Here is a 257,199-nt window from a genome sequence, read left to right as displayed (position 1 = left end):
TTTGTTTTCCAAATTACATCTACACTGGCATTGAAATACTGTACTTGAGCAAAGTGGCTTCAGTTGGTTTGTTAAGTATTTTGAGGTACAAATAGGGAAGGAAGGAAGGAAATAAGATATCCCTGGTGGGAATGATAAAAGTCAATTAAAAGTTTTCCTGTTCCTTTCCAGTGTGGCATGGAGAGATGGTACAAATAAGTGCAATAGACTTAATGATTTCAGCTGTGGGAGTGTGAAAGTAATCGAGGAATTATTCTGCAGTTTTTCTGCAAGATCAGGAAAAATTAGTCCTACAAGCCAACTCTACACCATCCAAATAAAGCTGCTAATCCAAGTGCACTTTTCTTGTCTTAGGTATCATATCTTACTGTGGTTTTACTATTACAGCATGTATATGAACAACTTTTTAATTTTTTTACTAGCCAATACATTTTAGACATTTGAACCACAGTTGTAAACATGGTAGGGGTTTATATTTTTTTGTTCAACAGTGAGATAAGAAAATGTGCCTGGTCAACTCAAAAGACTTTTTTCAGCGAAAGAGAACTGATGTCATTCACTTTGGGTCAAATCTGTCAATCTGTTTTAGGGGAAGAAATCTGACAATTGGGAGTATTCTCACAATTTGTGAGTATTTCTCAAAGTGAGAAATTTTATTTTTTTCCTTTTTTTTCTTGTAGAGCATTGAAACTAGGGAGTTAAAAATGAACTTAATTAGTTTCTGAAATGGAAAATTTGAACGGACTTACCTTTGAACTGCACCAGTTAGATGTGAGGATTCATAACTATTTGTAGCCAAAACAGATAAACTCTGCAGTCTGCCAGACCACACAATTAAGTCAAATCTAACTTATAGTCAGTCACAATTTTAGGCCACAGTTCTGCTGCATCATGAAAAGGCAATAGATGGAAATCACATATATGCAAACATCTTGAACAGTATTCAGCATGGCCAGACAAGATTATCCCAAAACCTGTGAATTTTGCCTAGATTGATTTCCCTCACATTCTTTTGCTTACAGTATTTCACTGTCTTTTTATATGTTTAAAATTCTTGTGATTCTGTCTTAGCAACATGTTTTTTTCTTTCACATTGTAATAATAGCTCCTAAGAATGAAAACACTGTAAAAAATATACTAAGTGATACTTTCTCCAAATGAATCTGCAAATCTAAGCAATGGAATCTTTATTGAGAAGCAAAATGCAGTTTTTATTTTACAGTTGGTAGGCAGATTTCCACATGAGGGAGACCTTTCTCTGCATAAATCAGCAGTCTTGGATCAAGGTAGATAATTGTAAGTACAGTAATTATAGACAAAAAATACGTGATGATAAAAACTCATGGTGATTTAAAAGCTAGATTTAGGACAGTACTGATGGTATGACAATTTAATCGAATTTTTAATTTTCTTACTCTTTAGCGTGTGTGCTTGTGTGTTGTACAATGTAGACTAGGCAAGATACTGAAGTGCAGGAGAATGTCTGCTGTTACGTGTGTGTGAAAATGCCTGCGTGATTGTACATTATGTTAGCAGCAAATGGATATCCATGTGTGTAGGGAGAAAAAAACTAAACCATATTGTAACCACAAATGAAAGTGTTATGTTCTATATCTGTTCCAAAAGAATAGGATTTGCTGTTCCTTCATCAGGCAATAATTAAGTCAGATCAGCCTATGGCTAAAACTACACTCAACACAGAAGACTAATGGGTATGTTCTGAAGTGCTTATGAAAATCTTAATGTGGTAACATATCAAACTTATCTGCTAAGTTTTGTATTGGCTTCTTGGAGCCTTCTGAATTAAATCAGGATTGGATTAAATGACTTTTTTTCTTCCAACTAAAAATTATTCTATGATTCTATGAAATTGATGTTCACATTTTTTATTGTAAATACCTGATCTTGGAATGGAAAAGTAACCTGGGGAAAGACATCTTTTCTGTTTCTGCACCTGCCTATAATAGGCATGAAACTTCATATAGGACACTATACACGAAACTTTTTCTGACGCTGTTCTAAGGCTGTGACATGGAGTCCCCCAATAAAACAATGAATACTTCTTCTGCTTTGGAAACATGAGTTGATGACCTTGACACCACCAGAAACCTTCACGTATATGAAACCATGGCAAAACATAGGTATCTGACAAGCCCAGCCTATTCTAGAGTTGCTAGACCTAGGCTTCCACTGAAAATTTCAGAACTATAAAAGCCTGAGTTTATTCCAATCCAACTTTAAGTACTCACTGTAATAAACAAGAAAGTAATTTGTAGTTTTTTTCCATAACCAGCTGCCTTTTAAAGTTAATGTTGTATCTTCTTAGAATTTCACTGTGTTTAGGGTTATTATTTTCTTGTATTAGAAATTCAGATTGGACTTTGGCTTCACAACAAAAGCTTCAAAGGAAAGGGAAAGGGTAAAATCAGAGACTCAGGAGAGAGTGCCTATTATCCACTGAGCAAGTGGATGACAAGCAATGGCTTTCTCTTTCTGTTCCTTCACTGTAAAGGGTAGAATGGTTTGAGCATGTGGCTGGGTCACGAGATGGCTAGGTGATGGCCTTAGCAGCCCCTGCTGCCTAGTTGTCTGACATAGGTCCAACATGTAGGCTCTTTCTGGATTGTCTGCAAGTCATGTGGTCAAACCTGAGTGGTAAAAACTGTCTGAATAAGAGGTTTAAACTTTGCTCTATGAGATATGGTGGCTATTGGTTGTTACTCTTCCCTCTGAAAAAATGAAATTAAATCCAAATACCTTTGGAGGTAATGCAAGATAGTTGAGTTAAATGGAGATTCCTGGAAGGGTTTTCCGGAAGCATAAGAGCTGTTTGCATGATAAGCGATTACTCATAGGGATTAGAGAGGCTAAATATCAGGTGGTTAGAGGAAAAGGAAGGAAAGCAGGTAGGTAGAAGGATGAAGTTGGAGAAGGGTATTTTGACAATAGTTGTAGAAGGGTTGAAATGGATGTCAGAGGCAGATAGCAGAAAAAGACTAACTTGATGTATAGTGATTTGTGAAAGGCTATTTAAATGCTTCTCATCATTATATGAATTAGAAACGAGACATGCTTTTCTATGAATAAATTTCTGTTCTTGCAGGCCAGAGAACGTGAGACTACGCACTGGCTTGTTACTTGAGAACTTGACTTCTTCCTGACATCTGGAGATTAATTTTTTGTTTCACCACTATTTTCTTCATTAATATATTTTAAGTAATAGATTCTCATAGTGGAAGGAAAGAAGTTTTTGGGGAAGTTCAGTTTGTGGGGCGTGTGCTGGAAATCCTATATAACTAATCATCACTGGCCTGTTTAAAAAGTGTAGATGATATTAAAGATGTGGTCCCAAACAGCAGTCAATCTATTTTAGACCTATTAGGATAGATAAAGACAAATTAAGTAAATTAACTGGAAGTAAGTGGTTGCCTAGAAACCAAGAATCGTGACCTAATTTTATTCAGTATTGATTAACAGAGAATAAACTCAACCAATACTTGCTTGCTCTATACTCCTGATGAATTGAAAAGGTTAAAAATATCAGTGTTAAGAGAATCAAGAAATAAAATTATTGGGAAAAAAAAAATTTAATTGTGATTGAAAAGTTGTATGTCTTTGAGATTCAATTGGCCAAAATCCCAAAATTTCACAACTTAAAAATCTTTGTGAAAAATTCTGACTAAGAACCACTCTGCTCACCAGTAAAAACAGCAATTTAAAATAAACAAAACAGAAGTGTGTGGTCAGAAGTAGGAAATAGTTATAAAATGAGGAATTGTAAAGTGTTAAAAATTACAAAGAAGGTTAAGACTGTCAAGGCAAAGAAAAATGGATGAAAGTATTACAGCAAATAGTATGTGTAACTTAATATGTTAAGAACAAATAAATAACACTTGTGTTACAGACCCTTCAGTGGATGGAAATGCTCATATGGCAGATGATAACCAAGACAATTTTTAATTCAGTTCTTCTTCTGCATTTACAAAGAAGCAATGTGATGTAAGCATGTCATGTGAGAACAATGGGGTACTTTCCAGTCTATTGAGGAGCATATTAAGCAATACCTACTAAGAACAGTCACTGTGGAATGAGTAGGGTTGGATAACTTGTACCCTACAAACAAACAACAATTAGTGGTGAGGGGGTTTTTCCCAGTGCTGTTAATTTTGGGCATGTGCCATTGTGCCAGAACACTGCTAATGAGTTTTAGTCTTCAAAAACCAAACAGGTGACTATTGATCACATAGCTTGAAATCCAGCTTCAGCAAAACAACAGGAAGGCATAAATATGGTTTTGTTGCTGAAGAATTAACAGTGAATATAATTTATAGAGTGCAAATGATTTTATGAAAAACAAGTTTTTTCAGACAAGCCTGATGTAATCATTTACAGCCATTACAAGCCTGTTGAGGGTGATTGCAGAGAGATTTATGTAAGGAGTATTTGATTTAGCTGCATATTTTCATTTAAAATAACACTTTATGATATCAATAGAGGATATATAAGATGGATTAAGAACAGCTAATTGTTGAGAGTATTTGTTGGCGTAGAATTACCACTGAACAGGATACAGTGATCCAAGTGCTTCAGGCATCACACAGGACTATAAAAATGTAAAATAATAATATAAAATCAGTGGTGATAGAATTTGTAAGGAATTGACAAAAAAAGAAATCACAATGAATTCTTTAGATTGAAAGCTTTGGGAATTCAGATGTACCATGGGCAAAGGAACATGTAGTATGCCTGTAGCAACTAAAATGTAGGTTAAAACTAAAGCTTGGAAGACTGTATTCTGTAAATTCCTGACTTCTGGAAGTATCTAGAGGCTAGTTACAGTAGCCAGTTCAATCAGAATTGTTTGGAGACTGTAGCAAGAAATGGTTAGGCAGTCTCATGATGGATGAGCTCAAAAATGTAAGAGCAAGTTACTAATGCTAGTTCTGTATACCATAGGAGTCAAATGGGCACAGCAATTGCACAGAATTTTGGTGTCCTGATTTTTAACTGGGGATTGTTATTCCAAATAACATTCCAAATAATATTCCAAATAAGTAGGGATTGTTATTCCAAATAAACACAGGTGGTTTTATTTCTAGAGTAAAGTTAAGCTGTGGAACTCCTTACCAAGGATATTTTAGAAGTGATAGTTCTGTGTGAGTTCAAAATAAAACAGCACAATTCAGTCTTAGAAGAGAAGCCAGTGGAGGGTATTTAAAAACATTAAACCCTTTTCATCCTTAGGAAAGACCCTGCAAAGTAGGGGGTCTTTCCTAGTAAGAAGATTATCCAAGATATTAACATGTATTGCAGCTCTATTAACATTTCTTTTAGGCATCTGCTTTTAGCCGCTGCTAGAGATAGGATACTGTACCAAATCAATGTGCTGCTTTATCTAGTATAGAAACTGGGGAAAGAGCAGAAGATTACTTACACTCTAGGTATTGCCGTCAGATACTAAAGACTCTTTAGTAGGAGAATGTCAGCCAGAAGCTGAGGCCAATCATTTCAAAGAGAAAATAACCATGTTTTTAACACTGAAGACGAATCCCTACTTTGTGAGCAGTTTATCCCAATAGTTAGTCCGTTCTTAATGTCTTCAAATCAAGACAAATGAAACCTCTTCTAGGAGATACATGTTCACCAAACACGTTTTAGATTTCATTCACAGTGACTGGATGAAACAAAATGGCTGGTAATACGCAAATCAGATTGATTTAATATTTCCTTTTAAAACTCTACAATTCCATAAACCATATCTTAGCAAAAACATTTGTTGCATGTTTATGCAGGGAGGAGGTGTAAAACTACCGAATGTAATTCAACGCCAAAAACTTCTTGCCTTCTAAACCACTAATGGAAAGTTAAGCAAACATTTTAACCTGAAATAATTTTCTTTAACTGCATAATTGTAGGATATACAAACTTTACAAGAAAAATGAGCAGACAGATGATTTTCTACACGATAGAAGATAAACTCATCCTTCGATTTCTTGTTGAAGAAGGCAGTGTTTTTCTTTGTAGAAACCGAGTATTACTCCAAAGTTATTGTTACCAATAGGATTTTTGAGTAGCCAAAGTTATTTTTTCTTCATTGTGTTATCTCCTTTGAATGTCCACACTTCAGTTAGGTTGACTTCTTGAAATGACTTCTTTTTTACAGAGCTGGTATCTTCTGATTGGTCTCACTGTCAGGCCCAAAACTTATCCTCTCCCTCTCCCTTTCCTCTCCACTGAAGTATTACTGTCTTCAGGAATTTAGTCAACACATTAGCTGAGATGTATAGCCTAAACTCGGGAGTAGCACTTAGCAAAGAACTGAGCAATTTGTATTTCTCCTTTTATTAAATTCTTTATTTGATAAGAACTAGTCATGGTTCAGCATCCAAGACAAGTTACTACCAAAATCTGGCAAAAGATCAGAAATCTAGTCAGAGTTTTATGGCCATGTAATGTATAGCATGTTACAAATATAGTTAGTCACAGAAAGCTTTTATAAGGACTTATTGATTCTATAAACATGAGAAAGTTTTGGCCTAAAGCATTAATGAGAAATGTCTCAAAGCACACATTGTGTTTTGAGAGGTTACATCAAGAGGAATACATTTTATTCACCTTGGTAAATTTTTAAAAGTGTGGGTTTGTATTTTAAGATTAGTCAAGAAGTAAGACTTTAATCCTATTGAAAATTCAGAATTAAGGCCCATAAACATGACAGGGCTTAAATCAGCTATCTGTAAAATATTAGTTAATATAGTGCAATTAATAGCCTCTTATGTTGAAGTTTAATTTTTATAAAAAAACCCACACATTCTCTATGATAAGACGTATCGTAGAGATGATAAGAAAAACCGTCAGAAGTTGAGAGGTGTTATAGGTAAGCTATCTGTATACATATTCACATTATGAATATGTTTTTGCCCACGTGTGTTTATGCCTTATCTATTTCTACAGGAGCAGAGTAATTCTCTTTCCTGTCAAACATGGTAAACCCTGGATAAGCCCAGCCATAGGCTTCTTCACCATTTCTAATGGAACTTAGTGCACAAGGGAAAGATTGAGCAAGCATGGATCTGCATAAAGACAAAAACCTGAAGATATCTGACTTACTGGCAAATCAGCTTCTTTTTTCCTTCATTTTGTTTTCTCTATGCACTTTGTTCTGCTGGAGACATGCAGCAGTACCCCTTAACCTGAAGAAGGAACTTCTGGTCTAGGATGGCTTTTTAGAACTTAACCACATTAGTTGTTGGTAAAAGTGTGGGTTAAGTCTGATGTGGCTGGCTTTCTTTTCTCTCTCATTCCTTAGGAATAACATTGGGTTTGCTTGACTTCTTACAGAAATTGATTAAATCACAAATTAGTTTCATTTTAGCCCTTCTCTTGTATCATCAGGTATTCAGTGTGATCAGTTCTCAGTAGAGCTGTACCTAGAAACCTGCATGCCTTGAAGACAAGAGAAGTAAGATAGAAATAGATTCTGTTTACTCTGAATAGAAAAAAACCATGCTATCTTTCTATTCAGACTAAAAGGAAAAACTTAAGGGGAGGGGTGTGATACTCACATGGTAACACATAAATTTAGTGTACAAGAGTAAATTTAATGTGGTTAAGAAATGATATGTTAGAAAAGTGGTTGTTCCCCCAAATATGTGTGAAAATGAAATTCAGGACCCCTTATGAGAGGTATGATCTGTAAAGAAGAAAGAAACAAAGAAACAGACAACAAAACCCCACCTTCAGCCTTTACAGAAGACTAGTAGTGATCACTGAGACAACACAGAGAACTGTCTAATGAATTCCAAGACTTATCTAGGATCACAGGAAAAGAGGTTTTCACTACAGGGAAAAATTTATCTGCATATCAGAGAAAAATGTAGTTAGTTCAGTCATGTAACTGTGTCTCATGGTCTTTCCCCTGGACAGAAGGAGATATACTATGAAACCATTCATAGATTTCAAGGCAGAAAAGTTAGTCTCAAGTGGAAGATCCTACCTGGGTTCTTCAAAAGCATGTCTAAAGCCTGAGCATTATAAATTCTCAAATTCTAGTAATTTCCCAGGTTGGAATGGCAGGAATTACATTTGCTAATCATATATTATCTTCTTAATGGGTGAATACCCACTGAGAACTACAAGGGCATTGTTGGGATGTGCAGAGGGTTTGGTTTGAATAGCAAAAGCTCAGCTTTAATTGAAATTGGCCAGAGATGTTAAAAACCATAAGTAAGCCTTCTTCAGGTACATAAACAGCAAGCAGAAACAGAAGGAAGATACTGGCCTGCTATTAAACAAGAGAGATGAATCACTCACCAACAGGTCTGAAAAGGTAGAGGTTCTCTCAACAGTTTCTTCACCAGCACTGCTGGGCCCCAGGTGTTGGGAACAAAAATCCAGGCTGATGCAAACACAGGCCTGCTGTCAGTAAAGGCAGAGTTGATGTGTGAGCTGTTACTGGAGCTTGACCCCTATGACTCAATGGGAAGATACCCCCCCCCGAGGGGTCAAGAGAGCTGGATCATGTCATTGTGAGGACACTCCATAATCTTTGGGAAGTTGTGGACATCAAGGAATGTCCCAGAAGACTGGAAGAAGACTCATGTCACCCCCCCATCTACAAGAATAGCTTAAAGGAGGATCCAGGAAGATATGGACTCATCCATCTTACTTCAGCCCCTGGGAAAATTAAGGAACGAATCCTCCTGGGGTCTTATCATGTGTTAGATGAAGCACATGACTGGGAAAAGCCAGCATAGATTCACCCAGGGCAAATTGTGCTTGACAGACCTGGTTGCCTTCTACGACACAGTAACCTGCTCAGTTGATGTTGGGTGAGTGGTGGATGTTGCTTGCCTGGATTTCTCCAAGGCTCTCAGTCTTGCTTCCCACAGCCTCCTCCTGGAGAAGCTGCTGTGTTATGGCCTAGACAAGGGGTCCATATGGTGGGTGGGGACCTGGCTGACCCACAGCACCCAGGGGAGTGGTCAATCACTCCTCTTCAAACCTGTCACAAGTGGGGTCCCCAGGGATTGATACTGGGCCCACCACTGTTTACTTTCCAAAGTGATCTAGAAGATGGGATCAAGTGTATCCTGGTGAAATTCTGAGGAAGTGGATACTTGGGAATGGAGAGCCACCCTGCAGAAAGACCTGGATAAGCTGGATTAGTGGGCTAATGAGAACATTGTGAAGTTCAGCAGGAAAAGAGTAAGGTTTTGCACCCAGGAAAGCATGATCCAGGAGCACAGCACAGGCTGGGATCTACCCAGCTTGGGAGCAGCTCTTTTGGAAAGGGTCTGGGGCACCTGGTGGACTCAGCTCCATCTGAGGGACCAGTGTGCTCCTGCAGCACACAAAGGGAGCAAGATCCTGGTGGCTCCAACAAGGGCTTCACCAGCAGAGATGAATTCCTTATCCCACCCCACACAGCACATATCAGGCCACACCTGGAATACTGTGTTCAGTTTTGGCCCCTGGTGTACAAAACAGATGTGGACAGGCTGGAGAGGATCCAGAGAAGAGCCACAAAGAAAATCACAGGGCTGGGAAGTCTGGCATGTGAGGAATGGCTGAGGGAATGGGGTTTGTTCAGCCTTGAGGGCCTTGAAGGTTTAGGGGAGACCTTATCCCCTTGTTCCAGTATTTAAAGGGTGGCTGCAGAGAAGATGGAGATTTATGAGGAATCACATGGGGAAGAGGAGGGATAATGTGTACAAATTATTGCTGGAGGCATTCCAACTGGACACAACAGGAAAATTTTTCTCAATGATAACAACTGCAGTTGGAATATCTCCTCGGGGAAGTGTGGATTCTGCAAATTTGGCCATTTTTAAGATCCAGCTGGACACGGTGCTGGGTTGCCTTGTCTAGATCATGCTTTTGCAAAGAAATGTTGGACCAGATGATCCTTGATGTCCCCTTCCAGTCTGGTATTCTATGATTCTTAAGTATACTGAGATTAGAAGATAACTGACAAGGCTCCAAGTCACAGATTGTTTCTGCAGCAGAAGGGGTGCCCTTTCTTCTTGGCTTGGAGTAGGTGACAGGGTAGCTTTGTGTTTTTGATTTTTTTTTTGCTTTTGACATTCCACACCCAAAAGCGGAGACTGCTACTAACTGTCTCAAAACAAAAAGAGAAAAAGAGACAGTTCAAGCTGCTTTGTGTGCTTTCTGGGCTGGAGAAACCTCAGAGAGTAGAAATTCTGCTTGCCTGATACATGTATTTGATTAATTTGGGCTCAGTTCTCTTACTCAGCACATTGGGAAGCTGCACAGATGTGATTCCTTAGGCCACTGTAGAATGCTTTTCCAAATAAAACCCTAATATGTATGTTAGAGTAGCATTTGTTTAGTTATCAACAAAGTTCCTGAAATACTAAAAATTATTATTGAAACATTTTTATTAGTGTTGCTGGCCCACACCTGTAGCAAAAATGGTGCTTCTCTAGATTATTTGCTTATGATAATGAAGATATTTATGTTGCTAATACAATTTTTCTGTGCAACATTACTTAAAATAGAAAGTGGCATCAAAAGTATAAAAATACTGCTGACTTCATTAAAAAGAAGGAACTTTCAGTTTGTGCAGAAGTGCTATGTTAGGAAGATAGAATTTAACATAAAAAAAAAGATAAATTTAGGTGTCAGCAGAATTGGAAATTTCAAAAGCAAAATTTTAGATGCAAGAGAATAAATCTCTCAATCATTTCCACTGCTGAATGTCTCACTAAGAATTTTATCTCAGAGCCTAGCAGCTAACTTGTATGATGTTACCTAATTATGAGGCATTACATATTTTATATTGGCTTTTTGTTTTCTGATATGTGCTAGATATCCTCAGAAGAGAAATTGTAGCTAAGGAAGGTTCTTCCATTTTTTTTATAAAACAAGATATTACTTTATTTATGAAATATTGCTGTATGTCATAAAATTAAAAATCAACAACGTATCTAAGACAATAAGATACTTAATTTTCTTTCATAGACTTAATGAAGAAGAACTACCTTAGTTTTAAAGGAAGGACAAGAGAATATAATTTTCTTCTTGATATTTAATTAGATTTGGCTGTTGCACAGTTTTATCAATAATTGGATAGTACTATGAGTTCAGGCTAGTGATTTCTGAAACAGATCTGAAAGTGTTTGAAAACTTTCTGTACGTGACTTGAAAATTGATACTTCAGTGTAAGCAACAGCACCCCTTGGAATAGTGCATGATTTTTTGATATATCTTTAGTGCATAATAACATTTCTGTGCTCACTTTTAATCAGATTGTCATGAGAGAACCTTAACCAATCCTACATTGCAAATACAGGTTGAGCGTGAAGGTTACAAGTCCCCTCCCCTCTTTTCCTATGTCCTGGTTATGCCTTGTGGTCTGGTAGCAGTTTCAACCTCTGTAAGCCCTCTGTACCTGTGTTGTGGCCACTTTCACCTTGAAATGTTCTGTGTTTGTAAGTGCTTCTTTTATTCTGCTAACAGAAAAGGAAGGAGTGAATCTAAATAACCACTTGATTTTTCCCCAAGCACAAAGTGTAAGTCCTATATGTATAATCTGTGTTTATTAACAGCATTTTATAGCTATAATTTTACATATTAAAATACAGAGTCCAGGGTTAGTTATTTAAAATTATTTAGTTATTTAAGTTGATTTTTCTGAGACTGAGGAACTATTGAGCTCAATGAGAGCCATTGTTGAAGGAGCTGAAAAATCTATGGTACTATGGTAACCTGCCTAACAGCTAAAAATTTTTGTCCTCCTCTTACTGACCATTTTTTGTCTAAAGCATTTTACAGAATAACAGATACAGATTTACAGGATAACAAGGATAAGAATATCTCTCTCTACATATAAAAAAGTGAGATCTAGAGAAGGTGAGTATTTTGACAACTATTAAACAGTCTTAGAGGTTTGAAAAAGTAAGCATGGATTCCTTATGCTGTAGTTATTGCAGATTATATTATCTCTCTTTTGTTTAGAGAATCAATATTCAAGTGCAGTAAATAATTTAATTGGGGGGGGGGGGAGGGGAGGTGGGAGGGAATAATATTCAGCCAGAAAAGTAGAAGATCTTTGGAATGATTACAGGATATTTGAATATGAACAGGGAGAGATCAGTAAAGTGATGATAAAATTTCCCTTCAATGGAAGAACTTTATAGCTATAACTTTTCACCAGAAAACACAAATTTGAATACATTGTTTATTATATGCACAAAAATATAAAATTAAAGTTATTATATCAAAACTATTGTACAAAGAGGCATATAAAGTACTAGAGCAATTTTCATACGCCAAAAGCAATGATATTCAAGGGGTTTTTTTGCTGACCTGTGCAATTTAAGTGACCAAAATGCACAAAAGGAATTACTATGAAAATAATTTTGCATGCTCTCTCAACACACGTACCAACCGTCAATCCGTACTTGAACAAATGCTCTGATGATTAAAGATTAAAGGTAAATAAATTCTAACTCTTTTTTGGCACTGAATTTTCTTATAACACAAAAGGTGATGAGCTTGGGTAAAGACAGCTGTGGCCCTGTATGCTGAGCATTTCAGTCAGTAATGCCATTAGTTTGACTGATCTTAGGTGCTGGTGCTGTTGTGGTTGCCAGTGAGGGACTATATTGTCAGTCTTGGGGGAAAAAGAAAGAAGTCCCTGACAAGGAGAGAAATATTATCTGTCTTAAATATATTTCACAAGGACAGAATTAGTAACCTACACTAGGAAACAAAGGGCACAAAGTACATTTTGGTTTTAATTATACATTCACAGTCCGCTGAGACTTTATTTCCACTAAAGGAAGTAATGGGATACTATCTACATAATCTTTTCTCCAGCACAGATTTATGTGCTACAACTTACATTTACTCACAATCTACAGTTTGTGTCTTAGGTTTAAGATCTAGAAAAATTGTTCAGTCAGTTCCATTGCGGACTGTTCCTTCTTAATTAATAACAGAGAGCTCCCTCCAACTTCCTTATTTGCTTACAGGAAATTCACCACTGAGGGCACAAGAGGGATGAGCTGCACTTCCACCGTTCTGGTTTATCTTGCTGTGGCCTGAGTGGGTTAGCTGCTGTTATTATAGCCTGCCCAACTTCACTTCTGTGTTTGTGGCCGGAAGAGAACTCTTGCTTGGGATAAAATGGCTTGTTTGCAGTTGAGCCTACCCTAAGCCGTGGCAGGTTCAAGCATTTCAGGGGGATTTCAGAGATTTTCAGCTGTACAGCTGCAGCAAGTTTTTACTGAACTGCATGTTCTTAGAGGTATATAATCAGGGTAAATATAAGTGTATCTTCATGAGAAGAGCTGAAAGGATATTTCAAAACAAAATGTTTCTCTGCCATGTTTCAATCTTACTCTGAAGCATGGCTATCAGAGGTTTTTAATTATTGATGTAATATGTATAATACTTAGCTTTGTTTTCAGAGCCAGCCAAAATAATTCAGCTGAAATTTTCCTCACCAGAATCAGCCTGGGGAATATATTCAGCATGGAGAGCTTCAGCTCAAACTGTTAGAGTTTGGCAAATTGAAAAGAAATTGCAACAGGTTATTATAATAGGAATTTTTTGGCAACCTAAATTGCAGACAGGTCTACAAGCCCAAACTACAGTTTACCACATGTAGAAAGTAACCTCTAAGTATAAGATGAGAGTTCATAAAAGTAGGTGAGAGTTTCTTGGAATGGTTTATCAAACTTGGTACTGGTTAAAATGTTTTAGTATTTTTAATTAGAGTCTTGGACTTCAACAGCATGATTTTTTTTCTTCAACATTTATTTCATCAGATGTCTTTGTGTAATTTAGATCATGGTCTGTCCTTAAGACTTGACTGAAATATTAATGGAGAAAATTATTTTTTCCTTCATTGAGATTCTTACAGACATATTCCTTTCCATAAAAATAACCTATTTTCTTACAGAATGGTCAGATTTAGAGTTCAGTTTTACTCTAACATGCATAAGATGTGTTTTCAGATGGCTTTTGGATGGAAATGAATCTTTAGCAGGGATTCCCTGCTACAGGTCTACTAAAAGCCGGTGGAGCTTTGTTAAGTGAGCTGTCTAGGTCAGCTTGCATTAACAGAATAAGTGAACTCTGGGGTTCACCAGGTATTTAAATGTCTGCTATTGTAACTTTTTGTATAACTTTAAAAAGAGAAAATATCCATGTGTAAGGGATAGATTTTTTTCTGCCATCCTATTATTTAATCAATATGTGTTGTACTACCTCTGTGTTCTCATTTAGACCTGAAATCTCATACTGTGGGAAGTAAGGGAAAAGCAAGGCAGTTATTTCAAACAATGGTATATTCAAAGATTGGCATCAAAGCCAGAATTGTGAGTTCTGGTGAGAACTACTGACAAGGCTGCTGATGCCAATGGAATAGGCTAGATATCCATGTGGCTGCTTCTCTGTGCCTAACACTTGGAGATGTGGATGAAAGGGATGTCAGGCTGACATGCAAAAGTAGATGTCACAGACTAAGAAGGGAGCAAAGGGCAGGAGAGTAACTTGCCAATTGACAACAACAACACAATGACAAGCACATTTCCAGTGTATGTGCTTCACTGGAAAATGTGTTGAAACTAAAAGCAAGATTGTGTGGGTAGTAATTGTAGGAGTAAATGAGAAGGTGACTGTAATCTTCAGCTTCAGCATTAATTCTTCCTTGATAGTGAAATCTGACATCTTCGTATTTTAACTTTTGAGAGGGAACATGGAAAGATATCACCAAGAGAATGAACTAGAGTAAATGAGGTTTTGGTAAGAAAACTGTGTGTTTATAAACAGGATGTAACTAACAGATTGAAGTTCGAAAAAGTTATTGCTGTGGGACGATGGAGGTAGGGAATACAACTTGATTGAAACACTTGTTTTATTTTCAGATATATAAAAAGATCTTTAATCTTATTTATCTTGGTGTAATATAATACATGAAAAAATCTTCTCCAGTTGTTCCAGGGACACTGAACCATAACAGCTCTGGGTTGTCCAGTGTGATTAAAGTAAAGTAGAAATAGTTCTATTCCTGCTGCCAAAAATCTTACTGAGATTTATTGATGGAATTTGTGGTGCCAAGAATGCCATGCCAAGTGCTCTGCTGGAGGAAAGCAAGAAGCCTCACTTGAGTTGTTTCATAGAATGGTTTCCCAGGTTGGTCACAGCACATAAAAAATAAATTAATTCTGAAATACTTTTTTTTTTTTTTTTTTTTACTCCCTCACTAAGTTTGTACCTCTTTACATATTTTTCTGATAGATGCATATTTTTAATTTCTTCTGCAGTTCTTCCTATTTCATACGATACATAGTTATACTGTTAATTAAAGCAAAGTCTTTGTATGCTTTCCTTGGTGCATGTAATCATGAATTTTCAAGTACACTTTTATTCTAGAGCAAGCTCCATGACTTAGCTGTCTAGTTTTACACGATAAGGAGATCTATAGTTTAATGGTATATTTTCAAAAATCAGATTTTGGTTAGCCTGTCATTTGCAACTGTATTTTAGTACCACCAGTATAGTTGCTATATAGATTATTTATTTCAGACAGAGACCCTAAAATTATGAATAGTTACACGTCTGTATTGCCATTGCATTAGTTATTCCCAAAGTATCACTGAAACTATGATTCTACCATGCTTCAGAAATACAGAGATGTTAATAAGCCACAATTATGAAAGATTGCTATTAGCTGCTCACAGTATAAATATTTCTTCATGATGCTGACATGTGGGTGCCTGTAAAAGATGAGTGCTCCACTCTGCTTTTCAGCATGCACACACAAAGATTTCCCAGATATATCTGAAGAGCCAGCTCATTTTTTCAGTGTAAGCAATAGTAATAGCCTTCCAGTCTGTCACACTATGTACAAATATTTGTGCTGTGACTTGAGAAATTACTCTTGCAGCTTTTCCTGTTGGTTTGGCTGAACTGAACAATGCATTTTTGGGAGTGAGGCAGGATAGCAGGTGCCAGAGGCATGATCCCACTCCCATCTTAGTCAGTAAGAATTTTACTACAGAAACTGAGGCTGGGTAAGGCCTTTTGTGTGAAAAAAGTTCAGTCCTGGTAAGTAGCTTCTTATCTTATAATTAAGAAAGCAGCTCATAAAGATGCTGCATATCAGAAGTTATTTATAAATACAGGTTAATAATATGAAAGCCAGACATGCAAATCTGGATTTTTTTTTCAAATCTTCAAGAGAACATTTCAATCTGTGAGCTCAGACTTCCTATGCCTCAAACATCTCTATTGCAAAAGAAGGTAGCGCATCCTGAACAGAATGCAATGCAAATGCTACTGCACTTCCCAGTGAGCTAAATGGAATGTTTAATGGCAATTTGGGCAATCCTGCAGCACTGTGCTATGTAGACAGTCCTGACAGAGCCGCAGATCCCATAGGGAAAAGAAGAAAGGAGGTGGTCATGTAATTGAAGACTATATCATAAAGCACAGTCACCAGTGGGTGTAATTATGGTTGAACATAATTATGCACCTCCTAACCTTATGTACCTTAATTATAGCACCTCCTAACTCTTTGCATGCTTGCCTTGAAACTCAGTCTGGTGTAACTGTGCTGACCCATGAAACACACCATGGTTGTATCAACTGTGACCCTCTTACAGCTAAAGACAGTCAGTTGACTAATACAAGCATCAGTGGGTTTTCTCTATCTATTTAACTTTTTTAAGCTAGTTAGTGAAGAAATTTGGCAGTAGACTGTGAAGAAAGTAAAGCTGTTACTGAGGGCTTTGGCTGCTTTATTTTCCTGGGGAGTGAGAGCTGTTTGAGAGGCCTCTTGGTAGCAGCTGGGGAGCCTAGGAATCTTGGAAGCATCTTGGAGCATCTGGAACAGACAGCATCATTTTGGAAATTGTCCAAACTGTGTGTTGGAGCAAAACACAGTGCCTAGCAGCCACAGTACCTCCTGACAGAGTCACATGGAGTGACAGTTTTCTCCACACCGGTGATCTTCATCACTCTTGCACCTACCTACCTCTCTTTCTGGGAAAAAGCCTCAGACTTCTCTGAAATGAGCCATGATTAAATGTGTGTCTTTCACATGCACAAATGTCTCAAGGGTGCTCTATTGTAGGAAAGCTGTCCAGCCAGTTAGGTCTATGGAGTCTTAGGGAAAGCAGAGAAGGGTTCCACCCACAGCAATGTTTTGCCCTTAATGGAAGAACTTGGCCTAACTTCACACTCATTCGAAAGCGTTTAACAGCAGTAGGCAGGGAGACAGACTATGACAAATGCATCTGGGTGATAGAATCGTTTGTCTCAATGGTATTTTGTTGAAGAATAACAGTAACTGTGGATCTCAGTGTCTTTAAAAAAACTCCTGCACTGAATAAGTAGGAGAAAATTACTTGATGTCTTAAAGGGTCCTGAAAACCCAGATGCATGAGAAATAGCTGTACAACACACAGCCTAAAGCAACACACTTCCCCCTCCACCCCGTACCCCCCTATATTTAGCTAACAAAGTGAAAGTTCACTGTGCTACCTTACATCACTGTTGATGGGGATGGGAGGGACAAAGACACTTTATTTGCTCTGCTGTGCAGTGACTAGGCTGTGCGATAACACTTAAGTAACAGGACACTCCAAAGGGAAGAGATTGGAGTGTATGAACACACTAACAAATAGGACTTGCACAAAAGACATCCCCAGGGACACAGCTTCATTTCACAGGTTCTGCCTGGAGCTTGGCTCTGCTGCCCAGCCCTGACCAAAGGCAGCCTGAAAGAACAGTATGGGATGAACAGAGGTAATCAGTATATATTTTTTTTTAATTACAAATATGTGTTTAGGGACTGTCAAGATCCACTAGTAAGCCAATAAATCTACAAAAATATACTTACTATCTTGCCCTAACTTTCTTCAGGGTGTTCATCAGCTCCTTCTGAAAGCGCATCTTTTTCTGCTAAATAACCACAGCCAAAACCTTTCAGGCCAAATGTTAATGTTGTTAGAAGCAGTGATTATTATGCAAGGAGTCGCTTCACTGGTCACTGAAGGTGAGTTCTGTATTCAACCTGAATACAAGCAGACTATTGTGGAAGAAGTGAAGAAGCATAAAACTGTACCAAATTCCAAAATTCCGTTCTGACCCTCCGTAGTTAAAAATGTTGCTGGAAAAACTGAGGGACCTTCGAAGGCTCTTGCCATGTTGTAGAAACCAGTGCAGATCACGGTATACTAACTGATGCACTCACTTCCTGGATGAAAGATTCGTGCATGGGGACTGGGTAGCACTGCTCTGACGGGCATTTCTTTGTCTGTATTTCATTCAGACAGTGGTACTTAGATTTCCCCGTGAGTTTTCTTTCTATGACCTCAAATTTTGTTCCTATAATGTCTTCTTTCCCCTCCCCCTCTTCTGCAAATTTCATTGAGCCATCTCTGGGAGCTTCTCTTCATGATAGTGCCCTTTCTCTTGATGCTGAATTAATTAAGGATGAAACTGGAACAGTGACTCATAGCAAAGAAGCAGAGTTCCTTATTAGTAATAAGCAAAGAAGGCCACAGGAACCCACTGCTTCCCGGCTCCAACAATGCCTTCCTTTTATGTGTCATTCCCACAATGATCATGTTAACTGATGCCTCTTTAGACACTAATTGTTATATTGATGAGTCTGAATTGGATGGTTTCACTATTTGGTAGCTTTTGAGGAGGCGATCTCCAAAAAGGTTAAAGTGCTAATTATATTGGTAATTACTTTAAAGCTCTTACTCTATTTTTGCCAGTGTCCATTCCCATGGTAACAGGAGCAGGTACAGCAGCATTCAGCCAAGCAGCGCTCAGAGCTCTTGGCTATGTCAGCAGTGGCTGAGGTTGGAAGTGTACTATACAAATTGTGCATACAGATTTTCCAAGATTCCATAGATTTCTTTGCCACAGACCTAACCTAAAATACCAAAAAAGCTATTCCAAAATTTGGTTTCTTTTTTTATGAGCTTTGTCTTTTTTTTAAAGCTTTGATTTTACCCTTAGGTGAGCTGGCAGGTCTTCTAGAGGCTGGTCTGCAGCCAGAGTCCTCAAGGGAAATTCTGTCTGACTCAGCAACTGTCTTTTCCTGCAGCCTCCTGGGCTGAGAACAACAGCTTTGCCACTTCCTGACTCTTGGGCCTAGTCTACTAGGCAAATTTTGAGAAGGAAATTCCCACCAGCGCTTTGAGCGTGTCTGAAATTGTAAATGGACTGCCTTTAGAATGGTTTATGTCACTGACTTAATAGTCAGTATTAAACTTGTTTAGGCTGCCATCAGCTGCAGGAACTTCCTAGATACTGAGACTCTTAGTGTGTAATTGCAGCATTTTCCTGAATGTTGTAAATGCAAATTATTAACATTTTCTTTATGAAGCAGCAGAGATTCCAGGGAATTCATTGTGCTCAGCAAAGCCAAGTATGACATTTCTGTCCCCTGGAGTGAAAGTTCTAAAGTGATCTGAGTGGAGTTGTGAGCAAGAGAAAATCATAAGGTATCCTGCTTTTTGTCTCAGTGAGCTTCTGAGCTCAAAACCACCTCCAACAAAAGCACTTCAACAGTGCTCTTCAACAAGTCACTTCAAGAGAGAGTGTTTGGCTTTACAGACAGGCTCCTCCACAGGATGTTTTAAATTACATCATAATTCAATAAGGATCATAAAGATTCTGTAGTATAAATTCCTTTCCTGTGGAATATTTTGGAAATATTAACAGCCAGAAATATTTTTTTCTGGTATTAGCACTGATATATTTTAAAAGAAAATTCTTTGTTAGCTAATATATTTATTTTGGCTAAATAAAGTTTATTCTGCATTTCACAGTAAATTTCACTTCTAAGCAAATCTGCTGTTTACAGTGAGAGTATACCTATCCTGCTTACTTAAATAAGAACAATAGGGAAATCAGAGATAAATAATATATGGTGCCTTAAGATTTAAGGACAAACTGGATGATCATCAATTTTGAAAATCAGGGCACTTTATTTATTTATATCCAAATATAGTATGTTAAATATTTGCATTTGTTTTAGTTACTTCCTTTTATTCTTGGTGTAGCTGTGAAGACACAGGATCAGTTCTCTAATTTTACATACCTGAAGTAAGTGAGAGTTAATATTTGGGCATGTTTTATCTTCCCTAATTTCAAGCAAGGAGAGACTAATTTTAGTTCATAGGACTTTTCCATGCTAAGAGATACCTTGTAAGTTATACTTTTCTCTACTTGGCAAGGGTCTTAATGTGCTAGCTAATTTTAGTTCATAGGACTTTTCCATGCTAAGAGATACCTTGTAAGTTATACTTTTCTCTACTTGGCACGGGTCTTAATGTGCTAGCAAACAAAAAAATTCCAATTGATGGGTCTGCCTGAAGAAGGGAAAGGGAAAGGAAAAGGAAATGGGAAAGGAAAAGGAAAGGAAAGGTTTTTTTGAGAAAAAAGGTTGTTTTATGGCTAGCAAACTTGAGAGCAGGGGAACAAAAAAGGATTGTTGATAATGACATTCATATAGTGCTGCTGTTATTTTACTGACAAGTGACATAGTTACTAACCACAATTAGTCCCTGTATTGGGGTGGTGAACATGGTGGTGCTGGGTTCACAGTTGGACTCTATGAGCCTTAGAGATTCTGTGTTTTCCTTGAACCTACTTACTTACACAAATAAACCATGTTATTGAGTATCAGAGTTTGATAGAGTGTTTACACAAAGGCAACAGTGTGAGACTTCTTGTGCTGTCCTCTTGTCCTCATTTGGCTTATGATTATTTTAGATGTCCTCATACCTGGGGTTAAAGGCCCAACATGTTTCTCCTGTGTTTCTTGTGTGGTTGCACATTAGCTACAAATTACTTTGTCATGTGCAACATGTCTATCAGACAAATATTCCAACCCCATAGGAGTTGGAATGAAGCAGAGGAGGTATCTCATTCACTTGTCTCTGTCATAATGCTTTAAAAACAACTGGGAAGAGAACCATGAGAAAACTGATTCTTTATAATCTCCTCTGCCTCTGAGCAGCCAGCTACAGAGCCTGATGTCCCATCTCCCAAAAAACTCAGAGTCCTCTGCAGCTGGAAAACAAACAGGCTAAATGAGAGCATATGATGTTGTTTTGCATCCTGGCAAAGAGATGGCTATCACACTAATTTTCCTCGTGGAGAAATTTAGTAGGTGAACCAGGGATAGAATACTCATAAATGTCTACAAATGAAATAGCAGAGTTAAGGATATTTACTCTAATTGTTTTACACAGAAGTAACAATGATCTGAAACTGAAAAACTGAACGAAAAGCTGTTCTGAATATCCAATTGCATACTCCGCTCATCTCCAATTGTGTTCTGCAAAGCAGGCAAACAACTGGCATTTGGAAATGGGGAATCTAGCACAGCAAGCCTGCAGACTGCTGGGTCAGAGAAAAGGATGGTTGATCTGGTTTGTTGGACACTTAAAATTTACATGCAGAATATCTAATGATTTGACTACTTCATTCCAAGTGCCATTTGTATTTGAAAGTAAAACTCTTATGAAGCAGAACTAGAGGAGACAGAAGGGAAAAAGCAGGAGGGAGAGTAAAGAGAATTGTGTGAACAGCGAATATGGGTGTGCTTTAGTGAAGAGGAAAACCTGGAGAGGGTGGGAGAAGGTAAACTTGTACCATTTGCACATGATGCAAATGGCTCAGACTGGTGCTTTGGAGAACCATTTCTATAAGCTGGCACTCATGTTTAAGTCCACTTTGCAGAAGCGAAGTGATAAATTCTCTCTATTAGAGAGAGAATCCTGCTCTAGTCACACTGCAGCTTGTTTCCCACTGAAACGTGCTTCCCATGTTTGGATTTGTCTTCATTCGTACCTTCAGTAATGGGGCCTTGGGCTGTGCTATGCTGACAACAAAACCATTCACCTGGGCTGCTCCTGACCTTGAGTTTGTCCCCATATACTTTTATTTATTCCCTTGACGTGTCCTTGGCTATGTGGCTTTTTGCACTTTTTAGTGGAAGCTGTGCAAGCACCTGTTCTTATTGGCAGGCTGAATTGGCAAAATGTTTCTCATAGGCATGAGGGTGACTTACAGGGAAGAAAACAACAAAACACAAGCATATTGTGCCCTTCACTACCCCTGAGCAATGAAGCGCAGCATCATAAGCTTTTGTAAGGCAGGTGGCATGCCAAAGTCCACACAGGGGCCGTGCCAACCCTGGGAGTTTTGAATGGCTAAAGAAAACATGTATGATCACTTTTGCTGTTCTTCTGGTAAGCTATTACCATAGTGTTTAGATGTCACAAGCCTTCAAGAGTAGAAACTTATCCGGTTTATCAAGCTGAACTGCCTTTTAAATTGATTTATCTCCTCTTGTTCCCCTGCCAGGTGTAAGCAGTTTGTGGTTTCCCTGGGGCCCTCAGCAGCAAGGAGAGGAGCAGCATGGCAACTCCGCTGCTGGCCAGCAGTTGTGGGGGACTCGCTCCTCAGATCCCAGAAGCAGAAGGTTCAGTTTAGTCCCCATGCTGCCAGTCACGCTCCGCTGGTCACTGACACCAGAGAGCCCCGCAGACCGAGCACCGCTGTAGTCCTGTGCTGGGTGACCCAGCTGCATTTGTTAGCCACATTTCCTGCGGCGGCTTAGCAGATATTGACACACAACTAACAACAGCTCAGTGACTTTGACAGGTTTCCTCCCACACTGCAGCACCTATGATTTGTATTAAAATGGTGTACCAAGTGCGGCAAATACTAAATAAGGGAGGTTCCCTCTCCCAGGTTGTGTACCATCCAAAGCTGGAGGGATTGCTGCAGTCCTGCTGCCAGTGGTCTGTGGCAGACCAGGATAGAGTTCAGAGCTTCTAAATCCTAGATTAGCAAATTAACAAGATTATCCTTTCACTCTGAAAACAGGATTGAGAGAGATTTTGATAACACCCAAAAACTATTTACATTAAATTGCCTGGAACTGTAATACATTTACATTTCATGCTTAAGAAAAAAAAAAAAAACAACCTACCCACAACTCTGGTGGTAAAGTGTAAAAGTGCAATCTTGATCATACAGATACAGGCACTTGTCAGTTGCAAGGCTGTTTGAAAGTTATGCTACTGATATGTCTTTTATTTTTAATAGCTCCCGTGACATTATGAATGCTTTCATGGTGAAAATAAGTTGTTCCATGAAAGAGCAGATGTCCTAGTACTTAAATACATGCTGCTGCCATGCCTTAGTCTTCTGCTTAATGGCATTAGAAGCAGCAGTTTGTCCTGATCGACAGCTCTGCTGATATCCTAGATGCCATGGAGAGCCAGAACAGGTGGGTCTCCCATAAAAAAGAGTTTTTATGGGCCAGGTTTTGTACAAAGTGCTGGGTGTATGCAGTTCCGCAGAGCAACTTCCTGCATTGGGTACATAGGCTTCTCTCCACATTTGTATTATAAACCCTTTTCTGACATTTATGATATGTCTATATGAAGAATTGTGTTACACCCAAGCAATATAGCTGTAGCCAAGACAAAGTGATGAGTTGTCTAAGGGAAAGAAAAAGTCACAGACAAATCTTAAATTTAAAATATATTTTTGGTACAGAAGCCTGTAAATCCAAAGGTGCCTTCAGCTGATCTCTTACAAAAATTCAACTACACACTTTCCCTAGATTCTCTTGCAGCAGAGGCAGACCTCTTCTATTCCTTCCTCTTCACACCTTTTCCAACACACAAATTCCCTTCTTTACAATATTGCCACCTGCAGCCTCTGTGTTTTCTGGGGTCTTTTGAGGATGAAAACACAGAGTGCCCCTCTGTGACCAGGTTCTTGCAGGTGTAACAACATTGCAGCAGATACAGCCTGTGCATGTCTCTGAGTGGTGTGAGGGTGCCCACAGGCCAGGTGGGATGGGGCCTTGAGCAACCTGATCCAGTGGGTGGTATCTCTACCCACAGCAGGGGAGTTGAAACTAGATAATCTTTAAGATTGCTTCCAACCCAAGCCATTCTATGATACTATGATAGGGCCTGGCCTGCATTGGGCTCCTTCGCACACACCTCGGCCAAACCATGGCAGCACTTCAGTGCAATGACAGAGGTGTCAGGGCACCCAGACTGCTCCTCTCCTCACCGCAGAACGTGGTGGGTGGTCACTGTTAGCATCACACAGCAGCGTACCCTTCTGTGTGTGTGTGTGTGTGTGACTCATATACCCACCAAGAGGCTACTTACGTACCCTCTGTGGAGGCAAAAACTATGTCCAGCCATGTCCCCTGTCACGGGGCTGGATGTGCACTCTGCATTTTGTGGGAGTTATGAAGGGTTTCATCATGTCAACTTTAAATTCAGTACATATCATGGAAGGAGCACTCTGTCCCTGTGTCCCTTCAGTGTCCCCCTTAAAAGGCTTCCATTGTTCTGAGCTGGTGCCAGAGTGCTTCATCTCAGCTCCAGACACCAGTTTCTGAGTACAATTGTGGCTGTGCCCAGAAGTTGCCAGGACTGCCTAGTGTGGCCTCGAGGAGAGAGGGGAGAAAACATCACCTAACTGTAGATGTGTTTGCTTGAAACTTGTGTGTTAAGAACACGAGCAGTGGAAAAACTACCATTAACGTGCTTCCAGAACTGAATCTGTGTCCTCCCATCAGTATGTGTCACAATGAGAAAGAAAATCCATGCTATCCAGTAAAATAATAATAATAATAACAACAACAGCAAAAATAACAGTAATACATCTTAGCCCAATTCCATGGGATTTTATTGTTTTATCATTTAGTTTATTGTTATGATCTGCATTTCCAGCAAAACTCAGGCAGGCCGTGATAATGAGGGAAAGCAGAGCTGTACTGATGGCAAATGGCCAACTCCCAGTGTTGCCATATTCCCAAAGCAAGGAACTTCCACTTTCCCACTGAAATCAATTTTTAGTTGTTTAAATACACATTTTTATTGTATTATTCCTTTAATTTTTCCTGAGGTTTATAATTTGTATGAAATCCACTGAAATCGGAAATATGCAATACCCAGACTGTCTTAGGAATGTCCATGCTCCAGGAAGGGATTTTACAGATTTAGAAATCAGCACATTGCTGCACACATTGCATGGTCTGGCTGCAGCCAAGCAGCTGTGGAACATCAGCCTTCCCCTCGGGCTGTTCCACGCCTCTGCCACTGTCTGTTGGCCAACAAGAGTAAATGTCACTTGTGTGCTGTGCTGCAGCCCACGCCTTAGTCAGGGCCAAAGTGCAAACCTGGGTCAGGAACAGGCAGCATATGCCTGTTGCTTTCCTTATCCTGTGAGGCTGGAGGCCCTGACTGTGGCATCGCTGGGTCCGTCCTGCTGGGACCCTGCTCCCACTCCATCACAGGAGCACAGCTTACCCAGGGTACCACAGCTGTCTTCCTCCAGGTCTGGGGTCGAGAGGCTCCTCTTGCCACTATAGTGCTCTCTATCTGAACTGTGTCTGCACTGGATAGTTGAAAAGTTTCTTTATTTCCCCCCCACAGGCTGTTTTAGCTTTGAAAACTGAATTTACAGAGAAAAGAGTATGCAGATTCTGCTACTGTAGCCAAGTCTTCATGCCAAATTTTGTGATATAGCATACATACTTTCAAAGTCTTGCCTTATTTTTCCTCATTATAAATTATTTGCGGGGGGAGGCTTTGATTCTGCATGACTGGATAAACTGTTGGCATGAAATTTCTTTCCTTCTTTTCCAAACTACTGTTGTACATGGAGTTGACACTGAATCTTAAATCACCCTACACACTCCTCTGACAATTTTGTATTGTGTTTTGGTCTAAACATGCCTTAATGTCACTCTTTTTCTGCTTTCATTTCAGTTGTTAAATTCTTTTGCCTGGAAAATGCCACATGAACACTGGGGAGAAACACCTGAGTTATTTGAAAGATAAAAGTGGTTTGAAATGGAAGATTTTTAGAGCTGAACACATATGCCAGGACCAAAGTTCAGTGGGAATTTAATAAGATACTATTTTTAACTATCAAACTGAAATTAGTTAATATATATTTCTGAAAATACTAGTACATGGATATACCATCAGTTTTCCCAATAAAGATTGTCTAGAAACTGTGGTTAACAAACAATACTGTAGGATTGTTACAAATAAGCAGAACCCTAAAAATATATATTTACCAGCTTAACTTTGAAAGATTTGCATCCTCCTGAGTATTTTAGAAAAACAAAACATCAGTGGGCCTAAGAGTTCCGTGAACTTAACAAAATCTTACAGCCACTTCAGTTCAGACCATTTAAATTGAGTATTTAGACTACTCTGTTTATTTGATTTGCTGTTTGCTTATTGAATGCTCATTTTTAGTGCACCCCTTCCATAAGGTTTTTTTCTCCTCAAAAGCAACAAAATACACTAGTGACATGTATAATATGGTTAGAACAGGGTTAGTGATCCTGAGTGTTCATCATTTTCTTTTGCTGGATCTCTTGGCCTCTGCAAAAGTCTGCAATTTTTTCTATGAGGTTAAGTGTAGCATCATTGGTGGAGGTAATGGTGGAAGCAATACAATCCCACTTAGCAGTTAATCAAGCAGAAGAATGGTTTTGGAAGAAAAGCAATTACCAGTGTTCAAAGACAGAGGAGTAATAAAAGTAATGGTGATCTACCTTAGTGCTGCAGTCCTTCCTGAACTGAAGCCAGGAGAAGTAGTAAACCACTGATACATATTTTTCCAGCAAAAAAATACTTGAGTTTATTTGTAGGCGAGCTTTCAGATTTCTAATGAAGCTGATTGACCAAGAAAAAGACTATTGTATCTCTTTTAAATCTGCAATAATGCCACAGTGTAAAAATGCTATTCCTTAAAGCATTTTCTAAAAGCAATGCATGAATGAATACTGCACAGGCATCACAGATTTGGAACAGAACTGGGGCTGTTTATTGTAATCATAAAACCTGGTTTCCTGTGTCCTAAACAATTTTTAAAAATCAAGATATCAAATTCCTTATTACTACAAAAAAACCCCAACCAAACAAAAAGCCCTAAAACCCAACCAAACAAAAAAAAGCCCTTACTTGTTCTGGTTGCTTTCTTCAGCTGACCAAAAAATGAATTTCTGTTCTTAGCATATTACCTAAGTTGCATTAGGATAGATGCTGTAGAACTGTATTTTAGCCAATGTGAAAGAATTATCTTTTCATTTCTTCAAGTAAAACATTCCTTAAATGGTAGGTGCATCCAGAAAAATATTCTACTGGAGAAAATAGTACTGGATCTTGGGTAAAAAAAAATAAAACCAATTTGAATGGAATTACATAATTAATTGCCTCCACTTCTTTTAGTATATCAATTAGCACCCCTAACATCTGAATGATTAGCCTGTTTCACAGTCAAAATCCATGGCATGAAAGAACTCTAAGCAAATGTAATTATACTTTCACTGTATTACACTTGGCTTTATTATACTAAAAAAGCACATTCCTCCGTTCCAGTCTTGTGATCTAAATGTCCATTTTCAGTGAGAGATCTAAACAAGTATACCTCTTTTCAACTGTTAATAGAGTTTAGAGATTCTTATTCTTTATTGCATACATGCCTATTACTATCATTCTTAATTTAGTTTGAGGTCTAAGTCAGCAGGAAATTCCCAGCCCTAACAGGTGCTGCTCAGAGTCTCAGGATTCTCAGAAGCACAGTTTAAATGAGAAAACCCAACATACTGTTACTGAAAAAAACCTTAATGCTGGAAAATATGAGATCAAATAATTTAAATTTCATGCTGCATATATAAAACTTCAGTTAATGTTACTTTAAGGCATGCTGATTTTGAGTTTTCTGGTTGAAGACTAATGTAATGTTCATAACAGAACATTTATTTTGCAACTGAAAACATTTTTAACTGAGATTTTGGAAAATATGAGCATCTTCTAATGATTTTACACTGGTCAGAGAGAAGGCTACTCTATCACTTTTCCCATATGAAGCTATATACATTGGCAAGTTAGTTCTTTCTTAATGAATCTGCCATTTTTAGAACTTTTTTCGGGAACATTTTTATGAGAAAGAAATGTAGACTTACATGGAAAGTCTGTCTTCAATCTTTGGTCTATTGTATTTACTGGAATTGGTAGCTTTTAAACTTCTGCCTTTGCCTCTCTTCCCCTGTGCTGTCAAACTGCTGCAGGGCACTAACAATTTTCTATGATCACTTGACATATGTAAAACTGTCTTTCACTTTTTGTTAAGTGACAGCCTGTGCTGTAGATAAACAGAACATTGACCTCACACAACAGTGTCATTAGAAATGCTGTGTTTGTACTCAAACTAATTTTGTTCATTCTGTATATAGATACAAGGTCTGTCTTGTGTTTCTTTAGTATGGGACATCCCATCTGGAAAATAATGGTATGTATTGTAGAAAACAAAAAGGGGACAGGTTATATTTAAGTGTGGTTAAATCAAGCTCATTTTATCACTGCTGGGTTTACTTTATCCTTTCGTAGCTGTGTGACTTGTCTGCTCTTTTAATATTTTTATCAGCAAAGTTTAATAAGTAGTGGTGAATGTCGAAGCAGAGTATTCATAGAAGATGGATTTTACAGTTATGTTGGCTATATAGCAGCCTTCTTCAGAAAGATACTGTTCTTTAAAAATGGTCAGCTTCAATATATATGAAAATGTTTCTTAAAAAACAAAACACAAAAGAAACTACAAACAAACAAAAATCATCAACAAAAAAAGAGTATTTGCACAGTATTTTTTTGTTTAAAATGCCTAGTGAATAAATGCCACTAAAACGCCTAGTGAATAAATGCCACTCTCTATAGATAATACTTTCTCTGTTTAAAATGTATGTAATCTAGATAGCAAAGATCACATGACCTGAAACTCCATTTTTTATTATTCAGTAAAGAAAATTGAAAAAAGTGTGCAAAACATTCAAAATTACAAATATGTACATATACTGACATAATGTTTAGTACTTCAGTTATATAAAAGGCTGCAAGTTACATAAAAAAACAGTTGTGTGCAATATGATTCATTTGGATGCCTCAACATATTTCACACGTGACTAATTAATTTCAAGCATTAGAGAACAACTAAAATATATCCCACTTTAATTTTTTAACCTGGGCACTGGGTGAATATTATATCTGAGCATATCTTATTAAGTACAAGCAAAATATCTGTAATTTAGATGGGTCATGTTCACTGTTCGTACTGCCACTGTGGATTTTTCCTGTATCTGTGATGAGAATTCTCAAGTGGGATCAATTAAGAGAGTCCTAGGGCCTCCATTGTAACTGTACTTTCTGTGAGTAACACATCCAGCTCATGGCAGAGGAAGTATTTAGGAATCTTACTTCCCCTAAAATAAATGGAATTAAATGCCAAAATACGTTTATTGGCTCTAGGTTCTAGCCTTTTATTCAAAAGTCTCTAATTCATTTCAGTCTTTAATCCTCAAGTGGCTGTAAACAACCACAAGGCTCTGGTCGAGCATTGTAAGGCTGAAAACAGAAAAGTACTGAAATCCAGTTTAAATATTTGCCTGAAGTTCCAAAGACCTGATGTTATGTATTTATTGATTTCATTAAGTGGAGTATGATATTTGTGTAGGTTTGCAGTTTTCTTTTTGGAATGGCATGCTGGGCCAAAAGGAGGTATTTTACTGCCTACATCTTCTGTCCTCTCCTTACCCTTCCCTCCTCTCTATCCCTCCACTTACTAGTCTCCCTCTCCTTTGTAGTGATCTTCACCACAGACTTAATGACTTCTTCCTTTTCCCAATCCTTTGGTTTTCTTTACCTCATTTTCCATCAGACTTCATCACTCTTCAGTAAAGTCCTAGGAGAAAAAAGCAAGTTACCCTGAAGAGAGAGATGGATGATGAAGGAGTTGATGAAGGGGTGATGTGACTATTGCACTGTGATAAGAAAACATGGACATGGCAGCTTTATGCCTAACATGGTGCTCACCCCAGCTGCATTTCCCTGCTTATACTGCTGAATGAGAATGCCCATGTTTTCCCAGACATATATGACTATACTAATTTTGAAAATTAGTTCACCTCCTTCAGCTTCCCTGTTCTCCCAAGACTAAGACCACTGAATATCCTTCTGTTCTATTTGATAATATTTATTTTCATTTATATCCTTCATTTCTTCACAGTTGTACATTAACTTGAGAGTACATAATAACTGCTCACATCCATTTTCTCTGTAGTGACCAACAGGTATTACTTTTTAAGTATTATTCCTCATGTTTCTCAATGTCAGCAGCTTCTCCCTACACTGTAGCCTTCTTAGTCAAATCTGTGCTTATATTTCTTTCCTAAAGGATCACTCCTACAGTTTTCAGAGTGCTGATTCTTCCATTACAAGAAAACTAACATTTGCATTTCCGGAAGCCTGTATGTACAGGTAGCATGACTGGAATTTGCCAGGACTTTTATCTACTTCACACACAAGAAAATAAAACAACTGTTGGGACACCTGCATGATATTTCGATGTGGTAAAACTGGCCTCTTCTCCACTCACTCCACAGTGGGACTGGACTTACCTATTCCCAAGGCAGCACTCTTCTTCACGGGAGACCAAAATACCTCTGTTTATCACTCTGCTTTTCACCCGTCAAAGGCTGGTCATTCTCTGAATGACAGCTGAACTACTTCATTCAGCTCCAGAAAGGTCTTCAGTATTCTTTAGCAGCTAAACAGTCTCCTTTTATTGCAGTCCCATAAATAGGAGAGAGAAGGTAGCACTGGCTCTGGGTGATTTCCCTCTTTATGCAATCATTATAGAAAGAAAGGATTCATAGGACATTGTCTATATGTAGTAAAACCGAAGCAGTCTAACCTTTTCTAGAAGCATAGTCACTGCTTTCAATGTTGAAATAAGGAACAAGACAGCTGTGAAATAATAATTTTGGCATCTTAAATTCAGTTTTTATTCCCCTAAGAAATGCTTTCTTTCCAGTGAAGTTTGGTTATTCAAAATTTCAGTAGCTAACAGTGGTTCATGCCTCTTCTTTTAGTGGTAAGGGATGATGGCAGAGAACTTTGACACATTTGCTGCCACTTTTTCCTTCTAAGCTCAAGTGGTTGAGAGGGAGAGGAGGAAGGAGAAGATGTGTAGGGTGGGGGAGGAGAGCAAGAAAAAGAAAGGAATGTTTTCCACTGAACATCGGAAAGTGACTAAACTATTGCATTTGCTGAGACATCATTAGTTTTAACTAGCTCTTGAAACTTCTAGCATGGTCATACAAATGAAGGTAACTGAACTGAGCATTTAGGGAAAGAAGAGATCTGCAGAGTGCAGCTGGTTATTAGCAGCATAGGAGTTTTAAATGCCTACAAGTAACACTGCAAGTCATACTCCCTCACCTGAGAACTACAAGACTGCTACCTCTTCCGTAACTTTTCACATTAATGGCATATTAACCAGGAAAAACAAGGAGATTTACTGGCTGATGTTCCCTTCTCAGGATTGCCAGCACAAGTAGTCCATAAGATGGGCAAATTGAACACCTGTCCTGCTCCCCCTTGCATGTATCCAGTCAAGACACTCAGCCACTCAGGCAAAATGGTCCTGGCTTTTATGTGAGCCTTGTTGACAACATCATATATCAGCCTCAGAGTCCTCACTGTGTTCCCTGGCATCAGCACTGCCTACAGCAAACTGACATTGGTATGTCTTTCCTTGATAAAACCCAGTCAGGCTTCTCCTAATGTAAGCAGCTAAAAGGAGAATTGCTGGTAATCTGTTTTTGATCTCTGGAAGTGCATTATGGTATTTTATTTGGCATGGCAATAGAGCAGCACAGGACATGTGCCCTGAGCTGCCTATGGCAGCCAGAGATGGTGGTCTTCATTTCAACAACATCTAAGCTCCTTCCACTGTATGATGAGGGTGTTGTGAGGGTCTGTAAGTGCCCTCTGAAGCTCTGGATTTGATTTCTGCAGAACAAGGAGGTGAAAAGGAGTTGCTGCGCTGTGTTGGGAGCCTGCAATGTTGTAATGAGGAAGTGAAGTTCAGGGGCAAGTAGGGCCTTTCTTACCTTCCTAATCATTCCAGCATATTCTCAGCTTTGGAAAGGCAGGAAGGCAGTAGCTCAGTAAAACATTATGTGTACCTCATATAATAAGCTTCAGATGGGTATGTAGGCTTTACCTTATCTCAACAGTGAGTACATACTAAAACTGTATCACATGGAATTCAAGTGTTTCAGTGTACACAGAGTTGGTGTACTTTTCTGATTCAGTGTAAACAAGCCCTTAGGCAATGGATCTAGAGACAGGTGTGTAGCATCTTATTTCAATTAGCAATATCAGTGAAGGCAATAAGCTTACTCCTATGAAAAGTATCTCTGCATTTGAAAAGGCAGATCCTTATAGTTTAGATCTCTGTGACAGTAGCAAATTACCTGACTTTCTGGCACATCACTTACTTTTTCTAGACATATGTGTGGTTTACATTGCTTTTGTGTCTGTATATTTTTATTGACATTTATCTGTCTTAAAATGAAAGAGAAATCTATGCCATAAGAATTTTACACTGTAAGGGTGAATGCTTTCACTTCAATATTTGTGCACATACATATACATTTACATACATATATATATATATACACACACATACATAAATATATGTAAATGCCACATATTGATTTATATACATATACATCTCATAATATTTCAGATTTAGGCCTTTGTGGATCAATTATATGTGTGTGTGTTTGTATATATACACACAGAGAACTCTATTTGTTTTATGATCCTATTAACACATAAAAACATGGCTGAACTACAGACAAAATAGCTTATATAGTAAAAATAGATATGTGATGGAAAAGAACACAACCACACCCTGGAAATTTCCCATTTCTTCAGAGTATGCATAAGAAAATATCCGCATAGTTCTAAAATGCTGAATAGCCTGACAAGAACAGTGCCATTTACATTTGAGTGTCTTAAAAAGCAGTTTATGAATATTCACATATTAGAGGATTTCTCTCCCAAAGGTCTCTTGGTTGTGCAGGGGCTTAATCCAAGATGGTTTCTATCAAAGATAAAGAAAGAACTTCAAACCAAAACAATTGTTTCTCTCATTTAATATAATGTCGATACACCTAAATTGGTAGTTTTCAGATGAAGGTGCCTACTACTGATAAAGAACTGTGGACATCAGTAGGGGAGAGCAACCAAAGCTTGAAAATATTTTAAAATGTGTCCTTCATACCAGTAATGGCAGCATGTTCATGAACTACTCATGGGAAAGTGTTTTAAAGAACTGTGCCACTAAACCTCACCTGAACTTCTCCACAGATTTCCACTGCTAAATTAAGAATTTATTGTCTTTCCTGTACTAGAAGATAAACATCACCTTTCTAGATAACATGGGTGGCAAAAAGTGACAATGCAAAATACTTTGTAGAAGAATCCACAAATCAACAAACTCTTCAGAAAATTAGCCACTATAAGAGGCACACTAGAAAAAAGTCTCTGAACTGCCTTGCAAGGAGCAGGCCTTGCATTCAAATTAACCTCCCAAATACCACCTATCAATCTAATGCAAAATGGAAGCCCTCATTGATAAAATGTTCCTGTCTATTGCATAATACTCAATGCCAGTATATATACAAAAAATTGTTAGATAATTAGCATTTACTAAAACACGTCCTTGAAGACTTCTTCTTTCCCATATCTCTTTTTAAACAATGGTTCCAGTATTAAACTCACAATCCAAAGCAGACTTGTACTGACAAACACTTGTAAGAATGAAACCTTGCTGGCACAGCCAAGCAATACTGACATATTTAACATAATTGATACCAGTGCCCAAAAGAACCATTAATTTCCATGGGTTTTCTTCACACACTCTTTAAAATTGTGATATATTACACTAAGTATCACACATCCTCATGAGAATTACATGCATGAAACTAATCAACCATTATTCACTACAATGAACTGACACAGATAACAGATCATACACAAAACACAGCAAAGGGTAGGAGAATATTTATTTCATTTAAAAAATAGTCCATCTCTTGCAGAGAGCAGGGGCTAACAGGGGACCTACAAGTCAGGTTTAAAAAATAATCTTGGCAACTACATTCTTAATGGAGACAGTAGCAATATTATTTTTAAATCTGACAGTTTTCTTGCTGATTCGTCCTCCGTACATCCATGTTAGCAGCACCAGTGGTTTAACTGAAATAATTTTATTATACTAAAACAAATACATCCCACTTGTATTTAGTTTGGGTTTTCCTCCTTCTCAGTTCTCATTAATGATGTCAGTCAAGTCAAAAACTTTGTTTTCTCCATTTCTATCAGTTGATCTAATTAAAGGTATCACCTCTTCTACAGACCTTGTCTAATTTATATCCCACAGTGTCAAATTCATTTAAGGTCTCTGTCACCTGAACTGTGTGTCTGTTTAATCTGAATGTCTGCTGTTTAATCACAACACTTAGAAATATGTTTGTGGAAATCGGTTGAGTTGATGCTGTCATGATGCTCAGATGTAACCTCTGCTACATTAATAATGGCATGGTTAATCAGAAGCTACAAATTTTCACCTCAGTTTAACAAAGTAAAATATTTAAAATATTTTTTTCTAGAAATAGAAATAATTACGCCACTAAAGTGCACTTCTCAAAGTACTTGGTAAAGCCAAGTTCTCTGTTTAGCATTTTTGCTTGTTTGCAGGAATAGAAATGAGTTAATAGACAACTTTTTCACTTTTGTGGCCTGAAAAGTCACTATTTTCTTATTGATGTAGAATAATACTGTAAAATATACATGTCATATAAAGATGCAAAAAAATACCCTTTGATGGAAGAAAACAGTAAATGAAACCTGTGAATTAAAAATACATGAAAATTTTATTGTTTGCATCCACCATGGCTTGGAGCATAGGACAGATATAAGTGAAAAAATACCTATTTTAGATTTTAAAAAGATACTTTGATACCATTCTTGTCAAAGGAAAATTAAAAATATCTATAATGTTTCAATAAGGTTTTCAGTTATACTAGTGATACAAGTGCAATTTTTGATATTTTGTGTGTTCAAAGGGGAAGGGATAAAATACTTGAAAAAGGAGAACATTTTAGCACTTAGAACTATGTCATTTACATCTATTGTGTGGGGAGAAAAAAGGCAAAAAAAAAGTAAAAAAGGAGAACTGAAGACTTCATAAAGGAAAGAAATGGGGAAGACAAAATCATTCTTTTTTAATTGAACTTAGAATTGAATTTCAGATGTAATGAAAGAAATCTGCAATTGCTCAAACACATTCTGAAAAAAGTAATTATTTTCCCCAAAATGAAATAATCTTTTATCATGAAGCATATTTTGCAGATGGAGAACAATCAAAAGGATTTTTTTTAAACGCTCCTAAAAATGTTCCATGGTGGCTTTTCTAGAAATCAAAAACTCTTTTCTTAAGGTACAATCTGTGAGTTTAACCTGCCTAGAGACAGGGTAGTTCATCTCACTGGACTGTTTCAATCTCCTTGCTTCAAAAGGATTTACCGTGTGATTCCAAACATGGTAGTCCATATGAAATTCAATTTGAAATATCATTGAACCAATACTGAAGCCAAGAATTCACACATTGTTAGCATTTATTTTTACATGACTGACATTCACAGAAAAGGACAAGTGAAAGGTAAAAAATTTATGTGTCCATACACACAACAGTGCTGCTAAAGACTACTAAGAGATTTGTATTGTCAGCATCAGCACCTTCTAAGAAAAATTAATTGTCAAAATAGAGGTAAGCCATAAAATGTGAAATAAATGCAGTTCATCCTACAATTAGAGAAATCTGGTTTTATTTAATGGTTGTTTGATGATGGGTCCTATAGAGCTAGCATAACTGATTTGCTGTAGAAAAGTATTCCAGATCTGACTAGAAGTTGGTACAGCACTCTTTTAGGATTTCTATTTGGACACAAACATCCTCAACAGCATTAATTTTTACCCTTCTAGGATCCAAGAACTTAGCAAAGGCAGTCCGAAACTACCATCACTGCATAGGCAACATACTGAGCACGTGGCTTATTTTAGGTAACTTTAGAGTTGGCTCTTTCTGCCAACTTCATGTGTAACTCTTTGTTGTAACCTTGTAAGCAAAGGATTTGTGGTTATGATCCAGAGATGTCAGTGTCCTCACACAGTATGGCTTCATTTTCATTCCTTTCTCTTTGTTTTCACTAGCACAGGATTTATGTTGTGGCATCAGCTGTCAAAACAGACCCTTAGGCTAAGAGGCTGCAGCATAGCTTAAAATCAGTGTTAAGGGGCCTGTCCAGGAGCACAGCAGTCCAAATCAGGCAAGAGTAAAAGTACCTTAACACCACCTTTTTGTCTTTTCTCCTCCATGCAAAATGCTCCTCCATGTCCCAAGTGTTCCTCAGAATTCACCAGCTCTCCCATGGTAACTAAGGAAGACAAATACAAACAAAAAGTCACAATAAAATGTTTAAAAATAACTCTAAAACATTCCTAACCATTTCTAGAACACAGCATATACAAAATAGGTTGTGGTGTTACCAAGGTTTTCTGTTGGGGTCCCTCCCCTGCAGTGTAGCCCTGGGAGAGGGGCCCTGAGGGCACAGACACAGGGCTACCCTGTCCCTGCTCAGCCTCGTTCCCATTGGTTGGTTTGTGTTCCCTGCGCGGGCAGAAGGACCCTTGGTCCCGTGACTGGAACAGTTCCTGGGCAGAGCTCCGGCCATGCGGCTGGAGAAATAAACATCTCTGAAACAGCTATCAAGAATCTGTCTGTCCATATATATTTCCTTTCCACGGGACTCCTGGTTTGATATATGCATGTTGCAGGATCCCCACTGCAACAAATGGTGGAGATTTGAGAGCAGAACGATCCCCGATCCCTAAGCGACTGATTTGTGTGAGTAAACCCTGGAAACTTTGGATTCCTCTTCTTGGTTTTGCTTTGCTATTCCATATCTAAACTATGGAGGAACCGTGGGAAGACTCTTGGCTCTCAGAGCCGCATATGGACATTTATCTTAAACTTAAAATGATTCTTGAACAACGATTTGTAAATTTTAGCTTGATTCAAGCTCAAAAAGAACTGAAACACTTCCTGGCATGGTTGTTTAAGAACTTTTTCTATGTTTCTTGGGATTTAATTCTTACCAAGGGCTTTTGGAAAACCGTTTGGACACAGTTAATACTGGAGTCAAAATATATGCCGATGGAAGAATATTTTCGTGAATATTATTTAGTTACCGAGAGTGTTGAGCAATGTCAGCTGTGTCCTGGCGAAGGGAAGCGTGGCGCAGGGACCGTGCGGCCCAGGCCACGTGCACCGAGCGCTCTGAGAGCAGCAGCGAGGCAGTTCCCGCGCGCGGGCGGAGCCACGCGAGCCGCAGTGTCGGTGGCGGAGCGAGGCGCGGCGGGACCCGGCGGTGCCCGAATGGCCCCGTGCAGCGCGTGGTGGAGCGAGCCCCGTGAACGCCCGACCGAGAGGGGCGGCACGCGGGCGGCGGCTGGCGGCGGTGGCGATGGAACAGAGCCGCGCCCAGCCGAGACGTGCGCTGGAGCAGGGCGCGGGGGAGTCGTCGCTCGGGGGCCCGGCCGAGATGTGGGTGCAGCGCCCGGCATCGGCAGCGAAGCTGCGACCAGAGGAGGCGACGCACGGAGAACTGAGCGGCACGGCCCGGCCCGGCCCGCGCAGCCCCGAACGCGACCCCGGGAAGAGCGCGCAGGCACGAGCAGCCCCGACAATTCCAACACGGGAGCGACCGAAGGAGAGAGCAAAGACGCAGCGAGACAGAAAACAGCAGACACTCGGAAAAAGGAAAAAATCATAGTAACTAAGATCTTAGGGATAGTAAAATGGTATAATGTTAAGCAAAATTATGGTTTTATAACAAGGTGTGACAACCAGCAAGACATATTCGTGCATAGAACTGCTATTAAAAAGAATAACCCTGAAAAATGCATCCCAAGCTTGGGAGATGGAGAGGTGGTGGAATTTAATATTGTACTAGGGAGAAAAGGGTTACAAGCATCGCAGGTCACTGGGCCTGATGGTGTTCCTGTAAAAGGCAGTATATATGCAAAAAATCGTAGTCATGTTAGACAGTATCTCCATTGTAAGCCCCCCCTACAGTTTCCCTTTCCTAATCCCACCTTTCCCTTTTACCCTATGTCCTATTACCCCCAGTGTATTCCCAATCCGTTTTTTCATCCATGGTTTCCCTCACAAAACCATGCTTTTGCCAATTGTTTCCCCAAAAATCCCTTTCCAATGCCAAGTGGGGGATGAAAAGGGGGAGGGAAGAAGTTAAACCCTCTCCTGCCTCAGTTTCCCCACAAAGCATGCTCAGAGAATTCTGTCTCCCTTCTGTCAGCCCTAAGATGTTCCAGAGAATCTGTTTGGACATTTAAAGACTCAGGAGGGTGGCTTGTTTTGTTTTGAAACTGTTCTTGTTATGTTTATCCAGTTGTTTTCATTCTCCTTTTATTAAAATAAAACGGGTGAGGTGTTGGGGTCCCTCCCCTGCCGTGTAGCCCTGGGAGAGGGGCCCTGAGGGCACAGACACGGGGCTTCCCTGCCCCTGCTCAGCCTCGTTCCCATTGGTTGGTTTGTGTTCCCTGCGCGGGCAGAAGGACCCTTGGTCCCGTGACTGGAACAGTTCCTGGGCAGAGCTCCGGCCATGCGGCTGGAGAAATAAATCTCTCTGAAACAGCTATCAAGAATCTGTCTGTCCATATATATTTCCTTTCCACGGGACTCCTGGTTTGATATATGCGTGTTGCAGGATCCCCACTGCAACAGTTTTCTATTGGTACTTGCATAATATTACAAAACTTAGTCACACAAGGCATTTACATTCATCACTTTGATTTTACTATTTGAGAAACAAAGCACCCAAATAGAGAGAAAACTTATCTGTACGGTGTATTTAGCCAGTGTAAATTTGGGATTGTATTGAAGTTAGACTGAACAGAGGTTGTTTACTTAGCTTCTCTTTAAATATAGCAGATATGCATTGTGCATTTAGAAGTTATAGCAACATACTTCTAAGACTTAATTGCTACTGAATTATACCAGTTTTGTGTTAATTTCACCAAGATAAATGTGGTGTTGTCCACTTGTGAACCACATAAATTCAGAAAATGTTACAGTAAGACATTTTGGCAAATTTAAATTATGGAATATTTAAAATAAACTTCAATATGTACTTGTTAAAGTAAAGATTACTTATTGCCTCTCTGTCTTTCAGGCGGTCATTACTACCACTAATTATTATTTAATATTTATATTGCAATCATGCCCAGAAGTCCCACTTCAAATCAATTTGAAATCCACCATTCAAGTCAATACCTGAGCATTTAATAAGCAGAAGCGCTTACCCCAGAGGCCTTTCAATCTATTTCCTGGAAAAGTGGAAACATGCGATCATAATGAACAACAGTAGTAAGAATAGGGAAAAGGAGCAATTAAACCCTGCTACTCAGAAGAAACTATGTAGTAATTGTTCAGGCCACTTAACTCCGGAAAGACACAAGCATACTGGTGGCTGTTTCACCAAATGTTCTTTTGATTTAGCTGCCTGTTGCCGCAGTATTTACTAGTGCTCCTGTTCAAATATAAAAATAGAAATTAAAATGAGAGGAGTTTGGGCTTGATGTCCAGCATGAAAGTGTGTATAAAGGATTTGTTTAAATGTTCAGTGGGATCAGATGCATAGTCTCACTTGAAAGACTCATTATGTAACTCTGTATTTTGTACTTTGTGTGCTTAATCTGTAATTATCTGGTAACTGGGATACCAACTCTGGGAATTAATGTTGCTGGGGACTCTGTTGGAGCTGTAATCTAAATACTGTCTTGATATTTTTAGCACTTTTAGATCCCTGGGATAACTCCTGCTATTTTCTTAATTTGTATAGATAGTTGTATCTTGTCTGTGCAAAATGTAGTTGTGCTCCAGCTAGTTGTAGTTTCAGCAGACATTGGCTACGCTTTTATTTTTGATGGCTAAAACTGTAAGTGAAACAGCATCATACATTGCAACTAACATTAACAACTACGGGAGATTCACCATCTGAGCAACAGCTACTATAAGTTCTCACACCCATCTATTACTCTGCTGCATTAATAAATGCATTAGGCAATTTGCTGTAAACATTTCCAAAGAATATTTTCACATTAAAAAAGTTATGATAATTTACTTTAAAAAGTGCCCTGAAGAGTTCATGATGGAGGGCATCAGTTACAGAGAGCTATTCGCATTAATTATGGTAAGGACATTACTTGGACAGGAATGATCAATCATTTGCAAGAGATTAAAAAAAATTAGTAATTTTATTACAGCACCAGTGTAGGGCACCAGAGTAGGGCACTGTAGTGAGAAATTCTAAATCTGTTGCCAGTGGGGGTTAAGTTCTCTTGCTTGGCCTTAGTCCAAACCTGACTCATTTAAAGAAAATCGCTTTTCTGAACAAGAAGAAATAGAAGTGATTTAATGTTTTGGGAAATATCTATATATACACATTTAAATCTCTTTTCTATAAACTCTGATGACTACATTTTATTTAGTTTAATTATTTAAATTTAGGCATAGATGCAATCCCCAAGGTAGGGTTGTATGTTCTGTGAAGATGGAGAAAAGTAAAGAAACAGTAAGTGAATATTATTATCCTAGTAGGAATGCATGGTTATTTTCTGTACCTAGATACAAACTAGATACATGAACATACAATTCCCACATATGGGCAAGAAGTTTAAAATAAATAACAGGATTGTTAAACACAGTGGACTTTTATAAAAATGGGATCATCTGTATGTTTTGTTGCTAAAGATTAAACCCTTCATGCAAAGCCCTACAAGAAACTGGATGAAGCAAACAATAATCCTGAACAGGAAATATCAATTGGAGTCACCTTCAAGGACTGGTAGGGGTATAAAGGACTTTTCACGTCTAGTCGTATGTTAAAATCAGGGGCAGGTCAATACTAACATGACATACCATTTTCCTTTGTTGTTCAATATCATGGCATTTTTTAGCATTTTGCCAATTTCTCAGTAAACAGATTATCATAATAAAACACTATTCCGTCTTGGTTGGTGGCAGTCCTAGTAGAGTAGCCAGGGATTAAATGAGCGTGAAAACAAAACTACCTCTGTCCTTAGATTTGGTCTCTGCTGAGCACAATTAAGGAGCATAAGGTGAGCAGCGTGTACAAATCCACCCTGCTGTCAGCTTCATGTGCTGTGTTGTGGCTGAGCAGAACTCCAGGCTCCAGGACTGTTAAAATGGCATATTGCATACACAATAGGTTATCAAATAGCCATTTCAAACAATCCAGGAAATTAAACAGAAACTCACTGTTTCTGTTTGGATCACAACTGTACTTCTGCAATCCAAACCGAACCGATAGCAAAGCCGTGTGACCTGTGCACTGCCTGCTTTTCAAACCTGTATTTGTACATGACTCTGTCAGTCAACACACATTTTCAGTACCTTTGTATTGTATTGACAGTGTTGAAATAGTTGGAAGAGAAACTACAGCAGTGTTCCAGGGTTTGCGTGAAACAGTGTGACAATATGTGCAGCATTATTTTAATTGTTGTTGTTTGCATCCAAGTTTAATGTAGCATACCCAAACACCAAAGCGTGGGTGGAGGCTGTCAGTTTTTCCCTTGGGTGTGTTCCTTCCCTCAGACCCTGGTAACTCCGAGTCAGGTAGCACAAGGTGCGATGGAGCAGGGATGGGATGGCCACGAAGGCGCAACGGCCAGCGCCTGATGGCGTGAGCCGGCGCCTCAGCGCTTTCTACAGAGGGTGTGCAACCATTAAATTAGGAAGCTCAGTTGCTAACGAGGAAACTTCTGTCATTCAGGACTGAATTTGCCTGTGCGAGTGACGCTCCCCTCCAGACGACAAACTAGGACAGGCCCAAACCGGGGCAGCGGCGGGAGGAGCCATTCCGCGGCGGCGAGACACAGCCCCCGCCCGGCGCCGCTCCCGCCTCTCCCGGGCCCGCGCCGGCCCCAACCCCCGCCAGCGCCCCCCGCCAGCGCCCCCCGCCCCGCCGCGCTCCGTTCTTGCACAGCCCGCCCCCGCCGGGCCCCATTGGCCGCACCGTCCGTCCCTCACGGCCTTCCCCCTGCTCGGCCCCCCGCCCGCCGCTGTCCGCCCGTCCCTCCTCCCGCCCGCCGCGCCCGGCTGATTCCGCTCCCGCCTGATCCCGCTCCCGCCTGCTCGCTCTTGCCTCCGCCTCCGCCAAGTCCCGGCCAGGGCCCTACTCCCGCTCCGCCCCCCGTGCCGCTGCAGTGCCTCCCCGGGCTGGCCAGCGGTGCGCAGCGCCGGCAGCAGCAGGGGCGCGGTGGCCTCGCCCGCGGCCACCTCCCCTTCCCCCGTCGCGTGTCTGCCCGGGGTGTTCGTTCCCCCTCCCCACAGCTCTGCCGCCTCCCGGGGCCCCCGCTGCCGAGGCCGGGGAGGGGGGCGGGAGGCTGAAGCAGCGAGAGAAGGGGGAAGTGTGCAAGAGGAGGCGGGGAGCGAGGGCGGCGGCGGGCAGGTGAGGCAGACGCTTCAGCCCTAGGCGGTGACGGCCGCGCTCGGGCAGCGCGACCCCGGGTGCAGAGCCGAGGGGGAGCGGCGGTGCCCATCGCGCCGAGGGGCGGGCGGGCCGGCGGGCGAGGGGCGGCGGCGGCGGCGGCGGGCGGGCCGGGCCAGGCCGGGCCGCGCTGGGTGGTGGGGGGCGCTGCGGTGTCGCCGCCGGGCGGGGCCGGCGCGACGCGAGGCCGCCCGCGGGGCAGACCCCGGCGGGTGCCGGGAGGAGCCGGGCTGCTGTGCTGCCTTCTCCCCGTGCACACGGGGCTCCCCTGTCCTCGGTGAAAGCTGGTAACATTCTTTCTTCTTCCCCCGGCCTCTGCCCTCTTCCTCCCTTAGGAAAACTCGATTGGATTTAACTTGGGGTCGGAAGAAACTCCTGCCTGCTGGATCTGGTTTAGACGCCCCGACAGATAAGGTAAATGGGGAAGGCTTGGGGTCAGCAGCAACAAAACAACAGAAAAATCCTTCCTCTGGGAAGGGGTGGAGAAAACAAGCAAGGAGTTCACGCATCGTTTTATATCCTGTTTTTGGCCTTCACATTTTGTCTGTGTTTTCCGCCTTGGCCTGCATAGTTTAGCTCTCATTGTGTTTCCTCCCGTCTCGCCTAAACGTGTGAACCGAGGTGCTGGTTTCATGGAGGCAAGGAAAGAATCTGTGAGACCGAAAGTTTTTAATCTCATCGGACACAGAAGTTTCTTTGTTCCGTCCGAGAAGGCACTGAGCTGAAGCTGCGAGACTGCGTAACTGCTGCTTCAGCTCCCTCCCTTCCAAAACGTTTGGTAACTCTGCGAGTATAATTAACTTCTCGGGAAATTAGAAAGTCATGAAGGATGTAGTATGTTTTATTTGATCGAAAGATCTTGAGGCTTTGTGCTTCTTATGTCTGCCTTGTTTTCTGGAATATCGGTTAGTGTCTGGCCGGACTACTTCAGGATTGCTGTTGAGTTTCTTTATAAAAAATGCCCTCCTGGTCATCTGTAAATGTCGCAGTTTTTCCACCCTCGACTGCTGCAGTCACCCGTCTTCTTCCCCTTTGCCCTCTCTGTTCTCAAAGCGATGAGTTGGACTGCTTGTTTTTCAGCTTGTATAGCATAGGTCTCTCCTGCATTTTGATCCTTGGGAAGTTCCTTAAGAATCTTCATTTAAAACAAAATACAAAACAAAACCAAAGCCGATAGCTAGTTGTCTGACTTCTAAGTGCATGCAATCAAAGCTGTTAATGTAGCCTTGTTTGGTTTTAATGATCACTTTCCCCCTTCTGATTTTTCGAAGAACTCCTTTTTGAAGCTGTTGAAGGGGAAACTAAATGTGAAGTTTTGGTGTAAGGTTTCGTACCTCTGGTGCTTGTTATGCCAACTAGATGCGTGTTTATTTCACATGCCTCAAAGAGGCAATTATAGGTTAGTTCTTTCGTGAAGGCAAGGAATTTCTCACGTTGTGAATGTTCAGGATGAGGTAGAAGCCATACCTCTGGAATGTTTGTTCCTATTTGTCAAACTCAGAAGCAACATGTTGGTCAGATAGGATGTGTATGCTTCAGTCTTGCCAGTGTCTGACATGTATTGGTATTTGGGAGTCTTGGACAAAGTAATTTCTGTGCAAAATTTGTAACACTCCTACGTATGTAGTTCTTTAACAACATGGAGTAATTTAGTGCTGTAAGAAAAAGTAATCCAACTCCATCTGTTTGATATACTGTAAAGAAAAATGTCAACTAAAGCGGGTTCAGAGGCTGATAACAAATGATTTGACTTGAAATTTCTAGACTTACCTTTCCAGGCAACAATAAGGGTTATTCTTAGGCATCAGAAAGGTCTGGACAAAATAAATGGCAGTGAACTTTGCTTTCCTTATGTGGCTGATGCTTGGCAGAAAGTCTGAATAGAGTAATCCTTTTAAAAAGAACCATCCCTTTCCAGAGCAGTGTTTTAGTCCCAATAATGACTGGAGATTCTTGAGGGGAGGGTGAGGAATTGTAGCCGTGCATGACAAATTTAGTTGTAAACCACTATGTTCGTAATCAAGGCAATTTTGTTTCTTTTCAGCCCTTTTGTGTTTCTCATGATGCACTTGATATTTTTCAATGCCATCTAGAAGAATAGTTCTTTGTAGTGGAGGCACAACTTTTTACGCTAGTGTTTTGTCACCATGGTAGCTATGGATAAGGCCCTTTTTAATGATGAAAGTGTAATTCAGTACTGCTTACAGCTCATGGTTATATCATCGAATGCCATTCATGTCGTTGACATAGTTTGGGAGTTATGAAGGGATGTATTCTTTCTTGAGATCAAGGATCTCAACTAAAAATCAGTCTGACATTGATATTCTTATTATGAACAAAATTATTTAAGCTTACACATGGCAGCTCATGTTCTTAAAACAGCGCTTTTATAGCTGTGTGTTGATGGCTTGGGGAAATGTTCTTTTGACCTGGCTGGTTCTTACTCATGAATTAAATTAAGCTCAAGTAAATATCACTAATTTTAAGAAGGTATGCTTGCAATCAAAGAGCTAGAAGTTCCAGCATATGGCATACTATGGAACATGATTATCATGAAGATAATTATCATATTAGTGAAAATATGAATAGATCTATCATATGTATAAGCTGTGCAGTAGATAATGCTTAGTGTACACATAAAGCTCTGTAGGGTATTAATTTGCATGTCATGTTCATACAGAGTGGGTGAGAGGGCTCTGTGGAGAAAATATTAATGATTGATAGTTTCTTAGTGTATTAAGCTGATGGTCTCAGTAAACAGTGTTATGATTTGTTCTCAGTGGAATTTGCTGAGAGTCTGTAGTCCAAGGCATTAAGAGCCATACTTGGAAGATCAAAGGTAAGGAAAGGCTTACACATGTGTAACATACATTATACCTTGTATATTAGCAGTACATTCTAGAAATAGAAGGGGATGGGAGCGAATTCCTCAACTTGGCTTTCCTGTAGGGCTGTAATGAATCACTGTCTGTCTGCTTTGCGTTCTTGTTTTGTTTTTGTCCTTCCTGCTCCCAAGCCAAAAGGAAAATCTTTCAGGGAAAATGTTGTGTAGAGATCAAATATTTGATATGTCATACCTTCAGCAGATTCTCCCTGTAGAATAACCTGATCTGCTGAAGAAATGCCTGACATTTAATCCACATAGAGGAATTAGAAATCTAACCTTTTCCAAATGAGTTACTGGTTGAGTTGATGGAAGAGTTACTCATACAGATATGAAAATAGTAGACTGTATTCCTATGTGAGAATGCAGATGTTGATGGTGACGTTTGAAATAGATAGTTAAATGAAGATTATCTGGAAAAGGAAGATTTATAAACATTGGTATTTTAGCTTGTCAGCTTTTGAGTAAGTAGAACAATGCGTCAGAGGACACATCTCATATCAGAATGAAAACATTGAAGGTGGGTTGAGTAGTAAATAGCCTGTATTTAACCAAGGGTATGGGAGTTATTTTAAGGATTTTTTTTGTTGTAAAAATGTTACTTCACTGAAATACAGCTTTCTTGTTGAACTAAGAATATGGTGTTCAGGTATTGTGAGTCAAATCTTAAAAATGTACAATTTCAAAGTAAGGATTTAGGAGAGATTTATGTATCTCGCATCTAATTAAAATGGAAAAAATTGTTATGCTGGAATCAATAGTATTTTTCTTATATAGTAATCTCAGGATAATTGGGCTTTTTCTGCTGCCTTGCCCTCATTGTTGCCGATGAAAAATCATTAGCACCTGGTGGGCTAATACAATGCTTATTCTTCAAAAGCCACTGGCCTATGGAACTGCACAATGCTTATTCTTTAGGAAGAAGAACTGGAAAGCAACCAGCCCAGTTATGCCAGCTTTTATCAGTTCCCAAGCAGTCAGCTATAACTTTGGGGTTGTTGACCACCAGGGACCACCAAAGAGACCCCCAGGGCAGAAGATGCATGTGTAAAGGGGAGGGAAAATATGTTAATGATTTTGGGGAAATGATTATCATATGTGTGTTTATTTCAGGAAAATCAATGAATATGTATGTAAAATACAGTATATAAACAGGAGATTTTCCTGTACTCAGCATGCACGGTATTTAGGAGGAGCTATCCTCTCGTGCATCCAGCCAAATAAAGAACGCCTGCTTCTTAATGCAACATTGGTGGTAAGGAGATTTTATTTTTACCGATTTTTGTTAAGTTTTGGTGACCCAGATGGGACCTACTTCTGCACTTCAGTGGATCCAAAGGAGCATCATTAGTGACCAGTTCTTTTTAAGATACTTGTTTCTCTGAGGCGTAAGTTTCAGTACAGGTATTTGAATTATTACTCTTTGTACTTTCCCTAAAGGGGATGCAGAAGCATGATATTTCAATGCTAGGGTGTAATTCCACCTTTAAGAATACATTGTGACTTCGCATAATTGAGAAATAAAACTGAGCAAAGCTCTTCCTTTGGTTTAAAGGAAACCAAACTGAAGTGTACTTATGTTGGAAGACATCAGCTTTGCAAGTCTCTTGCCTAGGGTAAAAAGTTTAAGTTAAAAGTTTAAAAGTAAAAGTTTAAATTAAAAAGTAGATTAGTTTCTTTCTGTTCTTGGAAGGAATTTGTAGTTAATTGATACTAAGTGATCACTATGTGTAAGAATAGACAGTGATGATTAAGCAGATTCTGAGGACAATCGAACAATCTTGGCTGCTGTGGAGGTCCTGGTAGTTGTAATAATGTCAGAAGGTAAACAAGCCTTATAAGGCTCAATCTAATTAGATAAGATGGTTTGTATAGGTTGGGTTATAGTTATCTTGCTGTGAGCTTGTAGTGCTCAAGGGCTACTTCTTGTGTCAGTTGTCTGAGGCCAACCTTAGGAGTGGAAGAAGCTCCGGTGGTTTGAACTATTAGTAAAAATTACAAATACTTGAAGTGAAACACTTATAATTTAAGTCTTAATTTGGAATCCATGTTTTTTTCCTGCAAAGTGGTCAGGGCTCTATTCTCCTTACTGGAGAAAGCTCCAATCCCAATAAATAAATAAATTCAAAATATTTGAAGTTCTGATACTAAAAACAGATGCAGAAGGATGGTCTTGGTTTTTGAAGTAAAGTGCTTTGAGTTTTACTGCTGCCTTTGGAGTCTTCTCACCAGTTTTCAACTCCAGTTGGCATGAGAAGTTCCTGTAGCAGCTGCATAAGGGGTTCCATCTTCCTAGACAGTTATGGAAGAGAAGTTTCATCCTTTGTCCTCTGTCCCGTGATGTAGGGTATGTGATTAGTATCTTTGCAGAAATGATTTCTTCAGCCTTCCTTGCTCTCCTTGTCCTTGGAGTTTTTCAGTATGTATCTTTCAAGACTTCCAAGTTTTGAGAAGCAGAAGAGAGGGCATAGGTGCTTTAAGCTACATCAGTGCATGTACAGAAGCATCTGAAATGTGGTGCCAGATGGTTGAGTGTCATTCACAGATTGAGTGTCACATCCAGAATGACTGTAGATAGCATTGTAAGTGTTTTAATGGTGGAAAGTGTTTCCAGGCTTCTGATAGACTGCTAAGATTTGAGAGCTGCTGCTTTTTCCCCAGGTGACTGTTGTCTGCCTGGCATTACTCTACCAGAGAGGAAAAATAATAGTTTAGAAGAGCAATCCAACTGTCAGCAATTTGAGCAAGTTACTGCAGGTCTTTTGTCTTACAAGTAACCCTGAAGATATCATGGCGTTTTATATTTGAGGCTGGGTATCGGAGAACATTTATTATTGTGATTTACAGGGGTTTTTTTTGTCTGTGGAAAGATGTTGCTTAAAAATCTGTATGTGCTTATGCATGCTTGTGGTTAAGACAACATAAAGCTTGGCTGCAGTAGTATTTAGAAGACTGAGGCCTGTATTTTCAGTAAAATTAAACCGAAAAGTGTGTCAACATAGCAGTCTAAATCTTTAGTGACTTAAATGCTTTGCAAATGCTCAGTCTCCATGCTTATGCTACTGAGTGAAATATTTAGATGTTTAATTTACTTAGGTTCCACTTTGGCCTTTGAGGTAGGTCTAGTTGAAGGAGGATCAGTGAACATGCTGACAACAGATAGTGTTCACTGATCTCCTGCTGCTGGTATGTTTGCTTGCTGTGGCATGTTTGTATGTGGTGGCCTGGAATGTGAGGTTGGTAGTTAGCTCCTTTTAGGAGAACATACTAATTTTGGGTTACTTCTGGTCACATAATCATATGTGGTGCTAACCCTGGAGCTCTGTTGGTTATTTAATTTCTGAACTGCTCTATATTTTTTAGGGATTGGCAGTAAAATTCATCACTGAGGGAGAAAATTCAAAAGTTCACTTCTTCCTGATTCATACCTCTTCAGTTTTTACACCATTTATGTCTGCTATGCTGTAGTAAACTTACACAGAGTGATTTATTCTAAGTAACTAATGAGTTCTTTAAACTTGGAGGAGTTACAGGCAAAGGGAATTGAGTGTGCAGTGCTAGAAAATAGTATTTGGAGCAAACCTACAATTTTACTTGTGACTTTTCTCAGGTCACTGTTGTTGGTTCGCATATGGGTGTCAGGAAACTGTTAAAAACAAGGTGACAAATATTAATGACTCTAAGTAAGAAGAAGTGAAAAAGGATGGAAATAGACATGTTAAACCATCTTCTCAGAATGTGACAGGGAGTGAAAATAGTTGGAACTCAGAATTTGTCAATCCATCTGGCTCTGATCCTGATGGATACGATCAGAAACATTGATATGGGAGAAGAAAAAGCCTTCAGAGCTTTACTATTTTACTATAAAATTGTTCATCTATATCTTATTTGTGTTTTTTAGGAGGGTTTTGTTTTCCTGAACAATGTTTTGTGAGGGTGTGGGCCTTCTGTGACTATCAGACAATCCTGTTCTTCCAGTATGTTATTTTTAATTTACATGTTAAGGCTTTGGGTCTGCTACCAGGTATTTAACCTAACTAAACGAAAATGAAAGTAATACAAGTACTAGGAAAGCAAGATATACTTAAAATAGATTTTAAAAGACTTGAGGTTCATTTACTCTTTCATTTGTATTTATCTGGGTGAGTTCATCAATTTTTCAGGGAGGATTTATTTTGTTTTGCTTTACTGAAACAAAGCAGAAGAAATGCTGAGGATTCTGGAATCATTCTGTGGTTTTGCAATGCTTTTTTTACTAGAAAAAGATCGTAAAGCAGGCAAACATTTCTGTGGGATTTTTCTGTGGGAAATTGTGAGATCTGTTGGAGACGTATTGTCAAGATTTCAAATGTCCTGACTGTAGTCTTTCATGACATCAATTACTGAATTGGTTTTGCAGAGCAAATGGTGACACATCAAGAGAAAGATTGTGGCCTTGTCAATGGAGCAGGTTAGAAGAAAGTGTTAGAGTGGGAGAGAAACGTGTTTAATCAATATTTTTGTCTTATTCTCTTTCTTACTTTGCTTCTCCCTTTACATAAACTAACCAATGAAGAACCAACAAATTGTTCCTTAACCTTTTAAAAACAGTACTTCCTCTCGTCTGTGGAGTGAGTCCCTGCTTATTTCCACTGAATTTAAATATGTATTTGCTCATTTTAGATCCGTAGCTCACGTGTCATTCCACTTGTGTTGAATCTTGACCAAATTTTCAATTTCAGCTTCAGACTATGAAATATCTACAGAGGAATAACTTTCCCTCAAAATCGGAATATTACTCATTTCCCCCAGTTTTGTATTAACTTGGTTTTAATCTTTGAGAAGTCTGAAGTATACACTGGACAGTTCAAATTATTGGAAATCACAGCTTTGAAATTCTCTGAAATTCCTACGTTGTCCTCCTCAGTCAGTTTTTCCTATTCTGAGAAAAGAGGGTGACGTAGTAATAGCAAACCAGTATGGCACTGTCCCACTTTTTACTGCAGTAGTGTCAAAGTATTTTTTTCTTTATTTTTTTCTCATGCTGGAAAGCACAGTGTGTTAGAAGTTAAGTAACACTTAAAGTTATTATTAAATCAACTTTGAATTCAGTTTTGAGGCTGTAATTAGCATTTTGATGAGAAAGAAGACTCTTTAGTTCATCTTAAATCTCCTGTCAGGTGAAAAACTTGGTTTTGGCTTCCGATAGTGAATTATTATCTCTATTGAAAACAACACTTTTAAGAGGAAGTGTACTTAAATATAATTGTCTAAATTCTAAGTTATTCATAAAAATTTTATTCTAAGCAGTAAACTATTGTTCTTCCCTATCTAAAGAGGCAAAAGTACTTAAGAAACCATTCAAGAATAGCTTTCTTCTAATTTTTTTTGTATCAATTGCTTATTTTACCTGCAAAATGCCTGATAGACTAAAATAAAAATAACGTAACAGCTCTCTTTTCTTTAATCATCATCCATTCACTTAAAGGGATGCAACACTAAGTAAAGGAAAAGACAATTTAGTACAAAAATACTAACTTAAATGTTTCATCACTGTGTTGGGAATGAAAAGAGATTATAAATTGGCAAAAATCAAATATGCATTGTGAGAGAAAAGCTGAGTGAATAGAGGACAAGAATAATGGTGCTTATGCACACGGAAGATTGAAGAGTGTTGTAGTTAGAACCACAGCCAGTGCAGAGAGGAGTAATTCTTCTGCATCACCATTGTGAACAGCTAATTGGGATGTATCAGGATCTGTGTATTGGTTGTAGAATTAATGTAACGAAGAACAACAGACAGAGCTAAGTAGGTTCAGGGGTTTCTTTATATGTCCAGGACAGTAACTCTTAAAACTGCTAAGAATAGTGTTGAGGTAATATGTGGCATAATTATTGTATAAACTAGAGGGACAAGATACTTAGAGTCTGGAAAATACAGCCTTTTGTTTTGTTTTGTTTTTTTGAACCTTTGCTTTTTTAAAAAATAGTGGCTGCTCCTTATTGTAGCAGTGAAAAAGCTGTATTAAAGTAAAACTTTTTAAAGCTGCATTGTGAATAAAAGCTTCTGGTTTTAGTACTGCATTTTATATTAAACATGTAAGAACAAAAACCAAACCAGCTTGTTGAAGTGGATAATACTTAGAACACAGAGACAGAAGTGTTCTTTAAAGGGGGAGGAATTATAAAATGAAATGGAAGTCTAGTTCTATATATTATTTCTCTTCAAGCAGTAGCTTCCATTAGGGCACTGCATAGTCTTTTAAGTGTTGGAATGCATATTTATTTGTGGTTTTTGGTAGGATATATATTTTTTTGAAATCTACCAAATTCAAAATGGGGAATGAACAGACATACCCACATGTACTTCCTTTGAACTCCATTTATCTTTCTGTTACCATAGATTGAGTTACGTAACCTGGATTTGGTGCAGCAGTGTTTTCTGAGTGTGGTTCTTCCTTCCCCTCCCATGGACCCAGTATCTGCTTACTTTGTATCTCGGGTGTTCTGGGCCTGCTGTGTTCTTCTGACCTCTGTTGTTTGATCTGTCCTAGGTTTAGGCAGGAATTCTGGCAATTGCATTTTTGAGGGGGCATGCATGTAAGGCAGAGCATCAGGGCCTGGGGTTTTATGTGTGGACATACAATTTAGTAAGCAAAATAATTAATTTAAATAACCAGTAATCTTCTAATAATAAATGGTTTCTTTTTTAAATTATCTTTTCCCCTTTCTGTTTTCTGTGCTGACCTGTTTTGTGTTGCAGATCACCTGAATTTATCTGCAGCCAATTACGTGCAGAGTCTGATTAATGGATGAGAACTTTTATAGTTAAATACTGCATATTTACAGCAGTGCAGCTTGCTTGTCAAAAACCTTTGGTATCTGCTGCAGATGGCTGCATAGTCTTAAGGAGTGGCTTCCTGGCTGCATTGTACATGAAGTGCCAAACACTGAGAGCAGTTTTGTTCTGGAATGCCAAAATACATTAAATCCATTCAGGAAGCAACATATGTCAAACGAATAAAAATATCATATTCATGTGAAATAGAATGTGGTGATTATGTTTTTCAAACCTATTTTATTTCCTGAGTTAAGGGCTTAAAAAGGACTTTTTGTAGTGAGGATGGTATTAAATACCAATTGCTGACTTACACTGTTAGCATTTTCACTACTGTTTGTTTCCCCAGCCCCTATTTTTTCTTTGTTTTATATATGCCATAGATGGAAGTTGAAACCAGGAGTCTATCAATAAGGATGAAGAAATAGGAAAAAGATAATTATGTTTTCCTCCTTGGATATATAGGCCTGTGCACAGTATACAGGTGTTTGGTGGGTGATTTGGTTTACTTCGTTCTTTGGAGGTTTTGGTTTTATTTTGGTTGGTTGGTTGTTTTTTTTTTAAGGCTAGTAGCATATGTGTTTCTTTACAGCACTGTGAGAGAAGTATATCAACCATGGTTGATAGAAATAAGCAGTGAAAGATTTTGCTTCTGCCCAGTGTCTAATTCCAACAAGTTCTCAAGACAAGGAGTAAGAACATTTACAACTAATAGCTCCAAATATTGCAGAGTTTATAAAGACACAAGCCCAAGGCCTAGCATTTTGTTGCTTATTATTCCATATTGGCAAAGTAGGTGGTAGATAGAAAAATACGTGTGTATCTAGAATCTGTAATTTCATCATGATTAGTTTCTAACTAATATATTGCACAATTTTTACTTACCTGAAATAATTTAAAAGCCTTTAAAAGCCTCTTTAAGCCAGAGGAGCGAAGTACATCTCTTCTAAGGAAATTTTGCTTGTTCTTTCTGAATGTTTTTCTCTTGTTTGTTCTTTCTGTTCAATCACTATGATTAGAAGTGGAGGTAAAAATTAACTTTAGTAAATTAACTTATGTAACATCCTAATTGCTGTTCAGTCTTGTGTAAGAAATGAGAGGTCCCGGAAAGAGAAGACAGGGCAAGTGTTTTACTTTCATAGCTGTGGAAGGCATGGATTTGTTTAAAACAAGCATTTAGTAATAGAGTGGCTTCACATGAAGCAGAGGCTGTAGCGGAGGCCATAACTACTGTAATTTCTGTGGTTTTTTGGAGTGATTGTAAGACATCAGTTGTGAAGCAGTGTTGGAAGCTTGATATGTTCTTGTCTCTTGGATTGAAAAAGGAGGTGCTGCTGTGTTTGTTTTCTGGTTTAAATTCCACTTCCTGAGATTTTCAGCTGTCCCATGGTAATGGTACCACCATTTAAAGATGTGCTTATCTGCTGAGAGATGAGGTAAATCCTGGAGTTGCCTGTTTGTATTTTGGACCAAGTCAGCTGGGTTATTGCCGGCTTTTGTATTTGTTCTGGCAGTCCAATTGCCTTCCCTGATCCTGGTGTGTGTTAGTTTGATTGGTCTCAGCCTTCTTTGCAATAGTTATGAGAAAATCTATAGAAACATGTTCTGGTATACCTGAGCTTTCCTCCTCCTCCTCAGCCTTTGTTCTTCTTTGAAGTGTGATGTTTATCTTCATTCTAATCACCAAATCTTGTGTTTTGTGAAGGAGTAGTGGTCCTGCTAGCCACAGGGGGGTGTGACCTGTTCAAGCACAGTTAATTCCAGTGTTTCTGCTTGTCTCCCAGCTATCAGTGGCTACAGGAGGGTTCTGTAGCTATTGAATTGTAGGAAGTACCAGAAGTATTAAGACAAAGAAATGTTTTCTCAGGTCTATGTTTTCTTTTCGTTCTTTTGTGTATCTGAAATGTACTTCAGGTGTACAACCAAGTATCTATGGGCATCCTGCTCCTCCCTGCACCTTAGAACTATCTGTTAATTCTGTTGAGTCTGGCCTGGTTTGCTGATATTTTCAGTGTGAAATATCAAGTTAAATCTTACTTGCAATTTAGCCCTTGTCATCATGAGTAGCAGGAATTAATTTTCAAACAGACTTGGAAATTAGTTCACATGCCTCGGTTCAAATTGGATGTGCTACTATCATAGTGTTGATGCAGTCCTCCACAAAGCATAATCTTGACACAAAATTGGGGTTTGCCTTTTGGAACATGCAAATGTTACAAATTGCAGTGTACTTGCAACAAATACAATATATTGTCTTTTCTCACTCTTTAACCAACTGAAACTGTCATCAAAGCACTTGTCATTTCTGGTTTTAATAGACAAATTATGCTAGGGATTCTACAGGGGTTTTTTTGCCTCCTTGCATTTATTCCAAAATTCTTTTCTAAGATTTTTCTCTGCTGTTGGTTGTAAATATCTATTTTATACCTCTCTGTTTAAACAGTTGTGTTGTTTCATCTTTGGTTGTTTTGTTTCTTTTTAAGGTACTGTGTAACTTAATTTTACTGTATGATTTAATTAACCATGACATATAACTGTTTTGACTTTTGAAAGCATATTGACTGTTATGCTTTGTTTCATCCTTTCTTGTGGTTTCTCCCTGAATATGTCCCTTCTCCTTAGGCTCTCCAAGACCTTGGTAATGTTGATTTGGAAGCAGACCAGAAGACAGCATCATTGAAGGATTTTTTTAAATGAAAAAAACCTGTTTCTATTTCTTCTTATCAATATTTACTATTAAGTCTTTTTTCGAGGTGCATGGTGTGGGTGGCTCTAAGTTAATCAGTTAGTAGGATGGGATGTAGAAGAGGAATTTAGATGAGAAACTTGGGTGCACTGTAGAGACTGGTTTCATCCATACCAATTACTAGCATTGCTTTACATCCAAACATCTGAGGGTTAATAGAAAATGTCTTATTTTATGGGCTTGATTTAGGACAAATCACCTTTACCGTCAAGATTGGAAATAAGTTGCATTCTGCTCTAAGTCATGGGCATCACTTATTATAAAGTGGCAGCTTTCTGATGCTCTAGGAAGAACTGCATTTTGTGTATCTTCACTTATATTTTAAGAACAGTGGGACGTGAAAGATACGTCTAGATCAGTGACACTGTTGTGTATATAAATATCAATTTTTGTAAATCTATTCAGTGTATCTATGGCTTGAATTACAGGTTGATATTAACTGAATATTTAAAAAAAATTTTTTAATGTTAGTATTAGGCTGAAGTGAAAAACTGAGACTTTCTGTCAATAGTGGCTCTTTACAAAGCACTTCCTTGTATTGGTCACTTTGGAATTTAAAAAGGGTTTTTGCTTTGGTTAAAAGAAAGTAAGTGTATGTAAATTTTGAACTTACCATGTTGGGGATGGCCATATACTTTTGTGTGCTTTATTCCCATTCCCTCAAGTCTTTAGTAAATTGAAAGCATTGCTTTGTAGGCAAGTAATTGACTTTTTGTTGCAAAAACATGCACAGCACATGCTAAGCAACAGTGTCTTGAGGTTCAGACCACATCCTCTGAAAATTTCTTTCAGTTCTGTACAGTATAGCTTACTGATACAGTCAGTGTCCGGACCAACCTGTTTACTGGATTGATGGAGCATCCTTGTTTCTTCTTGGCTGCCTGTAGATATTTAGCATGGCAAATTTTTCTTTTTTTAATTACTCCCTCCTGCCCCCTCTACCAAAACTATGAATCCAAGGCAGACTAAATTATAAATGTGACACGCATAAATGAATTTTGCCATCAACTTCTGCTGTTGTGAGCATTAAAATATGCTTGCATATGGTTTTTGATACATCTTTTTTGTACTAAAAGAAAAATACCAGTAATAATCAAGTTATCACCTTTACTTTAAAGGAGTCTTAATTTATAAAGCCTGTGACTAAATGTCTAGTTTTACATTGTGCTGCAACTCCTCTGCATGCATCTGCTTTGCTTCTGGTGTGGTTCTTTGCATTAGAAAGAAGACAAGGTACTGAAGGTGAAGGCAAGGTATTGAAGGTGGAGACATGGTACTGAAAGTCAGTGAGTTGTTGAGCAAACTGATCTTAAAAAAAAAAACTTCTCCCCGATGTCTTGCAGTTTAGGCTTTTTGGATCAGTTACTGATTGAACTTCCAGTGTGGTTATGCAAACCCTAGCTGTAATAAAAGGCAGGTTTTGTTAAAGGCAGCTTAAAAGGTAGAGAGAAAAGCAGAGATTACTCTTGCTTCAGCAGGCTCTAGTTTGAATTTTGCACAATGGAGATTGACTTGCCTTTTGAGTTCCAATGGCTTGTTTGGAATAGTCTTCCACTTACCCACAGTAAATGTAAATGTTGCTATTCATCATCAGTGATTTGATCCTTGATAATACATACATAAAAGTCAAGAGTGCACTTAAAAACTGGGATACTTACCCAGTTACATCTCTTTTTGGGCAGATTTAAAGTCTACCACCTCCCATCTCTCCTGCTTTTTCTTGCCATAGATTGACTTGCAGACTTGAGACAGTAGGATGGGAATTTAATGTTTCTCTGTAAAATGGTTTTTAATTGCTGCAGGAGTGTGAAATAACTAACTATGGAAAAGGAGAAGCAACAATGAAGTCCTTTTCTCCTGAAGGCTATGTTTCAGAGCACTTGCTTTTGACACTTATATATCTAGCCTCTTTAGTTCATTGGGATTTCTGGTGGCTTTGTGTTTTTCATTATCTAGAGGGATCTCTTGATTGAAATGTGTAGGTCAGCAGTATTTGAATGTGGCATGCTCTGCCTTCAGATTAGACCTCTAGGCTAGTATGACTGGAGAACTGACAGGTGATGGGCAGTTGGTGTGATTAGTAAACAAGTTCATATGTTATGTATTATAACAAAATGATGGACTCAGAAATGTCTGTCACAGTGTGCAATGCCTTTAAAGTATTTTACTTTTTCATTTCAGGTGGGCAGGGTAGAATCGCCTTCATTCATGGAGGAATTAAAAGTGCAAGATAATTTAGGGGGCAGAGGATGGAAGAATAGAAGACATTTAGCTTGATCATTTTCAGATCTTCTGGGAAGGTTGCCAGCTGCGTGTGGAAGTGCTGTAGGGCTGTAGTGAGGAGCCATGTATAGTGGCCTGACTTGACTGTATTGCAGGCATGAAATGCAGGTGACTTCTGATCTTTCCCTCCTCTAGCCAGAAGGGCCAAGCCCCTATATTAGGGAGGAGGTGGCACTCATGGGCATGAGGTAAACAGAAACAGCTGGTATTTGTGCTGTTACCCACTTTTTAAGACTCTGATACTCTGGTTATCTTTGCTTCTCTGGAGAGAGTTCTGTGATCTATTAAAGCACTAGTGAATTTAAAATGTATTTCTTGTTATCCGAGTTTAAATTGCTCCCTACAATGCCCTTCTTAGAGTCATCACATGACAGACCTTTAAACTGAGTTGTGAGGACTTCTTCCTTCTCCAGGCACACCAGTGTTAGTAGCAATTACATCTGTGAGAGAGCTTAGCTGAACACTGCCTGCTTACTGGACTACTAAGGCATCAAATGGATAGTTCTCAATACATCCTTAAGCAGTTAAGGTATTTCTCATGACAGCAGTTGTCTATTTGTATGTCCTGCTCTTTAATCTGCAAAATAACAGTTTATCTTCTGGCTGATTGGTAAGTATTTGATGTAGTGTTTCAGGGGAAATAGTGATTGCTGTAAGATAATTTATTTTCCTAGGGTTCAGAGATAGGAAAAAAGCTCAGAATATATTAAGTCCCAAATTATCTTGAATATTGTATTTGGGAAGATAACGTAGGTATTAGGCTTATTCTTTCAAATTATGTAGTACAAGGATTAAGCTATGCAGGATTTGGAGATACTGAATTCTTCCTGAAGGTGGTTTCTAAATTATGATCTTCTGCATACTTGAGAGTAACTAGTATGATGATATTCATTTCTCTGGGACTGGAATTTTGAAAATGTGATGCAAAGGTTGATTGTTTCTTTTCCTTCCCTTACCCCAGACTGAAAATACACTAGGATTTTTTTCTTAAATGCATGCATAGTCTAGTTAGTTATTAAGACACTGAAGTGACTGTTGACCTTGCAAATGAGCGTGGAAAAAGTTGCGCATTTTATGTTTCCTTCATATGTTATTTCAGTTGTGAGAGTCTATCTGTAATAAGAATCTAGAGTGTGGTAAATTGGAATTGACTTTGAACCTGAGGGCAAGTGTATCTCCTTTTGGTACAGTTTCATGTTTGCGTTAATCCCTTCCCTTCTAAGTGAATGTGGGACTGAAATACTATCAACTGCATTCATTTTTTGTGTTTCTAAAGTTATCCTTCTCTTGTATTTTTTCCACTTAAACCAGAAAGATTTGGTTTTTGTTTTGGTTTTTCTTTTTTTTTTTTGATGCTGCAGTTTTGGGATTTTGGGGAAGAGTCAGATTTTGAGGGACTGGCATGTAGTCTCAGTGCATCTGGCATGTCTTAAAATGCTGGGCAGAAAAGGTCTCTGAAAGATAACTGTATGTATTTTTACATTTATTCTGCTGTGTGATTAGAATACAAATTGAACACTGCTTTTTAGGTGTATTTGCCTGTATTTATATCTCTGTATCCTGAAGTAAGGAGGGGTATGGGGGAAAGGCTATTTTAAGATCCATAAAAATGACTCGTTCTCTCTCTGCTAAGATCATGTATTTTCTGGTATCAGTCCTGACACTTAGATATGAACTGTGAGTCTTGCATGCTGGAATTATAGCCAGTAGTGGGGCTGAGCTTAGTGACATTAACATGTACTGCTGGAGTGGGTTCCTTTCCACCCTTCCCCTTGAGTCATTGATCTAGAGAAGAATTTAGGATCCAAGGCAGAATTTAAGTGTTAAGGTTGCGTACAAATCAGTCAGCTACTCAACATCAAGTATTTAAGCTCACAAAGTATCTGCAAGTTGATGCCCTCTCCTCCCAATCACCTGGCTTCCAATAACCAGATCATCTTTTAACACTTTGAAGGATAGTAGTCAAGTGTGTTTAAGCACTTATTACAGGGGTTTTTTTTTAAAGTAAAATAAATACATATCTAAACAACTTCTTGTAATGTAGGCTAACTAATTTTTATATGTTATCTGTAATTATATGCATCCTCTGTTTGTCCGACCTAATGGAAAAAAATATGCAAAGTATTTGTTTGCTTTCAGAAAGCAATTGAGGAGAGCTTTTTATTCAGTTCATGCCCAACCACATTAATGTAGTTGCTAAATTATTGATTTTGTACGTGCACTGCTAGTAATTATGCTCATGAATTCCTAAGTTCATATTTTTCTATTATTTGGATTCAGCTAAACCATGCTTAACAAAAATTTAAGTAGCGTTTTTAAGATTGTCTTGGTAGATGAAGAAAGTGGAGGGGAAGAATCCTGTGGTAATAAATGATTTTTTTTCCTGTTCATTGTGAAAGCAAAATGTTAGCTTTTATGCACAGATCTACTGATTCAGTAGAACTGACTTAATAAATATCTCAAATAGTTTTTTTTATAATATTAAAGCTTGATTAGTAGAATATTTCTAAATTAGTTTTGCTGCTTTAAGTGATCTTTTCCATTGCTCACTGCTGTCAGTAGTTGCTCTTGCTAAGATAGTGGTATGATGATGTTTCTTGGCTCTGGGTGGAAATGAAAGTAGCCTCCATTGTGGTGTTCCATCTGGCATCTTTTTCCAGTATGCTTAGCCAAAGTGATAGATATCCTTGGTTTATAATGTAATATTACCAGTTATTTTAGTGTAGGCTCTAGGATACATTCTTGCAGACTCTTAAGTGCTTGATAGAAGTACTAATGGCACCTGATTTTTCAAAGTACTTAAACAAAATTTCGTATATATAAGCAGACCTTGATCATTCATGTCATATATTGAAAAAACTGAGTAACAGTAACAGGGGACTGGAAACAGTAAAATGGAAAAAAATTGTTCTGTGTTTTAAGTCATTTTATTTTTGAAATGCAGCATGGCTTTCACAAGTGTGATAGTGGAGTTAAATCCAAGTTGATTCTTCTCCTAATTGTCTTTGCAGCCACAAAGGCTCCAAGATATTGTCTACAAAGGGTGATTTTAGGTATTCAACAGCACAAATCTGTCTAGTTCTGGAAAGTCCTGGTTGTTAATAACTGTTGTGAAAGGAGTTTATAACTCAAATGTAATATGGGTCGTTTTTCATATAGTGACCTGCCCATCAGCCATTTCAGTTGAAATGGCTTGTTGGTATTAATTAGGTAGTGTGTTTCAATTAAAAATTACATGTCTCTGATAATGAAAAAGCCAGAAGTAGAGTGTAGCCTTAGTTCTACTTACTTTCTAACTTACCCTGCTGGGGGGAAAACTGGCCTTAGGAGAAGAAGTGTCAAAAGTCTTTCTTCTAACAATGTGCAAAATTCTTATTTTCTTACTCCTCCTCAACCCTTAACTTTTGGAGTCTAGTTTACCACTGAGCACTTGTATTGTGCATGCCCGGTAGTCAAAAACTTGAACAGGTAATCTGGAAGAGACAGCATGTTCAACAGTCCATTCTTTATCTATAAAGGTGCCACTTACATCTCAAATTGAACTGAATCTTCTCTGGAAGATTTCAAGACGAGAGAAGGAAGTTAGTCTGCTCTCCTTGGTTAAGACCTGAGAAAGCTATTCCAGGCTTTACATCATAGACCGTCAGTTCCTGAACAGGGTGTGTATGAAGGGAGTTGCTGGCTAGATATAAACTTGATTTAATGCAATACTTCTGTTAGTATTTTCAGCCATGCAAGAATTTTGGCTGTAGGTGGGAAAGCAGTAGGAAAATTTTAGAAGGGAAGTTCTAGAGCCACCACTTTAAGGGTCAGCAACCCAATTTTTTTTATTCCTGAGAAAGCCAGGAAAGTAGCAGTGCAGTCATCAACTGTGGCATCCTTTAGAGTTTCTGTTTGAGGTGGCCATGGCACCATGGGGAGCTGATACCTGCAACGTTTTGGAAAAGGTAGCTAAGATCTGTTAACCAGCTGTGTTACTATGGATGGTTTAGGGTTTGTTAAATCTCGGTGTTTTGACAGTGGCAGAAACACTTCTTTTATTGACAATTCTGTTGCTGCTGTTTGTCTTAGAAACTTTAGGAATCATGAAACTCGGTTTTGTGGCTGTATATTAAGTGCTAATCAGGATCTGATCTCCTGAAGAACAGTTTATTTCAGGAAAGATTCCATTTGTCAACATAGAAACCTAGATTTATTAGACCTTTTTTCTTTTTGGTGGGATGTATTTGCTGTTTTAAAAACAGATGAGAAACCATTCTTCTGTATTTTGGCACTTTATTTGAACTGGCTTCAACAAATGTCACCAAGATGAGGCCATGGGTGTGTTCCACATGCATCCTATATTTACTGCATACAGGACCACATAGTAAAATTTGTATCCTCAACATACAGAGTGTATGTCAATATTTCACAAATCTCACCAGGCGGAGTAAGCTTCTGAGAAACAGATCCAACTACTTGTAAGCGTCTCCACTCTTGCCAATAGCTGTGGCTGCAGACTTTCAATAAAATCTCATGTTAAGCTAAATGAAGGCAGCTGGTAGGTTTAGTTGAAATAGTTGAAGCTTTTTTTAAAGACTCATCTGTTGCAGTGAGTTTTATTTCCCCATGAGGACTGTGGGAGCATTTGTGTCTGTGTGGGTGGTATAGATTCTTTCTATATATTCTCTTTCAGAGAACATGCTTGAGATTGACCACAACTGTAGTGCTTTGAGAGGAGGTTGTTCATTTGAGGTCCCGCGCTTAACTTCTTGCTGGTTTTGGTTACATTTTGTTAATCTGATAATTGACTCCATTCATACAAATAACAGGGAGCTGAACTCTAGCTTGGTAGCAGTGTATGTGTTTCACTTTTGGCTGCCATAGAAGGAAGAAATGATAATCAGTTCTACCTTTTCTGTGTTTTGACACACTGCTTTTTCTGTTTGCATTATGTTCAGATTTGACAAAGAATAAAAATGCATGTTGGTAGAATGGTGGTTGTTGTGGTAAGCTACATATTACTGCGTCTGTGTTGTCTGTGTTTGGTTCTGGTGTAGAACAAAGTAAATGTGTAGATTTGAAACTGTCTTAGTTTTGTGCAAGGCCGCTTACACACATCATTTTGAAAACACTTCTTAATTCTCTTTCACAGATCCATGTGGATGGTTTAATAAACTGTTCGACGTCCTGGTGAATCTGTGGTGCCAGTTGAGAAACTGATTCAGGCTCCTATGGTGTAAATTATCAGTGGTGGAGTAATTTGGGTAGGTGACTGTCCAAATGTGTTAAAGGAGATAAGGGGAAATAAATGTTTTGGGCACAGTTTTTGTTTCAGTTACACTCTTAAGTGTGCTATTAACATCCTCTCTCACCCACACATGTAAGAATGACAAAGTTTTAACTGCTGAATTTGTATTACAGTAGCTTGTAGGGATGATGATTAATAAATATGAATTGGGGTTGCTTTCCCTCAAGGGGTGCTGGGATTATTCACTGGGTTGGCAGTCTGGTGCACTTGAGTCACAGAGCATGGTCTGTTTGCATTTTAAAGTTGGTACAGCTCTGTGTTAGCACTTGTGTAGAGGTAATTGACTTCCATTGCTTCTACTCTATTTTTCTGCATTGTTTGAATTAATTACCCATTTTATGGTAATGTATTCAGGTAGCTTTGTGCAAAAAATAAAAGGAGTTTCAAACAAATACTTCTTCCTTGGATAAGCTGACTTAGATGCTGTTATTCTATCTAGAGAAAGGTTAGAGTGATTTGGGTTGGTTTTATTTTTGTTTTGGGGGAATCAACTTTTTTTTTTCAGTTGCATGCATGTACTGTTGTGGTTGTGTATATTTGTTATATTGTTAGCAGTATGTTTAGGGTGGCGTAAGACTGAAGGGATGTTTTTTTAAAACTTATTTTTCATCCCATTATTTCATAGCAGATGCACATAGGTGCTCAGAAAGGGGTCATAGGGAAATAGTGAGAAAACATAACTAGAATGATGTGGCCTTTAAAAAAAGAAATTTTGTCCCTAATTGAAGTGCCACAAAAATCTTTGGTAGATTACAGTATGTACTGGAGTAGGTAATTTACTTTCTTTGTCCTAATAAGGACTGTTGAGCAAATGCATTTTTTTTATTCTGCTCTCATAATCTCTTGCTCTGATTCAAGAATGTAGTTAGAATGCACCCACAAATATGTCTAACTAGCCACAGAAAATGTTTGGCTTTTGAGAGGGGAAATATTTTAATGGCAAAAATAATGTTTTAAATGCTTAATAATTGCAGAAATTACGTGCTTGGAAAGAAAGTCATCATGATATTTAAATTAGGAAAAATTGTGAAAAGACCGTACCAAGTTTATGAACTTTTGCTTGAAAATGAGCTCATGGAGAAAGAGTGGGTTTTATTGAAATAAGTTAGATTTTGAGGAGCACATTTTTTTTTTGAGAAGAAGATCCTAAATACATGTATGTATATTAAAAGTACTTGATATTCTGTGTGAGGGCTTTGCAATTATTGTTTCTGTAGATTCCTGTTTACAGTATTTTAAAAAGTGCTGTTTTTCTCTGTTAAACTTTTGAGGCTTGTGTCATAGTTCTGACTAGAGAGTGATATTGTGGAAAAAATTGTCACAAAAGAGAAACAATTTTATCATTTGGATAGGCTGAGACTTCTAATAAGCTGCTACTGTCCTACTTACTTCAAAGATAACCACAAAGTAGACAGTTCAGGCAGCAGTGCATGGCTTGGATTTAGAAGAGGTTCTTTCTTTTTTTATGCTACTAATATTGTTCAATAACATTGAATGTGTGTAAGATAATAGGCAAATACACGAATTTGAATATTGATAATAATTTTATGTTAAATTAGAACATTGTTTTATAATCATAGTTTCACTGTGCATCTGCTTGTTTTTACTTGGAAACACTTCAGTCTTACTGGGGTAATTCAAATGGTATGCTTAAATCTAGAGTTTGTTTCTTCTTGCTTTGCAGTCGTTTGCTCTTAAGTCTAGTCCCTTTTTCACTCCTAACTGTTGATTCATTAGCAGCCTTGATTAATGAGCTTTTATTGGGGGAAGAAAATCTCTACCCACTAAAAAGAACAGGATTGGGAAGCCAGTGCTTTTTGATAAGCTTGTGGCTGCACACATGTCTTTAATAATTGAATTGTAAAGCATGTTGTGATGAAATATTTGCTGTAGGCATTGCAAAAGGCCTAGTAAGTGTTCCCAATGTTTTGCGATCATCTTGGATAGAGGCTTTTTAATGCCAATTGAGTGCATGTTCCCCAGCTTCTCAAAAGTTCTGTAACAAATAAGTTTCTGGAAAAGTTCTGTAATTTGTCAAGCTGCTAAATTCACAGTGAGCACAATGCTTAGGTCCAATGTGAAGGTAGTGTATCAACTTGTATTTACAGGTACTGAAAAACAACATGGAAACAGAGACCATAAATGAGTTTTTACTTGCGAATAGCCAAAATACATGACAGAAACATGAGACTAAAGGTTGTCAGAGTTCTTAGTTTTTTTTAACTTTTTGTAATCCATACACTGCCTAATAGGTGAATTTGACAAGAGTCTGAAATCTTCATTCTTACACAGTCTTGCAGCTTCTTTTGCAATGTATTTGGAGTGTATTTCATCTTCTGACAATGCTTTATTTAAGGATGCAATTTTGAAGCTGTTTAATTACAGTCAAGAAAATTCCTATTTCATTGTCTTCCTCTCAAGACTTCCACCTGAATAAAGAAAACTACACTGGCTAAAAAGGATCCCCTGTATCTCATCCCTTCCGTGTTCTTGTATTCTTTATTTTGGACATGTTCCAAGATTCTTATATAAGCTCTGGTTTGCATATTTAATCTGAGTTAGCCCCCTTGACTTGCTGATTCATTTCTCCTTGTAGCAATAAATGCTACCCCAAATCTCCCCCTTCCTAGTTATATTTGACAAGTTCTGGCATGAAGTGCCTGCTCAAACATATCTCAGGTATTTCAGCTGTGAAGGTTAAACTAGTCAGCACGAGATGTATTTTATCTTGGCAGTGCACTTGGGGGACTCATCGTTCTGCCAGCCTGGTGTTCCCTGTAGTGCAGGGAGGAGGTATGGACAAGCTGTCTCATTAACTGAAATGATTCTCAGACCCATGGGCACTTCAATATTAACATAGTCTAGACTGCTTTGTTGAATGTTTTTTCGTTTAAGGACTCAGGAGGAATGGTAGTTAGTTTGTCCCTTAAAATGTGTGCACTGCTAAGAGAGTTTAAGCAAGATTAGGTTATCATAGGGTTGACTTGTGTGATGAGCTTGCTGGCTGTCACACGGCCAGAATTGGGTATTGTAAGGAAAACATCCTGTCTCCATAGAGGCAACTTTGTTTAATTCTGTGCAAAGACTAGATGTTGAGGAACTCATGCTTGCATTATGTAAGCAGTTCCTGAATCTTATTTGTCAATTTAGTAACTCAAAAATAAAAAACTTCTTTAGTAGTGTCATAAATGTGTGGTGGTGTCAGAGAGGAAGTATGCAGAGAATTCTTTTAATGTATTTAAATAGCATGGCACATTCTGGCTTCCTCTTCCCTCTCTCCTTGTCTTCTCCATCTACATTGTTCCATGGAGATAGAATCAAGTGCTAGCTAATGTAGGCAAGTAAACTTCCTTTCGACAGTTGTCTTTGAATGTCAGTGCCTATTTCTTCAGTTAAGGTTTGCTTCTGTGTTATTCACAGACCTCACTGACAATTTCCTCCTTTCCTTTAGTTTCTTGCTTCCCCCCTATCCCAGGATATTTTTTTCTTATGGATCCAGTTGTATACAATATACTACAAAAGTAAATTTTCCTCCTAGTGGGAAGAAATGATGGTGAGACAGATATGGCTAATAGAATGCTTTACCTTCAGTGATGCAGTAAGCAACTGTGGGGAGCTGTAATGGGCTTGCCATAGTTTGGTTTTCTGCCAAAATATTTTTCTTTATATGAAGAGTTGTAAAAGTTTACAAATTCAATTGCACAGGCTTATATAAAATAGTTTTCTTCCTCTATCATTGCTGTGTCTGGAGGATCATACAACAATGGTGTGGAGAGCTGTACAGATTGATGTCTTAGAGAATTCCACATCAGGATGAGAAACACTGGATTTCACAAAATAAGACTAGGTAAATTTGAAGCTAGCCAGTCTGCATCAAGTTCAGTCCAAAGAAGCCTTGTACACAGGAAGCAAAAAGAAGTAGTTGATTTTGATTTACAGGGAAGGAGTAACAGGGGAAGTGCTGTGTGTTTTGGAATGCTATATTGCCATGATGATGTTATAGTGCAGATTATGTATTTGTGAAGATTTTTAGCCATCCAAGACAGACAGTCTGTCATTTTTTGTATAAGTGGACAAATGGCATAGTGTTTCTGCAGGTCCGAGTGGTCTTCAGACACTTCCGCTTATAAGCAAATTAGGACAAAGGTGATGATAAGAGTGAGCTAGCTGGCTATACAAGTAGTGTAGAAGGAGTGGGTTTTCCTGTTATGAAGCAGCGGCTTGATTTTAAGGTGAAAAGAGGTGACAGATTTTCCTCAAAAAAAATGACTGGAAGTAAACATCGATTACAGAGGAGAGGCAAGTAGAACATCTATTAAAATGTGCAGAAGGAAAAGTACCCAACTTTTTTCTAATACAAATACAAGATATTGGAAATACTGCTTATGAAGGACTGATGAATAATTCTAGCAATGTTTATAAAGAAAAAGGTGTTGGGTACTCAGTTTGAAGGAAAATAGAAAAAACTTATGGTTGATCTGCATAGTATCGCTGACCCTTGGTAGAAGGAGTGATGTGTTTGATGGTTAAAATAGCAGCTTGCAATTTAGGAAGGGCAAAGTGAAGGAAAAAGACAGTGCTATTTTGATGAGAACTGAAAAAAAGTAACATTTATCAATTGGTTTTCTCTGTGGTAAGCCACAGCAGAAATAGCTTGTTATGGACTATCAAATAGCAGTCCCATACGGGATGATTAACTCCTTAAGTACAGGAAACTTAATTTTTGTGTGCAGGTGGTCTTGTACTACTAATACTAAAATGTGCATTTAAAAAGATGATGGATGCAGTATTTTTAGAAGTCATTATAGAAGGATTTGGAGTCACACCTATTATTGAAAGGAGCCCAGTAACCAGTAGTGTATTTAAAACGTCCTTGTTGTTGAGAAAGTGTAAATGACTGTGAATTGACTTTGATTGTACGTAATAAATATGAAGTTTAATCAGCAGCATTTATTTTTTCCTTTTTGTAAAGATCAGTTGGAAGCCATTCAGTGAAATCATCTGTATAGAAATTCCTTTTCTACTCAGTTTTAAAGGGAAATCAGTTAAAGGATGTTTTGCTAGATGCTTAGAAAACATTAAATATAAAACCAGCTAATATAGTAGTGAGAAGTGTGCATCTGTTAATTAAATGAAGGGGGGAAAAAAGCTATAGCAACGAATTGTGGGTTAGAAGCTGACGACTTCAGAAAGTGAAGGATGAAGGGAGTCTGCCTAAGATACCTAGGATGCTAATGTTAGGACCACTTAAGTGAGTGAGAATGAGATAAAATATACTAACCCTTTATTTTTTATAAATTTAACAGATATGTTTAATTTGCTTGGCAAAATAGGAGACCTTTGTAATTGAGAAAGTTGAGAAGAACTTGATGATCAAACTCATTTGTTGGTAGGCTTATTCAACCGACAAATGGTTCACATTTTAAATCTTTTGATCAGTCAGAAAATTGTTTGATTGTAATCCTGTAACTAATTAGATTCAATGTGGTTTTAAGGTAGAGGATTCATATTTTCCCCAGAATATAATGTAAAATGATGTTTTACTCTTGTGCTCCCTTTCTCTCCCCCTTGAGCTAGTTGCGTAAGTGAGAAAGGAGCCCTGCTTATCTTTTGCATTTAAGGGCTGCTGTTTGAGGATACAAAACTGCTTGATTTGACTTTTGGCTAGATGGAGAAGCCTCTCTGGATTTTTTTGCTATTACTAAGCCATATAAAATTCAACCAAGAGAATGTTCTTGCTCATTTTAGATGTTTATATGGTTGCTGCTTCAATCCTTCCTTACATTTAGTGCTAAAGTTCAGACTTCAAGTAAAAAGTATTCCCGAGTTATTCTAAATCTCTATTCACAGCTACAAATGTTGTAATTTATTTTGGAGCTGAAATACCTTCCCTTTAATCAAGAGGTAAAACTTCCTGAAAGTTTGGACCTGTTGTAGTAGGTCCTTAGGAGGGCCATGAAAATGACTGGAGGGCTAAAGTACCTCCCCTATGAAGACCGGCTGAGAGAAGAGAAGGCTGGAGAAGAGAAGGCTCCAGAGAGACCCTGTAGCACCTTTCAGTACCTGTAGGGAGCCTACAAGAAAGATGGAGAGGGACTTTTTGCAAGAGTGTGTAGTGATAAGACAAAGGGGAGTGGCTTTAAACTGAAAGAGAGTAGGTTTAAATTGGCTTTTGGAAAGAAATTCTCTACTGTGAGGCACTGGAGCAGGTTGCCCAGAAGAGCTGGGAATGCACCATCCCAGGCTAAATCAGGCTTTGAGCAACCTGATCTAGTGGAAAGTGCCCCTGCCTGGGGCAAAAGGGTTGGAACTAATGATCTTTAAGGTCCCTTCCAACACCAGCCATTCTATGATTCTGTGAAAGCACGAAGGTAGTTTTTATAGCTGTAGCTGAGATAATTGGAGCACAAGGGGAAAAACCCCCACATTCTTTCAGATACCAAGGAAATTGCTTGACTGCTGCTTTTCAAGGTGGAATTGTGGGTTCATTCTTCTCCCTTAATGAAAAAATCAGGACTCAAAATATTTGTTCTGTTGGATTTTACAGTTTTTGTTAAACTTCATTTATATTTTTGCTTACTACGATTTGGGACAATAAAGAAACAGACAAGGTAGATATGTCTGCTTTAAATTTTCTTCTTGGAAAGTCTAAATGTTTGTACCAGCATAACTGCATTATTTGGTTTTTATGCATGTATTTGTATAAGTGTAGCATATGTACTGTATTTTCATACAGGATGGGTAAAATAAATTATTTTCCAAAGCATTATGATTACCCTTTGTGTAACTTAAAGGAGTTTCAGTAAGCAAACTGGAATTGCCTCTTATGTTTCAACACAAGTGTAGGATACACAACAGGTTGATTGTCCTTCAGAACAGATTAGGGTGACTTAGCTCAGTAGAGGAGCACATGATGTGGAGGATGGTGATAGTAAACACTGTTTAGCTTGATAAGCAGTAGTATTTGCACAACAGCAGCCTGGTAGCTGTCAGGATTTTATTTTTAAGCATTGTTGTGAAGCCAAGAGACAAGGAAAATATGAAGGATCACACAGTGAATTAATTTTATATATCTATGTGGGAATGCTGTCCATAGTTTCTCTGAAGAATTGATGAAGCTAGATAGATGGTGATCGAAGCTAACTTTATTGACTGAGGAGTCTCCCTTTTGATTTTGAATGAGAAAATAGTTTGAAAAATAGGTGAAAATAAGCTGCTTATATCTTCAAAAGAAAAGAAACAAATTAGGAATACTTACCAGCAATACAGGCAAGCAGTGTCCTAGAAATAATTTTTGTAATAAGTACAAGTTTGTGGGGTTAAGGTTTTGTTTTGGGTGCTTGGGGCTGGGGACAAATGTGACTACAGGAATTCAAAGGAAGGAGAAGCAAGGAGAGTTGTGGGTCAAAGTAATGATTTCCAGAACTAATCAATGCATGTGATAAAAACATTGTTGCTGCTGGTTGAGATTGTGTTCTGGTTTTATATGCATTGAATTTAAGCAGGCAGTCCCCAGATGTGCATGTCATCTGGAACATTCCTGTGAGATGGAAGCATGTCAGGGACAGTAGTATTAGAACGGCAAGGGAAGCAACTTGGGGTATGAAAAAACCACGTTGAAACAGAGGAAACAGCAGAAGAGTGGAGAGGAGTAGGGTGACCAACAGCGGAAGAAATCACAATGGAAAGATGAGGAGACAAGAGAGGTGACTCTTTAGAGGCTCTCACCATTATTGAGGACTTTTTCACTTTGTCACAGGAAGGATCACCTGTAGAGCAGTACTAGGTCTCTGAGAAGTCTTGGACTGATAGGAGATGTTAGCAATCCAACCAAACTTTTCTTTTCCCTTTTTTATATTTTGATATTGCCCTTTTCCTTATTTTCCTTTTTATTCCCATACTTCTGAAAGAGTCAAATTTTGATTGAGGGTCAAGGCTCCTCTTTTTAAGTTTCCCTCATTTTCCAGCGTGCAAACTGTAATTTGCATCACATGCATTTAAAGCAAACAGTAACCAGAGAAGATAAAGACTTGATATCTGTACGGTGTGATTACCCAGGCATTTTTACATCTAGCAAGATTTAAGTTTAAGGCTCATTAGTCTTAAACTAGTGAGTGGGTGTTAAGCTCTGTCTCTCAGTATTTACTATTTCAGATATAGGTGCTGGCCTGTCAGTCTAATCAAAGCTGTTGAAAATTTTTCTTTTTAAATAAGGTTCTAATAACACTACTGCTGTCTAATTGCTAATGCTCATTCTGGTCTCTGTTATAATGTGTCATACTGTTAGCGTTTATTCTCAGCCCAGTCTCTTATGGTTGTGAACACCAGAAAAGATTAACTTCGCATGCATTACTTTCTGGATTTCTATAATTTTATGGGAAGACTGGACTATGTGCATTGTCATAGAGCGCATATATTAAAACTGTTGAATTATTTTATCAATCATTTTAAGTCTGTCTAAATAGTAATCCCTTAATGGTATTAAAATGAATGCTGGTATCTGGAATGAAATGAGTACATTAATCTCATTACTGATCTTAACTACTGAGATTTTTTCCATACTAGAAAATATTCTAGTACTTTTTCAACTGTTAACAAAGGTGACTGACATGTTAGAAATCAACCTGTTGGAAAGGGTTGATTTTATTCTCTTTTTTATTTACTGTGTCTTATTGCTAGAAAGAATATTGCATAGAGGTGTCATCTAACACAGGTTTTTTCCTATAAATTGAAATCCAGTAATCTGCAGATAAACAAGTGACTTGCTTTATTGCTATGAAAGCTTTAAATACGAACTTAATTGATTTTCCCAGATCTTGTACTAGCTTGTTGGAGAAGGTCTGGAAGATCCAGAAAAAAATTAATTTTAGTTTAAACAGATGTTGTTTTTAAAGCTCATATCTGATTGTTTTTATCTTTACTCAGAAGTCAGAATGGAACAGTATCTAGAAACCCGAAACCCCTAAGAAACTCCATTCTTTGGCTATCAGATCTAATACTGCAATTCAGTTATTACTGAAAGGCATTTTGAACTGTAATGGGCAACTACAGTAAAAAGGATTTTGGAAGATGTATGGATATAATCTTCAAAATGCATTTTAGGGCATGTAGTTTGGTAGGGCTCCTATCAGTATATGAAGGGCATATTCCTCCAGGCAGTATATTTTTACAAGACAACCCTGCAAAGAATGAGAAATAGGGAATGAGGAGAAACCTACTGATTTCCAGACTACACACAAACAGCTGTTTCTGTATGTTATGCTGTGTTGGTTTAAAGTAAATTTAATAAAAAAAGGGTAAGAATTGAGACAAAACAACCCTCACTGCAATCTCATTATTGGAGGGAATATAACAAACTCATATCCTGCTCCTTTCCAGTGTATGCCATCCACACATGATTTTTAAGTAACAATTGTGCTTTTGTTTTTTTCAGATTGAGAAGCTATGTCTGCATTCGTTTCTTCAAGTTCTATCAGCAGAGGGATTTTTTTTTTAGACGGGAACAACTAGGACTGTTTTCCAATCTGTTGAATTCAGCATATTAATTTCCTTAAATTTTCTTGTGAGTTGGGGATTAATTACCTTGCAGCTCCGCAATTTCAAATGACAGCAATTTTTTATTACCTTAATGAGCTGTTTCCCTTTTAGTTCAGGTAGCTTATGGGTCTGGACTGTTTTGTGTGTTAGAGGAGGATTGTTACCCTGTTACATAGCTAAAATCCAGGGGGATTCTATAGATTCTTTTCAATGGTGAAACAAATCACCTCTAATAGTATTTGCAGAATATAAATTTGCTGCAACAAAGGGGTTGGGTAGCTTTAAGTTATATGGTAAAAAGTGACAATTGTGCTCCATCATTGATTCACAGGCAGGTAGGGAGATCTGACGGCAAGCCAAGGCTTAGTGTTTAGAAATTGGCTCAAATCGTGAGATTAAGCAGCAGCATTAGCCTTTTCGAGAGTAATGTGATAATGTCACAGAGTTACAGATCATACCTCCATGACAGATGGTGCATGCCTGTGTGAAGTGTAGTAGGGTAAAAATACTTTTCGGTTTGATGTTTTATATGTTTAGTCACAATCAGTAGCTGCTGTAGTTAGTTTAAAATTTAATATCAATTCAAACAGGAAACATCAGCTTCCAGGAAGACACCTGTTCAATTGTCCAGAGCTTACAAAAAAAGTTCTAATACTGGACATTTGCTTTCAGGATATATCTCTACTTCAGATCAGTGTATTTTTAAAAATTCATATCTCTGCTTCTATATTGTTGCTGCTTGACTATATAATTTCTGTTTTCAATATAGAAGTATATTATTCCTCCTGGTGTCTTTGTTACTGTTTATAGACAGCACTGACATTCAAGTTGGTGTGTGCAGTATTTGACAGTTGAAGCTATAACAAGTATCTGATGGTTGTTTTTTTATTTAAACCCACTCAGACAAAGCAGTAACACAAATATTTTTGTTTCACTTTGCATGTTAAGAGCGCAGCTGAAGTTAGTTTCCTTCGTGGCTATGAATATTTAGCAATTTTGCAAGCATGTTGTCAGATTGCTAATTGTATTTGTAATCAAACTGGCCAGTGATGTCTCCTAATTCAATTTTGTAAAGTAGGGAGGAACAAAATAAATGCAGAAGGAAGTAAAAGGTTCATAATAGCAATTGTTAATTGGAAAGTTATGCCTGTACACGTGTGTGGGGGGGAAATGACATCTAAAAATAGCTTTAAGTGTTGCTTAACTAGCACTGCTCACCTCTGCCCTGAAAGGAAAGAGAACTCAGGAATTTACATACCCTAACAATGACTTGGCTGGTGTGAGATCTATAATTAAGTATACAATTATAGCAACTGTTTGCTGTTCGTTTCTTCTCTTTTTGAAACAATTTAAATTTGAAATCTCCATTATGCTATAAAGTTACGTTTCTAAACGATGTGAAAAGTAAACGATTTATCCAATTCCTATTATCAATTTCATAACATATTAAGACAACTTAGGTCTTACTAGTTCCAAGAATTTTGTACATAATTTGATAAATTCAAGTATAAAGCCTTAGCTGTTTAACAGTTCAAAGTGTGTTGTAGAATCTCCTGGACCAGCCAGTAGTGATAAAAGGCCACAGGCACAAGATGAATTCAAACATTTGATGCCACAAACATTCACAGAATTGGTAAAATTTGTAGTCTGAATTCTGTCATGTCCGCCTGTATTTTGACAGTTTAAAACAGCTCTAGGGTTCAGTTTTGTGCATAAGCTGTGTCATAACTAGTAGAGTATCTGCCTGATATGGGAGGTGTGTCGAAAGTATATCTGGCTGCCCAGGTTTTAAATGGAGAGAAATATATCATCTTTATTTGTCTTACTATTGGGGTGTAAATAGAAGGTTGTTCATCTGGAGTGCTAGAAACCTGTACTTAAATGTTGTCCAAGAGGACTTGAACCTTAGGTCATTTGTCTGTCAGGACAGGAATGCGCAGTCTGTGACAATCTGGGGTTCATTCTAGGAGTTATCCTAGGATTCATCTGATTAAGTTTCACATGTTATTGGAGAATTGATTATTCAGGTTTTTATTCCCTGTGCTTTCTCCTTCTCTCATGCTTGCTCATACTTGCTTTAGTATCTAGATCACTTACTTTTTCCTCATACTAAGTAGTGAATGTGTTGTCTTAGTGAGTCAGCACCTACTTAATGCAATATTTAGACAAGTGCTATTTGCACACAGAAGTGTGGGTGTTGGCTGCCACCAGCATTTTATACATGTCCATGGTCTCTATAAGTCTTGGTGCGGTATTTCTGAAGTACTGCACAAATAAAATTAGGTATGTCCCTCCCTAGAGTATTTCAATATCTAATAAAAGATGTGGGTATGATGAAGTGGGGGAAGAAAAAGAGTTTATCTGGTGAACGGCAGTAGGCAAAAAGAAATAAGGATCATGATAATAGCATAATACAAGTTAACCACCTACTGAATTTAGATCAAGTATGTCTTTTCTAGAAACAGTCATGTACGTTCTGGTGTTGTTTAGTGTGTGTGTATGACTGAGTTTTGTGGTTTCAGTAATAAATATTACTACTGATTCAATTGTATGTTCTGTCTCTTACATATTATTCTCTTAGTCGCTTGTTTTCCAAATTTTCCACATTCCTCATCTTTCCCATTATCAGTCTCTCTTGTTCTGCAGTGAAAGGAGGCTGAGTTTTTACCACATTTGCTGTGTTTAACAGTAATAGGACTGAAAAAGCTTTGGCCTTTTGGAGTGGTCACTGCTTAGGATCCATGTGCTGATGGGAAACTAAAGAGTGAAGGGGGGAAAGGGTGAAAAGGAACAGGGCTACATAGGAGCAAAGGGTGGGAGCACCAGATCTAAATAGTTTTCTCTTGGATTTGCAGTCTCTCTTGTTATCCTCAGTGTTCATGTCACATTGTTTGTGGTGCTAATTGGCCTCCTGATGTGACATAGGTATGTTCAGTTCCCTCAAAAGTTAATGTCAGTTCTGTTGTAGCAGTGGAAATCTTTGAAATGGCTGAACCTTATGTCAAAGTTGTTGTAACCTGAAAAAAACCAAACTTTTTTTCTCCTTTTTAATTCCTATATTGAATCAAGTTGGATTCTTTCTGTTCCCACTAACAACAAAGCTTCCTCAGGGTTAACTATACCTCAGTGTGTAGCTTGGCACAGCTGCTCACTTTTACTCAGTGAGTTAGCACAACTGTCACTTAGAGACAAAAGGTTTGTTAAAGAGTTGTGACAGTGCATGGGGTACACTGTTGCTATTCTGAAATGTGTTGGTTTTGTCCCTAAGAATGATCTGTGAGGCTAAGATAAGTAATCTACAAAATGATCTCAGATAGTTTTCTGTTGCGATGATTTATTTCTTTTTTTTTAAGTTCAGGTACTGCTGTATTTTATGCTTCAAAGACCAGAATCAAGTTGTTAAGAAGAAATCACTAAACTTGTTTATTTTGTTAAAAATCTGTATATTAAATAAGTACAGTGTTTAAGGATGCTATGAATATTAATGTTTTAAAGCCTTCGTAAAATTCTTACTTTTTAGCGTTAAGTTTGGAGTAGAAAACCAGTGTTATTCTGTGTTTTCATTTCTGTCTTGGTTTCTGGTTATTTGAGCTAATGTGATGGCATCGAGTAGCAGAAACAGTAAACATCACTAGCGCCTTAAGCAGAATGATTAGGAGCAGCATACAGCAACATTTTAATCACCCTCGCATTTACCGTTCTGGAAAACAACCTTGGTTTATAGATTTTAATAAATTTTAAGTCTGTGAACACCAACTGTACTTTCCTGTAAAGCAGAATATATTGATATAAGTCATCTTCATTCTAGAAAGAGATTTGCCTGATACCTTTTTTTTAATGTGAACAGGAGCATTTTATATTATGCATTCATGAATGATTGAATCAATACGTGATTATTCAGTTGCTTTAGTAAGACTTGGAAAACAACTACCTAAGATAGTTAATTACATTGACTAGACAATTTTGCTAGAGTGGAAGCACAGAAACATGTGTCTCCATGGTTAACAAAAAACACTAAGTCTCAGCTTTCTCCCCTGGAAATGTTTCCAAATAATCCGACTGATGTGCTTCCTTTTGTACAACCTGACATTGACCTTAACTCAAAAGTAAAGTTTGACTTTGTTAGCATCTAATGTTGCAGTTTGCTCTGATGTGGTGGTGTTGGTGGTGGGTTGGCCCACATGATCTGGAGAGGTGCCTAACAACCTCCATCTGCAGTTCTCAGTGCTTGGGGAAAGGAGGTAAAATAGTGCTACATCTTACTGCTTCTCTGGAGAATATGGGGTTTAAAGGCAAATAAAAGTCACAATGTGAGTCTTACCTGCAACAGCTATGCCTTCTGAAGGTGTTGTAGATCTAACTGTTTATGCTTAATTGTTATTTGTTGTTTGGTATTTTGTTCTTTGTATTAGAATATATAAAATAACTTTTCAGAGCATGTGCTGAGGCTTATGCTTCAGGAGACAGGCATCTCGATTCGTAAATGATTCCTTGCAGTTTGATGAGATCCGAAACTTCTCCAATCTGGTGCACGTGCATTAGAGCAGTTTTTCACTGGTGAGATCAAATGCAGACATACTGGTCATTTCTGCACTATTATAAAAGGGAGTTTTGAACCTCAGACAATTTCCGTAAATCTAGGTATGTTTGTTTTGTTGCAAAACCACTATTTGCACTCAGAACACTTAGAGAAGGTTTTTGTAGCTATATCCACAGAGATGAAAATGCCGCCTTTAAAAAAATTGAGGTCACAGGTGCAGTCTTCATTTATGCCTTGGGAGACCCTTTTTTTGACCAGCTTCCCCAAAGGAAAGTAGTCACACAAAATTCAGCAGCTCTGATTTATCTATGTGTGCACAGGTATGAATGTGTTTCCTTAACTCTTGTGCAAAAGTGCTGTTGTGATATTGTAAATAACAGAATTTCACTTTGTTGCACTCTAGGCAGTCCATTAAGTTTTAAGTTAATTAAAAAGACCTTTAATGGAACTGTAGATAATCTGGCAGAACAATGAAACTCTTAATATTAAAATATAATTAATGTAACAAGTTACCCAGTCCAGGGACCTATCTTAGTGCCTTTTCCATTCCCTATGTTGATAAGCATACCCAAAGCCCTTGGCAGAACACTTTTGAACTGCATGTCCTCTGCAGTATACCAGCAGGTTATTTTGGGGCATTCTGGAAGCAAAAGTGAACCTTTGTGTGCTTGCTTAGAATGTGCCATCAGCTGTCCTCTTCCTGCGTTAAAGGATTCTGGTTGTCAGCAGCTGTGACAGCATTGGTACTAGGAGGTAACAAATCCTCAAGTAGGTCAGTCTTACGCTGCTTGAGGTAATGTTTCGTTATTAGCATCTTAGACTTGACCACCCAAAATCAGTAGAAAGATAGTTCTGCTCCCTGAAACTTGTTAGATTTTTGTCAGTGAGACAGTTCGTTGTTTCTTTGCTTCACTCTAAATGTCTGTCTTTGGTTCAGATACTGAAACAACAAAATGCGGTGAGACAGGAGGGACAGCATCTGCTTCCAGGAAAAGCAAGATGGATTTTTTTTTGAGAATGGTCTCTAAATCCTTTGTCTCCCTGTTTCTTCTCTCTTACCCCTCTTTATTCCCCAGTCTGGGAATCTGAGATGAACTAAGCTGTCTGTGGTCTGCAGGCCTTCTACTTTGTGCAAAATATGTTTAATTCCAAAAGGTATGCTGTCTAGAGATAAATATTTTCTCAGCTGTGTTTATCTTTTGTTTCCTCAATCAAAATCATATGTTGTTTTGTTTGTTCAAATTATCTCACTGTAAGGCACATATTTCCCACCAATGTGGCAGGTTGTGATTGAATTGGAATCTTGCCAGTAACCATTGACAGTAAAACTTATTTATTATCATTGTGTATGAAATGATTATGCACATCTGCATGTACTCCCCTGATCCTTTGGCAGGCAAAATCTTCTTGATCAAGTACAGTGATACTGATGGTGCATACAGTTGCTCTTCCTCAGTCTGCTTTGGAACCCCTCATCTTCCTCATCCCCATTTCAAAAGGCAAAAAACCAACTATCTCCTTGCCCTAAAATTGTTCTTGGTTTACAAGACAGATTTTAGTGGTTCAGTATGGGATCTGTTTCTGCTTAATGTGAGTCTCTGCTATGGATAATTTTGATCAATCTAAAGTCTTTTTATCTAAATGTACTTTTCTGCTGAATATGAATGGATGTTTAAGGACAAGCACAGATAATCTGGATTCTGCAATACTCTCCTGGAGTTATTTAAATAAGTATTTTGCTGGTTTTACTGTTTTCAGTATTTAATATGGAGGATGGTTATCAAGAGGTGAAGGCTGCCTGAAATGTCTCTGAAGCAAGCAATTTTTAAGATATGTATTTCCAGCCCTTCCTGTAATGAAGAGCATGTTGTGATTTACCCCCTCTCCCTCTCTCTTTTTGTTTGGTTTGGTTTACTTAAACAGTTTGGAGAAGGTAAAAACTGCTTGGGCCTCATTTGTTGTACTGAAGTGTAACGCTACATCCTGATCTGTTGTGTGAAAGTTTGCTACGAGTGTTCTGGGTACATCAGTATTCTTTCAAAAGCAGTTGAAAGAATTCTGAGGATTGCAGTGAACTGTAACCCCATTGTAGAAGGCAGCTGCATTTGTCAGACATGACTTCCCCGTGAAGCCATGCTGGATGTCACAAATCACCTCCTTATTTTCTGTGTGCCTTAGCAGAGGTTTCAGGAGGATCTGCTCAATGGTCTTTATGGGCAGTGAGGTGAGACTAACTGACTTGTAAGTTCCATGGGTGTTTATTTCCCTTTTTAAAAATGGTGGTTATGTATCCTTTTCCCAGTCGTAGGACGTCCACAACTTCTCAAGTATGATTAGATAGTGGCTTATCTACTTCCTTTGTCAGTTCCTTCAGGATCTGTAGATGTACCTCATCAGGTCCCATACACTTGTGAATCTTCAGGTTACTTAGATGTTTCAAACCAGATCTTCTCCTACAGCAGATAGATAGTTCTTCATTCTTCTGGTCCCTGCCTTTACCTTCTGCAGCTCAAGTGAGGTGGCTGGAGAGCTTGCTGGTGAAGACTGAGACAAAAAAGTAATTGAGTACTTTTGGCCTTTTCCACTTCCCAGGTAACCATTTCTCCCATTTCCTTTGGAGAGACCCACATTTTCACAGTCTTCCTTTTATCACCCATGTGCCTATAGAAATAATAGAAATCATGGTCTGGAAGGGACCTTAAAGATCATCACGTTCACACCCTCCTTCTGTGGACACTTCCAAGGATGGGGCATCCACAACTTCTCTGGGTAATGTATTCCAGTGCCTCATCACCCTCATAGTAAAGAATGTCTTGTACTGGACACAATACTCCTGGTGGGGTGTTACAAGGGCAGAGGAAGGGGGCAGAATCACCTCCCTCTGCTGCTCTTTTGATGTAGACCACGATACAGTTGGCTTTCCTGGCTGTGAACGCACACTGTTGTCTAGCTTTTCACCCAGAAGAACCCTCAAGTCCTTCTCAACACAGCTGCTCTGAGTTCGCCTCCCAGTCTCTGTTCATGTCTGGGATTGCCCCGACCCAGGTGCAGCACCTTGCATTCGGCCTTGTTGAACTTTGAGGTTCTTATGGACCCTTCTCTGAAGCTTTTCCAGTTCCCTCTGGATGGTAAAGAAGCCATCTTATGGAAACTTTTCTTGTTGCCCTTGATGCCCCTGGCCAGATTTAATTTTACCAGTGCTTTAGCTTTCCTGACCTGATCCCTGGCTGCTCAGACAATCTTCTTCTATTTCTCTTAGGCTATCTGTCCTCCGTAAGCTGAAGCCAGTGGTAAGTTGGAAGTGAAATACTTTAGTGGAATGAGAAATACTTGCTCACTTAGTTGTGGGCAACCCCTGGAGTATAGTGATTGGAACAGCTGCTCTGGGGCAGACTGGCAATCCATCTGGCAAGCATTTTCTAGTAGCATTTGGGTTATACTTAGGAAAGAGTAAGAACAGGATGGACACATACGATAATTCCCCCAAGTATTCTCCCCATAAAACTGAGTGCTCGGGCTTTTTGGTTAGAGGAACATATTGAGGCTCAGTCTGATGTGATTGATATCATGCCCTAGAGCATGGTTAAATAAGATTTCGTAAGGTGTTTTTACCTTGAGGGTAACTTTTAGTCATCTAAAGCACCTGTTACCACTTCTGCAAAACAACTAGAAAAGTGGTATTCTGAACTAGCTGAGGTCTTTGTGATGTTGCACCCTTAAGGGAAAGGGAGCACCCAAGATTTGTAGAATTCATTGGTTGAAAGGAATGAGAAGTCAGATGATCCACAAAAGCATGTGAAGTTCCATTACTAATTACACACTTGGCTTGGAAATAGGTATGTTAGTACCCTGGCCTCTTATATAAGCACATGGCAGTGGATTTTGGATAAAGGGGTAGGGTTCAAGGGAAGACAGAGGGAGAGATATGCATTAAAGACAAAAAGGAAAGAAAGAGAAGGAGGAAGGAAAGAAAGAGATTACCAGTCCTGGCTGCAGCATCAGTCCAGCTGATGACATGTCCTGAGGCCACTGCCTGGGCTTAGATCAGGTTACCTATTAATAGATAAGCTTTCCTTGCCCTGGAGGTAAGTGTCACACTTTCTATGCAAATTAATTACCACTCACAGTCCATTCCTCCAGGCCTTTCTGGAAATGGGTCAGAGGGCTTTGGGCATCTTTGGTGGTCTTATTCCCCCCATATAGTCCATGCCTGCTTCTCCACCTCATTTCTGTGTTTGCTGTACTGAGTTGTACCTACCTCCAAGAGGTAGAGAAAAGACCTTTGTCCCAGAAAAGTGCTGTCCTACCTCCTTATGGCCCCTGGTCCAGTCACATCTTGTTCTTTCTCACAAGGTGTCACTGCCAACAGTCCTTGTCTGTTGTTACCTGCAGTCCTTGGTTGGTGCCACAGACACCCTACTATTGGTGTTTGAGAAAAACACATTAGCCCCTTGTCTTCTAGACTTCTCAGTTCTGGTGCACGGTTACTTTGAGCTCTTCCAAATACCCTGGTTTATTTTCTTAGAGAGTTTGTTGTGCTTTCCTGCAAACTGCCTGGTGATAGGAGTATGTGTAAGCCTTTAAGGTTCCTGCTATTGGAAACTCATCAGTGCTTGCAGTTGTAGTTACAGCACTTTCTTAGCTGTCATCTTTTGATAGAGGGTTAAGGTTGTGTGACTCAATGTCACAGTTTCAACTGACATTATGGAAACATCAGTTGCACAGAGTTCGTTGCTTTTGTTTGATTTTGTTACTGATGTCTTTTGTTCAGAGACTTGCGTAGCTGCTAAATCTCTAAAGCAGAATGACCTGAAATGTCCAGGTAGTATTGTGTATTCCTCCCCTCATGCACACACTTGCTCTATTGTTGCCTCTGGATGTTTGAGATTGGATGAGTTCCTTCTGCTTGGGTTGGAAGTCTGCAAACAGTTCAAATGGTAATGGCTCCCTATCACTGGATTTTATTCTTTTAGGCATTTCAACAGAGGCAGTGTAACAGGTGTTAGGAAATGATGCAAGACTAATCCCTTTTTGTTTATTGTTTTTGTGATGATTATGGGGCTAGCTATTTCTTTGATAATTTTTCTTCTCTGAATGCTTTGCCAGCAGACTCTTGACCTTAGGTCTTTATCTTTCAGAGGCACAATCACCTGTCTCTTTGTCAGATCCAGCTCTGCACTGTTGTGTTCTCTGGATGAATTCTGCTTATCCTAGCAAAACTATTGCAGACCTGCATTTCTTCTGTTTGGGAGTTTGTGTACAGTGCCTCTGAAATAGCTTTTATAAAGATTAAAGAGTTTTGCAGTAGGATCAAAGTGCTGTGGGAAAGGAAAGAAGCATGCAGCTATGGCAGTTTGACTGACTTTTCTAAGAGCCCAAGTTTCAGAATCTGGTTTGATCCTTGATGTCTTTCTTGATTTTTTTAATTGTCTTGAGTGGTACTGCTCTGCATTTCTGAGGCTGGCTAAACTAACAGAGAATTTTTTTTTTTTTTCAGTAGGGAACTTGAAGGGCTTTGAGGCTTTAATATTACTTTTACCCCTTGCTATCTGCATGTCTTGGATGTCCTTCTGTTGAAAATAAATGAATAGTAGATCTATGCAGTGTAGTGCATTGGAGTTCACTTGTTACGAATGCAGAAGCTGACAACAGTGACTCCCGAATGAGGAATAGGACATGCAATATGCAAAAGTTGATTATAGTGCAATCCTGCTGTGGCAGTCCTGACTTCTGGGAGTGGGAGTTCATTGTCCTGTTTCTTACCCCAAAACAAGCTTTTCTCCTGGAACAAGTTGATTTTAAATCTCTTTCAGGATCTATTTGTTTTATGGTGGCCTGGTTCTGCTTTTGTTGGAAAGAAGTGAAATACAGTTCTGTTTATAGGCAATCCTTTGAAAGAAGCTACCTGTGATCCCCACAATTTAAATTCTTTTCTAGATAATGAAAATTTGACAGATTATACGCTGCTCGACTTAGCTTCTTATCTGTTCTGCATAACTTCGTGCTCAGTTATATGATCTGTCGGACTACAGTGACATTTAATCCCTCTGAAGATATGTTCTACTTCTGCCTTTGTCAGAGGCAAAATTGATCCTTCCCATTGGCCCAACCACTGATTTTGAGTGTTTTCAGTCAAATACATTGGATGCTTTAATTTGTTTTTAATTGTTCTACTTCAGTGAAGTTAGCATCAGAGTTCTCTTATGCCTTATAAAATGTGTTGCAACTTAAAATTCCTAAAGTTAACAATGCAAAAATGTACTCTCTTTATCTTTGCTTAATTTTTGATGTATTTTTTCTTAGAATTCTTCAGAACTGTGTGCAAGAGATCTGTGTGATACTTAACATTTTAATATGTAACTATAAAAGGAGTAAAAATGAAACAACTTTGTAGACAGAATGCTTTAAAAGAAAAGTAGGATAAAAAGCAGTGTTTTATACACCAAAGAATTATCTCCTTTGAAAGTATATATGCAGTTCTGGTGTCTTGGAAGTCTTTCAAGTACTCTGAAATATTCAGGCTATTATTCACACACATGTACAGCTTTTTTTCTAACAAAACCAAAATTCTGAAAGCCAAATAAATATCCAATACAATGAAATATTAGTTTGTTCTTATCTAGTAGTGATAGGGTTGACTAAAATTTGTCCCTTTGTCCTAAACAGAATGTTGGCTTTGAAAGCTCAGGGAAGAAGCAGCAGGGAGAAAAAAGTAACACAGTGGTAAGTACATTATTTGTCTTTCCTCTGGACAAACTGCCTAATGATTAAAGTAGAAATCCTCTTACTTATTTGTATTTTGTTATAATTGCCTCCAAAGCACTTGAATTTTATTCTGCATCATCTCTCATGTTACTTTGAAGGCAATTTTTTTAGCTCTGCATATCTGTTGAAAACCCAAGTAAATTACATTTATTTACATGTGTTTGTGTGCATATATGGAAAGGGGAATAGATGGAAAAGGAAAATAATTCTGTTTTGAAGCTCAGTGGCCATTATTAAGTGTCTTGAGAACTTTAGAATACTGGGTTTTGTAATTTGTTTTTTTTTTCAGTTCTTAGAAATGATAAACATTTTTTTTTTTAAAATGTGGATAAAAGGTACTTGAAAAAATGCTTAAAATTTTTGTTGGGTCTCTTAGTGTCCTTTCTGGTTTGCTGCTCTAAAGCCTAGACATGCATCATATCATATAATTTCTCTCTTACTGGTGTGTTAACATTTTTTAGCTAGAGAGCATGTATAAAAATGTGAAAAGTGTTAACAAGACAAAGTTTGATTTGCTTTCAAAGCTCAATGGAAAAGCAACACATGTTCAGAATCAGCTTTTTTCTATATTAAGTGATGCCAATGCAGATGGCACTAACTTGCTTTTGCCTCATATTGAAGTGTTTGTAGAGGCAAGTATTTTTCATGAATAAAAAGAGTATCCAATAGAATATTTAGTCGTCAGAAGTTCTATATGAATTCCTGTGGAGAAACTGTTACTGCCTAGTCCCCCTCCTGCCCCAGAAAAAAAACCCCAACAACATATGACAGCAGCTTCCATCTGCTCTGATTTTATTAATAGTGCTGCTCAGATTGTGGAAATGCTAATAAATATTGACTCCTCAATGACTGTAATTTTGAGACTATAAAATATTAGTTCAAAGGATACAAAATCTTCTGCGTATTTTATCTGGCATTTCTATAAACAGCGAATGCTTAAGTAGATAGAAGCATGTGCACATGCTTGTGTTTTCTAACCTTTTGTATAGCCTACAATGCTGTAGGCTTTGTGTGCTTTGGCATTCTCCACTGAGCTAATAATCCGTGCTGTTGCCGCACTGCCTCAGCTGTGCTTGCTGCACTGTAAGGTTTGTTGCTTCCTATGGGCAAATGACTAGTAATGCCTCTTACCTTCACTTCCCCTGTGCTGTTTCATCTCTTTTGACTGTGGTGGTATAACTAGAGGAATTAAGACAGTGTCTCTTCCTTTCTGCTGGAATAGATGTTGACGGTATGCAGTACACTGTATTTTCTCATATGGTAGATCCAAATGTAATCCCTCCAAGAACTAAACCTGAAGCATAAGCTTTATGCTTCTTACGGTTTTTTACCTCTGCCAGAAGCTTACCATGTTTTAGTCTGGTTGCTATGTGTATTTAATTTTCATTGTTTTCTTTGTTTAGAAAGTCAGGAATTTGTTTCCGTGGATCTTTTTCACAGTAGCAATGAAAGAAAATGAGGTTATTTAATGCAGAAATTAGTGGATTTGGAAAGCAAAGCAGTTCTGAAGTATCTTGGTTCCAGTCAACTGTACTAAATAGCTGTGATTACTAGGTATATAGTAGCTGTGATTATTTCTATTGCATATTTTAAAAAAAGTAGATATGGATAGTGGGGGATGGAGTGCACTTCAGTATCCTTTTGGGATAGGTATTTCATATTCCTGGCTATGCATTAACTTAAAAATGAGAAAAATTAAATCCGAACTGTGTCAGTTCCATAATGTAAAGGAATTCTTTAGCCATCTGAAAACACTAGTGTTGAAATACTGAAATACCAATGTCAATGGCTTTTAAAAACGCTTGGGTTTTTGCGTATTCCATGAAGGTTTGTGGGACTCCTGCGGTTTCCTTTAGACTTCAGTTTGCCATACTAAAAATCACTGCATTTATATGGTGCTTTTTTTTTTTTTTTGATCTGAGGAAGAGAAGTGGATGAGATTCAAACACAGTAGTTTTAAAAATCAATTTATTCCTCCCTCTTAAGGTTTTCTTAGTAACACGACAAATACACACCCAAAGAATATGCAATCAAGTGAAACATCAGAAATGAAGCTCAGATCTAATGCTAATCTCAGCAGCGTTGTTAATGGTATCCAATTAGAAACCATTCTTCAGAGGAAGTGTTATACTGGCACTTGGATAGATTTACTGTCCAGATGGGAGTTATTTTCTAGGGCTGTCTCAGAAAAAGAGCAAAAGAAAATGTGTGAGAACATACTTGAAACTACCTGGGCTGCAGTTGTGTTATGACAGTGTGTGTGTTGCTGTGTAGTGTCATGTAGTGTTAATATGAAAAGTCAATATAAATATTAAAAAAAAGAATAAAAAGTACATTTGCTTGGTTATCTGAATATTTTAAATTCTAATTTTTTCCTGTAAACTTAATCTGTAATTTTTCTCTCTCTCTTTTGGTAAGGATATTGCTGTAACAGATCTTGCCTTAAATTCACAGAATCACAGAAGAGTTACAGTTACAAGGGACCACTGGAGATCATCTCATCCAAGGCAGGGTCACCTAGAGCAGGTTACAAAGGAACAGGTCTCTCTGTGTTTTGAATGTCTCCAGAGAGGGATGCTCCATGATCTCCTTGGGCAGTGTGTTCGGTGCTGTGCCACCCTCAACATAAAGAAGTTCTTCCTTATCTTGAGGTGAAACTTCTTGTGTTGTAGTTTATGACCATTGCTTCTCATCCTGTATCTGGGCACCACTGAAAAGTCTGGCACCATCCTCTTGGCACCCATCTCTGAGATATTTATATGCCTTAATGAGATGCCCTCTCAGTCTTCTCTTTTCTAGACTAAACAGGCCCAGCTCTCTCAGTCTCTCCCCATAAGAGAGATGCTCCAGACCCCTCATTATCTTTATGACCCTTCGGTGGACACGTTTCAGAAGCTCCATTTCTCTCTTATACTGAGGAGCCCAGAACTGGACACAGCACTCCAGATGTGGCCTCACCAGGGCCCAGTAGAGGGGGAGGATCAGCTCCCTTGACCTGCTGGCCACACTCTTCCCGACGCACCCCAGGATCCCACTGGGCCTCATGGCCACAAGGACACACTGCTGGCTCATTGTCACCTTGTGATCCCCCAGAACTCCCAGGTCCTTCTCTGCAGAGCTGCTCTTTAGTGGGGCAGCCCCAGCCTGTGCTGGCACTTGGGGTTTATCCTCCCTGGGGCAGGACCCTGCACTTGCCTTGTTGAACCTCACTGGGGTTCTCTCCATCCAACTCTCCAGCCTACCACGGTCCAGCCGGAGGGCAGCAGAGCCTTCAGGTGTATCAGCCAACCCCCCCAGTTTGTATCATCAGCAAACCTGCTGAGGGAACCTTGTATCCCTTCATCCAGGTCAGTGAGAAACAAGTAGAGTGAGACTGGACCCAGCACTGATCCCTGGGGAACACCACTGACTGCAGGCCTCCAACTGGATTCTACTCCCCTGACCCTCTGAGCTCTGCCATTCAGCCAGTCCTTGATCTGACTCACTGTCCATTCATCTAAACCACATTTCCTGAGCTTACCTATGAGGAATGTTAAGCCTATGTAGCTGAACCCTCAATGACCAGGGGAGGGTCTTCCTTTTTCCAGCCTTCCTCTCCTTGCCCCAAGGTCTGGGATTCCTTAGGGCTGGCCTCAGCAGTTAACACCGAAGCAAAGAAGGCATTCAGCAGTTCTGCCTTTTCTGTCTTCCATCACCAGGACATCCATCTGACTCATGAGTGACCCCACATTTTCCCTAGTATTCCTTTTGCTGATGATGTACTTGTAGAAGCCCTGCTTGTAGTCCTTGCTATTCCATTACAGACTCAACTTGAAGTGGGTCTTGGCCTTCCTTGTTGCATCCCTGCATTCTGTGACAATGCTCCTGTCATATTCCCATGTGGCCTGTCCCTTTTTTCCACATTCCATAAATTTCTTTCTTCTATTTGAGATTTTTTAGAAACTCCCTGCTCATCCATAAAGGTTTCCTGCCCCCTTTGCTTACTTTCTGGTTCATGGAAATGCACTGGTCTTGAACTTGGAGGAAATGATGCTTGAATATTGACCAGATTTCTTGGACCCCCTTCTCTTCTAGAGCCCTAACCCTTGAGATTCCTCTACGCGGGTCTTTGAAGAGGTTAGTTAGCTCACTTGAAGGGTAGGGTTTTAGTCCTGCTTGCTGCTTTGCTCCCTCTACACAGGATCATCTTGAGTTCCACCGTCTTCTGGTTGCTACAACCAAGGCTGCCTCCAGCCTTCACATTCTCAGTCCTTCCTAGTTTGTTTGTACAAGGTCCAACAACACATCTTTCCTTGTTAGTTCTTCTACCACTTACATCAAAAAGTTACCTTCAATGATCTGCAGGAACTTCTTGGACTGTGTGCTGGGTCATATTGTCTCTCCAAAAAATACTGAGGTGACTGAATTACAGATACATACTCCCATATACCTCTGACTTACTGATGTCTCAGTCTAGGCTTATAAGGGTATTGAGTATTACTGCATTTCAATTAAAGGCTGCACTTGAAATAGAATATTTTATTATGTAGGTTATTTGCCAGAGATTTTTTAATACTTCTGTTCCGTTTTGACAGAGTCATTCTGGTTTTGTCATTGTTAAGCTTTTGCCATGATAAGGCCAAGTACTGCTGACTGCTTTGCTGCAGAAAATAAATAGAAATAATTATTCTGGAGAGTTCTTTTTATTTATCTTTTGCTTAGGGTGGGTTTTACTTGTCAAAATTAACTCCTGCGGTTTATATCTGTTGCAACACATACCTAGTTAGAGATTGTTTAGTTCCAGTAGAACAGGAAAATGCTGTTGTTGAACCAAGAAAATGTTATTAATACAGGTAACACCACTGCAACTGCAACAAGTGAAGAGGTTTTATACGATGGCTTACATTCTACTTGTGTAAAGGATTTCTGATTATTTTAAAGCATAACAAAATAGAAATAGTAAATTGTAATCTGGTTAGAATTTATTTATAGAATGCAAGAAAGAGATAATTTAAGTAAACGTCTCCAGAATTCATACCTGACATTGCTTTTCTGGGAGTTAACTGACATTATCTTGCTGCCTTGGCTCTTGGAGATGGGTGGATGGTTTGGGTTTTTTTTTTTCAGTTGGTTTAATATATAGAGGCACTGAGAACTTGCGAAGTAGTTAACCAAGAGGAACTTTGAACTTGATACTTTGGCAAGTTAGGAGTAGAAAATGGCTGGGTTTGGTTATATTCTGATATTCTGGATTAGTAAAAAACCCCTGATTTCTGCACTCTCTGTTCCCTTAGTTTTCTCAGAAAACTTTAGCGAACATCCTTAATATTTTTCATTTAACAATTGGCTGTATTTACTAGCACGTTCTTCCTCTTGTTATTACCATTCACTATTGTTGTTTCAAGACTAACGCCTTTTATTTCTTTTCCTCTGAATGCTGTCTGTGAGCAAGCACAGCATGTTTTTTTGGTGTTCCTTACCTGCATGAGGACATGTGGCCATGGATGCAGTTTAGCGTTGTTTTTATGCCAGAACCGAGGGGCCTCAGACTATAGCTTCATATTAAAATGGTGTTCATTTTATTTCCAACCGCTTGTTCATTCTCCAGAGTCCAGTACTTTGGTTCATTTGTACTGACATGTTTGCCAGTCTCATTCAGTGAAATGTGTGACATAACCAGTCCAGTTTGGGGATTTTCTTTTTCTAGAAGAGACACAAAGAAATAGCTTGGATGAGAAGGAAGGAAGAAGGAAGTGAAAATACATTAAGTTGGCATTGTCACCAAACGAGGCTTCACCATCTCAACCAGACAATGTCAGTGATAGTTAAAAAGGGACAGTTTCTCCTCACTGCAGGCTGTCTTTGCATATTCCAGGTCCTTGTCAGTGGCCATCAGGTTTGAGCCATCTTTTCCTTTCCAAAAGATGACAAGAAAAAAGATTGGAAAGAAGCACACTTTCAAACTAGGGTTTGCGAAATGGTTGCAGTTTGTTATTTATTTTAGGGGAAGTCTGTACCAACCCTTAGTGTCACCCCGTACACACTTTTTTTTTTCCCCCGTGATTTGCTGATGACTAAGAGATGCCAGGTACTTTGAGTTTAAAGAGTGAATAATTCTGTACTTCGTTTACTGTAAAAACTAGGGTGTTTTGTGTTCCTTCTAGAAGTACTATGTTGTTTATCGTTTTCCCAAGTTCATGAGGGTTAGTGCTGTTTTTAACTGGAAGACATTCGCGTAAATTGTGGTGTTACTTTTCACAATACAGTATCTCCCATCGAGAAACCAAAAAGCCTGTGTTTTGGTGTCTTCTGTGGTGCTTGTTGCTGCTTTAGGGAGAGAAAAACCCTTACAGGTTTTTTCGTAATTCTTTGTTTCAACATGAGTATGTTGGAACTTCTGTCAGTTGGCCAATTAAGCCTTTTTGTATTTGTCTGGCAGAATGTTAGGTTACATGCTCCCCAACACAATCTTGCCCTTTCCTGTGTTTACATGTGCTCAGCTCCATAATTCTGCACTAGTTTGTAGGTAGTGGGGTGAACTAAAAAGTATTTCACTGTGTATTTTGTGTGCCTAGTTCATCTTGCCTTTCTGTATAAATATTTGATAGCTGGTTTCATTTTCAACTGCTGCTGCAGTAACATCCTTTTAAGAGGCCTGGAAGGGGGAAGCAGTGCTTTCTCGAGCATGAGTGATCCCATCCTGTTATCATCAGACAGGAAATCTAAGGGACTAATGATACAGTGAAACTCCTGCTCTCAAAGCAAATTAATGTAGACTGGGGACAAAATTACTGTGATCCTAAGCTCTACTTGAGGTTGAAATGAAAATGGCTGATGGGGTGCTGGCAGGTTTACACATGCTGTTGGAGTGCCAGATACTTGGATGATGGGAGTAAGCAGGGAATCATCAGAGTTCAAGGGAAGAGTGATGGTTCACTGAATGTTGCTAGTCTCTTCTAGATTAGAGTTTAGCAATCCAGGCTTGTTGCTAATCTTGTTTTCTTTGAAACACTGGTCTTCAAACCAATGCTTTTCTTTTCTGCTTGACTGATTTTATGCTATTCAGTTTTACTGTTCATGGTTTGTACTGGGTGTAAGTGGCAAGGATTTAGTAGTTGGGGTATGGTGTCCTGTTGGGGTCCCTCCCCCGCCGTGTAGCCCTGGGAGAGGGGCCCTGGGGGAGACACGGGGCTTTCCTGCCCCTGGTCAGCCTCGTTCCCATTGGTTGGTTTGTGTTCCCCAGTGTGGCCAAGGACCCTCGGTCCGTGACTGAGGGAGCTCCTGAGGAGGGTCCCGGCCATGCGGCTGGAGAAATAAACATCTCTGAAACATCTACCACGAATCTGTCCATATATACTTCCTTTCCACGGGACTCCTGGTTTGATAGATGCGTGTTACAGTAATCCCCGCTGTAACAACTGGTGGAGGAATGCGGGCAACACACCGATCCCTGAGGAAGATTAGTGAGTAAAATAACCACTCTAGACCTCTCTCTTCTCATCTTGGTTTGGATATTCTCTCTGGACTATGGAAGAATTGTGGGAAATGGCGCTCTCTGAGCCACAGAAAAAAGTGTATCTAGAAGTAAAAGGAATCCTTGAACAACAAAACAAAAAAGTAATGCAACCGGGAGATCTAGAACATTTTTTCATCTGCCTTTTCAAAAGGTTCTCCTATATTTTTCGAGACTTACTTTTTGATATCGAACCTCCTGTATCTTGTGAGGGGTGTTTCTGGGATGAGATCTGGGATAAAGTAAGGGATCAAAGAGAAGCTTTCCATGCATACCTTATAATCAGGGAAGCTCTTGAGGAGCATTTGTATGGTCCCATTACCCCTAAAGCAGAAGATCATACTTATCCCATGGCTGAGACCGCGCGGCCGCCATCCCGGGAGCACGACTGCAGCCGTGCCGGCGGAGGTGCCTGTGCTGGATGCGCCCGGCCCCATCGGGAGCGCGCACCTTATCGCAGACCCCATCCCTGTCCCGGGGTCCCCGGCCACGCGACCGCAAGTGAGGGAGCGATGCCGCAGGCACCACGGGTGTCGTGGGCCACGAGCAGCCAGGAACCGGGCATCGGCGTGGCAGGCCGCTCTGAGCAGCTGGCTCAGAGAGCCCTGTGGGGAGAGAAGCGGCGATTTCCACAGCGACACGAGAAGCCGCGCAGCGCCGAGCAGAAACGGGGCTGCACTGCGGAGCGGAACCACTCACAGGACATGGGGCCAGTGGCGATGGCAACGCGGGGCCGCGCAGAGCCCAGACACGCGCCGGAGCAGCGCCGCTCGGAGAGCGCGGAGCAGGCGCAACGCGGGGGCCCGGCCGAGATGTCGGAGTCGGCGAGGCGGCGGCCACGCAGGACCAGCAGCCATGACGAACACGCAAGCACGTGATAGGAGGAGTTGTAGCCACGAAAGTCACAGGAACTGTGAAATGGTACAATGTAAAAAACAACAATGGATTTATAACACGAGATGATACAGGGGAATATTTATTCATCCATAGAACTGCCATTAAAAGGAATAACCCTAAAAATTACCTGCAAAGTGTAGGAGATGGGGAAGTTGTACAATTTGATATAGTGCAAGGAAAGAAGGGTTTACAAGCAGCAAATGTTACTGGGCCTGGAGGTATTCCCGTCAAAGGCAGCCATTATGCACAAAATTATAAACAATATCCATCCCAGAAACTTCCCTACCCACAGCCTACGTTCCCCTTTTACCCTATACCCAATATGAACCCCTTCCTAAGTTTACCCTATCCCCAGTTTATTCCTAATCCGTTTTTCACCCCATGGCTTCCCTATACAATTCCATTTCCCTACAATTCCTCTCCGATGCCGAGGGGAGAATTAAAAGGGGGAGGGAAGAAATTAAACTCTCTCCTGCCTCAGTTTCCCCACAAAACATGCTCGGAGAGTTCTGTCTCCCTTCTGTCAGCCCTAAGATGTTCCACAGAATCCATTTGGACATTTAAAGACTCAGGAGGGTGGCTTGTTTTGTCTTGAAACTGTTCTTGTTATGTTTGTCCAGTTGTTTTCATTCTCCTTTCATTAAAATAAAACGAGTGAGATGTTGGGGTCCCTCCCCTGCCATGGAGCCCTGGGAGAGGGGCCCTGAGGGCACAGACACAGGATTTCCCTGCTCCTGGTCAGCCTCATTCCCACTGGTTGGTTTGTGTTCCCCGGGGTGGCCAAGGACCCTCGGTCCGTGACTGAGGGAGCTCCTGAGGAGGGCCCCGGCCATGCGGCTGGAGAAATAAACATCTCTGAAACATCTACCACGAATCTGTCCATATATACTTCGTTTCCACGGGATTCCTGGTTTGAAATATGCTTGTTACAGTAATCCCCGCTGTAACAGTGTCCCACCTGTAAGGGGAAGGGAGAAGCCAAGATTTGTAGATGCTTTTCAAAAGGAATAACTAAAATTAGAGAGTCCACAAAAGCTTATAAAATATTGTTAGTTAATTAAACATGATATGGAAGTCAGTATGTTAGTCCTACACCTCCTAACGTACATACACAGCAGTGGGTTTTGGATAAAGGGAGACGGAGAGAGACACAAAGGTGGAGAGAGAGGAAGGGAGAAAGAGATATTGCCAGTACTGGCTCCTGCATTGATCCAGCCAGTGGGATGTCCAGGGTCCGGGGGCACCCATGCACCTGGGCTTGTTTTTGGGTGCCTTTTTAACAGATAAGTGTTCCCTGTCCTGGAGAAAAATTTTGAATTTTCTATGCAAATTAGTCATCATGCACAGTCTGTTATTCTAGGTCTTTGTGGAAATGGGTCAGAGGGCTTTGGTGGTCTTGTTCCTTCCCGCCCCCCCCGCTGTCCATACCTGCTTCTCCACCTCATTCCTGTGTTTGTGCTGTGCTGAGTTGTGCTTATCTCCAAGAGCTAGAATAAGGACATTTGTCCCAGAAAAGTGCTGTCCTACCTCCTTATGGCCCCTTGTCCAGTCATATCTTGCTCTTTCTCACAGCGTGTTACTGCCAACAGTCCTTGTCTGTTGTTACCTGCAGTCCTTGGTTGATGCCACAGCTATCCTGCTGTTGGTGTTTGAGACAAACACATTAGCCTCTTATATTCTGGGATTCTGCAGGGGGTCTGCAGGTGTGACTTCACCACATGCAGAAGCTGCCTGAAGCTGCCCCCATGCTGGATGGAGCTAATTCCAGCTGTTTCCAAAATGGACTGACTACTGAGTCAGTCAGTAATCTTGGTAGCACCTCTGTGATAACATATTCAAGGAAGCATTAAAAACAACTGTATAACAGCCAGGTGAGAAAAGTGAGACTATGTGGGACAACCCTGCAGACACCAGGGCCAGTGAAGGAGGGAAAGAAGGTGCTGCAGACCATTGTCCAAGGTGGAGCAGATATCCACCTGCAGCCCATGCACAGTGATGTTTTTCCCTTCCTATTCCTTCAAGAAGTGAAAAAAACCCAAAACAACTCAAGAACTATATAAAGGTCATAATTTTCCTATTGGCTGTGAACACTGAACCTCAGGTGAACTTGTGTCAAGGCTCTAATGGTTTAGGGAACAAGAGTTTTATTTGTGTTTCAGGTTTTTTCTTTTTTTTCCTTTGAGTTCTTTATTATATCTGCCCCATAAAGAATTGGAGTTGTTAAGTGGTGGAGAAAAATAAGCCATCACAACGTTGTAGGTCTGCAAAGCAATTTTATGTTGTTGGATTTGGTACTTCAGGTGGTCTGATGTTGTGGCATATTAGGAAATGAAGATTTTTCTGCCTGCTAGACTTGCCTGTTCTATGGGCAGGAAAAAATTGTTATCCTTTGTGTTCCTTTCTACATTCTGTGTATTTACTCAAACTAAACATGTCCTATTTGGAGCAATATAAGAAAAGCACATGTTGTATGTGAAATCATGTTTTCCTGTCTCAGATTGTTCTAACAGTGGATTCTCTGATTCCTGATTCATCCATTACAATTTTTCTGCTTGGGCAACTGACCACAAGATGGGTAGACAGAGATAAGAAGTGGTGTGTACGTCTGACTGTTGGTTTATAAAATGTATATTGTAAGGGGAGTGGTGGTGGGGAATATTTCCTGCCACTATCCTGACGCACCCATTTCCTAGTATTGGCAGCCATCTCTGTAGTAGAACATGAGCGTTAAACAGTTCTTCCTGTATGCGTAGAAGTAGAATTTGAACAAACATAAAACAATTTTGAATTAAATCACATTGCAGTTTCCTGCCTTCACTTAAATGCAGGTTTTTAGGTTCATTCTGGGTTTTGAAGAGTTACAATTAGGTATATACCCAGGTTGGTCAAACCAGTGCTTTGGAGGGATGGTTGTTTATTTGATACTTAAATCTAAGTCTTGACTACTTTGGCTTAAAATGGGAGCTGTGAGTTCAGGTACTTCAAGGGGCATGGTAACTGAAGGAGATATGACCCAGCACTGTGATACTGTACAGGCATTTGTTTACTAATCCGTTTACAGTGCTGTTGATGCATGTGATCTTTTACCAGATCCTTCTTCCCCCGCACCTTCTAAAAGCTCAAGGTCTCTCTTACAAAATAAAGGAATAAGCTAGGTAAACTAGGTATATGTGGGTTTTGCTTTGTTAGGCCTTGTAAGTTTTGTTGCTTCAGAAACTGTAGAGACATGGACAAGTAGGACCCATGTGAAGAGAACAGCTGCTGAAGAAGAGGGGGTGAACAACGTAACGAATGTGCTTTTTGGGTGATTTGAATGACAAGTAGTATCTTTTTTTGTTCTTTATATGAAGCTGTAGTAAGCTTTTTAATATTCTGCTTTCAAAATATAATTCTCAGAAGTTGAAATGATTGGACAGAGTGGACTTATTGACGGCTGCAGCTGGTGGGAAATGGGCATGCCTTTCGCTGCCAGACTTCTGGTAATCAATTCACATGTACAATCTCTGCTTCCAGTGCTTGTTTCCATGACACATGTTCTTCTGTTGATACTCCTGTTTAAAGAGACTGCTGTTGACACTTCTTTCAAAAGTGTCATGTTTTTCCACAGCTTTGCCATTCCCTGAACTGCTAGTGAAAAGAGACAAAATTTCTTTTTTGTCAAAGGCTTTTTGGTTTTAGATGTTGGCCAGGGAATTCAACTTGTGTTTTCACATGCAGTATCAGCAGCTTGGAGAAGGCGTGGGTAACTTGGACCCAGTGAGCACTTCAGCTTCCATAGCATCTTTGGCATCTGTCTGTGGGTGGCTGGAGTATGTCATTCTTGAGCCTGTTCCTGTGGAAGAGGCAGCAGGAGGTTGTGCTATCTGTTTTGCTGACTTACCCATTTTCTGGACATCCCCAGTGTGAAATTTGCAGTCTCCAAACTCTTTGCATTGCAATACAGTTAAATGTTTTTCTAATTTTTGGATCACTTTTTATTTAAATAATATGGCTGGAGTTTTATGGGAAATACTGTGTTTTGATAATCAACATTGTAATCAAATTCTAGCAACGTGGAAGCATTGTTTAAAAATGAGGTTTTGACTTGCCACTATTCTAATGAAGAGTTATCTTCCATTTTTTTATTGGATGGATGTAGACTCTGACTGTTCACGGTCTGAGTGATAAACTCTACTTCTGGTTAATGAAAACACTAAAGTATAGCAGTCCCTTGATCTGTTGCCACATGAATTATACATACTGTGAAGTATTTGGCAAGCTAAGCTGCACATAGAGGAAAATCCAAGCACATTACTTGTTTTTGTGTCTTAGTGAGAAAAGGGGTCTTGCAGCTTGTGACTTTAGTGCCATGGGCATGGTATTTTATGTTCTCCCTGTATTATTAACATACTGTCTGAAAGTTGAAGTGCAGTCTGCTAAATGTGTCTGAAAGATTTTTTTGGCACTTGGAGGAGAAAGTTTCCTGTCACCAGTCCAGAAGTTGAAATATAATTTCAGCAGTTAAAAAAAAAGGAGGTAAAAAAGGCATATTTTCATTTGGAGTGTTGGCAGTTTGATTGAGAAAATAAACACTCAGTGCTGCTTTGGAGAAGTATGTATTTTTAGGCCAATTTCCTGAGGAAATGGAGCTGACATGATCGTGTTGTTGGTCTACATATGTTGGTCCTTCTTGAAAAATTGAGTCTGTCATCTAATTTCAGACAAACTTGAAACCTGAGGTGGAATTCTGAAGATTTTGTGAAAATCCATTGCTAATTAGAGAAGGAGACCTAAACTTGTTGCTGAGGAGAAAAGAGGCAAGAACATGGCTAGTGTATGCTGTCAGTAATTAGCTAGTCAGCACCTTTTAGGTTTGTCTTCTCAGGCTGAATAGGAATATTGTAAAGTCATAGAGAATAGAAGGACCTATTGTAACAATGAGTTTAAAGGAAGAAAGATACATTCCCATAGCAAGGTGAGGTTTCCTTGTTCCAGTGTGCACAGCAAGATGTGTTGAAGTTTTCAAAAGGGAATGAAGTTGCAAAAGAGGTCACTTTGTTATCTCTACTCTTGGAAACCTTTCCTTTTAAACTGCAGATAGAACAGTTGTTTTTTCTTTGTTGTATTCTGACATTAAATGAGGGATTTGGAGTTAGGATATGTGAATTTACATGTACAAAAAAATACCTGATAAGATTCTGTATAGCTACATTTTAATTCTCTGTAGAGGGTGGATTTTATTGTGCTAAACAAAAATATCCCATTAACCTTTGTAAACGTGGGATAAGCTATGTTGTAAAGACACAACTGACAGTTCAGTGCTGTTTCAAAGTTCTCTGATTCTCTGCAGTGTAGGGGTGTGTTAGCTGGTGACAAGTCATATGCTAAACTTTGGCTTTGTCTTCTGGTATCTGTAGGTATGTTAACCCCATTTAATGTCATCAGAGCTCTGTTGTATTTAAAAGAAAGTAAGTACATGCTCCTCACAGTGTCTCATGTGTGTACAAATATATGTGCAAGTACATATATATGCTACTTCTTTTCAGTATTTAGCAGCTGGTGTAAGTTTGAGAAACTGCACACATATTTCTGAGGTTTTGGTTTTTAAATTGACTGATTTCCATTTCACAGTGCCTGAAAATGACAACAAAGCGGAATTTGTTTTTGCGGCTGGTGCCATGCCGCTGTCTGCGTGGAGAGGAGGAAACTGTGACTTCACTCGATTATTCTCACTGCAGCCTGGAACAGGTGCCTAAGGAGATTTTTACTTTTGAAAAGACCTTGGAAGAACTGTATTTAGATGCTAATCAGATTGAAGAGCTTCCAAAGGTATGTTGGATGGTTTTCCTTTTAGATAAACTTATTACGTCTTTACTTCACCAGCTCTGTAGAAACTGTTAGTGTCTAGCTTCAGCTTTTGCGCCATAGTTTGCCTTGAAGCAGCCTTGGTAGACTGGAAGTTTATGCATTCCAGCATGACTATTTTGTTGCATGGATTGGAATGAAACTGCTCAAGCAACAGATCTGGCCCAAGAGAGTTACAAAGCAGAAAAGACTGACTAATAAATCTATTTCTGTGCACTGAGAAGTGGGCAGGCTACCACTTGCCTTGGTCTAGTCTAAGGTTTAATTATCCGCATGATTAGAAAGATTGCTTGAACATTTATGTTTTGTTCTTTTTTAGGTTTTGGGGTTTTTTTCTTAACTGCAGGGGCATGTAATAGCCTACACTTGCTTCAAGTTAATGTGTTTCTGTATTAGAATAAGTCATACTTAAAGGCATATTTCTGAGAAGCTAAAGATTTTTTCCAGCTTTTAAGTAATTTTGGTCATTATATTTTGCTACCCTTTCAATTTTCAAAAGAAAACGCCCCACATATAAATTCAAATACAGTAAAGAACACGAGCAGGGCGATTAGGGGTAGTGAAGATATCGTCAAAGTGATTTTTATTCATTTGACCAAAATTTTGGCAATTAAACTTTCAGAGAAGAACTGTAGGGGAAGGCCTGTAATATTTGAAATGATCCTGGCCAATATGGAGCCAGAGTTTCAAGCTGTGTATTCCTTTTCCCTTTTACTTAGTCTTCCAACTCTGGAAAAGACTTTTAATTAAGCCATTTCAAATATAAAGGCTGTGGTACTTACCAGGCCCTGTCTAGTTTTCTGAAACCTTGTTAACACATTCCCACTCTCACCTTTCCTCTTTGCCCCAGTAGTGTTTTGTGATCTGGCCTTTGTATGCCACAGCAAAACTGGTTTGGGGCTGCTTGTCAACCTGATCACTGAAATGACCCATCAGTGTGTGTGGCTCTTGGTTTTTTTAAATTGCCCTGAATCTTTTCAGAATTCCAGCTTATTTCAACACTCAGTTCTTACAGTATAGCTCCTTAATTTAGCTGACTGGTCAAGGGCAGAGCATGAGCAAACTGGGGGGAGGGAAGGTTGTGGTAGAGAAGGAATTGACTTTACATGAAATGTTGGTGTGTAGTTTCAGCTTCAAAACTGACTGGGCATTTGAAATGCTTTCATCCTCCTCCATCTTATATGCTAAATCACATCTGAGAAAGTACCCTGTTTACTCCAGGTGCCGCACTGTGCATTTGAGCTGAAAAGCTCAAACTATAACAGTTTTACTTTCTCTCTCACTCTGATATTTGGAAGAGATCAGATTCTGCAGTAAAATAGTCTTTAATTATGTGACTTCCTGCACTTACTACTAGTAATTATGAATATGTCAACACTAAAAAAGAACAACAAATGAACAACTGCATAGTCAATATGATCTAAAACTCCCTTCCCCCTACAGTTTCCTTTAGGGATCTTGCAATTCCTTGTGCTACATGTGCTTTGACCTGAGTTATCAGAGAAATTTCTAATGATTCCAAGAGTCTAGATTATTGCTTTCTAGGGAAAGAGTTTGAAGTATATATTCTTGAAGTAAGGGAATGGCTCCAATATGCCTGAGCTCATCAAAGTATCCTAAGTGACTAGTAACTCTTAAAAGCCTTAATGATAAATGAGTTCTAACAGACGCGTTTCTGAAGATTTGAAAACAGCAGTAGACAAGTTAAAGCTCATTCCTTTAACTGTCCATCTTGCTAATTTATGTCTGCTTTTGTTCTGGGGTGGTAATATGCAAATTTTACAGGAATGGGGCTTGTTGTCTCTGGTTCAAATAATGGCCTTGTAATTGAGAGAGACACAAAAAATTTTGGTCAAACTGAGCCCATTGCTAATGATAGTGATTGGGATAAATTTTTTTTTTAGTCAGTGAACACTTCCTGGTTTTTTAAGATCTTTTCTCAGAATTCCAAAAGAGATGATCACTAAGTCAAGGTATTTATGAATGATCTTTTCAAAAATGGTCATGAAAGGAATATTCATCATAAATTGTTCAGATGAATCTTTTCAACTGCTTTCTTAGAGATACTTGTTTTGTATTATGTGTAACTTTCCTACATATTATTTGAGGATTATTCTTCCATTACGTTAAGATTATTTGCCTTACTTTGTCAATTTGTAAACCTTTTGAGGAAGAATATCTAGGTACCCTAGGCATTTAGGAAGAGATCTGGCTCTGAGCTAGTATTTGATAAAGATGGTAGTGCATGTAGAAAGAAGCGTTTAAACACTTTTCTATACTCCTAACTCAGACTAGTTTCAGTTTTTTCACTAGTTCAATTTTTTTCACCAGTTTTCAATTTTTTTTCAACTTTTTTTGATTTTTATGTACTTAAGGTAGGAAGCATGAAAGGGAAAAAACATTGGAAGACATAACACGAAATTGACACTTTTAGAGGAGATGAATATGTACTGAAATCCTGTGGTCCAGAACTATTTGACTTTAAAAAAAGTGTCTATCAATTTTTTCTTTTCTTTCTTGAATAAACTCTACTTACCTCTGGGGTGTCACATTGCATGTCTATGACAGAAAATATTTTGCAATGTTTGTAGGTCAGTGTGTAACTACAGGTCACAATTTCCGAGATACTGGAAGGAATTTGTAGGAAGTATTAAGCATAGCTGCTGCCTTGTGACCATTTGCAGTTTTTTGCTTTCTTAAGCATTGTAATATGAGTCAATTTTCAATGAAACTGGTTAAAATTTTTTTGTATCGAAAACTGTAAATAACCTGGTGTTCAGGCCATGAGGTCAGAAGTTTAAATGGATTAAAAACAAAAGCTATATAGAGGAAACTGAGAGAAAATCACATTCACTTTTTTCTTTGTTTCAATAGCAACTTTTTAACTGTCAGTCTCTACACAAGCTGAGTTTGCCAGACAACGATCTAACCACATTGCCAGCATCCATTGCAAATCTCATTAATCTCAGGGAACTGGATGTCAGCAAGAATGGTAAGTCATTTTGCTTATTGTATTGAGGTAACTAAAAGGTGAATCACCATTGACTGTACAAAGACACTAGTGAAACTGTAATTTCTATAAGCTATACAGCTAGTAGTTTTTAAGTTACTACTCTAAATCCCTGCTTACACTGAAAGATGATCTTTTATGATCTGGTTGTGATATTTACTTGTATCTCTCACATTGATTGGTTTGTAGACAATGCTGTCTGGCACTTTATATTGTCTCAAAATACATAAGATTAGTTACTTTTAATAACTTCTGTCATCTGTCACTATACTGAAGAGAGTTTTCACAAGAACTTTGTAAGTTTTGCTGGATTTTATTGTTATAATTTGTTTCATATGAAAATTGGTTTTGGTTTATTTTAATAAGCTGTTGGAAAATTGTAGTATAGTAGGACTTAGCTTTTCTGTCCTGCTCTGGGGAGGGTAACCTCTGTTGCATGGCGAGATGTATTTATGTGTCCATAGACATGACTTGGTTCACTTGTCCGATTTGTTAAAAATCTATCATTCTGTGTAAGTCAGACTTTTATAAGTTAGGAAATGTTGTCAGCCAGGTGTTCTATACATGGGGTTTTTGTTTTATACATGGTGCTGCTTTGGCAAGCTGGCAGATATGTGCAACTGTGAGGAAATTGAAATAACACTGTCATTGAACTTAGTTGTGTGACTTATTTGAGAGAGAAGAAATCATGCTAATTGAGGAGAATATAGTAGTTTTGTCTTACTAATTCGGAGTTAAGTAAGAGAACACCTCATTGAAATAACACTTGAAAATAAGAATTACAAAAATATTCCAAAGATTTTGTCCTTCAGTTTATTGTTTTATTTGGGCTGCTAGCTAATTAGGACCCCACAAAGAGAAGTAAGTTTTGCTTTACGAAGAAAGCATTCCAGTTGTTGAGGTGTTGGTATTTCCTTGGTTGGTTGTTGTAGCCCAATCTGTACTTAAATAGGTATTCTGTTATTTCTGCTTAATGAACACAGTGTTTAGTGTGATAAATTGGCCTCGTTGTCATGGATCTGTTCCTGGTACAAGTGGATTGATAGTCTTTCTTAAAAAACACTGGCCTTCAAACTACTGTCACAGTAACACACAACAGAGAAAGAACCATCTTTTTGTCCTGGACTGAACTGTTGAACGTATTAACTGTTTGCAACGTGAGTTCTCAGTGCAGAGGACTTAAAAGCAGCAAAAGGGGATCTGAGTGTTGCTGTTGGGAAATTCCATAGCTCATGTACGTAAATAGGCGGCTGAAGCCAGGGAGCTACTTGTCTGTCTAAAGTGGCATGGCCCTGAGCTAAGCCTACAGAGAGCTGCTGAAAGAGCACTTGTTCCTCTGAGGCATATGATATGCTATCCCAGTAAACGATGACTCTGTTTCTAGAGCTTGGGGGTTTTTTTAACACCCTTCAGAGAAATGGCAGGAGGTACGAGCTTATTTAAACTATTATCATGTGCCTGTTCTCAGGCTTCTCTCCATTTGGATAGCTTCTCTGACTAGTGTTGAACGTAAAAAATAGTTCTGAGGTTACAAGCTTGTTTACTGGGGCCATACTATCTTCCAGTAGTTCTAAAACCTCTGCAAAATTAAAAGAAACAAATTAGAATTCCTGTTTGTTCCTGCTGGGTGAAGTAAGAAATAGTGCTGTTTTTTCTGTAATATACTTGGTATTATTTGAGACCTTAGTTTGTTGGCATAAGTGCCTTTCTCTTTCTCTTTTCCTCTCTGCTGTTGCAACCATGGAAAATTTTTCTCTTGACAACTGCAAGCATACTCTCGTCCCTTGTGTCTGTTTTACTCTTTGTAAGAATTTACTGCTCACTTCCTCATTGTTCTGATGGGTGTCTGTAAATAGGAGGTATTTTACTAGTTTTCTAAGAGTAGCAAAATGTATAAAAATCTCCAATTCTTCCTTTTTCTGTTATGTATCAAAAGAATAGAATGTAGAAGCAGTGGACTTCAGTGGAAAGAATTGCTTTCCTTTAGTTTTTAAAAAAAATATAAGTATTAGTCCCCAGAAGTGGAGAATGATGACAGATGCTGAATTCTAAAATAATTGTGTGTTTCTCAGATTCCTGTGGTTGTGGCAAGTGAGTGGTGATAGTTCCTCTATTCTTCTTGAAGTATTGATATACCATTAAGTGTTTCTTTCTGAGATGGGTTGGGCTAAATCATGCAGTGCAGATGCCTTGAGAACAAATATGCATTTATTTTTAAAGGTTGTATTTTTACATACAAAGGTTGTATTTGGTTAGGCTTCAGTTATCAAATACCAGTATACATGAAATATGATAGGACTTTCACGTAAAATATTTGAGCTGTTTCTGGTATAGATGTAATCAAATGTATTGACCAAAGTATGTAATTTTCTAAAGAGTTGATGAGAAAATGAAAAACTAAGTTTCAGATTTAAAATGTTTTGAAATTACTAATGAATTGCAATCTGGCTCACGGAGTGAGAGCTGTTGCATGGGAGAGCATCCAGTTCTCCAAGTTGAATTGCCTGCATATATATATGTGTATGCTTAATATTTGATATTTAGATGAAAGATCAAAATCGCAGGAATTTTTCAAGGTAGCAGATTCATTGCATGAAAAGTGTTAATCCAAGAAAGCAATCTTTATGGTGCTTTAATAGCATGTGAAAAATCTTGCGCTTTTAATTTCTGACTTAAATGTTTTTAGATTCATACACATGATATATAAAACTCTCTAACAGAGACACAACAGATGTGCAAATGCTGATACTTAAGAATATTTAATAACATTTTATCAGAACAAGAATTCATCTAATCTAGTGGCCTGTCTCCAACAGTGACCAAAAGTAGAAGCCTAGGGAAAATTTAGCGAGATACTGGAAGCCAGGAGACATGCATGTTTCCCTGTATGCTCTCAGTCCAGCACCTTCTCTTATTGGGACTCCTTGAGCCAGACAGGGTGGCTTTTTTATTTACAAATCTTCATTTGACTACTTCCCTGTCAGTTTCTCTACTGTTTAAAGTGATGTATGTTTTGAGACATGTGCTGAGTTAGAGTACCAGCCCTTAATGGTTGTGGTTGTGGGGTATACAGAAGTCTTTGTATAAGAGCATGGTCTGGAATGTATCCATGGCTGCTGAAGCAGTTGTGGCGCAAGTATAGCCTAAAAATACCAAGTTGCTGCTATATGTGCAGCAAGCATAGGCTAGAGTTAGTCTTAACTCTGTTTTTATTATTGGTAGTAATCAATAAATTCTGTAGCTTTTTGGTAGTGAGGACATCCACTGTCCTTTTCTGGCATTTTAACCTGATTCCCAAGGCTACTGTGAACCCTTAATATCAGAGGTATTCCATTGCTTCTTTCCAGATACACTTCAATTCTGAAATTTTTAGCTGAAGTCTAATGCTATCCTAGTCACAAAGATGAAATGACACTTGAACAAATGGTTCAATAAATAAACTGCATTCCTGCATTACCTACCGGAAATTACATCCTGCACTATACAAAGCATTGAGAGATGCCTTTTCTCCCAGCCCTGTAACCTCATGGGTTACATCTTAGAGAAGATGCAGCATATAGAATGTGAGGCCAGTATAGAAAAATTAATTTTAATTAATGTTTTACTTATGAGGCTAAAGGAAATTAAAACATTTTTAATCCTGTATGGCTAATTTTTTTATGTATTGACAGCTCTACAGGGGGAAAAAAACCCCACCCACCAAAAAACCCCGCAACACCACTTTTCACCCCTAAATCAGTGTCTTTCAGGGTTAAACTTTAGGGAACAATAATTTCCTTGTGGTTCTGGAATGCCAGCCTTAACGTGCATGTAGGGCAATGTGGAAGAATGTCAAGGAAATATTTTTGCCTCTTGTTCGAAGAAGAGGAAAGTATTTATGTACAGTGTCCGATGGCATATATAAATGTACAGAAGAGTTAGCTTTACAGGTTACTAGAATCAAGTGGCTTGAAAGGCTGAGACGTAGGATGAGCTGACTGCCAGGAAAATCAGGCTTTTCTGGAAGCCTGGGAAATGCACTTGAAATTGCTTGTGTCTGTGGAGTTACTCTAGTGGGAAGCAGTGAGATTATCTACTTTTCCCTCCATGCAGGTAGTGAAAGAAAATGATTGAATTTTTAAGTTCCATATTATTCAGGCCTTTAGAGCATTAAACAGCAAGATGAGAAAATAACTACCAAGACCAAAAGTAACCTGGGGCTTTGGAAATAACAGTACCTTCATAGTCTCTTAGATATTTAGGTGCGTTTTCTTTCACAGTGATGGTACAGCAAATTTACTCATGTCAGTTTGTTATTCTGTATGGCAAAGGATCTTCATGAAAAATAGACAAACCAAACCTAAGAAAATTCCCCTCCCCTCACCCCCCTGCCTTCCAGGCATATCTGCCTATAAAGTTATTCCAGCAATTTTAAAGAATTTTGTTAACAGATACAAATTGAAATCAAATATGTTTTCTTCAGTGTTCTAAAATAATCTGTTGATTTGGCAAACTATCTTTAATATGCTGTGTGCCAGAAGTTGGGGAGTTGGAGAATGAGAATTCAAGAAACTATCCAGTCTTCTGTTGCCCATCTGGTACATTTAGGAATATGGCTTTTCCAAGGAATTGAGAATTGTTTCTAGTTGATAGAGGGAGACAGATCCAAGTTTTATTTTCTGCAGGAAGAAGTAAGAGAGGAAGATCCTGAATACAAAATAGCTTGCTGTAAATTTGCTATTTCTCTATTTATACTAACAGAGGGGCAGACAGGAGCAGGGTTTTTAAATCATCCATGATAGTGAAATGAAGGATAATTGATTTTCTGCAGAGTTCTGAGTCTGTAGCTCTGTGATAACGTATCCCTGTATAGAGGTTATAAATGTACCCTAAATGTAGGCAGCCCTTCTATTTAAAGTTTTTTTTCAAGTGTTAGTTGTACTTTTTCTTAAATACATTGTCTTATTGAAGGTACTGAAAAGAATCTGTCTGTTCACAATAAAATAATCTGTGTGTATGAGAGGATGCGAATGGAATGAAATTTCAATGCAGATAGGTTTTGAATGTGAAATTTGGGTATATATATCTGAAATTTTGAAATAAGTTTATTAAAAATGTCTTCCTGGACTCAAAAGAAATTTTTGTAATGCAGAAAAGGTATTGTAAAAGTAATTATGGGGTTTGTAGATGTGGATTTACATGTAAAGACAGCAAAGAATAGGATCATAGAATAGAACGATTTGTGTTGGAAGGGACTTTAAAGATCATCTAATTTCAACTCCCTTGGCAGGAGCAGGGACATTTTTCACTAGAACAGGTTGCTGAGAGCCCCATCCAAACCCAGCCTTAAGTACTTCCAGGGAAGGACACTTCCACAGCTTCTCTGGGCAGCAAGATTTCACCACCCTCACAGTAAAGACTTTCTTCCTAGCATCAAGTCTAAACCTAGTCCCATCCCCACCATGTCCTGTAACACTACATGCTCTTGGAAAAAGTCCCTCTCCACCTTTCTTGTATGGGCCTTCAGGTCCTGGAAGGCCGTAATTAGGTCACCCTGAAGATGACTGTATGAATTTAGTAGAATTCTCTTTTTCTGGATCTTGACTACCTATCAGAGATTCTTCTTCTAGCTCCAGAACATCATATCTATTTTTTAGGGGCGCATTGGTAGCATAGGAAACATTTTTTTCTCCTGCTCTGAGCTGAGACAAGAGTCTGTTCTTGACACTGATCGTGCTGTAATCAAATCTCTCCTGATGGGAGTTTTTAAAGTCCTTGCTAGGAGTTCCAGAGACAAACGGGACTCTCAGCCTTCACTGCTTCTAGATAGTTAAGTCTTACCAGAGAAAAAGAGTCACTAGTGTGATCCAGACATAGCACAAAGCAGAGCATACCGGAGAAAAGCCGAATTATCAAGATTAAATGGCCTTTTTAAAGGTAAATCAAGCAATGGTTACTAAAAACGTACATTATTTTTACTTTTCTACCAATTATTTAGTAACACAGCCAGGAACTGCGGAATTCTTTGTCCAATCATCCCAAACTACTTTTACTGCAGAATATGGAGTAGTAGAAGAAGAAGAAGAAGGTTTGGAGAACAACAACAATCCTCCATTTTGATGTTTTTTGCTTTTATCTATTTACTACATTAACAGACCCGAAACCTCTAAAATTTCACCTGTGAGAATCTTACATAGTAGTCTGTCACCTAATTTACACTAGTTTAGTTTCTAGTTCTTTTCTAATAGTAGGCAGTTTTTTCCATGGACAGAGGTCAAAAGCTGTGTTGTTCAGGGGGGTGAAACCCCTCAAAACAGGCAGAGAAATATTCTCTGCACTCTGGGTTCCCACATGTTCTCCCTTGCCTTGTGAATTAGCTGAGCCTACCGGCTTGGGTTGGATGCTAGCTTACTTTCATCTCCCAAGGATTTAAGGCAGGGTTATCACCCTGCCTGTGTGAGAGCTTAATACTGGAATCAATCTTCTGCTTACATTCCCAGATGGTATGCTGCCTAGTGAGCACTTTATGCAATGAAGCTTCTCTGTCTTGGCACAGTTGCAACCGTGGCACTTAACTCTACCTTTGTGTTCTAGTGGGGCTCCCAGATTCTGGAGTTCCCTGCAGCTGAGGGTTTGGATAGCTCTCTGAGACTTCAGGAGGTCTGTTTGGGTGTAGGCATCTACCTGAGGAGGTGACCTCTCTGTCTGGGTTTCATCCTCAGCCCAGCAGTTGCAATGGGTAGACACCAATTTTGTTGCCAAAAAAAGGTTGTTGCATGTTGACCACTCAGTAGGACGGAGTGGCTCCTCCTCTGTGCCGTTCCTCATGAACTGCCACACAGACCCCTCTGCCACGTCCTTCTGATGCCGCATGTCCTGTTCCTCACACTCCCGGTCTCTCACTGTGCCCATTTAAGTCTCCCATGTTTGCTTGCCCCTAGTTATTCCTTTCTCCGCTGCAGCCTTGCTTGCAAAAACTGCTGGGACTTGGCTGTTTCCTGGCAGTCCTGACAGGTCTCTCAGCTGTTACTCAGTTTTTCCTGACTCCAGGAACCCCTTGCCCAGTTCAAACCTAGTGCTTAGCCCACGCAGAACTTACCATAGCCAATGGTGCTGTCACCACCATCACTATGCAATTCACCAAAGGAGAAACTTGTATCTTAGTTTTTGTAACAGGATGTGCTTTGAGTGACAGTTGTCATGTAACAGCTGAAAGTGATGGCACTGATTTTGCAGTCCAGGGTAGTAGGGGACAGGGCAGGGAAAAGCAAAGAAGCTTCCCAGTGGTTGTGTTTCATGCTTCTCTGGGTACTTGACAGCACTCCATCCACGAATTAGACATAGTTGAAAACCGTATAACCTTGGAAATTGTCCAAAACAGCATTATGAACACAACTGTTGTCCGCAACTCTGCTAGTGTTCCACATTTTGCAGTTTTACCCTGCCCTGGCATGTTTAGGTTTATGTAAATTAGTGTGTCAGACATGTCTTCAAGAAGCAGAATTACTGGCTATCCTTTTTTTCCACAGAACAGGCACTGAGGAACCTGTCTTGCTACTCATACTCTTTCTCATTTACATTATGTAGGAGACATGGCTAGAACAGGCCTAGAGAGACCTTACTCTAGAAATTGAAGGTCTTTCAAATGGTTTGAAGAGGAATGCTTGGAAGACTCTTATGTGTTTGCTGCACTGTCTTACCTGTGCTAGTACATGAGTATAAAAGCAATAAACACCACAAACCCCCAAACTGTAATTGGAAAGGTGTTACTGCTGTCCTACAGATGAGCTTTGCATCTCATGTAAACCTGAGATGCTGGTGGGTCTGAAACCAGCTGCAGCAGGGAAAGAATTTGGGAACAGGAATGAATGTTCAAAAGGTAAGGATGGGTGGGTCAGTACTGTGTATTGAATTGTTTGGGTTCTAATACACTGCTTACTTTGAATAATGAAAAGTGCTAGTTTTAGTTTAGAAGGTATGCAGCAATCCCACATTAAAGTAAAAGACATAAATATGTAAGAATACAGACTGTGACTGGTACTGTAAATTTCTGTTTAAAATTTCAGCTTTTGCAAACAGATCTTTCATATTTTTTGGGAGATTTGTGGCATATATTCTTAAAAATATTTTGCTGTGTTAGATTCATATGGGCTTGAAGGACAGTTGAAACAGAGCCCTGAGGGGGAAACCCACAAACAACAGCTTGCCTCTCTTTTTATGGTGGAGCCGCTTGCCCAGAACTTAGACCCAGGATAAATAGACTAGCTGAGAGAAAAAAGTAGGTCATTTGTATTCACACAAACTGAACCTATATGTTTGCCTCTGTGTTCTCTATACTTGTAAGGGTGCAGAGTGGAGTAAGTGCATAGCAGGCTGTAGTTTCATGTATTTTTCTCCAAGAGAGCTTTTTAGTGTGCCTGCTGTCTGGAGAGAATTTTTTTTTCTCTCACATTGTCCACAAACTGAGAGGTCTAGCTACAGATTCCTTTGGGAGCATCACCCATATGGCTTCTAGAGGTCTCATATGTGTTAGTGATTTTCTTGCTCTGCTTTTTAGGGATTGAACCAATACTTTTTCCTTTCTCCTATTTAAGCATATTTAAAATGTTTCTGTGTGAGAAGAACTGTAACTCTCTACAAATAGTACTACAAATCGGTAGGGACTGCCACTGCTGTATAGCAGTGGTGGTTTCTGTAACTGAAGTCGGGACATGGAAGTTTTAGCATTTGTTTCTGAATTAAAATATGACCACAGTGTGAGCCGCAGAGCAAGCCCCCATCTGCATTTGGGCTGAAGCAGTAGCATGCAGGGCTGTCAGCACTGAGATCCATTTGCAGTAAAGGATTCTGCCAACAGTGGATCTGACTTCCACAATTTTCTATAGATGTGGAATTGCCAGTATTTGAGTGAAAAAAATCTTACCTGATGGAGAGAAAAAATTGTCTCAGTTTTTTCTCCTGGTCTGCAAGTTACACTGACCCTAGTGATAGGGAGAGGATTGTGCTGTGTAGGGGAGGAGATGAGTGTAACTCCAGATGGTGAGGGGGACCCCAATTACACTTACAGTCCTTAATCCCGGCAGAAGGACATTTGTGCACACTTGCTCCAACAGGCTATGCCAAAAAAACCCCATTGCTCTCCAAAGAGTTATAAATCAGGTGAAATTCTGTATTTCAGTCACATTATGTGATGAAGAACTGAGGTTGATTACCTCCAGATTTGTGTCTGTTGACCCGAAATCCCTATATGACCTTTTTGGTATGTCCTTTGGGCATGCGCCACAGCTGGTCTTGGATAATGATTAAATACCACAAGGTTAGATGGTGAGGTTTTGCCAAGTAGAGTTCTGAATGATGAATGTTTTTTGCTTTTGGCTTCGTCCAGACAAGAATTTTAAATTCCTTTCCTTACCTTACTGCCAAATTTTCTTAAACATTCTTCTAGGGTTTCTTTGTTTTGTTTTTGTTTGTTTGTTGTGGTTTTTTGTTTGTTTGGGGTGGGTTTTTTTGTTGTTGTTGAGGGGCTTGGTGTTGTTTTTGATAGAAACTGGCCAGTGAGTTTAAAAGTGCTTGAAATTTGGGAAAACAGGGAGGAAGGAACAGACAAGTAAATGCTGAAAGCTATTACAAAAATATAACCTTTGTGGTAAACTACACTACATAAAGAACTTTGCTCCCAATTCAGTTTGGATCTGGTGGTTAAAGATGATCAGCAAAACGTATTTTGTCCTACGGTGCTTGGCAAATGTTCATGTCCACAGGCACAATGGTTTGTATTTTTTTGGAAAACAGTAAGCGTGATCTGTAAACCAATTGAGCACTGAAACGTGTTGGGCACGTTGGCCACGAAAAGTGGTTGTTACCATGTAAAGTACAAAATGAATGATATGTTGAAGAACCTGTCCATGTAATGCTTTTCAATAGAAGTGGAATAAGGCTGCAACAGACCAGGGGATCTGTTGCACTGTCTTCTATAATCCTTGAGTATCAGTGTATCAAGAAACCAGTAAAAAACCCCAAAGAAAAATAGGATTTAGAAAGGAATGTGGATCTCAATTTGCAGTACTCACTTAATGAGAGGCTCACAGAAGGATTGAGTTGGCTATCAAATGGATTAATTAGCACAGTGTTAAAAATGAGTGCAGAAATACTGTGGTCACAGAATCCCTTGAGATTTGCTGAGTTTTCTTAATGGGGAAGAAGATTCAGAGCAATGAAGATAGATGAAAAGCAGAAAAACAAGGAACAAATCCTCTTACAAAGCACCCTTTACAGCCCTGTTTTCCATCCCTCATATATTTTTCCAGCATCTCTCTGCTGCCTTATTTATTCTTCTTTCATAGTTGCTTTTTGAATTTGTTTTCTTGGTGGGAGAAATGAAAGAATACTGATCCAACAGTAGCTGCACGCAGGAGTATAGCTCCGGAAAAGGGAGTGGTCAGAAGATTGTTATATAGCCAGTTAGTAAATGCAACTTCCAATCACGTGGTAGAGAGTAGCAGTTTCCCGATTTTTTTTTTTTTCCCTAGCTTCCGAATGTGTATTACAAATATTAGGTGTATTTCATGCTGTCATTCTCAATATGGTGCTCTTTTGAATGATGGCCATTTATCTGTAGTGAAGTGCTGAGTGAGGCTGGTGAAAATGGTATGTATCATAATGATTCTGGCTTGAAGAGGAAGCAAAATTAAGTTCCCAGGCTCCTCCATTGTTAGGTTTCTCATATCAGTTGAATTTCTATTACTAATTTGTTGTTAAAACTGTTGCTGCCTCTTGCCCAAGGCATAGTCAAACAGGAGACTATGGTAGTGTCCTCTGATTATATACAAAAGCATGCTGATTTAACATGTCTGTATTTGGATAGCTAATATTTTATTTGGCTGTTCTTTTGAGAGTAAGCTTACATTGACATTCTCCCCTCTAGAAGATGTGCTATGTGTTTTGGTTTTTATGTAGTTACCACAAATTTAAGCTTTCTGTCCTTCCATGAATTCATGACACAGAAAGTGGAAACTAGTATCAATATTACAAACATAAGGTTTAATTGGTTGGACTAGAGCAATCTTTTCATCCCAGGACCAAACTGAGGCCAGTAGTGTGATCATCTTCCAGAAAAACTAAGCTTAGAGAATCTCTCAGCACAATTCAAACAGTGAAACTAAGGGCACAGAGTGAGTGTGAGACTCTCTGCCTCCAAGCTCTGCCTCCAAGGAAGACCTTAGCAGTGGTTTATTCTAATTAATGTAAATACTTATTTTAAGAAGGTAAATTTGTATCCTCAACAATAAAGAGGTCTTGATTTATTTTTCAGACACCAGAAGGTCACTTCATACAAATCATCTGTAACTTCATCTCTACAGGCTCAGGGTATTGTGCCACGTTAGATGCTTTCCATGTATGGATATTCTTTTTGCTGAAAGAGGTTTATTGCTACAACTGGAATTAAGATCATGTATATTTAAGTTTGTTGGAAGTGTGTTTCTCTTTGTAGTGACTATATGACAGCAATAGATAAGGTACAGTTCTAGTCTGTCTTTGGTAGTTTCCTAATCTTTCTTGGACTTGAAAATAAAATTACTGCTTTACAGAAATGAAACTTTATTACATTATAAATATTACCTTTTTAGTTTTGATTTTGTACTGAGTAATGAAATAAATTAGATTAGTATCCTGTTGCCATCTTCTGCTTTGACTCCACTCACAGCTCCAGTAAACGTCACATGGCTGAACTCACACACATGTGAACACGTACGCACACACACATATATAAAAGTATATGAAAAGCTATATTTTTATTTGCACGTGTGCATATGCATGAACACGCATGATAGTCAAGCAGAAGTGTCAGAAATCTTGGCCTGTATTACCACTGATGGTTCATTTCTTCCTGGTCCCTTCTGCTTCTGAGTTTAGCAAGTTATTTCCCCAAAATGTCCATGATACTTATATGTATTTGAGCACCTGGATTAACAGGATGTCATAATGTTTTTTCTTGCCTTTTACCTCTCAGTAATAGAGTACAATACCTGCTATGGGTCAAAAGTAATAGTTTCAATGGTAGTATGACAAACAAGTTCCTGTCAAGAAAGACCTAAAAGTCTAGTTTGAAAGAAATGGTGTCACTACTTTAGTTGAATTCATGAAAAAGTCAGCACAGTGACTTTGCCACTCATTATCACCAATTGATTAAAGTATGTGTTTTGTCACTACTTTTCTTGTCTATTGCCATCTCTTAAGTCCTGAAATACCAGATCAGTCTTGTTACTGCACAAACATAGAATCAGGCTTTAAGATAACATCAAATAGTCTGCAATTTCTTAAGTAAGTAAAAATATTACTTAGCAATTGATGCTTAACCACGTGTTCTCAGAAAAGATTCATGGAGAGGCATAACCAAGTTCCACCTGCCAGCCTGAATGAGAAGTGATGCTGCCCTTGTCTCTCTGTAGCTGGACTGTTAATGTCATTTCAAGCAGCATGAAATTTCATGCTCTCAATAATCTAAAAACAAGTGTTCACAGAGTATAGTTCCTTCTTAGTGGTCTTGTTCCCTGGGTTCAGTTGCACTTTCCACATAAAGCACTCACAAACACAATTACATGCATTAACTCAAAGGTGAAGAACTAAGATTTGTTACCTGGAAAAAAAAATTCATTTTAAACTAACTTTATTTACTAGCATATGGGGTTTTTTTCTTGCAAACAACAGTGTATTCTTAATCCAAGTAGAAAGATATCAGTATGAATGGTTATTGTACTTAGGACAAATATATTTAAAATAAAACCACCTGTCCCAGGGTATAAGAACATGTTGCAAAAGCAACTGCAGTTGTGATAGCAGTGGTTTTTTGGGTGGGTTTTTTTTTACAGTATATATATAGTAAAGATGGATGTAAAGGTCTTGCATGGTAGAATGATTCAATACTGATTTCCTTCTGACGTGGTGGATATGTCATATTCAAGGCCTGCTTTATCAGTTTCTGTCAAATACAGATTTGGCAGATATGTAGAATTCAGCTCCACTCTGGCATTTCCAGAAATAACCTTGGAAAAAATGTTTTTAATTTTTAATTTATTGTTTTAATTTTCAAACATAAGTGTGCTGGAGTATTTTTTGTCCTTCTCTCAAATGATGTAGAAGCTAACAGCAAGCATACATGAAGCATACAGAAAGCATGCCTGCATTTTGGGGTATCTGTTCAGAACTGTGAAGCTGTAAACATACTTCAAGATTTGAAGCCTTACTGTTTCACCCGGATGTTATACAAGCCATGGATTTGCTAAACAGATCCTGTTGGAAACTTCGTGCTACCAAGTGGTTGTCTTTTTTAAAATAAATGATACTGGGACAGAGGTTCTCATCTTAAGTACACTCCAAAGCACAAGTACTTTAAGATTTTGCAATAAGCAGTGGGAATTTAGTGTTTGTAGCTTGATGAGCTGCTTGCTAACCTGTAACATGAGAAGCTTTAGGAGTAGTATAGTAAAAAACATGATATTGCACAGTAGTGTTTCTTGAATGAAAACCGTATGTAAAATGAGACATCAGAAACACAGTTCACTAGTTGCTAAATGAATCAAAGTTTTTATGGCTAGTGGTTTCATGTGCATAATTTTTATGCATGTGGTGGAGTCTAATAATTAAAGGCTGTTTTTCTACCTCTTTCTGTATCTTGCAGGCATACAGGAGTTTCCAGAAAATATAAAAAACTGTAAAGTCTTGACAGTTGTTGAGGCAAGCGTAAATCCAATTTCAAAGTAAGTTTGTAAATTTTTTTGATGTTTTATATTTTGTGCAAATACTACTGAGTCTCAAATTTGCCCAAGACGTGCCAGCCCTTGGAGGTGAGAGCAGAGTTACCTGAGAAGTATCTTCATTAACGTTGTTGCACTGTGATCCAGTATAGCTACCTCATTAAAGTGCTTTGCCAAAGTTAATAGGCTATGTGGCCTAACCTTCATTATACCATGTAGCTTTGTCAGCTTGTTGAAATCCATCACTTCTCTGTGAGTGTAAAAAACATGCACAGAGTTTCCTTCCTTAATAAGAAAAATTCTGCTTTAATACGCATTTCTGCTGTAGTGACAGAATTAATTTGCCAGAAGTAGCACTGCCACAGATACAACATATCTCTTCTGGGGAAAAAAGGTGTTGTGTATTTTTAAATTTATCCTGTTGTTTCTACTGAATGCCTTTTTCACATTACATGTCAGGAGATCACAAGTACATAGCAAAGCTACATTTATTTGCATTTTTTATTGCCTGTAGACATTTTTCTCAATACTTGCAAAAGACATTTTTCTCAATACTTACAAATAATTTTGAAAGTCATCTTGTGGAGAACAACTGTCTAGTGTGACTTTAGAGAAGTTTTCCCCCTTAATTTTATCAATATGTTAGGCTTCAGTACTATACTGTTGCTTAAGAAAATACTACTTAATGCCCTGAATATAATTGTAACAAAGGTACTACATTGTTTTACTTCCATATAGGCTGCCAGATGGATTTTCTCAACTGTTAAACCTAACACAGCTGTACCTGAATGATGCTTTTCTTGAGTTTTTGCCAGCCAATTTTGGCAGGTAAGTTGAACATGAAACTTGATATCTGCATGTAGCTTTAAATTTCTGCAGAGCAGTTTCTTCTGGTTCTGAAGCAAAGTGGGTACTGGAGAGAGTGTACATTACGAATTGACAGTAGTTACAGGAAAAAGAAGCCCTGAATCTATATCAGCAGCTTTTAATTTTGACTTCTGAAGGACAGACAGAATGCTTATGAAGGGCCTAAAACTCATTTACATTCTTGTTTCTTTTCTAACACTAGTCAGGTAAGTAAGGAAGATCAGTATTTTTGAAATTTATATTGCTTGTCATTTAGTTATTGGAGGGAAGCAAATAATGACAACTGTAATTCTACTTGTCCTGCCTGTCCTGGATACACAAATTACTTCATGCACAACTATAACTCTTAAGTCCTTTATTGCCAGGAATATTTCTGAAAAACTTGGCATATTTATGGTGTGCTGACTGTGCAAAACTGTTACATGTCATAGTTTTAATACAAGATAAATACTAAACTGCTACCTCTGTAAAATAGATTAAATCTTGGGAGCAAAAGTGAAAGGAGAACTCCTAGATGAGCCTAGGTCATGCTATCATTACCACGCAGATTTCAGCCATTTCTGCAGCTTTCCTCTCTCCATTCTTATTTTATGCTCTCTTTTCCTAGATTTCACTTTCCTGCCCCATCCCGTGTCCAGCAAGCATCTCTTTCAGAAAATACAGCTATTAGTTAACCAGTCATGTTGCTACGTGAAAAAATTGCCTTAGGCTGTATGGTTATATTTGGGTCAGCACAGTTTGCAAGAGATTAGCAAAGCCCCCAGATAATGCTGCAGCAGTCTGGCAGATCAGGAGATGTTCAATGGAAGATAAGCAAGATGGCTCTCCACTAGTGACCATTAGTTCATTAGTCATCTGTGATCAGAGCTGTTCACTAGTTCTTCTCTGTTACCAGTCATTCCCTGATGAATGATTAAGAGCACCAGATCTGCTGCACATTCAGCTATCAAAAAAGCTGCTTGTGATGCAAAAGCATTATTATCATGCTTTTTTCTGGTGCACAGAGTTTGCGTTTCAAAAGCCCTCATTAAGGTTGAAGAAGAAAAAACTGGAATATCCATAAACTTCTTGGAATTCTAATGATTGTCTATGCTTTTTTTTCTGTTCTGTTTTTTAATAGTCTAACCAAATGGCAAGATTTTCATAGTAGAAACAGGCATTATGGATAAACTTGAAGACCTCAGGTTGACACAGCTGATCCTTTAAGTAGTTAATCTTACACATAATACACATTAAAAATTCTCATAATTCTTTCTTCATCACTGTCTGCTTCTCTAATGCTTAACCATTAGTGAAATGGAGAAGTTATTAATTACTAACATTTTAAGGATAAATCAGTTACTGAGGACAACTTGAAAGCCAATTCTCCACTGTAGTGTTTCTCTTGACAGAAAAATTCTACCTTGGTTTTTAAAATCTAGTGACTTGCAACATCCTGTTATATAGCTAGCAGAATGAATTTGAGGTGCTCATGTATGTAAGTTTACCTGCTAATAGAAGTGTTATGTAGAATACATAATGTTCTATAGGAAGACAGTGTTTAGATCAAATAAATTAGAGAACAATGAAACATTAAAATACCATTTTAAAGTAAGGTTCAGACCCTTTTGACATTGAATACTTCTGTTCTGTAAGTGATGAGACTGCTCTGCCATCCCACAGTCTTACAACTAGGTATAAATACTTTCTTAGTGCAAGGTCTTTTAACTTGTGCTTCAGAATATGGAAGTACCTCTTTTATAAACAAAAAAAAAACCTGTGGTAGAAGCTTTTGAAATATTTATTCTTATAAAGGACAAGCCTTCAATTTCTTCCAATAAGGTTCTTCCCCCCCCCCCCCCCCCCCCCGTATATGGTGTTATAGCTATTACTTTTCATTATTTAGGAATACGTGAAGTAACTGAGTTCTGTTGCCTGCTCTTACTGGCAGCTATTGTCAATAATAATGTCTCCTAAAAATGAAGTCAATACATATTACAGCTAACAAGGTCTTTATGCTCTGTGTGTCAGATTAGAAACCTGGTTTCCTACATCTCTCTTTTGTTGACTGTTCATTGTTTCTACAATTTAATTGCTATCATTTTTCATGAGTGTTGTCCCCCATTCTCTCACTTGCTGTCATTTGTAGTGTTCTCATATCCCTCAGTTTATTAGACTAAATAAAATTCTGTTTCTTTCTGGTGTGGCAGGTTTTTCTTTGTGTCTGATTATATTAATATATCTTGGAACAGGTTTCAGTTTTAATTAATCTTCTTTTTGACAGAGGATGATGACATACATAGCTATATTTAGAATTAGAATTTAGATCTCTTCATAGCTTGCACAGTGTCATGATTATCTTCTTGTTTCTCTTGGAAATGTCTGTGGTTATGCTCCAATGTTCCAATTATCCTTTTTGCAGCTGCCTAGTGTAATTTCCTACGCAATCAATTGATGTATTGGACAGTTCAGTTAGAAATGGCTGATGCCTACAAGGAAATCCTAAGTACTTGGCTTGTAGTTTTTTCTAATTTTTTTAGTCCTTAAGATTGTACAAAGTTTTTTCCCCCTACGGTGTCTTATTAAATCACTGTATTGTCTGTGACAAAAACCAAGTTAAACATTTTTCTGATCCTAAAAGATTGCTATTAAAAAATAATTTGAACCGGATAGTCCTAGAAGGAGTCTCTGAGCACCTCTATCAGTAACGCTCACCCTGATGCTTAGGAAAGAAATTTCTTATACTGAAAAACACTTCCAGTATATCCATGCAGTGTTTAATTGCATTTATCTCCATGATTTATTCTCATCTTCAGAATTTGTGCTAAAGCTTTCCATAATTGTGACGTCAAGATTATGCAGTCGTTTTTCCACTTTTTTATGAGTATTGTATATTTGCTGTCTTTCAATGATGTTGGTCTTGTCCAGCCTGTTAGACTTACTAAAAGTCACCAGACTTTTGATATGATGTACTCATTCCTTTGGAATTTTCAGGGGACAAAGTGGGGTTTCTTCCTCCAGTCCCAAATTCAAATTTGAATGCATTGATACTGGCACAGATCATGGCATTAGCCTTCACACCAGTGCACAGATATCTGAGAATTATTATGCTTACAAAAGAAAATAGTCTCTGTTGTATTTAAATACATAATGTATATTTACATTTAAATACACATTTATATTTAAATTTAAACATTTAAATTACATTTATATTTACATTTAAATATTTAAATATATAAGTAGAACATGTTAAACTTGAAACTCACTGCTTGCTCATTTTGAGACAGGGTTTTAAAAGGCAAACATTATTTAGTAATGGGTGTTTAAGATAAGCAAGGATTTTATCTTCAGTGTAATTCTAAAAACCTAGGAATGTTGTCTGTGATGGGATATTGCTTCCAGAGCCTCTTTACTGTGATGTTGCAATTAATTTGCTTTATATCTACTTTCTCAACAACTTGCCAGTAGTATTTGTAGTAGTAGATGGTTTTAGTAGTATCTACTTTGGGATATTTTTTGCATAAATGTACAGTGATAATCAAATATAGTTACATATGTGTATACATGTGTTTTGCAGAAACTTTTGTAAATGCAGCCTGCGGGATGCATACATTTTAGTCCGCTTGCCCTTATATTTTAGTAACAATTTAAAATAAAAATATTCTGCTTTAGGAGAACTGCAAAGGAGGTGTAAAGTAAGGAACATCTCTCAATGCAATGTTTTTATATTTCCAAGGAATGACTGCTTGTCACATAGCAAGTTTCTGAGTGTACCAACTGTATGTTTCTTTTACATTTTTTACAGGTGGTATAGTTTAAGAAATCAGATTTAGGAAGGATATTGATCTCCTGGCAAATTGTTGGTGTAGAAATTTTGTTTTATTGAAAAGTTGTGCTGCATTTTAAAAGCAGGCTAAGATGGTTATGGTTAAAGAACAATACTGAAAAAATAATTTTTAAACTATTACAGAATATGTACTTTAAGTTGAATAATACCTGTTAAAACTTTGCACATTGGTGGTGTGCAGATAGTTCTGTGGTGATGGGTTTTTCAAGTTCAGAAATTAAATATTTCTGTATAAGTAGGACACATCTTTGCCACAGAATGGCACAGATTATATATTCTGCCACTATGAATTCCATTTTTCCTTTAGTATAGGTGAATTAGTTCTCTATTTCTTTTCCAAATTAAATGCCAGTTCTTCAGGTCCATTATGACAGTTCAGATGCTCAGTTTGGATGGATGTTGCGTGCTTAGCACCAGCAATTTAAAGAACAGCTACACTTAGTATTTGATGTGCATTATTTTAAACTTGAATTAGCTCCTCGAGTCATAGCAGAAGAGGTGACAACTGCTTCAGTCCAGTATTTCTCATCAATTACTAGAAGAAAATTACATGTTTAGACACAGCCTGTATCTCCCACCCAGGAGAGGTTGCGAATGTTTTCCTAGTAGCTTCTGTGAAGCTCTACACTTAAGAAATTCGATATACAGATCTTCATTCTCTTAGGGCTAGCTGAGGAAAGATTAGAACAGGAAAGAAGGTGACAAAGCTATGAACTTCTCTGTCACCAAAGGCAGTCTCTAAGTTCACAGAATTAGCTTATTACAAGTGTCATACAGCCAGTTTTGGCTAAAGTCAGCAAAGTGTGGGTGTGCATATTCATAGTTTAGCATATGAATGGAGATTTGCTGTCACTGCATTCAAAAGAAATTTGACTGCATACGTGAGTTGTGAAGAAAAACTACAAACTATGTAGCTATCTTCCCTGTCATCAAAGCAAAACACCAGCTGAAGCCTAATGCAGTGCTTGGTTCAGAAATCAAAGCTCAAAATGTTCATTCACGTCTGAGGGTTCTTAAACGAGTTCTGTTTTGTACTAGACTGGTATCTTAGGGTGCTGGTAGGGTAGGATGGCTAGGAAGTCTTTCCCGCTTATGTTCTAGATGAGCAGCAGTGCTACTACCATGAATGCGGTTTTTATTAGGGTATTCTTTCACCACTGTTAGGATGTTGGGATTTTGGGTTTTTTTTTTCAGAAGTTGGAGGGAGGAGGTTCCCCTCCAGCAGTTGCTACCAGATGGCTGCTTGCAGTGCAGGGCTGCTGACCTCTGCTCTCTTTCTTAGGTTATTTGTGGGCATGGCAGATTGCTGCTTTCAAGCTCATCCAAAAATGAGTTAATGTCTAGAGGAAAAATAAATATTGTTTTCAGCTTTCTGTTTCTACATGAAGTATAGTTCTTACCACTTAATAAAAATCAAGGTTTTTGTCTCTTTCCTTAAAATGCACTAGTAAGCACCTTCAGGAAAGACTGGTCTATTCACTTAAGCTCCTTTCTGAGTCAGGGATCTTAATGCTCTATTTTGTGTAGTATGAGGGCTGTCAGTGGGTCACATGTAGAACTCTTGTCATTACAGTCCTGTCTGTACTTAAACCAAACTCAGTTTCTTCATTTTTTTTAAACAAATAGAGCTTTGTCACTTTTGTCCCAATAAAAATTCACTGGGAATGGTACATTGGTTGTGTGTCAAAACTGCTTGGAACTTACTTTGCCCAAGCAGTTGAGGTGCGGTTTAGAGGTTATTCATCTTGCAACCAAGAATATACTGGAAGAAAGGTCAAACCACCTTCTAACAGAAATATCAAAATGGATTAAGAAGCTGACCAGAAAAAGAATATGGAAGGAAATCCAAGATTAATTTAAAGGTTGTTTTTATCAGGTGGAAGACAGGTATTCCTCAGATGCGGCTTTCTGTATTAAACTGATACATTGTCAGTAGTAGAAATTGAACATCTTAAATTGTGTGAAGTGATCCTACCTTTCCGCTATTTCCTGTGTACTTTTCATTATGATGATAACATGTACCCCTAATTAATCCAATGAAGTGTTTCAAAATCTTTGGGATGAAGGAAAACAAATGTGTTTGAACAGGTGTAGAAAAGCAGGCAAGTTCGTTTGTTGATTTACCAAAATCAAACTCCAACCAATGAATTCAAAATAACATGCAAATTTTGCACAAAATTTCATCTTAATGTTAGAGGGGAAAAAAATTTCAAACTTACAGATTTTTTTTCTTTTAATTCTGTAATGTAAATAAGTTCTGAGATTGCTTTTGTCATGAAATACAGAATATTTTAGTAATTTATTATGCCTTTCTGTTACAGATTAACTAAACTCCAGATATTGGAACTTAGAGAAAACCAGTTAAAAATATTGCCAAAGTAAGTACAGTAGAGTTCTAGAAATTCCTACAGCATTTATTTTAACATTAATCCAACTGTACCTCTCTCCTGAAATCTAGCATTTTTTTAGTCCCTGCCTTGCAATTCTCACTTCCTTTGTCAAACAAGCCTAGGCTGATGGTGATGCACTTCCTGCTGTTCTATGAACACGAGCAATGCTCTGAATTTTCCAACTGGGGCTCTAGAGCTCCAAGCAGGTTAACAAAGATACCAGAGGTCAATGAAGAAGGAAACAGATCCCAAAAATGGGATGTGAATAACCACCTGCAGAGTCATGAATATGTTGTGGTGTACTGTAAAAGGGATCTTTCACTGGCAACAGAAATTGGTAGAGTTGCTGTTTTTGGTGGATGTTAAGAAGTTCTGGTGGAGAAGACAAGGTTCTAACAATTGAATATTCACTCTGTCCAACTCATATGCTAGGAGAGACTTGTGTGCAGTAGGCAGAAGTGAGAATTGCCAGCTTTTCAAATACAACAGCCAGTTTTTTAGTGACGGTAGCTAATTATATGCCTTAGACATGATCAAGAGTTATGTTCTATTGGGATTCCCTTTTTAAGTGCCTAGATACTGTACTGTAGAGTCTGCTGTATAAGCAAGCCAGAACTCCTATTTGGAATGACATGTACAGCATCAGAAAGTGTGAATTTACATCTTCAAAGTGTGAAGCATTCTGTGGTATAAATAGTCTCAATCCTCTTTGGCTCTTTCTGCTATCACTAGTTTTCAGCAGAAAAAAATTAGAGGACATGTAATTCAGAGTGGTAGCTCTCTAAATTAAGTTACTCCCAACTGAGGATACAGTAGCTGTAATTAAAACCTACAGCTAATACAGATTTTGTTTATAAGATCACTCTGACCTTAATTGCCAAAATTAACACTAACAGCATGAATTACATGAAATACTTTTAAAAGCACAGTTTACTCTTGTAGTGATAAGAGACACTTAAACAAATGCGTTAATGCATTTAAGTCAATCGTTCCCTCTGTTGAAGGTGCTAGGAATTTTTTTTACTTCAGTGTTTTTAAAGCTTCATCCTTGATTGAAAACTAAACAGCCACTATCATGAATAGGTCCTCTGTATCACTTCCATAATAATTCGCAGTAGATGCTGAGCTGCCACTCTTATTAGTCTATTCTGGTACTCTTACAGAACATGCTATACAGCTAAAACGTGTAGAAAATCCAAAGCAGTTTTTTGATGCTAATAAGATGTAGCAGTAGGTCCTAATATTTTTGCTATGGAATACCAATATATTTTCTTATTTTTCTATGACTCTCATCTTTCTAATATTTTAATTCTTACAGCAAATTTTTTCCTATTTGTAATAAAAAATGTATTTGGATAAATTGTACATCCCTCTTTCTGAGTAAAACATGCATATAATTTTTGACACTAAAGTATGAAGTACTTGAAAGAATCTTAATCAAAATGGGTAATTAATGCCAACACACTAAATCAACCTTAATTTATGCCAAATTTTGTGCCAAATATACATCATTTTGTTCGGAGCTTATCTACATCCAGAGATTGCAAGTGGCAGCATTATAATGCAAAACAGCTCAGTGAAACTATTTTTACTGAAAGGAAAGCAAAAACACACGGAGACTATTTTAGAGGCATATTTCTGATAGGTAAATTGGAAAGATAGTCCAGTAAAAACATGATACTTTCTTCTTTTTTCATTTTTTTAAGCTTCTGTGGCCTAGTTGTCAATAAAAAGAGTAAGCTTTTTAGAAAGAAGCAAGTTATTTGAGAGTATAATTACAGTGATTTGGGCCCGATCTTGCCATCACACACACCGCCCTTGAACTGTATGCCTCTTGAAGTAAGCTGTAGTGTTAACCTTAATGAAGTCATCTGTATACAACAGAATTTGAGGCATAATTTAGGCTATCTGATCCCTTAGTATTGAGTTGAATTGACACCAAGTTCAATAATATGAATTATGAAAGAGGCTTTCAGTTTATGGGAGGGATTACATAGCGCTATGTCAAAGATGGAAATAGGTGTAACTCTGTGATCTAGTTAATGTTTGTTTCAACATCCTTTGGTGTTAATTTTTCCTGCTACCGTAAGATTATTGGAAGCCTTGTTTGCATTTTCTCTGAAGGTAATTCTCTATAAACAATACACAAAAGCAAGGAGATATTAGTCCTAGAATATCTGAAAGTGCTATTATCCAAGCAACAGGGAAAGGAAGGAATATTACCAAGACTCTCATCTTGCAAACACGTTTGTCTATGTTTTATACTTGCGTGGATGTGTTTGCTACATTACAGTCACATTGGCAAGGGAAAAAAAGGCCCAAAATCAATAAAGTTATCTTGCTATCCTGTCACTGTTATATAACATTGGTTTGCATAGTGTGGTCTGTGAAGTTTCAAAAGCTACAGAACACTATGTTAGATGCTTTTAAAGGAGTTCTTCAGCAGTGTCTGTGGGAGACTCATTGGGGCAAATTTGTTAGGAACATACAGCATTAAAATTGGTATAGGCATGCTCTTACAAAGCTTTGTGAGAATAATCTTCTGCAGGATTTCAGAGGGACTCAGAGTTTAGGTAGAAATTGCAAAAGAATGTTAGGAGTTGGCTTACTGATAATCATCCCGTTCATTAGCTTCGAGAAATGAGGGAAATTGTTTCTTGGAGTCTTCTGAAAGTAGCCTTTTCTTGGTTTTTGGTTTTTTTTTTCTTTCTCTAGGACAGTAGGAATGTTAGCTAGAGGCTTTTCTTCAAAGCCTGTGTATACTATAGGTACAGTGCAAAAAATGCTTCTGCTTTTGTCTTGGTCTTGTCTTCAGCTACTTATGTTAAATTCCTGGTTTGTCCCCAGCTTAGTTACTCCAATGTCATGAAAATCAATTTTCTAAACAAATGTTGAGTCTCCTTCTTGGAGATTATTTAATTAATTATATTAATAGTCACATTAAATTGCTTTCAGTAAATTAGTCATTTTCCAATATATTATTTTTGAACTGTTTGTTCAGAGCAACTGAAGAGTTTACGGTATTTGAATAAAAGCTGAAGTTTTGAATAGCTGCATAGAAAGCATCTTATTCTCATGCAATTTTTTGTTGACGAAACTAGTGTGATATTCTGATAATTTGCAAGACTCTACCATTTAGAAGCTTTTATATTTAATTTTTCCAGAATTTTGTAGTACATACACAATTGCAGTTTATATATGAGAGTTTTAGGTACTACTAATTGTTCTGTGGAAATCTGTTATTAAATAAATAGAGAACATGATGTAGTATGAGGAATTCACAGCCTCTTAAAAAATACTTTCAGGTAGAACTGCTATTGACTGTGAAGTACCCAGTGTGTAGACCACCATGTGCAGTGGTAGATAATCTCTGTGGAGTCCCCAAATAGAGGAAAAATGTTTCCAAAAAAGCTTGAAGTAATGGATTTTACTTTTATTTCAGACATTTATTTAATATTTGCTATAAGTTAGGTTAAAGAGGTATTGATGTGTCACAAAATCCAACTTTGTAATCTTATTTAATGTATGACTAGAGAAGTAATTAGGGTTCCACTTGTCATGTGGAAGCAACTTAGTCAGCAGCCTGGAGAGGTAAAAAGGTAGTGTTGGTTACTGTGATTCAACAGTGCTCTTCTCTGTTTTCCCTGATCACTAGGCAGTAGTCTTTGAGAAGAAAACATGTAGTTAACCAGCCTTTGACTGAAAGGATGTATTGTACTGTAGGTGAAAAGGTGAACCACTCAAAAGAAGAGATGCGCCATTGGGTTGCTCTTTATCATGAAGATTTCTTTACTGGTCTTCAGTTTTTGCAAGCTCATCTGTAGATGTGTTGTAGTGTACTCTTTGTGTGACACTCAACAGTCTGCAAGATCAGTGATACATGCCTGGTTGAACAGTGTGTGAAAAATTGACCTTAAATAGGTATGATACCTGTTTCAGAATAGCATCACTACTTAATACTTATTAGTAGATTTTTGTAAACACTGGAAGATCTGATGTAGGTAGTATTTTCTTAAATCTAATTCTTTATTAATTTCATTCCTGTGTAGAACCATGTCCAGACTGACTCAGTTGGAGAGACTGGACTTAGGAAGTAATGAATTCACAGAAGTGGTGAGCTTTGCATCTTTTATAAATCTCCTTATCCCTTGATCTGTTTTTAATAAATATGAAAATAAAAACATCAGCTTAAGAGTTCTGCTACCAAGCAAGTATTGCTTATACCTTATAGTACTTTATGGAGCCTGTTACAAAACTTATGTGTGTGTTCTTAAGAATGAGAGGATGTTTTTACTCCATTTTAAAATAACACGGTTGTATAGTGTGGTTACTGTACTGGTAAATAATTAATAGTACTTTGTATTTAAATTATAAACATAATTATTTGGCTTAGGATAAATTCTAAACACTTATTGGTTATAATGTATTTAATGTTACAGTTTTGTGCATAACCTGCTTTTATTGTGCACAAACTAGATTCAAGGGAAACTATATTAATTTTAAGTTTGAGTAGTGTTCAAAGTAGTATTTTAAAAGTTGAGGTGCTCTGATTTTTCCTTCAGCATAGATTGACTTGTTTCTTGTTTGTGGTCTCAGAGAAACATATATCTTGTATTTAGAGTCACAAAACATCTCTCTGCTTTTACAAGTACTTTCCTGGGTAAAAGAATTGAAATAGAAGTATAATGAAACTTGCTGACCTGCAATACAATAGAGTCAAGCCTTTGTGTGCCGTTAGTAGAATATGCAGAGCTGAACACTTGCCTAATGATGTGGTTTGGAAAATAGGAGAGTGTGTTTAAGGAATTTTTCAACATTATGGTTAATCATCTAGCCCTTACTATTACTGCCATATTCTCATCACAGGGTAGATATTTGTGTAGGAGCCTTAAGCTAACATTTGAGTTATGACTTTCTCTTGGAAAATGAGTTATTGGGAGTCAGGACTACAACTTAAGCAGAAATCCTATCTATTTACTATATAACAAAACTTACTTAGTCTTTATCTGAACTTGGCTGTAGTTATTAAGGTGCAGTAGTACGTCTTTGGTATTACTTTCTCAGGAGGGAAGTTTAAATAGAAAAGCATATGCAACATGGATGTTTACCAAGAAGGGGTCTTTCCCTGGTACATAAGACACTGTTAACAACAAGTTGTAGTGGAAACACAATCCTGCACTTCATTTTATGGATGGAGTGGTTTGCTTGTGTCATGGAGATGCACCATTTGTTGATAGAAAAATGAAATTTGTTTCGATTTTCCCCCAAACCAAAAATTCTGGGATTTTGTAAAACAGGTCCTCTAAGTTGATGGAATTCAAGGTTTTTTAGACCTCTTGTATCAAAATTGTACATGTAACATGTACTTAAAGTGTGTGCCTGTTGAAAAAGAATACTTTCTGTAAAAAGCATTAAACCAACAGAAAGCCCTTCTCTAAGATTATTTGGTTCTGTGGTCAAATTCTTAAAAGTTTTTGTGTATCTAGTATATATTTTAATTTCAAAAGTGAAATATCTGGGTTTTCTTTGATGACCCAGTGAAAAAAGTGTGTATAACAGCTATAGTAAGACATTATTAAAGTTGCAATAGACAAATCACTGGAGTTGTTCTTGCCATTCACTGGGGTTTTTCATAAGTTTTTTTTAAAATGGCTTCCCATTACAGCCTGAAGTACTTGAACAACTGAGTGGATTAAAGGAATTTTGGATGGATGGTAATAGACTAACACTTATTCCTGGGGTAAGTTCTTCTGCTGTGTTAAACACAAAGTACTTTAAATTATGCAGTTATTTGCTTTGTCAGTGATCATGTATGTTGAAGTTATGTAGTTTTAGTGCTACTTAAAGCCAAAAGGCTAAATGGCACTTGAATGCTTAACTAGTCCACTTAAAAATTACCACTGATCATGAGAGCTGCATTCACAGCTTTTGGGTTTGGTTTTTTTTACATTGAAAGTTACATAGTTCTCATCTGAAAATTATGTTGCAATTTAGGAAAACAGGTAAAAATCTAAAATCAAATTTAGGGCTGAATGGTCCTTCCAAAGAGGGATTATTCTGTGTTAGACAGCAAGTAGGAATTTACAGGATAAATATGTTGTGTGGATTTTTACTGGTCACAGCTGTAAAGCAAGCAGTGCCAATTTTGGTGCTGTGTAAACAGGGAGCTTAGCCAGTTCCTGAGAAGACAGTCTGTTGACTTTGTATGGGTTCCTGACATCTTTCAGGATTACACGTGGTCCAGACTGACCTATTATTACAGTACTTGAGAACACGTGGTCCAGACTGACCTATTATTACAGTACTTGAGAACCTGTGCTTAAGTTGTAGCAAACTAATAAATGAAAATTTTATATTTGGGAAGCAGCTGGTTTGTTTGTTGTTTTCAGCCTTAAATCACTAGCAGTCATGTGAAATGTGGCCTTCCTGCCTAGTGAGTAGTATTTGCTACTGTTTTTCCTTCAACTAACTCTTAGACAGTTGAGTGGTTTGATTGTAAAATACAAGCTGAACTGTGTTTTGCAGTAAAATAAAACTGTATTTCTGAAAGTGGAGATTTTAATGAAGTAATGTGCGTGAATTTTAAAGCTTACGCTTGGTTCATATGGAATGGTAATATGAGCTTATATTTTGGCTTGTTTCTTTCAGTTTTGTACAATTAGGGATTCATCATTGTTGTTTTTGAGGTGAAGTAGGATGCAGTTTTACACAAAAGGCAAAAATAAGCATTGAAAGTCTTTACTGGAGTGTAATGATGTCCTCACACCATGTGTCTCTTTCTGAAGTCTGTTCTAAACCTTCAGTTACTTGATTCACGGTAACTAACCATTGAATGTGCGGCAGACTGACTTCAGGGACGTACAGAGCTACTGTGGGGTGTCTCTGTGTGTAAAAACATCAGCTGTGCTTATCTGCACAAAATACTTCATTTGAAAGTTTGGGTATTTTGCATAAAATTGTGTTTCAGCACTCTAAGTCTTTTCCTCTGGCATTACACTTGAGAGGCAGTTTGTCAAATCTGCCAAATTTTTTGTTTTAAACTTGCACTTTCTAGAATGCATTATTTTCTCTTTCTCTTAGTTCATAGGCACTTTGAAACAACTGACCTACTTGGATGTTTCTAAAAACAACATTGAAGTAGTTGAAGAAGGTATTTCAGGCTGTGAAAGCCTGCAAGACCTACTGTTATCCAGTAACTCACTTCAGCAACTGCCAGAGTCTATTGGTTTGTATTTTCAGTTAATTCATGTTCTTAAAAGCCTATAGTTCAGACAGAGAGCACTTGAAAATAGAAAAATTACATTCTAGATCTGTTCCAGTTGAGTAGAAGTGCCAATTGTTGATAAAGCTGTTAATGCATGGCTGAATAATAACTTAAAATTGTTTCAGAGCATTCTTTACTTTATACAGTAGTTTGTATATGGATGAAAAGGTGCTGGCTCTATCAGAAAAAAGCCAGTTTCTTTTTCTCCCTGCTTCCACCCGCCTACCTGAATGGTTGACACATTGTAAGCTGGCAAACAAGTTCTGTAAGCTCATCTGTTTATTTCCTTAGGAATACAGCGCTATGGGCGTGCCAGGGAATAGAGAAGATGTGGTTGCTTGCCCATAATGTTGGGGACTTTTTCCCCTTGTAATTTAAAGTTAAAACTCAGCTTAATGAACTCAAATGTCCATTTTGATTTACTTGTTCCTGTTATTATAGGTTCTCTGAAAAAGGTGACAACACTTAAAATTGATGAAAACCAGTTAATTTATTTGCCAGACTCCATAGGAGGGTAGGTATTTCACCAAAATAAAAAATTGAATTGCCTTTCTGAACACTGTTCTGTAACAATGGCTTCTCTTTCAGAGTTTTTGTAACTATTTGATTTCATTTCTTCTACATGTTAATGTTGTAATACAATTTAAAGTGAGTGATTTCATATCTGAGTTCTATTTGCAGCATGTATGTTCTTATTATTTAATACCAAAAGACACATGTTCCTCACATAATGCAGCCACCAATCGATAAAAGAAAAATTGAGTGTGATAGAAAACAAGATACTTAAAGAGTCAGCTTCCTGAAACTGGTTTTTGTTGACAGGAACCATGGCTGTGGTAGATATTGCAAATGATTGCCCAATCTGAAAAATCTTGTAAATATGAACATGTATTTATCTTTATTTTTTTATATAGAGAGAGAGAGAGACAGAAAGAGAGAGAGAATTTTCAGCTGTCCATCAGCAGGTTTTTTTAATATATATTTTGGTGTCCAGCAATTTAATTTAAAACTTGCAAGTAATAGCAAAAATAATTGGCTCAGAATTAAGTGCTGTACAAATGTACAATGTCTTCCAATTTCTTTTCATATATTTTAATTAGTACAGGTTATCTTTTGTCAGAGTTTACAAAATACTGCTTCACTGCCAAATTTGTAGGCTCACTGCCTCTAACTCTTGAAATTCTTTGCTTGTTCAGAAACTGCACTCAGCTCTAATTTTTTGAGTATGATCTGTCCCATTCTGAATGTTTTTAGTGCCTTGCACTGGCATGTTGTCATGTACTACACGAGCATTTGGTGTTGCTGGCCTCATTATTTTCATTGTGAGGACAGTGTAAAGGAGATTTAAAAAAAATAAGCAAGCTCAAAACAGAACCAAAAACCTGCAATCAACCAACACGAAAAAACACCCACCCCAAAACACATTTTAGGCAATCAATAAAGGATTCTTCTTAGATTTTAATTTCTTTGGGTTTATTTTGAACTACATTTGAGATGAGTAATTAATAGTGATACTAATTTCATTTAAACTGCAAGTATTCAATTAATGTTGGATTAATTAATCTGTATAGAGGAGTTAATTTTTTTTTTTTTTTTTAGATTAATATCAGTAGAAGAACTGGACTGTAGTTTCAATGAGATTGAAACATTGCCTTCGTCTGTTGGGCAGCTCTCAAATATAAGAACATTTGCTGCAGATCATAACTTTTTAACTCAGCTGCCATCAGAGGTATGTATTTAATTGCAAAACTGTAAAATGAATATTTTAACATGTTTATATAGTCTGTACAACTTGTGAAGGTAATAATTTTTGAGAGGATTTTCTTTGTGTATGTTTTTAAAGGAGGATGTGTACAAATATACAGGTTTTTAAATAATGAAATTTGATTTTTTTTAAGCAACAAGCAGGAATTCATTGCTGTGTATTGAAACTAAAAAGTTTAGTATGTATGAATACACTTTCCAGGCAAAATAGCCTCAATACTAATTGTTTTAAAAATTTTCGTATTTATGTTGTGAAGATGAATTAATTCTTTGTGTTTTTTTTTTTTTTCCAGATTGGAAACTGGAAGCATGTAACAGTGTTGTTTCTGCATTCTAATAAACTTGAATTTCTCCCTGAAGAAATGGGTGATATGCAGAAATTAAAAGTCATCAATCTGAGTGACAATAGGTTTGTGAATGCTTTTAATCAAGTAGAAATTTTATAAAATGCTACAATAATGTAGAGGGATTGTTATGAATACATTATGCTATCTTTCCTTATCTCATGCATAGCTCAGAAGCTGAGTGAGATGTATTTAATGTACTATTGTGGTATTCTGGATCTTGCAGTTCCATTGTATTAAGCTGTCTTTATTTTAATGACTTGGCAGATGCATTGAAGTGCAGCTTCAATACATTCGTGATTGTTAGCATGTGTTTTTCTGTGGAATTAGTCTAGTTATTTTCATAAAACTTTTGATTCTTACTTAAAGATTTATAGCTTCTTGAATTACATATGGAGCACCCAACAGCATCACAGGATATTGTAAAAAAACCTTGGTGTTCTGTGGAAGGGGGAAAAGAATTGTGTTTTATTGGAGGTGATCATTAAAAATGGAGAAAATGTTTAGCTTTGGGGAATTGTTAGTTTATAGTATTGAAATACACTGGGAGAGAGAAGTCTAGAGAAGCTCTCCCTCCTGTTCTGTCAATCCAGCTTCTCTGTGCTCCATTTGTGGCTTGATTTATCCATTAATGCCAGAGCATCCATTATCCAGGACAGTCCCTTCCCCGTACATGTATCTTTGAGAAAAAAACTGATTTTCAGGTGTAGCATATTTTTCCTTAATTGGCATATATATTGACAGATAAAATGCTGAGGATTCAGAGTTGTTAATTCACGTTAATTGTCTCCACATTTAAGTTACTCAATTGAATTAAACTCAAGTTACAATGTAACTTCTTTGTTTTAAGCTACTTGCTAAACTGGGCAGACATAAGTTTGTCTTGTTTGCTTGGGTTGTTTTTTTTTAATATGAATTTAAATTACATGCTGTAGCCTTTCAGCTCTCAATATTTATTAATTCAGCTTCATATGGATATGTTCTTTTGAAATGTTTTACATGCTAATGCAGGGTTGTTTAAAGTCTTAACAGTATGGTTAAATGTACTTACATAAATTATTTTAATTTACAGACTGAAGAATTTACCATTTACCTTTACAAAACTGCAACAACTCACTGCTATGTGGCTATCAGACAATCAGGTAAATTTTTTTAATACTGAAAATAAATAGTTGTTGACTTCATTCCTAGTGGAATTGACAAGAACAGAGCCATCTCTTAAATAGAGACCTAGTACTGTGTGCATCAATACTTTCTTGACATTACTGTGTCAGTTCTGCTGAAGTAACCAATACTGAGCTTACCTGTCTCTGGAGACTCATATTTCTGGAGAAGTTTTGCACTGTGAGGAAATGCAATTTAACAGATGTTGGGAGGGGTTTTGTTCATTTGTTTTTGTTGTGTTTTTTCTGTTTGGTTTTTGTTTTGTTTTTTGTTGTTTTCTTGTTTTCTTTTGTTCAGGCTAATTTACACAGGAGAGTTAGTGCTTGATAAGCTAGAACTTAAATGTTTAGCCTGCTGTTGCTTTCACAGCTATACCAGTGGGGAAACTCAGCATGCCTGGTTTTGAGTTAGGTTTCTTGCCACACCTTTTGAACTGTGTGACTGTTCAGCTTTGAAGCCGTTAAGCAGTAACTCATGTGCTTGTAGCTTGTATTTTTCCTTTTTATTAAAGTCCTTGGAATTATGCTGATTTTCTGAATGGCGTTAAGGTAGACAGGGCTGTCAGAAATCTAATAGCCTCAGATGTGCACTTCTTCTAAAACAGCAATTTAAAGAATCCCCTGCCCTTCCCTGTAAAGGGTGGAGGATGTTCAATCTGGTGTCAAAGTGAACAAACAAGAATACAAAATTTTTCTCTTTATATGATTGCAGCTTTAAATAGCCAGATATATCTGTGCATTTCAGATCAGCATGCTTTGGGATAGTAGTAAGTACCAACAAGAAACTGGGTTACTTTTTGAATATCTAGTATTTGCTTTTCACAAAAGCTGTTGCTGAGTTTCTCCTCAGTCAAAGCCTGTCATCAGTCAAATACAGACATGTTAATATCTTCATTTTGTGAAAATTCTTCAGAGGAGAAATGGTTTAATACAAGGAAGAGTAATCTTCAAAGTCATGGGACAGGCATGCTCTATGATATGTAGGTCATATTTACTTTTATATATATATATACTCTCATAACATAGCTTTCTTTCATTTACTTTCTAGTCTAAACCACTTATCCCTCTTCAAAAAGAAGCTGACCCTGACACACAGAAAACAGTACTTACTAATTACATGTTCCCTCAGCAACCAAGGACTGAGGAGGGTAAGGAATTTCTGAAATGCCGTGTCACAGTGGTCACTTTTGACAATAATGGGAAGGCTTCCTGCTAATATGATTTTCACTAAATAGTACTTAAATACAAGTTTGGAGTATACTTGTAAGAATGATGAGTTGTGTCTGATGAATGAGAACAGTAACTTAATGAGATTTAGATATTGGTAAATCCTAGATGAAACTATGTCAGTGAGCAAGGTGAGAAATGGACTGACAGGAACACGTTCTGTGATGGTTGCCACTCCCAGCGTGACACTCTCATTCCTTTCAACAGAGCTTAGTGGTTTGGGGTGAAATTCCCTTTAGCAGGTGTTAGCTTCAAACTGACTATTTTAACAAAATGTCTCCTCCATTACGAAGTACATATTTTTTGAAAAGTACATAGCATTCTGTGGTTTATTTTGAAGTGAAAAAACATCACTCCAGAAAAAGCATATTGCTCACATGTAGTTTGAACTGTTTTTATAAAAAGTAAGGCACGAAATTTTAAGCTCTTACCAGAAAGTTGTTTCAGCACAGTTGTGAAATAGTTAGGGAAACAAGTAATGTTCCACTATTAAGCCCAACAGGAGTTAGGAAAGAGTTAAATAAGTTTATTTTTCCACTTTCTTTCCCTTGCAAGGTAAAGGAAAAAGTTTGTGCTGCTTTAAAAGAAATAAAGTGGGGGGCAATATATTAATGGAAATAACTGAAAACTGACAAGTTGCAACATTCCTTGTTCTGTGGCACAGGTGTCTAGTACACTGAGAGAGGAGTAATCAAAAACATAAGCAAAAGCAGTAAATTGTGCGTCACTTTCAGCGCCTTCTAATGTATCTGCAGTACCTCTGATAGAATGTGAGAATTGGGAGATTCAGTGAAGTTCAAGATTGTTCCTGAAAGTGTTCTCTCCATTTGAACTCTGTTTTTCTCAGGTTCTGGGGTTTATTTCTGTAGACAAGGAAAGGACTGTTTGTTTGGCTTAAGCTGACCGAACACCTGTCTGAGGCAGTCATTCCAAAAAGGTTTCAGGTTCAATAGACAGAGCTTTTAAGTTGGTTTTTGGTCAGGAAGTCTTAGTAATCAGGATAGTGAAGTTTATTATAATATTTTTAGATGTATTAAAATGTAAGTGACCCAGTAAATGCAGAGTAACAAATACGCCATTGCACTTACTGAGCCCTAAAATTAAGTATTTCTCTGTGTCAGGTATAGAAGTGGTTAACATGAACAGTCTTGATATCGCTAGTGAAGGATATACATTTGCTGGGTGATAGTGGCAGATTTATTAGACTATTTGTCATGCTAAAAGTAGAACCTGGCTGATGTAACACCAGGATATGCTAAAATAAGAGACAGTGGGTACCTACAAAGTTTATTTATTCTCTTGTAAAATTAAGCAAGGAATACTTGTAAAACCCCTGTCAACTGCATAACTTCTGCAAAATCATGCAGATTAACTTAACCTTCAGGTTTAGATGCTTACATTTCTTTAGGATTAGTAAGAATGCAGGTTTTTCCTCAGTAAGTCATTCTTAGTTTTCATTTTTAAATTTTCATTAAATGAAATCAGATGAATGTTCTTGCATTTGCATAATGATATTAAGCACTGATAATAGGCTATATAAATCTATACAGGTATAATTTATGTTTTTATATATATACACACAAATACATTATTTCATATTTATATATAGAATAAAACCACTTAGCAGAGTTTGCTGAAAATTTTCAAGTGTGAATGTTGAGACTAATGTACAGCTGAGCATATGATTTTTTTTTTTACAGGTAGGGATATTTCTAATATAAAAGTACAGCCAAATTCATAAAGCAGTGGTATTGCATCTACAAAGCACACCAATCCCATCCAAGAGAAAGAAAATGAGTATATGTTATTTTGCATAGTGTATCCTGTTCTTTTAAGAGCTTCTTGCGTTTTTTTTTTTTTTTTTCCAGTTATGTTCATATCTGATAATGAAAGTTTCAATCCATCTCTGTGGGAGGAACAACGGAAACAGCGTGCTCAGGTGGCATTTGAGTGTGATGAAGACAAAGATGAGAGAGAGGCACCACCACGGGTTAGTATTGAATTTATTTTTGCATACTTGGTATTTCCCTCCCTCTCATTTCCACCCTTAATCTCAGCCTTTTCCTTACTTTGGCTATGGGTTTCACTCTGCTGAATAAATCAAGTCATCAGTTATTAGTTTAGAGTATCTAGCAGGATGAAACACTATGGTTTGGATTTTTTGTTGTGTTTGCTTTCAGTCTGGGCATTATTTGGCCAAATCATTTTCAGCAGGGCACAAGGGAAGAACTCAAGCTGATACGTGGCAATGTAGGGCCTAACTAGGAGGCCACCTGACTAATAGTGCTGGGGACAACAAGTGGGGAAACCGTGATAAATACTGATTTTATTTTGAGTGAATTACTGTTGGCTTAATCCTTGCTTGGAGTCATTGAACATGTTGGGGGAAAGGGAGTGAAAGCAATTCATAATCTTGCCTAGTTGTGTAAGCTTTTATCTGCCTCAGTGCAGGTACACTTGAGTATCAACGTGGAGTTCTAGATTATTCAGTGGTTTAGCCTAACTAATTATTTTTTTTAAAGCTTATGTTTTAGTTCTAACATTTAAATAAATGTAGAGCCTTACTGCTTTTTGTTATACAGGAGGGCAATTTGAAGAGGTATCCAACTCCATATCCTGATGAACTGAAGAATATGGTCAAAACAGTCCAGACAATTGTACACAGACTAAAGGATGAAGAATCTACTGAAGATACTGCGAAGGAGTCAAAACGAGAAGTCCAGACAGTTTCTGTAAAAGATGTGGGGGTAAAGGTTAGAGATAGCATTATCTTCTGGTTTTGTAAGAAATTCCAAAGACTAAAGTGTCATTGCTTCCTTTTAATTCTCTTCTCCCTCCCCTCTGACGCTTTAGCAAGAAAAATTGTTTAGATTATATAGAACACAGTTTACCTCTTCCCCACCTAAGGAGGTCTGTAATAAGCGTCTGATTTACAGTAGCAGTCTTCCTCCTACACTAAGAACAAGAGAAGTGACTGAATTCTCAGGCAAATAAAAACTGTGGATGTCTTAAGGAGCTGACTTTGGTTTTTGGAGGACGGCATCTTTGTCATCCTCTGATCCTCTTTTATCTGCCAGACTTCACAATGAAATTTTGATAATCTCTAAGGATTTTACTGCTCCCCTCATGACTGAAGGTTTTGTGTGATAACAAGCATAACGGGCTGGCAAAAGTGTCCAGAGTCTCTAAGAGTTTGATGCAGCATGATAGGTGATAGGACTATTTTTTGGTGCTGACATAGAATCATTGTAGGTATTGGCCTTTTTGATTTTTTTTTCATTTGACTGGAAATGTAATGGTACAAATTGACACCAGTAAGGAAAAGAGTCAAACTGATTGACACAGGCTAGGGACTGTATCTTAGTAATCTGTGGCATTGTTTTAGCATTTCATACCTGGTGCATTCTGTACTTTATCATTTCAGAGCTCAGGTTTTTCCATTCCATTTTCCAAAAATACATAATGTTGGCTCTATACGTCCCTAAAAACCTTTCAGCATGTTTTTTCTGCTAATATTCTTAATTCTGTAGACTTCAGAAACTGGTTCAATAAAGAACAAAGCCGATGAGAGAAAGCAGTTTTCAACAGGAAGCTCTGTGCAGAAGCCTAGTGAACCAGAAGCTGAGCACAGCACTGCAAATTCACAGATGACTGCACTTGTTAAAACCTTGCAGAACACGAAAACAATTGTCAACCATGAAGAAATGCTTGAGGTATGGCATTGCAATGAGCATTGTAGCAGTCAAAAACTGTGCTGGTGTTGTACTGAATTTGTTCTTCTGGGAGATGAAAATTTCTGTTGACAACAGGAGAAAGTTGGCCTCCATATGTGTTATAAATTCAGATGGTTTTCAATACAGTATTTTTCTTGCTTCAGATTTTGTTAAGTAAAAGTTGAAACAGCTATTTAAAAGTTCATAGTAAAAGATGCATGCATTTAAAGAAGAATAAAGCAAACTCAATTAAAGGTTGACATAAACTCTGAAAAGACTCATATTTTGGTAGAATTCTCCAGTTGTTGCTTGATTGTCAATACTTCATTAAATAGTCACTTTTAATTGTTGCTGAAATGAGAAAACATCAGATCAGTGGTAGCAGTAAAGTTTCTGTATCCAAGTATACACATGCATTTCAAATGAAAAGCGGAAGGTGGGTTTTAAAATACTCCTCTGTGTTTACTAGTGAGCTATCAGGAATATTACTTGAAATGTATTTACCTCTTATAGTGAAGGATTTTAAACTTCTGAACTTCGCATTTCTCTGTCAAACGCCATGTATTCATTTATTTAGAAAGTTTGAGATTTATGACAAATTTTGGAAGTTGTCATTCAATCAGTTCCCAGTCACAACCTGTAAAATACTTCTTTCATAGTTTCACAAGTGGATTTTTTTTTTTTTTTTTTGCCTGTGTTGTGTAAGCTGTGGAATGTGCCTATATCATACTTATGGTGAAGAGACTTGAGGGACAGGCAGTTGTGGCTGTCACTGGCTACTTCCCACTAGAGTGTTCCTGCTTCTGCATGCTTTTTGAAAATAATGGTATTGACATATTTTCTTTAATTTAAAAATGTAATTTCAGAAGATCATGATAGTTGTCTAATGATAGTGACAGTAAGTCTTTGTAGCTGTAGTAAGTAAACAAGGAAGGTATAGTGAAGTCCTTACTTCTGTGTATTTCCTTACTTCCTGCTGGTAACAGTTTTGCAGAATCCACATAGCTAAACTTTGCATGTGTGTATGCTTTCCATTTCAGCATTGACTTGTATGTTACATCCAAGAGGAAGGGAATGTGGTAGATGCAGTGAAGAAGTTGGTTGTTCAGACTGTAGAGAAAAGCAGATGGATTTTTATTTTTAATTAAGACTATCGTAGCTTGTTTGCTGCATCTCAGTCAGGTTTGTCCTTCCTGCAGACCCAGGAACTGGCCAGGTAATTGGTATCATGGGAAGGTGGTGCTCCAATAGGTTCCATGTATTAAGTATTCCAAAATAGTAAGAAAAAGTGAACATAGACAGACTCTTTGCAATATGCAACATGGATTTCGTAGCAGGAGGCATGTTCACTGAAAGAAATTTCTGCTTCGAGGAAAGAAAGTTTGTTGGGGGTTTGTTTCTTCAAAATATTACTGGAAGCAACTGGGTTTTGAGCATAAATGAATATAGGGCTGGCAGTAGGATACTGAATAAATTGCATGGCTGCTCTTGCAGCAGCTTTGTCTATTAATCTCTTTCATAAGTGCACTGAGTTCCATCTTATGGTTCAGAACTCGTGATTACTAGCTTAAATGTATTCAGCGCTGCTTTATTCTTCTGCCATTGCTCTTGAAATTAAATAACCTCTTTTCGTTTTGGAATTTACCCCCAGCAAGCTACCCTTACTCTGTTTTTGTTAGATGGACTAGGCAAGCCAAGCTCCTTCAGTCTTTTTGCACAGCATACCTCTCCATTCCTGACTGTCTTGCTCATGCTACTCTATAGGTGTTCTAGTTTGAGCTCTTTTCTTCAAAACCAGCTAGTCAGTCTGCAGTGTTTGCTGGTTCAGTGATGACTTTGTGACGTGGACTCAACTGGGTGCTCTCTCCAGTGGTGGAATGAAGGCTTCATCTGCTTGCTCCAAGTAGTTTTTTGCAATTAAAGTTACCTGTCGGAGTGTCATCCCACAGAGTTCATCAGTGACAATGCAAGTCTGCATGTGCTACTCCTTAAAGATAATTCAGTTGACTTGCACTGTACATGCACTACAAAGTTGTTTTGCTTTGCCTATGTTATATGGCTGATCTGTCTTTTTACCCCTTTATTGTTTAGTGGGTGATAGTTTAGATAGCATTTACTTTAAACATTTAAGCTACTCTTTGAAATGGACAGCATAAAGCTGTTTTTCCTTTAGCAGGAGTCAGAAGAATTGTCCTCTGATGAAGAGATGAAAATGGCAGAAATGCGACCACCACTGATAGAAACCTCCATAAACCAACCAAAAGTGGTAGCCCTAAGCAATAGCAAAAAAGGTAAGATACCATAAAAAGCATTGGAAGTGTTCTGTTATTTGGATAATTTTTTGACTCAAAGTGGCTAGTTTTTCCAATTAAATTAAGTAGGCTTAACTCATATGTTTTAAAAGAAAGATGATTAATTCCCTAGTTAAGCAATGAAAGCAGGAAAAAATCGCATTTACTTGAGTGCATGTTAGAGAAAGCTATGTTGATACCCTAATTTTCTTGATTCTTGTCAGTTTAAATCAGATGGGAAGAGAAGGAGGATGCGTTTTGGGGGGTTTTGATCTTGAACACACTCTTGATATGCTTAATACAAGGGTTGCAGAAAGTGGTATTGGAAATACTCTGTATCTCCCTCTTCACCCAAATTTTGTGAATTATTGCTGCTATAGGCAGTTGCTATAACTGCTGCTATAGGCAGAGGTATCACTTATTTAAATTTCTGTACGGAAGCTATGCTCACTTCCTAAGGTTTAAGAATAAACTTTCCTTGTGGAAACTCTTTCTCCAGAGTTATTTTACTCTTTTATTTTTCTTCCTTCTTCTAGCATGAAACTTCTGAACATTTTTTTTGTTAACTAAATTTTATATTTTCTGAAATATAAATTTGGTTGGGGTAACCATTTCCTTAAGAGTAAGAAATGGCCTAGGATTCAGAGAAAACATGATCTAAAAATGGGATAGGAAATAGTATTTTGCTTCATATGATATCCAAGTCCAGTACGTCCAGGACAAAAGGCTTTTCTGGACATTAGATGTAAAAAAGTGAGATTTGGTGAGGAGAACCACATGGTGGAAGCAGCAAGAGTCTGCTGAGGATCACATACAGATGAAAAGGTGGATGCTTATAAATGCAGTCCTTGGATTTTAATGTCTGACTAAAGTACCAGGTCAAAACTTCTTTCTTGTTTCTGAAGATAGACATTAGTTCCACAAATTGTATGTGTTTGGCACCTGTAACTGGCTTGAAGCAAAAATTTAAATGTATTTGTTTCTACGCTCGTGTCAGAATCACGGCTGGCTTGAATTCCCCCAGAGAAATTATTTTTATACGGATGTAGTATGTAAGTATGCATATATTATGCAAGAATCAATGTGCACAGGGGTAAATTACTCTGAAAATGTTGTCCTAAGGGATCTGCAAAGCATGGGAATGCATTGGATTCAAGATCTGCAGAAGAACATTTTTCATTGCTGGGTTTTTACTTTTACTAAAAAGCTATATGGAGCTTATCCAGTGATGTAGATGGTTCCAGAGTACTTGGTCTAGTAAATAGCACTTTAACAATAATAGAATGTTCAAAATCAGGAACTGTGTACCCTTTCAAAATACTGCATGTGAAGCAGCTAATTTTCTTAGGGTCCAGTAGACTCATACAATATACAACTTCGAAATCCTTATAGTAACAGAAGTATGATTTGATAGATATTTTAAGGAAGTATTCAGTAATGTAGCCACCAGTGTATGACAAGGAAAATGGGAATAAAGCAAGAACTTGGATTTAATTAACAGATAAAGTCTTTTTACATTAGGCCAGATATTTTTGAAAATAGGAATGATTTCCAACAGTATTTTGTAAGTTTAAGTGAACTTTGCAAAGGTGTTAGCTTACATTTTAGTTTCTGGTAGTAAGAATTACTGAAGAACAAGAGACAATTTCTAAATACTATACATATACATATGAAATAGCTATTGATAAGATCTGTGTATCTAACTGAATTGGCAAATTTTTATTTCAGATGATTCAAAAGACACTGATTCCTTATCAGATGAAGCTACCCACAATAGTAATCAGAATAACAGCAACTGTTCCTCTCCTTCTCGAATGTCAGATTCTGTTTCCTTGAATACTGACAGTAGCCAAGATATTTCTTTCTGTTCTCCTGACAAAGAAACACATGCTACTGTTTTATCCAAAATCAGGTTTGTAAGATACTGTGAATGACTAAGCAAATACAATGGAAAAATGTTACTTAATATTTTATATTGTGTTCATTCCTCTAATTCATTCATTTATTGTTCTTTTATTTTTGAAAATTTTAATGTTTTATAGTAAGGTTAATAATGTTCTCTTAAGGTCAATAAGGTTCTAGTAAAAAAAACCTGCAGAGACTAACATCAGTATACAATACATGGTTCCCATTTCTCTTAATAATAGGGGGTAATAATTTTATCTTTTTAAGTTCTTATCCCTAAAAAATATATCAGTATACCATTTTAAAGGTCTGTGTTTTTATTTGCTAATTTTGAAAATCAGTTTGAAAATCAGCATGACTATTAAAGGTTCTTAAAAACCTACAAAGAATGGAATTACTCTTCTAGAGCTTTTAGTTAAAAAGTGCCATTTTTCATAAAAACTGCTAATACAAACAAGACAATTGTCCAAAATGGAAACTGAAAGAAAGTTAATAAAAAAACCTTAAATTATTGTCACTTTTTACTTCTTGACACTTTTGAACTGTTTTTAATTATTCTTGTTGAATTTAGACAAACTTCCGAAATCACAGGATGCAAAAATGTTGCCCAAATGAGCCCTCTATATAACATATTTCTTCAATATAAGACAGCAAATCATAAATCTGATTCTTTGTCCTGTATTGCATGCACAGCATGGCTGCATATTAACGTTAATTTTCTTCTAAAATGATTCATAGAGAAACATGTTCATGCTTATGAGAATTTCTTTTAAGAGCCATCTTTTTTTCCTCCAGGCGAGAAGATGAAAATTTGAATAATCTTTTGCAAAATGGAGGAGAATTGAGTATAACAGTAGAAGAAAAACTAAATATGCAAGAGAAGGTTACAAATTTGTCTGAATATGAATTAAGCATTGAAGAAAGATTAGGCCTGATAGGAAAAGGTGTTGATCTAAGCACTCCTATGGAGGAGTCTCACAAATTAGACCAAATAAACATGAATATCAATAAACTGGTTAGTGAAGAGGCAGTGCCAGTTCCTGTAGAAAAGTTAGAAACACAGAAAATGGTTTCAGTAATGGGCTTTTTGAATAATAACACAAAAGAAGAAAGTCAGCACTTGGAAAATGGAAATAAATATCATATAAATAAAGTAAATGGACATCCTGAGGAAACAGTACTGTCTCCCAGTAAAGACAAACTACCAAAAAGCACTACAGTTGATGGGGATTCTGCTGAGCTGTCTATTTCTAGAAGCACTGAAGATTTGTCACCACAGAGAAGCGGTCCTGTGATGAAATCTCACAGCATCACAAGTATGGACAGTGGTGGGCTGAAAATCTATGATAGTGTAAATGAGAATGGATCTCAACAGCTAAACTCAGCGGTAAAATCAGGATCTGATACTGCAGATGGAAAAAACATAGTCCGAAGTAAATCTGCTACTCTTCTCTATGATCAGCCTTTGCAGGTTTTTCCTGGGTCGTCATCATCATCTGATTTAGTATCTTCTACAAAAACGGTGTTCAAGTTTGACTCAAATCACAATCCTGAAGGTGCTAATGTAGTGAGAGGATCAGTGACAGGTGGTGCACAGATGCTCTGTGCTCCCCAATACAATATTCAGTACAGCAGCAGTGCAGCAGCAAAAGATGCCTTGTGGCCCCAGAAACAAAACACCCAAGTAGAACAAGGCAGTTTACCTCCTTCACGTCTGCTTAGGTCTGACAGTACAGAAACTCCCAGCTATGTAAAGCATTCTGGCAACATGAATTTCTCCAATCATAACAATGTCCGGGCCAGTGCTGTGTACAGCACTCATCAGCGGATGGCTGGGAGACACACAGATCTGTGGGCCGTTCCACCAGGAGCAACCAGGCACACTCTTCAAAGGCAGAGCAGTGTATCTTCTACAGCTTCCATAAATATCGGGGATAGTGGCCCTTCAAGGCGGACCCAAGTGCCTGAAGGGGACTACTTAACATACAGAGATTTGCATTCAATGGGAAGAGCTCCAGCAGTAATGCCGGGACAGCAGAGGCCTCTCTCTGCCCGGACATACAGCATTGATGGTCCAAGCGTGACCCGACCGCAGAGTGCGCGGCCGTCGGTGAGCGAAATACCGGAGAGAACTATGTCAGTCAGTGACTTCAATTACTCACGGACTAGCCCCTCAAAGAGAGCAAACCCAAGGGTTAACTCTGAGCACTCGTTGCTAGACCCTGCAGGAAAAACTAAAGTCCCTCATGACTGGAGGGAACAGGTGCTTCGACATATTGAGGCTAAAAAGCTAGAAAAGGTAAAACCAGTAATTCTGGGGTTTTTTTCTACTTTTCTGTTACCTAGATATGGAATAAGATAAATACTCTGTTTTGAACAGCTTTTAATTACTAGTGAAAATCAAATTTTGATCCTGCTTTAAAAAAGATAAATGTGTTTGTGATGAATATCTGAGAAACACTCAGATGGTAGACTGTAAATGTACTTTTCCCCCAAAGAAAAAAAAAACACTGTTGTTTTTACATCATACTTGCCAGTTTAGCCAAATTTCTTTTGAATACATGAAATAATGTCATACAGACCTCCTAGACTGCAAGGCCAGCTCTTGTAAGTTAGGTAATTTTTATTGTAGCTTTGTGTTCACAATATACTAAAATACTCCCTGACACTTCATCTTTCTGTTCTGCCTTTTTTTCACCCTATTTCTTCTCTTTAGGAACAAGAAAAAAGAAAATCAGTAAAATCTATTTGGCAGTATAGGTCTGCAGCTTTAGTTGCTGAAGAATTCAAAAGCCATAATTATCATGTATTTGCCTCCAAGCCAGTTATCTTTTGAAGTTGGGTATCTGACAGATTGTTGAATGAATATTTATTGCTGTGAGATGAGAACACTTAAAAATCTTGTTCATTACAGAAAAATCACAGTAGGTTTTGATATAAGTAGAGATGATGAACAGCATTCTTTATGTACTATAAATGCCATCAAAAATTTGAGCTGATATGTAGAGCTGAACAATTACATATCTTCAAAGAATTTGAGTAGCGCCTGGAAGAGTGTAATCTCTACTGTCCAGCTAACCCAGTTGAAAATATCATCACTAAAAATGGCTAGAATGTCATTAGCCAGAGCATGCTTCTTTGGAAGGGAATTGAGTAAAGCATCCAAATGACAGTTTGATTATGCCAGCTAGATGGATTCTGTTTTTTAGTTTCTTTTCTAAGAACATAGTTTGCTTTGTAATTATTATGCTAAATACTTGAATATCTATGATAGCTAGAGAAATTTAATTGGAGATGGTGGAAAAATTACTTTTAATAATGATTTTTCTTTAGAAATCCCAGTATTTGGAGGGATGGGATTGCTTTTTGTTTTTTGGGGGGTTTTGGTTTGTTTTTTTTCAAGTTGCATAAATTCTGGTGACAGAAAGGGCTGGGTTTCATTTTTTAAGGAAACCTGCACAAAAGCTGTACATATTCTTCTGATCCAGGTGGTCACCTGGAACAGGAAGTTTCTTGGGGTAGTACTGTGCTGTCATGTGGAGACCCTTTGTCCCACAAAAGGGTCACTAATCTCATCATGTTCCAACTCTAATAAAATGGGCATTCCCTCATTTTCCATTCTCCTGGATGGATATATCAAATCTTACATGAAATTACAAGAGAAGCAAAAATACCAGCAATCCCTGAGTACAGGGGGAAGCAAAACTTCAGTGTGCGTCTAATGCAGTTTGTTTGTAGCTTGCTCTTTTTCATGTTAGGAGTGCTGTTTAATGCAGCAGTGATACCTCTTTGGGTCTGCAGCAGTGTAGTCACCTTTACTTAAATGTCATCAACTGCCTGACCTGATTCCATTTGTATCTGACAATACTTTTCATTATGCTTTATAGGTAAACTTTAATTTTCCCTACTAGACTGATTTTAGCTGTGCATTTAATTTAACAGATCTTTTAAGTCTGTTTTGTGTGGGTTTTTTTGTTCTGGCCTTGAAGTGTTTTAAAGTAACTTGTACTTAATCTGAGACTCACTTGTGGGTTTAAAAGTGAACATGTATATTATTGTCTACTTTATATTCTCTAGGATATAACTGACTTAAAAAGGAAAATCTGAACTGTGAAACATGTAGATACAATCCTTTATGGCAGCTGGCAACTATGATAATGTGGAAATTCTAGGATATAACCGAGTATTTCTTAGTTCTTTTTAAATAATGCCTTCGATATTTCTGTTTGTAATTAAAAATTAGCCAAGTGGTGAGAGTGCTTTATCTATAAAGCAGACTTCTGAAACGTTTTGAAGTCTGAAAAACAAATCCAGTTATTAACAGAACTCATTTAAGGAACAAGTTCAATTACAGAGCTTGTTTAAGGACATTTATAGGAAACTACTTCGACAAAGCTTTGCATGGATTTGAAATGGCATTTCATTTTTTTAAATCTTAAGATACAATACTGAAAAAAACATGTATACAAAATTAGGCATTTTGATGAATATGAAGTACCTATTTTCTTGACCAGTATAGATAGGTTAATAGTATTACTTTTGGTGGGACTCCCCCGTTATTCAATTTAATCATGTTTATAATTTCTATCCTGTGCTTATTAGGAAGTAGGGGGTAGTGGGCTTTTGGGGATTGCTTTTGTTGGTTGTTGTTTTGTTTGGTTGGATTTTTTTTCCTTTTCCTAAGCTCACGTTGAATGTGGTTTTTTAACATTTAGTAACTGAGGAGAGAGGGAGGAGTGAACCCACTTAAATTTGTCCAGTGGTGTCTGCTTGCTGGACACATTGGAGAAGCTAGTTCCTTATTGATTAGCCATTTTTACCTGATATAGGTGGGAAAAAACTTCTAAGAGTTTAATTTCATGAGGAGAGATACAGAATAGTTTTAAGTCTAGCAAAAATGATTTAACAATGGTTCCAGCCAAATAGCCAGCATTTGTAATACCTTTAATAAGCTGTAAGGGCCGTGGTATAGGCCATTCACTTAAGAGTTGGACTTGATGATCCTTGTGGATCCCTTCGAACTCAGAACATTCTGTGTTTCTGTGAAATGTAGAGAATAACTAAAATTATCCATCTGGGTGAATGAAGCTGAAAATAGTCCATGAGACCATTTGTAAATAGAAGTCCTGCATATATGAGAAGAAACAATTTTCTTACCTGATGCAAAGCATATTTTATTGGGGGATACAGGAGCTTATTTATATGTCAAACTGCTCTCTAGTGGTTGTATACATAAGATGTTGGAAAGCATGTAGTCAATTCTGCCCCACCCCCAACCTCAAAAATGAAGTGCACAGCAAGTTTTAAAAACAATAATATTTTTCAGCATATTTTCCTTTTTGAGTGTGACTTGCCCATTTTACTACCAGGTATGTTACAATAGACACCTACAGTACTCCTGTTGGCTTTTATTTAGGAATTAAAACTAAAATACCGCCTGTGTAAAAACACTAGTGTCACACATTTTAATGTGTGGTAGAGGAATTACTCTTTCATAAATTGCAATAAGAAATATCTGCAACAGTTACATGTAAATATCTATTACATGACCTTGCTGAGTATACAAAATTAGTTACTGAGCCTGATTGTCCTTCCCTTTCATACGTATATTTTCCTTTTTTTGTTGTGGATCAAGAAAAATTTTTGTTTGTGGGCGTTCATTAGGTGTGTGTTTGCTTTCAATTCTAATTTAATCTGAAATTAAGTTCTCTGTTTTTTATCTACTTTATCTACTATTTATCTAAAATGCAGAGCTTTCAGAGGAGGGATCGTAGGTTAATTCCTTCTTTTTTTTCTTCAGAGTTGTCAGTGTACGGTGCCTTATTAAAAGAAAAATGTCTAGTTGTTTCAGTACTAATATAGAATTCCAGTTTTAATCAAAGTTTGAAAGTTTTTCTTCAACACTTTTTTTTATGCTACATACCTAACATGCAAAAATATTTTAATTGATATGGCCTCAGATTTTTTCCCTAGTTAAACTTGATTCAGTGTGTCAAGGACCGTGACTTCAGTGGGTCATACATAAAATTAAATGCTTAAGTGTTTATAAGATCAAAGCCTGAAGAATATTTTTACATATTTACATATCTGATAAATTACAGGAGTATTATCTATTTAGTAGTTGTTAGTTTTAAATTTTTATTTTAGTTACATTTACCTTTTTTTCTCCTTTTTGAATGGACAACTGAGCCATCAGTGTGTTATAATGATATTTTGTGGAGTTCAGAAGTCAAAACACCACACTTTAAAAGGAATAAAATTCTTGTGCATTTGATATGTAAACAGCAAAAGTTCTCAATCTGCAAACATTTTCTGATAGTAGAATTAAAATTATATGTAGTTTTTCCATATGTAACTCTTCAGTAGGAAGAGTCTGTTATGTCTATTCTCTGGATGGTGGGAATGAAAACTGAAGGGATTTCTAGACACTTAATATTGTCTCAAAGGATAACTTATGTCCACCTTTACCTTACAGTTGATTCTAGGTAATGTTACATAAACAAATAAATAAGACTAAGGCTTAGCAGTTAAGTTACCAGTTAAGGCTATTTCAAGATAGATAGAATGTAGAGTCCTGTTCCCTGCAGATATTGAAATTATTAGTTCTTTTTCTAAGCCAAAATTTCATGGATTGTCATGATGGATTCCAACCAGTCTTAAAATTGCAATATTATTCCATATAGATTCTCCTAAATAAATTCCACTATTTATTTTCTTGCACCTAAATTAATGCATGAAGGCATTGCAATTCCCAAAACATGCCCTTTTGGAGTCTGAAATGTTAATTCTTTCATAAGCTGCAAAATGGAGAATACGTTCTGGCTTTTATCATTTAAAAAAATACAAAGTAAGCCCCAGAATTATGCTACTAGCTGCCTGCATCTAAACTGATTCCATTAGAGGCTCATTTTGACTACAAATGAGGATGATTATGATGAACATACCTATTATTACTTTGTACACAGCCATTTTCTCGTGATGTATTGTAGTTTCTGATATGGACTATTGATGGCTGAATAACTGATTTCTAGTAAATGTAGCTTTCACAAAAATGTACTGAAACAGGACGTGTATATTTCATAGTGTGTATCAGTTCAGAGTAACTGAAATAATACTTCTCAAGCCTCAAATATTTGAATTATTATTTTGCAGGCCATTATGCCTTAAGACACTGTATCAAACCAGGTGACTAATGGAGTTGGTACTTAGAATTAACCATCGTATTTAGTCTGAAGTTTAGATCATGTATTTATTCCATATTCAATTTTTAATAATTTGGAGTAAAAATCAGGGGGGTTAATGGCATCTGCATATTCAGATTTCAGAAAATGTCTTCTCTGGTACAGCAGTCTTCAGGAATTTTTGTAGGAAATGTACAACCTTCATCGTTCTCGTGTTGAGAAACAAAATTAATAGGGATGCTGTTCACACTCCAAATGCATCAGTTTCTCTCATCCCAACTAAAAATAGGTAGAGGACAAATACTCTTGTTTTGTCCCTAGGAATCTCTTCTTCTGTTAAACTAAAACTTTCTTACAAGCCCATGTAATTTTAAATAGTGTCTATTTTGTACTGTTAGTACAGCTTCTGGGTTTCTTCTAATTTAGCGTTGAGGTGCTGTGCTCAGGTAGGAAAGGAGAGTAACCATGTTTGCAGTGTTCTCAACTCTTCCCTATATCAACTGCACAATCATTTTTTGTACTTTAGGTAAGAGTCTCTTCCAAGAGAGAAGGTTTTATAAACCCTTGAAAGTTCATACTTCCCAGATTATGTAGTCACCTTGAAATTCCCTTAACTGAAATCTCAGTTTCTGATGTACAAGTTCATACCTCTGTAAATTTTAGGAAAGTTCTCCCTCTCTATTGCAGATCTTAGGTTTTCAATCCTAATCTGGATTGTCACATGTCTTTTGTCACATAGATTGTCACTATGTATTGACCATCTGTTTCGTTCTAAGAAGAATGAATCCAGTGGATCTTGGGGTTTTTATAGTAAGATGGTCTGCTAGAGACACTTTGAAGAGGTAACTTTTTAGTCCCACCATGCATTCCTTCTATTTTTATTAGTCTTTTTGCCACTTACAGAGAATGAAGACGTACAGGAGCCTCTGAGAGATTCCTGTAAGGAGACTTCAGGGAGTTCCCTGTAGCTGTGGGGGAAGACCACCACCTGGTTAATTATAGACACTCTTATGAGAAGAGTAGTGAGAAGATGGTTTGAGGCACTAAGAAGCTAAGGAAAATTGGCTTTGGTATTTTCTCCTGGGTGTTTGGCCTGAAACTTAGAGGAGTGGTAAGCTCAGACTGAATGTCTAGTGAATGTAGATTTAAATGCTAAGAACAGTCTTCCCCTCCCAGGAAAGGGAAAACATCTGCAGACTTGTCTGGAAGCTTGAAAAATCCATTGACTAGAGAACAGTGAAAGGTATAAAAGAGAAACATGAAGAATGCTCACTATGTCATTGAGACAGAGGTTATCCAAGAGCTTTGGCCAAGATAAAACAAGTATTGTCAGTAAATGCTGTTTCTCCAAGGGAGTTTCCAATGACTGGGCTACCAGACCATCCAGGGAATATGAGTATGCAGAGGCATATGTCTTTTATTATTAAACTAGTTTTAGTTTCACAAGGTGAAGCTAGGACAAAAGACCAGATGTTTGCCTAAGGACTATTTTCAAAATCAGATTAGTATACATAGTCAACAGGCAAATGTCAAAATATATTTATTCATTTAAGAATTGTTACAGTATCTTAGTCAAATTATACCCATTTTGAGCATTTCTTTCTTTAACTTGGAAAAATTAAAAGCTTTAGAGAAAACAACTTTGAATTTGCTGGGTTTTGATGCTTTGTGGTGTATCTTTTGTACAATAGTATTTTTTCATGAGGTCGTCACATTTTCAAGATAACTTTGTTTCATCTATCAGGTGGCCCATGGAAGATTTTCTATGTCTTCCCTTGTGCTGTCTTTTCATTTTGTTTTGTTCTGGCAGCTACAAAAGACCATGGTGGCAAGATGGTAATGTCTCTTGCTTTCATTTTGTTATCCTTGCCAATATTGCAGGGGTCAGGTTTGCAAGATAATGAAGCTCAAACCCAAACCGCTGTCACATCTGTCCTTGAGGTCATGTTACCTGTTTGATTGCCTGCAGTAGCAGAGGGGTAGTCACAGTTTCTCTCAAGCCTCTTCCTTTAAATGAGGCTTGTTCACATTCTTGAGTGAAGTGTTACTGGAATGCACTGTGGATATTTATCGGCATGGCTATATCAAGAAATTACAGTCACTCAAATCTCTGTGTAAATTTTTATTTTTGCTTTACTAGTAGTGGTGTGGGGGGATGAGACAAAATAGTAAGGGGTAATTGGATTTCCACAGGTGTTTAACTTGACTGCCAGCTTCTCTTCCTACAACGTATTTGATATGTTGCAAATGTAATGAAAACCAGAAAATTTTGATAAACACCTTTGTTGTTTTTTCAGACACATGAATATTTCAATGACTTTATTTACATGTAATTCGGCATGTGAACTACTGATTGCATGCTGATTTACAGTAAATAAAGGTAAATAGGGTCACTGAGTTGTGTTTATACATCACAGTGGTACTGTTCTTGCATGGTTTTTATCTTGCATGACAATGGAATATGTTTGTATTACATGTATAACATGTCTTGTGGTTTATGCATGCTGCACTAATCTCTGTGTTAAATCTGTCCCCTCTTTATTCAGAGCATGCTGTCTCGGTCCTTTAATTCCAATTATGCTGCAGTTAGCAGCTTTCACTATGGCAGCTCTAGGGATCTGCATGGCAGCCAGGGTAGTGTTGCCTTGAGTGTTGCAGACGGAAGAGGTTCTGGTGTGCACATTGTTCGAGTGAGTACCTTCAGGAGGCTATTGCAATATATAGAGGGGGAAAGAATAAACTCTGAGGGGGGTCCTTAAATTGATAGAGTTATCCTTTTACATATGCACATTGCTTTAATAAAAAGAATATAATTTATATGCTAGAATATTTTTTTTTAGGCATTAAATATTTTGCCTTCATTTCATATGCCGTAAACTTATTGCAGGGCTTTTCAGTTTAATGTCATGAAGTTCTGTCATGAAGTTTAATGTCATTGAGTTCTTTAACTCGCTTTGTAGATGGTTGAACATAGGTAAAATTGTCTGGTTTCATTGTACCTTTGTGATCAAGAGATTAGCATTCTGAATTTAACCTAGGCTGATAAGGTTTGAACAAAATCTTACTATTCTTCTTCTTCCTCCAAAACAAATTCTGATTATATAAATTGTACTGTTAGATACTGTAGGCATTCAAGAAAATTCATAGTCAGAAAATTTGAGGAAATGAGTTTTTAAATGAGCACCTTGAGTGATATTATGGCATCCATAGTGAGCAGGATAAAGTCGACACAAGACTTCTTGGATCCTTGAATAGTTAGTCCCTAGCATTTGTTGGCTTTTCATATTAATTTATTGCTGATAAAAGACACCTCTACAGTTGCAAGATTTGTAAATGTCCATCAATATTTTATGGGTGTATGGTGTCTTGGTTAGTGAGATTTTTTACATAGATAAGGTACTAGTTAATCAAAAAAGATAAAGAAAGATAAAACTCTTAAAATGTTTTATCCTGGGCTTCTTTTGAGAATTTTTTAGTTTTAATTATATGAAGACAGTTGTCTTTACTATGTCATTCTGCTTAAAGCATCCCCAGGCATCTGCTCCAGGAGACCAGTGCCAGGATGAAGTATTCATTTCGGGACAGCAGAATTACTCATCTGCCACGCTTAGTCTCAAAGATATTCCTCCAGACAGCATGAAGAAAACAGCTGTGCAGGTAATTATCTGCATGACACCATGGATAGAATATTATTTGCTATTATTCCTAAGGATGTATTTTTTATTAGTAGTAGAAACTTATCTTGGGATAGCAGTTGGAACTAGGGTTTCTTTCAAATGTAATACCCAGGCTTCAAAGCTGGCATAAATGAAACAGCATCCTCTTTTTGGAAGACAAAACAGTTGACTATATGAAGGAAGATAGTTCTTATGTTTCTTCAGTAGGTGCTTTGAAAGAAGAAATTTGCAACCAAACACGTACTTGCAAGTGAAATTTGGAATATGGCAGATGATTTCAGGAAAGTAATATGAAGCTGATTAAACCTTTTAATGGACAAACTTGAAATCTGCTGTGATGAAATTGTGATAATAAACCAGAATTAGTAGAAGACACTCTGTATTCATCTCTAAGCACCATCTCTGGAGGCGGGTCTTACTACCATGAAGCTAAAAGGATTCTTCTAAATTATTACGATGCAGAAGTGGATTTTATTCTTACACCTTCAGTAATTTCAGTTGCATTTCTACAGACAGTGGGTAGTGGGAACTTGGATAGCTGTGGATACATTTTGCATATATAAACTCTACCTCTGGCAGTGCAACAAAAAAAAGTTTTCCTGTCATACTTTAAGTTTTCAGAAAAGGCAATGGAAAATTGTGTAAACTAAATACATATGATCTGTAAATAATATGAACATGTATTATATACACACATTATCATTTCTCAGAATCAGTTTGACATAAACACAACAGGGCAGATTCTGATATGTGTCCATTCACATAGCATGGTTGAAAGTTGAAATTTGCACACTTCCGTTATTTGTAATACTGAGACAGTTTTTTAATATCCTTGTATTCCATAACTAAGGGGATAATGATGGCAGGCAGAAAAAATCTGTAACTCAAGCCTGTAGCATTTTTGGAATCATACAGATGAATCAGTGAGTAATTAGGGTGGATAATAGCATGAGGCATATGGGTGAGGAGGGAAGAAGGCTGCCCATCTCAACACAGAGCTGCACAGCTCAGCAGTAACTCTGAGGTTTCAGTAAAGAAACACTGCCACCTCAGCATCATTCCTGGTGACATGGTTGGAATGCATGCATGTCTGACAGTTGTGACCTCACTGCTACTTGTCATCATCATACCTACCAAATCAATTACTTATGTGTTAACAATAGAGTAATATTTGCTGGAAATACTGCAATTTTGATACTAAAATCTTGAGCTTGGATGCAAATTTGCTCAGGGAGTTTTCTTGTGAAGTGGTCACCATAAGCTGCTTGGAGAGCCTGTAGTCTGCCAGCTGGGCAAGGAGGTGGGGATTCTTATTTTTGTATGATCTATTGGAAATTGTTACAAAATCTCTGAATTTTATGCAGGGAAAGTGCAGACTGTAGTGGTATCAATCACGTGTCAATACCATCAGTTGCACTGCTAGAAAATAATGTTTGGGAAAACTCCGTGAAAAAACAAGTGCTAAAAGCAAAGGCTATCTAATCTGTACTAGTAAATTAGCATTCAAATTAAGTTTTTGTTTTTCATATTTGTTCAGTAGGTCAGAGCTGATAACTTTAAACAAAATGGATATAATTGTACATGATCCAGAAGAGTAGTTTTAGTAATGTTGCTGAATAATAAGAGCAGTCACATATGAGAAGTATTGAATTAATAAAGCAAGAATTGAGGATTTCTGCTTACACACTGTATGACCATGAGTATTCATGTTTTTTTCAGATGCCTTTAACAAATGGACAAATGTGCCAGCCTCAGAGACTTCAGGCAAACTACAGCCAAGTCCATCATCTCCCTCCTCAATCATCAGTTGCAAGGCATCCATCTAGAGAGCAATTAATTGATTATCTGATGTTGAAAGTTGCCCACCAACCTCCCTATACCCAGTCCCAGTGCTCTCCGAGACAAGGTCATGAGTTGGCAAAGCAAGAGGTAAGAGTAAAATCTATCTGACAGATATGACATCTGTCAGTCAGAGACAGTGAATTGTTACATTGTTTTCATTTATTATCATTTCTCTGTAGATGGTGACAGAAACAATATAGGGATTTATCTCCAGCAGATGTTATCTTAGAGCAATTCTACTCCTCAAATCACACATTCCTTCCAGTTTTGAGAGAAATATGGTAGAATTTTAACAGAATGTACCAGAAACTTAAATTTGCAAACTTTTTTTACTGAGCTAAAAATTAATTTCTCAACTAAATTTATTTATCTCAACTCATTATTTAGCTAGTAACTGAAGAAAATGCAAAGTCACAGTACAACTTACAGTACTTTCCATCTGGCATGCTTAAAAAACCTGCAAGTCCAGAAATGTGTACCCATAAGCAAAAATCCGTAAAAAAGTGTGAGCAATCTGATGCATGCCTAATAATTATCAGTTTTATTTACGATAGACAGATCTGTATATAAGAAATTCTTATACCATTTAATGTCTTTCATTGCAACAGCCTTCTTTCTATACTGAGTTTGAGAAAATCCTGATAACTAGCTTTCCTTCTGTGCTAGAATGAGAATGTCCACTTCCTGTGTAAAATAAGGATTTTTTTCAACTCTTCTAGCAAGAGAAAGAGCACAGAGAGTTGGCTATGTAGAACTTGGAGTGAAAGTAGGAATGTTTGATTTTCAAAATTTATCTAGAGGTAGCAAAAAACCAGGAAGAACAGATTCTTTCACAGGAGCATGTATATTTGCTGGGGGCATTAAAGTAACCTACGTAGTATCAAAATATCTCTGAATTTAAAGCCCATGTGGATTATGATTATAATAATAGTGGTATTGGAGTAAAACTTAAGTTACAATGATACATGATGTTGTATTGCAGTCTTGTTCTGCATTAATTTTATGAGATATAATACTCTCTTGAACGACTTTTAAAATTTTTTATTCATTTTAAAGCTTTTGTTCACCTGAATTCCTTGGTAATAATTTCATTACAGTAGCTTTGAATGTAGAGTTTCAGCCAGTTTGTCTAATTTTGGTTGTAATTACTTAGATTCGAGTGAGAGTGGACAAGGATCCAGAACTTGGGTTTAGTATATCAGGAGGAGTTGGTGGTAGAGGAAATCCGTTCAGACCGGAAGATGATGTAAGTATTTTATACTAACACTTCTTAAAAGCCTTCTGATCAATAGTGTTTCTCATGTTCAGCAAAGGGAGAAAAGAAAGTATATATATTTCCCAAACCACTAAACTCCAGGACTGGAAGGGAGAAAACTGGACAAATGATGTGGGAAATCAAGGTTGTAGGTGGTCACAGTGGTTGCATGACAGTATAGAGGATTATTCCAGATGAGTGGTTCTTGCACAGTTCTAGTTAGCAGTTAGCAGATTTGAGATAGTGAATTATGGAGTGTACAATTAGGAATCCTCTTATAAAAGAGACAGTGATTTAGCCTACAGTTGTATTTCTGGTGGTCGATAATTCATCTTGACATATACATCTGCTAAATTAAACCAAGGTGGATTGCAATTGGCGCCTAAGCAACCCTTTAAAGACAATGCTGGATATTCAACATCAGAAAAGGAAGGCAGTCTCCAAAGCCAGAGACCTGTAGAATAGTACTGCATTCTCTTCTACTTAGGATGGAAAATTGAAAAAATGTTTTGGATTACATCTGTTTGATGCTGTCTTGTTATTCATCAATAAATTGTAAAAATGTTTCCACCTCTGTTTTTCAAGGGCATATTTGTAACCAGAGTGCAGCCAGATGGACCTGCATCTAAGCTGTTACAGCCAGGGGATAAAATAATTCAGGTATTGTAATGACTTAATTAACTAGCCTATGTAATATACCAGTTAGTTTTCAGTTTGCACCTAAGAGCAGAATGTTTCATTTTTAGATAGATTACCTATCTTCACCAGATTTATTCTTATATTCTGGGATGAAGCTTTTCATTTTCTGCCGCCTAACATGACAGTAAGTGACACAGACTGAAGCATGGTGGATCATTTTTTCAAATTCACTTTTCCATTTTTCACACTTCCAAAGACGAAAGAGAAGTGTCAAAAGATGTAAGTTGAGATGGAACATGAGCATTTCATTAGGCTATACTATATCATTCAATTACTGCGTTTGTGGTCATTGACATGCAGTGTTGTGAACACTGTATTGTCTGAACACCAGCACTTGCCCTGGCAGCCACTCTCCACAGTTGCACTCTGCTGTCACATCCCCTCCGTGCTGCAGCTCCTGCCAGCCTTTGCCGCCTCTCCCCCACTGTCAGGCCATACATGTGTGAGTACTGGCCAGAGCTGCCCCTTTGCTTGCTGCTGTCTGCCTGGTCACAGCATGCACCTCCTGGCTGCCCATCTGCTCCTGGCCAGCCAAGCCAGGCATTTCAGGAGCCATGGCTTCTGGACTGCAAGCTGTGTTGTTCCTTTCTCTAGGAAGTCTGTACCTATTCAGACCTTTTCTGGATTAGGTTTTTTAGAAGTTGTCTGATGAGCTCATAAGTTGTTTGGGGTGCGGTCAGGGAAATGAACAATAGGTTCATAGTGCCTTACTTTCTTAACCAAAATGGGCAAACGGGATGTTTGAACATTGTTCTAGCTAGCTACCCTTAAATTGCAGAGCTTGTTAAAAATAATTATTCACCATATCCTGAAAATGTTGGGAGTTGACTCTGCTGCATTTCAGTTTTCTAAAAACAGAACAAACAAAAAGCTCCAAACCAGACCCCCCCACTCCCACTAGTATCTCAATTAAACCACAACATCCTGTGAACTGTTTTCTAAAACAAAGCCAGATTGAAAACTCAGCCTAATTCTTCAACTGAAAGATAAAGCCAAAAGGCCCACATGAAAACTGATTTGAGACTAAGTTGTTCAACTAAAAGATGGCTTGTTCTTGAGCACAGTTAATAATCCTGTGCTTGTTCCTCCTCACTGGGGTGAGAGAGGTCCTAGTTCTCTTACTGATACGGGGATGGTGTTAACCCAGCACTGAGGGTTACTAACACATAACAGGAGCAGGAAGCATGTTAAACCTTTGAAAAAACTGTTAGCACATTTTTTATGTATTTGTAAAGTGGAACATATCTGAAAGGTAACTTCAGTTTTAATGGCTTATTCCTGTCTTTATAAAAGCCATCAAATTCCTTAATGAAGTTTTTTTATGTTGGCACTGCTTGGGTTTTGCTTGTTGTTTAATAAGGAATTTGGTTTGAAAAAGAGCTAAAGGACAAGTTGCATTGGCATGCTTAGACCATCAAAAGCCACTTCATTTCTCATAACTAAGAGTATTTTTTTCTTATAAAACAGCACATTCCTTTTATCTGTGATAATTCCAGTGATGATGTAATGACAGTCCCACTCTGTCTTGTTGCCACTCAGATTTCTATGGATTTTTTTAATGAATATCGTCACTTCCAAAATGCCTTTTCTATGCTTGACTTTGCAGTGTTCTCTGTAAAACATTCAATAGGCATGCATACTATAATGCATGTCTAATACGTATATCTAATAAAAATATTCTACATGACTGCTGACTAGATAATTGCAGGTAAGACTTAAGACTAGGGCTAGGACATTCTGTGCAAATTATGATTTGAAAGGGTTGTTGCCACTTTTGCTCTCTGAACTGTCTACATAAATGTTTCTCTGCATCTCTAGAAAGATTTGAATCCTTGGTTTTATAACAAGTAACAACAGCGAGTGTTCAGTGACGGCATAAGAACTGCAGCTTTCAGCTAAGGCACAGAGAGCACATCCAGTTCTCTGTCACCACATAAGTAGCTCAGGGGAAAAGGTGAGATCCACAGTGGGAAGAAATAACAGTTTAAATGAACAAATTTGTCCTTCTGCAACATTTTGCTGACCAGATTGAGCATGATCTTGCAGTAATACACTCTGAGAAGTTGAGCTACAGGCATGTTTTCCCTGTCTTTTGTAGGCCACTTGGTCCTGCCTGTGTTTGCCAAGACAAACTTGTCCAAGAATAACATTATTGTTTAGAGTCACAGGCAAATTCAAGTTGGGGATTATCTCAGGATCTAGCACAAAAAAATGGTTCCCAGTGCCATTAATTTTTTTGTCATAGGCCTCAACAGTTTAATTTATCACAGAAGCAAGCCATTTCTAATATTGTGATACTTAAAATAGAATGTGTAATTGGTAGTACATGTGGTGTGGCTGTATTACGGCTGATGAATTAGATGTCTGATGTTAATAGTTTAAAGTTCGATTTTCTTTTGGTTATTTGCTATATTCTTCCAAGGGTGATGCGGTAGTTTAGTTTTTTGTAGCATGCAGGTACAAATTCAAGTAATCTGCAGTGATTTATTCTCTGCATTCATATAGAAACTTTAAGGCTTAAATAAACTTACATGAAATATGAAACATCTTTTATTAACACGGAATACAAGATTGTCGTTTTCAATTTTAAATATTTCTTCTTAGGCTAATGGATACAGCTTCATCAATATTGATCATGGACAAGCAGTGTCTTTGCTAAAGACTTTTCAGAATGCAGTGGAACTCATCATTGTGCGAGAAGTTTCTTCATAAGTACTGTGGATTGTGGGGATAAACCAACAGAATTCATTGAAGGACTATGGGGAAACAGAATATTTTGCATATTTTTATACATTAAAAGAATTCAAAAAGAATTATGATCAAAATTTGTACAGGAAATACTGAACTTGTGGTTAAAGGGGGAAAAACCACTGTAGAGAACATACAGGAAATAATTTTGGAAATGCATATGGTGAATAAACTTGTTTTTAAGCATTATAGCAATCTAAGGATCACTCCTCCAAGAACAAACCTGTGTTGTTTTTTTGTACAGATGGTAGGTTTATTTTTGGATAATTCATACACATTACTAAACTTTGTGCAAGGCTTTGTGAAGCCTCAGTTGTAGCCAATGGACAGATGGCAGGGCTGTCTGTCCTGTAGCTGTTTATTGCCTTTATTTTTATTCACCAGATATTAATGTGTTACGCTGAACCACTTCTGTAGATACGAACGGGGATATGAAGTGTTGGCTTTGCTATGTGCACATTGTATAGATGAATGGGTAGATGGAAGGTGGTGCTGGTTGGACAGAATAAAGGTCAGGTGAAACAATTATCTGCTATCTAAATCTGGAATCAGGAGAGAAGAAAAAGTGTTTAGTTCTGGAGTGTACGTCTACCAATAGAAAATGCAATAAAAGCTTACGGTGTTGTTTTTTTAGGAAGACTGTAACTACAAATTTGTGATATTATACAGGATTTGTTCTTAATGTAGTCATTGAATATTAATTTGCCACATGTGATTCATGTTTAGTTGTTTTCTTGCATACATTTATTTTTTTCAACTGTACTGTGGAATTGTGCCCAGAGATTTTTCTCTGCTATGGAAATCCCCAATTTTGTGGAAATGGTGATAATTTTATCTTTATAAAAAAGACTCCATTTTAAGCTGACAGATTTTGAAAATGAAACTGAAATGGCCAGTTTTTAAGATTGTTGCCTGTAATATATATTTAAACAGACACAAATGATGCAGGAAAGGTTACGAAAGACATCTTGATTTTGTTTGGCCTTTGCATTGCCTTGTTAATCAAAAAGGAAACCATACGTATGGAGCTAGGTAACCAAAGCAAGTTTGTGAAACTTTGAGCAGTGATGGAAAATTGCTGTGCTGAGATGGAGAGCAAAGGGAGCGTATACTTACAACCCACCAGTTTGTAATGAGGTTTCTTAAAGGGCTGTTCCTACAGGTAACATTAAATGTGAACTAGACACTTCAGAGTCATTAAAGGGTTTCTAATTACATTAATGTAATAGTGATTTACCACAGGCTGCCTTTGTTCCTTATTACTGTATAAAAGGTTCAATTATGCTTCTATTAATTTTGTTTACCAGAAACATTAACTTTATCTTTCTCCTTTGTAATTGAATAGAGACTGCATAGTCTGCAGTGATAATTCATACACGGTTGTTATGGACCAGGGAAAAGTGCCATAGAAGACCGATAACTGTTTTTAATCAGGGCTAATAATTAGCCGATCATTGGAGCAATATTCAATTATTGCAGTTCATTTTTAATTACGTACACATTGGTAGTTTGAGACAGGTATAAGTGCTTTTTTCAACCCAAAAAGTAAATGCTTTTAATAAAACTAGCAAAAACACCAGCTTCCTTTAGTTTTGGGACAATGAGCTGGAAGAGAAAGGAATTATACATAGCTAGCAGTAATAAACAGGCAGTACTTTTTTAATAAGTGAACTCCAATATTATTGCACTTCTTTCAAAGATGTTAACTATTGCTTATTGTACTGTGTATAGTTCTAATAATTTTAATTGAAACCCTTTAACAACTCTTTGTATATTTTAATTCTTTTTAGTTGATTTTCAGTAATATTTACATAGAAAATGATTTTTTTGATAAATTAGCAGAAATGTGCTGTATTTTGATAAAATTCACTTATTTTCTGTGTGCTGTTAATCTCAAAGAATGAGAAACATAGCTATATAATGGCAGGCTTCAGTGTTTAGTTGTTGTTTAGTTTCTATTTTTTTATTGAAAATGCAAAATGTTCACATCACATGTTCATTACTTTTAATCATGTTATTTTTATCACACACTGCCTTTTAATGGGGATACATACAGACAAGTCCTAAATGACCTTGGTCTTCTACAAAACCTGTATCTTTGAGAAGGGAAAAGTCCAAAAAGCAGAACTGATTCTTTACTGATCTTGGACTGACTTTGTATACATTTTGCAGTACATTTAAATATATCACTGAGAAATTATACTGTATTGTATTTTGCTTTAATGGTAACAGAAGTTTTAAATGTTGTTGTGTCACTTAATTTTCAGATTTATGTATCACAGAAAAATTCTACCAAAAACTGTTCGGCTGGTAGAACTATATAAGTAGAGATTTATAGCAAGAAGTTTAGTACTTCTTGTGGAAATACTTGGCCAAAGCTTGTCTTCCGTCAGTTAGCAAATTAATCGTCTAATAAAACATGGATAATGCTGATTTTACTCACTAAATGTTTGAGTTTTCAGTGAATTGAAATGTGTTTGTTTTGTCAGTGTCAGTGTGTGAAGGTAAACATGTCAGATTAAATGATTTTGTGGGGAGTGGGAGAAGGATGTCTCCTGAACTAGTCCAGCCAGGATTCAACAGGAGGAGAGACAATATCGGCACTTTTCATTTTGAATGCATTGTAAACTACATTTTGAATAGAATAAAATCCATCAGCAGCCTAAGTTACTCAGCATGGCAATGAATTGATGCAAACTGTGTTAATTCTTTCTATTCTTAATAGTTCATTAAAGAATCAGTTCAACTGATGTAATGAAAAGATGAAGTCTCCCACGTATTTATTATGTAAATATTTTTTTTTAATTTCTTTTTTGGACAAGTTAAAAAAAGTGTACATACTTGAAAGCATTCTATCAACACAAACATAGCAATAAGCAACACACAGAATCAAACATGCATTATTATTTTGGTCTTGTTTAGAAATACTCCCTTGTCAACAGCTATGTAATGTTTCTATTGATCAGCATTTATTCAACATTCCAAATTTTTGTATATAATAAGACTGTTTCTGAGGTAACACATGGAGAATAGATAATAAACTAATGCTCTTTAAAGCTGTGTGAAATTGAATTATTTAAGTACTAGGAAATTCTCCATAACAGTATTTCATTCATCTACAGTTTTTGTAGACCTCAGTAGTCCATCAATATCCATTAGTAAAGTCATATTTGTGTTCCTGGCTCTGTGCATCTCAGTGTCCACGGGTCTGTTCTAGGTGATTTCATTGCAAGACTGGGTTCTTCACAACAAAGAAGTATTTTTGTGAATAACCCCATGTGGTGGGTTGTCCTTGGCTGGATGCCAGGTGCTCACCAAGCTGCTCTATCACTACTCCTTCCCCAGGTGCACAGGAGAGAAAATAAGATGGAAAACAATTTGTAGGTTGAGATAAGGCAGTGTACTAAAGCGAAAGTTTCTGCACACACAAGCAAAGAGAAAATAAATAATTTTATTTTCTACTTCTTATCAGCAAGTGATGTCCAGCCACTTCTGGGAAGCAGGGCATCAGCACGGGTAGCAGTTTCTTTGGAAGGCAAACATCGTAAGAAACAAATGCCTCACCTTCAATCCTCTTCTTAGCTTTTCTATCTGGGCTGACATCATATGGTATGTAACACCCCTTTGGTCTGTTTGGATCAGCTGGCCTATTTGTGTCCCCTCCCAAGATCTTGCTCACCCCCAGCCTACTGCTGGGGGGGCAGAATGTTGGGGAGACGGCGCTGGTGCTGTGCCAGTGCTGTCCAGCAGTAGCCACACAGTGGTGTGTTATCAACACCCCTGTAGCCACCAGTGCAAAGCACAGCACTGTGAGGGCTCCTGTGGGGAAATGAGCTCCACCTCAGCCAGACCCACTGCATCCCAGTCTTGCAATGAAGTCAGATAGGGCAGTGAGTGGCTTCTGTCACAAAGAGAGGACTTTAGTTTCAAGTTAAGTAGATAGAGAGGGATGCCTAGGTCAATGAGTAGGATTAAAATTAAGAGTATGCTGAAAGCATTCTGAAGAGGTGTACAAGGGTAAAAAGAAATAGGTGGTAAGGAAATTAAAGAGATAGGCACACAATTTCACAGGAGAGCTAAATTCAGCTTTACATCCAGTTTTCTTGGAAATCACACAACAATGCAGTAACACAAATAGTTTAGTCTTTTTTTCCTTGTATATGTGGATTTGATATACCACTATTGCTATGTTCTTCTACACAGAAGACTGATTCCCACTGTAAGAGGTTACAGCCCTGATGACCCTGGAGTATTGGGCCCCTTGTTATTTAGGTTTTCTGTATCTGCTCCCTACTTGGACATTATTTCATAACTCAACAGTTTGCTTTTTCATCAAGCATCTGAGAATACTGGCTGTAACTTCTGTTTTTCTGCCTGAAGGCACTTACTCAGAGAGAAAGTGTACTTTTTGGTATGGTATCCTTGCTGCCATGGATTAAATTCAATTTTGGAATGTGTACAGAAGATTCCATTGCAGCATCTAGGAGACTGCCTTGAAACAGGAGCTCTGTTACACTGTTAAAACTGCACTACAAGTAGGAGCCTTACATGCAGTGCTGGAAGCCACCAGTTTCCAGCTGTTGCCTTCTACTGGTATTCCCCATGTGGTTCTGCTAGTGACAGACTGCCCAGGTCTGCATTGTGGGGCCCAAGGCTCTTGAAGCAGTAGGGTCTGAGGAGGTCCTATCTCTTCCCAAGCTGCAAAGATTGCTGACTTCCAAAATTCTTCTCCTTAGCAGCACAGCTCTCCAACAGCAGCACAGATCCTGCACGAAAGGTCATGGGGGGGCCTACATACTCCCTCTGATCCAACAAGCCTCCTCCTAGCACCAGCTAAAGGGTGGGAGCATCACCCATTCCAAGCAGGGGCAGCTGCAACAAAGGCTCCAGGCACCCTGCGTCAAGAGCTGCTGACCACACTCGCTACAAGCCAGAGCTTCCCCAGGCCCACAGCCCTGTGGCCCCCCTTGGCTTGTACCTGACACCTCCTTGCAGTTCAGACCCTCTTCTCTGTGGCATTCCCTGATTTCCAGCTCTTTGCCTTCTTATGTTTGCTTTTCCTGAATACTGTCTATGAGAATGTGACTTGTATTTCAATTCTGCTATTTGAAGTATTTGAACTATTGCTTTGTGTTGGGGATAAGCATTAAGTATGGTAAAAGTAGCACCTGCTTGGCCTAAAGGAAAACATGAAATGAGCACTAAATTCAGTATTTTAAACTACATCAGAAATACTATGCGCAGAATTTTGTGCCTATCAAAGGTAATTTGCAAGTATGGATAAACATTACTGAGCTGTGAAAGATTCAGTTAACATATAGATTATAAAGCCAGGACACTTTCAGCCCCTCATATTTATATCAATACTGATTAAGAGCTTTAGAGGTGCACTAAGAACACGCAAGAGAGCATGTGACTAGGCTGGTAAGTTTCCTGAGATGGCCAAGAAGAGTTCCTCATGAAAAGTCACATTGCTGAAGTAACAAAGCTTTTCTGCATGGCCCAAATATTAGAGCACCTGGAATTCAACTTCTTATCACAGTAGTCTGCAACATCTGTTTTAGCAGTTGCATAACACAAAGGCAGTATAGCTCTGCACTGCATCCATTTCATGAGGCATGGCTGGATGCTGCAAATGGCTGAAATGTTTATGCTTCAGTATTGTTCAAAGTAATGAAAAAAACTGTGGCAGAATATTCACTCTTGTTTGCCAGATGTGAAAATACTGATTGGGACAAACCTTTCATTGACTGTTTTCTAATAGACAAACTGGTAGCAGATGAACCAGGTGCTCTACAGAGAAATTCTCATTCATCTGCTGATGTTGATAATTTATGAAGGAAACTTTGGAGAAAGAATGAACAACAAAAAACTAACAAAAAGGGTTAAGAGGTTTCTACTGAATTATAAGTATGCACTTAAAATACAGGATTTGAAAATATTGTGCCACAGCTCTTAACATCAATGTTTTGGCATATTTGATTGATTTTCATCTGCAAGAATTTCCACTTACAATAGAATAATCAACAACTTGTTTTGAATATGGAGAAGGTGGTTTTGCTGGGAATGTTTCCACCAAAAACTACTTCAGCTGAAAGCTGTGGCTTCACTACAGAGAAACTGAGGTTTACTAGTAAATAGTTGGCTGACATAATACTAAGTTGTGGAAAAAATGAAAGAATAATGTAAAATTGTCTCATTTGCTAACTGTCATGAGCAATGACTGATGAGGCTGGAGTTGATGCATGCAAGGGTTAGAAACCATGCTGGAAGCCTCAAAACAGATAAAACACTTGAACAATTTTTTTTTCTGCTGCATTTTAATTTTATGAAAATACACTGCGTGATTTTCTGATCCTGCAGTAAGCGATGTGTGGTGTTTTTTAATTGCAAATGTAGATAATCTATTACAGTTTTAATCATTATGTGCTTATATTTTAAGACATCTAAAGACATCAAAAATTTTTTTTAGCGTTACTATTTACCAAACTCACTTCATGTTGTAATAATGCCTATTTTATGCCACTTTCAAATAAAAGTTGGAAGTAAAACATTAATGTTTATCTGCACCAAGTTATACTGCAGTTTTCAAACTTCATCATTATAAAGGTTTTATTATATTCTTCTGCCTTGAACAAAAGATCTTGCCCTGCTCCTACAAAATCTGGCTGGAAAGGAGAAGAAATGCACGCCAGTGAATTCCAGAATTTTCTATTCAACACCTTTGAATTACCTTGTTCAGACAGGTTTTGTTGAGATTTAAAAACAGCTTCCCCTTATGTAAAATTACACGCTGTGATTCCCAGCAGGGTAACCTCAGAGCAAAGAAAAAAGGTACTTTTTTCGCTCCAGTGGGCACTTACCCAAACAGTTCCAATTGCATGTCCTGCCACAAAAACAGCAAGTAGCAGATCTCCTAGCAGACACTGAATTTAATTAAAAAAAAAAAAATTAAAAGCCGAGTTTTTACATTTCCTTTCCCAACACATACATTGTCACACATATGGGTATTAAAAGTTTATCATAAAACTGTTAGTTTATCTACTGATATGTAGACTTTTATATAGCTTTAAAAAAAGGGTTTTCTAAAATCCCCTTTTGAAGAAAAATGCTTCTGTAATCCAAGAAGTGTTGTCTGCAGAACAGATACTGGATTTCATAAGTGACTGAAGAAATGCTGCCCTGAAATGTAACTGGATGAAGAATCTGTTCTCACATGAAGATTCTCAAATCTTAAACCACTTTTGTGCATTTTCCCGGTCTCTCAATGGTGGAGATACTCCTCCTTTGTTAATATGTACTTGGAGATTCAGAGTTAACAACACTATCTCTGTCAGCTAACTCCCTCATCTTATTTTGAAGTAAGTTTAAAAATAATTGTAAGGCAAGAAAAAGTACTCAATCTTTGATACAAGCAATTTTATGGGGAGAAGAATGTCACTGTAAAACATTAGAGTTGCTAATATGACTCTTCTAATGGATAGTGCTATGCTAAATCCTAAATTTTTTCATGTGTTTGCTATAAAACAGATAAAAAGCAGATGCAGAAATCTCACAGCTGTTTCAGTTTACCAATGCTAACTTTTACAGCTGACTGCCATCCAGAGGCAGGAGGTTTAAACTGGTTTCAGCTGCTTACATTGACCATGTAGCATTCATCTATTAATCTCATTATAGGCAGGATTTTAAGATTTCCAGATAAACTTTCATCTGGGGAAAACAATTACTACTCTAGAAATTTTATCTGGGAAAAATATTTTTATAATTTTTCTGGGTAGGTATATAAAATTGGTCTAATAATTTCTTTTCAAATAATTTTATATAATTTTGGGGATTACAGATACGGTGGATTGGGGATTACTACACAGATCTAAGAGTTTATTTTCTGTAAGATGTTTTTCTGTTCTACATGAGTCTTCTTTAAAAAACTCCATAAATTATACTAAGGCATACACAAAAACAAGAGCTAATAAACCTGAAAGGTGTAACAATGGGAAGGGGATGAAAGCCAGTTCTTGTACTTGGGAAGCACTGTGTATCTGCTGGAGTTTAAAATAAAGTCTGTTGTCTGTGAAATGTTATGAAGTTAACATTTTCTGGTTAGTCTGTATTTGAAAGTTAGTTCAAGTTAATCTGACGTATGAACATATGTCTGTGAAACTGGAGCCCGTGTCTGAGCAAAAACATAAAATAGGAGTATTATCAGCAGTCAGTTTGTACTGGCAGTCTACTATGAGTAGTAGGAGACTGGCATTTGAAGACTATGCCTCTTGATTAATTCACAAGAGAAAGAACATTCATGTTGTAGAAGAGAAATTGGTTTCCTGTGCTCTGCATCACTAATCTACACAAAACATTGACATTTTGGTTATACAATAAGGAAACTGGTGTAAAGTTACTATGTGTGAAAACAACTTAGGCAGCACAGGCTATACAAATATATTGGCTTTTAGTGGCATTTGAGTACTGCTTTCGAAAGGGCAGTCAGAGAAAAATACTTTAAGGGATTTGTTATGGGACAAAGTAACAAAAGTCTTGAGAAAGTCAAGATAAACAGTATTAGCTGCTCTCCCCTCATTCATGAACCAGTCATTTCATGGCAGCAGAAGGCTACCAGGTCAGGCACAGTCTTCTCTTTATAAATCCATACTCACAACTCCCAGTCGTCTTCTTGTCCTTAGCATGTTTTAAAATGGCTGTCAGAGGAATTTGCTCCATCACTTTCCCAGGGATTGAGGTGAGGCTGATTTGCCTCTAATTTTACCAATGCTCCTTCTTCCCATCTGGAATCTAGGGCTGACACCTCCCTCCCCAAACATTATGACTTTGAAAGATCATTAGAGGTGGTCTCACAGGACACTGGCTAGATTCCTGAACATTCAAAGGAACATCCCAACATCCCATCCTGTAATCTTGTGTGTGAACAATTCCTTTCACCTTGTTCTCCTCAGCCATGGGTACATCTTTGCTCGAGCTTTCTCGTTAGTCTCAAGGGCTTTAGATTTCCAGAGGCAAGTTTTACCAGTGCCACAGGAGTGGTTGAACCAGAAATTAAATTTTACTTCTCATCAATTGCTTAAAACTTAGAACTATTTGATTTTTATCAAATAATTTTTAGCTCTGTGGCTAACATTCTTTTTGAAGTCTTTAAGGTTCCATTTAAAGAACGCTAATGAAAGCTTTCTAATGCTTCTTTTACCTCACATGATTTCAGTTCCCTCCCCTTGCAGGCTCAGCAAGTCCACCTCTATCAGACCACCTACTGTCTACTTAAAAGGTGACTTCTTGTAATGAAAAAGACTTTTCTCCGGATTCTCTAAAACAGCATTTACTGTAACTTCCTTCGGAATTGCCAATATTCTTCTACTGGTACTTGCAATTAACATTTCCCAGTAAATGCTTTTTAATCCTCATGGGAAGATCACAAAATAGACAATTGGTTAATAGTCACTCTTACTCAACAACTTCACTGCTTTACATGCAGGTAACCTGGAATTTCAGTTTACCTCTAAAAAGCCTGCAGAATGCCTTTGCTAGTTAACCTGACAAGCAAGGTGAAAGAATTTATTTACTGAAGCTTTACTTACATGCACAAATACAGTCACTAACAAGTAAAAACAGGTGAGCAAAATTGAAACTTGTACACATATTAATTTACTTAGATCACAGACAAAGTTTTCTCTAGACCTACAGCAGTGTGTAAGATGCAGGTCTGTTAGCCATTGATTAGAGAGAGGATGTTAGGGCACTGCTTGTATGATTCCCTTTCTGCATGTCTACCCTTTTTATTTAACTTTTTCTTTCAAAGTAGCTTGGGGGGGGTGGGGGGGGTGGTTTATTATATGAAAGGCAGTGCTCTTTAGCCCTTTAAATTTTGAATGGTTTGACTAAAATAGTAATTGTCTGCTTCCAGCCTTTTAGTGGCAGCATGTGTGACCCAAAGCTTTCAGCATTAGATTTTTGGGGGTCTGGGATTGGTTTAATTTTTTTGCCCTATTCTTCCTGAAATAGAAATTCATTTATTTTCCAAGCTAATTTTGTACTCTGGCAAGGACTGACAATTACAAAATCTAAACTGTTTTTGCTTGCTTTATTTTTGGAGAGCAAACCAGTAGTTCAGAATTTCACATGTTACAAGCTTTACCTGAAGAAGGGTATCCCAGTCAGTTCTGACATCACAAGGCTTTTCTTTGTGAATTTCAGAGTTCATTTTTAATTTGGACCCTCCACTGAGAGATGCAAGGAGAAAGGATAAGAATATTCAAAGCAGCAATAGCTTCTACATCTCTGCTAACCATCTTTGGATAAGATGTACTAGTGAAAACATAAGAAAACTTTAGGTAAGGTTCCTATTATAGAATAATAATATCAGTTTCATTTTCCACAATATACAACAAAATATCTGGAAGCTTCTCTCAAGATTATTAGAAGCTACCAGAATGGCTGAAAGGATTTAAGTCTTGTACTTTTGGAATATGGATTTCATTTAGAAAGAGAGAATGAGTGCACTGATAACAATTTTGAAATAAGTCCTATCTGAAACATATTCATGAACGTTATTAAATAAAATACATCTCTGACAATTGCTTGGAATTACACTTCTGTAATGTACTGAGCATTAATAAAGGAAGCACTACCCAGACTTATCTATGGAGATTCTGTAACAATTGACCTACTTGCTCAGGGAACTGTCACAAATTTGCACTGTTTTTCATCCCAGATAGCTTCTAAAATACTTAAATCTCTTCTCAGCTCATGCTCGGGGAATGGAAAGTCTTATGAACAGCCTGAAGCCTTAAACCTTTCAGTGCCAAGATGCACACCTGTTATCACTAGAGAAGACTGCAGTTTGATCCTTAATAGTGATCACCCACACACGAAGCGCTCAGCCTCATTTTCTCCAGCCAATATAATTTCTAAGGAGAACTTGAACTACAACTGCAGGCAACATCAATTTCACTGGGATAGATTTGCAGTCAATTTGTAACAGAACCATTTACAACCCGTTCTATTACAAGCCCTTCCTGTTTAGACATAGGCTGTGTTCAAAGCCTGTGTTATTCCCTAGGGTGATTAAACTTTTACTGAACTTGGCCACCAAACGCGCATTTAAACGGGAAATCTCGTTTTCCTCCGCGGCCTCGCCCCTGAAGGGCCCGAGCCGCCCACAGGCTCGCCGGGGCCGCCGCGCGCGCGCAACAGCGAGCGGCAGGGACAGCCCCCCTCGGCTCGCGCCTCTTCCTGGGCGGGGCCTGGGTCCCGCGCCGGTCCCGCCCTATGCCAGGCGGCCCGGCCGGCTCCATATGAGGCGGCTCCTGGGGAAGCGGCTCCTGGGGAAGCGAGCGATCTCCACGCCGCGGGTGAGCCCGAGGCCCCGCCGGCAGGGGCCGCCCGCCCGTCCGAGACCTCTTCTGGGAGCAGTCGAGTGCGCTGCTAGAGCGCCCGCCCGCGGGGCCCCTCCGGCCGGTGGCGCGCGCCCTTCTCGGTGGGCGGGCCTGCACCCCCGGGTGCGCGCGGTAAGGCCGGGCAGGCGCAGCCATGATGAACAGCAGCGGGATCGGAGTCCCGTTGGGCTTCCCCCTGGGCCCCACGTCCGTCATCCAGGTCACGAACCTCTCCTCGGCCGTGACCAGCGAGCAGATGCGGACGCTCTTCGGCTTCCTGGGTGATATCGAGGAGTTGCGTCTCTATCCCCCGGAGTAAGTGGGGCCCGTGCCACCCTCCGCAGCGCCGGAGACTAGGGATGAAGAAGAGGCGCGGAGGGGCCGGGGGTGGCGGGAAGGGCAGAGGCAGGAGGCCAGACACGCCATTTTGAGTGCGGGCACTCGGCGGGCGTCACGTGGTCCCTCCCCTTTGTATGGTCGGAGCGGCGGGGAAGGCGCTGCGCCCGCACTTAAGATGGCGGCGCCGGCCCTGTTCCCCCTTTCCTGAAAACCCGCTTTCTCTGGCCTACCTCTCTCCTCTCCTAGTCTCGGTGCGGGCGAGCTAGACCGGGGAGTCCCATGCCCGCCTTCGCCTGACTGCCTTTATTCTATTTCATTTTTCCCCCTTCTGTTCGAAAGGCATAGTGCTTTGAAAAGGCGCCGTTCGAACAGAAGCCGAAGTAGCTGAGGTTATGCAGATGGGAGGAACCTGCCCTGCCTTGTGCTCTGAGTTGCCCCCAGTAAGACTTAAGCAGTAAATGAATCACGGACGTCACAACTGTCCCTAAATTATAACGGTTCGCGTGGTGTCAGCGGCGTGCGAGGGGTGCGCTCGGCTGGGAGATGCTGGGGCTCTCAAAATAACAATGTTGCCTCTCAGGAGAACACGCTGGTCAGCAGAAAAGGGGGTGTCAATGAAACACGTTCTCTCAAGCCAGCAGTTGTACTGGGAAGTGAATAACGAATGTGCCCTTTCAAACCTTGTATTTTCTTAGAAAAATTAAATCGGACTATTGGAAAGGAGAGGGCGTTATTAGCATCGCAATACATGAACTTTAATACAAAGATGTTCAGGCCAACAAAACTTCGATTTGCAAAAGAGAATAGCAAAAAGTTGGTATTAACCAGTTTTTATGTAGCTGCATTACATCAGAATATGTTTGAATACTAGCCATTCAGAAAAAAAAGTATTTCATATGTAAAGATACACTTAAAACAGCCTTACTGATAGCTATGTGGTGGATTTTTATACAGTTTTCTAGGGCTTTGTCCTGGACTTGTTCCGTAGTTGATTCTTTGTGCTTTGGGTTTTCTCTTGACTGAATACATTTTTTTGTTACAGCTGTTGTTTTTATCTTTCACTAGGCTATATAACAGGTTTTAAGGGAAATGGGGACTTTATTGACATTCATACACAGATAATGTTTGTGCCACTGTGTACAAATTTGCCAGAGTGTATATACACATAAAATACTAAAATCCAGTACCATAATAGGGATTCACTTGGGAAGTCAAGGTCATAATGCTGATGAATTCAGTTTTCAGACATAGGGTGCAGGATTGTGATTGCTTGTTGTAACTCTTGGTTTTATTTACAGTTATTTATGCACAAATGTTAGAAGTATGGATTTCCTTGCCTCATACTTCTGGACACTTGAACTGACTTCTAAATTGTTACCTTGGGAGAAAATAAAGTATTTACTCTAATGCCCTTCCTTAGAAACAAAAAAAGAAGTGCCTCCTGTTGACTTTCTGAAAATGTATTTAAATAACATTGTGATGAATTCAGAAAACAGTATTTCATTGGCAAGTGGATGGGAAGCAAAGGTGTCCCAAAGAAAACATATATCACTATCAGTTTGAAGTACAGGTAAAATCTGAAGCTGGTTTCCATGATGTGACAGGTCTTTTGCCTTGGGTATGTACTTCAGTATGCTAGCCACCGACACAACAGCTTGGTGGTGTTTTCCAGTTTAGCAAGACACCAGTGACACCTGAAGTTGTATTCTGGGTCCCAGACATGCTTTTGTGATACACTTATCGCCCGGTTGAAGTCTGCCTTTCAGAGTAGTCTTCAAAATTACATGTGTAGCGATGAGCCTTCAAATGTGGCCTTAAGAGGATTTTTGAGCAGTTAAATGCTGAAAAACTTACTGAGCAACAATTGGGTTTTTGCAGAATGAGTTGTTTGAAAGCAGGAAGTCACAAACTGTCTCTATTAGGTTTGGAAAGACCTGCTGTGTAACAGTGCTTGCTTCTGAATAGTCTGGAGTGGTCTTGGAAGCTAGAACACTGTTTGAGAATAAACTTTTGGTTTAAACAAAAGTTGGGTGATGGGCTGATTGGTCACAACCCTCCCGTAGTCAAGGGCAAGACTGGATTGGCCTCTGTGTTCTGCCACCAGGAAACTCCGCTCTGGTTGCAACCCAGTAGGCGTTGAGAGGCGGAGACGTGTGCCATACCAGACCTTGGTGGTGAGGTTTGGAGGCTAATGGTGTTCTGGTTCATGAACCAGAGTATTTGGGCAAAGCCAAGTTTAGCATTGAGGGGTGCCATGCAAGTCACTCTCACTTGTATACCTTACCCATTCTGACACAGGTGGATGGGCCACCTTCACTTAACTGAGAAAAGGGACATCTCATCTGAGATAAAGACTCGTCATCTGTATGGTCTAGTAAATAGACATTGTTATATCCTGCAGTGACAGCAGTGTAGGTGAGGCCTTTGAGGCAAAACATACACAACCTTATTTAAACTGATCTGCACAATTATTCTGTAACATTCTATTTTAAAAAGTTAATAGTTTCTGCCATGTTCTCCACACCTCACACACCCCACCCCTCTGCCCTGCCTAAGAAAATTTGTTCAGTTAGAGAAATGTTTTGTAGCCTTTCTTTGATTTTTTTTTTTTAACCATAGATTTCTGAATACATCCTTCTTAGGAAATATTTCTGTTGATTTTTATTCTGTTAGGAGATGCATGTTACTGCCTTCCTACAAAGGGAAGCAAAAATGTCAGAAATGTCCAAATACTATTTAAATATTTATTTCTTCTTAATTTTTTTCCCCTAAAGAGACTAACTGGATTTTTAGTAACTTTGAATCAGAGATGTAGGAGTTGCTTTTGGACATCAATGCTGTGTAACCTAGGAAAAAGATCATGTGTCTCCCTCAATTCAGCCTCAGTAAAGGTTAGCAAAATAAAAGCAACAAAAGGAATTAGAATAGGACTTTACTGTTTTAGAAAAGTCTTCTTAGGAAGCCTGATGGGAGGATTTTGGAGGCCCACTTCATAAAAGGAGAGGACTCGATCACTGTTAAACCTTCTATAATTTTAGATCACTTAGATCTTAATAGTTTCCCTTGATGGAGGTGCAACTTTTATGTGTTTTTAGTAGAGATGCTCTCCTTATAGAGAACTTCTCCTTCCTAACCTTTGGAAAACACTTGGTACCAAGGCATGTTTGTAGAGCCTCATTTGCACCAGTGTTCAGACATTTGATATTTTTTAACATACTTTCCACATAGCTTTTGTGTTCCAAATTAGGAAATACAGAAGAGTAAATCTTACAAAAACACACTTGTCAGTGCAGGCTCTATAGATGTTAAAGTTTTAAGTATTATTGTGGGGTCTGAAACTGCCTGGAGCATAATTATATTCTTGAGTTGGCAATGAAAACAAAAAAGGAAAAAAGCCCAGGAGACATTAGAAGTCTTCAACAGTGTGGACCACAGAACCTTCATTGGTGGCTTCAGCTATTTGGGTTATAACACTAATGGGTATATTTAAAAAAGAAACAAGCAAACTCCAAACCATGGCAATAAAAAATCCCAAGACACCCTCTCCTCCCTCCCCTTCGAATCCTCTCTCCCGACAAACCAAACCAAATAAAAAACTGCTTGTGGCCATAGAAGTCTTTGTGGTAAATGTACTGAAAAGTCAAGTACTGAAAAAGTCACAGCTGGCTGTCACCTCTGATGCTGGAAACTAGTCTCAGCCAAGACCTTACAGCTGACTCAGAAGCTATTCCATGCAGTTATTTCCTTCCTGAATGTGGAAACTTGAAACTGTGAAAACATTAGCCACTGCAAATAAATAAAGTGGGCAGAAGAAATGTAGTCATCTTGTAATATTTTTCCAAATTTTATGAAGTTGACTTTCATGTTTATGTGTCTCCCACTCCTGTTTAGTTTTTCCTCAGCAGTGTTGTCTGGTCTTCCAGAGTTTTCCATCATAGGTCTTTCTGAATGCCATTCTGAATTTGGCTGTCTCTAGATAAACATTGGTTCTACTATTCTGGTAGCCAAAAACATACTAGTCTGCCTGCCTCAGGCTTACATTCTTGGTTTATTTTTGTAATTAATATGATGGGATAATGTGTCTTAAACTTTTGATTTGTATTTAAATACTGAAGTATAATACAATTCCACAGAATAACTGGGGAAGTACCTGCTTGGAATTCGAAGGGACTGCAGGATGAGTTGTGTTAAACTTGAACTGCTGCTGGTGCTTCCAGAAATTTGACAAGTGTTTCCATTTTGGTTGAGACCGGATCAGGGTGAAACAGTCCGTGTGGCATTTTTTCCATGGTTTCAAATGAAAATTGCTGATATTGCAGCAATACCTATTAATAACTATTGTATTCTCTGTTTGAAGATTTTACCTGTACTTCCTTTGTGTGAAGAAATAAGCTGCTCGTATAAAGATTACAAACTTTGACTAGGGAATCAATTTTTAAAGCAAACTTACGTAGTTTTGATCAAGATTGCAATGTTTACATGTTCTCTGTTGGCATACTGCGTAATGGAAAAGTGAGTTGGAAATTTCTTCCCTTTTGTAGCCAAATGGTGAGTTGCTGCTACTTGCTCCAGTGTTACTCAATGCTACACTCTGCCAAACTTAGGCAAATGATAAAAAACGTTTTTGTTACATTACTCAGCTAAGACCCAGTATTTGAAAGCTCTCTCAAGAACTGCTTTTATCTTAGTAAGAATTAATAAAACTGCTTTTGTGAAAGCCAGAGAAAGAATATTGATTATTACAGGCTACAGTCTGAAGGACCCAGGGTTTGTTGTTTGACTTTCCTAAACAAAGATTGTTTTCAGAAAAAAAAAAAAAAAAAAATTTCCTTGGCAATTGTAATTGTCAGGTAAATATGCTCCTTAAAATAGTGATTTGAAATGTACTATTGAATGTTGTGTAGCCAGGTAATACAAGAAAATTCATCTTGTTAGTGATTTTGGCTTATGTAAATTTTCATTAAAAAGCGGGCGGTGCTACTCCATGCTTTTTTCACTGATATAGCAAGTTGGCAAGTTAGTAGATTTCCATACTGTAGGCTTCCTTTTCTAGGAAGTCTAAAACCTTTTCTTCCATAAGGAATAATAGTTAAAAATGCATGCATGCAATTATGACTGATTGTTATTTTTTCCTTTTATCTTGCAGCAACGCACCTCTTGCTTTTTCCTCCAAAGTATGTTATATTAAGTTTCGTGAAGCATCGAGTGTTGGTGTGGCCCAGCATCTAACTAACACGGTTTTTATTGACAGAGCTTTGATAGTTGTGCCCTGCGCAGAAGGTTGGTATTTTAGACATTCTTCTATAATGTTGGTCTTTGTTGTGTCTGTTAATTGTTTTAAGCTTTCTGTGTAAGAAGGTGATGCTCTGTTGTTACTTTATTTTATTGCATTTGGAAAAAAAAAGACCTTGAAGCAAAATTGAAAATTGAATGAAGAAAAACCCAGTTATACATTTTAATTGAACTTCAGCATTAGCAAAAAGGTAGTTGGTTCAAGTTATAAGTCAGGTTTCTGTAGTTATTACATATTTTGAAGGAAAAGAAAGGAAAATAATTCCTTTCACTATGGTTTGTGTTGGCAAGCGTATTCTTACACAGAGTTCTCACTGAAGTCAATGGAGCTCTGAAAAGATCAGGCAATTTCCTGACAGAATAACACTGCAGTTTGAATTTTAATGTATCACCTTTGCTGTAGTGAAGTTTTTGTTGATTTGTGCTTTTTTTAAAGATACTGATTATTTCTGCATTTTTTTAGAGTGAATCCAGATTTTGTCTTATAGATGCGATATATTCATTTGGCCATTTTAGAGTCATCTAATGTAAGATGCTTAGCATTCAAAATACTGTTTGAATATAAATGCTTACCTGCTAGTTTAATTTTTAATAAACAATTTTTCCTTCTTGTTACTGTTTAAAATGTTACTTTGTGTGCCATAAAACACTTCCCTTATGTATAGTGGTACTCTTTCTTTGTTTTGGCTATCTGTTTAAACATGCAGTGATCTGTCTAGAATGGTTTTATCATAACATGTTCTTGAAACTCTTAATGAAATAAAATACCTGATGAATACTGAATTGACAGATGTTCCTTTAATTAGCTCTGAGGCCATGCTTTTACAGATGTGCTCAGTACAAGACAGTTTGTGTTGTTAGTATAGCATCGTAGATTTGAATGCAGTTACATGAAGCAGGGTCCTGTGATAAGCATATCGATGGAGTTAGGCAGAGCCCCATTGACTTCATTGGGATCATTGTGGAATTTAGCATGTGACTGGTTCTGGACCTTTTGCCTCTTTAGAGTGGAATCATTCCAGCTGATGAAGTGAACCTGACTTAACTTTCAACTTGGTTGCTGTTTTGCCATGACCAACAATACATAGAGTGATTGAACCGTAAAATGCAGCAGATCAAGAAATACTCTTAGTAAAATCTCTAACTGCAAGAGTCAGGTTTTGGTTCAAAAAAATACATCGGCTTCCTGCAGTTTGTTAACAATGGTCCCAGAGTACCATTTTTTGGCGTGCTTGCTGCATCGTGATCTAGATAGTGTGAGAGGAGTGCTGCTGTAGTATTCACCTGGGATGTTCTTAACGAACTGACAAATCTCCAAAATTTCACACACTATTGAAATACTTTTACTAAAAGCCATATTGACCTACTGTGTACTGCCTATTGTAGCCTTCTTAGGCAGGGCATACAGCACATACATTTGTCTTTGTAAAGCCTAGGTTTTTAGTTGCTTTTGTGTCTTGTTATAGGGGCTCTTTGGTTTCATATTTTTAACTTGTTCTTCAACCACAAAGAGAATATTGCTGTATACGCTTGAAACTGTGTAGAGGCTGAGGAGACCAGAGTCTCCAATTGAAGAATTGCCCCTAACTAAATTGACGAAAGATTATTCAGAATCTTAGTTTTATATTTCATCCATAAGATCTTAACACTGGTTCAGTACTGCCAAAGAGGGAAGATGTCTGCCTAATGAGTGCGCAACACTTCTGGTGTTTTTCTTGTGATGAGATCATTGCCTGACATGATATGGCAACAGGCAGGTAAAGCTACATTTTCCTGTGTCTTTTGTGGTAGACTATGAATGAAAGAAGAAATTAAAATTCTGATAAATGAAATCAAAATAAATCAAATCTTGTTCCAATTCCATTCATAACTGGCTGATCAGGCATTTCTGAGAAAACATTGTCACTGTGCAGAATTATTCTGGACTCCACAGAAGTGTATGCATAATTGAGTGAACAAGTGATTGGGTTTTGAGATCACTTTTTTTAGTGTCAGAATGCTGTTCCCTGTAACTTTATATCAGAATCAGTCATTTATAGAAGGATGTGCATTTTTACAAATTTAACTTCCTGATGAATTTATTGTGTGGAGTAAGTATGGCTTTGGAGACCATGGCACAACAGTTTTTCACTATGTGAAATCATATGATACATTGTTAATGGAGTCAGTGGAGTGGATCATGGGTTTTAAAAGTAGCGATGGCTTTATCCTACCAGGAGGTAAAGTTATACCACTGGCCAGCATTGCCAGTAATGCGTGAAGCTGAACATAGAGGAGAGGTAAAATGGAAATCCAAAAACCCGGTTTTAAAAAACAGAATAAAATCTGAAATTTGGAGTGTATTTAAACAGTGGTAAATCAAGGAGGAAATCACTACAGAATGAAATCAATGTAAATTATGTGACATTTAATGAACAATTTAACAAAAATGTAATTGTAAATTAAGATTATTAAGCTGTGAAAAGATGACTTTTTGTGTGTGTGTAATGGTAGGTTTTTCTTTAAATATACTTTGAAAATGCAAAGGTTGAAAGCTAAACAAAGATGCCACCCTAATCTTTCTAAATTTTATGTCCACATTATCTGGTAGATGGATTTTGACTATTAATTTGGTTTTGTATGTTTTCTCTGTGTGATATTTGTGCATTATTAGATGACTAGACTGGCCAAGGCAGACCTGTTACACTTGCCTGAGTTAGGCATTGTTTGCCATGCCACTAAACCTGCCGCCAAGTGAAACCTTCATGGGGGAAATGAGATCGAAGTCTGGCCTGCTGAAGATGGACGCCCTGTCTCTGTTTTTATTTTATTTTGCTTTCTTTCCTTTGTTTCTTTTATTTTTATTTTATTTTGTCCCTTTTTTGTTTTGTTCTGTTAAATCTCTTTCCCTTGTACTTGTGAACTGGTACTTCAGTTCTGTAAAATGATGTTTGTAAAGGGTTCACAGTGTTTGATTTTGAAGTTGACTTGAAGCTGCTTATGAATGGTGGATGGTATACAGAGAATTTAGAATATGATTAGGTTTTAATGCTCTGAATTAAGGATAAATTTGATGTGGAATATGTTTAAGCATCTAAATTTAACAGATAAGTACATTATGTCAGAAGACAGGAATAGTGAAAAATTCATCAATTTAGAGATGTATTCTTCCATATATTGTGCTTTATGAGTTTATCTTGGAAAAGGACAGTTAAAACTCTAGCATCTGGAGAAAGCAACTTTAGAAAGTAAAGTCCTAATATTTCTCTGCTACTTTTCCTCAGCAGAGTGTTTCATTTTATGTTGCACCAGCTATTTAAAAGAAGGCTTACTATTTATGTCTAATATGATGAGCTGAAAATTATTTTTTCTGAAATTGAACTTTTGTGAGTATTGAATGTCATGAAATATTTGTTTACTTCTGATGAAACCTTGCTCCAGTGAGGTCAGTGGCAGTAAGATTTCATCAGGGTTTTTTTTGTAATTTTCAGAAAAAACTATTTACCACTCATAAGTACAAATGCAGCCTGAAGTTTTGGTTGGAGTGTGTTATGTGAGACACATTGTCTTTTAACACTGTTACTTGTGGGAAGATTGAATCAGTTCTCTGTGTGTGTGTGTGTGTATTGCACTTTGACATGCTCCAGTGGTGATGATTTCAGGAAGAGGTTTAGAAAAAACACCAAAGTCAGGAAAAAAAAGTGTTTTTCCAGTCATCTCACAGTCTCAGAAGCCTTGGTAGTTCATGCTGAAGTGATTGAGATGGTTCTCATCCCTAAAGGATGTTCTTACTTCTTGTGAAACGGAAGCCCTGAAACAGAAATGGTGAACAAAGTGGTGTGTCTAGTCCTCAGGCATTGCTCTTCCCAGCCAGCTGCACTGGGAGCTCTTGGTTTCACTCTTTTCACCAGGCTCTGCACTGCAGCTGGGAAGAGCTTTGATTCATGATCTTTGTTGGATTTTGCTGTGGCAGTTGTAATTGCCAGTAGCTGTAATCTCTTTATTCACTTCTGCTAAATCCACTAAGATTCATGAGTTGGACCACATAAAAGTTATTTTATTTCTAAGTCTACATGTTTCACTGATGTAAAATAGCAGGAAAATAATGACTTCTTTTTAATGTTTAAAGTAGATTGTGAACTCTTTAGTATTTTTAAAACCAGCAAACTCATTCACTGCAGAAGCACTTTTGGATGTGGGGGTTAACCTTATAGGATCACTACAAAGAGTGGGAAATTAATTTCTTTTGAGCGCTTGAAGAATAAAAATACTGTGCTTAGTACTTGCTTAATGCAGATGATTCTGTTTAGCCTTCAGCAGAACTGATTCTAGTATGGACTAGGTTGTCTAGGGTTCTTTAGACTAATGGTACAAAAAAGTAGCAATCACAACTATGCCCTTAGGGAATGCTGAGAATATGTACATTTTGCAAAGGGATGAATCAATAATAAATGATCATAGAACCTGTAAATTACTAAGCAGAAGAGCTGCTAAGAAATCTATATAAGGATGTGATACAGATATGGCATATTTATTTTGACTGCTTCCCTCATTAGAAAATAAATCTCTTCACCTCATTCTTATTCAGATTTTAAATATCATGTTCTAAAAATGAAGTATTATTCTTAAGCTAAATTGTCCTAATCTGTTGTGTCATAACCCGCATGTCTTGTTGTGTTTTGTGGGCTTGTATTCCCATTACAAATACAATCACAGAGATAAAACTGCAAAATTTAAAGTGTTTAATTCATGAGATTATTTGGACTCATATGTTGATTTGTTTTTCAAAACTGTTTAAAAAATATGGAGGTAGATATTCAAAGTACTGCAATTTTTTTTTTCTCCAAAAGAGTGTTCTAGAATTTTTTAAAACTTTGACCTGGTCTTAGAAGCTGGAAAAGTTGTTCTGAAGAGACAGTACCTTTGCATATACAGGCAAATTTTCAGGGTTCTGTCTGTAGAAATAGACCCTTTCTCATTGTTGAAAACAAAATAAATGAATCTTTGTGGTATGGAACTGACCAACTTGATTTTGTATTTAAAATAGAACTTTACATTGTTGAAAGACCAAAGTATTCTGGAAATAATGCTGCAAACTTTACAATTTACATATGCATGCTGTTCATTCTGTGAGCTGCTATAATGGTGAACTTACCTGAAATGTTCAGTGGATTTCTTGAACAACATTTCAGCAAGTTAATAATTTCAGTTATTTCAGTGCTATGACCCGTATACTTAAAGTTTAGGCCTCTACTTAAATTGCTTTATGAACTTGAGTCATTGTCCATCTTAGTTATGTACCTAACTGAGCCCCTATTTAAAAGGACTAAATGCCTAAGCATTTTGTAAGTTTACCTAGTTAAGTGTGTATTGAATTGGCTGTATGTAAGTGCATACTTAAATTAGGCATATACTTATGTACATTACTGACCAAAGATCTCAATTAGCATGCACCACTTTTAGAGCCATTTCTGCCATTGGATTTAATTGTGCCATGTTTCCTGATTTATAGAAACCTGCATGAGTGTCTGGTTAACTGCAAAATGCTCACTGTTCAGGATAAGTTCTGGTTCATTAGTCATTTGAAAAAACTTAAATATTTCACTTTTCAGAAGAACTGGTACATAATTCTATGCCTAATTTGCATGTACATCTGCTGGAACTGTATATTCAAAAGCCTATTTGTAGGCCTGCATATTAGGCAGGGTTCACAAAATACCTGATGTTTTTGAGCAGTCAGGCAAATCAGGTACACCTCTCATTGCATGCCCAACTTCAAAACAAGATCTGTAAAGAGTGCTGAACATTGTGATGGTGGCTTAGATTCATGCATATTTGTTTAAAAAGCCCTGGAAGTCATTATTGCACAGTTAACTCCTCTAATTGCTAACAATTTTCCTATTTTTCTCCCTTAGATAGGAAAATCAAGTGGTTTCTTTCTTACATGTTAAGGAGAAAGGTGTCTCAAAATTTAACATAAATAAAATAAATGTAAATAGGAAGCATGAAAAAAAAATGGATACTGTTATTTTATCTGTTCTGTTCCACCCATGATACATATAAATTAAGTTTCATTTAGATTTGTTTTGTCCTTTGGTCATATCCGGCTGTAACCCAGACTTAGCTGCAGATCTGTAGAGCAGGTTTGCAGCACTTGTTTCTTTTCATTTTTTAAAGTAGTGTGTTTTCTGTGGTGTCAGTTGGAACTCTCATCACTGAACCTGCATGGTATTTTGAAACTTACCTCAAATTTTCCTTTTGATAAGAATATATATTAATCTTTAAATTTTGAATTTAGGCATTTTGTAGTTGAAATGTGCAATTTGAATCAAGGCAGGAAACCACTGGCACAGCTTTTATCTATTACTTGACTGTTAAAACAACGATTAAATAAGAGCATTTACTTTATTTAGGTCCATGGGGTTATACCAAAGGGCTCAGTTGGTTAGCATATATACAGTTATGCCAGTAATTTTGAACAGATCATAAATACCTAGTGTAATCAGAACTTCTTGCAGCAGTTTTTTAGTTCAGTGTTTAATGTTTGTACCAGTTTTAATCCCTTTGCGTTTTGAATTTAAAATGTACATTTAATTGTAATCATAGTTGTTTAACTATTAATCTTTTGATTTTTGGAGATTTTTGGGGGGTTCATTTAGTAGTCTAATCATGACTAACATTGAGTGAAACCTACATTTAATTCAGATTAGTTATTACTTAAACTTCAGGCATGATAGGAGGCCTACGATCAGGTTGAAATAGCATGAAGTACATATTTTGGGGACATAGAGCTTGGTTAGCCTGATCAGTTATGATTTTCTTCAATCTCTGTAAATTTAGATTTAACTTAGCAGTTTCAGATAAACTGAGGTGACCTAGAATGTGAGACAGTACAAATCTAGGTTTTTTCTACTCTTCCTTCCTCCACCTTCAACTTCACTTGTAGTATGTATTGTGTGCAGTCACAGTAGTTCAGTAGTTTATTATTTTATGTTTTATTTATTTTACATTCTGAGTAGGTAGCACCAGAGGAATAAAGAAAAGCACAAATTTCAGTTAGCACATACTTTGTTTTTTTCTTTTTCTTTTTTTTCCCCCCCTTTTTTTTGGTTTTCTTTCTTTTACTGATTTGGTTATTTGCCATTTCTGGGGATTAAACTTTAAAAAATGTTCTTCTTTTCTGTATCTGATGTTCTGTGTGCTATTAGTGATGCAGCCAACACGAACGGTTGTCATGTGTAAAACAACTTTCGATCACCGCGAAAACACCGCCCTGGGAAAGCGTCCATGCTTGATATCGTTTGGTTCATGAACGTTAAGTTTCCAGTACAGGTGACCCATAGCTCAAAGTGTTAAATAATTATATACATTATTCAGTTTTTAAAATAATAATCCATTAATGAGATTGCTAGTCTTTGAAGTTTTGCTCACTTTTGTTTTTCCTAATAGAACAGGGTAAAAGGAAAAACTTAAGATATTTGTTTCTTTGTAAGGATCTGGTAGATAGATTCATTGTTATTTATTACATTTTTTAATGCAAGGGTAATTGTAAAATCATAGAAAGAGTAACATCTGTCTAGTGTTCCAACTCTGTGTAATGCTTTAATTTGCTTCTTCAGGTAAAATCCCAGATGAAGCCAAAGCCCTCTCTCTATTGGCGCCTGCTCCTACTATGACAAGTCTGATGCCTGGTGCAGGGTTGCTTCCCATACCTACACCAACCCCTCTGACTACAGTAAGTAAAATTCAGTGTCTATATAATTTCTGGTTTCCTCTGTTCTTGGTAGCCTTTTCTGTGTTCAGGGAACAAGGACTATTTGGTCCATGGATGTTGCAGTGAGGGTTTAGCTGTGGTGAGTCTTCTAAGGATTGATCAGAAGATGTCCATGTGCTACCTTTCTAGGGTCTTTCAGAGTAGTGTTTTCCAAAATACTACTGGAATACTGGTGAATACTGGTTTTGGTTCTTGTTCATTTTAATGGCTGTCCTGCCCCATAGGGCCATTAATTTGGTACAGTGGTAGTTATCCACTGACAAGAAATTTATTAAAACCGAAGTTACATTGACACGAGTTCTTCAGAATATTGAAAGCTGAAGTAGAGACTTCTACTTGATATCGCTACAGCAAGATTTTTGACTGTTAGACTCTGTCTAACAATGTTTTCACTACAAAAAGTAGAGGAGCTTGGTTCTGTTATTTTTGCTCCATTCCCTTTTGCCTCTGTAAGCCTTTCTTGACATCAGCGAGCTGCTGTGGTTTATTGAAGGAAAATTTAAGGTTAAAATAGAGTAGTTTTTTCCTTTGTTACATAAAAAATGGTACCGATGGCTTGTTAAGAATTCCCCACGCTTTTTAGAAAATTCATTTCTTGAAAAAGCAGTTGCTTTTTGGGTCAAGAAAATTCAAACCCGGAAGTCAGTGCACCAATTTTGTAGTGCTTTTTAAGTGACTTTTTATAACGTTTTACAGGAGAGTTTTCACTTTCAGTTCCAAACATGAGAGCTGTATTTTTCTCATTCTCTAGGTATAAGGGGAGGAACTTGGATGGAATATTCTTTGCATTTCAACTGTAATTAATCTTGTCCGGGGTGATTCATTTTTCCAAAAGACACTTTATGTGTCCCTTAAGTGGCCCTGAGCACTAGAAATTCCCTTCTTCCCTTGCTGGGCAAAATCTCAGCTATTGAAAATCACTCATCTGGTTTAAAAAAAATGAGACTACTAGCAGTGTCTGAAAGAATCATACTCAATTTGAGTGACTCTTAAGCATTAGGGCCTGTATGTTTTGTAATTAATGTATATCCCTGTCCAGATCTCTTTGATAAGATATTAAATAATAACTCACAGAATACCTTAACTATGAAACTTACTTCTGGGTAGATTTTTCTTCTGTAAAAAAACATGAAGTGCTGTGACCTTAAAGTATTGCTTATATTCATTACATCTGTTTTTGCAGAAACGCATCCAGGCAAACAAGTATTAAGAAGTGGAATATCTTTAACAGGTGCTTGGCTGCAAAGTGTATTCTGTGCTTGTGTTTTCCAGCTTGGTGTTTCACTTGGTACCTTAGGGGCTATACCGGCAGCAGCACTGGATCCTAACATTACAGCACTGGGAGAAATACCACAACCACCAATTATGGGAAATGTAGATCCATCCAAAATTGATGAAATCAGGAGAACAGTCTATGTTGGAAACTTGAATTCCCAGGTAGCTTTTCTTCGTTTTTGTGTTGTGGAAATACTAACAGAAGATGTGAAAATGTAATCTGTGAATTCTAATCTTACATGTTAAAGAGTTCCCATTAGTTAATGACAACATGAATTTAAACAAAACTCCCTAATTGTCAGAATACCAGAGAAACCAAAGGTGAATTAAAGAAACCTAACTGTGTGTGTTGATTAAGTGTACGGTTTGGTTATATTAGATGAGCAATCCTCAGAAGTCATGAGATTGTGGTAGCTGTCCTCCAGGGCACAGTGCAGTTGCATAGGTACAGTAAGATGGAATAATGTGTCCTACTGGAAGTTGCAAAATTAGCATAAATATATTTCAGTCAGCAGCTTGGAGTTTCAAGAGGTGATTGGATTAATTGAAAAATATTTGCTTTTGACTGATAGCAATTTAAGTATTACATTTTGGGTTTTTTGACGGCTGAAATAGCTACTGAGTGTAAAATTACTATTGATTGTGATAAAGTAAAACAAACTGGAAGCTAGTAGAAAGCCACATAAATGTAAGTCCTTTAATATTGTTTGGATTTTTTTGTTTTATTTGGTCAGAAGTCACAATTAGTAGCTTGGAAACAGGTGTATAAGGAAGTTTCTTACCAGTTATTTCAGATTAGTTGTCTGAAAAGTGCAAAACCCTGTGTAAAAGTCCTTTTTTTTTTTTTACCTCGGTGAAGGACTAAGGGCTTGTGGCTGCACTGTTTAAAATTGTAGAATATTCTTAAATTATTGGAAGAAAAATACTTGTCTTTAAGTCTTAAAATGTAACATTACCAAATTCATGTCACCTTTGTAATAATGTTGAGATATCATTCCAAAATCTGTAGCTCTAAGACTACTGAATATATTAGATAAGTGGTTTTCATTGTATATTTTACTTCAGCTGAACTCTTCAACTCTTTCTAGACTACAACAGCTGATCAGCTGCTTGAATTCTTTAAGCAAGTTGGAGAAGTCAAATTTGTGCGAATGGCAGGTGATGAGACGCAACCAACACGATTTGCTTTTGTGGAATTTGCAGACCAAAATTCTGTACCTCGAGCTCTTGCCTTTAATGGAGTTATGTTTGGAGACCGGCCACTGAAGTAAGAAATTAGTTATCCATATGACTGTTGAATGAGAGATTTCTTTGTATTGTTGCATACACGTTTATGACTTACGTGTAGCAAAAGGCTGCGACTAACGTTTTTTCAATATGCAGGCCTATTGTTAAAAAACCAGAACATTTTTATCAACTCCAGTTTCACAGTTTGGCCTGAATTTCTCTCAATAGATTATGTATAGCATTGAGTAAAATACATTTATATTAATCTTGAGGTAGTGTAAGCTGTAGTAGTAAAAAAATCTTTGAAGTCCATAGTACTAATTAAGTTTTCTGTATGATGTGTATGTAGTTAGTAGGTGTTAATGTGGAGATTTGATCTGAAATAGAGAAGTAACTTCCTACACTTCTACTAAAAATATTGTAACACAGAAATACTGTGCTGCTTTTATTTAAAAGTGTTAAGATTTCAAAGTAATAAAAAGTACTTTGGATACTTGGAACAGATGGGTGTTACAAATCTGTAGTTTTGCTGAACTTTTTAAAGTTTTTAGTTGTACACCGATATTGAGATGTTTTCCTTTCTTGTTTTTCATCTGCCCTGTTTGAGTGTTTAAGAATGAAAGGCTTTATTTTTCTTTAATTTAGGATAAATCACTCCAATAATGCAATAGTGAAGCCTCCTGAAATGACACCACAAGCTGCTGCCAAGGAGCTAGAAGAAGTGATGAAGAGAGTAAGGGAAGCCCAGTCTTTTATATCTGCTGCTATTGAGCCAGGTAGGTATATTTTGTTCATTACTGAACAGACACATTCTGTATGTACCTTTTCTAAGAGCATTTCTACACATTTCTAAGAGTATTTTCAGATGCAGGAGAAGGGTATCCAAAGTTCACATATTCAATATGTGTTGGAGAAAAAACCAAAATAATCAAAATTCTGTTCATGAAACTAAACAATGGAATGAAGCTTTTTATTTAATCATGTCTTGTTTCCAGGTACATGTTCACTGAATGTTTTAAAAAATGCAAAGTTAATACTAAATTGGTACTTAATGATGGTACTTTTTAGGTTTAGAGTACTTGAAAACTTTTAAAAGAAAATGCTCTGTATTTTTTATTGTCGTTTAGGACCCATTAGTGCTATAGTCTCGACCAGAGTGAGCTAGCATGGTTTTGAAAGCAGTAATATTATGCTTTCCTTATCTGCAGAAGATTAATTTTGTTCCTTTTTCATGGTGGCTCAAGACTGTATGCATCCTCAAAGCAAATGGGATCAGAGAATGAATCTGGGACAAATGTTAACATATCATAAAGGACTTCTTTTCATCCAGATTGTTTCCCTGTTCCCTGTTAGCACTGAGATGCCAAGTCAAGTAGGAAGGTGGTGTTGTGTTGAGAGGTTAGACAGACATTCTAGTGGTGATTTATGCTGGCTTAAATGGATTGCAAAACCACAGCATAAAAAAATTCTCAACTTAGCAGACTCCTACTTCTTTTCATCAGCAACTTTTTGCCATTCTTCTTACTAACAAACCCAGAGACTGTCTTATGTTGGTTAGATAGTGTGGAGCCTTGAGGGTTTTTTGGGGGGGATTATTTTTTGTTGTATTTTTTGGTTGGAAGTAGAATAACTCAAGCACTTTATCACTGTTAAGCAACAAAATAACAATTAGACTGAACCATGATGAGCTCACTGTTAAGGTTTCTGTTGGCTTTTGGCCTTTGGTCAGACTTTTCACCCTGTTCTGTTCATCCTTTCCTCCTACAAAACAATGAGGAATAAAACTTCAGTATTTGTGCAGTGTTTGAAATATCTAAAAATACAGACAGTAATAATGATCTATATTATGTGCTTGTTTTCAAAATTATGCCCTCTAAATTTACTCAGTTCTTCTCAAGTTATTAAAAAAAAGAAAAGAAAGTAATTATATTAAATAATAGACCAAAAGGAGGACATGTTATGATCTTGTACATTGTGGCAGCAACATAAATCCCGTTCTTAGTAGAGCTAGCTGTTTATAATTATCTGGTTTATGTGTACTGCTGCAGGATGGCTGCACTCAACGAGTATATGCAATGACTTTCTTGGATGTTTCTGAAGGATATTTGCAAAGAAGGAAGATGTGCAGAGAGTAGGCCCCTTGCAATATATGTGGTACATTCCACTTGTGCCAGATTGTTAACTGGGATCTTTAAATGTTCTGAGCTTACACTGCAAAGTGGTTTTTTCCTCTCAGAGTCTGGAAAGAGCAGTGAAAGAAAAGGCGGTCGATCTCGTTCCCATTCTCGTTCAGAATCCAGGTCTAGCTCAAAATCCCGATCTAGAAGGAAAAGATCGCACTCAAAACACAGGTCGGTATGCTTTTTGTTTCAGACTAAGATCATATTGGGATTTTTTGCATGGTGCTGTTAATGGAGATTTTTTAGTTACACACAAGTATTCCTGTAGAGATTACTAACTTGCGCCCAGCAGATCAGAGTAACCAGGAACTTTGTCTCTGAATAGGTAGTCTTTTCCTCTAAATCCTAAACATTTTTAGGATTACTTTCAGTTAAAACATACTAGAAGGCACTTCCTGTGCCATGTACAATAACAAGTTACGTGGTTTCTTTGTATATTTTATGGTTTTGTACATTAGGCTATGTAGCCAAATAACATTTTGTGACCTGTATTTTAAAGAGAAACCTGCATTTTGTGCATGGAGCAGATAATTTACTCGTAACATCCTGAGCAAATAGGCTGGCTGGTTTTTGGTTTAGAATTCCTATTGTCCTCAGCTTCTAAACATTGAGTTAATAAATGCAGTGTTTTTATCTACTGTCCTGTAAATGTGAAGCTATGTTTTTAAAAACCTTTTTTTGAAGGTTGAATTCAGACTGATGAGCTTTTATGTTTTAAAAAAAGCATAGCGAAAAGGCATTAGGGGCAGTTTCTAATTTTTCAGATTTTGTTTGCTTTGTTAAATCTGTTCAGTTCTGAAAAAGAAAATCATTAGGTCATTCTTGAAGTATACCCATTAAAGTTTTTTTCCAAGAATGAAACAGCCTTCTTGTTCTGTGAGACTTCTAAAGGCTTCCCAGAACGGTCCAGATTCTTTCAATTGTCAGGAGTATCTTCTGAGAGCCTAGGTAAATCTTAAGTCAATAAAGATATTTGGCTACGTTAAGGATAAAAAAACCCTCAAAATTTGGAATGTTATTTGATTGCTTGCACTTTAAAAAGTTGAGTGTTGTCCGTATTGCAGCAACAGCTCTGCTGCATCCTTTCATTCATGCCTTTTAATAAGGCTACTAGGATTCTTTTAGGTACGGAAGATCTGGCTGAGAGGGAGTTATCATCAATTTTACTATCAAAGAAATACGGTACAAGTGCAGGCTTCAATTTTGCAATAGCAGGAAACCACAGCATGTGTTTTCTGATGACTTCATAATGTTTGGTGCTTTCTAATGCAAGAAGGACCATTTAGTCACTTCTTTATTGCTTGCTTCTCTGCTATGTCTCTAACTCCATAACTGAAAAACAAACTTGGTTTCGTGTAACAATGCAGTAATTTCAGTACTATCTTATACTGACACACACCAAGTGGAATTTTAGAAGATAAGCTTTTATTTTTTTAAATATGGAAAACCTGTTCTTGAAACAAATGTTGATTATTATATTTTGTTATGTTTTGTAAATTGTTTAATATTGCTACTGTCAGTTTTGAGAACATGCTGAAAAAAAGCCACTCTGACCTGTTGAGGCAGCTTCATCCATAAAAATAATCTATCCTTACTGCTTCCCTGTTTTACTGTTTTATATAACATAATTTTCATCTTTGTGACATAAAATGTATTCCAGGTTGTGCTTTGAGTCAGTTGTAATTAATTGGCCTTGCAGTTGATTTGTATTTCTCTGCTGATAAGGAGAACAAAGGTGTAGGTAAAAAATTGCTTCCTCTCCTCTTGGTTTATATTACGCTGTGTGTCTTGAATTCTGGAAGGTAGGTGCAGCTGTTACTTTTTGTACCTCACAATTCTTCAGTTTTTACTGAGTAATATACATGATCTTTCTGTCTTTGGTAAGTTAAACTTCATGGTACCTTAATATCTGAAGCAAAGTATCCAATGATGTTGTTTTTTGAAGCTTAATGTGCAAATTCAGCTTTTTATTTTTCCTTCCCTGGGGAAAACAGTAGTCAAAAATATGGAGTGTTTTGGAAAAAAAATTTGAAGTGCTGTTTTCTTCATCAAATCTGCCTAAGACTTCGTTTTTTTAATCAGAGTATCTGCACTTTATTTACAACTGAAATCCATACTAACAGGTCCTTTTATCTGAAAAGGTAACTTGACTAAAACCTGCGCCGCACATCATCAGGGGTTTTTTTTAAATTTAAATTATAAGGATAGAGAACAAAGCAAAAAGAGATTGTTGTAGCCAAAGTCATCTTTTTTTAATGACTTAAGACTTCAGTAAGTGACTGGGCCTGGAAAGGAAATAAAATGTAACTAATTATTTTTAAAATTTGCTAAAAATTGTCAATCAGATTTTATGCAGTGTCATTTTGTGAGGACAACTGTTGTAAATTACATTAACTTTTATTTTCCTGATTCATGGAGATTATTATGAAACATCGGTATAACTTCAATGGTTCATTGTTTCTAAGTAGAACATGTACACCTGGTGAAGCATAAAGTATCCATATTTGCAAAAACATTTGCAGACAGTATATTATTAAGGTGTAATTCTTTATATAAAACTATGGGGTGACACCACACATGTATACTGTCATTCTGTTGGTTGACTTCATTTGTATGAAGTTTCAATATTAAAATATTTTTCTCTGGCATTCTTCGTTTAGAAGTAGATCTGGCAACAGATCTCTCTCAAGACACAAGGACAGACGCAGATCAAGAAGTCCCCTGAAAAAACGTTCTAGATCTACAGAAAGACGGAAATCAAGAAGTCGCTCTCGTTCTCGGTGAGATCTGTTCCACAAAATGATACTGAGTTGATACAGTGATACAATACAGATTTTTTGAAAAACATTTAACAAACCTTTTAGGTGACCATAAAGGGTGGAGTCTCATCTGTGGGGCTAAAGGACAGAAAGTAATATTTAATACTGAGTATGGTGGTCTTGTCTAGGATAGAGTTAATTGTCTTTCTTGTAGCCTGGATGGTGCCTACAGGGGTTAAATGATCATGCTGAGGCACCTGAACTTCGATAGTCTCGTCTACATTTGTACTTATATCCAGGCTGACTGAAAAGAGGTAATTTTGTCAGACTACAACCAATAGTTAAGGAATACCTTGTGTACCTTGTGAACCTACAAAAAAAATGGATACTGCTTGTTTGATGTGTATCTGTTGAGAAGGTTGAATTCAGACTGACCTTGATCCTATATTGTGAGAACATGTATATAGTTCTTGTGCATGAGCTTTTGTTTTCACCTTTGATGTTCTCATATGTCAAACAGCAGGAACAAATGCACGTGTCTGTTGTGTGGCATATATGTATTTCAGGATGTAATATGTGTGTATTTTATCTAGTTTATTAGTTTTTATGTCTGATCACCTAATTATTAAACTGTGAAATTTTAACAAGATCATAGCATAATTTTTTGAGCAATGAAGTAGAGAATAAGCTCAAACCAAAAGTGCCTGTGAAAATAGCTTAATTAATATAAGTCTTGGTATGTTCTTAGTTTCATTTCTGTAATTCCCTTGATTCATTTAAAGGGAGATTTGTACTTGGGTTGTGCAGCTGCCTCTTGCTCTTTGAGATAAGAAGTTTTGTGGGAAAGAGAGCTGTAGATCTGTGGACCTATGTGGAAACAAAACTAGACTATGTAGCCAGCTGGGTTTTATTGGTGGGTCCTTTCGATTCTCTTGTTTCTCTTTTCTGGAGCTTCTTGAGACATCTGCTCGCTGGAAGGGGCAAGTCCGGTGAAATCTCTCTGATAAATTAACTAGAAGACATTTCTTGAGAAGTTTTAAGGCTGGTGTCATGGGGACTGTGTGCTGTTTTGTCTTTATGATGTTACATTCCTTCTCTGAGACTCCTAACAAAGTATTTGACAGAACCTAATGGGAATCAAAGTTACTAGGTCACAGAGCATGCAACAGTCTGCTATTTATTTACAGTTGAGAAGATACTGCCAAACACTTCTTCAGTTTGAGGACTGTTTGAGTGCTTAGGACCTTTCATGTGTGAAGGAGTCTCTTTTAGAATCTGTGAAAATTTAGAATAGATACCAATACCAGATAACTTCTGTCCATCTGGTTCTCTTTGACCCAATAAGGCCTGCTAATGAATTTCTCTTCTTGTGCTTTCTCCTGTTTTCTCTCTCTGAACAATTGTTCTTTTGTCACGTGTCTCTGTACTAGAGAGGAAAGATGGAGTCTTGCATTTTCAAATAGTCCTGTACTATAATGTAATCTTCCAGCCAAAGTTGTGAGCTAATTAGTTGTTGTTTGACTTGATGATTTGAACATCAGATGGAATTTTCCTTACTGTTCTTTTTATCAGCATGTATCCTACTTCCTGTCCCAAAGAAGCTGCTTTCCTTTCTTCTGTTTTTACTGTATTAGCAATTTTTCAATAATTTTCAAATTCCTAGTGACATTACAGATGGTTGAATTGTCTTGATTGAGTTTTGATCTTACATTTGCCTTTTAAGGGTATCTGGTGGTATTTTGTCCATGTTTTCTTTTTATTTCTATGAATTAAGTGTTGTTGGACTTCCAAGCAGTTCAAAGATACCTGTGTGAGACAAAACTGTAGAATATAAAGACTTCCGTCAGTCAGCTGTCATTATTCTTTTGGCAGTGACTACTCTGAAGGTCATTTTGTGTGGATATATTTTTAGTGAAGAGTGGATTTAAAGATTGTAGAGTTTTGTCCGTTCTCTGACAAAATAGAGACAATATATATATGTATAATTACATAACTGTGAGGTGGAGAGAGACATAGTAACATCACTTGGAAGATAGTGGTTTGATTTGGTTTTGGCCTCCCCTTCTCCAATTTGGTTTCCAGTTTTTTCCTAGCTGTATATAGCCGTATATTTCCTAGCTATATGTAGATTTCCCTCATCGTGAACAGGGTGAAAAAGTAAAATATTGAAGAATTACTATTTTTCAACAGAGACACTTTATCTTGATGTATACTAAAAAGTTAGTTGTAATTCTAATTGGAAAGTTCGAAGATTAATTAATGGGTTTGTGTTTGGCTTTTCACAGGGACAAGAAAAGAGACAAAGAAAAGATCAAGGAAAAAGAAAAGGCCAAAGAAAAAGACAGAGACCGAGACAAGGAGAAGGATAGGGACCGAGACAAAGACAGGGAAAGAGAGCGAGATAAAGAGAGAAATAGGGAGAAGGACAAGGAGAGAGATAAAGAGCGAAGCAAAGACAGAGAGAGAGCCCGAGACAAAGACAGGGACAAGGATAAGGACAAAGATAGGGATAGGGAAAAGGACAAGGAAAAGGAAAAAGATAAAGATAAGGAAAAAGAAAAGGAAGAGGTAGATCAGAACAAAGAAAAAGAAGATACTGAGAAAGAAGGAGAGAAGGACAGAGAAAAGATTAAGGACAAGGAGGGAGATAAGGACAAAGAAAAGGACAGAGACAAAGAAAAGGAAAAAGATGGGGATAAGGAGAAGGATCGAGAAAAAGAGAGAGATGATAAAAAGAAGAAAGATAAGAGATCCAGAACACCCCCAAGAAGCTATAGCTCTTCAAGAAGATCTCGTAGCGCCAGCAGGTTTGTTTAGAATTTTTCATGCTTTTTTTTGACTTGTCAGTTCAGTGAGGCACCATCCTAATTTTTATGTATTGATATCACCATGTCTCTTATTAAATAAATATGTATTATTTCCATTCTGTAGATTTTCCTGTAAAGTAACATCTGTAATAAAATGCTCTATATGATGCCTGATAGAACAGTTTCTTGTTGGGCTGCTGGTGCTTGACTTTCACATAACCATATTATATAATCCTTGAGGACAGTAATTGGATGATTCTTGTGCCATTTCTGTATGTTGGAGACAGCCAAAAGTTCTGGCCTACAGCACACACACCATCTTTGCCCTGATGAAAGTTTGAGTCAGTGTTACATAGTCCTTCCATTACTTACGTACTGCAGCATTTTGGTCTGTAGGTCTTGGAAACAGTTGTTCCATAGTACTTGCTACTTTTTGGCTGGATGGCTGAACTGCAGGAAGCAAATGTATTGCTTCGCTGGCTAGCCTTTCACAAGGTGAATGTATCTCTGTTGGAAGAGACAGAAACCTTGTTTATCTGACTAGATGGCCAGGTATAAGTTAAAAGTGACGTTCGTTAACGTTACTGACTGTAAGCAGGAAAACAATAAAGTTAATGTAGATGTTGGTTTTGGCTCTGAGGGAAGATTAACTGGCAGGAAGTCTGGATAAATTCAGTACAGCAGAAAGAGGCTGTGAGATTATAATCAACCTCTGTAAGCAAACTCAGGCATATTCTAAAAGCAGTGCAGCTAAGATAAGTTCGGAAGCATTGGTGGATAAGGTTCTTTCTGTTACATCAGGAATTAAAGTTCAGTAGTATTGCATCAGATTTAAATACCAAATGATATCTGTAACCTTGAGATAATGAAATTCTGAATGAATTGCTAAAGTTCTACCTATAATAATGAAGTTCTGTTATCATAATTTCACTAGACAAAAGCAGAATTCCTCTAGTCCAAGCTCATAGAAGGTAAAAAAGGGTGAAATAGTTTCTGAACATTGTGTTTGTGTTATGAGGTTTATGGGGAAAATACTGTTTCTTCTTTAAGCATATGCAGCTTCCTATTTACATGCGTGGAAGACCCACATAGAGATACTTCTATCAGCTTTGAAACCATTTTTTTCAGTTCGTAGGCCTCAGTGTTGAATTGGATAAGTGCAGAAAAATACATGAGTTTCAATATATAGCTTATATAGGACCCTTGGTGGAAAACCAGGTTCCTAAACCCAAACAGCAAGTGTAGTTAGCTGGCTGTAACCAAAAGCTCATACTTTAGTTTGCAACAATTTTGTTCCCCCTTAAGAATCCTACTAGTTAAGAAAGTGCTATGGAAAGGCTCCAATGTCATGTACTTGAGCAAACAATTCTAGTGCAAATTAGTGCATCTTTTCTAGTGCAAAGTACAAAACTGTACTTTGATATGATACAGATATTGTTAAACGAGAGCAGTGTTCTTTTGAAGCTGGAAGATGAGAAAATACACTTTCTATTATGGATTTACAATTTTTTTTCAGATATAACATTATCCTTAGAACATCAATGCAGAGGCCAATACTGGCGAATGTTATCAAGATAACATAAGAGCTTAGATAGTGGGACAGAGGGCATCCTTGGCAGCTTTGCAAACAGTAGAGAGTGGGGAGGGGCTGGTTCATCATTCAGAGAAACTTTAGCAGGTGGGAGAAATGGACTGATAGTTACGGAATTGAACAAAGAGAAAGGAAAAGTCCTACACATGTGCGGGAATAATGCCATTGCACCAGTATAGCAGGGGGCACTGACTGGCTGGAAGGCTGGCTGGCAGGTCCTTGCAGCTAAGAAGGCCAGCAATGTTGTGAGTAGGTCAGAAAAGGTAATTCTTACCCTCTTCTGGTGAGGACACATTTAGAATCTTGTTCTGGGCTTCCCATTACAAGAGACATGCAAATATACTGGCGTGAGTCTGGTGAAGGGCCATGAAGCTTATAAAGGGCTTGGAGCTTCTGTCATACAAGGGGATACTGAGGAATCTGGGACTCTTCAGCCTGGAAAAGAGAAAGAAAGCTAAAGAGCGTCTTAAAATATGTATTAATATCTAATAAGAGCATGAAGAAGACAGAGCCAGCAGAGGCCTGTGACAATTAAGAGGTGACAGGCACATATTGACATATGGGAAATAAAGGCTTTTTTTTCCTAATGATGACTTTGTGGTTTTTTTGGGCAGACTAGAGCTAGTTACCCCAAGGGATTGTCTCCTCTCTCCATGGAGATAATAAAATCTGACTGGATATGGCCCTGAATAACCTACTCTAGTTTGACCCTCTTGTAAGGTGGGGAAGGGATAGGTAATTTCAACCTCAGTAATGTCATGGTTTTGGTTCTCTGAAAAGTAATTCTGGATGGGTTGGGTTACAGTCACAGCTTGCTTTTAGCGGTCTCTCTTTGGTGGTTGACATTGCATAGTTTAAATGGTTGCAGGCCTTTCCAGTGAAGATAATTCAACCATGAGGCATTTCAATTGCCTGAACGTACAGTACAGCAGTTCATTCTGATTATTTGCCTGATAAATGTAAAATACAGGGCAAACAGTCTTCTTTTTGGAGAAGAGGTGAAGGTGGAGTAGGACATACAGGACCTTCTAAGAACTAGATGGCAACTGACCTTGCTTTGCTGACATACAGCATGCAAGTACTGGAAATAAGATGGTTATTCGTGATTCCTAGCTGTAGGAAGAGACAGACCAGGGGGGAAGAGAAATCAGGGAAAGGAGCTATCTTACAGGCTAGCAGAACCAGTAGCACCAGATGAGGTGCATAATGTTATTTCTGTGTATGATTAAGAGACATGGAATCACTATCAAAGTATTCAGAACTTGTTTTTCTTAAATTCTGCTGTATTAGTATTGTGCAAGAGAGTTAATGAAATGGGTGCACAAAAATCTTTGTATGGGCAAATGCAGTGAGATACAGTTCTTCAGCTTGAAATAAGAGCAGAAACTGAAAATGAGGTTTCATGAATAAGCAGTTTCTAGTTTGAACACAATTGCTAAAGCACTTGGTTTGCCGGTATGTATGCTGGAAAGCAGAATAAAGTGGGAATGTACTCAGTGTAGCCGAAGTGACAGCACTAAGAGAGAATAATCAATTTCCAGTATCGTCATTTAAATAATGGTGATGATAAATGTGGAGATGTTCAAAACAAAATGCATGTTAACTAGTGAACAACTGATGTAGTTACTGTGTTATTTAGTCCACGATTTTGAGGCCATTTTATATTTTTGTTTATCAATCACACTTAAAAGCTTGCTGAACAAAATACCTAAGAAATCTTGTCCTGTGCAGCTTCAGGAGGTCACTGTCTTGGTTTTGACTGAAAGAAAGTTAAATTTCTTATTATGAGCTGGTACAGTGCTGGTGTTTTCTTACTGATTATTCTCCTCCCCAGTGGCATGGGGGTATGGAGGTTGAGGGGCAGTGGGGGGCAAAAGAAGGCACAGAATGAGCAAATGCCACTCTGGATTTAGTTGCCATCTGGAGTTAAACCATGACAGTTCATTTTTGACTTCTTTTGTTTCCTCACCAATCCCTTCTTTGTTCAACCTTGTCATGCTCTGCCAGGCTCTGTGTTTTGAGAGTTGAGGAAAGAACACATTAGTAATTTAAACAAAATAAAATAATTACCGTAACAGTAATAATTGTAATGGAAAGTACAGAGAGAAATAAAGCCCAAGAGAAACAAGTCGTGTACTACACAATTGCTCACCCCTCATAGACCAATGCCTAGCCCATCTTCCAGGGCAGTCTGCAGCTCCCAGCCAGCTCCCTGCCTATGGTATGGAATATACTTTTGACCAGTTGGGTCAGCTCTCCTTGCCATGCTCCCTTCCAGTGTCTTGGGCACCTGCTTGCTGGCAGAGCATGGGAAACAGAAGTCTTTGACTTAGTGTGACAACTAAAACATCGCTGTATTATCAACAACATTGTCATACTGAATCCAAAACACAGCACCGTACTGGTTACTAGAAAGAAAATTATCCTGGCCAAAACCAGGACAGTCACAGTAGATTATATTGTCAGAGTATCAATCCATGTAGTGATACTGGCCATAATTTAATGTTTCCTTTTGTTATTTATCTAATAAGTTTTGTTTTCTTGGCTTTTCTAAATATTGAAGATTTAAATATACACAAATTGCAAAAGGTGTTATCCATAAATGTAGCTTTTGTGCTATATCTAGAAGTAAGTTTTAAATTTCCCTATTTTTCTCCAGTGTTCTTCCAGTCTGCTTTTCCTGCTGTACAAAGAGTTGATAGGAAAAAAATTGTCTTATTTTGACAAATGGGTTCTGCATTTATGTTGAATGAAGTTGTACTGGCTCAATTTTTGCTTTAATTTAATGTGTGCCTCAGTATAAATGACCAGTTATTTCATGTTTTTGTTCTATTCAAGATCAGTATCCATAATGGCAACTTCAGGAAACTCCATATAGCTATGTAAAACACTTCAGGCTTTTCCATGTGTTACGGAATGATGACATTGAGTTTGCTAAGCAAGGACCACAAGACAAGCAACAGAATTTATTTATCCTGATTTTGACAAGAGCTTGGGCTTCATTTTGCAATATTTTCTTCTAAACCAGCTAATTCTAACTCATATATTTAGGAATTAAATTTCAGTCAGGTTAAACTGAAGTTGCAGTGATCTGCAGATTGTAATGTTACATTTTGAAATTCATACTGTTCAAGTTACACCATTTGTCTTAATATGGCACTTCATTCAATTGAATTATTTTCCTGACTGAAGAAACTTAACTGGATTACTGAATTCAGTGTGTTTCCATTGTTATCTAGTGTATAAGGATTTTAAAAAAAGAAAATTTTGAAAGGACACAACTTCTTTTTTCCTACTTGCAGCTTTGCCTTTCCCACTAAACTGAAGCGTACAAGTTTTTTTTAGGTGGTACAGTTCATATTCTGTTGGTAATATAGACTGTTAAATTCAGTGGATGTGTTAGATCATTGTAAGAGCTTTCTCTTTTTATCTCCTTTGAGTTTATTATTTTTGGGTTTTGATGATCTTGAATTTCTTGGTCCTGTAGAGAAAGGCGTAAAAGGAAGAGTAGAAGTCCCTCCAAGTCTCCTAAAACATCAAAAACAGCAAAAAGGAAGTCTTCACGAACTCCTTCTCCAAGAAGGTTGGTTTGATGTAAACATAGAAGTTAATGATGAGTAAAGAAGGAAGGATTTATAGTATTTTCATGGTTCTACTGCCTTTGCATTAAGGATTTCAGATTATTTCAGTTGGTCAGTATGATTCAGTTTTAATTTAAAACTAACTCAAAACTTTAACCAATTTGAGCTCTGGTATTCTTTCAATGACATAGTTTCAAATCAATCAGCATTGCAAATTGCTTCAAGTCAATAAAATCCCTTCATCTGATACAGATTCATTCGCTTTTTTCTTTGCAAATACAGTGTGTACTGGGCATGCAGTGTTTAGCTCTCTTCAGCCAAAAAAATCCTATTGTCTTCGTGAAGGGCTTTTTTGTTAAATTTTGGGAGGTTTTTTGAACATCCACACTGGGAGTTTAGTTTGCTGTCAAGTGGTTTGAAGTTTGTTGTAGTTGGATCAAATCCTAATTTGAATAAAAAATTTCTGAAACAGAAACAAGAAAGAAAAGAAAAGAGAAAGGGATACAAATAATGAAAGAAGAGAAAGAGAACGGTCCACTTCCAAGAAAAAAAGTAGTAAAGAAAAAGAGGGAAAGGAGAAATCTGACAAAAGCACCACTACTTTGAAGGTAAGTTTGTGTGACCACGTGATCAGCAGAATGAAGTGGTAATGAAGCCATTATTGAAATTCTCTCTTTACTTTTTCTTTCTTCTACTCCTCCCTTCTTTTTCTCCTGTTCCTTACCAAATCAGTTTGGGTTTAGTATTTGCTAGTTGGGGTTAGTAGTCCATTTTAAGTCTACATGTTTGGACTTCAGTTGACCTGTAGGAGTTTGTGTGCTTAGGTTACAGAAACACCTTGTTTCTCTTTCCTATTGTGTGCCCTATGTTAGGACATGCCTGGTTCCCTACTCTTAGGAGCAGGCAGAGCATTAACTAATAAGCAGTATTCAGGGGTGGCTTGACTGTCATATTGAAAAGATTACTTTTTGAATAAACTCTCACTGCAGCTCAAACTCTCCCTCACTGATTTGGTCCTGGTCTGTATATTGGATTCTATAGGAGTGAAGTTGAAGAGTTGTGAAAGAGTGGTATAGGATTTTCCCCTGCAAAATAGAAGGTACTAGAATTAAGAAAAGAAACGTCTTCAAATTGTTTAATCTTAGAATTTGAATAGCAGCACACCTTTAAAGAGTAGTTTGTTGTGCTCGGAGAATTACTCAGCTGTTAAAAACCAGCTTGTTTAGGTGACTGCTGAAATGCTTAAGTATCTTACCCAAGAACTCCCTTAAAATGCATCAGATACCTGACAAAAAAAAGAAAAAAAAATTTCTGTTTAAAAAGTTTTATTTAAAAAATGTTGGTGAAATCTTAATTTCTGGAGCTATTTCTCATACATTCCGTGGTGCTGCTTGTTCTGTTTTGTCTGACTATAGTTAATAAAGACAGATCACTTTATGGCATAATTTTTTGGGTGATGGGTTGTTACAAGTGCCTAACTTCAGCCAACTGAAAAGAAAGCTAATTTTAAAAAAAGAGGGGGGAGGGGGCAAAGAAGCTCACACCTCTATTCTAAAATTTGCAGAGACAAGATAGATATGTAAAAATTGAAACAAAAAAATTACCAAGAGTTGGTTGGAAGTCATAGCCTATAATGCTACAAATATTATTTTGTTGTCAAATAATTTTATCTTTGGTAGGACAAAGATAACAATAAAGAAGATCAGAATTCAGAGACTGACAAGGAAGTAGACAATAGAGATACGCAAAGGACAGATGAAGTCAAGCTACAACAGAACGGGAACTGTCAACCAAATGAAGAAAACCTCTCCATTAAAATGGAAGAGGTTTAAAGCAAAGAATGGACTTATAATTCAACTAAGGAATGAAACCCAAAGCATTTTATTTCCCAGAATGAGGAAGAAAATGTCAAAGCAATCAACCTGAACCTGTTGATAGTACTAGTAGCTCCTCCAATTCTTGTGATAGCTTTGTTGTCTTCTTGCTGTAAAGCAAGATAGGACGGACCAGTAGTTATACCATGAAAAGGCAGATGCCATCAGAACTATTCATCTCTTGAAAATCCATGCTTTTCCATGATGGCTGTACTTGTAAAATGATTTATGTTAAGTTTTGCTATAAGCTGTTACAAATAACTAGAAACTGAAAGATGTAAACCTGTACTTCCCAAAAAAAGCTGAAGATATGCATTGAAGGTTGTTTAAAATACTGCTTGTTGATGGCGTTTGTATTGTTTTGCCCTGTAGGTTAAAAAATCCACAAAAATTTCAATGTGTGCTGTTTGATGTGCTTGAAAATGGTGCATAAATATACACACTTTCTTTCCTAGTAAATGACAACTGTAGGGAAAGGGGGTTTAAGCATAAACACGGTTTTACTGTTCTTATGTTAAATACTCACAGATTAGTATGTTTTTCATTTGCTCACTGCTTGAGATTCTTAGGGTTTATTATTTAAAATAATTTCTTACTAATATCCCTGAAATTAATATTTCTTTTGAAGTGTTTGAACAATGCATGCGCTTTTTCTGTTCCTAAAAGGAACATTGCCATGTTATAGGTATTAGGTTAGCTTACAGGGTTGTTTTGGAGTTGTTTGTTTTGTTGTTTTCTTTGTCCTTAGAGAAGTGAGCACATCTATATGATGATACCAGAACTTACAGCTTTGTTTTGAAATGTACTGCAGTGTGTCTGTTCAGCTGAAAATAGTACAGGTGCCATTAAGAAAATAAATTTTTCGTTAAAAAAATATGGGAGCACAAGCAGAAGCTTTAGTGCCTTCTTAAAATGTGGTATTTTCTAGAAATGTATATGTGCTGTTACACATTTTCAGCTAAATCTTATTTGATCTCTCTTGCTACTTTGCCACCACCATGCTGTAGACAAGAATGCAAGTGACTTGCCAGAACGATTGTTTGATTCACTTGTTAAAATACTGAAGCTCCATCTTACTTTTTTTTTTCCTTAGATTTATAAATAAGAGGAAAGATGTCATTTGGGGACCACCACTGTACAAAAGTAGTAGCTGAATACAAAATGTGCTCTGATCATCTGCATCAAAGAAAGCCCTCAAGACATTTAATATACAGTTGGATGGCCTTAATTGTTACCTCTCTGTTATTTTCTCTGATACCTGTTGGGCTATATAAAAGGAATGGCATGCAAAGAAACAGGGGATAAATAATATGAGGAAGAAAGTTCTAATTTACATAGGGCTTACACAGTAGAGATTCTTTTTTCATTTTTTGTGGAGAAAGCATGTAAGAAGAGAAGGACAAAAGAACTATTTTTGTCAAGGCAAAACGTGGCTGTGTTCTCTGAACTAGTTTAATTGGTTACATGAGATTTCTGATAAGTTATACTTTTAAGACATTATCATATCTAAAATCACGTAGATTATTTTTAGTACAACTTAATGCAATCAAATTACTTAATTGCCTTACCTCATGGGACGTGTTAATTCTTTCAGTTAAAATAAAAAATTGAGTGTATTGGCTATTTGCTTTCTACTTGTTTTACTTTTCCTCTGCATAGTTAAATTTTTTCAGTGGAAGGGAAGCATATTACAGGGAATGAAAACTTTGCCCAGCTCCTAAGGTAATGAAATCCAATTTGATTGTGAAGCAAAGCTGCTTAATCACTCCGCATTTTCGATAACATTTAATGTTCTTGCCACTGTGTACATTTAAGACAACAGAAAATGCTTTACCATGTAAAGTATAGAACAGCCATTTTTGTGATTTTAAGCCACATGCTGTTGGCTGGTAAACAGCTAATTCTAATAAAAGAATAAAAAATCTGTATGCTTACAGGAAGACTGTGAAAGATTGTCTTGCAACAACAGCTGTCTTATTTATGATGTGTAAGTAGCATAGAGCAAAGAGATTGTTTGTATACTTGTTATCTTTGGTACCATTTCACTAATAAAATAAGTATTTTAGAGGGAAGTTTCTGCTGGTACATACTTTTTAAAGGAGTATTTTTAGACCATCTAGTCTTATTCATAGAGCTTTTTTCATCTGAAATGGGGATACTAGTGAAAATATATATGTATGGTGTCTTTGAAAAGCTAAGTTTCTCCTTTGGGAAGAGCTAGAATTCTTTCCGTGTATCATATTTTAGCTGGTATTAGTTTGATTTCTTGAGTTTTGTTAGCCTGAAATAGCATATCTCTGTGATGTATCAGTTATAAAATATGTAAATGATTATGTACCCTTAGCTGAGAAACATGCCTTTGGAAGTTAATAGTTATGAATGGCAGCCTTAACTTACTCCTAGCTAGTTTATCCCATGTCTGAGGTTATATGCAGCACATTGTTACATTGTATGTTCATTATGATTCCCTTACAAAAAGTGTCCTGGGGGTTTTAGGGTTTTTGGTTGGTTGGTTTTGTTGGTTGTTTTTTTGTTAAGGAAAAAAACCAACCAAAACAACCAGCCACCAAATATACACATTTTCTCCCCTCCTCAGGTCATGTTTTCTTGCAAACACTGTGTTTTCTGGTTTTGCTTTGTAAATACTGTGCAGATCTGTGAGGTAGTTATTATCTGTCCCTTCTTATCAGGTGTTGCTAAAAAGCCACTCCTGGAGAACTGTTACTCTGTAAAATGCTTATCTCTGCAGAGGGTAGCTCACTTAAAAACTGATAGCATAGCACAGTAATAAAGTTCCATCCTGCTCCTACAGGATTGAGTGCATCATCCACTTCCATAGGAAGTCCATTGCCTTCATCATTAACAAGCTTGTGTGCTGAGCTGCTGTGTCAGATCATTTGGTTTTGCACTTTATAAATAGGTTTAACTTGGGTGGAAGTTTTGAGAACAGCGTAGTTCATGACAGCTGTATTGTTTTACACATAGTTTCATCTGAATCGGCCCTTACTTGAAAATGTAATTGCTCAGAAGAGTGATGATCTGGTGCCATTTTGCTAAGATCACATAAAGCACATAAGCTGCCATTAGTACCCATAGCTATTTCCCAACAGGATTCTGGGTAGCAGACAGGATTTTTCTTTACGTTCTGAAAGAAGAAGGTAGTAGAAGAGAACTTCTTGGTGGATGAAACAGGATGTTAAAACTGAAGATAGAGGTGGCTGTGGCTCAGATGATTTAATCAAAGTCAATGGATTTACAAAGGTGTGAGGCATGGAATTTTATTTGCAGACACCAATAGTAGTATGGTATGTAAAGAATTCTTAGTTTTCATATGTCGGAATTGGAATTGGGGATAATAAAAGCACTTGGTTAGAAACTAGAAATATCTGAAGAATACTTGGGAAATTGGTGAGATGTGGGTTTTGCCTATTCATTAATCACCTCCTAATTTTTTTGATGGGAGTTTCAGATAGATAAATGTGTCTGAACAAGGTTTATATTAGCTGGCTGACAGCAACCTATGCACAGCTTCGATTCTGAAAGTTGTGGACACTTCCGTGTATTTACTCTGCTGCAGCGAAGTTAAATTCGGTAGTCTGTAGCATGCTTTGCATTGCTTGCTACTGTTCTCTTAGTTACATCTAAGGCAGTACCTGAATTACTTTGAAACTCTTCAGATCTGTTACATAGTAGCTTCTTTCAAGCCTTTAGCTTGTACTGGTATTTTGTAATAGTTACTAGATTAGGAATTACGGGATTTTCTTTTGGTCTAAGAAAGAGCTAGTTAAGTAAAGCCTGCTTTGTATGTTATAAATTACTGTATACGTATTGCCAGTCCTTATTTAGTTATTTTTCATTCATGTGTGTGACCATTGCAAACAGTAATGCCATAGTGGTGTGTGTATTGTCTACTTTTAGGTCTGAAGCATCTCTGCATCACTTCTATAATGAAACAAGATCAGAGCTCATGTGTTGTTAGAGGGAAAAAAAAATCCAAAATAATCTTGAACTTTTAAAGTGTTAGTGTGATAATAGCATTGTAGTGGTGAAACAATCTTTTAAGATGTGAATTGTGAATCATTATCTGGGTCATATGCCACTTGGTGGTAGTTTTCCATTTTATAGCAATCAAATACTGCCTTTGGTGTTATCATAATTTTTAAAGTGAAAATTTTACTTAGTGGCATAAATGCTGAAATATGTGGATATCTAAAATCCTGTCAATCACTGGACATTTAGTTCAGAGAGATGTAGTTTTCCTACCAGAGACTGGAGTGTGGAGAGTATATGTAGACATCATTAAGTGTTAGTGCCTAAAGAGAATCTAAAATTTAATTTTGTTTGCTAATACATAAACAGAACAGAAAATTTCAGCTTGTACTTTAGCTTTATTTTTATATGTTGAAAAGTATAATTAAAAGTATATTGAAACTAAAAGCACTGTACAAAAGGATTTTTTTTTTTTTAATGTAAGAGAACCCCACTTTCCTCTGTTTAATTTTAGACTTCTAAAAAATGTCATGGCATGCAGTGTTTATTTCTAATTCAAGACTGCCTCATTTGTAGGTATGTCCTATTGCAGAATGTGAACACATTTAGCACAAGGGTTTCTTTTGTATTCTCTTCAATGTAATACAGTTTAATAAACGTCCCAATATGTGGAGGCAGCAACTTTCCCTCTAGTTTGAGGAGATGAAGCTGTTAACACTTCACTTCTGTATTGTTTGAGTAAATACTACAGTTGAGAAGCTATCTACCAACTTCAGCTTTCAGTGTGTTCTGAACATGTGAACTGTTACTATCTAAGAGGGCAATTCTTTTTTTTTATTGTCATGACAGTTTTAAGATAGTTGAGCTTAATACAGGAGAACACGGACAGCAAAAAACAGGGGTTTAGCTCTTTATACTGTTCTGGAAAGTTTCAGCTTACACTTTAAAAAAAAAAATTGATACATTTTTTATGTTCAGCTATTGCCAAATTTGATGTGAGAGCAGAGATTTTTGGTGTACAAAGTGTATTCTCTACTAATTGTTAATGAAATTATTCTTTTTCCATTGAAAAGGCTGTATGTGTCTTTTTTGACCTGAAAAACTTATCTGCAATAGTAAAAGAATAATTTCATCTCTCTTTCATGCAGTTCTTGATATCCTTAATGAGACTGCCAGTTAACTGGCTTTCTTAGAAGATGTTGCTCTATTCTTTCCCTAGTGCAAAGATTTGGAACTGCTAGTGCACTGATGAGTAAATCATGGGGCACTTAGAAATTGCTACTTTGAAAAGCCATCGTTTACATAACAATCAAAGGAATGACTGATTTGGCCCAGAAAGATCAAGAGAGTAATGTAACTTTCACAGATTATGTAGCCTATCAGCAGGTCCTTTCTGGTATTTTCCCCGCTGATACGGGAGCTGTGTCTAATTTGTTACTCACAAATCGCACCTATCACAGTCTGGGTTCACATATACCTGAGGAACCTAAGCACCACAGCAGCAAAAATACTATTTTCCTTCTCTTAAGTTTGATATTTCTGTTAATAATGTAGGTATTCAAAGTTTAATTACCAGGTAACCACACTTGTGCTATGTTGGTAGAGTATATTTTTGCATTAATGAAGCAACTATGAAAATGGTACGTGTAAAGAAATGTTAAATGCTATTACGTTGTTGTTATTTTCATAAATAAACCATGTCCCAAAGTTCTAATGGTGTCATAAACTCACTTCCACTAAATTTAGATGAGGTACAACAAATGACTGTACAATTCTCTCTCTTCTCTGTTTTATTTTCTTTTTTTTGTAGGCTTTATCTGCCCCAGAGTCAAGTGCTTTGAAACTAAGTCTGTTTTACTGATACTGACAAGAGTGTTAAAGGAAAAGTGATAAGGGGTTAAGTAATTGAATATATCATCACTGTTCAGTTACAGAGGAGCCTTCTGAATTCCCTATCTGGGCAGGGGATTTTCTTCTGCAGAGGAAACTACCATAGTTTCACCAGAGAGAGAGTCTCACTTTCAAATGGTAAATTAGTAAATGTGACTGTATAGAAGACTATTGCAAAGTAGGAATCAGGAGTTCAAGCAGAGCTTCTGACATTAATGGTACCTATCAGTTTATTGCCATGGATGTTTTCATACCAAAATTTACTTCTCCATGCAAAAGCTTCTCAATTGCTTTATATAATTTGTAAGAGTCTAAATAGCACTGATTAAGGAGCAATAGTTTGAGATGTGCTTCTCAACAGACTTAACTTGCTCACTAGTGATCTGCTCTGATGATTTTTGAGGTTGGTTTAGCTGGCTGGCTGGCTCATGGCTGGCTTAGCTCCCGCTGATTTAGTCACCATAGGTGATTTAGTCACCATGCCTGTGGTCTGGTGAAGTGCATTTCACCATGCTGTTCCTCTGTGAAAGCAGGGAAAAACAGATCTTAGAAACACATTGAGATAAGTTTCAGTGGTTCAAAATCATATAGAGGAGAGGTGCCAGCCTCTGTGTAAGATGGCAGTGGGTACTCATGGTAAATGTAAATGTGTTAATTGGTCTATCCAAATTTCATTTGTATCAGTAAGGAGATCATTTGACTCACTATGATCTTCAGAATTGTGATATGTTTTGTTATATTTGGTTTCAAAGAGAGTGGATAGATGACAGCTGTGTGTTATGGTATGAGCTGGGGGAGCTGGCTGCTGCTTTATTGGGCCACTTCTCAGATAATGTGGGGGACACAGTAAGTCACTGTAATACTCTGTTCTTCACTCTTCTAATTTTGTATCAGAACTTAGAGTACTCTACTCTGTTCAGCCAAAGTGTGTCAATGCTGAATTAATTAACTTGAAGTATACTTCAGAATCTTCTGATGGAAGAAAGTGTTAGACCTGGGTCATTGCATTGCACTGAATGTGTTAGAAATTGGCATTTACGGTGCTTTTATGGCTAGGTGAAAGATAGTAGCCAAGTATTGCATAAATTAATTCATTCTAGTAAATCAGATTTCTTTTGATCATTTTTACCTAGGGAAGTTTATAGATGTATGAACTGTAGTAATTCAGTAGGTGATAATAAAACATATAAATCCTACTACTTTTTAAAATAACTTTATTTTCTTCTGTCAGATCTGTAACTACTCCTACAGCAGCTTATAACTGCAAATGGAGAGAGTAGTATATCCCTTTTGAAGTGATCATATTTCATGGTTTCTGACATCTCTGCCTGTAAGATTAGCAGGTTTTGCCTTTATCTTTGCTCTTTATGAAGACAGACTAATAGAGATCTATAAAGACCATAAAGGCAAGAATTATTATTTTAGAAGTTGTGTCAGCCTTCCAGATCATAGTTTTCAAGAGCTACATAAAAGCAGTCAAGCCTCATTCCTGATCTGTTTCCTGTTATAAAGAGGTGAGTAACTGTCCAAGCCTGCTGGTACCACTGTTGATTCATCCTCTGACTTTTAGGCAGACCCTTGCCTAACATTAGTGATCTGACATCCCTGGATATGATGATTATTCATACCATGTAAACTTGCTGCTGCTTGGTGCTTTACTTGGAAGCTGTTACAATGTTTGGGTGGAGGAGGAGTTTTGGGTTTGGGGACAGGGCGAATACTGTTTATAGTTCAGTCTCCACATTCCCTTTTTGTATTATGAAGGTGTGAACTTGTGTACTATGAACTATGAATTGAGGTATCTTGGAGATGGATAGGAAGACCAGATGTGTAAGTCATGAAAGATTAATGACTGTATTGGTTGCAGTGTTAGACAGAGGAATGAAAGTAGTTTGCAATGAGTCCCTGCTGTTAGATGGGTGCTTAGGCAGGATTCTGATTTAGTGCTTATACAGAAACTTAGCTTTACTACTCTGCATTTATAACCTTTAACACAAGCTTTTCAGAAAGCTCATGGTGTTCTTGCTTTTGGATCACTGCGCTACTGTTGAGAAGATACCTTTTCCAGCACAATAATTTGAATCAATAGCCGGAAATCCTCCTTTTAAAATACGGTTATGTGTGTCACTTACCAAGACTTTCCAGATCACAGTCTTGGGTTTACTGTAGCAGTACCTTATTTCGAAAGTGTTACCTTTAGTGCTGAGAACACAGGCTACTTGTGTGACCCAAGAGAGAAACCTCCAGGAAAGGTTCAAGCCTCTGACGGCTTGTTGAGGGAATTACAGTGGAGAAACAAAAATATTTAAGCCAAAATCAGTCCTAGAATTTCAGAAAGTACAAGTGTGATAGATGATGTAGGAAGAGCATCTTCTGGAAGTTCGTATAAAAAAGTGCAGTATAAAACTCAGTGCTGGAGCACCCCCTCCTGAGCTATCACAGCAAGATCTCAGGTAGTGTTTGGAGTACTGCATATTTAGACAGTGTGCTAGAGGCTTTGTTACAAGCCTACTGCAAAGCACCACTATTTTTAGTACTCTACCACTGCTAATTCTGTGCTCTAATGCATTTTTGTGCCAAAATGAACTGGAATGTGAAGTACCTAATACATGTTAATAGGAGATACTGCATGTACAGGTGGCAGGGCCTTTTCAGTCATATCTGAAATAGGTTTGTTTGGACTTTGATGTTATGCCCAGTTCATTACCTGGTGCCTAGCACTAACACTCAGGGACTAAGGCTGATATATATTGAAAGTTTGAATTTAAAAACATGCACTTAATTAATTGATAAAATAGATTTGTTTGAACTGGTTTTTTTTTTTGGAGGGCAGAAGGTAAATTAGAATTCCTGACAGCAGGAAGGTGCTTTTATTTAATCTAAATAAAGAGAAAATGAAGTAAATCAGAGCTCTGTACTCCTTACTGCAGTGCAGTTTATGACTGCAATGGGAGTTTTGCCAGTGAAGAAAAGAGATGAGAACTGTAGGGTTGGATTCTGTATTATGGCATTAGGCAGAGTACCATGATGCCAGCGTGCAAAACTGGGCCACCTGGTCAGCACAGCTCGTTGCATTTCTGAGACATATTGGGCTGCTAGAAGGACAGACAATGCAAGTGTAGAGGTGTAAGGAGAGATAACCGGTGTGTCTTTCATTTCCTTCCTGGTGCTTGGAGCTCTGTCAGTCACTTGTTCTGTGCATCCAAGCCATCCTTTTTGCTCCTTGGTTTTCAAATAAACAGTATTATAAAGAAACCCACCAAACTAAAAAAAACCATCCAAAATCCCAAAACCCAACAATAAACAAAACCAAAACATAACTGTCTTAGAAGTTGAAAAAATAATATTCTTTTATGCTTGTGACTGGCTCTCCAGTGTTATTTCTCTGTGTCCTAGGATCAGCATACCTTTTCATCAGGTCTGGAGAGCACAAAATGAGTCACATACAGTATTACAAACAAAACAGACCTACTATTTGTCAGTAAAATATCTGGTGGATCCAGGACTTAAAAGTTCACTGCAACCTGGCAGCATCAAATTGACAAATACGGAAACAGAGAGGAGAAACCCTGATGCTTAAAAAATGTCAGAGTAAGAAACATTCTTAGAGCAAATGGCTTCAGATCAATTGTACAATGGATTTATGAGTACACACACAACAGTTTTTGGAACTGCAGACTCCTCAAGCACTCCAATGGAGATGCAGCCTGTATACAGTGACTCCAATTATACTACCATACTTTTGCTTTTCTTACTTATTTTTGTGAAATCCAGAGGGTCTTCTGACGAAGGCTGAATGAACATTGAAACAAAGTGAGTAGAATCACGTGCTACTGTGTGGAGATGTTCTCAGCTTGCTCAGTCATTCAGCTCACCGTTCTGTGCCTTAGGAAGCCCCAAGCCTAGAGAGATGGCACAGGCAATCCAGCGACTCGGTGGCTCCGAAATGCAGCAAGTGATAGCTGTAAAGCCAATGTCAATAGCAGAAGCAAAGAGGTAGAAATACAGCTCAAACTCTGTGCCTCAATCCTGTTTGTTTTTCCTCGCATCTCAAGAGAGAGACAGGAGCAGCTCTTCACAGAAGTGGGGCCAGGGCAAGAGGGGGCGGAGCCCACTCTGGTCACTTTTTATTCGGGGGAAGGGAAAGGGGCGAGCCAATCGGTAACCAGCCAATCAGACTCTGCTTCGGGGGAGCCTGTGTTACTTTCAGTTTTACCCGTGCTTAGAACAAAGGGAATTCAGAGCACATGGTTGGAACAAGTCTGGACTTGCCTGGCCAGTCCCAGGCTGGGCTGCACCTCGGGGGCAGGCAGCAACAATTTCCCTTTTTTTTTTTTCTTTAAAGCTGGGCTGTAACCCTGAAACTTAAAGAGCACAAAACAGTAATAAAAAACCAGTGCAAAACATAATTGAAATCCATCGTCCCTACAACCCAACACTACCTAAGATGTCTTTGAACTAGTCCCCCAGTTAGAAAACTCAGGAGGTTAGTCAGGACAATATGGTATGGGGTATCAGGACAAGGATCTACAAAATAAAGTACAACATGTGAGTGCAAAACAGCATAACTTAATTTAAGGGATTAACATCGAAATTCAGTGAAAGGGGCTCAAATGGAGATGCAAAATCAGAATTTTCCTTACGGTGTCTTCTCCCGGAGGCAGTTTTAACCTCCTTGACCTTTGTGGAAGTGACGTAGGGTTTTACCCACTTGCTGGGCTTCAGCCTCAATCCCTGAGGGGTGGATACACGTCCCCAAGTTACAAGTTTGTATGGTCCTTGGATTTTTTGAGTCTCTGGGTCCCAGATCAGGACTTCTGGATTCTCCTTCAGTTTCTGTCTCCTGGTGTTCTGGAAGTGACGATAGGTGGGAGGGTTTGGATCCTCAAAGGTGCCATTCAGGAAGTTTATGGTAAACAGTGCTTTGCTGAGTCTGAGGACAGGTGAGTTGAGTTTGGTGGTCCCTGATTGTTGTAGCAGCATTTGCTTGAGGGTTTGATGGGCACGTTCAACAATGCCTTGTCCAGTTGGGGAGTGAGGAATACCTGTAACATGTCAAAATCCCCACTGCTGATGAAAGTTTTTAAACTCCTGGGAGGTGTAGGCAGGTCCATTATCAGTTTTTATCTCCTCAGGTATACCGAGCACAGCAAAAGCTTGGACAAGATGTTTTTCAACGTCCTTAGCCTTTTCACCTGCATGTGCAGAGGCATACATAGCACCAGAGAAGGTATCAATAGAAACATGAACGTATTTTAATCTCCCAAATTCAGGGAAATGTGTGACGTCCATTTGCCACACTTCACCGCTATTAATGCCTCTGGGATTGACCCCCATGCCCAGAGATGGGAGCTGTAGCTTCTGGCAGTTGGGACACGTTGCCACTATTGCTTTTGCCTGTGTCCGCGACAGATGGAACATGTGGATAAGAGCGGGAATATTTTGATGGTACATGGCATGGCTCAATTTTGCTTGTTCGAAAACTTGAGGGAGCTTTGGTAAGTCGGCTGGTAAAACCATGTCTGCTGGCATAGCCAGAACATCAGTTCTACGATTACCCTCTGCAATAAATCCTGGCAGGTTTGTATGTGACCTCACAAGCATGACAAAATAGGGATGCTCTCGGTGGGAAACTAGATAAATTAGCTTTGAGAGCAGATCATAAATTTTCTTGTTTGAGGCTTCTTTTAGGTGAGAGTGTTCTGCTCTCACAGTTACTCCAGCTACATATGCTGAGTCTGTGACCAAATCAAAGGGTTCTTTGAACCTCTCAAATGCTCTAACGATGGCTGCTAGTTCAACTACTTGTGGTGACCCCTGGATTACCTTGACATCAGATCCCACTTTTGCGTCTTTGGATCTTTCCTGGTCAGGACTGATCTTTTAGATTTTCCTGAACCACCTGTAAGAATGGTTGGAGCATCAAGGGGTTTTCTACTTTGAATTTCTCGAGGGATAAAAGAGAATGCCAGATTAAACAAGTAATGTTTTGGGTAATGGTTTGATATTTGGCCTGAGTAACTGTCTAATGCAAATTTTAAGTTCATATTATTTTGGAGCAGGTGATCTAATGAGTCTGTTGTTACAGGTAAGTAGATGCATGCAAAGTCACATCCTGCCAGGGTGCAGAGCCTTGCTCTACCCTTCATGATAATTTTTGCCATTAATTCTTGTGGCTGTGTGATGGTTTTCAGCAGTTGGAGTGGAAGGAACACCCATTCAATTATGATGAGGGTTCCTTCTGCTCTTTGTCCCACTGAAATATGAGACTGTGAAAGCGTGGTACCTCCCCTAGAATGACAAGCTTAAAGGGTAGGGAGGGCTGATACCTGTGTGCTTGTCTGGTGGAAATGAGCTCTTGTATCTTTTTGAGAGACTGCCTTGCCTCTTCTGTCAAGGATCTAGGGGATGCTGGACCACCTTCCCCTGACAGTAGGTTCATAATAGGAACTACGTCCTCTGGGGTGAGTGCCAACCAGGGTCTTATATAAGTCAGTGACCCACAGAGCTGTTGCAATTCTACTAATGTTTTGGGGTTATTATTAATGGTGACAGGTGTTGGGGTGATAGAGGTTTCTGTGATTTTGAGTCTGAGGTATTTCCAAGGGCTTGTTCTTTGCATTTTTTCAGGTTGTAATTCAAAGCCTTTGGCCTCTAGGGCCTCAACCACCATGTTAAGTGTCTGCTCGAGATACTGATTATTGGGAGCACACACCAGCACATCATCCATGTAATGCAGGATGATGGCTTTCTCTGCTTTGGCACAGATGGGAGATAGAATTTTGGCAATATTCTCTTGATAGAGACTTGGTGAATTCTTCATACCTTGGGGAAGCACAAGCCAATGGTAATGTTCCATGGGAGTTTCATGATTAATAGAGGGCACAGAAAATGCAAATTGAGGGGCATCTGCAGGGTGGAGTGGAATATGAAAGAAGCAATCTTTACTATCAAGGACAGCCAAATGCCAATGTTGTGGGAGCATTGAAGGTGATGGCATACCTGGTTGAAGGTCTCCCATGTCTTCAATAGCCTTATTGATTTCTCTAAGATCTTGGAGGAGCCTGTATTTGTTTTTTCCTGGTTTTTGTATTACAAACATGGGTGTGTTCCATGGGCTGTTAGTACGATATTCCCTTTAGCCAATTGTTCAGCTACTAATGTTTGGAGTGCCTCTAAGTTTTCTTCTTTTAGCGACCACTGGTTAACCCCCACTGGCTCATCTGTTTTCCAAGTTAATTTTTGTGGATGGCACTCTGCTCCAGTGGCCACAAGGGAAAATTTTGATGTCTAGGGGTGATATCAATTTTTGTTCCCCACTGAGACATGGCATCCCTTCCCCACAGGGTGAATTTGGTGTCTAGGATATATGGACGAAGTGTCGCTATTTGTCCTTCTGGACCTTCAATTTGAATGGTGTTTTTGGATTGCTTTGCAATTTGAGTACCTCCAATCCCTTGTATGATACCCTGAGACTGCAATTCCCATTGCGTAGGCCACTTATCAAATGGAATGACAGACACATCAGCACCTGTGTCTATCATTCCCATGATATTGATTTTATGTGATCTGTGACGGAGCTTACATTCTACTACAGATTTATCGTTTCCCAGAACCTCAGTCCAACAGATGGCTGGGATACGATCATCTGTGGGCAGGTATTTGGGCAGTGGAATGGCCTGTGCAATGACTTGACCCTTTGGCATAAAGTACGGTGGATATATACATTGTACAGTTAGGCTAGAACCCCCATTCCGATCCACTTTCATGAGTGTGGGTGTAACCTCTATCCCAGCAGGTGTTTCCCGAGTGTCCCCAATAACAAAAAGGCATGTAAAGTCTGGCATGTGGTCCACAGTCTGGAATGAGATGGATATTACAGTCTGTTTGTTGTTGTTGAAATGGTGTGTTTCATCACAGGTTACCTTAAACCTAAGTCCAGGAGTCCAAGCTGCTTTGTCTGCAGCTCTGTTTTTGTCTGAACGTGGAACTATGATGTGCCATTAGTTTCCCTGCTGTTGACCTGGGGAAACAGTCTCTGAAGAGTTTTTAGCAGCAGTTATAATTGCTCTGCAATTCCGAGCCACATGTCCCTTTTTCTGACAACGATAGCATGTAAGGTTACCTCGAGATTGAGTTTCCCCTGTGTGGGAACCCAGAGTGCCAAGAATCTTTCTCTGCCTGTTTTTAAGGGTTCTTACCCCCCTGAACAACACTGTTTTAGCTTCAAACCTTGGAAAAAATTACCAACAGTCAGACAAGAACTAGAAAATACAGTGGTGTGAATTAGGTGATAGACTACTATGTAAGATTGTCACAGGGTGAAAAATTTAGAGCTTTTAGGCTTCTCTTTGTAGTAAATAAATAAGAGTAAAAAATATCAAAATGGAGGATTGTTGTTGTTCTCTAGACCTTCTTCTCCTTCTACTGCTCCATATTCTGCAGTAAAAGTGGTTTGGAATGATTGGATAGAAAATTCCGCAGTTCCTAGTCGTGTTACTGAATAAGTGAAAGTGAAAATAATGTACGTTTTTAGTAACTATTGGTTAAAATATCTTTAAAAGGCTGTGTAAATCTTGATAATTGGACTCATTCCTACTTTTCTTCCTTCTGTGCTGTACCTGGGTCACGCTAGTGGCTCTGTTCCTCTGATAAGACTTAATAAACAACTATCTGGAAGCATTGAAACTAAAGGAGACATCTCGGTTTATCTCTCAAACTCCTTGCAAAGCCTTTCAGCAAATTCTCTCCCATCAGGAGAGACTCGATTTATGGCACGGTAAAGTGTCACCCTGTACCCATCACGTTCTCCACAACCTCCTCCACCATCCCCACTTTTTTCAAAAGGGGAACAGCTGTGTTCAGCTGCACCGTCTTTGTACAGACTTCGAGGATGGATTCAACAGTTGGAGGGGGGTGCAAAGGAAGAGTCAGGATGATTTGTTTGCAAGCATCATTCATATTCACTTGGAGCAGTTCGAGTAGGAGCGCTTGTTGGAGGTCAGGATTAGGGGCCTGGGAAAAGATAGCTCCGTGCAAATGCTTATAAAAGTGAATAATATTTTCAGCTGGCAATTGTTTAATATTAGTATAATGAGATTCAGGAGTTTGAGATGGTAGTAATGTTAAGGCCTTTTCAGCAGCACGTGTTATTTCAATAAGAGCAGGACGTGGAATAAGCACTGCTTGTTTTTGAGGATTTGCGATATTATTGTCACCAATAAAGATAAATGGTCTAGTGTGATATAATTGTTGTCAAAATCCAGATAATTATCTGGAGTTTGCCATAGAATTCGCAATAAATCAGATAAAATTAGCTTCCACTGTTGTTCCCACAACACAAATTCACCAGGTGTGAGAAGAGTTTGCATTATTGTAATCAAATCATGAGGCACTAACAGATGTGTAGAAAAGGTAGCACTTAAAAGGATCTTAAAATAGTTACTATGCATCCAAAACTCCTTAATTGCCTTGCACAAGTCTTTGATATTGGAATATGGGAAAGGGGTCCAGCCAGGATTCACTACGATGCTGCTACTTTTTCTCCAGGATGAACAACCCCAGATCCCTCAGCTGTTCCTCATAGGACTCGTGCTCCAGACCCTTCACCAGCCTTGTTGCCCTCTGGATGCATTTGAGCATCTCAACATCCTCCCTAAACAGGGGAGCCCAGAACTGAACACAGGATTCAAGATGCAGCCTGGCCACCTGGGCACACCCTGGCTCATGTTTAGCTGCTGTCAACCAGTACCCCCCGGTCCCTTTCTGCCTGGCCACTGTCCAGCCACTCTGTCCCCAGCCTGTAGCACTGCGGGGGATTGCTGTGGCCAACCTGCAGGACCAGGCACTTGGTCTTGTTAAACCTCATGTTGTTGGCTTTGGCCCATCAATCCAGCCTGTCCAGATCCCTCTGCAGAACCCTCCTACCCTCAAGCAGATCAACACTCACACCCAGCTTGGTGTCATCTGCTAATTTGCTGTGATAGATTCAATCCCCTCATCCAGATCATCAGAAAAGATACTAACCAGGACTGGGGCCAACGCTGATACTGGGAGGACACTGCTAGTGACTGGTCCCCAGCTGGATGCAGAGCCATTCCCCACCACTCTCTGGGCCCAGCCCCAGATTACTGTTTGGGAAAGGCCAGAGAATATCTGTAAGAGCTTTACTGTTCTGTTATCCACTTCTGTGCTAGCAATCTATGAAAAACTGGCTGCAGCCTGTAATTTTTCAGGTAAAGTAGCATGTCTACTACTCTCCAGCTTGCCTAGAGTCCAGTGTCTCCAGCAAGGAACTGAACACATTTCATGTCAGTTTCCCTGTAAGGGCTGGCTGTAGCTTTGTCTGTCATTCTTCAGGATTTTTCTTTGTCTCCTGTGTCTACCACTTCAACAAATCCAGATTACTTCTTTGGTGGGTTTATTTCTGTAAAGTAATAAGCCCACCAGATTGCCTGGGGAAGGCTTTGTGGAATGAAGTTAGAGCATAGGTCTTACAAGGAGTGGCTGAGGGAGCTGGGGATGTTTAGCCTGGAGAGAAGGATGCTCAGGGAAGGGATCTTATCACCCTTTACAACTGCCTGAAAGGAGGTTGCAGTGAGGTGAGTGCCAATACATTCTCACAGGTAACAAGTGAGAGGATTAGAGGAAATGGCCCCAAGTTGCACCAGGGGAGGTTTAGATTGAATACTTGGAAACCTTTTTTCACAGGAGGATTTGTCAAGCCTTGGAACAGGCTGCCCAGGGAACTGGTTAAGTCACCATCTCTGGAGGCGCTTAAGGACATGGTTTAGTGGTGGGCTTGGAAGTATTAGGTTTGCAGCTGGTCTCAATCCTAAAGGCCTTTTCCAACCTCAGTGATCCTGTGATTCTGTGAAGCACTGGAGGGGTCTCTGAGGATGAATAATGGGAATGACCATTTCTAGCACAGCAGGCTGTTCTAAGTTTTATTAATCAGACTGGTGGTTCTGCTATAGAATTGAAACAGGTGTGAGGATAAGATTATTCCCATCCCAACACCACTGGCATGGAATGATCTGTCTTGGCAGCAGTCTTCTATAAACAGTGCTCAGAAATTAGTGGTGTAAGCTGTCACAAGTTTTATTATCCAGGTTCATACAGATTCCATCAACATTGTACCGGAACACATTTAACATCATTCAGGCAGCAGACCTAGAGTGCCATCAAGAGAAAGAGAAACAGGCAAACCAAGAGCTTGTGACACAGAGTCAAGAGCTCCAAGATGGGTGTCTTCTGGAGCTAGAGGTCTTTCCTGAATTGCTACATTATTTTATGTTTTTTGTAGCAGTAACTGCAGTTGACTTGGGTTGACAGGATGCCCCTGTGTTTTCTTTCCAGAGGACTCTGCACGACTGCAGATACTATTGTGGCATAAAAGTGGCTTTAAGGGTTGTCACAGTACCTCTAATGCTTAGATTCTGGGGGAATTTGTAGATATTTGGTAGACATTATTATTCATTTGTTAACTAATACAGAGTCAACCTCTACAATACTGTGGTTGCTGCAATCTCCTGTTCCAGGATGAGTACTTGTTTGTTTTGTCTCTGACACACTGTGGGAATTTTCAGTGCTAACTACTGGACTGTAGTCTGACTTTTAAGCACTAAATAAAAAATATAATAAAAAAATTTAAAATAATTAAAAAAATCTTCATGTCCATGCAAGCAAAACCATCTACTCTGGCTGCCAGAAAAAGTACTAACCTAGCTTTGTGCTATATTAGACTATTACTTTCCTTTCTCTGTAGATACAGAATGCTAAAGCACTGTAACCTTGCAGTACAATATCCCCTGCTATAAATCACTATGCTGATGTGCATATGCCGATGTGATGTGCTGATGTGCCTCCAGGCCTACAGTTGTCTAAGCTTTTACCATGTCTAAATTCTCACTAATGATCGTCCAGATCATCCAGAGCTATGATGAATGTGAAAAGAAAGCAAAATTTTAATTATAAAATATCTTGCCTTTTGTGCAAGGTCCTGAGCCTTCATATCTGCAATTTCACTCAGCATAACATACATTGAAGCTAAGGATATTGAAGCTAAGAACACTACACAAACCACTTGAACAGTACTATGGCACATGGAATGAACATGTTTATTTGTAGAGGAAGGCTTCTGCAATTGCTATACACCAGTATATGCACACATTTCTTTAAACTGCCTGAAGAAGTCAGAGAGTACAACTAGATGACTGTTGTAAGACCCTTCCAACTGAACTAAAAATCTCCACGGAAGAGCCAACCATAAAAACATACCACAGAAAGATATTTTTCCCTAACCTGAAGAACTGAGCAGTGTGTCTCCTAATCCTGTGTCCCCGAGTAAATACATTATTCGAACTAAGCCTCCTTTTTGGCTGCATGAAAATATTTAGCAAGTGTACTCTTCTATTTCTCTCCATATAAAAGCTTCTTTCTTTGCTCTCAAGAACTCATCATGATGGGATGAGTTCTTCATTTATATCTAATCTCCACACCAGGATTTTTCATGTGTCTCTTATTCTCCCAAATGTACTGTTTACAGCTATTGTACAAATACTGCTTTAATGAGATCAGTTAAGAATAGCGTTTATTGTGAGCTTTATAACTGAAAGTAGAATACATCTATCTCTTCTATTTAATATCCATGGGTGCTTCTAATACAATTCTCCTGTCCTGTTACACGAATTTTCTTTAGCGAGATGTCAGACAATGGCTAGTACAGTGGAGTTAATAATCACCAGGTTAAAACCCCAAGCTGTCTATTGAGTTTCATCTATAAGCCTGCTCCATATACTGAAACTGCTTGCAAGTCTTTGGTTTGGTTCTCCTTACTTACTTTATACATACTTTATCCATAACAGAATAATATGTATTGGTTTGGTAGGTGCAGAGTAAGAAAAGAAGAATTCATTGTTTACAGGGATGAGTAAAGCTATTGAAGGTACAAACTGCACCAGGAAAATAAGTTTCTTTGACCAGAAATGAAAGAAATACTGTAAGTAAGGAGCATAGATAATTCTTATATTTTGGAAATGGACAAATTATGACTACTTGATTGTATATCAGGACTTCATTTTCTGGAACAGCTCTTCAACACCACTACTAGATATTACAAGTAAAAATAACTGCACTAATAGCAGGATCATTTGCATTCTCTTAGATTCAAATCAGGTGAGGTCACCAGATTGAAGTTTAAAAAAAGTAGAAAGATATTTAAAAGACTCTCCAAACTTGTGTGATCTCTGGGGAGTGCTCCTCTTATCCCTTGTTTCAATTACAAGATTTAACAACCATGAGCGCATATTGCTTTGTGGGGGAACAGTGAATTTTGAGTGCTAAGAAAAAAACCGGTGCATAACCCACAGTGAAATACAGGTTTATTCCTGGCAGTCTTAACAGATATAGAGAGATGTAGTTAAAGAGAGAGTGAATATAAATAAGGAAAATGAATAAACCACGTTTTGTTATGGATTCTCACTAAATCAATGAAGTGGGGGATATGGAATTTCTCTGAGTTTTTGCAAGCATGGCTGTTCTACAATTCATACTGCCTAGTATGCATGGAAATATTTGTGTGAATGTCAATTGTCCTTCACTTTTAATGAGAGATGTGGTAGCCTGTTAACCCTCTGCTTTTGCAATGCTGCACTCTCCCTCCTGCTCTTCCCTGCCCCTACTCCTGGCCACTCCCTCGGGCTCTCCCTATTGGTTCCTGTACCCCAACCCTGCCCAGGGACCGCCCCTGAGACCCTGACAAAACCATCCTGCACCAGACTACGAGGTCTCTCTGCCTCTGAGGGTCACCAGGACAAGATGTGATTAAAGCCATCTCAGGTCTCATGAGAGACCCTTCTCGCCTCCTCTGTCATCACTGTTGTAACGCTGATAGCTGACCAGAGCAATATCGCGGGGCCATCCGAAATGGACTGCGGGATGTGACCGGGTCGCGTTGGCCTGGGTAACCCCTGCTGAGCTCTCAGGAGCTACAGCGTGCTAAGCTAAATCTAGCAGTTACAACAGGTAGAATTTTAAAAAAAGTCCATCTATGGATTCTCTGGTACTTATGGTACAGTTGACCAATTTCTTTCTCCACAAAGCAATTCGAATAAAATGCTCCTTAAGCTTTAGACAACAACAATAAACTGGGTTTTCTACAATAAGTGCAGACCATTCATGCCTGCAGAGTTCATGACTGAGAAACTCTTGTAAGGCTGAAAATGGTTCAGACTCCTTGTATTGTGGAGAAAGCTGATGGAGTCGCATAGAAAGCATATTGAGGAACACACTTTTACCCCCTGTATTCCAGTGGCTCCTCTTCCATGCAATCTTTTGAGGGATGGCTAACAGAGCTATCTGTTCATCTCCTGAAGTCTGTGTTACAGTTATTTACATTCCATGCAGTGTGAAAACATATCTGCAGCTACAGCTCATCACAGAATATGGATGGGGTTTTATCTGAATTTGTAGGTAATTGTAAGAGGAAATAACCTTAATTTAATACAAGTAACAACTCCAATACTGTTAATGAAACTTATTATCATCTTCACTTACACAGCACTATTTATGTGCAATAAGTAAAGTTCTAGGATGTAAAGTACTAATGGTGTTTTACATAGACCAATAAACATAATTTTTGATTCCTAATTTGAAAGACTTGGACTAATTTCTCTGGCCACCTTTGATCAACTGGAGAGCTTCTTTGGAGTGGTAGATACTCTTGGTGAAATTTTTTTGCTGAAGAACTTATGAGATCTGAAATTCAGATCTTGATCATAGTGAGTAGAGAATTCTCCTGATATCTACAAGGATACTGTGCTTAGAGTGGAAGCCTTGAATGGCTCCTGAGTGCCTTGGAACAAAATACCAAGCAAGAGGTACTTTACTGAAAGATTTTTCATATGAGTCCCTGAAAGTTTTGCCTGTGTGAAGATGGTAGGACTTTCCACTGAATGACTGAGGTGAAATAGTTAATCTAATCATATAATCAACCTATTTCACCAAGGAAACTTACTGTAGTGGAGATAACTATTGTCACAAGCTCACTATCTTATTTGGTCCTAGTGCCTGCACTGAGGCATCAGAAGTGTTGGAACTTGATTTTATGGTAAGGAAAATTATGAAGATGCTTCAGTTTTAATTGACTTGTCCCATGAAAGTTGGTCCAGATGGCAAAAGTACTACCTGGCTTTGTTTGAGGTAGTCCTGGGAAGCAAACAAAACCTTATGCACAGTTTGTGCTGGCTTACTGCTTAGTTCCATTTCCAGGTGAGGAGGAGCAGCTCTTTCAGGCATGCTCACTGTCAGACTCATCAGGGCTTTCTGGCTGAACTCCATGCTGGCGTAGTCACTCAAGAGTGGTACTTCAATGGAAATGATGTCTTCTTCACTTGTAACTGCTTCTGCAGGGATTTCTTCATGCCTCAGACTCACGTCTATGTTATTGCTAGGATTTTCTGACTGGCAAGTGTCACGCTTGCTGCCTTGTCCACCATCTGTGAAGAGGTCTAGCATCAGAGGAGCCTTTGACTCATGGTCTATGACAAAAAGGCTGGTGGTATCATTGTCTGACAGGGCCTGAAGCAGTGACTTTGAAATGGGTTTCCAGTTAGTCTGTGAGACAAAGCAAGGAAAAAGAATAATATGCTAATTAATTCATTTTATCTCATTTTTGGTTTTAGAAATATGAGTGAAAATACTTTTTTCCCTAATTTAGGGGATCCTCTTCTCCTGTCCCAAAGTATTTAAGCAAAGTTTTTCTTGCTTTTACGTTTACTTGGGACCAAAAGTAGTGATGATAAAATGCAAGTCTCATGATGTGCTGTTCTGAGAACAACAGCTTTCAAAAAATTTAGCAAATATGTCACTATAAAAAGGCAGCAACAGCAGCCAGACGAGATTAACCTGTCAGCTGCTGCAAACAGTTTGTTATTAAACTTCATGCCATGTTGTGATCCGAGTATACCTGGGGTAACAAGTTTTTGCAAATTCTGGATGGTTAAATGGAGAACAGGTGGTAACACCAAGTTTTCTTATTTTCCACTTAGATTGTTCCGGGTTTGCCCACATTTGCCATAATGCTTTTTAAATTATGGGCAGGCTGGCATAGCTATTAGGTTTTTTTCTTTCCTTCTCCCCGCCCCACCCATTGCTCTAAATATTTTTTGCAAGAAATAAGTAAGTGTGTATTGTTTTTTATTTCCTTCTTCTTACAATTTGTGATCTGACTGGGAAATAAGAATGCTGCTCTTTGAAATCTCAGCAATACCACATCAGATATGTGTATTTTTCTCTTGTAATGCGATAGAATAAACATACAGAATGTAGCAAGATTTGCTCCCTGCCTCTATTTTGCAGTGCCCATTTGGGGAATGCCTTTCTCCACAGTTCATTAATTGTTTAGAATACCAAATTACTTCTTGACAATGTATCTGGTAACCTGTTTATTGTACTGTCTCCTGACATAGTGCTTTTTCTGCTTTCTCCCAAGCCATTATCTGGTATCTGGCATTTCTGTGTCTGACATGTTATCAACATTACGGTATTCTTTACCAGGTGTGGTTAACACAGACTTCATTTTCTTAGGCAGTTGTTTGTCTCTGAAGGAAAAGTTAAAGGCATTTTAAATTTATATATTTTGCTTTTAAATATTTTGTGTCAAAGTGGCACTGTGGTTCATAACACCTATTTGTCCTTTCTGTAGCATGCAGCCTCAGTGTATTTCACTTGCAATTCTTCACTGCAAAATGACTACCTGATAATAGCTCTGAACTCATCACTTCTTTATCTACATTTAGGTGGAAGAAAGGAAGAAAGAAGATGAGGAAGTCCTGATCCAGAATATGAAAATCCATACTTGCTGTGTCACAGGAAGCAATGCTGATATTCAGCAAAACTTCTGATTACTAGCAGACTATCAGGGTCTTCTGAAATTTTGTTTCTGATTACTTCACTCTGTATCCCAGTTTTGGCCAGTGTCTGGCTTGTAGACACCTACTAGCCAATGCCTGAAATTTGACTAGATAGAAGTCTGCTTGTTAAAGATCATGAGAGAAACTACTAGATTGACAAGTGCCAAATTAAGGTCAGGCCTTCCAGAAAAAGAGATTTAAGAAGGGAAGCAGTACTAGTCGCTGCTCCAAAAACACAGTGGTAGGTGGTCTGAGACTGAAGAGATAAACATAGGTGTTCTAAGACGAGAACTTTTAGTATCAGATGTCACCAAAACTGCTGCAGAAATCTTATTAAAAGGGGGAAGGCAAGAAGGCAAAGATAAAAACAAGTCCACTAATAGGCAAAGGTGGATAATGTGGTCTCCAGCAGCTGCTTCTAACAGCTTTATTTTTTCCTAACAGCTGATTTCCCTGCTTTTTTAGTGCTGAAATTAAGGTATACTTATCAAAACATATGAGAAAGCTGTGGGCAAGATGTGAGGATGCTGCTGAACCTTGGTGCCTGTTGACCAGTAGGTGCTCCTCAGCCAGCCACCAGCTGCCAGCCAGAGTCCCGGGATTGCTTTGGAGGCGAGCAGGGACTGAGGAGTGAGGAGCAGACTTCAGAAAACACCATGTCACATGCCCTCTGTCATGAGACTTCTCTGGAATTAGGCCACAATTCATTACTTTGTATTTTGAATAACTTGAACTTAATAATCAGTTTGAGTTGGTGACAACTGACTGGATATACACACTGAATTTCTCTCTTTAGACTCCATCTACCCCCATTCAGCTTTGATTTGTTCTTTTAAGAACCATGCCTTTAAAAATGCTCTACAATGTACTCAGAAAAGTCTGAGACCTTTATTAAATTTAAAAGAATATACAGCCTATGCCTAAATAACAACCATCCCCTAGCCTGCATTTTGAATATTACTCTGGCTTTCCCGCTGTTGATATTAGACATCTTCTGGAGTGAAGTATGAAAGAACAAATGACTAGCATTATAGATTAATCAAAGATCTCCCCTGTGTATTTTTTCATGCTATCAGAAGAGTACTTGCCATATCTTGGAGTGCACTGCTGTTTCTTGGGCTTGGTACACTGGGCCAGTATGATATTTTCAGCCTGTAAAGAAGTATTTTAAATTTATAATCAGGTTAAATGACTGACGTTTCCTATGCATTTAAATTAATTACTGTTCCTATATAACATATTAATATTTTTGTGACCATCAAAAAAAGGTGTCCTACAGAGATTTTTAAGCATAATGCTAATTAGAAGCTGAAGAACAAACTCGGTAGTCGACACTGAAATGCTGAGTTAATGATGATTAGCATCTTTGTTCAATGACAAAGGAGCTGTGAAAGTGCTGGCAAAGTTGTCTCTTTCTATACATTTAATCTATACATCTAATATTTCTATACATCTAATTAGTTATCATTTCCAAAAAACCTCTATCTTCCTTGAGGGCTTTGGGACAACTAGGACAAAGTTTGTTCCAGTAAGTACTTGCTCCTGGGCTTCCTTTCCGTTAAATACAAAGAGCAAGATACTGCTTCATTCAGCCCGTGTGCAATGGCACTGGTGGTCTGGAAGAAGCTCTAAGGGGGCAACACAGCTCCTGCTCTTTCCGGATTGTTTTGTGTTTGGCTCATTCTGGGAGCTATTACATACAGCATCTCACCTCCATTAAAAAAGCCTCAACACAGCATTAAGAGAGGCTGATAGTTTAAGTAGTCCATCACTCAGCCTTAGTGTTGGCTTCAATGTTTTTCAGTTTTGAAATTAAATCTAGATTTCATTAGCTTTAGGATACTTCGCGTCTGCTTAGGCTGTGGTTTGAGGTGAAGAATGTAGCTGTAAAGTTACTGGATCTCTTGCTGATCCTGTGAAGATAGGTGTTTGGCTCACTGGCTGGCTCCTTTTTTACAAATCAAGAAGGCAATTGAGATGAGGGTTTTGCTGCACCCTTCATCTCAGTTAAAAATGTTCAATATTACTACAAATTTACAAATCTAAGCACTCTTTTGTAGTGCTGTGCTGGGTTCCTGTGTGCTGCCTGTTTGTTTTGTAGGGTTTTTTTTCATTTTCTTTCCTACTGGGCGCAGACAATGAAGTGTGGTCTTAGTTTAACACAATTAAGTTTGCTCTAGGTCAAAACTTTGGTGTAGGTCTCAGAAGTTCTTGTCAAAACTACTGTATCAGACACAATGGAACTCAAAGTACAATCTGAAAAGGTAAGAGCACAGGAGGCTTCATGAGGAGTATGTTTCCCAGAGGCAAGGACAGGAGTTTAAGCTAAAGCAGGCTATGTCATGCTGTGGTTTTCATGGCTTTCAAGCCACAGGTTGCGCCATCTGTCCTTTAGCTGCTGCGCTTTCAGCTTCTGAGGCTGGTGCTGTGTGAAGAGGGGAAAAAGGGAGGGTAGTGTTCTAGGACATTAAATAGTAACATGACTGGCTGTATGCAATTAAGTTTGTCAAAAAATTAATACTAGAACCCATTACTATGCAAACCATTTTCTTTAAGTCGTAGTGTATGCTGCAATATTGTGCCTCAGATTATTATGTGGGGGTGAATACTTTATTATTGTGGGAAACAATTTCTCCTAAAATAAGAGGACCACCTTCACATCTTACAGGCACCCTTGTTTTTCTGTCTTGCTCCTACTTATTCATATATTACTCTTTCTCATTATGTGCTTGTATGCATACTTTATACATTTAATATCTAAATGTGTTTGCAAGAAACATGTTAGATAAAAACAATTAAATGCATGCTTTATCTACATATAGAGCATATTTCCCACTGTGAGAAATGGTCCTGGCTCTTTCTAAGGGTGTTTGTGACAGGAGGTAGTTAGATAATGGAATCAAAAGCTAAAGATGATAGATTTTTGACAAACTCTTTTTACTATTTTAATCAGCATATAGTGACTTGTAATTGCTCTCACTGTGCAATGAGTACAGTGGCTTTTATGTTGTGTGTTTTTTGAGTTGTGTTGCCTTTAATGACAAAAAAGGCTCAGTGCTATGAAGCCCAGATCTAAGCAAAACAAGAGTGCTGTTAACAACTCCAGCCAATATTCTGTTCTTACCTTTTAAGCACTAGAGAACAAATGAGCGGTGCAAAAACCAGAATGAGTATCATGCTGAAACAAAGGCCAATCACAAAACCTTCAAATTCTCCTTTATCTGATGGGAAACAGAAAGATAGAATCAGATTTATGGTGTTTAAGTACAGAAAGGCCTTATTAACTTCATGAGAGAAGTATTTCAAACAGAAGTCAAAGCCAACTTTACACTTCTTCTGGAATTTAAGTAAAATCTAGTTAAAGCTAGACCTGGTATTTTCAGGGGAGTATGAGCTTTTCAGGTTTGTATTCTTAAGATATCTAGGTATCATAGAGTCATAGAACAGTGGGGATTAGAAGGGATCTCTGAAGATCACCTGTTCTAACCCCCTGCTAAAGCAGGTTCACCTAGAGCAGGTGATACAGGATGGCATCCAGGCAGGTTTTGAATATCTCTAGGGAAGAAGACTCCCCAGCCTCTCTGGCCAATCTGTTCTTGTGCTCCATCACCCTCACAGTAAAGAAGCTCTTCCTCATGTTCAGGTGGAAATCCCTGTGTCTCAGTTTATGATCATTGCCTCTTGTGTCATTGGGCATTACAGAAAAGAGTCTGGCCCCATCCTCCTGACACTTGCCCTTAGTGTACTTGTATACATTGGTAAGATCCCCTCTCTGTTGCCTCTACTCCAGGATAAAAAGGTCCAGCTCCCTCAGCTGTTCCTCATTAGTAAGGTGCTCCAGTTCCCTAAACACCTTTGTAGCCTCCACTGGACCCACTCAGGAGTTCCATGTCTCTCTTGTCCTGAGGAGCCCAGAACTGGACACAGCTCTCCAGGTGAGGCCTCACCAGGGCTGAGTACAGGGGCAGGATCGCCTTCCATGACCTGCTGGCAATGCCATTCCTAATGCCCCCCAGGATACCACTGGCCTCCTTGGCCACCAGGACACTCTGCTGGCTCATGGACAGCTTGGTGTCCACCAGGACCCGCAGGTCCTTCTCTGCAGAGCTGCCCCCCAGCAGGTCAGCCCCAGCCTGTGCTGGTGCCTGGGCTTGTTCCTCCCCAGGTGCAGGACCTGGCATTTGCCTTTGCTGAATTTCAGAGGGTTCTTCTCTGCCCTTCTCTCCAACCTAAGTATACTTTTTCACCCCATGCTGTTACGTGAGCTCCAGTTGATTTTAGTAGGTCAGGACCCTCATGCATGTCTGACTTGACAAGAAACTATTTGAGCGAAAGTGGCTTCTAATCTGTTTCAGGATTTATTAGTAGGGTTTCGGAGATTTTTTGGCTGGTTGGTTTTGGTTGGGTTTTGTTTGTTTGTTTTATTTGGTTGGGGTTTTTGTGAGATCATGCATGGTCCTCATAGCAATAATATGTTTTGTGTATTTGGTTAGTGTCCATGCTTTACTTTCTAAGAACATTAAGACCACTTTATCTGTAATCAGCCACTTGTCAATCCTTGGTGCAAACCTATGTCTCCTATCGCCTCTGTTAATACTTGCTTGAGGTACTTTCTATCAATATCCCACCTGCCTAAAGAGGAGAAAGTGTTTGAGAGGTTAATGAAGGTTGATAAAGTGCTCAGGCAGTAACACTGCTGCTAACACCGGAACCAAAACTGATTGTGATGTTAAGACTGAGTCGATGTAGACGTCTTTTTTATAGATGGATACATCAAAAGTTTAAAAATAGTGCCAGGAAAGTGTGGCCAGTTCATGATTGTGTTACTGATATTGACAAACCATATTTGCAAAAAGCCACTTGTTTTTCTTTTCCTACCCATCCCCCAACAAAAAATGTCTCTTTTTTTTTTTTTTTTAAACCAAACAGCTACCTAGTAGTAAAAACTAATTTAGAAAGCTATGTATTGCCTTGTTGCTGAAAAAGGCTTTAATAGCAAAGAAACCTGAGATTCTCCTAATGGATTAAGTGACCTGTGAAATATTGGGGGAGAGGAAAAATAGTAAATGTAATGTTTAAATTCACTGTAATTACTTGAATTTTTAAAACATTGTATTAATCTCACTCTGCATTTTTGTTACTTTACTGAACAATTGAACCCTCTCCAAATATATGTTTGTTAGGATGAGTGGAATAGAGTCCTGCAGAAAAGCTCCACTTTAATATTTTGTATTGACAGGAGAAAGTTTTCAGTAGGGGGGAGGAGGGGTGCAATCCTTGTTGATTTCAAGAAATATTTTAAATTTCTCGTCTTTTTTTTTCTGCTTCACACTTTTGACTATTCAGTTGTTTGATTTTATACCTCCTTCACTTAACACACAGAAGTTTTTGTGGGAAGAAAGCATTTTCATACTATTGTCTCTGAATTTTACAGGTTACTGATAGCATCTTAGCATGTTCTTTTCTTTTTCTATTTAGAAAGATTCATTAAGGGAACCTGTGGGCAAACAAGTCTGTTGCAGTGTTAGTTTTAGTTTAACTGGTGAAGTGTGAAAAATGTTTGAAAGACTAAGTTTAGTCAACCCTACATGATTTTAAGTTCTTTAGACTTTTTAAATGTAATTGTATTGGTATTAGCCTTTCCAGGCACCTCTGAGACAAGAAAACTTTTGCCAGCGAGCTAAAGGACCTGTTACTTAAAATGTACTTAAATTATAACAAAGCAAAAACCACTTTGATTAGTTTTCACCCACATAGGAGCAATTGAAAGATACTTAATTTTTTAATTTTACAGTTAATGGCTCAGGAAGCCAGTTTTATGTGATTGCTTAGGATTTTGCCAAGAGCAGATGATTGAACTTTACTAGTCAGGCAGAAATTTAAACTGCTGAAATCTATGACAGTAACTGTCAATAGATAAAGATATGTGCACATAGCTAGCGCAAGAAGGTCAGAAAAGGTCTCAGAAATGAAGAACCCTAGCTAAATCTTCCCTGTATACTAGGTAATGAAATACAGGCAGAGTTGTTCTGTGATAAAAGTTTACCTCTTACAGAGGAACAATTTTCTGTATTTGCTCTCAGCAACTGAGGATTGACTAATAAACCTTGTGAGTAAGCACAGAGAGAGCATAAAGCAAGGATTCATGCTGAGTAATGCAGATGCATAGAGGTTCCAGAGTACCATATTTTGGAGTGCTGAAAGGTTGTGAAAGAGTCAGAGGTCCTTCTCCAGCACTAGTGAATCCTGAAATCTGTACACGATAGGTGGTCTTTTCCTTCAGTCCGGTGAGATGGTAAGTTGTGGTAGAAGAGTTGAGAGTAAGAGCTGAAATACAGGAGGGTTTGGGGAGGAGATGATTAGATGAACTCTCATGACTGAGCATGTATCAGTGTTGCTGACTGGGGAAGAGGCAAAATTTCAATGCCCTAATCCTCATCTGGAGGAAACCACACTGTGCAGATGTTCTTTGGATGGATACCAGATTTCTCTGAAATATTTATGTACATTTTAAATGCAGAGGTAAGAAGCATGAGCTTTTAACACACCAAAGCTGTATTGGGTTTGCATGGCCACGTTTTGGTAGCAGGGGGGCTACAGGGGCAGCTTCTGTGAGAAGCTGCCAGAAGCTGCCCATGTCCAACAGATCCAATTCCAGCTGGCTCCAGGACAGATGTGCTGCTGGCCAAGGCTGAGCCAATTAGAAAGGGTGGTAATGCCTCCGTGATAACAGATTTAAAAGGAAAAGAAGTTATTGTGCAAATGTAATTGCAGCCAGAGAAGAGCGGGGTGAGAATGTGTGAGAGGAACAGCCCTGCAGACACCAAGGCCTGGAGAGAAGGAGGGGCAGGAAGTGCTCCAGGTGCTGCAGCTGAGGTTCCCCTGCAGCACGTGGTTTGTGGTTCGTGGTTCATGGCGAGGCAGCTGTGGCCCTGAACCCATGGAGGTGCCTGGGGATGCAGAGATCCACCTGCAGCCTGTGGAGGAGACCCAGGCCAGAGCAGAGGAGGCCTGAGAGTGGGTTGTGAACCTGTGGGAGGCCTGTGCTGGAGCAGGGTCCTGGCAGGGACCTGCAAACCCATGTAGAGAAAAGCCCATGCTGAAGCAGGTTTCCCAGTAGGACTTGTGACCCTATGGGAGATCCACGCTGGGGCAGGCTGAAGGACTACACCCTGTAAGAAGTGAACACTGTGAATGCTGGAGCAGTTCATGAAGAACTGTAACCCATGGGATGGACTCACACTGGAGAAATTCACAGAGATCTGTCTCCCATGGGAGGCACCCCACACTGGAGCAGGAAGACTCTTCTCCCTGAACAGTGGCAGAAACAATCCGTGATAAACTGACCACAAGCCCCAGTCTGTGTCTCCCTGTGCTGCTGATGGGGAAGAGGTAGAGCCTGGGAAGGAGGGAGTGGTGGAGAAAGGTGTTTTAAAGATCTGTTTTACTTGTCATTATCCTACTCTGAATTTCACTGCCATTAAATTCCATTAATTTCCCCAAGCCAAGTCTGTTTTGTCCATAGAGTAATCTGAGATCTCTTCTAGTCCTTATCTCAACCCGTGAATGTTTTATTTTCTCTCCCCTGTCCACTTGCAGAGGGGACAGAGTGGGTCTGGCATCCAGTTGCTCTGGTACCCAGCCAGGGTCAAACCATCACTGGTGAAGAATACAGAAGGCTGTGTACACTTCATGAGAGGAAAATATATCTAACATGCTGAAGCATTGTTTTTATGTTGATTGTAACAGTTAACATTAGGACTAGCCCTTATCAAAGCTTTAGTCTCACTCAAGTAGTTGTTCAGCTTGATTTATGCTAATACTATTACTCATCATTCAGTACAGGAACAGGGCTGTGCATTCTGCTTTACCTGCTTTGTGGGGCTTTCAGCTCAGCCTTTCTTTTCTGATGATGCAGGGATTTTTCCCTTGGCCAGAATAATGTACATGCAACCATGTTGTAAGGATGTTTTTAATGGGGCAGAAATTACTTTTCAAGTTTGTCACTGTGGATTTAAGATCTTCACAGAAGTAGATGTGGTGCTGTAGCCTATGGACTTTCTTCCCCCAAATTCTCCAATAGAATTATACTCCCTGCCTGGAAAACATGGCAATTGGGTGTCATGTCACTGCTGTATTGACTGGTTAAGGCAGAGGAAAAAAAAAGAAATTAGGTTCAGTCCTGGATGTTCCCATTCTGGCTCCTCTTGTGCTTTCAGATAGGTATTTGAAGTGGAATAGAGTCTCCAGAAGACTATGGCTCTGTAAAGGCATAGGTCAACATGAATTACAGAACTCTTACTCTCTCCCTTTGTCTTAGATGCTCTTTGTCTTCTCTAGCATGTCTACAATTTTATTTGAAAGTCAGTATGTACAAAGATAATGTGTTATTACTTATGGCAAAGAGACTTTCCACTGTAGAGCAGAAAGAAAATGCTTATCAAAAGAAGTATGGGGATTTTTTAAATTGAAAACTCAAGTGGTTTGAATTCACAGCTATTCATTTATTCCAATGTGTAGAAGTTTCATCATTTGTTAAGGTTTGTACCGTCATTTGTAGTTTGTTAAGGTTGAAAAAGACCTTTGAGGTCATCAAGTCCAAAATTAAACGTAAAAACTACCAATTTAAGAAACTGTTTCTAAAAGTAAATTTATAGTGGTGTCTTTGGAAACCGGTAAGAATTACAATCTGCTAATTCAGTTGAAAAATGAAATATATAATGTCTTACATCCTATACAAAGGCTCAGACTCAAGCTCGGATGAGTTGCGATGAAACATAAAGGTGTTGTGACTGAAATCTTAATACTTCAGAAATACTGTAAGTGTATGTCTTCCTTTAAGTGTTACTAGAGAATTCTGCTGTAAATTAATTTTCAAGGAAGTAGCAATATTTAATTTGAGATAATATCTAGAAAATTCTAGGTGTTCATGGGAGCATCTAGAGCACAAAAAGTCTAACCAGGAGCTGACCTTTGAGAGCAGAGCACTCAGTTTGCACAGAAAGCATAAATAACTCAGTATACTTAATGGTCTGAATTAAACTTTTCTTTCTTAACTCTGAGCTGCTGCTTTTTTCTGGCAATGGTGGCTTACCCGGAGACTTCTGCCTTGATGAATCTGTGTAACTGATCCTGTATCCCTGGAGAAAGCCCAAACAGTCTTCTGCAGGTATTTCAGTCCACTTCACAACTGCAGAATGCTTTGTGATATTCAGAATTGTCACATGAGCAGGACCTGTCCTAGGAACTTAAAAAACCAGATATTTGAGTTCTGCATCAATACCTGTGCAGTAGACATACAAGACTGAAACCTAGCTGCTTCCAAGAGAGTTTCTTGTCGGATTCTAGATCCCATAAATACAACGTAAAGGATGCAAGAGAAAGGCAAAATCCCATAGAGTAAAAGCCCCTCACCTTAAACAATACCAAAATAGGCAGAAATTGTGACTGTCTCATTATGAATATTTTACTCCAATAGTGACAGTCATACTCCTTTCAATTTGCAATATAAGGCACTATGAAATTGGGATTGGAAAATCTGATTTAATTTAAATTTGAGCCTCATGGGTCTGAGACCCTCTTCCTGTTATTTCTGGTAATGTCGCATGTAATAAATATTTCTGTGGACTTGTCAGTAAGGAACAGCATTCAGGTAATTCACTGCTAGGACATAACTGCTAAGCCTAAAGGCAACGCTAACTGGAGAATGCTGTTCAGTCACCTGGAAAAGAAATCTTGTGTAGCTTCCCTTTTATTGCTGCAGATAGGAAACAAGAAGAAATATAATGGGTGAGGTTGTTCAAAGGGGAGGAATACCTCCTTCAACGGTGTAAAAGTGGGTCACTCCAAAAGTCATTTCATGTCTTAGGAAACTTTCACACTGACACACATCAGATGCATGTACCATTATTTTGTACAACTTATATGGTTGAAAATTGTCTGGAAAACAAATAAAGGTATGTCAGGGTTTACTGAAAAGTTATAAATTACAAAGAAGTAGAGGAAAGACAACAGCTTCATAGTTTTTCTGTATAGTTGTTGCTTTCTGAGATTCAAAGCATAGTATAATTGTATAGTGCTTTATATTGAGTACAAAATATGTACATCCTTCTTCAGTGTCTCTGGATGCTTAATGCTAACTATTTCAAAATCAGAACAGGACATAACATGGGTTTTCTTTTAAAAGATGACTGATCTGTTTATAGTCTCCCTATGGGAGGCTTTAGCTGCTGAAGGAGAAATTGGGAACTAAAATGGCTGTAGTTATCTTAATTCAGGGATAGATATTTCCCACTCAGCTAGAATATATAAACAAGCAAAAAACCTAGATATAATGTGGCACTGCAGATGTTGCAGAAGAACCAAGGTAAACAGTGAACTCTCTAGAAGACTTTGTAGAACTCTGAAGCTAAATGTTCTCTACTGTACATAAAAACCAGTCCTGAATGGCTTTTGCAAGAGGCCACGTACATGACTTTAATAAAGATTTTCAATGTCTGTTCCATAAAGAAATCCCTGACTGAAGCCCATCATGCCTAGCTTGGTAAGCAGAATACTGGACTTGAGAACTTCAGCTTTGACAAATACAGACATTGGGATAAAAATAGAAATTAATCTTAGAGAGTCTGTTTAATACAGCAGTTTGTATTGAAAGACAAGCTTACCTAGGTACAAGATGAAAGTTTTTTTTAAAGCCAGTAAAGCCAGGTGTGCCTGGAATGTGGGCAAGGAGAGACATTGTACCAGCAGCTTAGCTGAATTTCTTGCCCAACAGTATCCAGAAGAATCCTAATGAAAACTCTGCTTTTTATCTGCCTTAATGTTGCTAAGCATTAGATGATGACTCAATACTGGACAAATATTAAGAGTTGCACTTATCTGGATGGATCTTCAGTTTGCCCTTAAAAACAGAATGAAAATCCTACTCTGCCCAACCAAAAATAACCAAGAGATGAAAGGGTGCCTCCATAGGAGGTGCAGTGGTTGCTGTTACCTAGTGTGAAATTTCCAGTAGCCGTAGTTACTATTTTCATGTGCATATCCTCTTTACCAGTGCCCCAGTCAACCACAAAACATTTTGGATTGTATTCTGGAGTCCATGTGACAACTGCATTGGTTCCCTGGCTTTTGACATGGATTTGACCAGGCAAGTCTGTGAACAAATATACAATTAAAGGTTAATAAACAGAAAAGTAGTTTTCTCCCCTATGGTTTTTCTTTATCCATTTTGCTCTGTCTTTGGAGGTTATTTATTAAGTAGTTATCATTGCAAGTGACCCACTTACCATAGTAAGGTTTACACCAGTATTTCAATACAGGAAACTGAGCATTTACAATGCAATGGTGTCTGGGGGCTACAGTGTTGATTGCTGTTCATGACTTTTCCTTGTTTCTGATTGTTGGAAATGAAATGGTTGCTCCAAGCCTCAGGAAGAGGAAGTCTGGTGTTGCTAAATAAGTTCCTGTGAGCCGCTAGTAACTGCTATACACAGAGCAACTGTGAGATAGTGCTTGCCTGGGTAGGGGAGGAGGCGAACAATGAATCATAGCTAGATAATTTTATATTTCATATATTTTGCATTTTCTGAAAGGATCATGAAGATTTTGACATTATAAAAGGCAGGCTACCAAACTAGGAAAGATCTTCTTACTGACACTAAGGAGGGAGAAGAGCAACCTGCCATTTTGAGACAAGAAGTGGACCTTGTGGCAGATATACATGCTCTCTGTTTTATCTCCTGTCTGGAAAGCAATCCAAGAAAGGCAAATTAATTTTGAGGGAGCTGTGGTTGTCCAAGGGAACTGGGGTTGCTGGGGTTGTTTGAAAGGGCTGCGGTTGTTTAGCCTGGAGAAAAGGAGGCTCAGGGGAGACTTTATCAGTCTCTGCAACTGCCTGAAAGGAGGCTGTAGCCAGGTGGGGGTCAGTCTCTTCCCCCAAGCCATTAGCAATAGGACAAGAGGCACAGTCTCAAGCTGTGCCAGGGGAGGTTTAGGCTCAACATTAGGAAGAATTTCTTCACAGAAAGAGTGATTGGGTATTGGAATGGGCTGCCCAGGGAGGTGGTGGAGTCACTGTCCCTGAAAATATTTAAGAAAAGACGGGATGTGTCACTTTAGTGCCACGGTCTTATGGACAAGGTGGTGTTAGATCACAGATTGGACTCAACGATCTCAGAGGTCTTTTCCAAATTAATTGATTCTATGATTCTGTAAAGAAAATGGCTGTACTAGCTGAGGAAAAGTTGTGTATGCTGAGAAGGAATTTATCTTGAGAATGGACTTAATGCGCATTAAGTATCTTCTCAGTAATTCATGATAGATACAGAGAAGTTGCACTGAAGTACAGTCAAATAGAAACAGGTGGAGAGAGCCATGAAATACAGGCTCAGAGGTTCAGTAGACAACATTGTCAGTGAAAAGGTGGCTTGAAACGGTTGATATATTTTATCAGAAGAGAGCTAAGGGACTGAAATGTAAGGGCAAAATCAAGCTTTTACCTCTTAGCAGGACAAAGGAGAAGAGAATGAGGGGTGTGTTAGAGAATTCTGGATAAGCAGTCATTTGCAGCTATCTGAAGCTCAGCAAGGGTACTTGCACACATCTTTGCTTGTGAATGCTATAGCTTAATTTAAAAAAAAAAATCTTACTTTGTAAGAGAGGTTCTTCTTATATTGCAATAAATATACCTCAAGATTATAACACATGAATCTAGCTTATATTATAAGGAAAACATTGTTAGGTTTATTTTTTAAAAGAAAAGACTGTTTGTTTAGGCATTACAAAGCTTACATGTTCATTAGAAAGTGACATGTACATCCTATCTGTTCCTTCTCCTATGTGCCATTTAGAGTAATAATGAAATAAAGGACAGTAGCAGGTCTCTTAATAGTTATTTACCTCAAAAATTTAGACTTGCACATAGTTCTGTGAACTTTTTTTTAAACCATGACATCTACTTGATGTTGAGGACAGTCCATAAACCATTTTCTGAAGTACATCCAGCACATGGTACTTTCTCTAGCTTAAGAAACAATAAGTGCTAAACTGAATATTAAATTACTATCTCTTAACTTCTACCAAAGTATCTTCTTAAGAAACAATTCTGACTCCCAGTATGTAAAAATATCAGCCTAAAAAATATTCAAGAGAATGCTTTCACCTATCCCAAAGTATGTCTAAAAGTAGCCTTGGAGATTGGTCATAAAACTTCCCAACCACTCTGGTGAATGAATGATAAGGTAAGTACCTGTTCCATAGAATTCTGGGACAATATACATGGCTTGTGGAGATTCTCCTGCTTCATTATAGGCAGAAATATTAACTCTATAGTAAGCCATGGAGAGATTTACAAGAATTTTTCCCTCTTTGAGAGAGATGCGATTTGGTGAGTGGCTGCAGCTGTTGGGTATTCTTTCCACATTAACGAAATATCCAAGGACGTTCTCATTTTGTGCTACCTAGCAAGAGGAAAAACATTATTACTCTATAAATGCTGTTATGTCCCTTGCAGAAAATCAAGAACTATTTAACTGTATAAACAAAATGGAGCCTCCAATAATGGGGATAAAATCATACTGTTTTAATTAGGTCATTAGGAATCAATGAAGCAAAGCATTTCCTTAAAATTAACAGCATGCTTAAATTGAGAGGATTTTAGTACAGGATTAAGAATTTTCCTTAATTGAGATCACAGTTATGTGTATGCAATTAGCAATAACAGCAGTGAAGCAGCTGTAACGTTCTCTACATTTCACTGGAACATATCCCTCATTATTAGGAACTTGAAAGTAAATGAGAGGTGTTTAATTGAAATTTATGCCTCTGGGTACCCTCATCTACTCGGGCTTGGTTAGGTATCTAGTCTCTTTAAAGAGAAATGCTAGTAATTATGCTACAAATTTGGAACCTGTTAAATATCCATTGGTAGAAATTTCTGGTGGTGGTTCACTCATTATTTTACTGTACTAATCTTAATAAGAGATTGGAAAATGCAGTGCACAGAAATGGAAATTGCTGCAATATAGGCAGAAACTTAATACACGAAGGCCTGTGAATTCTTCAAGGATTATTTCTGATATCAAGATTGTCTGTTATTTCTGGCACAAAATTAATAGTGTGTAGATACCACGAAGCTGTGAGGCTGGGTTATCTTAATGAAATAATTGGATACTTTTGGAGTAACATAGACAGGAAGACATTTAGTAATGTCTTGCGAGGAATTTCAGAAAAAACTGGAAGCTCTTAAAATGAAAACATGTTTTTCCCTGGAAAAGAAGGGAAGTTTTAGTGATTTTTCAAGATTATAAATGGATGTAGTTTTTCCTTGTAGGTTTCTAGCAGCTGAATCACTAGCATATAGATGCAATGAATTCTGCAGCAAGTGTACAATATCCAATGCCTTTTGCATATCAAGTGTAGTCTCAATACAATGAGAAAGTCTGTTTTTCCCTGCAATGTATTAAATAAATAGCATATACATAACAGAAGGTACCCAGACTCAGAGTGAACCTTACCTCCCACTTCAGAAGAACACTTCTTCTTCCGGGAGAGTTTTGTGTGGTTACATTATATGATATTCTTGGCTTGTTCACGAGTTCTGGTAAACATGGTAAAAGATGGAGATGTGCACTCAAATGAGTCATTCTGATGTTCATATTTTCAACAGTATCTGAAAATGCTATTCCATATGGCACAAAAATTGGAAAAGCACTTACATTCATATTTACAACTAGTAGGATGAAGCTACATTTCACTTACTGTGAGGGACCAAAATCTCTTTGCTCCAAATGCAAACACAGTTGAGACCATCCTTGGTTACACATCTGAGCTGAACAATGTATGAAGACTTAGTATTTACATTTGAAATGGTGACATTGACAACATTGCTTTCTAGAGGCACCTAAAAAAAAGATCATTTATGTAGCAGCAATAATAATCTTACATTAATTGTTTTCTCAGCCTAAGACTGGTCTTCTGACTCAGCTGAAAGTAGAGGTTCCTGTCATCAAATAGGAATTACTACGCATTTTAGTCAAGGTATTTTCATTCTTTCAAGGCAACACCCTCTTTTACATGAACTTGTTCTGCTCACTCAGGACAATAAGTAACCTGGTCTAAATATTACTTTTAAAATCAGTTAGACCTGACATATACTGAAAACCAAAAATTTACTTAACTCTGAGCCTTAGTGACATTCTCAAGAACAAGAACTCAAGGGAAAATTAAATATTTTAAAAAGTCCTTATTTTTAGAAGTATCATTATGTCTAAATAGATCCTCATGACTGATGTCTTAAAGAGCATGACTGGATTGAAAGTGTGTCTTCCTGTGCCTTGGCACTGCAGAAGTGATGTGCATCTGCAGCTGATGACGGCACTGGAGTCTCAGTAACTGTACAGGGAATGGAGTTTTTCTTCAAACAAAGACATCACCCATGTCTAAGAAAAACCCTGAGCTGAAAAATACAGAGAAAATAAGAGAAAATACAACAGAAAACGGTTGTTATTGCTTAAACTTTTTCCTAAACCCCCCCTAAAAAAACAAAGCCCCACTGTAAGGTGACCAACTCTTCTCTTTCAATTTCTGCAGTACTTTATTTTCTAATTAATAAATTAATTAATTAACTTCTGTGGCAGTGTGCTCACCTACCTCCCCTCCGCTTCCCCTCCATCCTGCCCTTCATTTCGTGTAATCCTGCTCAAGTGATAACCACAATCAGCAGACATAACCAATGTGTCTGGACCATCACCGATCTCAAAGTTGATTCAGGGCAGACAGATAACATGAAAGACAAGGGCTAATTTGAGCAGTTCATCCACCTAACCATAGTGCTGGTTAAGGTTCAAGTCAACTTCGGAAGAAATTAATATCTGAAGTGAGCATGTATATGTCTTTAAGTGACTCATCTTACCCCTTAAATAGTGGATAGCCCACAGCCTCTTGAGCTCTCCCGCACAGCAGTAGGCTATACAACAGTATCTCTTGAGTAGGGACGCCTCTTAAGGCTACTCCTCAAGGTTGAGAGAATTTTTGTCTCATCAGATACTTGATTAAGTGACTTGGAAATTAGTACACTGAAAATTTTAAACCTCATTTAAGTGATACAAAGGATTGATTGTGCACATACAATCCTTCAGACATAAACTGTTGACCAAGTCTGGGACTAAGTCTGGATCTGGAAGTAACTAGACTTACAGGGGCTCTGAGAAGAATTTTAGAATGCAAGGGGAGCCTTTCTAAGCATCATGACCCAATTAAAAAGTCTCCCTAGCAGTTCTGTCTGACTCTATTCTCCATGAAGTAATCAAGTGCTCCTTGCCATCTACTCTTGTTAAATGCCTGTCACATTTACTATCAAACTTTGCTAGATTTCTGTTTTATATCAGTAAACACATTGCTACTTCTTTCTTATGAGTGAAGGATATTGTTCTGACCATGACAACTTCATGTAATTTTGCTAATAGAAAATGCTTGGTTGCAAAACTAAGGACAATACTACAGAAAGACTCCAAATCTATATAGAATAAGAGGGAAGTGGAAAGGATTTAAAACCCAAATGTTAAATTACATTAAATGTACATAAAGTACATTTATCCTACTCTTGGTAAACACTAGCTTTATACATCTTCTGTGCATGTGTGGCCATACTCACTTACTCAGCTGCAAGTGTAGCCTATGTCCACATGATTAGAAAGAGATTACAGCCTAAATTCATAGGATTAGCTGGGACCTGGGAGATAATGAATATTTATGGCCTGTAGTCTTCAGTCATTTGTATCACCAAGTGTGGCTATCTCTACTAGTCCTTCATAGTACTCATGTGAATCTTCAATCTCCCCTGTCTCCAGAACCTGCAGAATGTGCATTTGTAGTGCTCTTAACCCTCTGTTCTTCCACATGCCATGTGCCAGATAGTCTGCACATTGTTATCTATCTATTGCACTGCTGGATGGGCTATGCTTGGGTAACTGGCTGTCCTAGGATGGTCTAGGAATTGTATGCAAGTGAACAAGGGGACCTTTGCAAGACCTGCACATTCTTTGTACTGAGGTGAAATCTTTCGTACATGGGCCCCTCAAAGTACATCTTCTGAAGTGGCTAAACAAACTGGCAGTCAGCTGTAAGAGAAGTAGGAATAGTCTTCTGAGATAAAAGGCAGAACAAGGGAGATTTTTGTAGTAAAAAGGAAGCAAAGAGGCTTCGAGGTGAGCAGAGTTTCCCAAGAAGTGGGAACTGTTGCTATTTATACAGTTTTCTTCTTGGGGTTCTGTTGTACTTGATAAACACATATTTAAAACTTGATAACATATATATAAATAACAGAGCTTGAAAAACAGACAATTTCAGGAACTTAGTGATACAAATCATGCATATGTGCCTGCATGCTGGAGAAGCTTTGGCTTGATATGCTGGATGGGAAGGGGCAGGATAAGCAGTCATTGCTGCTACATGCAGACATTACTGAAATTATGACTCATTTTCCATCTCTTACTTATTCCCTCTAATTTTGTACTGCCCTGTTGCTGTGCCATATTGCATGCCCTAAAAGGCATCTGGAACTGATCTTGTATGCCACAACATCCTTGTCTCCAAATTGGACAGTGATGGATTTCATGGGTAAACTGTTACATGGATCAGGAAGTCGTTGGATGGTCGCACCCAGAGAGTAGCAGTCATTGGTTCAGAATCCCAGTGGACATCAGCGACAAGTGGTGTCCATCAGGGGTCCATAGTGGATGTGACCAGGGTTATTTAATATCTTCATTAATGGCATAGAGGGGTCAAGTGCACCTTCTGCAAATTTGCAGATGACCCCAAGCTTAGTGGTGCTGTTGGCACTTCTGAAGGTTAGGATGCCATCCAGAGGGACCTGGACAGGCTCCAGAGGCGGACCATGGGAACCTCATGAGGTTTAACAAGACCAAGTGCAAGGTGCTGCACCTGGGTCAGAGCAACCCTGGTATCAGCACAGGCTGGGGGATGGACAGATCAGAGCAGCCCTGCCCAGAAGGACTTGGGGGTGCTGGTGGGTGAGAGGCTGGACATGACCCAGCCATGGGCACTCACAGCCCAGAGAGCCAAACGTGTCCTGGGCTGCATCCAAAGCAGCGCAGCCAGCAGGGCCAGGGAGGGGATTCTGCCCCTCTGCTCTGCTCTGCTGAGACCCCACCTGCAGTGCTGCATCCAGCTCTGGGGTGGTTACAGAACAGTCCTGTAAGATGTCTATGCAGCAGTGGAGGAAGATGCTGGAAAACTTTTTTAACTTTAGCACAATAGAGTATGACCCCTATATTCCTTGTTAGTGCTTAATTTTGTACATAGAGTGCTTAGTACAAATTACAGAGATTAATGTGGCCTTGTGCTAACTCCCTACATCTGTGACTAATAAACTTGTTCCAGCTAATGCTTTCTTGTTTACTTCTATCAGTGATTAATATGTACTAACTAGTATCTCAGTTTTGAGAACAAGGATTGTGTGTCAGAACAAAGAATGATAAGAGAAGTACACCATGACCTGATGACATGTTTGAGATACTCCCAAGGAGAAAAGATTCATCAGAAGATCTGGAACCATATCCAAACAAGTGGAAATAATTAGCATATATGCATGTATTCAGGAAATGTGGTGAAAATACAATAGTTTCAGGAATATAACCTGGTCTCTTAGGTTACTGAGCATGCATGCTTTGAAGAGAATTACCCATGGATTTCAGCACTGCTGATGAAGTAATGTTGACTTTCTAACCTAACAAATTTGATGGAGAATTTTCCAGTTTTTAGGGACAAGGTCCCCAGCACAGGCAGGACATGGACCTGTTGGAATGAATCCAAAGGAGGGCCACCAAATTGATCAGTGGGATGGAGTGAGAAAAGGCTGGGAGAATTGGGATTGTTCAGTCTGGAAAAGAGAAGGTCTTGGGGAGACCTAATTGTTGCCTTCCAGTGCCTGAAGACAACTTACAGGAAAGATGGGGCAAGAGTATTCACAAGAGGATGTAGAGACAAGACAAGGGGCAATGGCTGTAACCGGAAAGAGAGTAGGTTTAGATTAGATTTTAGGAAAAAAATCTTTACTATGAGGGTGGTGAGGCACTGGAACAGGTTGCCCGGGGAAGTTGTGGACGCTCCATTCCTGGAAGTGTTCAAGGCCAGTTTGGATGGGGCAACCTGGTCTAGTACAGAGTGGCCCTGCACACGGCAGGGCTGGTTGGAGTTAGATGATCTTCAAGGTCCCTTCCAACACAAACAATTCTATGATTCTATGATTGTATTACAGAGAAATTATTTCTCCTCTTTTCAAAGAAGAAAATCTGGAATACTGACACAAACCAAAGGTGTGTAAGGTATGAATTATTACCTTAAAAAACAAAGCAACCTGATCTCTAATCTGTTTGAAAATACAATGTCACCAGCTAAAGAGTAATATTGTAAATCACTGAAAGTATAATTTGGATCTGAATTTGCATGGCATTTCTGATATTCAGCTTTTGCATCAATAGCATTTGTAATGTCTCACTGGTACATTAATGAACCTGATGACATGCTGTTCTATTTTACTCTGTTTAAAACTATTATTCCTTCTTTCACAAACATTTCACGATTTGTTAGAACCAAACTGAAGTGCCTTAATGGGATCTGCCTACCAAGTGACTCCTTGCTGGGCTGCCTTGCAATCCTTGTGCTGCATGTCATATGTGGAGATATTGAGGCAGAACCTTATGTTCTCACGTGATTGTCATCTGGAACTACTTACCAGTGTCCATGGAGTGGCTTCTGTGATTGCCTCTCTGTATCTCAGCTCATATGATGTATGAGCTGTGGGCAGGTCCCACTTTATTATCAATTGGTTTGTGATCTGATAAGCATTTATGTTAGATGGTGACAAGCACTTTCCTAAAATGAGGGATATACAGCTGTTAAAAATGTAAGAGAAGCAGGAAAACTTTGGTAATTATGTCTGTCAAGTGTGGTCTATAAAAATTGAAAGACTTGGCACAGGATACTGAACACTGTAAGACTTCAAAAAACCCTGGAAATGAATAATTACTAAATCTTTATGGTATCAGCAAAATACAGTTGTTCCTCTTGCCTTTCTTTTGTGAATGCTTCTACTGATTTCAGGAACATTCTTTTTCTAAGCAGTTACTAACCAAAATGTCAAAAATATCTGTAATCATGAATTGTATTAAAAATATCCAGAATATCTTTAAATTTCAGTAAGTGCAAATATATTTTCATCTTTCTCTTCAATAAACACAAGGTGGCCAAAAGTCTCCAGTAAAGGTCATAGTGATAATTTGGGTTGTACTGGTAGTAACACCCAGGAGTGGGAAACAGTGGTTTTTCTTGGACCATGATTAGTCTGAGCAGGTGAAGTTTTGGGAAGCTTTTAACATTATTTCAGTGACCAGATAGGTAGGGTATCTTTAAAAAAACATCTAAAGGAAATAGTAAATAGGGCTGCTTTTTTCATATCTTCCTTGTAGCACTGTGTAATAGGTAAATGACCTTAGAAAATAGTTGAATTTTGAAAAGGTTTCTCAAAATTCTAATGCCCTATATCATGGATTCTTTAGGTGCACAGTGCTGAGTCAATCTGCTCTTTGGAAACCAATATAAAGAAATTCAGAAAAACATCAAAGGGAGCACAAAAAGCTGGTTAAGTACACAAATATTACTATATATTTTTCTGGATATGAATATTAAATATTCCAGCAAAATATTTAAAGTAAAACCCTCCTCCTGTAAAAGCTGATAGACTTCTGTTACTATTTCATTTAAGGAAGTCAAACTGCATTTTAGGTCTCTGAATCAGTAAAAATAATGAGAGTATTTTGGGAGCTGAAATTTCGGAAATATTTAAAGACTACAGTTTTAGCTGAGCACTGCAGTAACACAACTTGTGAAGATGCTGTACCTGCTTTGCTTGGTAAAACTGAAATGTTCTTTCCTTTTGCACAGGTGTCATGGGCATAATTCACTGCTATCCAAATGGATGCAAATCTCTCAATGTAGAGATTCTTTCGTTCTATTGTGATGAAAGGCAATGATGTGTTTCGTTGAAAAAGTTTTCGTATCTTGTTCCTTCAGAGAAAAGGAAGCAGAATGAAAAACATTTCATTGGATTATAGCTCCTCCCCTGCCCAAGAAAGCGACATTATAGCAATTGATAGTTCTCCAGATACTTCTACACGTAATTCCACATCCGGAAACTTGAAGGTTCACCTTGAGCAGCTTGAAACAGCAAGATTAATTCCAGCACCCCAGTAACTCTAGCAAATTTAAACATGCAAATCCTTGCGTTGTGTGGTGGAGAACTGTTGAATTCCTTAAACTTGTAAGGCGTAGCATGATACAACAAGATGCATATGACCTTCTTTTGTACTTACAGTGGGATATATAGGGCATTTTGAAGGTATAAAATTAGGTTAGAAATTACTTCATAAAGCCTTGCCACCTATCTCAGGGGCACACAAATTCCTTTTGAACAGCAAAATTTCCCAGTTACATGAATCTAAATTACCATAAAGTTATGAAAAAGCTCTTATGAGTTCTATGCCTGTCTTCTGACTTCTGTTCCTGCAAAGCATCAGAGTTTGACAGAGATATTTAAATGTCACCTGAGTCCTCAGCCGTGTAGATTTCTCCTGGTATACCTAATGCACACAACACAGGAAGTCCAAGAGTTTTAATGCCTTACATACAACTTTGCTGCCTATTTTTTTTCCCTGTCTCTCTCATTTAGTCTCTGCCACACACAGGACAAATTTTTCCACGGTTAAAATTGTGCAAGTTCAATGTTCTTAAAGAGATGGGCTAGCATATTAATTGCCTAGCTATGCATTTCAAGTATTAAATTACACACATCAATATTTAATAACTGAAAAAAACTACTTGAAGGTTTTCCTGTCTTCTGCTTCAGACTAGCTGTGAATCAGCAATTAAAATTTCAAAGCATGATTTTGAATTCTTGGTTGGAACTTTTCTGTGGGAGTGTTTATCTTTAATATTTTTCTTCCTGACAACTAAGTCATAAGGAGCAAGGACAAGGAACAATTACAACGTCAAACTGATGTTACATGCAGGAAGGGGTGATGCCCTCTTCTAGGCAAGCTAAAAGTCCTTTCAAGTGTGGGGTTTTTTTTTTTTCTTTTAACCCAATAGAGGAGGAGATTGGAAGTTTGTCTTCAAGACCACCGGGTGGAAGCCCAGGAAACTGAGGTTAAAGTCCTGACTCTGACTTGGAAACATCAACATCTCTGCCAGGGAATTTTCTCCCTCTTCCCCCACTGACCTCCTCTTTCATTCTTTTTTTCTGCCTTGTCTGTTCATGACATCAACCCTGCAGCCTGGGAACAGCACAGTCTGGTTTTGGCTTAGGACTTTAAGAGCAACTAGCTTACATGTATTTTATCTGATAACATCTCTACAGAAACAGAGCTGTTTCACAGATGTTTCTGCCCTTCCAAAAAATTGTGACTCTTTAAAGTCCCAAGAGGCAAGACAGCAAATGCAGTGGGATTTGGTACTTCTTGCAAGCTGGTGCCTGCTGCTACCTCCATGAGAAAATACTGAAGATACTGGGGGGAGTAAGCTCAGCCTTGAGGTGGTTGCTTTGCTCCTCTGCAATGTGAAGATGATCACCCTGGGGAATTTCCCAGTGTAGTGATGTTTTCTTAGTTTTAGGAGATACTTCTAACCACAGCTCATTTTTAATGACAAGGGGTGGTTTTGCGGCAAAATAATCAGCCATGAATATCAGAATATACCAACGGCATACACTGTTGCAGCCTATGTACCCCATGATATTGTCTCATGGCAAAGATCATGTCTTCTGATCTCACATCTCTGTTTCTGAACATGCCCCTAATCTCATGGGAATTTCCAAACATCTAGATATAAAATGAGGAAATTGAATTTTGTAATGCAGCTGCAACTGAAGACACTGTATTTGAGGTAATCAGCCCAAGATTAACGCTACAAGTTAATTCCATCTGTTAAATCACTACTTGACAATTCAGAATTACCAGAAGGTATGCCACATCTGACATCTCCTTGGGTACACGCTATAGCAAAGTACATAATGCATAAAATAAAAGCTTAAAAGTGTCTATGTTTGTGTGTTTTAATTTTTTTTTTTTTTTTACATTGAATACGTCTGTGTTGAATAGACAATGAAAGTCAATAGTTGCAAATAAAGGTAATTCATTAAGGTGATCTTTGGCAAGAATGTTTTAAAGAGTGTGCTGGAGGCACGGTTAGATGTATAATGACTTTGTACTGGGTTTTGGGAGCAGGGGAGCAGGTTGCTATAGAGGTGGCTTCTGTGAGAAGCTGCAATAAGCTTTCACCATGTCCAACAAAGCCAGGCTGGCTACAGGACAAACCCATTGCTGACCAAAGCTGAGCCCATCAGCCATGATGGTAGTGCCTCTGGGATAATGTATTTAAAACAAGGTAAAAGCTGCTGCACAACAGCAGCTGGCAGAGAGGAACGAGAATATGTGAGAGCAGCAGAGAGAAGCCCACGCTGGAGCAGGTTTGCTGGCAGGGCTTATAACCCCATTAGGGACCTGCTTTGGAGCAGGCTCTTCTTGAAGGGCCAGAACCCCATGGAAGGGATCTACACTGGAGCAGTTCATGAAGAACTGCAGCACAATGAGAAGAATTCATGTTGGAGAAGTTCATGATGGACTGTCTCCTGTGAGAGCATCCCTATGCTGGACCAGCAGAGGAGTCAGAAGAGAAAGAAGTGACAGACACAACATGTGATGGACTGAACACAACCCTATTTCCTGTCCACCCACAATACTGGGGTGGAGGAGGTAGAGAATTCAGGAGAAAAGTTAAGCCCAGTAAGAAGGAAAGCATGAGGAGGGGCAGGGAGGAAGAAGGTGTTTCAAGTTGTAGCTGTATTTCTCATTACTCTACTCTGATTTGAATGTTAATAAATTAAAATCATTTTCCAAAGTCAGGTCTGCTTTGCCCATGACGGTAATTGCTGAGTGATCTATTCCCGTCCTTATCTCATCTCATGCACCTTTGTAGTATTTTCTGTGCCCTGTTGGGCGAGGAGGGGAGGAATAGAACAGCTTTTGTGATGTCTAGCCAAGATCAACCTACCACTCTCTTACCAAGCTGTCACAAATCAATAGGTATTGATTAGAAATGATGAAAGATATTGACCAGCATTGTGTAACAACTTATAACATGATGAAATATACTGGAGCAAAACTCTGGCAGATGGGAATCACATCTAACAGCAATAAGAGCTTTTCGTTTTCTGAGATTACTTTTCAGACTTACCATTTTAAGTATATGGTATAATTAACTGTATTTGGAGCACTAGGTAAGGGCAGCCAGGTACAGGTTAGATCCCCACTTAGTTCTTTGTAGCACACCAATTCATTGTCCCAATCTGGAAGATGAAAATATGTGCACTGCAAAAGACCTATCACAGACAACTATTAACTGACTCAAAGGACTGTGAGCAACAAAACCAAATACAAACCAGGCTAGAACTGATCGACTAGACCCCAGAATTGCATCAAAACCATCAGCCATCACTACCTGAAGTTCAGAACAACACACTATTGCTGGATAAAACCAATATTATTTTTATGCTGCCTGCTCTATAAATACTGCATTATAAAACAGGAGGAGCATAAGTTTATGTACAAAATTTCTTGTTACTAATTTTTTAAAGAGAGGTATGAGGCTTATTTTGCATCTGAACATACCCTTTTTTCAGCTGATGTGAAATTAAACACTGATAACATTATTAAAAGAACTTGTTTTTTGTCTTTAGCGGTTAAGCTTACTTCAGTATTTCAAAAATGTCTTATCAGAAATGGTAATGCTAAAATATGACTGTTCTTCTTCTGCTTTGTGTCATTTGTGTCTGAACTATTAGTTCAGAAGAATCAGTCATGGTGTTTCAAAGTACCACCTGAAAGACTTTTTTTTCAGATTTTTTTTTGTTGCTGTTGTTGTTCAGAAAAGTAGACGAGGATGTCAACAGGCATGGGATGCCTAAGGTGAATTTTTCCTGATAAGTAGAGTCACACATCCTTCATACCTGTTAGGTTTAACAAGTTGCCAATAGGCCCATCAATCTTGAATAAGAATGTATTGCTATGTGATAAGTAAATATGCGTATGTCTGGAGTTAGTGTTGTAGCATAGTTACGGTAGCTCATAACCTAGGTTATGAGATAAACGATCAGTTCTCTTTTCCTAATTTCTTCCTACAACCTGACTTACAGAGTATCCTCAGCAGTCTTTTCATCATTGAGATGACAGATGCCTATTCAAGTTAAAAGATCTTTTGGGAAAAAAGTGTGTCAAATGAGTATAGCACTGACTTTAATACCCTCACCTTATGACACTTCTTTTCTCGTATTAAACAAATAATGCTTTTCTAATAAAGTTATGCTGCATCAGTTCAAGTGTGTACAGGTTCCTTTCAGGAAGGTGGAGATCATGTCTTCCTTGTTTCCATAGCAATGTGAAAAATTACAGAATTCTTTGCTTTTCTAGTCTGGCCACCAAACCACATCTTGACCTCCTCACCCATGAACGTGGTATCTGTCAACAGCAGGGAAAACAGCAACAGTTCTCACATTCTTCTCCTTTTTACTCTGAATTAAACCTTACACTTACTTAGTGTTTGTTTATTGTTGTTTTGAAGAAACACCTGAAAACAAAACCTTTTTGAACTGCTGTAATACTTCATGTCAATACATGGGTAATATACTGCTCCTGAAACTATTTGAAATAACAGTTCTATTAACTCAGATCCATGTGGTGTCTACAATGTTATAGATCTGTCTTTGCTTACAGAGGAACAGAGGTTGTATTGTTCCTCAGGTTTAAAGTTTTACAAACCCTCCCTGTCTTTCTCTGTGAGATTATGGTATTAGAGCAGACAATGAAAAATAGTAGATTTCATGTGTGGAAATAGTGTATTAGCTCAACTAACACCCCAATGCCTCACCCCACTCCCAAGATACTGAAGTTCTACATTACTTTCTCCAGATGAATATAATGAATCTTACGAACTTTCATTTTCTCTCGTCCTGTTTGTGGATATTAGTGTCTGCATGCACATTCATTTTTATTCTAATGCTTTCTTTGTTTTACTGTACTGCTCCACCTTAACATGTATATTATTAATTCTTCCCAGACCTAGCATACTATCGCTGTATAATGACTGTGCTCCAAGGACTATGCAAAGAAAGAAAAAATTTTCTTTGTTCTAAAGAAAATGCAGTTCAGTTTCTCCACTAAAAAACCCCCAAACCAACAAACAAACCAAACCCCCAAAACCTCACCTTTAATTTTTTTCAGTCAAGACCTTTCTGGTTTTTTTCCTGTGCATCTGGTGTTCTCACTAATGATTTAGTGGAGCATAGTCTGGCAGGTTAATTGCAAGGACTAGAAAATTATCCATGGCTAATTTCAGAAAAACATAGTCCTCCTGCAGATGTCTTGCCCAGTGTCACTGTGTACTCAAGAATCTGTCATCTCTGCTGTTTGTTAGCAAGCAGGATGTTTCTGCCTACAATAAATCCAGCACAAAGTACATCAGATGACCACCCACTGCTTTGTAATACTCGCTATTAAAATGTGTAGCACTGTTCCTTTTTGCCAGCATCAGTAATTTCTCAGTTAAATGGAGAGCAGATACCCGCCACACATAAACATGGCAGGTCCGCGGTCTTTTGAAACGGCGGCTATTTGCGACGCGCTGGGTGGGCTTTCACTCAGAGCGTGCGGGTTAGCCCCTGCCATCACGCAGACACAGCTGCCCGTGCTGCCCTGGCCGGATTTTCCCTTCGGGAAAGGCGGGCGTTTCCTCAGGGGCGATGCCTCCGAGCGCCGGGGGCTCCGGCGGGCGGCGTCCGCCAGGCGGCGCGCGGGGCGGGCGGGAGCCCTCAGAGGCCGCGCGGGGCCCGCAGCAGCCGCCGCGGCCGCGGGAGCCCGAGCACCGCGCCGGGCCCGTGCATTCCACCCACCTGGCAGCTGCCGGCAGAACGGAGAGTCCAAGTCTGTGCAGCGGCAGGAGTCTGGGCAGCACAAAAAGAAAGAAAGAAAAAAAAAGTTGTTGATCAAGGCAGTCGCGAAAGAAATGGTAAAAATGTTGCTGCTGGTTGCTTCTCCTACAAGCAGAATTTAATTCGGTCGTGATTTTGTTCATATGGCCTCATCCTTGAGTAGCATTAAGAATTTTTACCGTTCATAAGAGGCAGCAAGTTGTGCAGTATATGAAAACTCACCTCTAACAATTAAAAGGATAGCTGCAAGCAGGGAGTTCTTCATCTTCTCTGTAAAGAAGCATAATGATTACCATCAACATTACGCTGTCTTCAGTCTATTTTTCACACTTCCTCTTCAAACTTCCTATTCATTCTAACACCTATACTGCTACTGACTGAACACAAGTAATAAGTTTATTAATGAAAATGCGAGAGACATTGAGTTCTGTGTTATTAATTATACTTACAAAATCCTAACAATCCTTCTGGAAAACAGGAACTCTCCACCCTGGTTTTTGTGAGCGCTCACAGTTAGATTCTTGACAGTGTCTGCAGGATCAGCAGTGCAAACTGAATTAAGCTTGTATAGGTACTTCAAACTCCTTTGAAAACCCTAACTAATTTCTCACTGCAAATTAGAGATATTCGTGTCAGTAAAAAGGAAGTCAAGGTGTTTGACTGAGTCTAATATGAATTCTTGGATACTGTAAAATTAATAGCAGCAGAAGACCCACACCTGTCTTCACTTTCTAACTGCTTTCCTCTTTCAATATGATTTCACCACTGCAAAGATGCTGTATCTACATTGTTGGTACCTACACTGGGGCCCTAATGCAGACAAAAATCACCATTAATTTGTTGAACATTCTGAACACAGAAGCCAGCAGAGCCATAATAGCTGTTACTGTTACAACTGTTACTGTTACAGTAAAGGGAAATTTTCAGGAAATTTTGCTACTGTGGGAAATTTCCCTTCTGGGCTTAGACAGCTGCTGTCAGATATCAGATTCAGGCCCACCTGGAGATAGGCAAATTATTAACTTATCTTGGCAACCATTTTAGGTTGAGTATTGAATAGGAAAAAGACATCTGTTTAATCATTTTCCTAAAGAGAGAGACATGCTTCTCAGCATGGTTTGCAGTAGGAGTGGGTGACTAATGCAACAACCATGTCTTATCAGATATTATGAAGGGCACAGTCATGAAAAGCAAGTGATCAAGGAATTCTGCTGAGTGCTGCAAGGGGTTTCCTAGTGATAAATTCATTGGGCTTGGGAGTAAGCTCCAAAATGCCGAGGAGTAGCGGATACAATGTGTGCATGCAGGATCACAACCCCTATTATCTGAGAGATCCAAAAATTGGCCTTGACAATGCTTCCAAAAAGGAAGAGTCAAGAGGATAAGGTCAACTGATGATCATAAGGAAAAACTGGTGAGGTACAAATGCAAGTCATATGTGACAGATTTTGACAGTGGGGTTGAAGAGCTATAGACTCAGAATAGCGTAGAAGTCAAGAGATGGAGAAAACTTTAAGAGCTATATATATTGGTTTGATGTGCTCAGCATAATCACATTCAAAACGACCTATCCTGAATGAAAACCATATGAGTAACTCAGTCAAGAGCAGGACTGGATTTAGTGTGCACAGAATTAGGACAGAGCATACTGGAGAAAAAGAACCCCAATAAAGCAAGTCCATATCATCTTTGCTGGAGCTCTAGGTCTCAGTATAAATGCCACTGTCGTTTGAAGAAAAAAGTTAATTCTAACAAGCATAGAAAATACCTTACCAGTCCAAATAGCAGAGGAGATATAATCTTGAAAACTGGAATTTCACATTTGAGTGGGGCCAAATTTTTAACTATAGCTCAGCTATCAAGTTACTATAGTAACCTTTTAATGTATAACAAAAGATATATTATTATATTTGAGGTAAATTTTGCATAGAACCACTTTTTCAAGTGTTTAATATTTCAGCTTTTTCACTATGAAGTTCTGTCAGAATTGTAAATGCCTGATGTTTTCCTGTTAATTCAGATGAGGATAAATTATGACATCTTCTGTGATATGCTTTAAAGTGCAGAATGACTGTAGGATACTTCCAGCCTTATTTAATTTGTGACCTAAATGTTTTTTCAAACCTGGGTTTATGCATCACTCTAGATAAGGTTTTCTGTGAGTGCTTTCCCCTGTCATTTCCTTTTATAAGCTCTGCAGTAAAAGAGATGGCAGGCTCCTGGTCTCCCCAGAATGCAGTCTCGAAATAAATGAACCTTTCCATTTAGACTGTATTAGATAATGTAAATTAATAGAAACCCCACAGCATCCTTCTCTGTTGCCCAACATTATCTGTTAACTCTAGCTCTTCAAAAGGAAAACAAACTCTGAAGACAGGTGGGCTCAGCCAGCAAAATGCCACTGGCCCCCTTCTCCTGTGGAGCTACAGCTCTTGTAGCTCATCACAGGAGGATTGGTCAAGCCATGAGCTTCTGACTACATGTTTTGCAGGTCAGCCATGTGCCCATGAATGCTAATGAACCAGAAAGGGTCTGAGATTTTGTTTATTTGGAGTTCTAAACATGTCCCAAGACAGTTTGGGCTATGTGTAACCAGCAACCTTGTTAAAGTGCACTCAGGTCCTGGTGGGTAGCCAAAGCAGAATATAGACTGCAGAGATAATGCATCAGGAAAGGAATATTGCACTTCTATTTGAAGTCTCACCTTGTATGAAGTGCAAACTGGTGAGGTGTTCATTGTCTCCTGGTTGAATCAGGATGTGTTTTTGCTAGCTTGCTGTTCCTCCAATAAACAGTTCAAACTCACTACAGGTGATCTGTTTCAGGCATATTGTAACAAATCCAATATTGTAGCAATTTCAAATTCAGGTTTTGCCACTGAATAGTCCATGCTGAGCTCTTGTATCTTTCTTTTGGATTTCCTTTAGGATCTAATGTAGAGTCACATTATTTTTCACAAATTATTTCCCATACAACTCTGCTTCCAATAAGCAGATGTCCAATTCTGTAAAAGATCTGAGGGGTTTTTACAGAGTGACTTTGTTTTCCAGAGAAATACATGAATATCTGAATACAATGAGCAAATATCATATGATCTTTGGGGAAAGAAAAATTCCCATTCAGCCTTCAGCTGCACCACCTGGGGGAAGTTTGTTATGTTAGGGAGAGTGTCTACTATGCACACTTCCATCCTTTCTGTGTTCAAGTTACATTATGAAACAGCTTATCTTTCAAACAATTCCGTATTGTCTTAAGGAAAATCACATTTTTTTACCCTAACACATTGGCTAGGTAGAGGCCATCAAAAGTTTCAATGAGAGATCTGCCCTGGAGGTTTAAAAACTTCCAATTACAGATGAAGCATAAATGTGCCTGAATAGACTAGACACTCAACACAGAATGCAAAAAACTCCCAGAGATTTATATATTTGGGTGAAGATTCCTTCGAAGAAACACAAAAAATTAAGACAAATTCGACTAAATTCTGGTTATACTAGAGTAGATCTGGGGTCTCACCAGTGCCACATCATTGACAGTGATGTGATGCAGAGTTTTGCCTAGTGTGTCAGCTAGAATATTTATGAGAGTTGGTATGATCAGATGAGGCTGTCAACTTATCTTTACTACAGCATCACAGTTAGTGCTACAGGCTTGTTTGTGGGATCATGGGAGGAAATTATCTCTGTGGTAGCTCACACCAGTAGTTTGAAAACAGAGTTCAACATACACGTGATGGCTGAGCTGTGGGCAGAACCAGTGTCTTAAGTACTGTGATTTAGAACCAGAGTCTTTAGTATTGGGATTTGACTTGGAAACAAGACCTTTACTTCTGCTAGATCACCTTGGACCACATCTTACTTATCAGTTTTAGTAGCCTCTGACTGCTCTGAAAATACAGTCTAAGAATCTGCTTCCATTTACCTTCATTATCTCCTCCTGTGTAGCCAAGAGGAGAATCAAGGATCATCCTTAACTTTCAAGACTTTATTAAATGCTTATTAGTGCTTTTAATACCTAAGTGGATGACAAAGAATATAAGCCTTCTTCTCTACTATCCTGTTTGGTTTACCTAGTGGGCTTGCAACTGCTGTAGGGGAGTTATTTTGGGATATGTGGTGTGGAACGAAAGAGAATTTGACAAAAGCTTGCCTGTGCTCTTCCCATACACAATTTTGGGTGTAATCTTCATCTTTTTCAAGTCTACAGGAAGACTGGACTGTTTGTTTTTATGTGGTTTTGTTCGGCCCTTTTTCTTAATGCCTGCTTTTTTAACCTCTGAGGCAAGGAGATATAAATATCTTAGTTACCTTTCTTTTTCTTTTTTCCCGTGGGATTGATCCTGGACAAAGAAATGCTTGCCAGTGAAACCCAACTATTCTAGAAGGCATGTTTGGAGAAAGTCCAGGAAAGCAGTACAAAGAAGCTCACCTAGCACAAGGCAAAACGTGAATTTTTCAGGGTAGTGTTCTGTGTTCATGGTATTTTATCCCACCATTTCCACTTTAGTAACAGTGAATGTATTTGCATTGTTAGTTTTAGATTTTCTCCATTATAATTTTTGTCTCAGAATTTTATACAGCATAACTGGTCTGCCAAGTCATTAGCTTTTCCTAATTCAAATGTTTTCAAGCGTATTTCCTGGCTTGGAACAAAGTAATTTAAAAACAGTAACTATGGTTAACTGAATTATGAGAGTCTACATGTATACTCACCTTTGGCTTTACTACTCTTGGTCATTTTATTTTTCCTTCAGCTATTATTATGCAATAGATAACTTGGAGGAATTTTTTTTTCATTCAATTATTTATCAAATATTTTTTAATATCAATTTTTTTCATTCAATTATTTATCAAAAATTGTTTCAGTCATCTTAAAATAATTCACAAATAGCTATTTGACTTTCATGCATAGAATAGAAAGCCAGGGAGGGGTTAGATTTGCCAAACTGAGATAACAGTGTCATGGTTCTCATTAGCCCCTCTGTATTCCAGAGCTCAGTGATTCCAGCGATTGCCCAGAAGGTGGGATCCCTCAAACTTAGTTTGACTACAGATGGGCCTTGCATATGACACTAACCACTGTTGTTTAGGACATCTTGGCAGGGCCTGTTTTGAACTCCCCATCAAGATTATTCTTGCTTTATATCAATAACAATTGATGTACAAAAATCTCTTGAATGAGGATTTGCATCTAGTGAGCCACATCTCATTTAAGCTTTCTAACTATTAATCTGAAGCATCACATTACAGCAGGAGTCTCCAAAGAGTGCTCCTACCTGAAACATGTGACTATCCTAGTAGTTAAGGTATATTTCTGACAGCTGAGAAATTCTGATTTATGGTTGGCTTGCATAAGAATACAGATCTGAGCTAAATATTTTTGCATCTTCTAATCCATTGGCCTGCCAATAGATTACTTGCATAACTGTGAATATGGCTTCTTTTAATTATTGCCTGTCTGCCCATAAACTCTGTAAACTTGTAGATTTCTTGGTTTTTCCGTAATGCAGTGTGAATGTTCCTGCCTCCATCTTAGATTTGCTGCTAGGAACACATAAATACTAGGAGTGTTGTTGTAATACAAAAATGCTGCTAGCAAGGATTTTCTTGCTATTTCTAAGCCCGTGAGAGACTTTTCTCTCTCACAGAAGAGGTAACAGAGTTCTATAAACAATCAAACACCTGCAGCCTTGAGAAGTCTTGTTTATAGTACAGTAGAAAAATATTTTGACAATGGATGTTTTAGGATTTTAGCCAATCACCCCAAGGGGTGGCTGATCCTTTGTCCAATTAGACTATGAAGAAAAAAGTCTATAAAAGAGTTTGTAAAATAATTAAATTAATCAATCTTGCTGCACAATTCCTGCCTGCTGGATCTTCTCTCCTCCTCCCTACAGCTGCAGGACACGGTAAAATACCCTAGGCTTGCAGTAATATGTCATGGCTGCCTGAAGTTTCTCCTCTGCTAGCAAGGGTAAAACTTCTTGAAAATTCTTTTGTGAACTGAACTTGTTCCATCTTAAGGGTAGATAGTTTTTTTTAACCTTATATCTCATACAAGAGACTGCCCCTGAATTTAGTAATCCCGGTTGAGAGCTCCTTCTTTACTCTAAAATATTTTCTTTTGTCTCCCATAGTGATTACCTGCCTGTGTTTTTATAGATTTAAACAAGTTACTCTTTTTCAGTCTATGATCACATGAAAAAGGTTCTATTTCCCCTGTTACCTCAGGGTACAGTTTGGATTCTCTGAGATTTTGCTGCTAATGAAAAGAAAAACACCTGTTTAGGCTGTTGCCCCTATTTTATGTCTCTTTGGCCAAGGGTGCTTTCATTTCTGAGTTGTTGAAGTGTGTTTCAGTGGTTAGCCACGGAATGTAACAGCCTGGGTCCAAACTGGCAGGTGTTTTTAATTTTAACAGTTTTTGGACTTCCTGTCACAGACACTGAATTGGATGCTGAGGAGTGGAATGGCACTGAGAGGTCCAAGTTTGCAAGTGCACCACCAGGACTTGGAGAAGAGGGAGGGCTGGCATGGGGCATTTGCAGCATAAGCATCTGCAGGCTGACACCATGCAGCAGCACGATCCATCTCTGTGGTGCTGTTGCAGAAGGAACCCTAAAAAAAACGTGCAGGCAATCCCCTGCTGTTTAACCAATATCAATAAAATGTACTGTTGTCTTGGTTTGAAAGACAGGTGTCTGCTAAGGAAGGCAGGAGCCTCTCTTGGAATGGTAGAT

The 257,199-nt window shown here is 38.2% G+C and overlaps 3 protein-coding genes across 12 annotated transcripts; 2 read left to right on the top strand and 1 right to left on the bottom strand.

Annotated features, from left to right (window-relative positions):
* The first annotated feature begins 42,236 nt into the window (after positions 1-42,236).
* Positions 42,237-161,606, top strand: ERBIN (erbb2 interacting protein). Of its 8 annotated transcripts, none has more exons than XM_048290870.1 (28): positions 42,757-42,970; positions 62,421-62,532; positions 83,320-83,376; positions 97,418-97,615; positions 100,526-100,643; positions 114,319-114,397; positions 115,133-115,222; positions 121,409-121,465; positions 125,527-125,590; positions 127,143-127,217; positions 128,558-128,702; positions 129,183-129,255; positions 130,341-130,470; positions 130,799-130,914; positions 131,922-131,991; positions 133,061-133,160; positions 135,108-135,229; positions 135,822-135,986; positions 136,770-136,952; positions 139,126-139,243; positions 140,972-141,155; positions 141,944-143,447; positions 150,876-151,019; positions 151,855-151,986; positions 153,726-153,935; positions 155,002-155,094; positions 155,689-155,763; positions 158,407-161,606. In XM_048290870.1, the coding sequence occupies exons 4-28, from the start codon at positions 97,427-97,429 to the stop codon at positions 158,512-158,514; spliced, it is 4,344 nt and encodes a 1,447-aa protein (XP_048146827.1). In that variant the 5' UTR covers positions 42,757-42,970; positions 62,421-62,532; positions 83,320-83,376; positions 97,418-97,426; the 3' UTR covers positions 158,515-161,606. The 8 variants fall into 8 exon arrangements, with proteins under 8 accessions (XP_048146830.1, XP_048146831.1, XP_048146827.1 ...); XM_048290869.1 differs by having other exon boundaries at positions 42,758-42,970; positions 135,822-135,992; positions 139,129-139,243; XM_048290867.1 differs by having other exon boundaries at positions 42,758-42,970; positions 135,822-135,992.
* Positions 161,607-169,804: 8,198 nt separating this feature from the next.
* SREK1 (splicing regulatory glutamic acid and lysine rich protein 1) lies at positions 169,805-206,316 on the top strand. Of its 3 annotated transcripts, XM_048290878.1 has the most exons (13): positions 169,810-169,910; positions 175,420-175,553; positions 182,753-182,876; positions 183,164-183,279; positions 184,591-184,755; positions 185,682-185,860; positions 186,466-186,596; positions 188,057-188,171; positions 190,661-190,780; positions 193,045-193,566; positions 198,645-198,740; positions 199,211-199,346; positions 200,418-206,316. In XM_048290878.1, exons 4-13 carry the CDS (start codon positions 183,217-183,219, stop codon positions 200,568-200,570), a joined length of 1,680 nt encoding a protein of 559 aa, XP_048146835.1. In that variant the 5' UTR covers positions 169,810-169,910; positions 175,420-175,553; positions 182,753-182,876; positions 183,164-183,216; the 3' UTR covers positions 200,571-206,316. The 3 variants fall into 3 exon arrangements, with proteins under 3 accessions (XP_048146832.1, XP_048146835.1, XP_048146834.1); XM_048290875.1 differs by lacking the exon at positions 182,753-182,876 and having other exon boundaries at positions 169,805-170,249; XM_048290877.1 differs by lacking the exon at positions 182,753-182,876.
* An 11,251-nt stretch (positions 206,317-217,567) lies between these two features.
* On the bottom strand, positions 217,568-250,756 carry LOC125320478 (interleukin-6 receptor subunit beta-like). The gene is made up of 15 exons (XM_048292852.1): positions 250,683-250,756; positions 250,422-250,472; positions 247,712-247,823; positions 244,323-244,489; positions 243,159-243,298; positions 238,163-238,304; positions 237,919-238,001; positions 236,652-236,862; positions 234,399-234,557; positions 233,222-233,344; positions 232,500-232,652; positions 229,589-229,732; positions 226,530-226,626; positions 224,494-224,557; positions 217,568-222,107 (listed from the first exon to the last, which is right to left on the bottom strand). Exons 1-15 carry the CDS (start codon positions 250,723-250,725, stop codon positions 221,631-221,633), a joined length of 2,166 nt encoding a protein of 721 aa, XP_048148809.1. The 5' UTR covers positions 250,726-250,756; the 3' UTR covers positions 217,568-221,630.
* Between the last annotated feature and the right edge of the window lie 6,443 nt (positions 250,757-257,199).

This window comes from Corvus hawaiiensis, chromosome Z (assembly GCF_020740725.1).
Source record: "Corvus hawaiiensis isolate bCorHaw1 chromosome Z, bCorHaw1.pri.cur, whole genome shotgun sequence".
Lineage (NCBI taxonomy): Eukaryota > Metazoa > Chordata > Aves > Passeriformes > Corvidae > Corvus > Corvus hawaiiensis.
Note: the sequence above shows the minus strand (reverse complement) of the source record. Positions and strands in the feature narration are given on the sequence as shown.

Excerpts from the sequence above, each read along its gene's own strand:
- SREK1 (XM_048290875.1), top strand. The coding sequence starts at position 170,089 with ATGATGAACAGCAGCGGGATCGGAGTCCCGTTGGGCTTCCCCCTGGGC. Across the intron at positions 188,172-190,660 it reads AGATCGCACTCAAAACACAG|AAGTAGATCTGGCAACAGAT; the intron begins GTCGGTATGCTT and ends TTCTTCGTTTAG. Across the intron at positions 199,347-200,417 it reads AAAGCACCACTACTTTGAAG|GACAAAGATAACAATAAAGA; the intron begins GTAAGTTTGTGT and ends TATCTTTGGTAG.
- ERBIN (XM_048290873.1), top strand. The coding sequence starts at position 97,427 with ATGACAACAAAGCGGAATTTGTTTTTGCGGCTGGTGCCATGCCGCTGT. Across the intron at positions 129,256-130,340 it reads TTGCCAGACTCCATAGGAGG|ATTAATATCAGTAGAAGAAC; the intron begins GTAGGTATTTCA and ends TTTTTTTTTTAG. Across the intron at positions 143,448-150,875 it reads AGGCTAAAAAGCTAGAAAAG|AGCATGCTGTCTCGGTCCTT; the intron begins GTAAAACCAGTA and ends CTCTTTATTCAG.
- LOC125320478 (XM_048292852.1), bottom strand. The coding sequence starts at position 250,725 with ATGAAGAACTCCCTGCTTGCAGCTATCCTTTTAATTGTTAGAG. Across the intron at positions 243,299-244,322 it reads AGTTTTACCAAGCAAAGCAG|GAAAGTGCTTGTCACCATCT; the intron begins GTACAGCATCTT and ends CCCTCATTTTAG. Across the intron at positions 233,345-234,398 it reads TACTGGAAATTTCACACTAG|ACAATTTTCAACCATATAAG; the intron begins GTAACAGCAACC and ends TTTGTTTTCCAG.